The sequence below is a fragment of the Sinohyriopsis cumingii genome, unplaced genomic scaffold (genome assembly GCF_028554795.1).
Source record: "Sinohyriopsis cumingii isolate HCF-2022 unplaced genomic scaffold, ASM2855479v2 utg002530l, whole genome shotgun sequence".
NCBI lineage: Eukaryota > Metazoa > Mollusca > Bivalvia > Unionida > Unionidae > Sinohyriopsis > Sinohyriopsis cumingii.
This window is the reverse complement of record NW_028316239.1, coordinates 784,003-1,068,115: the sequence shown is the minus strand read 5'-3', so window position 1 is coordinate 1,068,115 and position 284,113 is coordinate 784,003. Positions and strand designations below refer to the sequence as shown.

Below are 284,113 nucleotides of genomic sequence, written 5' to 3'. Positions count from 1 at the left end.
TTCGAATTTTCTTACTGTATTTGACATAGTCCAGGTTCTGGTTTTTAATAATAACTAATATTTTCATTTTGTAAACAAAAGGGTCATTCTAGAAGGTTATATTTTAGTTAGGTAACAGTTGCTTTATTATTTAGAAAATGCTAATTGTGACCTGAAGTCAGGTAGAGAACTATATAATATTGTAATTGAGAGGATTTTTCATTCGTGCTTTAAAACATCTAGCACAATCAAGTTGTAATATATGTTGTGACCATTAGTTTTGGTCTAGAATTAGGTTCGTAAAATTATTGAATTCAAGTGATTATTTTCTCTGGAAATACAAAGTGCTCTGATAAAAAGCATGGACAGAGACATTCACTGAAACTTATAGTGAATTAAAAACTGTAATTATATTACTGTTATTCAAAAAAGGCTGTTGGCCTCTTCAACCCTCTACGAGCCACCACATACACATCATCACCTTCAGTTTTGGGTTTAAATTTGGACTTCTACTGGATTTATTCAGGACTTTAAATTAGCTGGACTTGAGTCTGTATTTCCAGGATTATTTGGGTTTCAGTTCGCAAAACCGTCATATCTTTTTCATCAACTTTGACTTTGCATTATGGGGAAGTAAATTATTTGTTGAATTTTACAAAGCTTCTTGCTTTTCACTCTTTTCTGTTATTTATTTTAACAGCATAGACCTGTGACATCGGATTGAGAAGAACACTTGATCCATTACAGTCTTTAAATTCACATGTGCACCGATTGTTTTAGAATTGTATGAGGTGAAAACAACATATTTTATCCACTCGGTATTGACTTTTTATTTGAAAAAAAGAAATTAAGGGATCTTACAAGTATTAAACACTTTTTTCCGTTGAAAGAGTCTACATGTTTTAATTCTTAATATATATTTAAAAACTAAATGGACGTGACGAGCACTAGTGTGCTCATTCGAAAGAAAGACTGATACCGTATTAAAGGTATTAAGCAAGTAGTTTTCTCGCTTGGGTTAAGTAGCAAATATTAACTACAATAATAATTTAAGTCAGCCTTCAACAAAATTCCTTTCAGTTAGGCTATTAAGATTGTGAATAAAACATTTTGTGCACATTGTTCTAAATAAAGAAAATTCCGCATTAATGCAATGCTCGTTGTTTCCCATTTTATTCCGGCTGCAAGAAACGATTAATTTTAAAGTTGTAAGACATCAGCACCGAATTCATTACGTATAGCTAATATATTGATCACAATTTTCTGGTACAATTATTTTAATTATTTCTTTTGAGACTACAGCAAGCATAGTAAAATTTCTCTTGATCGCATGAAATATTGGTTGCATCGCATTTGCTGATCTTTACCGATGCTCTACTTCAAAAGAAACGCGATGAATCCCTTGTATCGTCTTCGTAACTGGTACACAATAAAAGATGTCTATATGATTCGCGTTACTAACAGTGCAAAAATAATTACGATCAGTCGAAATGCGTGAATATTACAAAGGGGATTTGCTGGGTTGAACGTCCATGAACAGTAAATAACAAGGAGTAGAAACTTATAAATTGTCTACTGATTTATTTTACTAACTTTGTTTATGAATTTCAGTATCGAAAATAGCGGGTTGTTGTAAAAATTTGAAATGGTTGACATATGTTCAAGAGAATGTTTTTAAAAAATGCCGCTTCTGAAACGATTTTATGAACGGACAATCATAGTTAAGTCCCATGCCGTGAGATATAAATTTCGTCAATAGTTGGTAGCATTTAAAAGTGACTTGTTTCTTAATATTTTCGTACGTTAAATCCTTCTGCTCCATGACATTGTCCTCACATGACACGCACACGCATGCGAGATCGCGTGGTATTTCATTTTCGCCCAAAAGTGCCAAACCATGTTAATCGTCTTATCCCCAACAGCAGTGGAGTAAAGCTTGGTAATGATATTGAAACCGCTTTGTACCGCCACGAGCAGTCCTAAATGGACACGTATGCAACCGTAACGAAAATATGTTATCGGCATCCTCTGCAACCTCCTTACGCTGCAAAAATCCACTTTGTATAAGATCGGATGATCTATTCTAAAACTCAAACTCAAAAGAGGGTTAAGTAGCCCTCCGAAAGGTATTTCATCTCCAGCGACTACTTTTACTGCTATTAAATAATGCTCTAACATTATCGCCTCTGGCACTTATTATATATGGTCTATCAATCCGGACAACATGTATCAATACTTTTCTTACAGCATGTTTAAGACGAATAAATACGATTAAGACTTCAGATCCATTAAAATGTAATGATTATGTCTATAAACAACAGTTAAACTATCCAAATGATACAGATGTCAATGGAGTATAAATCAACCATTTGTTGTTTTCGGGCTAGATATAATCTCCTCAGTAGCTAGTTCTTAGTTGATGGGTCCCATGCTGTTCCTCGTGGTGGTCGGGTCAACTTTGCATCTTTGCCTCCATTTTGTCGATTTCGGCCTGGTGTTTGGTACTTGCAAATTCGTATCTTGAAAATAAATGTCGTGAATATCCACGTTAGATGACTTAATTTTTATCAGTTTGATCTTCAAAATTCATAACCTCACAGTATACAACAAACCGACTATAAAATCGGTCAAATCAACTTTGGTAGCAGCCCGGTGTTATGTATACCTATAAATCTCTCTCTCTCTCTCTCTCTCTCTCTCTCTCTCTCTCTCTCTCTCTCTCTATATATATATATATATATATATATATATATATATATATATATATATATATATATATATATATATATATATATATATATATCCTTTTTCGTGTACGTGCATGGGTTCTATTTTAAGGTATCAAAATGATGGTGCCTTTGATGCCATTTCCACTCTTGCAGATGAGGTGACCATCATAGCCATGCAGATTATAAAGCACCACATGAAATTTTGTTTAACTTTTATAAATTGCAACTGTAAATTGTATGTTCTGTTTGCAGCTCCTCTGTACGCACCACAGATGTGACAGTATTCACGTAATTTGTCAGCTCCTGACACACAATCACAGATTCAGCAATGAGTGGACGCTGAAGACTCGCTAATTGGTCATGATCATATCCGCGAGCAAGAAAAGCCCTTCGGGCGATTTAAGAAACACATTAATCGAGTCCCGGACACAGTATAACATTGGTAACTCAGTCATTCCATCACATTTGATTGCTCTAACAGTTCGCTGCAGTTTCTCGTTGATTCGATTGCAGTAAGAGTCTTCGTTGGGTGCTAAATACATATATGAAACGTCTGTATGGAAATTTTTTAACCTTGTACTTAACTGTGTCGGTATACCATTCATGCAAAATCTTTCAAACACGCCTAATGATACCACGACTATCGAACGTCCTACAATAATAAATCAATATTATACTTCTCACGTCTCGCAGTGATGGTTAAATCGGCTTCAGGCCTTTAATTCCAAACAAATACATTGATGTGCGACCTCAGGATTAAACTTTTCAAACATATGGATGTCGTTAACTTGTACAGGAGGTTTTATTTAGCAAACTCAAATTCGCACAGATATTGTTTATATAAAGTCTATACTATCGTTCGCGAGAACAAGAACACGCATTCAAAACATCAATTGGCATCATGTTTTTTTTCTTCTACATCGACTACTGCTCAGCACAAAATACAAGCTGGTGTTTTAATACAATTTGCCTCAAGAATCGTTGCACAAGCTTTGTCGATTTCCTCATTTAAGATTACACTAGCACAACTATGAAGCATCGGGCTTGTAATTCTAAACGCATAATCATTCGCACGGTTATACGACATAATGAAATCAACATACAAAGCAATATTCTTGTTAACAGCGTAGGCGTTCTAACGCTTTAACATTAATATAATACCTGGACATATCTTTGAAAGAAGTTTCAAGGTGTGTTTATCTGCCTCATACTCAATCACGATATTTGCTAGATAATTTTGTAAATCAATTTTATATGACTCGTGAACTTGCAATAGTCATGGACATAACAGTTGTGATACCTAGGTGACGTTCTTGTTCATCGCTAACCACCTGAGCCATTTCGTCCCTAATACTGGACTGCTATTACTTGAACTGTGGCGTCTCTGGAGAAACACCTAACTTTTAAAGTATATAAGTTTTTCTCTGGATTTGGAAAGGGTTTCATGGAATCTCCAGCATCAGTGAGCATGGTTACAATTGCCATATTAATACTTTGCTTTCTTTAATTGTAATTAGTCTTCATTTCTTCATGCAATTGCTGTCATCCTCGATTGGGCTTGAGCGACATGGAAGTTATCAAACAATGACTTTTTGGGGCTGGGGGGTGGGTATGCGCTTGCTCCTACTTCGTTTTGCTTCTAATAGAAACCAACTAATTTATCAAGATGCTCTGGAACATCTTGTTAATATATTCCGTTTCCCAGTTTATCACATTTGGCAACATGTTAGCTGAATTCATGGCCAGCACCTTGTATCTCGCTAGGCACTCAGCATTATGATGTTACTGTTAGGACTGGTCGGCCTGGTGTCAGGATATTATGAATGGGTGGGACATGAAACTATGAATCTGCAGAATGATGCCCCAGAGCTAGACATCAATACAAACTGCCACACTGCAGACATGGTAGCGATATGACTGAAAAATTATGAGCTACGTTAAAAATCCAAAAACCAACATCACACGCAAATTGTATCAAAATGTGTATTGCCCAATGCATTGTTTTCGCAATGTATCAAGTCATTCAAGAAAGAATTAGGATAATGAGTAACGCGATGTTAAATTTCTTAGGTCTGTATAGCATTTGGAGCAAAAGAAGTGTTTCAGATTAAAGCCAAGTAGACTTAGATGAATTAGAAGGCCTCCATCAGTCAGTCTGAGCCCCATCGGGAATAATTAATGTGTTTACTTCGGAAATATCGATTTATATCCACGGTAGATTTATTTGAATTTTGCTTTTTTTAAGGATCTAATCCTCTAACTTATATGGGCAATCCTGCCTGGATTTCATCAATACCGTTGGCTGTAGTTTCTTTATGTCTTTACGAAGCAACAATTTGAATTGACAAACAACGATTTTCACTCCAATGTGATTATAGATTGGCAAATTCAAGTTTCATTGATTCATTTATATTTACACTTATGTCTCACCCATCATATGGTCTCTTATACTTTGCATTCACTTACATTTTAAATTGAGCTCTTTCAAAATTATTCTTCGATTGGGTGGGCAGGTAATATGCATATATTTTTTCAATTGAAAAGAAAGGAAGAGCTGGTGAAAGTGTCATAGAAATGACGCTCACCTAACTCTTTAACTATGAAGACAAGTAACACATTCCAAGCTGCACAATTGTCACATTCGCCTACCAATTATATACATTGTATAGAAACAAAAATAAATTATACTAATAATTACTAAATCGTGCAAGATTTAATAAACTATATTTGGGAGATTTGGATGTGTTTCGATACTTTGTTATTTGCCTTAAAACAATACTTTCTTAGAAAGATTCAGAAATTACTACCTTCACAAAACATAAATGATGCAATGATACTTTTAGAAATTATGTTATTCGTAACAGTGCTTTACATGAACAGGATCTGAAATAATATCTCCTTGTGATGTAACACTGATGAGGTAAAGGGTATGGCGAATTATCAAGGTATGTAAGGGTATTACAGCTGCGTGACTTCCAAATATAATTTCTTTTCAAAAGCATGTTTATATGATCCAAATTTATAACAACGCATACATATATCTCTACCTACCTACCTACCTGCCTACCTACCTACACACACACACACACACACACGCACGCACGCACGCACACACACACACACATCCATCCATCCATCCATCCATCCATCCATCCATACATACATACATACATACATTGATGCATTAAATATATTATGATATCAACTTAAATCAAGATAAAAAATAATAGACTTCAACAGTAAGATTCGCAACTCATGTCAAGTTGAAATGGATGCCACTACTGATTTATCACTTCATAAGTTATGAAAGAAGAGCTTGTTCCAGGTAACATGTATGATGTATTTGTACTTAAAAGTAAAGTTCAAAGTTGTAAATTTGAGGCATTTGCACTCAAAACCTAAGGTATCTCAGGGTGAATGTTGATAATATAGCCAAAAATGTTTTCTATTGGCATTGGACACTGGTAGAGGATGCATTCTATCGAGGTTCGCACTTCAGGTTATTATGCTTGATTCAGATGAGTGTGTCCGATACGACATGCTATCAGCATCATCACTGCCATTTATTTTATACGAGGAAAGCTACTCTCTGTTTGTGGGTATACTGTTCTGAACTTTCTAAAGCTTGTGTAGTATCATTTGCCAATTTCGCCAATTATGAATAACGTGTTGATTTTTTTATATTGGAAGTCAGTATATGGAATTTTCCATTCGGATTGTGTGGTAATTTTTCCTGCTATATAAACCCTTTCTTTACCCCGTTTACCAATATGAATAGGCAGCCAACAATACAAAATAAGTCATTCACGTTGTATAAGCCAATCATGTATATATACAATACGGAATATTAAGGTTTTGTAAGTGTAGAAAGGAAATCAGAAAAAGATGATGAAATTTGTTGTTTTTTTTGAGCGATTTCAATGTAGTTAAGATATACAAGTTTAGCTGTAAATTCTGCTGTCAAAATGGAGGCGCTATATGGTGTTACTAGATGTTCTAACTGCAGCTCTAACCTTGTTTGAATTTTAGCTATTTACAGGAACGTATGATAAAAGGCTCCAGTTTCATTGGCCTTTCTATGAAAAGGCAAAATATTTGTTGAAGACGTCTTTAATTAACAAAGATCAAATATAAATTCGGGGTTAAGGTTGCTAACCAAGGAGGTGACTTTAGAAGGTGATAATAATGCAGTATTTTGTACATTTATTTTCCTATTTCAAAGTCTGAACAAATTCGTATCAGAAAGATTTTACTTTCTGAGCTCTCAGGGTTTTGTAATTAGGCCCAAAGACTGCCTATATGCCCGATAAAAGTGATTGGAAGATAGTTTGGCATTATTATTCATGAGCCAATTTCGTTCGTCTGGGGTAACGTGATGGATCGATTGAATGTTTGTGAAGGCAATTTTCTAAATGCATACAAGCTGCCACGCACGCGTTTGTCAAGTCGCACATAAGACCGGCATAACTGGAACAAGAAATTTCGATCTGTTCCCCCATCTGTGTATGCTTTGACTGGTATTTAGCTTTTTGACACCTGTCCTTGATATATATACTATATGACGGAAAGTTATTTTATGGTCAAAATGAAGCCCCAAACAATGTACAACAAGAATACGATAAGAAGAAAGATACAGTTTCAGGTATTCTTTAAGTCGGTGTAATCGACAGAGGTTCGTTCCAAAAGTATCAGATTTCATGTGACTGTCATTTATGGTGCGGGAATTCTTGATATTTTCCTTATTGATATATCAGGGACTTTCCAGTGTCATACTATTTGTACTTCCAAGTGTATTAAAGAGCTTACAACTGGAGGGTTCGCTGGGCACATTTTACATCCCTGGGGCTTGTTCCTAATAAGATATCAGTCCATCATTAGGAATTTATGTACATTTTTTTTTAAAGTCAGAAGGAGGGCAACATATTTTATCCACATTCATATCGCACAGGGAATCAAAAGACGTAATATTTTATCTACGATAGATATTTGAAACGTTCTGAATATTTAGCTTTAGTTTTCATTTCTTTCAACCTGTTTAATTCCGATCGATAGACAAAAGGATATTATATAACATGAATTGCTCGTAGCAAAATAAAAAAAAATACTTAAAATCCGAGCGCTATGCGGGTACTCTATGGCGACTTAGAGAACGTTTACGGGTGTAATTCCGTTACATCCCAGACTTTCGGGTTGTTTTGGTCGTTTTAAAGATTGTCTGGAATCTATGAATGACAACCCACGTTCTGGAAGAGTTTTGTCTGCAATTAGTTAGAGCAAAGTGACTGATGTGAAATGTCAGATACTCAAATGCACAGTAATGGATATTGCTGTTATCACAGACAATAATTTGCTGTTTCTAATACCTAGAAGAATTATCTGAAACTCAGAAAGGTTTGTTCATGCTCAGTTCCCGCATATATGGACTGCTGATCAAAAACAGACTTGGGTTTAAATCGCTAGATATAAAAAGTCACCAGAGATGTTTGAATGAATGAACCTTATTCAAGAAAAATAAATGAAGTTTGATTGGAGAAAACGAGCACAGACCACAAATCTAGTGCCCGTTGCACTAGATATTGTGTATGTCCCCAGAGTATTTCCAGCTTCCAAACCTTCGCCCAACAGTACCGTTATTATGACTAAACTTCTGAAGGAGTCAATATTCAAACTTTGATATTTCTAGGTACAACCCGGATTTAGCTCCAAGGTAAGTTTGGAAGCATCTTGTTATCAAAGATTTGCTGAGACGCAGACTATTGATTGGAAGTGCAGTTTTCCAGTATGTGAACAACGTGCCAAAAGCAATGAATGCAAAACAGCATTTAATAATTGGATAATCAGACTTGTAAAGTTTGTACGGTGCATGGGGAGTGCTTTGGTGGTATTAGCTGTTCACTAATAGAAAATTTTGTTGCGCAGCGCAATATTATTCATAACTTTTTTAAATACCTACCGTATTATCAAAAACGTTGTTAGAATCGTTTCATTATTGGCAATATTATTATTATTATTAGTATTTGTATTAGATTTAGTGTTATGTACATTAATGTCTATAATTTTATTTTCCAAGAATAAGTCTCCAAGCATACACCGTCGAACCATTTGTGAGTTATCGGTATCTCATCCAGAACGTCTAAACTGATTGGTAGGAAACTGCTTTTGCGAATATTGTTAGTTTCCAGCAAAACTATGTTCCTTAGCGTTTCCCCCCCCCCCCCATGCATTTTGGGTTTAGCATTTTACCCGCAGTGTTTATGGTGTTTAGGTTTCTTTTTATAGTTAACAGTACTGTCTTGCCCTTCGTTGCTCTTCTGTCCTACGACGTATCTAAATATTTAAGTCTGTGGGAAAGTTCAAGATCTAGCTCATAAAACCTTCGCTTTTTTGCGTTTTATTTTACTGAGCATTTGCTTCCATATTAATGAGACAGGTAGTGTCCTAAATGTTGTTGGTGCAATACATACAGATTGTTTCACAGCATTTCAAATGCAACCGTTTGGTCAAGCGTAGATTCCTCCTTGTTGAAGAAAGGAGTCGGCAAAGAAAAAGTTCCACTTGATAATTGAATTTTTAGTATTCATGGTGTTACTAAGTTCTAAATTAGATGATAAATGAATGATTCGTCTGTCAAATAACTTTGGCAAACAATCATTTTACAAGAGTTCTCATCATGTTGATTAGTTGTTTCAAGCAAAATATCTTCATACGGGTTACATTCACAAAATCTAAAAGCGTACATATATTACACTAACTCTAATGAGCCCTTTATGAAAAGTTCCTATGAACAATTTAAAACAAAATACAATTTCCATCCCACATATGAAATATTTGGTGCTAAGGTATGTATTGCACTGACTGGTAAAAAAGGCTGCTTTATTCAGTAATTTAGGACACCTGCCCACATTACATAACACAGAACAAGTCAATAGTGTGGTCATTAATTACAGGGATTAAATGTGGTGTTCAACATGCGTATACATACTCAACTTCCTGTAAAGAGTCCTGTATTATAAAGGTGTTACTACCAATAATTCTATCACTCGCCATTCGTACGAGTTATCAAAAATCGATTCAGACGGAGAGCTGAATTGATATAGTACGGGTTTTTTTTATAACTAATTAATACGTATGGAACAAACACACTTTTCCCAATAATCACCACAAGTGGATTTCCGAGTGTGCAAATATCTGCCAGCAACTGTTAATGTAAATCAATGGAGGCGTGGTTATATCCAAACCCATGGTTTTCTTGCTGGCACAATATCACGACTTACCATATTCTCATTTCCATCTACTTCCAGCTAACACCCAGATAGTTTTCCTCGATATAAGACATTCGTTACAATTCCATATTTTTCTTTCTTCAATCAGTACATTTTTTACAATATAAGGAAATATACTTTTTCATAAACACTATACGAAATACAAATAAAAATGTATGAATCATTTAAATAAAGACAAATTGTCCCATTCTACATGAAATTTAGCATGATTCTATTTCATTTCTTGATATCTTTGTAGGTAGTCCCACGTGATTGATGATCATACACATAACTAGGTTTTGCGACATTAGATTCATGCATAGATAGAAAGAGTATAGAGTTTCATACCACTGTGCATGACCATTTGCCATATGTGAAGCTTTTTTTCTCTAATTAAGGACTTGCAGTTTGTTGTGCTTAAATAAAGACATTTCATTATATTGACAAAATATCAAATGGCACCATTGTCCATAATTTGTTCTATAATCTCTCTGAAAGGCCATCAACTTTTGGGTGCCTGAAAAAAATCTTTTGTAAATAAACGGTGGAAAAGAACCATGACTATGCATTATAAATAAGTAAGAGAGATGATCAAAACGCTTATATGACGTCACAGTCTTTTCCAAAATACCGGATACAGTACAAGCTCCGCCTTAATAATTTCCGGTTCAAAAATATAATTGTAAAGGAGAACTCATTGGGAAGACCGCTACTAACAAAAGTGACATTCTGCTGTCAAACGATCTGTCCGCATTATTAGGAACAAAGAAAATTAGTTATTTGTATCTAATAAATAACGGATACATAATTAATGAGTATACTGGTCACCAAGGGATTGATGAGGTATACCCACCTTTTGAAATTCTTAGTAGGCCTTGGATATTTAAATTGGTTAGTGGGTTTTAATAAGAACACTTATTTATTTTTACATGCTGATACACTTACACTAAGACGAGAAAAATCATATTGACTTACCAGACTTGATACATTAATTAAAATCTTGCAATACTATTCAGAATAATGACAAATATATTTTCCTTATGCAATATAATCTGTTTAAAACCAACGAGGTATTACCCATATAGGTCACATAAATGTAGGTTTTGATTAGTACAGCTACTGCTTTAATAAATGTACCATAATTATGCAAAATGTGAAAACATTTGGAAGTGAATTTAATATTGCTGTTAATTTGTATCAGTCACTTTAAAGATTTATGAGATCACTTAGAATAAGAGAAAGAAAACGAACACTCATACATATGATAATAATAATTGCCGAAAACAATTGACGAATAACGATTATTGTGGAAAAATGATTTCTCAAAATTAGTGGGATCTAAAGTTAACAAAGACACAAAAAATTATACTTTTGTAGAAAGTACTTACTTTTTTCTTCCTTAGAATTACAAATTTGGAGATATCATATCTCGTCTGACATTCTGAAGATTACCTCAGAGACTCAGACCACTTTAACCAGTGCTGCCATCAGTGGCAGATCAAAGACAACAGGCGTAGCTCTTCAGGGCTATACACTGTTTGGGCTTTCACCAACTGTGGGACGGTGATTTGCTATCAATTACTCCTGCGTCACGCGTCGTTTATGTCATTATAAACAGTTGACACGCATTGGTTTTTACCCTTATGGATCATAACGACACATCGTGAAACAGCGATATAACGAGATGATATTCTTACGACTCTATCGTCTTAAAAAGAGTAACAGAACCAAAAAAAATTGTAGCATTCCACAAATAACTTGTTGTCATAGAATACAAAGTTAAAATTTAAAAAGAACTTACAGTAATTGTGAATTAAATCCAGCATAGTCATAAATGTTATTTCGCACTTTCTACTGTATAAAGTTCCAATTGAACTCCAGTGGTATTCGAAATAAGTTCCATTAATTGGATGTGTTGATATGCCTGTAGTCTCGAACATGATAATGTGCCAGTGTGTATCACTAAAATATAATCCTTAAATGTTCTTGTCTGAATTCCCTATAATTCCAAAATCAATGTTTCTGTACAAGTGTAGTATTGATGAGTTTGTTGTATTTCTAATGAGTAATAATTTGAATAAATACATCTAACCAAAGAAAATCAAAACATAAAAAGGCTGTTTCTGCTTCAAAATGCTAAAGCAAGAATAAATACGTTTTTAGATAAGCAAACTTATAAACGTATCTTTTTTGACCTAGGTCACAAATACCATTTGTGAAAATATTCTGCCACTTAATGGAACATACAGTTTAGAAGTTTCTAGGATCAGAAGAAAAACTACAAACCTGTTTACATTAATGATGATCTAAATATTTAATCCACAATCATGGAGAAATATCTAGCTATGCATTCTTTTATTTACAAAATAAATGTCCCTGGTCTGGTACATAGTGACTTTGATTTTGGACAGGGTCAAGTACAAAACAGAGCTGGCAATAGAGATATTGTTCTTGGATTGTTTGCAATGGCACCAAAGGTGCTAGCGGGATTGTCTTCACGCGCTCCAACAATCGCTTAACAAGCTGCAATGCACGTTGTTGATAACATCAAAAATGTTGCTGCTGGGATTGAATGATTAAGGCTGGAGTACCATCTTTCTTTTATTTGTTTTTAGGCGCATTCTTTGTAGAGCATATGCCAAATTATACCCTCTTCCACGCTCATGTGTATTTCTTACGTACAACCATAAACAAAATGGTAAGTATAAACATTGTTTATATCATTAATATAACAACATTGTACTTAGCTGATTCTGTAAGTTGCTGATATACTTTACCCTCTGCGAATAATTAATTTTAGGTAATCTTTCCTCGGTTATTGATTGATTGCAATACTTCTCAGGATCAATTTCTGTTATTCGACATTAGTTCCCATTCGCCTTCAAGCATCATACAATTATTTTAATTATTCAGCTTGAAAATATCATCATTATCATACAAAATGCTAATGTTCATAATTAGCCTCTTTCAACATTTGTTATAAAGAAATTGTTTGCATCTCTTTTGAACTTTTACATTGAACAATGCAAATATTACCAGGTAAGATCATCGGAAATGAATCTAGGTATTTCAGCTTTTAAGCGTTTTGTGCTACTTGATATGTGTAATACAGTGATGTGTTAGACAAATATACTGAATATTTTAATAGCCGTAATAACTTTCTAGCTTCTGTCGCAAGCTTTGCTTACTCTACAAGATAGGTATACCCAACTCATACTCATAAATTATATGGGTATCAGACAAGTGGTAAAAAGTCAATAAGGTAGGTTGCCAGAGTGTTTACTAAAGTATTGCTATACTCCGAATTGAAAAGGAGAAAAAAGAGAACATTAACTTAATCAAATCGATTTAAAAATGAGTAATCAATCCTTGCTTAATCTATCATCAATGAAATAGAGTAGTTTTGCTTGGTGATATTAAAATAATAGCTCCTCTACACATATCTCCAAGTCTTTTATCGTGTCATATTTGTCTTTTTTTTTTTTCATCCGATCCATCAGAATTACATTGAAGAGATAACGGCTTTACTGTCAATGCTATATCATTAGCAATTGCTTATCCAAATTTACTGCTAATGCTGCTTTTAATCATACCAATCTTTTATGCTGTCTTCGTTTTCTAAATCTGAATATTAGGATATTAATATCAACTAAAAGGGAAAAAGAATACTTATAGATAAAGGTCTTCTAAATAATGTTTATGACTATTATTACCATAAAAATCCATATATATATATATATATATATATATATATATATATATATATATATATATATATATATATATATATATATATATAATGAAAGCAAATTTAAATTGTAATTGCCAGGAATCTAACATAATTCAAAGTGATGTCAGCTTTTATAGGTTAATTAAGGGAAAATGTATATAAATCGGTTATATATACTTTAAGAACATAAAAATCCATATGTTTTATGTAATTTAATATGCTCTAAAATCCATATGCTTTTAATAATTTAAAATCATTATACTCCAAAAGCCTTACTTATTTTTCCTTGAACAAGTCTTTACACAAACTAGCAATAACTGCATCAGTAAATTGGTGTGGTTTTTCTAAATTTATAATACGTCTGTTTAGTGCACTAGTTCTTGAAGTATCAAAGTTCCTTTATCTTTTCTTATGAGTGTTTAATGCTTTGTCCTTTATTTAACATGAAAGAGGCAAATTAATTAAAATTTGCAAGTCTAAGCATAACTCTCTATCCTCATCTTTATTGTTGATATCTAATGATATAGTTCATTTTCGGTCAGCAGTTATTAACGTCTAAGTTTAAAGAGCCTAATAGTCATGAAAAACTTCTTCAACGTGTTTTTGATTATTTATTCTTTGCTATTTTATTCGTTGATGCCTTCCTTGTAAAATGCCATTATTTATTTACCACTGATATAATATAATGTTCTGAATCAACTGTAGGTTGGAGGTATATATTTATCAAAATTTGATTTCAAAAGAAACATAATAGTGTTCGGCAACATATAAGAGATATTTTGTATTTTCCAAAACTGGATGGGCATAGTGAAATATATGAGTAGGGCTTAAAGGATAAAACTCAAATATCAGTCATAGGTAGCGACGTGGAGGTCAGAAGACGTCTGTAGAAAATTGCAATAGTTTATGATCACAAATGTTCGTTAAAAGAGACCAGAAATCAAACTTTTCCTTTTATGCACGTAATTCTCTACAGATTTTAATTCGACTATAATGTTTATAAATTAAATATCGTAAGCAGGTAGTGATTATATTCCGTGGAAGATACCACGATTCCGTAAATTGATGAGTTTTTCCGAGTTTAGATGAGACGACAGATCACGTGGTCCCGTGACGCACTACTAGCCAGTCCTCGAATACAAACAAACATGGCGAGCTAGACGGGACAGGAACAGACCAGATTTTGGTTGCACATTCAAAAGTTGACCTGCTGTCTGGTATAACAGTTTATGTACTGTACTGATCAATGCTTAAATATTTTTCTTTGCGCACAGGCCCCTGGCTGGTGACTTAAATAAACTCAAGCCCCGACTGAAATTCCACTAGCCCGGACAGTTATTACCTGTCAACTCTCAGGCCTCCCGATTTTGGGGGTATTTCCTCATCTACCTCCTGATCTCGTAATATCTCCCAATTGTTCACAGAGAAGTCCCAATTATTACATTACGTCTGTCAATTTTCATTTCTCAGAAGAAAACAAAAACCAAACCATACATAAATAAATAGATATAACTTATGCAATCCACAGATGCTATATTCTATCACTTGTGAATATTGTAGTGATGAAATCAGTGCTGGATTTAGGCATAAGCCAAACAAGCTACAGCTTAGGGCCTCACAATTTTCTCAATTTTATTTTATACCAAATATGGCCTTTACAGTTTCCCATAGCTTAGGGTCTCGCTTTGTCTAAACTGCCACACTGCGGACATCGTAGCGATATGAATGAAAAATTGTTAAAGCTACGTTAAAAATGCAAATCACACACACACACACACACACACACACATCCACACACGCGCGCGCGCGCGCGTCTAAATCCGGCACCGGACGAAATAATTAATATTACACGACAATTTTTTTTCTTCAGTAAATAGAACGTTAAGATTAAACATTATTCACGAAAATTTCAGATGTTTTTAAACAACTACAACAGTACTATAGCACAAAAAAATATAATAAAATTGTCACCAATTAGCTTAAATGAATGTTTACTGTGGATGCTGTGAAATTTTCTCTACAAACAAAATAGCATCTCCATTTCCGCAAATAAACTCTGCCAGATAACACCTGACATTCCTCTACCTTATATGTAAAGTTTAATTACCATTATGAGATTAAAAGAAGGAAGAAAACAAAATATACCATGCTGTATATGTGCCCCATGAGAATTAATTCAGAATAAATATTTTATTCAGTAAAGAGTGCTACCTGCATTAAGACTTAAACCTAAGGAATAAGCTGGGGCATAAAACGGGGGAAAACAGTTGCCACATGTACGGTAACTTGTGGCTGCAGATTTGAACTGTTAACATGAAGTCCTTGACATCGTAAATTACAACAATATAGGCATCGTTTATTTGGCAGTCAATTGCTGGTGCTTACATGCACACACACTGTCTAACATGGTTTCTTTAAAGTATGTTCGAAGGGCAGTCCTTTTCACAAAATAAATGCAAGGATAAGGATTAACTGTTAATTAGTCACACTAGCTTTGTTGTTTGTGTACTTAAATCAAAACTTTAGCTATTGTGCAGTTTAGCCAGAGCTGACCACAATATGAAAAAGGGGCTTGTCCTGAGGGAATAATCAGGCGTATCACAGGGAGAAATGGCACGTCCCATGGGCGCTCGCACATTGGGGCAAGGGGGTGGGGTCAATAATCTCCTCCCCCCAATTTATATTGTCAGCTAGTTAATATAAAATTTTGACCTCTTTCCATTGTAACCGCTGCTATTTAAACTACCCATGGGATGGTTGCAGCAGTTCCAATCATTACAGATTACCGTTTATACAAACTACATGTAACAGGTATAAACTGAAAGTTTTTTTTAAAAAATTTGTAATTCTTTTTTAAGATTACTGAAAATTGTATTTTCTCTAAACACGACAGGTTTAGAGTCTTATTTTAGCAAAGCTTTCATTTGATTAAAATCAGATCTCAATTTCACCTAGGACAGTGGTGATTTGATTTAGATTGTGCCATTTTAAGGTATGTATGTCAACATCATGAAAATACATTTACTCATTTCACCAGCGCGATCAAAGTTTCCTTAGGCTAACAATTTTTGTTTCGACATTCCCGACGGGAACCTTACTTTGAATACAGGATGGGCCCGAACTAAAATCAGAGGTGCCCTGGGTTTCGGAGTATCAGATTTTTTTTAGCACTACTGGTGTAGATAAAAGATCTGTGAATTGATTGTTGCATTTTGTGGTCACTTAGTCGGCCTTCTGCATATTTTCGTAACTCACACTTGTAACACCTTTCCCAGGATTTAAAATCTCCAACTGTATGTCTGGAACAACGCCAACTTTTAGTCTATTCCTAGCATCTGCGTATCCTAGAGCTGCCATTTTTCAGGATCCCTTTCGTAACATTCCTTTGAGAAATGTAATGAGCACAAAGTGCTGTGTGGTGTTGTTTTGAAATCGACTCCCTCGTAGTAATGTATTCATACTTTCATTATGCCTTTATCGTTCGGAAAGGGAAAAAAAAAATAGTCCACAGGCTTTTCGTAATATGCTATTACACCCGTAAGCAACCCAAAACGGCATTGTCTTTCACTCTGGCAACTCCCACTTGGGATGCTGGAGTCGCTACTATGCCAATATTTAAATTTTGGCATTACGGTCGCAGATAATACTTCAGTAAAAGGTTTTCTTCTATAGTGCTTTTATAATTATTCTATATTTCCATCGGTTTCTCGTCTCCTTTAAGTCATTTATTTTGCGTTTGACTTCTTGAGTCATTGGCGTTGTAAAACCAGAAAATATATAAAAAATGGACACTTTCTGTTTCATATTGTACCCTTCTCATAAGCAGATTATGCATATAGTTCTTTTCTTGTATTAACTATAATATTACCTTTTGGTGCATACCGAAATTCAAAAAGCAATATACTACCAGTCATCATATTTATCTAACCTTTTATTAAAACCACGTATTTCTCACGATTCTTTTACCTTTTCCTAATATTTTCAATTGAAATGGTCTTAATTTCCATTTTGATGTCGAATATTTTAATAAACCCTTATAAATTTGTTTTATTTGCATTGATTCATTTACTTAATGTGAAAATATTTTTAATCTACATCATTATAAATAATTTTTTTAAAAATGCATCTCTTTTTGATGTTCTCGTGTATTCTCTATAATTACAAATCTTTTCTTAATCACATTTTGACCTAAATGGTGAAAACGTCTTCGCACCACATCAATATTATTAAAAGGTCCTTTATCTGTATATACTTTACTATCTGTTATTCACCTATTATTTGTATTCCGCAGAGTCCATTTTCATCGGTCCTGTTGTTGCATTAAAGCTTTTATTATATTGCTTAAATCTCAAATATATCAATCATAAGCGGTGTTTGTTTATACAATCGTACTTTTACTTGCATTGTCCTTGTTCTTTAAGGCATTTATACAGAGTGGATGTTTGTGGTTCATTTAAAATATTGCGGTAACCAAATTTAAAATATATTATATATATTGGAATCTATAATCTAAGATCTCTATTCTCAACTAGAGTTTTTTAAAAAAAACTTCGTTCCGAGATTGTCTTTCCACACTAATATAGCAAACATTGGTGTTGCATAACTTGGCATCGCTGTTTACGTAAACTGGAAACGTACCCAAGCTGGGCTTCTTTACCTCCACGTGCATGCAACCATCTATTATATTTATTATCTTATTAATTTCATCTTAAACGATTTCATCATTACTTACTGCCTTACTCGACGTTTTAATAGTATTCACCGTAAGTATAGTAAAGAGTAAATTAATAATATATATCTTAAATGATAAACTGAACAAACAAGATAATTATCAGTACTTACCGTGCATTGTGTGTGTTTTTTGTGTTTGTGTGTGTGACTTGGATTTTTCACGTAGCTAAAACAATTTTTCAGTCATATCGCTACGATGTTCCCAGTGTGGCAGCTTGCAGTTATGACTAGCACTGGGACATCATCGCGCAGACATGTAGCATTATGTCCCACCCAGTCACGTTATCCTGACACCAGGCCGACTAGTCATAACACTAACCTCTTAATGCTGAGTGCCAAGCGAGGCAGCTGTTAGTTCCATTTTTTATAAGTCTCTGCCTGGGATCGACCCCACGACCACCTGCATAACAAGCCAGACACTCTAACCACTAAGCCACCGGAGCGGTCTTAACGTGCAGTATTAACTCTTCTAGCAATATGCAGAAGACGGTGGAAGATGATTTTTGATAGAGTTTGATATTGCATACAAAGAGAATGTCCTTGGTGTCCATTAACACATATTATACAAAATTTTAAGTTCTGCGAGTTATAATCTGAAAACCAATAACGATTATTGAAGAAATAAATTTGCAGGAAACAAATATAAATGAATCATGTAACGAGTACGTTAAAGAAGCTGGAGACTTTAGTAGACGAATGCTTCCAAAATATTAATATTCAGTAGTCACCTTTTAAATAACTGTCGAAGCCTAGAAGGAAGACAAATGCTAAGTAATGCAGCTGCATTGTACGTACTTATTTTCAGAACAAATAAAGCCATGAAAATATACATTGACTGTCTCGGAATATATATATATATATATATATATATATATATATATATATATATATATATATATATATATATATATATATATATATATATATATATATATATATATATATATTAAAAATCACATGGCTTTTAAAGTGTTGGTATAAAGCCATTTGATACCTATACTATTTGTATATCAAATTGCGATCCGCCCATGACTCAATAATACGCATATATAAACATAATTTATAATGATAAAAAGCATCAATCATCCCTGTTTTCTAAATGAATTTAATTGGGTACACAATTTCATCGCGGTCCTTTTTGTTTTCCGTTCCCCCTCTCCTCTCACGCATAACGGACAAAACACGCAGAAATCCGGAATGAGAGAAAAAGAATTTGGGCTGGATGTAAACTTTGAGATTGAACTTGCACCAAGTAACCTGCAATAATACGGTTTGTTGTAAAGTTAGGCAGGTACTTTGCTTGGGATATATCTACAGTGTCTATATAATCAATGATACAATGTTACAAAGCCTGTCGACATTATACGGTAAATTTCTCAGTTACGAGGTAGAATAATTGTTTCTTAAACTTATTGTAATGTTCGAAAAATCTAAAAATCAATTATTATTAATTAAATAAGAACGGGTCTCTCTCTCTCTCTCTCTCTCTCTCTCTCGACCTTCGTTGCAAACATCTATGAAAAAGTGAGCATAGAGAATTTTCGCTTGTGTCATCCCACGATGTCTCTGGACTTACGAATAATGGTAAAAGTTAAGTCAAATCATCCAAAGAGAGAGATACAGAGACAGAGAGATAAAGAGAGAGACACGGAGACAGAAAGAGACAGAGACAGAGAAACAAAGAGAGAGTTTTATGGTCGATAGTTCTGTTATTAAAGCAGAATAGTGACTTAGATCAACTGTAAATATATGAAAATATTGTATTTACCTCTTATTGGTTCGTCAGTTTGCTTAATCTATATTCCACTCTATTTTCCATTCGCCGGTGCGTGAATGGCTTAGCGTTCACGTGAATGGCGTAGCTAACCATGTGTTTGTAGTGAAATACTTTCTACATTTAAACCACTTTTATAATTAAATCATACGTTGTCTTGTATGGATTTAATCAATCTGAATAAAAAGAGATACTCAAAAAAGAAAACAATCAACTTATCAATATGCAAAGTTGATTGTAGCTAGCAACAAAAGGTATATACTACATTTTAAACTCCATTCAGCGGGCAAGTATATGTATGTGTGATGTAAATAAAACATATGCATAGTATGTACGAAAACCTCGTTTACTTTTAATAAAAAATGGATACATCTCGTGGTAGATCATTGATACAGCGTACATATTATACATATATAGTATGTAGTGGCAGATTTGATCATGGATAAATTCAAAGAAAGGTATGAAGGATATGTTCTAAACAAATATTTAAATTTATTTAGCTTAGTTATAAAAAGCAGCAGCGTTCTCTTGTATAGTTGACATTGCAATACGCTGGTTTGTAGCATCGATCTGTAAAATATTCATTTAATAGTGATACTGCCATTTGTTTCATTGTTGCATTAATTAGCTTGTTCTCTGCAACTGTCCAAATGTTTGTTGTAACAAAATGAGTAAAGTTATATAATAATATATTAAACAAATAGTCAATCATTTAGTCTGTCAAAAAGTATATTGCCAAAGCTCCAGTAAACATAATACATAGTAAGACATACATGCCTATTGTCGTTTATACTATCGGATGTTCTAGTTGCTTGTATTGCAGGTTGGTCTACGTAATTGTTTCTTACCCTGACTCTCTTCGTTGTCTGCCTTTTGTCGAAATGTAAAAGAATGCTATTTAGCTATATTTTTATTACAATTTACTATGCTACTCATTTTCAACACTGGAAAATGGAATTACATGCCATACCTCAAACTGGAAGGTTTAGTCAAACTTCTAAACGTGCACAATAACCATTTAATTTTTAGGCTGTTTTTGTCTGAGTCAATCCTGCTGCTAATAAAATATTTTTTTGTAGCGTCTTGAACAGTAAAAAAGACACTTAATACCTGTTGCATATATTTCATATACTTATTTCATCCTCTGGTATATCACTCTGTGTTGTATATTCAAGGTATTACAAAGTCTTTAAACCTTTCCAGATCTATATTGGTGTTCGTTGGATTACGTGATAATGCTATCATCCAATCAGTTACAAGTTTTCTTTTATTTGAAAGTTTATAAGAAGCAGATATAATAGTCCGACTAGCCAGCCATTTGAAATATATCAAATAAGATTGACCACATTATATTGCCCATTTTCTTTCATTTTGCCGAAATTTCAAAATTGTACAGTGTGCACTATAACACTTGACTGAATCATCACTATCAAATTATAAAGTGTAATTAACAAACTTGTTTATAGGTTTTTATATAAAATAGTGATTTTTTTGTGTGTAAAACAACTGCATATAATATTATATATTTGCAGTTCTCTGACCTATATTTCTGCTTGTAAGTAGTGTTGGAGGTAAAATGTAAGGTTTACTACTGGTTTCGTTTTTTGTTAAATATGAATATCGTGACTTATTTAAATAACATTTCTTATAGTTTATTACTGTTCATATTGCATTTGGATTCAAAGTTAAAATACATAATGTTATTAAATATATGTATACATTTCTTCCAAGTGTGTACTGTAGTGCAGTGGTAAAAGGAATCCTCTCCGAAGGAAAGGCTAACACCCTGGTTTCTTTTTTATTTTAAACAATCCTTGGAAGTTGTTAGTGCATTGGTACGTGCTAGTCTTTAGACATCTTGCTGATATACAAAGGGGTCGGAAGAATTATTTCTCCTTTCAGAATTTCATCATCACGTTGGGCTACAATAGACAAATTTAATGTAGTTGAATAAGTCGTCGTGCACTGCATAATTTTCTGCCCCGGTCTTAGTAGGAGATACTACAGATTTTGGAGGAATTTCTAAAATTTCATGATGTATTTCTGTACTATTTTTGACGTTCCATTTATTGAAATTCATGACCTGCTGGTTTAATGAACATTCTAAAATAGGCTTACAGTCATTGTGTACTGAGGTTTAACAAAAAATATGGTCGTAAAGTGATGGAAACATTAAACGTATATATTGGCAAATGTCGCAAATATCAACATACATATTTCATCACGTGCGAGACAGAAATACAAGCAACATATACCATAAATGGCGAAGATTTGGAATTACTTGCAATACCAAGCATACACTTCTAAGTACAAAACTGTTTCTGAGTACGCATACAGGTTGTCAGTCAAGTAACTTGATTGTATTGCCAATATTGAGTTCGGTAGCGAAAGTTCTTGGATCTCGCGGGTGCTGAAGAATCCACCACTATCGCTTTCAAACGAGATACAATACAAGTTCCCAGATTAACTTAATATACTGATAATATATTTAAAATATACCATAAACTATTATTTCATAAAAATATGACAAGTTTTAAGTTGTTGTTGTTCTTTTAATTTGATGGCGTCAACTCTGGTAGCATCTAGTCTTTTTATGCAACCTCGTTAGGTGACATCATCCTTGATAACGAGGAATCTAAATCTGTATCACATACGAATCTGATAACAGGTTTCAAACCAGTCTCAGAACAATAATGAAAAATCTAGAAAACAAATTGGACAAATTCAAATATATCAGTTTCTAAATTTGTTATGACTTTTGTTATGCCCTCTTGTTATATATTCTTGTTATAATAAAACATATATAGTTGCATAGCATTAGTGACACAGATCAGTGTTTGGTGTCATGTATCATCAAGTAGTATTGCAACAGTTAGTAAAAAAAACAATTATTAAAATAGTTGCTTTTGTACAATTCTTTTATAGCGTGCATAATGCATTATACATTTATACTCGTTGTCTTCAACCCACTAATAAAAGGCAGTTTATTCCAATGAAACTGGTCGATTTAAAATATATGATGTTTTGCAATTTTGTTTAGTTCTGTTTCCCTCGAGAAGAAAACTAACTTTTATATATTTTTTCAATGTTGTTGTCAGGAAGCTTTCGTTGATTATTTTAGCCAACAGTTAACAATTTGAATTATTACTTTTCCTTCATCTATATCAAACTTCTAAACTGATAAACAATGTCGAGCAAAACATATCTTGTAAATGACTTTATCGAATTATGCCAGCATAAAATATGGAATCTTGATCGATAAAATAAGAAGATTCATGTATTGTTATCTGTACGGAACTTAATCTATAAGATACCAGCTACAGCTTCCAAAAATGGCCTCAGATTAATGTATTGGCAGGTCAAACTTGCTCCAAATCAGTCAAAAATACAATTTATCAACATAATACGATCAAACAGTCTTTGCCAGTTTCCTAATTTACCATGAAGCTCTGAAAATTATATTCAAATGCAATCTGTTCCTAAATAAGATTAAAGTATTAGGATTTTAAAGACCTTTTGCCTGAACGAAATGCATCATGAATTCGTCTTATTAGCAGCAAAGCATCTCTACATGGCTGGCTTGATCATAAATCAGTCTAGAATCATTCATTTGGAATGAAATTACGTTAATGCTGTTATTTTTCCAAGAGATGTTTCTCTTTTTGCAGACTCTACATTGACTTTAGATAATAATTATATTTCTTATGCTGTGGCATTGATATATGTATATTTATTACCATCATGCTGTTACAAATGAAAAAGTGTCTTATAATCTTCTTAAAGTCGCATTAAGTGCTTTAAATGTTGATGAGAACATGAAGGTGCCAAATTTGCAGAAAACTTAACTGTGTAGTGTTATTCATATTTGATAATTTTTTTATAACTTGTACACAATAAATCTAGAAAGCTAACCTGAATCTGTTCTCCTCGTACTAAGGACTTCATTCGCAGACTATCTATTCTCTACTAAATGTTAACATCATCCGAGGGAATAATGAGACATGTTAAGACATTGTCCAAGACATGCGGCAGGTTGAAATGGCACCCGTCATTTTTGGCTTGATTTCGGATTTCATGAACGAAGTTTTCATGAGGAGGAATTATTCTCTCTCTCTCTCATTCTCTCTCTCCATATATACATATGAAAATGCAGACATCAGGCGAGGGATTCGTGTCTTGATTGAATTGCAAATCTACGACATTGATATATCAGCATACAAGCCAAAAGGCGAGATGAAACGGTTGATGTAAAAGATTACATTTGTTTTTGTACGTGTAGATAACGTATTCAAATATACCATTTGATTGTAGTAACTATTGACCGAAATATTGACATTGTCGCATTTGCTTTTTTTAGACAAAAATCTTAGCATTCGTTGAATATTTTCTTAGAATAGTCGCATATCAATAATACAAGAGGTTTCTTCAAATAACTCACTATATATATATATATATATATATATATATATATATATATATATATATATATATATATATATATATATATATATATATATATATATATATATATATATATATATAAACGACAACAAAATTGATTGGTTCCAGTCTTAGGCCATTATCATTCATTTTGGAAAGGTAAGCTATGGTTCCACATATAAAATATATTAAGTTCTCATTAAATGTTTACTGGTTAAAAATACAACACGAAACGGTAAAGTTTAAAATGAACAACCCACCCATCTAAATGAGGCCCAATATATGTACTTTGAAATTAACTGTTCAACGTCTACCTTGACTGTTGCAGAATATTGAGAAATTTAAAACCTATTGTGTACTCGATTTCTTTGCAAACTAACACAGTAATCGCCCAATGTTACACATGCGTGGCTAGCTGAGGGTTTCGTATATAACTGTATGTATGTATCTGCCCGTACGTTTGAGTGTGTGTTAGTTTCTGCGTATGTGTGCGCGAGTACGTTTGTTTGTGTATGTATTGGTCTTTGTTTATCCCTAGAAAACTGTCTTTATCCCTATCAAAGTCATACCACCGACCTACCTACCTACAGTAGCGCGTTTCAGGTCAGCCACTTGCAACATTGTTGCCATTATTCCCCTAGCATCTAGTACAGTGACGTCATTGGAGCTTGAAATTTGAGACTATAGATATAGACTTTGGCTTTTCAACCCGTTGTAGCTATAATTAGATACTAGGTTAGTTCATAGGACTTTCCTGCAAGATGAGATTATAGATATATAGTGGGGTTTTCCATAGGAAGTTCCCACAAGTTGAAGTTAAATATAAATACTCGGTTTTTCCAAAGGAATTTCCTACCAGTGGTGACAATAAATAGATACTAGCATTTTTCCCTATCACTCCTTTGTCCCTACAAACACATTTCGCCCTATAAATGGTTTTGACCCTATAAATTCCATGACACCACTAAATGTTCAATTCCCACTAACCTCCGGATGACATTCCCATGTTAAATTCCCACTGTCGCCAAAGTAAAAAACCCTTATTTTAACAATAAAGTCCCATTGTCGCTAAAGTGACCCCCTTAACTATTTAGGATTTTCGAAAAAAATATTACCTGATGGAAAATAAACTTTTACAAAGATCTAATGAACCTTGTTTATTTGCAACGCAAAAACCTGTATGTAGGCTATGTATGAAAACAACATTTCCACTTAGAATTCTCACAGATTACACAAATCCTCCAAACATTCTGTTAGAGGATGAAGTATTTGTAACATTTCAATTGAGACCCCAAACCATCCTTTATGTCACCGATTTACTGTTTCGCAAACCATAAAAGCCCTGAAAAAGAAGCGATGTATTTTACAAGCTGGTTGGTGACAGCCTGTGTATATCTAAAGACTGTCCGGCGCAGCATTCTAGTAGACGCCATTGTCAAAATATGGGATCGATGGATTCGTGGTTTTACCACAAAGACAGAAGGCAGTAGAAACAAAGCAGGACTCCCCAAGGTATGTATCCTTTTTCTTTAACTTAAAAACTGAAAAAATTAATACACGCTCCTCTTACAATATAACTTACACATTAAAGGTGTTGTCAGCAACGGGTTCTGCCATTTCTATTTAAGTCACTGTCCATAATTGTCTTCATTGAGCAATGATGTAATGAAATTCAGGAGTAATCTAATAGTAATTGGTTATTGTTAACAAATAGAAGAAAACTAGTTTAAAGAAAGTAATTTTGTATAGTTTCAAAATATATTAAAAATGGCCGTAAGTAGCTTTCATTTGTTTTAGAATTAATAACTGTATTTCCAAATATTTACCTAGTTACTTTCAAATAATATTTTAACTTCATAGCCTGATATGTACCAATTAATAAAAAAACTGTACATTTACACACACACACACACACACACACACACACACACACATACACAAACACACACACACACACGTAACAGAAAAATGTTATCTGTGTATGTAATTATGTTAATTTTCTTAACCTGATTCTCATTTGTAATTGGGTGTACCGTTTTCATCATGATCCAATCACTAAAAGGAAAATGAATCGGATTATTTGAACAGAACTGTTTTCTATTCGTTGAATTTCAGGTATGAAATGCTTCTATTTGTGATATTGTATTTAAGCAATTGTCATATTTATATGCGTGAAAAGTCAATGTAATAACATCTTAGATTGCGTGGGAATATTACCACTTAAGTAACTTTCAAAGACATGAGTAAATATTACAAATTATACAAATACATATCAATATTTTTGTAATGATGGGCAGATCAACAGATCACACTAAGTGTTGTCAAAAGGCTGGTACTTTTTCTTGATTAGTTTTTGGGTTTTCCTACGTAACGTTTCTCACTTACGTGCACTTCAGTATCAGCTCAATTAAAAAATCAAATATTTAATGGGGTTTAACTTTTATAAACTAATGACAAGACTTATTTTTTAAAAAAACAGCACACTTCATAAGCTAATAAGTGAAAAAATTGTTTTCCATATGACATGTGATGCCCAGTTAAGCATCATAGGTTGTGCGTAGCCAGATGATGACACACACACATACACACACACACATAGTTACACAAAACCTTATGTGCATTACACTGTAATTGTTGAACAATGAATTCATAGGTACGACTTTATTTTATACAAACCTTTTACATATCGTTATATCCTTAAATAACGACAATAATTGTATTAAATGAAATTCAAAAAATGAGCACCAAATTATTGATAAATCTTGGGAATTAAATCAACTTTGTACCTATGAAATTTCAGGACTGCACCATGCTATACTATTTGGCGACTCAAGGTACCCTTACTGAAGTTTCCTTATAAAGCCATTCCTCATCAAACACGAATGATGTATGGGTCATTACAATTATATATATATATATATATATATATATATATATATATATATATATATATATATATATATATATATATATATATATATATATATATATATATATATATATATATATATTTATATGTATATAATCTCCAGCTCTATTTGAAACTGATACCGATACAGTGATATATCTTATATTTCTTAAAATTTGTAATTAATTAATTATATTATAATTAACATGACGTATTTCACAATATTGATTTGCTCAATCTATTTTCCTCTCTCACAGAAGTCAGCTTGAGGTGAGCAATGAAGAAAGAATTGCATGTTATAATTCAATTGGTGATACAAGTATTATTCTTGTTTATAAGTCTTGACTGAAGTTGAATAGAAAGTGAAAAGTGTGAGAGAAAAAAATGTTGGTCAAAATATTCAGTATTAAACTGCCAAGAATTTTAATGAACACAGAAATATTAAATCTGCTTACCGTACTTTGAATGATATTTAAATCTAGATGGTAGTTTGTTGATGAAGATATATTTATATGCCATATTTAGAGTATACTCAGCTATTAATAATGGATATTAGGTGTGGGTAGGAGTTAGAAATTCAGTACACTTATATAGCTTCGTAAATGCACAATTACCTGTCAAAATAAACCACATAGCAGTGATTCATTAAGGAACAACACAAAAACAATATTACCACAAGTATCATTCCCTCAATCCAAATAATTAGGTATAGCTACTAGAATAGGGGAGATGCATATTTCACTACAATTTCTTTATTTTCAGTTCATGGTGCTTGGTCCTGTTTCTATTTAATTCCATTGTGAAGTTTAGAACAGTCATTGCTTTTTCTAATTTTGTGATTTCTAGTTTTATATATTACAGCCTCAAGTCCATAATTTTCATTTCATTGGCTTTCATTTTATTTCTAGCTCTCATGCTTGTTGATTTAACGTATTTGCTGTGTTTTTGACAAGGCTGGTTGACTCAGCAGATCAGTTTGATGTTGTCATTAGGTCGGATTTGGTTTTCTTTGAGTGTTGTATGGGTGTATTTGAATGTATAATGCATGGACTATTAATTTCCTCAGCACGTTCTGCGATTTCCTTTGTTGGTTTAATCAGCGGTGCAAACGTTTGTTTAAAGTCCGTCGTGAGGTCTTCTTGTTCAGTTTGTCGCGACTTCTATAACATTACGAATCAGTTCTTGGTGAACCCGAGCGGCACAAAACCTCTGATTAAAAATAACATTTTTATTAATATTAAAGTATTATTATTATTATTATTATTATTATTATTGCAAACACATGTGGAAACAAATAGCCGATATTATCAAAAATATACTTCAGGCCAAAAAGGTATTAGAGATCTGAAGGTGCCCTGGAAACGTTTAACAAGTGCTGGCAAAGGTAACTCATGGGGTTCCTCGAACATGGCTGGCCAAACAAGCGCCGTGGCAAATTTACTTACCAGTACTAAGAAAAATTTCACGCGGTTGGATTGATGTCCAAATATCTAATGAGTTCCTCCAGACTGATCTCATATTTCTTCCACATGATCGTGTAAGTGATCGATAGGTTTGATTCAGCACATAAAAATACGCGTTAACCGTTGCCGATGTTGCAAGCAGATAAAAAGAAGTCGACCTTTTGACGTCAACAGATTCTGCAAATATCGCATATGCACTCAAACGCATTATGCGCGCGGACCACTAGCATGGCCACGATTGTTACAAGTGGATAATGGTAAAGAATTTCTAGGCTTTGTTGCTACATTATTGACAAAATATCGAGTACGGGGTTCGTGATGGATATATTAATATACATTGTGATAAAGTTATTCTGGAACGATTTAATCGCACTCGCGGAATGATTTTTTTTTTGCAGTACGGGCAGGAATGCAGAGGAATCTCGGACTGCAGAGCGATCACACGACTTCCGTTAGTCAAAGCAGCATTGAATAACAAAATTACACGCACGATTAAATTAAAGCAGCTAATACGACCCGTCAATGTATTTACGGTATCAGAACGGATTGATACTCTACGAACCAACTAGTTATGTTTGCGGCCTGGAGACCTCTCAGAAGTTCAACCATGAGAGGCAAAGCCATCAAGCCGAGCATTTATGAGAGAGGAATTGCAAGTGTTTCCAGCAGATAAGGAACTACCACCAAAACCTGTTTTAATGTACATGTGCACGTCTTTGGACATCAAACAGTATCATGGTGGCCAAATGCGCAAGGGGTCCTACCATCGGGGAATGTCCATCTCTTATTATCAAGGGGTGACAAACGTACCTCGGTACATAGGTAAACACACTTACGATGCTTCTGACAGCGTATCACGTCGGTATCGAAGACATTCCACGTATGTATCTTGTTTGAGACCTTTCTGCACAATAACTCGTGGAAAACCTTTGACTGGCTGATGTTCATGCTGGTTCCACCGATGGAACTGTAAGTTCCAACCACAATCGAGTAAATATTAGGTCTCAGTCCCACATACTCCTCGACTGGTTAAAGCGAGCATTCGTCTTTGAACATACCACTAACCTTTATATTTATGTACTAAACAAAGAAGAAGCTTCTGAATAATCGCTGGTATGCTTAATTTATATATTCTTGGATATCTTCATCATTACAGCTGGAAAATGATAAAAAATATTATTGATGAAACTCTTCCCACTAAACTTTGTGGACTCTATTTTAACTTGTACTATATTCTATAAATCCTTTATCTTTTTTATTCATAAGCTTGGCCTAGTTCATTCTGTTCCAGTTCGAAGATCATCATCATCATCATCATCATCATCATCATCATCATCAGTCTCATGACCTAGTGTGGTCGTTGAGGCACTGTGCTGCTGAACATCTGACCAGTTCCCTCCACTTGTCTCAGTTCTAAGATCATTCTAAGTTAATTAATTTATCATTGTGTTTCGCAATGTGTCTGAAAACACATATACCATATTTTGAGCCCAAATTGTGTCCGCTACAAAATGTAGTTCGATGCCTTTTCTTGTTGTTCACAATCACACATACAGATTGATAAATTAATTGTTTCCTTTCTGAGTTTCTATTTTTATTCACATGTATTAACTCAATATAAGACACATTCATGATTTAAACATGAAATACGGTTGTTATGAAGAACGTAGTGCACTACAGACATGGTTAGCTTTTTGTAGGCTACTTTGAACCCGAACTGTCAGACATTCACGTACTGGCGTATGGAAGTTAGCGTGGAATAGTAGCTAAACAAAATGATGAACAAACAAGAGGCAAATAAAATATTGTAAAATATTTACAGTTCATCTAAGTCATTATTCTGCTTGAATTTACATTTGTAAAATTCTCTCTCCCTTTCTTTGTCTCTCTCTGTTTCCTCCTTGGACGGTTTGACTAAACTTTGCCATCATTCATAGGTCCAGAGACATCTTCGCATCACACAAACTCCATATATATCACTTCTAATTATCAGAATTAATTTGTTATTATCGTGCATAATATATTTGATCTTCAGTTATAACACATAACACACATTTGATATGGTTAAACTCGAAAGGAAAAACCCCAGATGAGACTGAAGAACAAGGAAAACAATGTTTAAACTTAATGTTTCGCTCCTGACGAGAAATAAGAGAACAAAATACTGATTATTAGATATCTCTGTTATTATCGCACATAATATATTTGATCTTCAGTTTTAACGCACAACACGCATTTGATATTCTGATATTCGCATGCAGTTGCTATTACGATGTCCACGTGCATTTGATATTCTGATATTTACACGCAGTTGCTATTACGATGTCCACGTGCATTTGATGTTCTGATATTTACATGCAGTTGCTATTACGACGTCCACGTGCATTTGATATTCTGATATTTACATGCACGTGATATTCTGAAGTTTAAGAATCGTTCACTATTCTCGTTTGATATTACGAAGTTCAGGTGTCGCACATAAAACGCATTTAATAGTCTGATATTTAAGTCATATAAGCATGAAAAAATGTTCCTTCCTTATAATATTTTTCTACTAAATAAATGACTTAATAACCCATTCATTCATATGTTTTGTATTTGCACCTAGGCTGCTTCTTGATAGGTCGTAAATAGTAATAATAATAATAATGAGGACTTTGTATAGCGCCTAATATTTAGAAGCTCTAAGCGCTTTACAACATTAGACAACACCAATAAGATAAAAACATATATAATGATATGATTACAAAAACAAACACCATGACATAAGAAAACATAAAAAATGCTGAGAATATTTAAGATATGAATCATTATTAGGTCTTTAAGTTTGTTCTTGCAGTCAAAATAAGTGAGTTTTGAGGGCACTCTTGAATGTGATCATTGTGTCTTTGTGTCTAAGTTCAGTGGGCAATTCATTCCACGTTGCTGGGCCCTGGTATGCAAAAGAACGCTGTCCATATGACTTTGTTTTCATAGTGGGAATAATGAGTATACGATTGTCAGAAGAAGAGCGTAAGTATATTTCTGGTGTGTACACATGGGTGAGTTCGGATAGGTATGTTGGACTAGAGTCCGTCAGTGAAACGTAACACAGAGAACAAATTTTGTGTTCGATTCTGGATCGAATGCATAGCCAGTGTAGGGTACAGAGCAGCTGGGAGATGTTGTATGATCGTGGTACTCTACGTATGATCCGAACAGCTGTGTTTTGAACATTTTGAAGTTTCTGGAGTAGATACTGAGATGCACCAGGCATAATTGAGTTACAATAGTCCAGTCTTGAAAGTACTAATGAACACACAAGTGTTTTAATGGCATCAACTGAAAGATATTTGCGAATGGAGCTGATGCGTCTCAGCTCAAGATATGCAGCCTTGCATAGGTTCATGACATATTGGTGCAATGTGAGAGAAACTGGGTGGTAGTTCTTTAAATCGTTATGGTCTAGTGTTGGTTTCTTCAGCAGCGGCTTTACAATGGCAGTTTGGAAAAATGATGAGAATTCTCTTGATGAGAGAGAGGTATTAATAACATCAGTTAGTGAAGGCAATACTGGATCTAAGCACTCAAGCAGCAGTGATGTTGGAATTGGATCAAGTTCACATGACTTTGGTGCACTCTTCATCAGGATTGTACGTACGAAATCCATAGAGACAGGTTCAAATGCTGCTAATGGTTGCCGCTCAAATTCTGTATCCCAACTGTATGGTGACGACGAGTCAAATGCAATTGTGGTGTCAAGCTTATCTATAATGGTTTGTATTTTGTGACGGAAGAAATTTGCAAACATATCCGGAAGGTCAGCTGGAGAGAAAGTATTTGGAAGTGGTATAGATTTGTTCCTTGACATTAACTTGTTAGTAATCTCGAAGAGCTCTTTGCAGCTGGAACTTTCCATGATCTTAGTAGTGTAGTGGGCTGATTTCGCTGCATGGACTATATTTGTGACATTCTTCTTAGCGGCTTCATATATTTGCTTATGAATAGTGAGTCTGGTGGAAAGCCAAAGCCTCTCAGCTTTACGGCGGTCTCTTTTAGCAGTGCGAAGCTGGTCCCTAACACTGCTATACCATGGAGAACACTTTTGAATTGATACTCTGCACTTGGTAGCTGGGGCATGTTTGTCGAGCAATGAACGCAGGTAGTTATCGAGTTGTTCTGCTGTAGATGGTAAGCAAGTTGTTAGGTTTGCTTGGATGTCATGCATTAGTTTGGCTCTATTTATCATAGGGAGGTTTCTCTTAGTAGCAGATAAAGGTGGAGGGTTAGGGACTGATACGTCAAGATGGCATATAATGCAGAGGTGACCTGATGCAAGTTCATGGGATACCAGGGAGGATCATAGAATGGTACCATCAGGTCTATGAAGAATCCAGTCTAAAATGTGACCATGTTTATGGGTGGGTTCGTTAACTGACTGTTTGAGGTTGAAAACATTGATGGAATCATGAAGTTTTGATGTGTTTGGGTTTCCGGGACAGTCAAAGTGAAAGTTGAAATCTCCAAGAATAATCAGGTTGCCACCTATCGAATTTCCATACTCCAGGAGATTCGGAAACTGATCCAAAAAGAGAGATTCAGTCAGCTTGTTTTTCTACTAGGAGGAGGGCAATATGAAGAAAAAATGGACTGACCTTTGCTCCATTGTGGGTTTGGTTTGGACTAGGTTCAAACGATGTGTGGTCGAAAATGAATGTTGTGGTGTGGTTAAGACGTTTGATCATGGAGTTCTTTGTGATGAAAGCAATTCCACCTCCGCGAGAGTTACGGAGGAACGACTTGATGGAGTAACCAGTGGGTGTTAAATCCGCACACTTGGGTTCATCGCCTGATGTTTTTAGTCATGTTTCTGTCAGGAAATAGACGTCAATATTCTGGTCGTTTAGGTCATTATGAAAAAATTAACTATTTCTGTGCGCTTTTCCGATGGTCCTTCTGATTGGGCCTTGAATAATGCAATACGCAGAGGTATCTCATGGATAGTTGACACAAAGGTTGATGAAATACACACATTTACCAACATGGAGCCTAAATTTGAATACACACACTCTTTCCATCATGACATAATTGATTCAAATTGAGACGTATGCAGGAACTGCGGTACTGTACTATATTCATGACATTTAGTCTCAGAATAAGTTATTGTTTTATAACACATGATTAGATAAGTGTTTGTCATCATTTTCCGTTAAATATCTGAGCCTTACAATCAAAACGGTAAATATAAAATGTGTTTGAGGCTTTTGAAAATCCAACAGAATAAAAAAATTTCTATCGAAATATTTAGACGAGACAGTAATCAGTTAAATCGATAATTTGTTACGAACTTGCAGGGTAAAATGAGTACAAACATTTATGCTAAATTTTGCGTGTTATTTAAATAAGCCTCTGCGCCCTTGTGGGTGAGAAGGAATGTGTGGATGTACGAGCTGGTTATAAGAACAAAGGTTCTCCACGTATACTGTGTCCGAGCACTTTTGAACTTTTTCATTATTTTAAGCAGGAAATATCATTATATAATGCGGTTAAAAATCAGTTTTATATCCTCTTTAACTGACCAAATATGATGATAGAATAATCTTCAATGAATATTTCAATAACTATATTTTACTTTATTTTCAGTCTATATCACGAAATTTCTAGCATATGCTGAATTTTAACCATGAAGGATGACGGTTTTATTTTATCTGTCCATGAGTTATTTAATTCTTGTCATTCATGATAAAAAGATTGTCGAAGTGTCAAAATTATCATTCTCGTTAATAACTGAAGTCTGAAATATTAAAAAAAGCTCGCCTAGCTTCAATCCAAAGCGATGCTAGGGATCATATATGACGCAAAAGCTTAAAACATGACACTTGGCAAGATTCCAGCTTCAAAAGAATATCATCTTTTGTCAAATAGAGGATCGTCCCGTAATGAGAAAATGAACCTTCATTAACCACTGATGAAACTAAAATTATATTTTGTACTATATCCTGTTAAATTTATCGCTTTTGCTGTCAGATAATTAAGCCTTATTTCGAAGGAAATAGAAGAACTGTCAAAACATCATCAACATTTCGTAAGTTTAGAAGCTTCAATGAAGTGGAATTATGCCAAAATCATTTTCTTTAGAAAAAAAAAAAGAACTAAAGAACGTGATGTGGACAAATATTTTAAATAGCCACGGAATTCTCTGAACTAATATAGTATGTTGTATCTGATAATAACCAAATGGGGTTATTCAGTGTTCTTAAAAGCTGATATAACATACCAATTTTTGCAGTTGATTTTACTTGAATCGTTATTGCAAATTGTACCTAAACTAAAAAACGGCAATACTTAATTCACTTTCTTGCTGTTATACATATTTCTGGGTTTGTACCTTTCATCTTATTTATTAGTCCATATTAACAAAATTTTCTACCGAATTCGCAAACCATCCAATATGAAAATATCTTTTAAAGCAAGGACCTTAGAAAGTTCATCTTTATGCATTTAAAGCATGTTTCGGAAAATGCCGATAATGCGAAGGGTGCTTCATGTTAATCAGCAGAAAAGAAATAAAATATACTGGAATACCTTCAACTTGAAACAGCGCATCGTTCCAGGACTGCCAATTCATTTTTTTGGCTAATCATTATTTGTTTGAACTGGACTGAAATAACATAATGCTACAAAAAACAACATAATAAACACATACGTATCTATATTAAAAACAAACACATAAAACATGTATGTAAATGCTATTCTTATAACTTTCAATTTCCATTTCTTTCTGTCTGTGTTCTCACAGCTAAATGTATTTATTTCTATTGAATACCATTTGGCAAGAAAATAAGACTCAACTAAGAGTCTGAAAATTGTATGCATTCACAGCGAATGTATTTAACACTGGGATTTACTAATCCGAGAAAAAAGCGGCTATCAACGGTTTTATGTTTTGGAATGTTATTGTCAAAATACAGAGCTATTTCACCAGTAAAATGGAAACATGTTGTTATCACGAGTGACGATACAAAATGTTTCCACATCACGAGTGAAAACTTTACTTATATCGACCTAAAACAAACGTAGATTTTCGTTTCATTATATTTTTTGAATCAAAACATCAAATTTGCATGTGCTTTTTTATAATATAGCGATAAACAGCTGCATTCCTACAGCAATCAAAGGCTGTTCCAAAATTTATCATTAATTCTATGACAACTACGTTGTACAAATTTAGCTTGTAAAAAATGAGTATTTTGTTTCAGCACTAGATTACACGGTGAACTCCAGTTACTTCTACTTCATTCTCTGAAATCATTCTCCAGCATATGCTGCATTACCTTTTTTAAACATTCATGTTTGAGATGTTTTATCCTGTAAGGATGTAATTTCACATGCGTAGAAGCTGATATTTGATCATAATGGTAGATTTTCTTATTTTTGTTGAAAATAAGTCAACATATTATCTTTAATAACTGTTTTATATAACTCTTTTCTTGTGCATGCAGATGTCAAAGTTTCCGATTATGCAGTATTACTAAATTCGGAAGACTGGTTGCACCAAAGCCATAAAAGTCGTATTGTCTGGGACGGTAAAACAAAACTGATTGAATGATTAACAGGACGATCACTGTCAGCATACTCCTTGAATATATTTATATGGCATAGTTCTATCTGATTTCGCCTTGCAGGAATGTTAATGATATAATTTAAGTCTCTTACTTTCGCTTAAACTGTATGAGGACCACACTACTTACTACGAAGATGATTTTAAGGTATGGGCAAGAGAGTCTACTCCCTTAATAAGAACACTTTCACGAGAAGTTCTCGAAACATTGTTACTCAGCAGCAGCTCCTTTATGGCTGAGTTATGCGAGTGGGTACTCTGACACTCCATAAAGACAATGAGAGCTTTTGCCGGACTGAGTGAATTCGACCATGTACCAGATGCCCCAGATGATGAGCAAATATATCTTGATCTACTTGATAGGGTCATCGATCCTTCCGATATGCTGGGACAGGTAAACACATAACGCTAGGGGGGAGACTTGCCTGATATCCTGAGTCAAGTTCCGCTTGTTTGGCTAGGGTCAAGGCAGTTTCCCCCTTACATCAAGCTGGGACAAAGTACACAACCTTTTATTGGCCACGACTATGGCCTTGGCTCGAGAACAGTAATGAACTCGCCAAGGGTCATACCCAAAGAATGATGACATCGTCAAGACTCGTAGAATTGTCTGGCCCCTGATAATAAGCCCTGTTGTTGTCGGGGGGCCGGATAGTTCTACAACAACCCGTGCCATCGCCGGGAGGGCTTCTAACATCTTTGCCGAAACCGCCTTTGGCCTATTGCCAGTTATATGGATAAAGTAGATGAATACGGACAGGAAATATAACGATACCGGACGTAAAACAGGAAAAGAAAGTGAAAGACTTTCCAATGCAATAGCCAAATGCCTCGTCATCTAATTAGTGACGCGCATGAATGCAGTATTACTAAATTCGGAAGACTGGTTGCACCAAAGCCATAAAAGTCGTATTGTCTGGGACAGGTAAAACAAAACTGATTGCATGATTAACAGGACGATCACTGTCAGCATACTCCTTGAATATATTTATATGGCATAGTTCTATCTGATTTCGCCTTGCAGGAGTGTTAATGGTATAATTTAAGTCTCTTACTTTCCATTAAACTGTATGAGGACCACACTACCTACTACGAAGATGTTTTTAAGGTATGGGCAAGAGAGCTAGATATGTATCGAAAGGATGAAAACTTACTTTATATATCTGTCACAAGCCTTTGATAATATATATTTTAAGTTAGAAACGTATTCAAGAACATTAATTTCTGAATCTTCGGTTCTCTTAAAAGCTTCAATGATCCAAGGACAGTATGTCGAAAACCTAATTCTAAGGGACTAAAATCTACCGATTCCTGAACAGAATCATAACAGTAAACAAGATCACTGACCATTCGTCAATAGAGAATACTTCGGGTGGTCTCTATTTTTTCACAATGACCCCAATTTTCACATGATAACAAACAGGCACTGCTATGGATTGTGTTTTGCCAAAGCCCTCTGAAATAATCAGATCTCATGATCTTGATACTGTTTGACACGATTGATTTTCTTTGGTCAAACTAAATATGATCGAGAGAATGAGTAGTAAGACGTGGATTGCTGTAATCATACCTATTGACTGATGAATGACAGGAGCAAAAGTGGTCTCATCAAAAGACGGAGCAATATACGTATCAGCGAAAGGGATACTTTCCTGATCAACATCATTCTCAAAACCTCTTTTGGCTCAGCTCTAACAACTGCATAAACAGAATTGAAATCAGGTACTTCATTTTCAATAGGATCGACCTTCTGGTTCAGAAAATGTTTGCCAGTTAAAATTGGATTAACAACAAGCTTACTTCCAGCTAAGTCATTGCCTGGTAATAAATGAATACCATCGATGGTTAAAGAAGTCTGTATTCCAACTGTCACGGGTCCAGAGAATAGATTTTTTGACAAATTTATATAATGGAGAGGAACAGTAACAAAATCGCAGTCTACTCCCTTAATAAGAATACTTTAACTAGAAGATGACATCACAGATAAAGGAAAAACACCTGATAATTAAAGACTCAGAGAGGCTCCTGTATCACTTAATAGATTAATCGGGATAGGCTAAGCAGAGTCACCAATAGGTGTTATATAAATTTTCCACGTAAATACCTTTATTAATATTCCATAATAAAATCAGACTGGGTTAGTTTATTTCTCTCAATAAATGATCGTAACATTGATCTCATAGAAATAAGAGCATCTGGAAAAACTCTGTCTTTATTTTGTTACTCTTTTTCAACCTGTAACAATCAGACGAAAAAAAAAAAAACGTGCCGGATATTTCTATCAATCGACATATGAAGAAATGAGGATCAGTCTTATCAGATTCCTAAAGGTTGTGCCAGATTGAGATTTAGAAGCACCGAGATAGTTATTTGCTAAACGGCTGCTGAGAAAAAGACTATGACAAAGGAAACGGTGTGAGTCAAGGAATATCCATCAGCTGGGCTAGCAACATTCTCTGAAGTTTCGACCTTTTCCTCATCAAGTTCTTAACGTCACTACGGACGCAATTCTTGAACTCTTCAACCAATATGAGCTGTCTGCGATTATCGTCATCTTCATGCAACCTTTTTGGCTGAGTAAAATCCTATCAAATAAGCGATCTTTACACTGAAAATTCTACATAGTTTGTCCGGTTTCTTTTTCAAAGTCCTAAAACTTTGTTGTTTTTGTTGTTGGGTTAAACGCAATTTTTCAGCACAAGATATGCTATACATGGCATCAGTATAAGTGATGGAGGAAGAACCATGGAAAACCCCGGAAAGAACCACTGACTCACGAGAAGCTACTGGCAAGCTTTTTTCATATACCCACATTGGCCGAACCCGAGAATCGAACCCACGCATACAGAGGTGAGATGACAATGATCTGTAACGGTCAGCCTTTATACCACTCGGCCACTCGGAGCCCTAAACCTTAGTCGATATGCCTCAGATACCAAGTCATAACCCTTCAAGCTAGAGTCCTTTACCACATTGATGTGCCAAAAATGAAGTGTAGATTATGATTTCTTAAGGAGTCTAACACTTTCTGGGTAGGATTTGAAATAATTTTCTCCACTTTGGATGATATTATGAAATCTTGTATATATGTAGATAGAAATTAACGTACCTGGGATTAAACAAATTCCAAAACAAAGTGAATTTAAATATAAAATCAAGTTTTTTAAAAGAAATATTTAAATGAATTCCTATTCGGACGAGAGCCCCCAGTTTTCTGTACGACTCTATGGTCTTAAACTAAGTAAAAGAAACAGCGAAAATCAATAAATGTTATAAAGTCAACAAATGATTTCATCCAGGAATGCAAAATGAAAAGTCAAAAAGGACTTACGGTATTGTGAATTATCCAAGAACGTCATAAATGTTCTATCATAAGTCCAAAAGCGTTAAGCATTCTGGACAATTTCCAATGGCATTCTGAATGAATTCCAATCTGGAATGTGCTGATGCGCTAAAAGCTTCGAATTAGCTAATGTGCCAACAGTTTTGATAAAACTACAATGATATAATACAAAATGTCTTGAAATGTATCCACAATAATCCAAAAAAGTGATTTAGTCAGAAAATATTCAGAACTTTGTAATTCCAGTGAATAATTTAAATAAATAAATCCTCTTGAATTAAAACTGAAAACAACAAAAATTGATTCGATTTTGGATTTTAAGATATGAATGAGCAATTATGAAGTAAACATTTATATAAAATGCTATGAAACAAAAATAGCCAGAATAAAGGTAAATTTTACAATAAATTTCGTAACCAATGTGCTTCTAGAACATTTGTAATTTTTAAAAAACAATATATATTGAACTCAGTATATGTAAACCTGTTTATCTCCACTTATTACTGATATATAATTTAAATTCAAAGAGAAATATAAGCTATGTAATATGCTGCTAACAAAAACAGATTTTAGTCAGGTAGGCCTCAAACTCTATTAGTGACCAATGTCAATCATGCTATATAGGCATAAATAACTTTTATAAATAATGGAGAAAAGGCAATAATACAAATCAGATTAAATATCCATAACAAAGTGATAATGATAAATGAAAGTTTTTGAAAGAAGGAATAGAACATACTGAGTATTATGAGTGTCCAGTTACTGAACACTTTTTGAAATTACTTGTGGAATAATCAGTTTTAGAATTACAATGAATGGTTTCACATTAAATACAGATTTTGATAAGCCGATGAACTTAAAAAATTTCTTTTCAAATTGTGTTATATTCAGATCTTGTTTTGCGTAAAAGTCCAAAATCTGACATATTATAAACCTTTTGTGTTATGATAATAAAAGCACTGAAATTATATAGCCAAAGTGAATAACACAGTTGAGGGCTTGAGAAAATTTGGACAGCCTTGTCAACTGTTGGCCTGTAATTTATTTATTTATTTATTTATTTATTTATTTATTAAGTTTTTGCACAGAAAAAAATGTTACATTACAAAAAAGAAACAACAGCAGGCAATTCAGTAACGCATTAGGGCTTGAGAGCGGGTGTTTCTATGTGTACAATATTTGTGAATGTGTCTCTGTGTATGTGTATGCGTGTGTTGGAAGTGTTTAAGGAAAAAGATATATGTAACTCAGGATACAAAGTATTTATAGTAATCACCGTACACCAGGCCAGGGGAACATACAAAATCCCGACAGAGTATTTTCAATATTTTGTTTTCAAATGTTACACCATGGTAAAATCAAAAGCTGTAGAACATGCTGAGAGCAGATGCAGAGCTACATAAAAATACCTTTTGGATATGGTCATATCCCTTCCATATCCCGGTATATAGTTCGTATTAGGTTTCACAAAAGAATTACTCGCCTTTTTAAGGGAGAACAATTATTATCTAATAAAAAATAATGAAGAAAAATGTAATTGAAAAAATCTCGCTCACGAGACTAATTTTCTCTACATTAATATCTGTTCAAACAGTTATAAAAGAAGTCTTTTAATTATTTTACTATGATCTAAGGTCCCGGATGGCCAAATGGTCTAAGGCCCCAGATGGCCAAATGGTCTAAGGCGCTTTAAAGGTCACTCACACCTCATTTCCGAACCTGAGTATATCAGAAAGCTTGTCTGTAGTCCGACTGTCACGTTTTCGAAGCCTCATCTATTTATTCTTATATAAGCTATAATCTACCTGTCTTGAGAATATTACTGCGGCGTTCTGTTTGATCTCTAAACATTGCCGTGGGGTTAGTGTTGAACCCGTACGCAAGGTTACCATGACCAGCCAGAGATCGGAAACTTGAGTTGGAAAGGCGACCAGTCGCATCACTTAACAATGGCTTGCCATTATCATACCTATATGTTTAAAGGTTGTTCAAGGATCAAAAAAAGTTCGCGGGGTGAACGAAGCGTGTTCTTATCCGTCCCCACGTCGACCGACAGCGAGAGGGACATTGTCCGCTTTGTTTGATTGGATCGGTCCGCGGCGATATCCAATAAAAAATTGAGATAGAGGGTGTGATTACAATTCAGACCCGAATGATACCTTCCGAATCGTAAAGAGTAATTTAGTATTCGCCTATAAGGATTGCAGATCAATAGGGTTTACTCCGTGGAAGAAGCCACTCGTAATTTGGCACAGAATGCAGAGGTAAATTCTAAGGAAAGACATAGCTTCGAAAAGGTCAGTAAGTTATTTGCTCGATTTTTGCAGAATATTACGGCATCATAACTTTAATTATTTGTAGTATGTACACTTAATTACTAGGATCGGTTAGTGTGTAGCATTACCCTTGTAGTGTTTCATTCACACGCGTATTTGAGAAATGGGCTTTAGCCTTACGTAGAGAATTATTAGATGCTAGGTGGAATTATGTAGATTGTTAGCTTGTGGTCAGAATTAATTTTGTAATTTCGTAGCAAACCAGTGCATTTATTAATGCGTTATACTAGAATTTACAGATGCTTCAATTGTGAATTAACAAAATGGTTGAAGTATGTAATATTAGTTACTATGGACGTATGCGTATATCAGAGCATGGATATTTGAATATTTGTGTACTTTGTATGAGTTGTAGGGTAAATAAACGGGTCTGATTATAGAGATATTTTTTAGTATAACGGGATTAGGAATATGTACTGATGTGACGGAATGTATTGACGTATGTATACGAAATAATTGATACCGTGCTGTATTATGACGTTTGTTTTACAATACAAGAACTTATGGGTATCTAGATGTAAATGAATGCGTGACTGAAGAAATGTAATAGCCGTTATAGGCTGTGTGTAATGTGCGATGAGAGGGCTAAGGAAAAAGAATGTACCGTCCATGTGTTTTCACAGGAAACGTTTCAGGGGACAGAGAACTTCCGGTTCAACTGAGTTCCCAAGTCTTCAAGAGTTGCTACGGATTTGAGACTAGTCGACTCAGTCAAAGTTAACAGAAGTGCAATCGTGGAGGAGAAAGTGGAGGAGGAGGAGAAGGAGTCTAGAGAGAGTCAAGAAGGAGGAAGAAGGATATAGAATAGCCAGAAATACGATATAGAAACGATACAACAGACAAGTAGAAATACAAGGACAGGTGGAAATAAATCTCACACTGCTAATCAAGTGATGTAATAGGCTTATCAAAGGACCGAACGGAAGGAAGTATTTGGAAATGTGAGCCATCTGATTATTGAATTGTTATTAAAACGTTAATCATTGAACTTCAACCTTTTTTGTATATTTAACCATCTAACCGTCGACATAGCTGACTGGGGGCTCCGAGCTTTAGATATGTCTTTCACTAAATTTAACTTCCACCAAGATAGAGCCCAGGTGGGTCTTTTTTAATAGCTTAAAAAATATGGGAAGCACCCCACCCCAAACCATATACATCGCCTCACAGACAGTGGTTCTTCCCGGCGTCTACCTTCACCAGATATATGTATAGCTTATAATGTGCTGAAAATAGTGTTAATCCCTACGATACCAGATCAAATCATATTTTACTAATCGATACCAAATTGCCATACATCATTACACCTATACGTTTAGCTGTAGTTTGGTAGATCTAATAAACGATCATTTCTGTGAATCATCCTAGTACCATTCAAAACATGAAGATCGTGCTACATCTATATTGCAGAAAATATCCCATGCAGTGAAGTTTGAGTAAGTGTCGATTAAAATAGTGGAGGGTTTTATTTAGTCTTACAATTTCATGAGAGTATTGCTGAAAATAGCTGAGGGGCATATTTATAGTCCTCTAACCAGGTTTAAACACCGCTAGAAATAGTTAAGGGGCACATTAACATTTTTCTAACCTTGTTTAAACACCGCTGTAGACAAATGAGGGGCATATTTACAGTACACTAACTTTAAAACCTCTGGAAATAGCTAAGGGACATATTTACAGTCCTCTAAACTTGTTTACACACCGCGGGAAATAAATGAAGAGCATGTATACAGGCCGCTAACTTCTTGTAAATTTTGCCGGAAATTGTTAACGGTCATATTTACAGTCCTTGATTTTGTAGAAGTATACATGTATATTGCTAGGTGTCACAACTGTCATATTCGTATTTCTTAAAAATAATATTTGTCATAATGTGGCATTCAAAATTTAACTCCCGTTCAAACACTATTTTAACACTAAAGCCTGGGCATAGTTCATAGAATAATCGATAAATAGTGTAGTTTTTCACCTCGCTTTCTTAGTTTATAAGCTGAACAGTTTGCTATTGTTGCATTCTTTGTAAATATTTTAAACAAATATCAGTTCGGAAAATTCTGTAATTTGCCCCAGAACATTTTCCTTTTAATACAAACTAAGAGCACAATCATATAAATCAAACATATTACATCATCTACTATCTTTTATTGCTATAAATAGTCAGGAAATACGCTTCCATGCTAAATATGTACATACATTATTGTTATAAGTCTCCTGACACATTCCTGCATCAATACGGATTACTTCATTTTATAAAAATGTCAGGCATATATAGTTCCCTAAATAGTTATCGTAAATCAGGAAAAGTTTATTGCAAAACTGCTAAAAGAAATTGTCTAAGAAACGAAAAAATTAAGAACCTCGCAAATACGACCTCTTACAATATTCATCTTTTTAGAAGCAAACTGAATCAAAGATTGTCTACATTTTTATTTCGTGTTCGAAATAATTAGCATGAAATATACAGGTTAGTTTCTGGAAACTCAAGTTCTAACCTACACAACATAAATGTTTCATTTTGTTTTTACAAATGTCGAATAAGTTACAAAAATGTTTCATACTGGCCACATGTACTGCAGTGTTTGTTGCGACTTTTTGTAAATGTTAAGAAGAACACAATAACATGTAGATAACATGTTCTCTTGAGTATGCATTGTGACGGTGACCCAACTGTGTGAATGACAGTTAATAATGACGCAGTGATAATAAAGAATCCAAGCTTATTATTCAATATTTAGTCATACAAGACATTATATGGTATCTTTATGTCAAGTTCTCTGTATTCAATGTACTTCCAAATGAACAATTTAGCTTTCAATTTCACGGATTATGAGTTCACAGATCTTGAACTACACTCAACATTGTATCTCAAATATTTATACTAATATCAGATTCAGTTTCGAGAGTAACGAGGGCTTTCCTCTTGGAGACCTCAGTTGTTTTGTTTTTTCTTCATTTCTCTTGCGAGATGTTTTATCCATGATGTAATTGATTTACGTTGAAGCACTCTCATAATTATATTTAAATATTTGGACTATATAACTATACTGTACGCACATACTGAATGCAAACATATGTCCATATGTCAATGTCATGGTAGAAATATCTATACACACTATATCCCTCCGATTTGGAGAAGTGCAAATCAGTGCAAATATGCATCTAGGTGATACAATGAATATAGAACGAATCTGAAGGATTGTTCTGAAAAAGTATAATAGTAGCCAAGGAATTACATTCAGTCCAAATGGTAATTGATGGCATAGACATAACAAGTGGGTAATTTGCCAAAATAGATATGTTTTTACAAAACTATTGGCGACTTCTGAAATCGTTAAGGGAAGGGTGTCCCCTGTAAATCTTCTCATTCGCATGGCGATCTGAGAAAATATTTACGCTGGATATAATTGACAACAGTGTGAATATGACATCAATTCAAAAGGACAGAATAACTGGCTCCTATATGTCTTCATACTTAGCAAATATGCCGTCTCTATCCCTGGAATATAACATATCGGGCTTTTAGTTTGTAATACATTTCATGCGGCAGATTGTTAAAGAAATATTACATGAATTTAAATATCGTTGGATGTTTAGTCACTATGTCTGCACGCACTCGCTTGTTTTGACGTAATTAAAATCTCTGGTTCAGTTGAACACATGCAGTCATAGAGAAACACCTGATGTTATTAAATTTAGCTTCGTTAGAAATAAAAGTAGTAGGAATTGAAGCAAGCAAGTGTAATAACTGCTAATAAATTCTTGCTCTGAAGGTTTGCAAACTTTTGAAAAAATGAAAAAGAGGAAACAGGAATTATTTGCCAGGTACTTTTCTTTTTGCAATTTGAAAAACCCTTATCATGAGAAATAACTATTTGGAAATAAAGTTTCCTCTTCATTGCTTTTTGAAAATATGTACAATTTAGTAATGAAAAAAGAATAAAGATGGGGACAATGCATTGTACTAAAAAAAAATTAACGTTAAATATTAATATCTTGTTGCAAATCATACACATATAATTGATCCAGTAATAATTAATGCAGATGGAATATATCATCAAAAGGAAATATTCAGTTTAAGTGAACTAAAACAACATTTTACAAAACCGTAGAAGAGTGGAGAGAAATAAGCCGGAATCGTCTGTTATTTCGCTTTTACCTAACAAGAAGTCATCATCTTACTTCTGACAACAAGAGATGTTATTATGCATGTTACACGAAGAAAGATTGTTAATTGACCACATGCACCTAAATAACACAATAGTCATGCGTAGAAATAAATTTTTCGCGTCTGCGGTTGATGATTACAGCATGAAAATACTGTCTATAGTTCGTTCCGCACAACATCGAGAATGAAATCATTGTGTCTTTCTGAATTTGCAGATCAGCGTCCTTAATATTTGCAAAAAGTAATTAATTCTTTCCGCGCACGAAATATTTCAACATCATTCGAATCGACATAGAGCGTAACATATCCAATTTTTACATGCCACCATAACCTGTGGAAGAGTTGATCAATAAGTGATCATCTTCCCTATTCGGATAAATTGAACCATGATATAGTTTTGCCTAACTCTGGACGATTTTGGCGGTCGTTGTAAGTTTGTATCGAATGAATGGTGTTGCACTGTATGCCAATATGAATAATATTTAAATCATTCGTGCTCCCAACGAATTGGGTTATTTTAGTTGAATATCAATAGGGTGACTTGAAACTTCTGTGAGAAACAGACGCGAATATCATTCGCGATGCTGTGCTGAACGAACTATGATAGTTTCAAACACCACGACTGCATGCAAACCTAAGATCTCTAAAACTTGAAATTTAGGCACATTTTTTATATATAATGTCTTCACGCTATTAATGCTAAAAACATTCCATCGGTACCACAGGTCATTTGATGTAAAATAAATATGGTAAACATCAATGACTTTTTTAAAAACTGATAATGCTGGCAAATAACGACTTTCTCTATATGCGCAAAAGTAAAATAACAGAAATAAAGAACACAGTTTTCCAATGCACATAAATCGGTGCACATAAATGGCTTTTGGTTGACTGTTTTGTTCTTCTTAGCAGATGGAAACTTTTGACAGATAGCACAAAGACATAAACACCCGTAATGATGATGTGATTATCTTTGTACTTGTTGTGTTACAAGTAATAAATCCACACGTTCGTGTATTGCTAATCAGGGACTGCAATTTAAGAGGGCAATAGTATGCCATATTCAGTACACCTACTTACGCAATATTGACAAAATGCACATCTTTTGTTTAACTTGATTCACTACATATCGAAGAAACCCTGAATCTTGTACACTGACCCTACATCAGTTAGCTATATTTTCGTACGTGGTCAGGCACTACACGTCTTTTACCGCATTCTGTAATGTCTGCACATAACCCATTGCAGTTCAAACATACAATTTCGTATATGTTTCAAACATAATTTCAGGCTCGCCGCTTTTTTCTTGTGTGAATTGAATTTGATCACCATTCATATCATTGCCAGCATTACTCATATTACCCATGATTTCATCATGTACGACTATCAAGGTCGACATAGCGTCAAGTAAAGCTAGCAAACACATCAGAAGAACAAGCAATATAATATAGAGGTCTTTATGGAAAACATCATTATTCCCGCTGAATGTGTATTGATATATTTCTTTTTTGCCAAGAGGTAGAAACTTGTCTTTGCGCCATGTTGTAGCAGTGGATGCAGAAACAGCAAGGATGACCTAGAGAAAGAATATTTTTCTGTACTGCATGTGTACGGAAGATGACAAATCACTAAGTACACCGTCTTTGTTTTGGGTCTTTTTCTGGGCATGTTTCTATCAGTACCAACTGTCACGTGAAAGCAATCTCCAAGGGGTACAACTGTACATGTGCCGTCAAATCTAGCTCACTCATGATTTATGGATAGCTGCTTACGAACTACAGTCAGGAATCTTAAGAAAACTCTCACTATTAGTGAATGGGGTTGGAAATGACACAAACTACAATAAACGTCAACAGCAAGTTGCAATAATAAGCGTCAACACTGGTTTGTAGCTGTGGTACTGCAGTGCTAGAGGCCTTAGTTTGTGAGGAGCTATCTGCCGATGAACCTGTACCTGCAAATGAAACAAAAAGTCCCGAAGCACTTTCAATATAGTTGTTAAAAAAGCACAACTGTTTACATGTTCTTGTGTACATTATCAAACTTTTCTCTCTAACCAAATTTTAGAAACTGTCTTACATTGGTGTAAGACCTTGATATAATTCAACGATATCCTTAGAATAATATTTACGATTTATCAAAACGATACACTTGTTTTATCTGACGTTTTCGCAAGGAACCCCTCTAAAAGCCAAACCATTATTTTCCTTGTAGCAGTATAAATGACTGCGATATATTATAATAGCTATACACATGTAGCAGGAAGAATCTAACTAATTATAGTATCAAAGCGAACTTAATTTCAATTCCAATAACATGCATACACATTAGCGACGCAAATGGAAAGCGTAAACAAAAAAAAAATCAGGATTTTTACTCCAAATTTCTGGATGAGAATGAGTCATGCCGAAATGTTTTTATATACAGACGTGAAGCCTGTTATGGAATGTAAACACCGCCGAATTTGTTTTTAAAATTAGCGGTAGTAAATAGTAATAAGTATTCTTGTACATGCTGCATTATCAGTGTTGTAAATAAGAAAAACAGAATATTGTTCATTTCTAAAAGAGAGAGAGATATAGAAGTAATATTCTGTCTCCAACATTCCTAAATATGAAGAAAAATAAAAACATATATGATACACTTTTGACAAAATATACAAAGGAATTTGTCATTTGAGATGGCAATAGTTTGTTCCCATTACCGTTCGTACAAACAAAAATATAATAACGAATAATTGGGACTGGTTTTAGCCTTGAGATCACCCAAGAAGTGAACCATAGAGAAGAATAGTCTCATTTGAATAAAACGTCCAAGTAGGTAGAGTTTGACTTGACGTTAAAGAGTGTTACAGAGTATAATAGTAGTCAAGATCTTAATGTACAATGTACGTTTCAATGCTTGCTTCGTATTATTTATGAAATTGAATAAAGTCGTAAGCGTTTAAAAAATATTTTTCTAAATTTTGGTGAAATCAAACAGGAAGTAGCATTGTTCATGGCAGGCTGCGCACAAACTTACTGCAGTATTTTCTTTAATTATTTTCAAGCCATTTATTGAATTCTCATAACACACAGAAAACAATTTCTTACAAGGAATATTATTACAAAAAGCGGCCGCATTTAATAAAAAAATCATTTCATTACAAATTAAAAATACTACAAATTCATAGAATCTCAAAACCATACAAAGCTTTCAGTTTATACCCGAACAAAAAATTTAATATGAGCACTTCCTTACCGCTCTGTAATTCCCCTCATGAAAGCAAAAAGTGAATTTCTCAAAATTAAAAAAGCAGCGAACGTCTTGAAAGCCGCAATCATATACATTTCATTAAAAGGGAACGAATGTCCATGATAATTGCATACGAAATATATAGAAACGATAATAATAAGAAATGAATTAATTCTTATAACAAAAGCGTGACAAATAACGTATTATTGATCCAAATTTTCGCACAGGAAAGAATCTTAAAATAATAACTGAAATACGGAAAATTACATTTAAATATATTTTTATATTCACTGATTTTATTTACCATTGGTTCAAACCTTAGAGCACGTTCGTTTCGTTATATATATATATATATATATATATATATATATATATATATATATATATATATATATATATATATATATATATATATATATATATATATATATAATGGTTGAAAGAATGGTTTCTAAATATAACGGATCAAAAAGAGACGACCTTGGGCTTGAGGCATTATAGCAGTTGTCCATGTACAAAAAAACCCAAATGCATAAATGTGCCGTAAAATACCAAACCAAATGAATGTATAGGTGGTCTTATGGGTCGTTTTAGATAATATTTTTGGTACATTTAACATTGTGATTGTGAATTGCTTGAATAAACCTGAATAAGTAAAGTCAACTATCTCCACGTTAAGATGAAACATCAGTGCGAGAATGTTATTTTTATATATTAATTCGTATAGACTTACCACGTTTCCCAGGTTTTGTTTCGGCTGCAACGATATAAATAAAATTATTTTTTACATGGAAAAAAGGATGAAAACCTCCCATCTTCACCTCCACTCACGTTGAAAACAGGGAAACGTAATAAACAAGGAAGTGCATTATCGCAGATACAAATCGAAAAGGCTATTATAATTAATGAATTTACAGAAAAAGCTTGCAAACATTTGCAAGGAACACACATTGTCAAAACAAAGACAGTGAAATAAGCATTTTTGACAAACTGTATTTGCTACAGTCACAAAACAAACACGAAAACAACTATTCGTGACTGTCACCTTAAAGCAACATGACAACATTAAAAATATATAACCTATATATGTATGTGTTAAAGTGTAATTGATAATATTAGCAAATTAGTCTGTACAAGAACCCAGAGACAAAAATAGATGCTTGTCAAATTTCCTAAATCGATAAATAATTAAACATTTTTTAAAAAATATAATAAAATACTAAAACAATTCAATTTTAGTCAAATCATAAAATAAAATAAGACGTTATGAATACAAAGGATTTGAAGTTAAAAACTTGGCATGGTTGAATATTCAGCGAGAATATATATCTTCGCACTTTCTTGGTATTATATCTCATTCATACAAACATTCTTCTACCTCTCATCCTATTCCAAATGGCATATTGGTATAATCGTCGAAGTCTTCCGTATAACTTGTTACATAAGCTCAATTTGCATTTTCGTTGTAAGTCGTGAGGAACACAATGATTTATATTTAATAATTTAGGCAAGCAAAGACTGACCGATAGTGTTATGACCTACTAAACTGCTTCAACAATGGCGTCTAGGTACAAGAGTGCCTAGAATGGATGCCGTTCTACTTACCAAAAGGAATTTGCCGGAATTCAAGATATAACCATAAATTCCTTTTAATTGCTGAGAGCTGAAACTATCCGTGGTTCCTCTAGCAATAACAAGATTGTCAGATCAGCTGATTTGGTGAATATTATGGATATAATATTAGCATCATATTCATTTAGGACATTCATAAGAAATATTTCGGTATAAACATCATGATAATATGACTTACCGTTTTGCAGGAGTGACGATAACATAACTTGTAAGATGTAAAATTTCTGGACATACCTGCTTATCTGAGTGGCACAATTTACATTTAGGATCAACTAGATATCATAAAGAAGACTGTTAGTGAAAACACAATATCGAAACGACCAGCCATGGAGAAGAGTGGTAGTAAAAATATTTTCAAGATGGTCATTGTACTGGCCACATTAAAAGTTAGAAGGCACCATTTTCATTGCTGACCAACTAAAAAATCATATTAAGCCTTTCAGCTAAAACCGAATGCTGATATGACCATTCATAAAAGAGCAGAGATGAAAAAAAGCGTGTGTGATTAGGATTTTTAACGTACCTTTAAAAAATAATTCAGCCATATCGCTACAATGTATGCAGTGTTTCAGTTTATAGTGATGTCTAGCACTGGGGCATCATGCCGCAGACACGTATCATGATGTCCCACCCAGTCACATTATTCTGACGCCAGGCCAACTAGTCCTAACAATAACCTCTTAATGCTGAACGCCAAGCGAGGCAGCTGTTAGTACCAGGTTTGTAAGTCTTTGGTATGACTCGGCCGGGGTTCGAACCCACAAACTCCCGCTTCCGAGGCGGACACTCTAACCACTGGGCGGTTAAAAAGATATTGATAAAGGCCGCTGTGGCGCCCATATTGGATATCTGAGCAACACCTTTTTATGTAGGACCACAATACATCATAAGAAGCTTTGAAGAAAAATAAAACACGTTGTTGATACGATCATACAATCAGGTAAGATAATGATAACATTATTTTCAAGCAGGTCAAATTTAGCTTGGAAGCAACATCATTCTGAAACGTCATAATAAGTCCTCCTGAGATAACGTCATTTCAAAATGACGTTCCTTTCAGAAAAGAAGCGATGACAAGATTTTCAAGATGACTACTAAGGACACCAGATCTGCACATTTTGTTTTAAGATCACCCAGATATCATAAGAGGTCTTGTAGGAAAAATCCCATACTGAATATGACCATCCATTCAGGAGAAGTAGAGTTAACAAGAGTTTCAAGATGGTTGCTGTGGCAGCCATATTGAACACCAGCTATTTACCATTTTCTTTTGTGATCAGCTAGGTGTCAGGAAAGTCTTCTGGTGAAAATCCCATTTCAAGATGAATTTCCATTCAGGAGGAGTAACGATAATAATAGTTTTTACGTAACTGCGCTGGAAGCCATAATCGATAAGAGGTCGATTCCATTTGCACTTATGATCAACCATGCATCATAAAAGTCTCTTAGTGAAAATCCCATGTTGCCATAATCAACCATTCTGCAGGAGCAGAGGTAGTAAGATTTTCAAGATTGCCACCTTGGCAGCCATAATGTACATCTGAATGGAACAATTTTCATTAAAGAACAACTAGGCCATGTGATGAATGTGTGACGGAAAATCCTTATAGTTTAAGAGGAGTAGCAATAATAATATTATGCTAACGGAAGGACAGACGGACCATCCCATAAGCACTTATGGTCTATGATCAGTACAGCAACCTCAGCCCCTAAACAACTGACATAACTCAAAACAAAGCTTAACAAAGACGCCAAATATAAAATAGATTTTAAAACATAAAGAAAATTAAAAACTGCTCATTTGGGTAAGTAGTGTTATCACAAAGACATGGTGTTACATCTCAGCATATTGCCACTTTCGTTAGTAATATTATTTTGTCTCCATTATTTCCTACCACCTATAGAACATTTCACTCCCAAAATGTCTTCAAAATTATTAACAATTCAAACTTGTTAACATCAGGCTAGTGTAAACAATTACAAAAGTCAAAACGTGTGAGGATATGTTGATAAGGTGAAATATGATTAATTATCTTTAATATCAGTATGTTTATATATAAAATATATCGAGACGATAACATAGATGAAGATCTTTAAAAGCCAAATCTTTGAACATTAATGTAATTTCCAGTGCGGTGTGCTTAAAGGCCTATCAATACTTACATGCATATTTAATATTAATTACACATCTCTCTATTATCATCCAATATAGCGAGATTGACTCGTGTATAAAGCATGTATTCAATTCAATTTTATTATTTATTTATTTATTTATTTTCTTGTTTGGGGTGGGGATTTTGCATGTCATTTAATTCTCATAGCTAAAATATACTTAAACAAGGAATGAACAATTTTGGCGTGCAAACTGCCAAAATTAATACTCGTCAACATAGAGAATACCCAAATTATTGTCTGGTAGAAGTACTATCAATATTTGAAAGAGCAAAATTATTATTTGAAGGTTGTGATTACCTTTGTACGGATTCTTGTATGGATATGTATATAATAAGTAATGTAATAATAATTCTAAATGGCATAGTTTGCTGAGAGATATAAGCAATCCAAATGTTTAGAATTATTGGATTTAGCGCTGCTAACGGCAGTATGATGGTTGGTGGAGTATATTGAGGTGGACTATTTTGAGCTCATATGGGACATCATCGACTTAGGGCACATTTTACATATTTTATTATATCAAGATTCATACATGATCCAAGCAGATGTAAACAGCACTAGTAATTACTGTTGAACAAGAGTGTCGTTTCCGTATGGCACATACCATTGATATTGAGGCTGCCGCAAAGCACCCCTTTCTTGACTTGCATAAACGTCGTGATGATTTACAAATTATGACATAGTTGGTATAGTTTTCCTGCAGTATGTGCACTTTCATAGTTTTGATAACGTGTTACATATCGCTTTATATGATTCTGATTGGTCCAAATAAGCCAAGACATTATTGTGCATTATTCTCTTTACAGATTGGCTTGTGATCATGGGAACAATTTTAAAACCCCTTCTGGAACTTTTGGGTTTCACTGAAAATTTTGGCGGCCATGTTTTAAATCATTTTATGAAAGGTAATTGGGGAAAAACGGTCGTATCTGTCTGAATATGGCTTATATACCCAACAGGGGTTTGTTATGTCATGAATAACAATATCATTATATAAAACATGGCGTAACACCCAATAACAAGAACAACAACAAGAAGTAAAACAAAGGGTGTTGCGGGTTGTTTGGGTGGAAATGGAGGGGCAGTATATATGTAACATAGAATCCGTCCTATGCACAAGCGTCGTTTAAACGTTAACTTACAGAAGTAAATACACTCACAGATGAATGTGAACATAAACTGGTCTCCCAACTGAAAGAAGTTTATCCAACCACAGCATATATACAAGGTAAATATGTAATGCAAATCCGACTCAAAAAGATATTTGTTTACATCTTCTGTACAGTCTACTGTTCCAAATCAAATACCTCAAATATCCGGTCACACATACATTACAGTAAATATAGGAATTTCTGTATCCAGTAAACCTTCTTTAAATTGAATATTGCAACAGCGTAATGAAAGTGACATGTTAGGTTACGTAAACATAGTTCACCTGCTACACTATTGCGGCTACTGCATCAAATAATGCGACATCGCGCTCATTGGACATTCTGTGTTGAAATTTATTTTTTTTCTGCGTAAAATGTCATGTTGTAAAGAAATTTGTAAGAAAAATATAATATACTTTAAAACGTTAATACTAGTTTAAACTTTGTTTGGGATTATATTTTACGTACAACAAATGAAAGGTACAACGTCTATCATAGTGAACGAAAATATTCGTTCACCTTTCTATCTAAATAATGTCTACTAAAATCAAAACTATAAGACAGAAACAATCTCAAATGGGTAATGATTTAATATTAAATTTATGAAACTCATTGAGCCTTAGCTCGCAAAAGCTGGACATTATTCAATGAGTTTCATAACTCCACTGTTAAAGCATTCCCACCTTGAGATCTTCTGTTCGTTAAGCAATAATATCGATAGAATGATAGCCATTTGAAAATGTAAAATTTCCTTCAAAATGCGTCCAGGACTCTTATCGATGTTCTGGCAGTTAATATGGAAATGAGAAAAGTTCATGCTAAAACCGGCCTTATGCTGTTGAGCGAGAAAAGCTTGAAAACCACACCAAAAGTATGACGTCAAATTTTCGTACGTCATGGTTAGGCGAAATAAATTTTACCAATTTCAAGAGTGACTGATACTGGACTAAAGAAAAAATGTTTGCAAACTTTTTCATAGATTCTGGAGAAACTAATGTGTTTTGGGTATGTTAATCCCCAATAGTAAATTAAATTTGAAAACATGGACAAAATGAAGAAATGAATATAATTTTTCATGTATTTATCGTAATTGGTCAATATAATTATTCTTTGTTGATTAACAAATGAGCCTAAACATTTTAAAATATTTGAATATATATATGAGATTATATTCTCTGTGTCATATATATATATATATATATATATATATATATATATATATATATATATATATATATATATATATATATATATATATATATATATATATATATATATATATATATATATATATATATATGTTATACATTATTTCAAATATTTGTTATCACTTATAATTTCTATGACCATAGGAAGAATGAAAAGCCAAAGTCAACCACACACAAATTTAGTTTTGTGAACTACTGCAATGTGTGGAAAATTTATGTAGTACAACAAAATATTCAGTAGCAACAATGTAGGTTCGGTAGCACATACGGTTGTCCATTGTTAACAATATTAAATAGCTATCTGAGCGCACAAGGTTCAAATCCCTTTGTCTCTTTATACACCCACAATATTTTTTTCTTCCTTAAACTAAATTTTATTTTAAATAAAATTGAAATTTTCAAAAAATAAGATGATAAAATTAATAATTGGTTATCTTTCATGTTATAATCAAGGCTTTTAGTCCGCTGAATCCTACAGATAATACGAATGGTTTAATTGGGAAAATAAGAAGAGAAAGAACGATGTCGTTTCATAGTATATTGTACCTAGGAAACTGACGTAACGTGATAATGTAGTGCAAAATATTCAAGACCCTTGATTCAATACTTTCTTGCGAGTTTGTCTTCAAGGGTATTTTTATCGGGTACATTCAGGCGAATTAAAGAATGTCAATTGGTGTCAACTTTTATATGTAGGAAGTAGTCAACAATATTGTCTGGTTATTTACATTTACAATTTTTGCCCAGAAATTTCGGAAAACATGTACACCACCTCATATTCAAAAACAAAAAAATAATATAAGAATCATTAACTGCACGGTAATTTTACTTTAGGTTTTGAAAGAAAATTAATTATTTATTGACACGTTTTGCGTATTAAGTGTAAATTGTGGTTAGCCTTTGTTTCTTATGTAATTGACGATATTTGCGAAACACTTTGGTCGGGTTCTTGCATCCACACCTCATTTTCCCTCGTTAGTATCAGACGATGTGGATGGCTCATACATAAGAAAGACCTAGAAGAACGTGCAAAGCGATTTGCTCATAATGTAGAAGATACCGGTCGAGGACGAAGAATCGAAGAGTGAGGAGAAAGTCATTGATTACGAAATCTGATGACGAATTCAATAATAAAAATCCGAGATAAGTAAAAAATGGGAAATTTTATCAAAAAGGGCTGCTTTTGTTAAGGAAAAAATAGCATTGCCAGACAAAATCAGTATGCCACTGATGTCCAGGAGTGGAATTACAAAGAAGAGAGATAAGCATTTCTCTATCGCCAGGCTGACGGAAATAATATTTAACAGTAGAGAGTTTGAAAGGGATATTTTGCCCCGTACATGATGTCCATTTGAGGCATAAGGTACTCTGTTTATAAAATTTTATGTCGGTTTTGTACATAACACAATGTATCAAAATGTTTTAAATCCAAAATACCGAACCTGATATTATTCACAATGAAGGATAGTAAAACCTTTTTATTTATTCCGACGCGAATGTTTTTGGATATTAGTCTCCTACGAATTTATGCAAACGTTTGTTAATTTTATGGTTTTCATTTTTCATTTTCTCTACGATGGAAGAAAATAAATGTATATGAAATGTGACATTACTAGGTAGTCATGCGCTCTTTCCGTGTGTGTGTGTGTGCGTGTGTGTGTGTGTGTGTGTGTGTGTGTGTGTGTGTGCATGTGTGTGTGTATGTGTGTGTGTGTGTGCAGAGATTTGTGAGATTGACAAGCGTCAGACATAATGCAGAGTGCAGGGCTGAGTAGACATGGTCAAGAGTATATGTGTGTGTGTGTGTGTGTGTGTGATAGAGGAGGGAGAAGCTCGTGCTATTCTGTATCATTGTTTTAGTGAGACTATGTTATAATAATGAAATACAATTTTGGCAACATCATGTATTTATTGCTATTGTTTGATTATTTCATGCTGAGAACAAAATCCGTTTCACGGAAAAATGGACTAAGTTATTCTATCCACAACACAGTTAAAAGATATGTGTCTATAACAAAAGCTGCATCATAAATATTGAACAATGTCAACTAATTTTTTAGTATTTAATAACTAAATATCATTTCACGCTATGCAATAAGTTTTAATTAGAAATTTTTGTAACTAGTTCAACTATTACGCTACAGTTTGTTCAATTGTTCCTTAACGCCATGACGTTGACACTGAGAAAGGTATGCACCCCTACTCAGGCCATTGGATTAAGAATTCGACACACTATGGTGATAAAATTTATATTACTAAGGTTTAAAAGCAATACTCCTTCAGAAAGTGCAAACAAGTAAATATTAAATGTTTCTGTCATAAGGCCGGATTTCCCGTGAACCCACTCAAAATATTCTCTATGTGTATTTGATTAAGCCACTAAACAATTAGTCTGAAAAAACAGCGGTGTTCGTGTGGCCCTAAAACATCTAAACAAACTGAGATCCTCGATGATCAATTGGGCAAAACTTTTGTACAAGGAGTTTTTGAAGTACTGGAAATATTCACCAATACAGGACCAGGACAGACTTTAGTTCATCGGCATACTTCCCCGTTAAATCATATTTGCCGGACGACTTACATTCCATCACCAGTATGTATTGCGGTACTATCAAAGTGTTGATATAATCCATGTTTTGAATGCGCGTTATTTCCTGCGATCGATAACCAGCAACAAACCAGGAAATACCGTTAACACCTGGGTAAACGTAAGTTTGGCAACCTCTAATTTCCCCATAAATTTAGCCACTTAATCCTGGCATCGTTGTTAATATATATATATATATATATATATATATATATATATATATATATATATATATATATATATATATATATATATATATATATATATATATATATATATATATATATATATATATATATATATATATATATATATAAGAATGTCTTTACCTGGACTGATATGTACAAACCGCGGGCATGTTAGCAGTGAATATGCATAGATACGTTAAAACACGTCTGCACTACTTGCTCCATCTTTAGGCGTCAACGGCCTTTAATCTACTGGCATCATCTAGAACAGTTAACGCGAACTGTATGTTCTTCCGGATGCACATCGTGTTAAAGAAACAAAAGATCAACCTATTGAACTTCCTTGGGAGTCCTCACATCAAATCAAACACCGGAGATCTTTCTTGGTGTAGACAGGTAAATTGCAACAGTACTTGTTTATATGTCCATAGAAGAGCAACTCCGTGAGTGACCTTTGGAGACTTTTTGTAAGATCTAATCTATGTTTATTTTATAAATGTACTTTACCTCCGGTACGTTAACTTTGTCTAACGAGTAGAATCTTAGCCCTCAAACCGCCTTTGATGATACATTTAGAAATTCATTCTCAGAGTGTAGGGTTGATAGAGCTCAATACATGGATGAGATATATATCGGCACGCTGACGCTCACGGATATCACTTGATGCTTTGATCACAAGATCATGTCGGTAACAGGCAGCATCATACAATTTATAGGTGCTTCCCAAGGCTATGATTGGTTAGTAGAATGAATTCGTATATCGAGCCATGTTCAAAGACCGCTATAATTGCATCAAGGAATGCGTATTTCACCAGTGTATTCAGAGAGTTTGCAGTAGCGCTTCATTCGCCACAAACAAGCAATTCTTCCACCGTTGATTTCTTTTCTACAGTCAATTTATCTCCTTTCACCGACGACCTTGATTAAGAATAATCTTATCGTGTGATGGCTGGACACAAAAATACCACAGCGAAAATAGTTTCCTGTGGCCGACACAAAAACATAGCCGTCATCTAAGTAACATCGCTAGGCACACCCACCTAATGATACAAATATTTCAAGATAAAGACCTTACCGGCGTTCATTGGACTTGGTGAGGTGTCGACCATTAGCGGGATGAACTTCTGAACATATTTGCAGTGGCCACCCAGCAGAAGTCACGTTTCCTCACTATTGACTTGACTGCTGGACCACGCAAGTAGTTTTGGAGGTGATAATTTAAACGAGTATGATATAAATAATGTCTAAACCTGCCAGTTAATCATAACAGGGTACGAGGAGCGACACCGTAAAGCTGCATGCGAACACCGGGAAATGATCCGCAATGTTATGGCTTCATGCTATCTCGGAATAATGCAAGATCTCACAGAGGGCATACACATAATGATACGCCGTTCTAAACATACACTCCAAATAGTAACCATACATGTTCACAAAAGACATCGGGATCATTGGGCAACAAATGGCCTGGGTGGGAATTTAGAGAAGTTACTGAGTGCAAACAAACCTCTCGAATATTGTAATAAAGTGTTTGTTATAGATCAATCTGGAGACTTCAAGAAAGGCGAGAAAGAAAATGTTTGCAGAAGTTAAGAAAAATAGAGGGAAAACCCATGCAGCAATCACGTCTACGCGAACCCGAATCCGAATCCAAATTCGTAGACGCAACTGAACCCTCCTACAATCCACATATGCGCCCCACACGAATCTGAATCTGAAATAGCAAACTGTCTACAGACATAGAACAAAGAACAAAAATAGGAGACAGATTTGGTTGGAGATTATGACCCTCAATACCTTGTCAATTGGCTGACAACACTCTTGGGGTTGGTCCGCGAGGGCAACAATGCACCAGAAGTCATTAATGAGGCTTCGTCGATTTGTCAATGCTTAGTCACCAATGACCTATTGGACCCGCTGACGTTGCGCACTTTAATGCGTAAACTTGATGTATACATCGATAATGAATGTAACGAACAAAGATCGTTAACGTATGATAGGAACGAGTGAAATAAAACCTTCAGATCTTCAGAAGACAGAATTGCAAAGTTGAGGCTCATCAAATAAATGCCATATTATGAAGGAATATAAGATACAATGCCATAGGATGAGAGATTGAGGATGAGTGAAATGAAATCTTCAGATTCTGAGAAGACAAAATTGCGGAGTTTAGGCTCATCACATAAATGATATATTATGAAGGAAGTCATCAAAATTTCATTATGGTAGAGAATTGCAAGTTAGAAGATCATGATGCCCGAATTCAACAAAACTCAGTAAATGAATAGAATGGAAGGGTTTTAGGCAGAAAATACAGCAGAAAAGGATGAAATATTCTATGATGCATTTCCCCGGCTCCAACGCAAGACAGCCACAACGATTGCTTGTGGTCTGTGACAATGAACTTCAATAATTTCATGACAACTGTTTTCTTTCTTGAAGTTCCTTTGATCTTGACCTTTTACCTTTCAACCCTAAAATTAATGGGTCGATTGCATTCCATTAACAAAATTCAGTTAATAAAATTATTAAAGTATGTAAAAAAATATACTGACAAGATTATACGGAAACCATTATTTCTCCTTAAAAGTACCGTGAACCTGACCTTGAACCATCCACCTCCCAAACAAAACAAATAAATCACTAGTGCCTTTCTATCATAAATGCAAGCACTTTAAAAGTATTGGTCAATGTATATGATACATAAGCCAAGTTTGTGTGAGGAAGTTGTTTTCTTTCTTGTCTCAAATGCATGCCAATTACAACGTTTGTCAAATGTTAGGTTGTGGATAGTTCGAGTTATTCTGCAAAAACGACACAGAAAACATATGGATGGAAGTACGGAAGACGAATATCATCATATGATACGTTCTGCGTTATATCGGGCATATGGGCACGCTAGGGAAACAGTTCGAATAGACTTGTACGGAGTAAGACATAATAAGTCTCTAATCTATATTGCACTTGATAAAGAGCGTCTTCTTGTGGAGAAACAAGCAATTAAATGGAGAATAGCAAGCTAATAACATGCACTTCTGACACTGAAATATACGCAAGAAGCATTAACATTGCAAGTAGGACATGCATTCAAAATAAGCGATGGATGTTACAAAGTAATTACATTATGAAAACGGGAACAAGTAAGAGAAAGTCTGAACGTATATATGAAAGAGAACATATCTATTATGATGTACAAAATGCTAATCCTCATGCATTGCACCAAAAAAGAGGTTTCAGTTCGGTAGAGATTGATTTCGTATAACGATGAAATAGATGACCACGGCATAAACTGAATAATACATTTTATTTTGATAAGTGTTTAAAATCATTAGTTCTGATCTCAAAAAAAGAGTTTGAATGTTCTTTTATTTAATTTAATTGCTTGTTTGTTAGTTTTAAAAATGTTTATTTCGTTCTTGGGAGGTAAATTACTTTTGTTAAATTTTACAAAGCGTGTTGTCTCTCATTCTTTCCTGTTACTTATTTTAAGAGCATAAGATCATAACAGAAAATTGGAGACTCGTCATGGATATGAATTTCGCTAAAATAGTTCAGAAAAGTTTGTTTTTGAAATTTTGATTCACTTTGTTTTGGAACGTTCTAAATCTCAGATATTATTTACATTTTTGAAATCTTTAGTGAAACCAACAAGCTTTTTACAATGTCTTCTGAACTTGAGATCTTTATTTCAAATCCAATCTAGGAACAAATTAGACTTCTTGAAAAAAGATTCAGTTTGCTAGAAAACACGATCTTTCTGAGGCAAACGCTTCTTTCACGAAGCAAGAAATAAAAAATATTTTTTACCAATATTTGGTGGAAAAGAACGCTTTGGATAAAAGTGCTTTGGATTTGATTAGTAAGACTGTATAAAACTCTAACAGAAAAGTAAAGAAATTAAAATTAAAATATAAGATGGAATTAGAGTTAAGATAGCTTGAGCTACAAAAACAGAAAAGGTAGAAGTGAAGGCAATTAGATAAAGAAAAAGGAAAAGGCAATCGGACAAAGAGAATAGAGAAAAAATGCAGTTACAGAAAGGAGAAAAACAAATGCAATTGGAGAAAGAGGACAAGTAAAAGCAAAAATATAAAGAGGAAAGAGAAAGGAAAATGCATTTGGAGAAAGAGGAGAAAGAGAGAGACAAATGCAGTTACAGAAAGAAGAAAAACAAATGCAATTGGAGAAAAAGGAGTGAGAGAAACAAATGCAAATGCAATTGGTGCGAGGGAGACGAAAGTAGATGCAAAGAGAAAAGGAAGAGAGGGAATATCAATTTAGATTTAGCGAATTAGAGCTGGAAAGTGAAAAGCACATTCCTCTTTACATACAAATTCAAGTTTTGATGTTACTAAGAATATTAGGTAGTGCCCACTTTTAGAGAAAAAGAAGTAGATAAATATTTTCCTCATTGTGAAAAGAAATGACTAAAAATTCGAAATGGCCAAGAGAGCACTGAGTTCCATTATTACAAAGTGTACTTTTTTGGCAAAACCGGATACATATATGCTTCCCTGCCAGTACAGCAGAGTACTAATATGATCTGGTTAAGGAATGCGTCTTCAGGGGTTGTGGGTTAGTCTTTGAGGCTTATCGACAAAAATTCAGGAACTATAAAAAAGGAGCTGGACAAACTCATGTCGAGTTTACAAAAGAAAAAGAGCAGTTATTTGATAGGTGGTGCTTAGTCGAGAAAGGTGACCAAGACTATGAAAATCTAAGGTAACTAGTATTACTTGAAGAATTCAAGAATTGCATCCATAGTGACGTTCAGACTTATTTTGATGAATATAAAGTAGAAACCATAAAAAATGTTTCTTGTACTGCTGACGTGCATTTCTTAGCTCATAAAGTTTCTTTTATCAGAAAGTATTCCAATCAGCAGTCAGTACATCCATACAGAATGAACCCTATCAAACAGGAATGTTTGAAGAAAGAAATTCATTATTTGATGGAAAATGATTTTATAGAACCGAGTAAAAGTGATTTGAATTCACCATGTATACTTGTTCTGAATCACGCTAATACGTTCCGCATGTGCACAGATATAAGTATAGAAAGGTGAACTGTGTGACTTACACGGATTCATTTCCATTGCCAAGAATCGATGACTGCATTGATAAAATTGAAAATGCAAAGTACGTCACCAAATTTGACCTATTGAAAGGATTTTGGCAAATTCAACCGACGGAAAGGGCAACGGAAAATTTGGCATTCGGTACTGCAGCTGGACTTTATGAATATAAAGTGATGCCGTTTGGGATTTTAGGTTCGCCTAGCACTATGCAACGTTTATTGAACATGATTACATCTGGTCCAGATAAGTGTGATGCTTACATCGATGATGTCAGCATCTAAAATGACACCTGGAAAGATTATTTAGCGACGAGTTGTGCCTTGCTTGTATAACATTTCTAGGACATATTGTGGGATATGCACAAATTAAACCTATGGAAGGTAAGATCAAAGATATCTTTGAATTCCCTGTGCATATCAGTAAAAACCAACTGATGCAATTTTTGGGTATGATTGGATACCATCGGAACTTTGGTTCCAATTTTTCCATAATTGCTGAACCCCTGACAAATTTATTGATCAAGAAAACTAAATTTCATTGGTCTTAAACGTGTCAAGAGGCTTTTGATCAGGTAGTGGACTTAAGAGTGCATCAATTATTTCAGCTCCAAATTTCAGTTAGTCATTTAAACTGTATGTTGATGCAAGTGATGTGAGGATTGGCTCGGTATTGATTCAAGAAGACAAAAATGGTGCTGATCGTCTAGTGTGCTATTTTGTTTACTAAATTAAATAGGCACCACAGAAATTATTCCACAATTGAGAAGGAATGTTTGGTTTTCATATCGGCATTACAACGTTTTAGGTCTACATTAGTTAAGCTCCTACTCCAATTATTGTGTCTAGTGATCATATCCCCTTACTTTCATCGGCAAGACAAGAAGCAGAATTTGAGATTATTAAAGTGGAGTTTGATGTTGCAGAAATAAAATATTGACATCAGGCACGTTCAGGGAAAAGACAGTGTAATAGCAGATGCTCTTTCACGTGAATATAAATATATTATTTCATGCATACTTTGTGCCATTCATGAGATTTCATCATATGTCATATTTTACCAGAGGTATATTTGGCTTATAGTAAAAGGAGAGCTATATTGCGTATATATTTCCTTTTCTTTATGAAGGAAAGTGTTATATATATATATATATATATATATATATATATATATATATATATATATATATATATATATATATATATATATATATATATATATATATATATATATATATATATATATATATATATATACAAATAACCATAGCTGCTGCATAATTCTCTCTGTGTATGGGCTTAATATCAGGATCTTTTTTAATAGAAGAAGTAAATATGATTATTTTTTGGTCTAATGTTTGGAATTTCCTGTGTAATCCAGGGTATGGTTTTGATTTTGTAAACATCAGGATCATTCTTGAAGGTTATTTTCCATTATGTAATCGTTGTTTAGACAATGTTAATTGTGACGTGAGGTCAAGTAGAGAACCATATAATCTTATAACTGAGTATTTTGAAGTTGTAATTATGTTGTGACCAAATGTAATTTATCATTTTGGTTCAAATAATTAAATTCAAGTGATTATTTCCTCTGGAAATACAAAAGTGATCTCATAAACTTCTTGGATAAAGACATTCACTGGAATTGATAGGGAATTCAAACCTGGAATTATATTGCTGTGATTAAAAGAAAAGATTGTTGACACATCAACACTCTATAACCAATAACAGATACGTGATGCCTTCGGTTGTCGGATTTCTTCGTAACTTTTACTAAATTTTTTCAGGACTTTAAATTACTAGAAATTGTGTCGGATCTAATTCTTGGATTATTTCGGGATTTAATTCGCTATACCGTAATTTCGTTTTTCTCATTTTCACTTTGAATACGATGGAAAAATATTACATTGGTTAAATTTTACAAAGTTTATTGTCATTCACTCTTTTCGATTACTTATTTTAATAAGATAGACTATTTAACATGTTCAGATATACATATATCTCTCAATATTTAATTATTAGGTTTAGAGAGATTTTATGAAATTGCTTCAGTGGAAAGCACTGATAGGTGACAATGGATGCCGGTAGTTACACGAAAAGGAAGAATACAATATCCAGTAACGCAATACAAGGTATTTTCAAAAACGCGCTTTGACTTGACCCGTTTCTTTTTTATCGTTTGCTCTGAATTGTTGTGCACAACTGGGAGAAACTATGAAGGAGAACCAATCGTTAAACTACCGACTCTATTACCACATTTAGTTTACGTGAAACAACAATAATAACGTGTTCATCTTACTTTAACTTTTGCTCTAGTTCAATTTAAATAAAATCTCAAACATTCGAAGAAACTAGAAAACGAAAACAAGAAAAACGTTTATAGAAAAATGATCAACTTGATCACGTTCTGTGTATACTGTTTTCTCCGCCCTTGCAAGAATGAACAAAGAATATAAACAATCATTTGTTCGCATTGTGGATGCAAAAATGTTGAAAACTTGGTTTTAAACACTTTATGTGCGCAATAATAAAATAACTTTGTTTGTGAAGTTCGGTCATCAAGCAGACGGAGCAGGAATGTTATTTTTCATCAAATCCTGAAGCATGTACAATGCATGCACTTGGTACTCATAAACCTTTTTAAAGCACAATATACTTAATATTTAAATGATTTGGAATGAAGATTCAAAATTACTCTTAGATTAAAAAACGTTTGAAAACTCGAAGAGCAATGCAAGAACAACAACAAAGAAGTGGCAAAATAAATTATTCACTTCCATTTCTCATACATTCACACATCTAAGCTTTAAACAGGTTACAAATAGCAATACCCTTTACAATTTTAATTACCTTGACGAGGCCTAAAATGTTGCAGGTAACAATGACTGACAAGAGATACAGATGTGGGACCTGGTAAAATGTGCTAATGGTTCTGATTCATTCATAAGTAAATATTGTATCGATATTATTTTACTTTTATGGGTCAAATATGGTAGTAAGTATATAATATACACATAACTGTCAAATGAAATTTGAGGGGACGTAAGGAGAACCTGCCAAAAGAGTCGGATAGTTTGTAAACAGTAAGTAACTTCAGTTTGTCCTTGGAAGAAGTACTTAAGAATATAATTTTAACTTACCATTTAAAACCATAACATTCTTGCTTGTGATCAGTAAATCCGAACTCCGGCAGACGTAGTTTCCAGAGTCCGACATGTCACTGTTTTCTATTTCTAATGTGCTATGTAGTGTTTTTGTGTGAACTAAACTGTATTTTTCGATATAAATATTTCTAACCGCATCCGGTTTAAGTTTTGTTCCATCTTTGAACCAGTCAATATCGTCGGGAGGACGGCTTTCTCCTGTTGCGTTACAAGTTATAATAATAGAGTCACCTTTATCCACGAATTCTTTCCCTGAAATTGCAATTCCTGAAAAGCAAAAGAAGTGACGTGAATACTCTAGTACATGCATCTGATTGCATGTATATGCTAAATTCAATGCAGAAGACATGTGGGAAAAAAAACAATGTGTATACCGCATAAAACGCACAACATATGCTATCTTAGCGAGGTATACACATGTATCGAATAATTAATTGTCATGAAAAACACATCAAACTAAGATGGTAAGAAATAGATTGATAGCGGGAGTGACGATGAGGACAAGAATTTTAATAAACAAGTACAAATGTGCGTTTATCAACAGCGTACCTCTTTTGTCTCTCTGTTATTTCTAATCTTGTATTTAATATCAAAGTTCAAACTTAAGCATATTTTACTAAAACATAAATTTTCACTCAGATTCAAATAATCTAAATAGAGGATCTTCGATAGTGTTAAACATCAAAAAAAGTATAAGATAAGGTTAGGACGTGATTTTATGTATCACATACAAATTATGGTGATTTGATTCAAGCAAGCGGAGAAAACAATAAAGTGAACTGGGTTTTAATTACATTTGGATGTCTCCACGATTATGCGTTTGAATTATATAAAGTTATTTGGGACGACATGATGTAAATTCAGCAGATAATGAAATAGTTTTATGAAATCAAGTAGGCTTATAAGAAATGGAATTTCCAATAGCTTACCATCTTTCTTTGGTGCTGGCTTATCTGAAACGCAAACAAAATATAAACAAATACTCTATACTTGATAGCAGCATAAACAATCAGGTGCAGCATTTTATAAACAAATGTGAACGATTAGTTTTGGTTCTTTACGTCACTCATATGATGAAGGACATACTAATCAAGGGCTACTCATTTACAAAGTACTCACTTGATATGCACCTGCGACTATTCTGAAGAGAGAGTGAGAGAGAGAGAGAGAGAGAGAGGCAGGCACCGGTGTCTTATTTTCTAGCTCTTTGCAGGAGGAAATGTGTATCATGATTATTCAATTAATATCAGGCAGCGCGCAAGGCTGAATAATACACCTAACAAGAGTGCTGTAAAGGCTTATTATAAGCAGTCCCATGTTTCATAGTCCTTTATGTAGGCACTAGTATGGCATCTCGAATACTTAACAATGAGTTTCTATGACCTAGGCCTTTGGTCATGGATGCGGTCTAGATCTAAATGTTACTATGCAAAACCTTTCTTTTGTATCAGACTTGTCATTACCACCGTGACCTGTGACCTCCAGACACCCAAATATATAGGTGTGTCTATTACTATAATTGCCAACCATGCGCAAAGTTTGATGAAAAAACGTACCCAACAACAAAAGTCATTCTGCCAAACCATTTTTGCATCGAGTTACAATAAACATGACCTTTCATATTTTGACCTAAAAATCAGCAAGTCTCTTCCACACTTACGTTTAAACTAGCCACATACATTTGCTATGAAACATTGTCTAGAACTAAGTAATTATGCAAGAAAAATATGACCCTGACTTCTTTCTTAAGCAATATATAAACTTATCAATTTATGGGTCGAGAACTTAATGTTTGCGAAGGAACTATTTGTTTCAGTCCCAATTAACTTTAGTCTCGCCATCGAGATGTCAAAATCAACACGATTATTGCTTACTTAGTTATCTACTATCTAGAACGAATGGTGCCGGTAGGTGACGATGAGTTATAATGTTATTTGTGTGAAAACCACTTTTTGATTTTTTTCATAACCATGGCCATTGACATTTTGAAAACCAATTCATCAGACCTCTTTCTTTAGGCTTTTTCTGGCCCCAAGTGCAAACAGTGCACAAAATAGGATCCAACTGCGTCATGTGAAGATGCTGTCATTGTGCGGAATTTTGTTTTACATTGATCTATGCCCTCTCAATCATCAGAATTTCTTCATTACTCCAAAGGACAACTAGTCTTAAGGACTAGTAAATATGGATGATGCTTAATTTATCGTGCGGAAAAGAGGAACGTTAGCGGACAGATGGACAGAGGGTTATTGAATAATACGATCCGCCAAATGGGAGTAGCTTAAAACAAGAAGTCACAACACAAGTCTAATTCTACCTTTCCAGGAATACACTAGTCATGCGCAGACCAAGTATGAAGAAAGAGACCGGAAGTGTTGGATATTCTTGTTTTGAACTCGAAAGAAATCATTTCACTGACATAACGTATATTATATTTGTTTTTAATTTTAATTTTTGATATTCTTTTTTCAATACAATAAAACAGATTTACCATCAAATAAGACCACATTTTAAATTTAAAGATGCTGAGAAAGATCAATGACTACTGGATGAATTTAATCATCATCGATTGAAAAGGCTATAAACGAAGTATTTGTCCCTGGAATGACTTGCCTATTACATTGAGCTGTATTAACCTCCTGAGATCTTCCTTCGTACTGACTTGACACTCGTATACTCCTGCGTGTCTTGGCTGGACTTTCACAATGATAAGGTTCCACTCCTGGCGATGAGATATGTGGTCAATTGCATAACTTGGATCGTCCACGAAGACAAACTTACCAACGGTGAGAACATGAGGTTCGTTTTGCTTTTTCCATATAACCTGTTTAACATCAATAATAAGATATGACAAATGATATACGGTTTTGAAATTTCTGTTAAAACGTGTTTTAAACAATAAGAGATAATACAAAACCAAATGTCAATTGTATTGTAAAATGGGAGTTCTAGACTAAAATTATGTTGGTGATCAGATCAATGTTGTTCTTTACCTTTGTGGTGTTAGTGAATAAACATAAACGACGAGGTGATGTGTGTTTTATATCACAGGAATTGACCGCGGCTTGATTTTGTTTTATTCCTAATGCCTACATTGAAACGCAGTCGGATCAGTATCGTTTATCGTCGAAGGGGCATACACACGTTTATTGACCAGCAACATGGAAATCCAGTGTTGTTCTGATTTGAAAGTTCTCATCGTGTTCACCACCAGTCAGCGCCTCCCTGTAATGATCGACCGTGGAAATTTTACTGACGACGGTCTTTTAACTGCCTTTTGCCTTTTTCTCCACCGTGGCCGTGTCCATCTTGATACAGTACATTTTGGAGCGCAGACCAATAAAAGCCCAGGACATTTTTTTTTCTGCGCAGTAAAATGCGCTATGTCACAGGTAGTCGCAGAGATCGAATAGTCATTTATAGTCAAATATATTCTGATAAAGGTCCTCCGTTTGAATCTCGTAGACGAGAGAATCGGTGTAGGTCACGAGTAGATGTGCGCCATCACCATACCATGACTTGATCAAGTTATAATGGAAATCCAACATGCACATTTTGGAAAGATAGAGTATAGCTGCTCCAATGTACACAGGTTTGTCGAGTTTCAGATGTGTTTTTCTCAATTCGATGGCTACCAGGTGGTCGTCAAAGATTTTATTTGGACGAAAGCATCTGACGAGACAAGGTTATTAGGGTGGTTCACATCGTTGACGATTTCTACTTTTCCTTTTTGGATATTTTCCATGGTCATGCTAACTACGCTGTTGTTTATGAGCTTAAAGAAATCCTTTTCGAGCTGCAAGGTGATGAATATTAAAGTCAATGTCACGTTTCTTCCATGATGACTGATTATACTTTAAAGCGCGACGAACTCTGCCCAGCAAAAGTCAGTGTTTTTGAGCTTGTTAGAGCAGTCGATTATGTAAGGTGTTTTTGGTCTTGTTCATCAGACCGAACTCATCCTTCTGCGCTATTTGCTCCGAAGACAGTATCTCACTGTCGACCAGACGTTATTAAGAGGAGAATGAATAATTGTTGTGGAGCTCATCAAGTTGTTCAGGATAGATCAGGTAGACTTTGTCGAAATAATGTGTCGTCGACGTAACCGCCCGTGCGTTCCTGTGGTCATTAATATGTGGTGCTCCAGTTTAAAACGTCCACAGGAAGAATCTTCGATATAGCCCAGTCGTACATATTGTTTTTTCTGGATAAACGATGTACACGGTTTGCTTAGATCGTAGTTTGACAGGTACTTGATGGCCACGGCGTGTTTTTTATATATACTAACGACGGAATCTCTTCATCGTACCATCTGTTAGGTAAACAGAATCATATTTTGGTCTGTAAAAAGTTTGAGTTGTACTCTACTCTGCTTCAGCAGTGCATTCCATACCAAACAGGGGGAGGAGAAGTACCAGAGCGTGTCTAGCCGTTAATGTTTCAGGCAGGTGTCCACACGTCTGAGAGTAAATGCACATCCGTTTTCAGATACACATCGTAGTAATCACCGAGTCTGGCAACCAAATCTTTGCCACACCAACGGTGCTCTATTGTATTCGTCGCCGGTGATATTGAACAGATTTAAGTGGGACAGGAAGAAGTGTTGCATCAAACGCGACTAGACATCGAGTCATTCATAAGGATTCATCCTTTCTTGAATAAAATTATTTTTGCGGATCGGCCTCGTCGAAGTGAACAAAGGCAGGACAATTTTCGGCTATTTCTTCCTAAGGCGCTGACATAAACTCGAAGTTGTCTATGAATGTGAAGGTCCAACCGAGAACGACATGTACCTTGCGAACTTATTAGGAATGCATATGATTTTGGTTCGGACGGATATTAAGATTTGTCTGACTCGTGGATGATTCAGCACCTCCACGATAAAGTCCCCACATTGATTATGACTGATCACCGGAACGAACACTGGAACCTTGAAGTGGAAGTTACGATGGTCACGAACAGAAACGCGATAACGTCCGGTGATGTGACAATGGTATTTGACTTTCTTATCGTGCGGTTTGAAATAATTTTCTCAGATGTGACAACAAACCGCTTACATATACTGTTTTTGCGTGAGCGGAATCAGCGGTCCTGGATTTTCGTCTGATACTGGGGACAAGAGGAGTTCAAAGAACCAAACGACGCAAGCAGAACCACAAGGCTGTCGATACGGCGATGACAATTTTTATCGATATCATCGCTGCTGATCTACCTTTTGAACAATCAATCAAGATCAGGATGAGGCCGCTCCACTTTTTCCAGTATCGCTTCCGAATCAAACATGATATCAAAACTTTGAACAATTTTATGTTTTCAAAACGTAAACTATTTCCCCACCTCCTGGGCATCTGAACAGCCTGTGTTTCCTTAAAATAATCCCATCACATATGCTCGTTCAACTTTTCCTGCAATGACCAGCACTGCAAAGTTTTGTAGCCGAAATGAGCCTTGTTAATGTTTTTGGTTTACTGCGAGGGCACAGGCGACGAAAATCCTTGATCCACATCAAACGCCAATGATAAAGTAAATTGATGCTGGTCGATTTTGATATCAGCATAGGATAGACCGTGCAATCTTTTTCCCGAGTCTTGTTTCCTCCTGACCAAAGACGTTGATCGAAGGATAATTGTGTGCTTAAAATTTTGGAACATCTCTGACTTCCTCAGGAAACTGTATCTGGGTTGCTTGAATGCTATCGAAATGCTCATTTTAGTTGGAAACGCGATCCATAGGATCCTCAGCAGGATACAACATAAAGAGCACTGCCCAGACCAAATAGTGAACATCATTGTTTTTAACGCGTATGTACGCTTTAGTCGCATAATCGTTTTGGGGATTTGGACAAATTTATCTCCACGCATGGCTGTTATTTCTACTTTCGAAATTCATAGATCTACGTTGATCCTCTCTCCTAGTTATTCTCTATGCGATGTTGGATAAACGACCAGTCGATATCGACAATTGTGCTGAAATGTCACCACGAGAAACGATGACCGACCTTGATCCCAGCCAGACGTCGCCGTTTGTTTCTGTATCTGTGTGTATGTGTATCTTTAGAGTTTTTAAACTAGGTTTAACAGTTTTTTAGTCATATTGCTACGATGTCTGTTGTGTGCTAGTTTATAGCGATGTTTAGCACCGGGTCATCATGTCACAGACATGTAGCATGTTTTCCCACCCATTCAAATTATCCTAACACAAGGTCGACCAGTCCTAACACTAACCTCCTAATGATGAGTACCAAACGAGGCAGCGGTTAGTAGCAGTTTTATAAGTCTTTGGTATGACTCGTCGTGGTTCAAACCCATGACCTTCCTCATCAAAGGTGGGCGCTGTAACTACTAGGCCATGGAGCTGTCAGGTTTAACTTGTTCTGTCCGTGTGAAATGAGCTTTAAAAGATACACTAAGTTTGATAGCCTTATGTGTTTGAAGTTGTCGATCGACGGATGGTTTCAGCAGTCGATGTAGCAGTTGGTTTTGGACACCTCGCGCGAGCACGTGTGGATTGTGGTAAACAAATGCTTTCTCTGTACCTCCGTACGCTTTTGCGTTTTGTCGTGGTGTTAGTGCTCGGGTATGTGGAAGGTCGATCTTTCGAAGGTTTTTAATTATGGATCGTCTTCGCCGAGTCAAGATCTCGTTTTTAAGTTCGAGCCTTGTGCTCGTTGTGTATTTGTTTCGCATACCTCTATGGGGTGATAATCTCTCGGGCGATGTGATGGTTAAAATCTGTCACTAGTCGTGAACGACTCTGGTCTCCAGCAAATCCAGGGAACTTCCCCAGCAGGTCATATATATGCGCGATGAGTTCTTCCAACACATCGATCGACTTTGGGTAACGTGCTTGTCGCGGGGAGTAAAACCCTCTGAGATTTTGTGTGGGGTTGAGAATAAAATTCACTCTGCGTTTCCTTCTCTATATTATTGTGGCAATGGTTCAGATACGTATATTTATCTTATTTTATATAGTGTTAAAGTAGATCTCTAATTGCTTGTCATTTTTCCATTTCTTAAATTGTTCATATTTTCGAATTGGAGATACAATATTTAACTTAACATTAATATAGTACGAGGAAAATAAATAACCAATGCCAGTAGTTTTTTCAGAGCAAGACAGAGAGATTCAATAGAACATATAGAGGCAAATACTGTGCACAGCATAACGCGATCATTGAAAACAGAAGCTCAGGACCTCAGCCATTGTTAGGACCTGGAGTTGCAGAAAATGAAGAAGAAACGAGCCGGCGATTGAAGGATCAGGATGTGTGATTCATTGCAGAGATTCATTATTTGCCCCATCATTCATATTTTCAGTGGTTAGAAGACATAGCTGATCCATAAAATTGCTGTCATTTGAAATCATTTCAGCGCGTCCAATGAATACTCAAGATGATTACTTTAGCACTTCGGCAGTGAGAGCAATGTTAACTTGAGTAAACAACAGATACGGCAAAACAATTGCAAACGTGACAGATGACGGGAAAAAAGAGCAAAAACGACAGGTTGAGCAACTTAAACAAATTAGAACGCTGTTCCATGTCCAGCAGTCCCTCGAACAATGTAGTAGGTGGGTAGACTCAGTAGATTAATATCGTGGTTTATTACAAAAGGACGAGGAAAAAGATAACTGGTAGGTGCGCTTCGATGCGTTACTGCAAAAAATCAATCCGAGATCGTTGAGCGATTACAATTACTGTTAGGTTCTAATAGGCAGTTATTATTTGTACAGAAATGAATAACGATATTTCAATTTCTGGACACTGCTCAGATCACGCGAGACCCGTACCAATATTTGTTTACGATGACCTGATTGTGTAACGGTGTAAATGCTTGTCATTTCTAAACCAATTTATTGACACTGACAAATGGTGGTGAGGTTTTAGAGTGAACACACATATAATATGTCTATTGATGATACCACGCTAATATCTGAGTTATCCTCGGTAAGTTAGACCGTGAGATACATTCCCCCGCCCCCGGAATTAAACCAGAATGAGTCGTGCAAAATTGCGTTCATTTCCGCTGAGAACAGCTATCTTAATATCACTGCAAACAATAATCAGTTCTTGTACTGGAAAGTGCACAACGTCAACAACAGTTACGATCTGTCCAGGCGGTTAAAATATTACCGACATCACCACAGACATTTACAGGCTGATCATGGCCACCGGACACGTCGCCACGAACATCTAAATCGAAACCCAATTATTCCACGCTGTGCACCAGAATCACGTTATTGGTGGTTTTGGTGTAGGATTTGACATCTTCCACTCGATGGGAGCCAACCTGAAATTCAACACTGGAACTAAATTATCAGGTAATGGTGCGTATGAGGGAGCATTATCAGTGAACTTCACCGAAACTAACGGTTTACTCGTCAACTGCTCGATCGCGAATGGGTCACTCTCGTCCAACGTCATTTACTCCACGGCTGTTAACGGGCATCTGAGATCGTTGATGCAGATACGGCCTAATCAAATCATTCATTGTCCCGTCGTGAACACATAGGCAATCTAGGAAATTAGCATATGGCAGTCGGACCAGTCGGGAAGTGCCATGAATAACAACAACGAAAGAATCACGTATTAACTCCACTTGGGACGCAAGGCGTTTTCAACGGTGTAAGACGCGTTCGGGCAATGGGTTTGCCAAAACAGTGACGGATTAAAATATCAAACATGACACAATCATAAACTGCACGACGTAAAATCATGGGTGTATATTTACGTACGTTGTTTTCTACGATTCGATCGGCCTTACCTGGAATCGCTGAGAATGCCGCTACTATTGCCCTCAAAGCTGCAGAAGCTGAAGCTATGAGCCGTCTCTGAGGATTTAAGGGCCGTATTATAGAAATCTATCAGCAGGATCACTTCCAGGTATCAACGGCCTGCTACACAATCGTCGACTCATGGCGGGATGTCTCCTGCAAAGACTGTATTGACCACATGATTCTAATTCCACTGAAATAGTAGTCAAGACCATGTACTCGACATTTACACCCGATTACCTGAGGATGAATGATGATACGCCCATTGACGATTGGCAATCGAGTACGATTACTTGAAGTACTAAGACACGAACATCACCAATCCTTCAGAAAATGGAGATGTGGTACGAGGATTTGTACATCCCTCACCGCAAAACTTTCCTTGAGGTCCGTGGGAAAATCTAGCCTGTCCTCGGAGGATTTCAGATCACGTATCAGAACAACGGGTAGTCGCTGTTCAAGTAACACAATATCAGCAGAAGATTCAGACCGTGGAAGAGATCAATGGCTACTTACCACTGGTCAGCACGATCAAGAATTTGATCATGTTTAGCGACAACTACAGAGATACCAGCACAGTTCTCGCAATTAGTAATAAGGATCTGTCAATGTGAGGAATGCCATCCCCTCCGCGTTAGCATAAGCATGCACTACAAATTTCAATCTGGGATGTTCCACACGGCGAAATCTCATCGATTCAGGCAGGACTATTTGCATAATGCTCCCTCTGAGCAGCATTTTTAGAGTATGCCGCAATATCCGCACAGTATTGAGAGTTGTCAAGCAAACTCTGATTGTGGAAGAGATTCTACCACACAGTACATACACAAAACGGCTCGAACGGCCGCTGATCTGTTTATTCTGACGTGGCTTGCTATGTGGAAGATTAAAATCACACCAACGACAAACCATAGACTCTAGTTAGAAACCACGTTGGCTCGATTCACCAAAAATCATTACTTCCAGTAACCCTGGATTAACATGTAGCAGTTTGCATGGACGCAGGCGACCACATCGTGGATAGTACCCACCAATCTAGGAAGCGAACAACTCAGGCATGTGTCCCTGGCATTTCAGTTAGTGGCATGACGGATCGACCAACTTTTGTATATGGCATTCACGTCCGCATCAATACCAGGCAGTATCAAGAACGTGATCTCGAGTGTATTATTCTCATAGCTACAAGAAAGTAAACTCACGTGTACACTATGCTCATGGACGCCATGCAGAAATATCATTACGTGGGTACGGGCACACATGTATCGCATGATGATTTCGCGGCTTTGTATCTCATTTTCCACTTCGATGTGTCTAAGCACTCCAAACGCCTCAAAGATTACCCAGCTGATATCAGAATTCGGTGGGCCTTTGGCGATCCTGGTGGTGAATAAGTGTGTTACACTCTGGTGACGTCATATCAATTAATAACGTTCGACATCTAAACTATTTTTATACAGCATGCACCAATCACAGCGTGGTCTGCCACAATGTCGCCAGAGCTTCAAACGACATAATATAGTTAAAACTACGCGCAGCAACTATGTTGATCAGGGTGGTTCTAGAACCACACAGGAAGGAACTATTGTCCACGCGATAGTTTGATTCGTCAAAACGTTTGCTCCAAAATTGTTGAGCAGAGAGTTACTTCCCTCTACAGTGTTAGAAGCAGTTACTGAACAACAATCACACGAGGAACAGAAGTATCAAAATGATGCCTATAGCAGCGTATGAGGGAGACCGAAAGTAGGATGTGTCTGAAGCCTGTTTGTTAGCCATAAATTTAATATGGGTGATCACGTGTGAATCAGCAGATAACAAAGCACATTCGAGAAAGGATACACCTCCAACTGGACCGATGAAGTGCTTTTAGTGGATACAGTAAAGAAAACGACAGCAGTCACGTAACACTTAAAGATGTATACGGGGAATCCATCCATTGTTCTTTTTACGAGCAGGAAAATTGAATGTCCTTTCAACGAAACTAAAAATTCTCTCGTCAAATGTTTAGTTATCCGGACAAATTTAACTCTTTGGATCACGACCATGGCGTTGACAACCTTCTCTTCAGTGCCAAATACACACTGAGCGCATCAGAAATAACCTTATCGTACGCTGATGGCACATTTGTTCCAGAAACTGGTTAGCTCTGGTAATCTCATCGACTCAAAAATAAACCTGAACACGTATTCAAACTTGATGAATTACATGCGACATGGAAGTGGAGCGCGCGAGGCCAGGTTAATCCTATGGCAAACTGATCTCGTTGCGATTCAGATTAAAATGCTTGAGCTTATTCATGATATGATATTGCTGATTGTATTTCTGTGTGGGTATCTGATTTATATAACATCTTCTCCTCCACGGGCTATCTTCATACACATCCTAATTCTCCGCTTCCTCCAAAACACAGATCCTTATTAGCTATCGATACAAACTCATCGAACGTCTCAAAATATCATCAAGAATCTTTTCACACTCGCATCAACTCGAGTAATTCTGATGTCCAAAGCCGTGGCCATGGCTGTAGTTCTGATTCCTCTGAAACCATGTTGTCTGAAACTAAAATGCTGGATACTTTGCTTATGCTGATAATAAACATCTCATATGCAAGCAGTGGTACAGAAGATAACATCGATCTGATCATCACCCATTGGTACAGAGCAAACATGGTTTTCTCATTATATTGCATTAGGTACAGAACACACATTTGTTTTACATTTAAAAAATACAATGTATTTTCATACAATACTACAATTGTTATTTATCAGGAGTATAATAAACCCTTTGTTCAAATATATCAAATATCATAAAAAACAACACCGGTATCAGTGTCTTAATATTTCTATTAAAATGCAATAATATATTTCATCATCATATTTTTAAAAATATTATTGTATATGTAATACTTACTTGATAACAGTAATTGATACACATGAAGACTTTGAGAAAACAATCCATAAAAAAATTAATTCTTAAGGAGGAAAATATGCTTCTAGGGTGTTAAGAACATTTTATGGGGTTGGAATAGTTGTATGCCACGACTGGGCGTCATACTGGAACTGTATAGGCAGCCTCTATGGGGTAAAGGAAAATCTTATGTTAAAATAGTCCAAAGACTTACATGCAGTCAATGATTGTGGGTCAAAAGAAAATCCTATGTTAAAATGGTCCATAAACTTGTAAGCAGCAGCCGTTTGCGGGTGAAAAGTGCTTTTAAAAAGTGCTTATGGGGTTAACAGTGTGTATAGGATAAAAGGTGTTTTCAAAAAGTGCTTATGGGGTTAACAGTGTGTATGGGATAAAAAGTGTGTTTTAAAAGTGCTTATGGGGTTAACAGTGTGTATGGGATTAAAAAGTGTTTAAAGGGTCAACATAATAGTAATAATACATTTTTTAATGTGATAAAATAGACACCACACTTTCACAAAACATAATATGACACACAAAGAAATGTTTATAAGACACACTACTATGCTCATATATGCATACACAGACTATGACTCAAAAGAAGGGGCAAAAGGGGTTTTAAATTTTAGTTTGTCAACAAAATGCACAAACACAAAAATGCATCACAAAACATAAAACAATTTTTAAGGGCCAATTTAGATTAGTATCCCTCTATAGATCTGTATGACCCTGAAAAAGATTTTGTCACCAGACATAGTGATCAATACACTTCCAAAATTGGGCACCACACACAACAGACATATATTCTTCCATAACGTTTTGGTGAAAATCAAATGCCTAAACCTGGGTCGGCTGGTCTCGCTGGCTTCCTTCACCCAGTCTTCCTTCTTCTCCTTTTCTGGCATCTAGACAGAATGACTCAATCGTCATAATTTGACCTGGTTTTCATTCAAGGGGAACTGAATCTGTCCAACCCCCTCTCTATATCGGCCTAAGTCTCTCTCTGTCTCTATATCTGTCTCTGTCTCTCTCTAGTGTCAGGATAATGTGACTGGATGGGACATCATGCTACATGTCTGCGGCTTGATGCCCGAGTGCTAGATATCACTGTAAATTGCCACACTGCAGAAATCGTAGCGATATGACTGAAAAATTGTTAAAGCTATGTTAAAATTCCATATAACACTCTCTCTCTCGTTTGTTCTCTCCTCTTCTTCTCCTTCTTCCACCTCTCTTTTTCCCACACTCGTTTGTCTACGCTGGTTTAATCTTCAAAACGTCCTCGGCTATCATATCTTTCATCATATCTTTGGCGATTCTAAGAGAAATCGTCTTCCTTTCTAGATCACGGTTCTAGGAAAACCAGTGTCTCTCCTCCCGCATATACATGAGGTGCTCCACGCTGTCAAAGAGATACGTGGCTTCTCGTAAAACTTGTCCACCTTGTAATGCTCTGTTATTCATCATGTACACACAATGATGAATAGTAGGAATGACTGACCGACTGATCATTCGTCAAAGTCGTGCATGGTCTTTATGCAAAGTAGTGATGATTAATGCAAGCAACATTGGTTTCGCAATTAATCTGGAGTGGATATGAGAGCCACCACAAGTCCGCTTTAATGTGTGCTCAGCACACTTTTCAATCACTGTGTCTGGATGTTGGAACAGGGTAGTGGACAAGAAACACGACAAAGTCAGCTGAAGGCTAGTCTTGTTGCTGGGCTTTTGGATCCTATGGCCGAAAGTTTAATGGTGTCGTCTTGACGGAATTTGGAATGGAGGATATCGCTACCAGTAACTTGAATGGTGCAGTTAATTCTTGGGTTGTCCTGTTCTTAATATTTTTCCTATTGTAGCCACCATTTTGTGACAGGGCCTGATGGTGTACGGAGTTAGGAAAACCTTAAAGTTACTAACATTAAATTATATTGTGAGCCAGTTGTTTCTTTGGCTTATACCATGGTGAATATGGTTATCTTTATTAACGATACCACTTCAGCTAGTCGGTAATAGCTGTTTAATTTTCATTGATTAACGCGTTCAGGAGTTACTATTTCTCAATGATATAAACGGTGCTGCAAACTGAGGTAATCTTTATGAAATGGTACACATGTTCTATTGAGTACGGCACATAAACAGCATACATTTTAAATGTTCATGAAAGAAAGGTAATAATAAAGGCTAAAACTCTAAATATATCAACAAAGATGATTAGGAATATATTTTACTTTTGTGTTTGGTTGAACAAGATCATACTTTTTCACACAATGGAAATATGAATGTTTCGTCGTCTCCCATGTTTATAATTTGCTGGTTTCTATTTTGTTTTCCGACAGCAATACACGCCAGTAAATCATTAAATCCCTGAAATTGGCTTGTGTTAGGAGAAAATATTGTCCGGGAAATATACCAGTACTTTGAATTGTAAATGCCTTTCACTCCATAACATTAACGATTACCGTAGGTTTGTAAAACGGAACGTAAGGTCGTAAAAAACAAGGTGGTAATGTGATCGCTGAATCGCCGATGATTCAAGATAAACTTTGTCCCAATAATGTCGTCGCTGATGTTGATCGACTAGAAAGTTTAATTGGCGGAAGCCGAGGCGGCAGCAATTCCCACGAAATCATCAATGAAGCAGTTGCTATTTGTCAGCTTTTTTATACCGGTGGCGTGATGGACAGTAACGTCTATAAGGCATTGATCGATGAAATTACCGACGATTACTACACTGATTGATCAGTTTGATCGGTGATAACAAAACTCACATGATTATCCACAATTAGTACGACGAAAACCACAGCAGAATGCAAGCATTCCAATGAAAATGACCAGCACCGAAATGATGCAAGCAAGTGTAAGTAAAATAGTAAATCAAGAAGCAAATGAGCGGTAAAAAATATTAGCTTGCTGGCCAGCTATGACAAATCAAGCCGCAAATGAGCGGTAAAAAATATTAGCTTGCTGGCCATCTATGACAAATCAAGCCGCAGCCGATAAATAAAAAATATAACCGCAACCCTAATAGCGGGTAGTAGTGTGGAACATTGTCGTCGGCGATGTATCGCTGGCGTCAAGCTGATTCACCAGCTTAAGTCAATAACAAATAAAAATATACTCGTTCAATGTTCAAGCGTCTATCTGATCATGCATTTGACCTGAATGCACCAGTACTCAAGGATGAGTTTGTACGTGATTATCACTATTATTATTATGAAGCACGATAACCAGACCAACGTGGACAAATCGAACTACAAGTCCTAGAAATATCGAGCTATTTTCTACGCGCCGAGGCATTCATTAGAGTTCAGGGTAGACGTCTGAGAGATAACAATAACCCATACGCTGCAGATGACAAATGTGGATTAGTTAATAATTGTATTATGGTGTTATTTAAAAGTGCCTGTATATGATCGATAGTATATATATTTGAAGTATGTCACAACTATGTCACTGTTGCTACAATAATGCTCTGTCTTGCAAGATATTCCGTTTATTATTCAAGGTCTACCGGTCCATCAGTGATGTTCTCAGAGGATGTTACTGACCATCCCAGCCATATGGAGTATGGCATGATACGACCAAGAAACTTCTCCGTTGCCCCGGTAGTTCATGCGATAATCCAGAATTTAATCTTGAATTTGCAACACGACGATCTCAATTTGATGTTTAAGGTATATTCAATTGTGTGATACCGCTGTCACATAGCGTCGGATTCTTCAGACATGTTAGAAAGGTTATCTTTGTGGCCAGACATACGGTTGAGTTCGAAAGTACACTGACAACGATGCTGGTAAAGTAATACCAACAAAACTTGCGTTGTCGATGCCAACATTAACTCCATCCGTAATATAAGAAGCCCGATTGTTATCGATTATGGATAGTGGTGGTAAGTTAACGTTGTCGAGGCTGAAAACGACCACATACTCACTTACAAGTACAGCAAATTCATTTGCATGGCAGATAGCATCTCTACAGGGAATTTCAGCACCACGACATACATTTGTTGCGTTTCAAGGGAACACAAGATTAGAAAATAAAGAATTAAACCAGTGGTGTTTGACAGATTAGCAGTGTTCTCACATAAAACCAGCGCTTTTGGAACGGGTCCCGGCTGTGAAGTCGTCAGCGTACCAACATGATCATATCAAATGTAACAAATCAAGGATGAACCTCAGCGTATAATCAAATCTGTAACTGGAAAATAATCAAATATCGCTATCAAAGTACACGAACAAACCCTAGATTACGCCATTGACAGAACAATGTTGAGGTGGCCACTGGCAGCACCGATTTAGACCACCACAACCAATCGAATATGATTATTCACCGAAAGCAATTTTTTATGTGAGAGGACCAGAGTAAGAGACACTCTACCTATGATGGTCACGTCTGGATGGTAGTATATCTATTCCTGAAGTAGAAAAATTTGAGAGCGATTGCGAAAGAACGTGAAAATACACAGCGTAATCTACGAGCGATATTTGAGCAGCGTGTGATTGAATACCGGAATGATGGTCTTAACCCAAATATTATTAGCACAATTAAAAGACCTGAACCATGTGGATACAGATGCATCACGTTTAACGGGAACAATTACCGGAAGAACCCGTTGTCAATAATATGTATTAAAAAGTATTTGTTGATTATTTTAAGATCACCGAAGACGAACTGAATATCCAGGTTGCACTTTGATCAAATTCAGCGAGATCTCATGACAAAATTAACGAATATTTTCCAAAGATTTATGTTGCAGGGGAAAAGATACAAGGCCCTCCAGATATTCTGTGACATAACAACGATCCAACAGGTGGCGGTCGCCATGTATCGCCTAGCACTGTCACTATCACGTCGACGATTTCTCTAAATCTAGTCTGTGACGCCGTCGGAGGGTAGCTATGTCGCGTCTGGGCAAGCATCCCACGGGCAGGAATAGCAGGGATTTGTTCATGACAGCTTATATCCAGTTATCCCGACAGGTAATTTGTGTGTGTCAGTGCCTGTTAAAACTGTTTATTTACGATGTAACAATCCGCCGTTGTCACGTATACTTTTTTGTCTAACCGACCAATGTGGTAATTCATTGGATACGCGAGAAGAAGAATTAACTGTTAGTTTCTATGTGCTTGACAGGCCCTGAACGCACCCACTATGACAAATAAGCACGTTCCAAATAACATATTTTTGTCCTTATTTTGTGGGTACTGGTGACGTTGCTATTCCACCTTGGCCTAATCGTGAATCCTAACGGATTCCAACACAAGTTTCTTTATCTGTCTCGCACGCTCACTTACAGATGCTCGAGTTTCATATTGTAGAGACAACTCTGATTGTAATTTCTCAATGCTGCCTGCCAGTGCAACAAATTTCGCTATCTCATGTTGATCGTGTAAATCCGCCAATGGCAATTCCATTTCGTGTTGGAGCAATTTGATAAATCTATAATCTGCCGCTAGTGTATATCTACCCTCTTCCCGTCTTTCCTGAATCATCTCAAAATCATCGTTGATTTTTTCAACCTCAAGTTGAACCATGAGACTATCTTGCTGTAACTGTTCAATCTCAGAGATAATCTCATTAATAATCAGAGATTAAATAAGTTAATTAGTTAATCAGAGAAAATCTCGTTGGTTCACTCAAAACGAGAAATGCAATTCTTTAGTAAAAGATTTTATCGAGGCAAATTTAATAACGTGTTGCTGGCTCGTATAAACTTACTGTGAATCTATGCGGGATTTTCTGAGCATGTGCAAAGAAGTTTTAAATTTTTTTATGTATTTGTCGCCGGGACACCAAGTCTGATGAATATTTCGCAGCGTATGTGCACCAACACCGTTAAAAATAACCAAAAAAAATACAGTTATCTCTGATAACTTTGTGAATGGAGTGTACCTCTGTGTAACTTTGATGGCATTTGTGCTTTTATTCCTGCCTCGTAAAAATATTCTGGCTAGATTTGTTTGTTGTCAAACATGACATCATCATAAACCACAATAACATGGATATCCCAGTTAAGATCCTCGACGCATCATCATTGTCACTGATAAGTTCAGTAACGTCATCTTCAACCTCTGCGTTTTCATTGAATTGCTTAAGAACATTATTGCATCGTTGGTTATCCACGGATGGTGCCACTGAATAAACTTTGTCACATTTGAGCCACCTCATTATCAGGTTGAGCAACAACTGAGTTGAATCAGACCCAGATGGATAAATTATAATAGCTCAAATGGAATTTGCAGACCCTGGATGATGCTTGACCGGTGCTTGCTCGCGTGTCGCTGAACAGTAAATCACATTCACATTGTACACATTTGTATAGTCATGAGTTTATATTATTTTCAATGTAAGATGCAAGAGGTAGCTGATACAACCGGGTTAAACACATTAACGTTGACAAATAACGCAAGGACGCTCACGGGTAAGTGTGTGAGATGCGGCATAGAAAAAAGTAAGTTTCTGAAAGACGACACATTCGCTGCATGGGACAATTGTGCTACACTCGAAAATTAGCAGGAACACCATGGGCGCAGTATCCAGGTGAACAACATCTTCCCGGATATAAATAGTGTGGTCCTGGAACCCAACTTGATATTATACTTGACAAAAAAATCAACCAAAACCTGGTGAATTTGCGGTAAATGCAATTGATCAAGCGTGCAATACTCATTTTGTCACGTATAAAACAAAGATCTGCAACAGCGATGTATCGCTGGTGTCAAGTTGATTCATTAGCTTAAGTCAATAACAAATAAAAATATACTCGCGAACTGGTTGATAAGACCAGCGATGAGTGGTAAACTATCCGTGGTTTGATTTCAGCACGACCAATGCAGCTCATCAGGCAGATATCTTGTTTAACCACGTGACGCCATTGGCACATCACGTAAACGGCGCACATACGAATACGCGTTGACCGTCGTTGATGTTGCAAGTAGATACAAGGAAACGTCGTCGCAGCAACGTTTGAACGGATATATTCGCTTGGACCTTTACACTGGCCCCAATTGCTACAGGTTGATCCCGGCAAATAATTTAATCAGTCGACCCCCTTAGTTGAGGTCAGAATGGAAGGTAACCGGTGTTCCAACTCGGATTACATACAAGGCTCGGACTTGCTTTCGGTAACTAGTAGGCTCGGATTTGCTTTCGGTAACTAGTACAACTGGGGCCTTCATGGGAGTGCCCCTCAAAGTCGATGCCACTGTTTTGGGTCGTGCCCCTATTCTGCTTCTCTTTGAAAAAGATTGCTTTCGATCTTGGATCGAAGTCACGAAACAATGGTAAAGGTTTTCACTTCATTTCGTCAATCACATACATGGATATGGTTCTGCTCAACGTTTGAATGATGACGTTTTCCACTTTAGATAAACCATCCACACGACTCGCGTAAAATCGGACTTCTTCGATGATAATTGTATACTCGTATGCATTGTCCATCAAATGAAATACGGTACTAAAATTCAATTTCAGGCGTACATCAACTCCGTTCTTGCAACAACTTGAGCAAATACAAACAATCCATCAGGTCAAAACTGCACACGTTTTATTTTCTTTTCTCCTTTGTTATATCCAACATTATGAGCATCATCTTCTCTCAAACTGTGTGTCGTGGAAGAAATCCAAGGTATCTTGTTTCCATTCCAGTTAAACATCTAGATGTATGTTCTTTGCTTCTTTTTTGTTCTTCAAGAGATATTCCAGGTTCACTTGGTACGGGCAAATATACCCGATGTTGCTGAACAGTTTGTTATTCAAGCACAATTCTACTTCGCTAAAATAATGAATGCATGTAATTGTTGACATGAGCATATCTGGCATCTTTCACCTAAATGGGTATTGTCCACTTTGAAAACATTAACTTTAAGGTGCAGGTGAGTGTTACCCACATCGATGATTCTTCTGTATATCCTTTTATATCAAAATCGATAGGGATTAAGGTAGTCATAGACGGCACAGGATGAAATTCTATCGACTGACAATCTTGTTTCCTCATCATCGTTAATTGCATGGCAAACTGAGTTCTGAGAATCCTTGTGCATAATTGTGTTTACTTCAATTTGTAATCAGACACGTCCGATTCTCTGACCTACTCTGTCCTTTCCTTACAACTTTAGCTAAAAGCGTTTTTGAGATTTCATAGGGTTGTTTCGACCTTTCTTTCTGCCTCATACTTGTGGTGTAGACGATGAAGCAATGGTTTGTTTGAAATGACTTTATATGGTATTTCGGAGACCCGACAAATATTTTAAAGTTTGAAGCATCACATTTTTGCATCTTCTCCTGATGGCTTTTTATATATATATATTACAATTCACTGAATAATCTTTTCAGAAAGGTAGTTTCTCTGTGACTTTTTCTATCGAGAATATAACATTTTGTCCGCGATTTCTTTTACATTAATGTTTATACTGTCAGGATACAATTACATAGAGGAAGGTAATGCGGATGTACAAATTATCAATCTTCCTCGTATGCAGTATCGTAGACTCCATTTGGAAAGGAAAGAATATATGTAGTCAGCTGAGGATTCTCTGGTGATGCTCGTTTGGATTCGTAAATGAGACAATCATTTTTTCCAACTGTTCTTGAAGTTGTTCGTTCATGATATCGCCGATGAAATCATTTCCATCTTTGTTGATATTCAGGGTTTGCGTAAGATGAATGATGTCTACCAAAGTCACTACCTAATGAGCTTCGTGATCTATATTATTGGCTTGGGATACTTTGGTTGTAATTCAACATACGGCATTTTGGGCGAAAACATCTATAAAACTGTTACTCGGGAAAGTGGAAAAAAATTGGTTATTTGTAGCTTGATGGTTCTGGTTTCTGATATGTCACTCAATGTTCCAAATGAGGGTTGCTGCTGTTTTGACTGGACACATGGTGAATGGCATTGGCGGCAAGGCTACGGTTGATGTTATTGCCCGTAGTATATATCAAGGAAGGACTGGAAAGAATATAACCAATACATCAGCTCATAAACATTGTCCACAATTGTTTGTTTCCTTGATGGAGACTCGAATTTACTATGGCTGTTCCAATGACGTATATACAACAAAGATTTTGCCGAAAAGACGCATTGAGTATTAGATACAAGTTCCTCATATCGCACACATAAAAGTTCTTTTTCGTAGTGTTTTAAGAGATGATCAGTTTTGTTTAAAGGTACGATAAATACATTTTATAGTGGATAACTTGTGAAGCGGCAATTCAAGAATCAAAACTAGGTGGATATCCTCTACAACGCACTTTCACTTCTTCGAGTCGGTGTTTGCAAACTTTACGCGTTCTTCGATATCGTACACGTAGTGTTTTAGTCACTCGTTGTCAGGTAAAGTGTTCCTTTTAGCATTACACTGTTCATGTCATCAGACGTATCGAGGGACACGAAACATTTGGTAACTTAAATAACCTTTTTCAAATGTGCGTATGTCTTTAGGTTTTCTTTTTTCCGTTCTTTTTAAATGGGAACTTAATCCCCCTCTTTTAGGGATCGCGGGTGATGCTTGAAACAATTGCTGAAACACCATCACTTTGGGGTAATTTATATCTATCTATCTATATCTATCTATCTATCTATCTATCTATCTATCTATCTATCTATCTATCTGTCTGTCTGTCTATCTATCTATCCATCTATCTATCTATCTATCTATCTATCTATCTATCTATCTGTCTGTCTATCTATCTATCTATCTATCTATCTATCTATCTATCTGTCTGTCTGTCTGTCTGTCTGTTTGTCTATCTATCTCTCTATTTATCTGTCTGTCTGTCTGTCTAACTCTCTATCTATCTATCTATCTACGCACCAGGGGACCAGGCGGAAGGGACCCGGCGGAAGGGCAGCGTTTTTCTACTGACTCGGTAAGGTGAGTTGATCTATTTGATGTATTTACAATTTCGGATCGGATTGATTTCCCAGGACAATTTACATGTTATTATTTCGCCCCTACAAATCTTTATGCAGTTGTGTTTCAATGAGCTTCTGGACATCCTTGTATGTCAGTCGTAAGTCGATTTGCAATCGCACTGTGTCCATATCAGTAACTATCTGATTTGCTTTGTGTGCGAATTCGCGTCGTTCACACAAACATTTTACACACCTCACGTTTAAAATCTTTTGCAACAATAACACGGGGAGCAGCTTTTGTATTTTTAATATCCTTGGGGCTTGTGGCCCAACTACAATCGAGCACGTTCTACGACCCTGTCTCGTGTATTATTCCATTGACGTGCCAGCAAATTCGTCTTTGAGCTTGCCAACATAATTTTTTTGTGTGTGACTAGACGGAGATTAATCTTTTGGATAGCAACTTGTGCCATAATCGTTTGCAAGTATGTTCTACATAACCGTCGTCAGTGGTGATATGCATAAGAAGTGAACTGATGTCTGTGTAGAGCTATGGGGCACGATCCTATTAAAACGGGTTTGATCTTGTCATAATAAATGAGCAGCTTTGACAAATCAAGCATGAACGCGAAATCAGACTAGATTTATTTTTAACTTCAGCTTCGCTTTCGTACTGTGAGCAGCTAATAGTCTGCCGTCCAAAATGTTGCGTGACTGAAATGCCGCGTCATCCATAAGTCTGCATTGTTTGTCTTGTACACTATCACAGACAAGGTAGACTCGAATTCGCTTTTGCAAATTGTCTATCGTCTCACCAAACACAGCATTGTTCTTGAGCTTTAAGAAATCTTTATCAAACCGATTTATGACTATTGTGCGCAGATCTTTATCCTTCTGTATGTATGGAGCCACCCACGCACGTTGGCGAAACCTGAGCACCCGTTGGACTCACACACACATACTTGATCGAATATAATACTGGAAGTTTCTTACATTTACTACATAGTTGCTCTTAGATCTCAGGTTCATAACAGCAATGGTGCATTCTATATAAAGACAAACCCAATCCTCAATGAGTTGGCATTGATACGGAGACATCATATTTCTTGTACATTCATTGCTTCTGGTGCTAGTGGATGGTGATTTGTGAGGGTGGTAGATAACTTTCATAAGGTACCCGATGTCACTCTTTTGATCATATATTGCATATTTTCATTTGTGGGAGGAATCTATTTAAATCCACCAGCTAAACTACGGTATCAGTGGAACTGAAAGCGTTATTGCAGATCCAGCAATGAGTGGCATCAGAAAACTCAAGAACATAACCAATAGTCATAATCATGTATGCATCGGAAAAGATCGGTTGTAACCCCAAGCGATTTAAGAAACATCAACCGAGTCCTGACCAAGATACAACATTGGTGGCTCAGTTACTCCATCAACCGAGTCCAGGCCAAGATACAACATTGGTGGCTCAGTTATTCCATCAACCGAGTCCTGGCCAAGATACAACATTGATGGCTCAGTTACTCCATCGGATCTGACTATAAAGTTCGGCAACCGAAGCTGACTTTGACTCAACGTCGTCGGAACTGTCATTTAAGGAATCTGAACTGAATGCGAAGGGGTGTCCCCCACGGAAACATTTAAACATTCCATGTCCGCGTAAACATCCTACATAACAGTCATAGTACATTGCAGTGAAGTGAATTTAAAAATATTCTTAGCAGGGTTTGTCAGGATTGTTCGCTGCGATTATTCATTTATTCTATTGCAGTAAAGGTCAAGGCCGTCAAGAAGCTGTTAGGTGCTAAATAAATGCAGGCAACGTCTGTATGGAAACAGTTTACCATAGTACCTACTATGCTGGTTAAGCAGACGAGAAAAATTCTGTTTTCACACAAAATGACACCAACACTCTGAACCATGTTCGAGCACTAGTACCAACACGCATTGCAAGCAATAGTTAAATACAGTATTTGTAATGGCTAATTCAGACGCAGAGTTTTACAAACCGTTATCTAATTGTTTTGATTTTCTAGTCAGGTGGTACATAAATAATGAGGTTATATTCCAATAGATAGATTACAATTTTACTGAGTCTATCAAGCAATTCAGAATATATATGTGACATGGTAATCAGAAATTTTAAATCATGCTTTTGCAAAGAAACAGGCTGGTTCTTGTTACAATCGTGCTAAAATTCTTTTAGAACCTTAATAGACCCTTCCAATCTAATGTCAGCTCAGATGACCCATGGGTTTACTCCGTAAAATAGGCTTTCCCTAATTTTTTAATATGTTTTCGGGACAGTCTCATGTACACGTGTTTGGTCAATCGTGAACATGAAAATGGTCATTTACTACCCTTTACGTGGCCCGGAGTTCTTTAGATAGATTAGCGTATTCTCCGAGTTATCATTTGTTCTTTTGAATCCCTATATATTCTTTTGATAAAACCCAGAATAAACTGTAATACTTTCAGAAATTAATGAGAAAGGCAGCAATAAAAGTACTGTATCATCATACACATCAAGATTTTGAAAGAGACTGAGAAAATAGCATGTGCAATGTACGTTTGAGTCGAGAGTTGACTATGTTATGGTCCTTGCTGTTCAGCAATGATCAAATTAAAATATATAGGAAAGATACAGAATAAATTATATTCATTGTAACGATCAAAACAATAACCATATAAACAAAGAACACACAAACTATTTTCCTACTCTATTCAGATATTTAGAACCAAATCGATATATATATATATATATATATATATATATATATATATATATATATATATATATATATATATATATATATATATATATATATATATATATATATATATATATATGTAGTATTATTGAAAAGGATATATTAAGAATATCATCATTTGTTCTTATTTTACAACGTAGAGTGAAGCTAAACATGACACATTTCTCAACAATATGCACCTTTAATTGTAATCATCATGGTAATTATTTCTTTAACCAAAAAAAAAAAAAAAAAAACCCACACAAAAAAGCAAACAAAGATCAAACCTCTTTTGTTCCAAGGTAACGAATCGAACATTGTAGTGTAGCCCTTTCGCCCTTGTAGTGTGTTATATTATCGGGGGTATCAGTGCTGAACTCGGGGTGTCTGTATTCCATATCACCGCTGATAACTGCAACAAAAATGGTTATGTAAAGTAAATTCTGGGCAAAAAGCTGTTTTAAATGAACCACGATCGCATTATTGTTACGGGCGGGGTGGGGTGGGGTGGGGTGGGTAAGCCCACAAACATCCTCCGCTAAAGCTACACCTACAATGCGGTCCTTAGAAAATGTTGATTTCCTAATTGCCAAAAGCCAATCCGATCCTTGTATGGTAACCAGACCTCACCAGGTCCCCAGGGTCAACAACAACCTATCACTTTGAGACCTCCAGTTTCATGAGCCAGGCCTTGGAAAACTATTGACTTCTTTGTTGCCAATAGATAATTCGAACCTTGCATGTAAGCCTAGTTGGCGAGACGAAATTCACACGTGCCAACCATTTCACTGAAGCACGACAACGACAACAATGACGCCAATCTACGGTCTCGGGGTGCAAAAGAAAATTATATCTGCGTTTTCTGAGTTTGATGTGCATTTTAGAATGCAGGCCGCTCAGCCAAAGATTCTGTCGAGACTAATATGATAGCGTGTTTTTGGATCGTGTACACTGATTCTGTGTGTTTGTGTATGTGTGTGTGTGTAATCTGGATTGTTAACGTAACTTTAACATGTCTGCAGTGTGGCAGCTTATAGTGATGTCTACCACTGGGTCATCATGTACCAGATGTGTAGCATCATGTCCCACCCAGTCACATTATCATGACACCTGGCTGACGAGTCCTAACACTAATCTCTTAATGCAGAGCGGCTAGCGAGGCAGCTATTTATATCATTTTTCTAAGTCTGGTGAAAGACGCAGCTGCTATTGGTACAGCATGTAAATGACAGGGTCACTTGCACACATTTAAATACGCGTTGATGGCCGTCGAAGTTCCAATCAGATACAAGAAAGCAGAACCGCTCTCGACGAAAACATCAGCTGAAGTCGCAGTCGTTTTTAAACAAATTTATTCGCGTGGACCTTTAGGATGGCCACGATTGCCACATGTTGATCCTGGAAAAAGAATTTATTGTGGGGTGGGTAACATCGCTGATGCAACAACATAACGTTGAAATCAGACGAGGAGACGTCGCCATACATAGTGATCAGGAAATGTTTGAACGATTCAATCGAACGGTTGCTGAGCAATTATTTGGACATCGGTACAACCAAGAATCAATGAGCAAGGATATATCTCATACATGGGTTGCAATAATGCTGCAGCACATGTTAGCCGTACTAAACAACAAAGTCAAGCGTGTAATCGGTATGAAACCGGTCGACGCAGTCGCGAAGAAACACTTACCGGCTTATCGGCGCGACTCGCTGGTGATACTGTTGCTAGGCAGCAACGTGACAGTCAGAGGTATTTATATAAACCTAGTGAACTTGAAGGTTGTAAAAAAAGAGGAACGAATCCTATCCTGAGCGTAACCACACATACAATTTCCAGCGTGTAAGATATATGGATAGGCCTGAAACCTGCAGACCAGATTTGGCAGATACTCAACGTGAATTTGTTCGTGAACAATTACAATTCTTGAAAATACCGAATTACCATCAGCACGGATTCGCTAGTAGCCCCCATTTAGCGGCCTTAGGACACTAGCTCCCAAACGTCGTTTTCACTCAAGACATGTCAGCGTGATATTATTTTGTGACATCAGGCTTCAATGATTATTTTGTCGTAGCTTTATCGTCATTTATTAATTTTTGTCATCTCGCTGATCGCTGAGAGATGGTAACAGATTGTCCCAAAATTGCGGCAGGTTGTAACGGCCCCGTCCCTTTTAGGCGTTTTGTGCCCATGGATGTAGATCGATTCCTTAATCATCTCGCTCAACTAACGTTTGTTTCCGACCTTCAATTTACTGAGTTGGTTTGCCAGTAACGGAATTCTAGCGAACTGTATTAGTCATTCATGTGCGGCTTGATTTGTTATTTTACTGACATTTGATGGCATCACTTTGGTGCTGGTCAGTTTTAAAAGCTGCGACTGCGGTTTTCATAATATTAATCTCGCGATTCTGTCTCAGATTGATGTGAATACTTTACCAAGGTCATCACCAAAAGTGCCGTATATAACTTTTTGTACTGGTAATCGTGAATTTATCTCCCTGCTCATCACAGGTCCACGTTGAGTGTTAAGTATTACCATATTATTGTTTTAGCCGATCAAATTGATCGATTGCTACAGTAATCTTCAGCAATTGTATCGATTAGTGACCGATAAACGGTGCTGTCCATTATGCCACCTGTGAATAATCGCTGGCAGCTGTGTCTTTCACCAATCAGGATTTCTAGTCGATCGACATCAGCAAGGACGTTATTGTGACAAAGGTTATTATAAATTGCCTGCGGGGTTTGTTTTTTACGACCCCGATCGCGAATGACAAGGCCAATATGGTTCCCCCTTCAGGTGATTATTCATCATGTGGTTAAAGAGTAATGGGCTGTTCCTCTAACTCAGTTTCTGTATTTTTTCGTGTTTCAGATATAGTTTGTACGCCCTATTTTCTCCTTTCCTCTACTTCTTCAATTTTACGCATAATTTCTTTGTTTTTACTTCGTTGTTTGTTCCTTTACCGCCATTTGATACGGTCAAGATTATTAACATTGTTCTCAGATTTGACTTGCTGAGCATTAGTAGCAACGCAATGTAGATCCTTAACCCAATCGCCTGCATACTTAACATATTCGGTTTTTACATATTAATCACTATGATTGTATCCAAACACATTAATAGCGTGTGTCTTGTCTTTATCCCTGATAGCGGCAATACCTTCCTAAAGTTATGCATTATGTCAGTTCTACATTTTGGTGGTGTTTAAAGATGTGGATGATCTTAGGGTTGTGGTTGATTAGTAGGTGGAGAGGTTTAAAGACGACCAGCAATATCCGCCGTTAATGTCACGAGCGTTTCTCGTGTTGCCTCAGTTTGGTTGGTTTGAAAATTGGTTTAAATTATTGTTCCGTATCTTCTATACATTCCACTTGAGCTTCCTGCCGTTGTTATTGCTGCTGTTTGACAGAATCACGGACGGGAAGATAATTCTTAATTGTCATTATCGGTCTAGTTTAGCTGTGTGAGATTCCATAGTTAGCGCAGAATCAATTATTTTTATAATAATTACAACAACCATTTAATTGCACATCACTGGTCAGCGGATACGCTAAAATACACATCAAAATTCAGTAAACTCAGCGCGCGCGCGCGCGCGCGCGCGCGCGCGCGAGAGAGAGAGAGAGAGAGAGAGAGATGGAGGGAGAGAGGAAATGAATTTAAAGGTTAGTGAAATCCCTGTTTTCATTTCTCGCTCTGCTAAAATATAACCTAATCTACAATATTGTTTAATTACATCAGTCGTTTCGGCATTAATTATAAGGTCTGTAGTATATTAACTTTAATTTATTTGTCAACTGTAATATAAAAGTAAAATCAACGGCAACTAATATGAATAGTTTCTCATCGCAGCTTGCATTACTTAAGTCATCCATAAAAATAATCTTGACCTATAACTACGGGTTTTGGGATATTTGATCTTTCTAACTGTATTTCAAACTGAACTTATATATATATATATATATATATATATATATATATATATATATATATATATATATATATATATATATATATATATATATATATATATATATATATATATATATATACAGAAAAGAACACCTGCATGAAAAGGGGCGAAAATTCTCTTTTCGTATAAAAGGAAAAATTAGCTTATATTATGGTGAACGATAAATGTCACGGACATTCAAAAATTGCCTGTTTAAACAATGGACAACGTCATTTTCGTTTAGATCATTTTGTACGTAAATTATATCATAATGCAGTCGTGAGTTAGATAGTATCTCCAAAGTTTGATATTCATTGTTGCAATACAGTACTTACAATGGAAAACGAAGTAACTTCATTTGTGAGCAAGTAGAGTGACCTTTGAGAGATGATTACTGCACCATAACTGTGTGAATCTTGTCACAGTCAGCGTGACATGCACCGGTAAACAATGACATTAGACTATGCCCACAATAAATCGCTACCTTTCGCTCTGTGTGTATGTGCGTGTGTGTGGGTGTGATGTATTTGCTGGACCATGATTGATTTTTAATTGAAATAACGATTACAGGCACATGCAGGCGAGGTCAATTCAAGGTTGTTGTTGTAGTTGTTGTAGGGTTTAACGCCATTTTTCAGCACACGATAGGCTATGCATGGCGGCCAGTATTAATGGTGGAGGAAGAACCCGGGAAAACCCCGGAAAGAACCACCGACCCACGAGAAGCTACTGGCAAGCTTTCTCACATACCCAAATTAGCCGAATCCGAGACTCGAACCCACGCAGACAGAGGTGAGATGGCAGTGATCCGTGACGGAGAACGCTTTAGACCACTCGGCCACTCGGGGCCCCTCAATTCAAGGTAAAGTAGCGGAAGATTGGGAAAGTGAAATAATTCTGAAACAAATTTGTGCAGTTGGAAATGGGTGACATAAAATGAGTTTTTCCAAAAGCAATTAATAAAGACGGAATATAAAAATTTGTTCTAACTTCGATGGACATGTACAATTTTGGTGGTTAGATAAAGTCTGTCATGAAAAGCTAAAAAAAACGTGGTGTGTTTCCCAGATTACATTCTATGTTGCAAATAGTTTTCCTCGCGAAATTAGTCAAAGTTTCTGCGGAAAAGCAAGACGCGACTCGGAGAATGTAGCAAATATCATTTAAAATTGTCGACGGGACGGGCTTCTTGAAGCTGAAGGACACGGAACTTAAACAAAACCCAGTGAGATTCGGCTACACTAGGTACAAAACGAGTATAGGAAAGTACATGTTTTCTCTTAATCGTGTATATAAGTTTACAAATATTTGTTGAATCTATTTGTGTTAAATTCATAATTAAATTTTCCTTGAGTTTGGAAGTTAATTGTTTCCATTTATTTGACTTGAATGTTACATGATTCTTGTATTCTAAGAATGTCATACAATATTTGCTTGATATAAATTTGTTCGAGTTTGGTAGTTTATATGTAATATGTATCATGTTTTGCAGGAATTTCATGCATAACGTCTCATACGACTTTTGAGAATGTGTGCATTTATCTTCTTAAATGATATTACTCATGTAGGATAGGAATTGCTTTTCCTATGTCTGGAAGTGTTATGCCAATGCTAATTAGCAAGTAATGTAATTAAAACATGACGAGAAATCAACTGAATCATTTGTGTAAATGAGTTGAGAATTCTTTTCAACCGTGAATCGTATGCCTGCCCATCGACGTACCAGTTATGAGTTATAACCTACAGAAGTGGCGAACGAGATCTCTAGTTATATTATGGTTCCGTTTAGGAATGCCAAATATGCTTTAGCATATCACATGCAAGCCTTAGTTTATATTTATATAAGACGATATCTGATGCAACAAGAGTGAGGATATTGTTCGAGCCAAAGAGGAAAAACAATGACAGACATTTAGGCTGCATTTTAACCTATTTAAAGGGGAAAAATAGCACCATATATGCATCACAGACTACAAAAAGAGAACAGATCATCAAGTTACATAGAATGACCCTAATAAGGCTGAAGATAGGGAGAAAAAAGGGAAAGAAATACGGTAATGCGTACCTGTCATCAACATTTGTTTTAAAAGGGCCGGAAGCAACCAAGTTATGCAGACATGCTGGGTACTTTTAATTCAATCATTCACTCCATTAGGTGATGAAATTTGTCTTATAGTTATAAAAGGAGCGACTAATTGTATTTAATAGAGCTTGATAATGTCAATTCTAACAGACAGTGTATCATTCAAATTTCAAGTCCAAGTTTATTTTGTTTATTGAATTGATTAAAATTGTTACAGTATATATACGTGGGCTACTTTTGTTCTATTCTATATCTCTGCTCAGATCTCTGTTATTCAATCCATTAATTTGCATATTTTATTGTATTATTTATTCCATCCGGGCAAAACGCCGTGACCACTCATCTCCTAGACATCGAAAACCAAACAAAACAAAAGCGCCATAACATGTGGCACCATAACAATACTGCTTGTTTCTAAACATATATATGAATGTCAGATCTTGTATCTTGTCTCGCTTTTCAAATCTAAATAATCTGTTTGAATGCCAGGCTGATTTGTCTCTATTGTAGTTGTAGGAATACGATATACGTAAATCCTATTTGACACGTTTAAAATTCAATAAAATTTTTTATATCGATAGCCATTTTCTGAATGATTTTATTCCTTAATTTTTCAGTATTTTTAAATAATTTTCTTTCCAAATTTAGTGATTTCCTTTCACATAGCTACTATAAATAATAATTTATACGCGCAAGCTGAAATGTTATTAGCCATTTTACTCTATACATGAGCACGAAAGAGTGTTTATATCCTGCCCGGGCAATAAACTGCACAAGAAGTATCTTTGGGATACTACTCAATTTCTGAAGTTGCAAAAATGCTTTTAGCGTAAAATATCTTAATTGCCACTCTAGGAAATAAAGCATGTCCTCCTATCTGATGTTTCAGGAATAATTGCCAGCTTTTCACACCAAGGAAGGTTGCTTGTTTGCGCTTTTTATAAATAAATACGGCGTACAAGCACCATTTGTAGGAACAGATGTAGATCATATCCTTGAAGACCTTTTCACTTCCTTTGTTTTTAAAAATTGCAAAAGTCAAAGACTCAAAGGTCTAACTGATTTATTTTAACGGTACATGTCAATTATATAAATGAAGTAACCTGACCACACAATACAAAAGTAAAAAGAAACGGAGCCTTATGTTAAGTAGGTTTTCTAAACTAACATAAATATATGACGGGTATCTTCTTGAATGGGATACTTTTTGAATTTCCTAAAATCGGTTGGGATTATTAATTTTTGTGCAACTGATACTGCTATGTTAATTTATTTACACGCAATCTGTCTATGGGAACCTTCTTCTCAGATGAAGTTCTTCGATTTTATTTCACCGAATCTCTCTCTCTCTCTTTCAGATACTTAGTCTTTTTTATGGAAAATCTCCCAAACAATATATAAGTTATTGAACAGTTACTTGATTCTTGGTTGTAACGACTTCCTTGGCAGCCTTAAACTTGGTTTTAAATCAATAGTTATCGTGCTGGAACAATGCCATTTAGTTATTGGAGAGAAATAAAACCAAACATTGGAAACTGGATCTGATTTCCCGTGATAGGTCTTCCTTGCATTGAGATAATTTCTGTAGAATATTGTTTTGACCCAATTTTCCTCCAAAATCTTAAATTGTTTGACATTCCCGTGGGAAATCTTCAATAAAAAATGGAAGTCATACATTGTTTGTGGAGTGGTTGAATAATTGTCCTGAGAACAATTATTACCCTGGTTAAATTGAATCAGTCTCAATGAAAATCACAAGCTACAGATCACACATGATTGTAGATGCAAATCTATCTTTCAGTGCAAGTGGTCAGTTTTATAACAGAACATATACTCCTCTCATTTTCTGCAGATACCATAGACCATGTTAATTACGTTTAAAAGTATGCCGAAAATAAAAGTTGATTATGTACCCTGGGATGAGGCCTGGATGTAAGGAAAATTAAGCTGTACACAGGCGAATTTATAAGTGCATTTATCTGATACGATCAATCATAAAATGATTACAATATTGCAGATTATGAAGTGGAAAATGGATTTCTTTAAACTATGCTCAGTCGGCATGTGTGTTATAGCTATGTGCCTCTGCAATATTTTAAATCATCTGGCGGCACTACCTTTCACGCGTCAAACAACCTAACGTTTACCGTATATTACAAACATAATAGAAAAAGATGCATATGCCTCTTAAGAAGAAATACACTATACATGGTTAAAATATATTTTAAAGGCTGAATGGCTTCAGGTCGAAGTAGCAATTTTGTGGGTGTTTTTAGAAAATAACGTTTTGGACAGAGTAACCAAGACTGTCCTTTTGTATTTGAAAATGCCTCTCTGTCAATAAACGAAAATGTATATTTACCAAAGATCATTCAGTTTCGGTTTTTCATATGAAAAAAACATTATTTAACAACCAAATAAAAAAAATACATTAACATAACTTTTTACACAAAACACTGCAATTAACTTATTGGACCTTTCTCCAAAACCTGTAAATTATAATATTTAAAAGTGACTCGATAGACACGATCAAGTTCAACCCGTTTAAATCACGGTATATTGTTTAGAAATATACATAGATATTCAGCAACATAGGTCTCTAAATGGGACGGACGAAATGAATTTTCCAGGAATTATAGATAAAACCATTTCTGCGTGTTAACTGTCAACTGTTGAAACAATCAGCGATAAAGATAATTATCAAATTAGTTGCTGTGACGACACATATTGGCTGTCAGCTTGGCAGCGTTTTCAATTTTCATAAACTAGACAACATTATAATTCCTTTGTTGTAAATTCAATGTCATAATGATCATCTGCATAAGGTGAGTAGTGAAAGAATTTCTTGTTTCAGCCATAATGGATGTAATTTTTTGAATCAGGTAGACATCATGCGAAGTGTTTTAGTAAAACCCAAGTTGATACGACGATCCATTCAAGAGGAATAAATGTGATTTTAAGAATTAATGCCGAACGGTTTTAATGATATTCCAGCATCACCATTTTCATTTAGGACAAACTTGATCAAAGAATAAAAGTATTTGTAAAGCTTAAATGCAATCGTCTAGGTAGATTAAAAAAGAGAACAGTGAAGTAAAAGTGAGTCTGATGTTGATTGCGAGTAAACGACTTTGTTTAATCCCAGCTTGAAAGATCGTGTTTATAACTGCATAAAAACACGAGTGTATTTCCATTAGGCTACCGGGCCGCCTAGCATAGAATGGGGAACTTTGTTATTTTGAAACTTGCACAACTAGAAAGGTGTGTCCATCTATCTGGTATATCATGATTTTCCTTTTTTATTTGGTGTCTACATAAAATATGCAAAACAAACAAAAAAAATAAACAAACAAAACACAATAATCCCTTCGCTCTATTGAGCAATTTTTTTTCTTCTAGAAATTCAAGATATGACAATTTATTCATTTTGACAGTCGACTGTTCAAACAATCTCTGATATCCTTCAACGATAACAACATTTTCAAATTAGCTGTTGTGGTAAACATGTTGGATGCCAGGTTGGCACCATCTATATTAAGGACAAAATAAACATCATTAGAAGATTTTGGTGGAAATCCAATGTCATAATGATCATTCATTCAGGGAGAGTAGTGTCATCAAGATTCGTGGTGGCCGCCATGATAGATGTGCGGCTGGCACCATATTCATTTAGGACCAACTAGGTATCATAAAAAGTCTAATGATCAAAACCCCATACTGGTTTAGGCTTACATTTGGAGTTAAATAGAGATAATAATTTTTTCAAGATATGGTTTTACATAGGTGCTCGTGTGTGTGTGTGTGTGTGTGTGTGTGTGTGTGACTTGGAATTTTTAATGTAGCTTTTAACAATGATATATATATATATATATATATATATATATATATATATATATATATATATATATATATATATATATATATATATATATATATATATATGGGTGGGGGCTTAGTTGTGGTGTTTGAGACAAGTTGCATAAGCAGCTTTGCCGGTCATGTGGATATATGTTGCCGAGTATCGTCATTACATCCGTTTTTTTATCTTATAGGTGTTGTCTAATGTTGTAAAGCGCTTACAGCTTCTAAAGATCAAGCGCTATTCAAAGTCCTCATTATTATTATTAAAAAGATGTCGTCAGAGAAGAAGCCGGTGATGTTATTAAGGATCAAAACAGGTGTTCATAAAAAAAGAATTATTGTTAAATAAGCAGTTAGATAATGTTTAACCGTTATGATAAAGTATGCCGACTGTGTATCAACTTCAAAATGAATAAATTCCAGGTAAAGACAATGTGGAACTTCTCTCGAGCATGGATCTGGGATCAACATTACAACACGAAGAAACCAGTGTTTAAGCTCAAGCTCTCTCTCTCTCTCTCTGCACATGCTTATGAAACTGAATCCCACAAAAGCACGATTCACAAAAGAGTGGTGTTTTAAAAATTTCAATCCAGTGGTTGCACAGTAGCGTTCGTGCAATCATTCATTGTGAAGACACTGAGGCCATTAAGCATAAAAACTTTAACAAAACATTTTAAAAGGTTGGAAAAATACACCAACAAAGATTCTGGATGGACTCTTGCTGAATGCTCGAGAAAGCTGAAGTTCATATTTAACAACAAGCATATGTTCCACCGCGGGCAGTGATAAACGTGAATGTGCTATGCCGCATTCGATCGAAAAGACCAGCCTCTAAAATATAAAGAACACCTGAGCGAACTCAAGTTTGGTAACATTGAATACTTTATGCAGGCTACTAACATTATTAACTTTGAACCCCTCAACTCCAATATCGTTCGTATTGCTTATGTTTGGAACAGAGGCCTTCAGCCGATTCGACTATTCAAAGCTTTCACGCCTGTATGCTTCAGAACTGATTTATTATTGTTGAGCAATATAGACAACCTTGTGGTGCAATACCATTGCTTGTAGATAATAGACCTTTCTCCAAAGGTTTCTGGCACAGCAAGCACAATAGGGAAAAGTTGGTATACATGTATTTAGCACCCAACAGCTGCTTGATGGTCACGAACTTTACTGTTGGTAAATCAGTGTGAAGACGTACCGTACGATCATGTCGGAACCTGACACTAATATTTTGAAATCCACCGCAGTGCAACGGAAGGCGAAAATACTGTATATCATCTACTAGGACTTTGAAAGACTGAACGTTGTAGTGAACAACCGGAGGTCGTCGTCGGAAGCCTCGCTTCCCAATGCCGCCCGCCATTAAATCAAACACATTGCAAATTACCCAACACATTGCATGCGGGTTTTGCAATTCTCTTGTAATTGAGACTGAATCACCAATTTTGCATTATGGCAAGGACTAAGTTGATGTGTTTATTAAATACTGGAAGTTACAGCAAAATGGATTCGACAGAGCTCTCTTTGCCGCAGACATGATTATTATCCTTGATAACATTTCATTTATGAGTTTTCTACAGCCACCCAACGTTGGATCTGTTCACATGTACAAGCTTCATCCCGCACAATAAAAAAAAAATCAAGATCGAGATGGGACTTTGCACAGACAAAAATCAACATTTGATTTTGGAACACAGTTTTCGCGGAGGAAATTCTATGGCGAGTCAATGTTACGTTCACGCGAACAACCGGCTTGAGGACAGATAAAACCCGGCTCCACCAACCAGTTACATTGTGTATCTCGAATATACCAGCCAGTGTTTACAGAGATCGATTCCGCAAAAGTAGACATACATACGACAGAAGCAGTGACCATGAATACGTCTTTGAAGCTGACAAGGAGTATCCAGACGAGGTGCAAGGCACCCTTAAGAATTGAAACGTTCTCATTGTCCCCCTAGTGTCTGACACCATATCAGTGTGGAATCGTGGACAATTAACACAATGCGTCAAGCTTGTGCCGAACATAGACAAGAAACTTATTTAAGCGGTTCACGGACGCAATTCAAAGTTATATTTGCGGTTTAGGATGCGTGTGCTGAGAGTCCACTGGATGCTCGCATTTCTCCAGCTTCCCTGAATGGTGCCATATTCGCAAACGAATACGGATCTGCGCACAATGCAAACAACGAGTTTGAGAAAGACTTATTCAATCTCATAAATTGCGCCGTGCTGGGGCAAATTATGGAGAACCTGCGCAAGAGAATCAGCGTGGACGTTGTGAGTGACAGCGAGCTAACAAATGGAACAGGCTAATTGCGAAACCGTCACTTTAGTGATGCAAAATGTTCAATGACGGAGTCATTACCGTACACAGATTACATTCAAAACTGAAGCTAACAACGGTAATCAATGTTGGCGCCTCCGTGTGAAACTTATAAAACTTAATAATCTGAGACCTTTTCTATGACAGAAACAAGCAGCAGTATGGTGACAACATTAAAATGCTTATCCATACCACAACTGAAGACTTCTACGCGGACATAGGTGAGACGTCGAATGTAAACGAAAAGGAGTCCAGCACGTACGTGAAAACTCATCCACTGTACAGTAACACTAGTAAAAACGTCGTGGGAAAATTCAAGGACGAATACGCCCGCAAACCTATTGAGGAATAAGTGGGTCTGTACCCCAAAATGTACTCGGGTGTTCTTTGCTCTGATCTCACCGGTGACCCTGACAAAATCATAACGAAATCAAAATTATTCCCATGCCTTGTTGTGTAAGAGGATCTTCAGCACACTATTTATATGTATGTCTTAATCAGGCGGCTCGAATTCGCACACACAGAAAATTTTATTTGGTCAAACAAACATCCAGAATGCGCATACCGTTGCACCAAGGTATGAAGCGATGGATTTTCCCCATCCATCGCTTGATACTTTGGTGCAACGGTATACGCCTTAGCGATGTTTGTTTGTTTATCACGGGCACACACGAACCCCAAAATAAATATTGATGGTAATTGTGTTTTCGCGGAAACGACTTGTAACTGCTCTCGTATAAATACCGAAAGCCGGTTGCCTGGGAATATCAGTTCGGTCTGAGTAGCCCCGCAATGTCTGCCTTACACCTCCTTCGATGCATACAGATGTATAATTAATTTTTATCTGAGTGAATCTAACGCGGGTGGCGATAAAACTATTTTCTGGGTCGAGACAGTCTTCCACTTAATGACTTTAAATGTCTCAGTCCTATTAACGTGTGGCTTCATTATTTAACGCGGCTATTGACGACTGAAGCATCGTCATTCATTCGCGAGACAGCTATAGATTGTTGCCATTCAGGATATGATGCCCGACTAATCATTCGGCATGTATGTGGTTGATTTGTGCCAAGCTAGTCCTACTGCAATGTCTTCACATTTACAACACTAACCGGCACATGATGTTGCACCAGAAAGGTGGCAACGGCTCCGATAAATTCTTTGCCTGCATCCAGCTGTAAAATCCCGATCATGGTAGCGCCGAACGTACACAAATACGTTTCAACTCTTCTGCGTAACTTGCCGAATAGTTGGACGGAAGCCTCTGCTAGCTTGTATCTGCTGCCTGCTGGCACTATCTACGACTAAAAAGACACACACACACACACACACACACACATCCACACACACAAGCATATATATGTATATATGCTACTCAGACCAAATTGATATTCCGCGACAATCTATCTATATATATTTGACTTGGCGCCGGTAGATAAATGTGCCACAACGCAAGTATCCCTTTGGGTAATATTTGCAGCTAGCTTTTCAACGGCTGCTTAACCCTGCCGACACCCGCGCGGACTGTAGTATAGTGGGGAAATGTCAGAGGGCATATTGCAGCGTTTGTGGGCCTGTGAACCTAAAACTTGTCAGAGGGGATCAAACTTACATTATCATACTACTATTGTACCTTGTTACAGTTCTATGACTGTTCATATATTCGACCTTCTTTGACATGCTAAGAATTATTTAATAACAAATGTTTGCAATATTTCTTCATTAACATTTGATAGGAAAACTTGTTTGTGTCTTTCTAAAACAAACTACATCCAATTTATTTTTGTTTATCGAAATACATTCATCGATTGCAAACAAATATGCTCCGAAGCGCCAATACGCTGAATAAATAAATATTAAGACATGTCATTGTGTTATTCCAAATGAGATATCCAAGTTTTGTTTGATCAAAATTGACATGGCTTTATTACGTTACCAAGAGCTTCTTGAGATTCTTGATGACAAGATATCTTAATCATATTTCCAAGTTAAACCAATTACTGTAAGCATTTCGTTCAGATTATCGGCAAAGATCGCTTTGCAGAGAGTGGACGTTTCAGCATGCGCGACTCCTTTCCTATTATTATGATGTTTTTAGCTATTAAGTTTAACGGATGTAGGCTTAAATATCTTTATAGCTGAAATCGAGGGGGGTGGGTGAGCAATGCCCCTATGTGCGGGCGCTATGAGCCAACGAATCGACAACATGATTACTACGAATCCGATTCAATACATGATTTGACCATCGTTATTAATAAACATCAATATTTGTCGTCAATATTTGGCACTTCTAAAACGTTTGTCTTTGACTATAATATAATTAAGGCAAAAATAATTTTGAAAACGTATTTTTATAGTGACAGCGAAAACAAATTAGCATAAAAATATTAGTCGATTGCCAAGAGGACGTACACGATACAGGGTACAGAACAAAGGTACCAAATACAGAAATATTAGTCGATTGCCAAGAGGATGTACACGATACAGGATACAGAACAAAGGTACCAAATACAGAAATATTAGTCGATTGCCAAGAAGATGTACACGATACAGGGCACAGAACAAAGGTACTAAATACATAAATATTGATCGATTATTAACTAGGTTAAGTTAATGCATATCGCTAAATATATTAGGTTGTTCTAAAAGAATTTCAATTTGATCAAATAAAGTTTGGAATGGAAAGTTTCTTCAACTTAAAGATTTCTTTTATCTCTGTTAGATATATGCTCACATTTTATGATGCGACGATATAAATGGAATAGTATGCAAAGTGAAAATATCAGTCATCTTCAACATTCTTACACTCTTTTTGGGGTTTAGGTTGGGATTGAAGAATGTCCCCTTGAAAACGGCACAAAATGTTTAAAAATATGTACCTTTCTTTTTCTATTTTGAAAAGTATAACTGCACAGATAACAATGAATATAATATAATTCTGTTCAGCATGACAATCAACTTTTCTTACGCAAATGCTTATCTTTTTCTTACCAAAATTACAGCTGTTGCTGCTATTTTAACCGTAAAACATTGTACATTAATTAAAGATAAAATAACTATGGTTTGGTTTGATATATTTAGAAGCAATCATTTACAAAAATGTCTCCTTGCTCCGTCAGCCTGTCAAGCGGATAAACGAATGATTAAATCTATTCTTCTAATCTTCCTAGTCGAGTCCAGATAATGCAATTTACTAAACTGCATTCACTTAGTAGGGCATTTAATGTAGTGCTGAGTGTGTCATTGGAGATATCATTCAAGTGTACGGTTTCTTGAAATGTGCTGCACGACAGGCATTGATTGATTCAACTCGAAAAACAAGATAATTATTGGTTTTGTCAGTTAGTGTGACATCCGCATACCAGAACTTACGTATTTAGGATAGAGTCAAATATCTATCTTTTTTTCAGATTATAGCTGCTTTCTGAGATGAAATATCATAAAATTGTCAATTCTCTGGTAGGACTCATAAACAAATAATTAAACAGCAACACGATATTATGCGCCGTAATCAATATCTTTCCATTATTTGCTCAACTGAAGATATATTGCTATTTCAATATTTAGTTATCCTAAGTTCACCATCCACAGACACAAACAGGCGGGAGTTAATGTTGAAAAGAATCAATAATAATAGGAATGCACGGCTGTTGATCAGTATATATTCGTCTTCTCATAGCTAGTAAATCAAATAATATGCAAGTTGTTGTTCTGTTGGAAATTTGAAATGTTTGGTATCTTTTACTGACGTGTTAATTCAAAATGAATTATCAAAGTGTGTAGATTCTTGTGAAGCGTTGACAAAACTAGTATCTAACTAGCATGAGCACTTTCGACTTTTAATGAGTCTTTTCCAAAGGCAAATACAAAACATAGACCAGACAAACAAATAAAACACAAAAACAGTTGTTTGCAAAACTGTAGAAAAAGCCATGCAGTTTATTATTTATCTTAATCAATCATATATATATATATATATATATATATATATATATATATATATATATATATATATATATATATATATATATATATCACATAATCTTGATTGCTAGATCAAATTGTCGGTAGCAGAAATTCCGGATCATTAAAAAATGCGATGGGTCGAGTCGATTAGGTATCTGTATACCTATCTATCTATCTATCTGCATGCACGTATGTATGTATGTATGTATGTATGTATGTATGTATGTATTTGATGCCAGCTTCTTCCACTACCAATGAATGATAGATCTAATGTTAATGGCGTACGTCAAACCTTCTCTTTGAAATAAAGGTTTTCATAAATGTAACACAACTTATGTTAACGAGAAAATATTCATTCATCTAATAATTCAGAATAAATTATCATGTAGAGAGGGAAATAACCAATCAAGTGTGCACAGATTGAGATATGTGATACTTGTACCCTTGATATGATTTTAAAGGACCTGGGTGACATCATTTTGCACTGTAGGCTTTGATTGTACATTTATAGCAGAAATCAAATAACAGTTAACTAAATTGTACGAAGCTTAAATTGTGTATTTATTAGTCTTCATACTGGTATAATGTATTGAAAACTCTATCATATTTTCTTTTGGGATATTAAAATATATCAGAAGTTTGTATCAAAATTCATACTTATTGTATGTCTGTTAAGCGGTATAACAGTTTGAGACCTATATAATTTATTATATTGTTGCCATTTGCCTTTATGAAAATAACAAGTTTAAAACAATCGTGTCCTTCGCTCAACACTTTTCTGTAAGTTTCTTTTGAACCAAATTTATGACGTCATTACATATTGAAATACTATGGTGACATAGTTTAAAGGGCTGTTCAGCTTAAATCACAAGAAAATGAATCAAAAATAAGAAAAACGTAAAAAGATGCCTTAACTACAAGTCTCGCAGAACTCCTTCATACTTTAGAAACATTATTTCTATGCTAGTAAGCAAAAAGGGTACGTTGTGTAATGCAATTCGATGAAAGCAAGTTTAATTTAGATGTGTCCTAAGTAATTTCGTCTAACTATTTCCAGTCTAACGTCAGCAATATTATTTCAAGTCTAGCATCACATTTAAAGCATCTTCATTAAATTTACGACTGTTGAGCAATAATATAGGCATTCATGTCGATACTTAATCGGGCTTCTAATGATGGTGAAATCTACAAAAGAGTGGGTTTATTTTTTCTTTTTAGAAGTTAGTCTAATGTCTGCATAGCGTGCCCATTCTTAAGACCCTTGCCTAATAAGTATAATAAGTAGGTTGCTATGTACCCCTCATTTTCGAGGGTAATAAAGCTTTAAATGCATAGTAGTATTAAAGTACGGTCCTATTTGCTGCCCTTTTACCTGTCCTCGAATCAACTCCCATGACAATTTAGCCCACACGCGAGCGATGCCTTTACATCACTTTCATTTTTTGCCGCGTGTGGGTGTAAGCACACAGATGACGCCACATGATCCAGTCAATGGATAGGTAGAATCTCGTCCGGATAGAAATGCCGCAACAGCTCCAGTGGGGGCAAAATACCAGCCCTTGAAACGCCATTGTGATTGTCAAAATTAATATCGCGCAGATTGTACTTATTAAGGTAGCAATTAGTATACACAATGAATAAATGTACCACATAAACGCAGGCTCTTGTTACTAAATCAATAGAAGCGCTGGATTGACTTTTCTTCACTGTAATACTACACAGTGCGGTGTAGTTTCGTATATAACGTGTCGTGATTGTTCACTGATAAAAGAGGAAAATAAAGTCGAGTTGTCTGTGTTAAAGAAATGCCTGTCGTGGTTTATATACAAGTGTTAGTCTGTATCCCGGTCATTAATTTACAAAGAAAACTGCGTTTGAATCGAGTGATATGTTTGTGAGGCCAGTGACGAGGATGTTCAAGAGCAGGTTAATTAGACAAATGTTTTTGGGCCATAAGTATAAGAATGGCGTCCGAACTTATTTTTTTTTCAGTGGATATACGAAAGGTATTACAAGACGCTGTAGAGTAGAGTGGAAAGCATCTGAAACAATTTTGTGAAGCTATTGCCAATAGCAACAAAACAAAAAACGATCGAAGTTATTTACTAGCGTTATCAGAAAATTGATCTCATAAGAATCCAATGCACAAAGTCTGGTCGTATTCGAATTGGTGCAGTACTCACTGACGGGTACATTGAGCTCTGTGATGGGTCGATCAAACCCATTGGGGCCGATTTAACTTATTTGAGCATCCAAAAGAGTTTGGTGAAGTCCGTTATGGCATTAGCGAGCTATTTTATCTCAGAAAGCCTGATCTGAAATTTCAAGTTACTATTAAGTCGCGCAGTGGACTCTGTGAGGCTCGCTATAAGCCATGTGCCACATGATGCGGAGGACGCAATACAAGAAAGGTGACGGATCAGCTGAAACAGAGCGTTGTTTTTTGCCAATTAGATAAAACACTCGTGCATATATATGGAAAGTTATATGGAATTGGGAGGCATCAGCTGCAATGCTGCTTGTCTTGGAAATTACGAACATGCCATTATGAGGACTGTAAAACACACACGTCAATATTGCGTGATGATCTAAAATACCAGTTCGCATCTTTTGAAGAACATAATAACCAAGCGCAGAGACAATCAAATTTTGCACGACAAATCATCCCCAGTAGTCTGCAGCAAAGGTAAATCTGATGAGCAACGTCGATTTTGATATTCGTGGAAACGTCTCCGTTAGCCGTCTTCAGCCTGGACATTTCTATAGCTATGTTGGTGATAATGCAAACGCCGGGAGAAATCATGAGGATCGTTTACGTAACATGGTCGGCGAGAACGTACACAAAAATGTTATTGCTCGCATTGATGTCAAAGAAACTGTTCAGATTTCGGTAGAAATCAACGCGATCTTGTTCGACGATTTCTAATCTAATTTTAACGTCGGAAATAAAAAACAACGTGGTGTCGTCGAGATACATTTTATTTTATTGGTGTCCACAAAATATTGGTGTCAGCGTTACTAGAATGATTTGTGTCTGGCAGCCGATTAGCCGGTTAAATCCTTTTACAAGACCTTGTACTTGTCAAGCGTGATCAAAGTTTGACCTAGCAGGTTTTAAAAAAGTTCCACCGACTCGATATCGATATAGATTTCCACGGAAAATTCCCGATTCGGTTTTTCAAGTGTCTGGTGTGCCTCCGTTGGCGCTGTTGCCAGGTAGCGTTGGCAAAGCTGTTTTTGGAGACTTCGTTGCCTTTGGTCTAGTGGAAGAAAACAACCAACTGACTCAATGGTGAAACCAGTGTCGGCATGAGGTGTCTATACATGAATGGTGCACAGTCCTGTTACGCTTGCTCTCTATCGTTCCGGATATCTTGCAGATAGTTGCTTAATTTCTTTAACTTGTCGAGCATGCCACGCATTTGCTCTTTCCTCGAACCATCTGGCAGATTAGTAATCACTTTGCCGTAACTCTTGTTCACTTCACCTAAAATCTCACGCGCAGTCAGCACTTTGTATTAGTTATCCTGGCGTGTTTCGCTGGGACACTTGATAAATTCTCATGCGGCCACTTTCGTGTATTCACAGAGTCTCCTATATATAGTTCGGTTGAATTAGGTGGTGTAAACCTTATCTCGACAATCGACTATTATTGTTCTTTTGCTGATTTCATCCGAGCCTCGGCACATGCGTTTTAAGCCGGGCTCACCACCTGAACAAAATGCTCCTTCGTGCGCTTTTCCGATATTTCTTTCTGCCGTTGAATTAATTGGAAATTTCTCTTCCTTTTCTTTCTTGGATTTTGCTAATTCAAGACCCTGTCATTGGAATTAGTTCATGATTTAAGCCTTTGCGAACAACTCAGCCGCATCTTTTTTTACATCTGTCAGCCTGTTATAATAATTGATTCAGCCCCTCTTGCAGCAGTTTGTCCTGTTTTACATCGTGAGCCGTCCACTATTCATTGAACACGGCTAACACGGGCTTAGATAATTCCTGAGCGACATCACGCTAAAAAAGCCAGTTTGCTCACTTTGTCATCGATGAATTGCTGTGTAAAATCGCACGTTGCTTGGTAAAATGTTCAGAACCTCCTCGCGCTGACGTTCACATATGATTTTCTCAAACGACAAGTTGCTGTACCGACAGAGGCAGATAAAACTGCTTGGGTCAACAGCACGTTAAATATATTTTACCGCGCGTAAACATTTTGATTTTTTGTCACGTAAAATTGATTTTATTAAACGTAAAGTTAGTAAAAACCTTCCGGTATCGTTCCGGAACCGTTGGCTTTAACGCCCTTTAAATCTTTTGCGGTAATATCGCTGCAGTGATCTCGCCCTATGGAATCAATGCCCCGGTTGTCCATCCCAGAAAACAGGCCAGGACATCCCGGATGAATATTGGAACGTCAAAATACGATTGCGACATGTAAATGCTACAGTGTTTGCTACATGACAGCGAAAAATACTCGCAAATTTTAGTCATGTTATCGTGGTCGATTTTAATGTCGTCAGGCATAATAATTTTATTGCCGTACGTCTCCAAATGCTCCATTAGCTAGATCTCGTCCGGCTCGGTAATGGTAAAAATGAAGCTGTCTGCAGCAACAACGTTGTTACCGCTGTTACTAGCAATATCACACAATGAGTCGTTAAACTCAGACAACGTTTTGTATTTATACTGGTATAGATTCAGCGTGTAAATCACATAGGTCATCATTTAACATGCTTTTCAATAGTAAATTTACCAGCCAATTCCTTTTGCCACGGCGTGTAGGGCCCACGATCATGTAATGACAATCAGGCAACAAAAAAGTATGACTATGGTTTTCCGTCTTCGTCTTGGTATGACCATTAATGGTGTTAATTTTTATATTAATCATATCCTAACTTTCATTCAGCATGTTAATAGGAGATGGCGCATCCACAGGTCTCCCAGAACGACATCGACAAAAAAGTCAACAGCACCGATATACCATGTAGACAAGTACGGACACAGCATTAGTAATCAATACACCAGACACTAATGCCACGTGATGGTCGCACGTGTTTCGATTATCCCAAAATAAACTGTCGCAGCATGAGCTCCAGGATCTTATACGGACTTCCAGTGCTACTGGACAGGCTGTCGTGTCCTCTGTGTGGCAGATCTCGATGTGGCTTTCACCAGTAAATACGATAAAACAAGCGGAACAGTTTCAGAAGATACATCCGTGGCCTGATTTTTTTATACTGACTGGTCAAGTGTTCAGCAAACTCATCACGTTCTCACCGTTCTCTACCACAATCTCGCAAATTCCAAGGAGTGTATACCGGGCTTAATCTCAAAGCGTCGATGGTCTATAATCTTGGGATAAACGACCTCCAATTTTTGGTTGCAAGTGCAAACCCTAGTAGCGCTTTCCATCTGGAAATTTCAGGTGCGCGAGTGCAGCATTGGTACACAACACCTTCTTCTTGGCGACTAGACGGTATCAAACTAGATAGTGTGACCAACATGCTATATAACGGGACTGCACCAATGGGATCAACTCTGCTTTAATTTTACGCAACCTGTTCGTACACCAAATACTCAACGTTCAAATTTAATGTACTCACGGCCGAAACTTATAATCCAGAGCTGAGTTACTTCCAGAAATTTACCGTAGACGAACTAATATAATATGGCAGTAGTCATTAGGATTGTTACAGAGCTTTACTAGCTGTTGTTCTACGACACCTAATGGCAGGACGCCCAGAACGCTAAAGACGACACGTACGTGCTAAAACAAACAACTGGAAATTACGCATATGTCGGTCACGTACGGAATTAGAGTAAATGCTCGCTCCAAGAGCTCTCTGAAAAATTAAGTACCAAGATCCAAAACTCTCATATTTCTGTGGGGCACATTTGACAACATCAGCTGGGAGACGCCATCGAGAAACACTATGCTGTGCTTAAATTCTGCAACAAAAGTAATAGGCACGGTTATCCAAACTATCAAGGGGCTGGTTGATACCAACATCCAGGGGCTGTACCCGGAGGTGATGGACGCCAAGTACATCAAAATGGGCAGATTAATTAAAACCGACGATGACTAAGATAAAAGATTTCAATTGCATAGATAGAGTCGTGGCGATAAAATATTTTCGCAAAAAGCAAAAGATTCCGTGATAGCATAAACAAAACAGAAATTTTCTACACGACGGGTTATAATACGAGAGATGTGGATGCAAACCTGGAAATGATGACGCTAGAGGACAACACTAATGGTAATCCAAACATGCCAGAGACAACAGTGGCGAATTTGGATTCTGAATTCAACAAAATCGTGGAAGCGCTATACTAAATGGTCTTGTATGACGATTATGTAAATTCGATTCTAACCTGGTCGCGGTAGCGTATCGTTACCTGGAAAGTAGTAACATAAGCCATCCGGAGCTTGGTTTTGAAATATGTCGCAGAGCCATACTTGCGGACATGAACAGCGTTCCTAAAGGAAATTTTGTGGATCAACCACCATCAGAGTCAGAGATGCGAGAAAGTTTAACCAGAAAACTCGACGTTTCTAAATACGAAAAGATAGCTTGTTCTAGTGGGCATATTGCTGACCTCATCAGTTGTGAGTTAACAGGTTATGAAGGGTAAACCTCAAAGGGGAAAGAATAGCATTGGCATTTTATTATTTTCATCGGTACCGCCATGCCACTGGTGCTATTTAATACTCAATCAGTTAATCATAATATTCACAGCATTCGATGTTTCCCTCGGGTGATATAACAGGCGTTAGCTCAGAGCCCAATGAGATCTACCGTCGAAATTTTAATGTGGAATACGAGCTTGAATCGTATTACTGCTATTACCACCGGGTACAAGTACGCGTGTAGGTTTTATAAACGTGTTTCGACGATCATAACAGTGGCGCCCATCGCGTTGACCACGTCCGGCATCGTGACCACGGGCGCTACGGCCTATCCGTTTATGATCATTGTATCCGAATGCAGATTAGCTTTACAAACATTGCTAAAGAGGTGTTATGTATATTTGATTTAATTTATATTTGATTTAATTTAATTGTTTGTTTGTTAGTTTTTAAAAAAATTATTCTAGTACATGCTATTGTAATATAACATTATTTACTAGATTCGACATTTTCCAGAAATTCATTTCAGTTCTATTTGACCTGACTGTTTTTCGTAAACAACTGATAATAAAAACTTTGTATCTAATGCTGACCTAGCTCCTGACCTTGATTCAGAATCAGTAAGAGTTGAAGCTAACAATTTTTGGGGTGTTTTTAATCATTCTCAGAGTACGATTCATAAAGTGAAATCGAGACAATACCGCGACAACTATCATGTATCAATTAGGTTCTCCCGGTGCTGGTGATCCCCAACACTAATAATTTTTTCTGCACATGATGGATGCTTTCTTGTTCATTAACCTCGTAGCTGCTAAACTCGGCATGTACTCGCACGTTGTCCATTCTCATTTTCTTTCGTCTTGTTTAATTGAACGAATTTTGTCTTTAACACGTGACACGTCAGTAATTCTCTTGATGGTCCACGTCATGTCACTGCAACACCACGAGTTTAAAAGGAATGTAAGTCACAATGTTTTTGTCCGGATAAATCAAATCGATCTGATATCAGCTTAGAATTTGGTAACTTTCATTGTACATAATCACTTCCATGTCCAGGCCTTTGCAGAGTAAATTCAACAACAATGGCTCATCAACGCAATCTTAATCTAACCGGTTGTCGTAATCCCGAATAATAAAATTAGACCGACCACCATGAGGGTACCTTTGTACCAGCAAAAAACTCGGTAATGGATTTTTTTATCGTAACAAGGCGTAAAATCAATGTGGCGGAATGAGCACTTGCGGGAAAAGCGCATCCAGCAGTAAGCCTTGATAAGCAACCGGTGAAACAGTTAAACCCGATAACACCTTCGTGTAATAATAATCAGGATGGGTCCCTACGTACCTCACAAACGGGCAGTTGAATTTCAGCAATAACATTTTATGGTCCGTCACAATGTATTCGTCAGGGGAATATCGGAAACCCGGGATAACGTTGTCGATGCAAATATCAATTCTTACTATTTTACCGTCTAATAATTATTCCGTATAGCGTTGTAATGCAGGCTCAAATAAAGGTCCCCAACAGGCACGGCAGTGTCATCCAGACAATTTTATCACCCAGTCTTCCCAAATATTAACGACAGATATCATGTGATAGTTTGATGAGACATAGGTCAAACCCGTGTTGCTGAATTTGCTTCATTCATCATATTCTTATAATATGTCCACAAGCAGGTTTTGATCAAATTAATTCATACTTGTTTGCGTTATCATGCTCACACACCACTAACGATAAAAAAAATCTCCGAGCCAAGACCTTTTGACGTTGAGATCAATGTCAGTGATAACAATTAATTTGTTTCTTCATAAAAAAAAATGAATGCAAAGTCTGGTCAAAATCAATTTATATATGTACCAGTCATAGGGTTCATAAGCGTAGCCAAGTACAAAACTCGAAACCGTGACCATTTACATGATATCAATGTCAATTTCATCTGGTTTTTAAATTCGTTCACAATAACGCTGGCATGCTGTTGATTAGATCTGCACCCTCTCCACACAGAACCAACTACATATTACCAGTTGTGTTTGCATATAAGTAAAGCCCAATGTTAGTGACAATTCATTCATGAGGACTAGCTATAACACGAATCATTAGAAGGCCATAAGCGCAAGGCAATCAACGCATATTTTCATGTAAGATCCACTATATATCATAAGAATTATTTTAGAAAGAGTGGAGATAAAAATAGTTTTAGATAGAGATTAGTCCATAAAGGATGAGTTAGCCATATTTACGAATCTTATGCAAACCAAATATCAGTACAATCAAACGATCCTTTCACATGTACAAGAGATAACAAACACTTCAAGATAGTTTTCTTGTCATCCATTTTGGATGTCGGACTAACAGTATTTTAATTTAGGACCAATATAATAACAACGTAAGCATTCGTTTATCTAAAACAGCTTTTCCGAATGATGATCAGTGTAGTAACGATAATGACATTTTCAAGATGGCCGTCATGGTGACTATATTGGATGTATGCGCGTCATAGTTTTCATTTACCACCAGGGTTATCGCATAGAAATCGTCTGCGCCCTGTTATCATAATATAGGGAAAACAATAGGATTTCCCTGTTAAATTGAAAGTCTCTAAAACGTTCCTACATAACTATCACTGATCCACATGATGCAAAGGTAACGCCAACTATGCTAATAATGCAGATGCACAAGTTGTAACTGTAGGCCCATTGAAAAGGGGATTTGCTCAGCGCAAAGGACAACTAATGGAGCCTCATTATGATTTTCGTACTCAATTTCTTCCAGTCTCATGTTTGGGTTTTCTAGAGATGTTCGCAATGTTATTTTTTGAGACAAACATACAGTCGCTTTAACCCGCAAAAATAATTCAAATGCTGCAGTTTTGGCGTGGTGCAGCTGCTGGTCATGCTAGATTTGTATTAGAAATATTAACATTGTGGATGCCTATGCTACCCCCATCACCTTCTACAGAAATATGTGTGTTATTGTTCATGCTTGCATGGTGTGATAAGGCATACTTATCTCGCTCTTATAAACCATGCATAGTCCAAGCACATAAAGAATATAATGTTGGTATCTAGTCAAAGAAATCTAACAAGAGCTAAATATTTCGCAACTCTGATTTAGCTGTATTCCAATCTTCGTTTGTCTGCATCACCACGGAAGAGGTTGAATATTAAAAAAATGGTTGTTACCTCATCAAAATGTCGTATATTTCAATGCTCAGCATAATATAATTCGCAACAATGTATCTTAAATATGTCAAAAGTCAATGTAAAAACGAAGAGTAATTTTTCCATTATAAAATTACTGTTTCTAAAATGTTAGACTCTCAAAGTCTTTTGTATCAATAAAAACTTTCCATTTGTTTTAAAGAAGTGTACAATTATTTTAAAAGATACATACTTGTTATTTTATTTAAAGCTTCGCTCCTGTCAACACTGTGCTCAATTCTAAATTCAAATTATGCATACCATTTGTTATGCCGACGACATGCAATCTTTATTAAATTGAATTTTCACATATTTTGGTGCTATATTTATTGTTTGAAGTAAAAGATTACGTCCTGACAGGTTTGCCTTTCTCTTGACATAATAAAATGCTTACCACAACAGCAAAATATAGAATGCAAATAGACAAATGCGCCCGATAATACTGGACCATTTCCCCTCATGATGCGAGAAAAATCATGTTGTAAAATGAGAACGGTGTACAGGTATAAAGATACAGAAGCATTACTTGTTAGATGATATATGCCCTTTCCACATCCTGTGAATGCATTGAGCGCAGGGCGGGAGGATAGTCGGAAACGCAGAAAGTGGCAGTTTTAAACCCAAATGCATGACCAAAAAAGGAAACTTACAACAATTTGCTTCAAATAAAATGATCTGTTTTGGACATGAATTTAATAGTGTCTGCATAAATACATCGTAGACCTTATATAGGGTCATCTTAAAACATATTTTGTAGAAATTCTGTATTTTAGAAGTGGAAATTATGAAAAGCACTGCAAGGAAGACTGTTCTGTTTATTATTATTATTATTATTATTATTATTATTTAATGTATGCAAAATGCATCTCAGCCGAATATGGGGTGAAAGTTTTTCATTCTGCTGGAGAATTCCCTAACTCTTTGATATCACCTAGAAATATTTTGGTTTATATCTTGAGCAGATAAAATATTATTTTGACTCAATCTTGTGTTTATGTCCTGGAATGAATTCCTGGGCACGCAACCAGTCTCTGTGATGACTTCCAAATAATCATCAGTCAGTTTTGCAGCTTTCGTTGAATTGCTGGAGAGCTCTCATTATCAATGCAAAGGACGATAAAATCAGAGATTTCCTGTCGAGCAATCGATCGAATATGGGATATCGCCATTGGATATGTGTGATATGGATCGTCAATGGGTTAGTTAAAATTAAGCGTCTGTCGAAAATCTCCACGACATTTTTTATCAAGTGTCACATTTTGCTTTTGTTCGTAAAATAAATATCAACTAAATATATCAATTTCTAATAAAATATGAATGGAAAATCAATGTACGTGGATTTTCATGAGAAAAACAAAAGGATGCGGGCACCAACGTGTGAACAACTACTGCAATATACAGGCTTACTGTGTTCAAAATGGCGGCGGACCCATTCAATGACAAGAAAATGCAATTTTTCACTCGGGTTCTGTTTTCTAAAGTATCATTTTTATTCTTATATTTTATCACATCTACAATTCTAACGATGTAACGCGTTCTGTGGTTGTCGCGGAATTCTGCTACGTGCCAATGTCACGCTTTGAATTTGCTAAGGTGTGCGTATATCTCGCGTTATGAACAAATCTTTAAATAAGTCACGTCAGTGTGATCTTACCAGGGATGCAATTCAGAAATGTGTTATCTACTTTGAATGTTGTTAATACTGAGGAATAACTAATAACAGTAAAAGTATATTTATCGTCTTTGTTAGGTAGCTCTGATACGTTCCTTTCATTTGATGATAATAATTCTGAAGAAAACATAATTTGCGACTTTGATGATCTGACTGCGAGTCATTTTGATGGCTGTATAAGCAGTTCATCGATATAAAGAGTTTTTGTCATTATTCATGTTTCCATTACCGTATATAACACTAGGTAAAAAAAGATGATAAATCATTTGTCTGTGTACTGATTTATTCTCCAAAAACAGCCCGATTTCTAAGCTTTGGCGCTATGGTTCACAACAGTATAACTTCACTGGTTCTACAACAAACAGTCTGTTTGGCACAGTATCAATGAGACCAAATGCAATCTTGGCTAACTTCTGTCAGCTAAAAAGCCTGAAGTTATTATATGATTGACAGCGCTTGTTTTGTATCTGAAACTTGGCTAATACTGGACCATGCTTTCTACTTTAGACAAATAATCTCGAAGACCTGTTCCTTGATTTGGCGCCTCGGTCTCCGTTATTAATCTCAAGTCTCTATTACTTCTCGACCATAAACACACTCATCTTCCAACAGCTCCTTGTAAAAAATACATTCTTTCCGAATGAAACCACTGTTTCTATCTCCTCAAAGACAGTTATTTCATTCTGGTCATTAAAATATTAAGCATGCGAATAAAATTTCCACAATTTCTTTACACTACCGAGGCTCATCTATCTTGTACTCCTTCTCTTCCACATTATCTGCATGATGTATAACTAAATTGTGAATGTAAGAAAGGTACACGTATGTACTTGCATAGCCTCGTGTGGAATTTAAGAAGGGTATGTAAATTAAGAATTTTAAATGTTCAAAGTGGGAGTATCTTTCAGATTTTTAACGTAGATTTAACTATTTAGTATATGACTACGGTGTCAGAAGTGTGGCAGTTTATAGAGATGTATTGCAATTGGGCATCATGCATGTCTCTCCCTCTATATATATATATAATGTACGCTGTATCCACGTGATGTTTACATTCTTAATAAAGTGGAAACGAGGCTTGCCGAGTTCCTTTTAATGAATTTCTTTTTTACAACGAGTGGTATATCATTAATACAGCGTATATACTCTACATATATGTATATCACATACAAATAAACATTACTGCCCTTTGAATGGGGTTATATTATGCTCTTGACAACTGTATATTGACCGATTGAACGAACTCCTCACCTCACTGCGTGTCCTCAACAGCATGTAGTTATCGACCTATTCCTTTTCTTGTTGTTCACAATGACATTTGCAAATTGATAAGTTGATTGTTTTCTTTGTATGTTTCTATTTTTATTCACATTGATTAAATGAATATGAAACACCTTTATGATTTAAACATAAAAGATGGCTTTTATAAACACGGTTAGCTTCGTGCATGCTGAACACTCAGGCACTCACGTACGGACGTAAAATAGTGTAGAATAAAAACTAAGCGAAATGACGAAAACCAAGAAGAGGTAATTAAAATATTTTAATATATTTACTGTTGGTCTAAGTCATTATTCTGCTTTAATTAACATTACTACCGACCATAACATTCTCTCTCTCTCTCACTCACTCTCTTTTCCTTTGGGCGGTTTCACTTAGCTTTATCGTCAAGCGCACTGGCGTATGACACAAACGAAAATTCCCAGTGATCGTAATTTCATGGATTTTCGCCCGTATCTTGCTACAATGGTCCAGAGAGAGCGGGGAGGGGGAGGGCAGAGGGGAAAGTTTGGACATTTTCATATCTAATGTTTAATGACCGATTGTTAAAACATTATAATATGTTTCAGAAACAACAACAACAAAATAAAAAAACGTTACTGTATGTGTGCGTCGCAACCAGGACCGGCGTTTGGGGGTAGCAAGTGGGGCGACCGTCCCAGGCCCCTCTCTTGAGGGGACCCGCGCTTCAGGCCTAAGGTCGACCTTATGAGTTTATCAAGCTATATTCTCCGGTAAATTGGAAACGCTGATACAGGCCGCGCGTAATGCACGCAATTCGCGAAAGTTGATCCAGTCTAAACATAATCAGTGTTTGCAGTAGCATACCAATCGAGATACCGATACTCAGGCCCCGCGCGGTCATGGTTGGCCCTAGGCCTCGCGTACTCCTAACGCCGCCTCTGCTCGCAACCGACGCATTTAGTGTCGATTCCTATTGCAACAATGTATCATTGATATTATGAAAACAGTAGATTGATCCCAAGGAAAGTGTAAACATACCCTTACGAAGAACTATATTTTTGTAGGATACATGATTTAAGTTCAGATTTTAGCTTTTCATCTAACTGAAATTGTTTTTCTCCCTCACACCAGATTTATGCTTATTTTGTCCTTATGCACGGGGGGGGGGGGGGGGAGGGGGGCGGGGGGGGGGGGGGAAGAAAAACAGAGAGGATTACGAAGCAATTGTGTACCATTTTAGTTTCATTTAGAACATTTGGACTATTAATAAATTCTATCGTTATTTTCATATGTCATTTATGATTAACGAGTGGAAATTCGTCGTTGATCTATAGGCCTGCAATTGAAAGAATGTTTAGATATTTGTATTATTGCGCCATGGGCGGATCCCGATTTGATATACCAATAGTTTTGATATATTAAATTGCTTTATATCAACACTTTAAAAGCCATTATTTAACGAGCTGAATAAATTTAATGTGAAATCATTACCCATTTGAGATTCTTTTTATCACATACTTTTATTTCAGTAAAATATATTTAGACGGAAAGAAGAACGAATACTTTCATTATTCTGACCTTTCATTTGCTGTACGTATAAAATAGTCCCAAAAAACATTGAAATAGTAAAAGTATATTATACATTTTTTTTTTATAACTATAAATCAAATAGTATTCATCCATCAACATAAACAAACCATTTTAGAAAAGACAAAACGTTTGTCAACACAAAATATCCGATGCTTGTGAGATCACATTGTTTGATACAGTGCACAGTACCGGTTTGGGTAGGCCTACATCACCTCACAACTAAACATTACAGTGTTGCAATATTTTTGTGAAAAGAAGATTACTGGATGCAGAAATACACACATTTACTGTAACGTACTTGTGACCAAATGTTTGCAGTTTTTGATTTGGAACATTAGATTGCACAGAAGACGTAAACAAATCTTTTTTTTGAGTCGGACTTGCATTACACATTTACCTCGTAAATATGCTGTGCTTGGATAAAGTTCTGTCAGTTCGGGAGACCGGATTGTCTACATTCTTCTGAGAACAAAGGTGGGTTTATTTACTTCAGTAAGTTCACATTGTAAACCAAGCTTGTATATAGGGTCAATTCCATGCTACAGATATACCACCCATCCATCCCAAAACCACCCTCGTTATCACATAAGTAATACCGGTAGTTTTGCTCGTTGTTATTGTTTCTGTGTTGGCGATTTTGCCATTTTCATGTTATGAAATGTTATACATGACATAACAAACCACTGTGGGGTGGGGTGGGGGTGGGGGGTAAATTGGCATATCGAAACAGACGAGACCATTTTTCACAAATTCTCTTTTCGAAGTCGATACATACATACATGCATACATACATACATACATAATACATACATACATACATACATACATACATACTATGACTGATTTTTTTTAAAAAGTTACCTTAAAATATCTAAACCACACAGACAGACAGACAAACATACATACATACTTTTTGTATCGCATCTGGATGGACTCTTTCATGCCATATTAAAAAAGCATGCTTTATCACATGAGTTATTACTATGTGCCAGCTAAACGAAAAATTTTGTATAAAAGAAAATAATTGACTTTAACATGTTCCCACTGCACAAATGTATGTTACTGGTCACAATATACCCAGTCTGAACAATTGCAGGATCTCGGCGACAAGCAGAAATACGAAATTACCTCCAGTCCTTCCAATGTACCCAACAAGTAGAGTCAGAAATATCAAGTGTATCCCATAGCCCAGCAATCAGATAATTTATTGACAGCCTTTACAGCCGTATCTGCATAATCTGCCTCCTATAATGTCATGCCAGGACACAAAAAGCATTAAACATCCTATTAATTGCATTATAAACTAGGTAAACATTCAAGCTGGACATCAACTATAACACAGTGCATTTTGACAAACGTGGACGGGTGATTAATTCCAACTCAGAGTGATGGGCTGAGAGAATTAAACAAACAACATGCTCAAATACTACTGATAGATTTAAGTGATGTTTAAGGGTGACATTTAACGGTCACTGTTATTTGTTTGAAATCCATCTCATGCACTGTATATTCATGTGGGTAGTTATAAAATGAACTCCAGGTTATAACTGAAACGAGAAGTATCTCATCAATTTGCTGTCAGTTTCGTTTTATCATTATTAAAAATGGACGTTATTTTTTTACATTGCCCAACGCAGTCTCAAAAACAAGTCCAACGCTGTGAACTGTGGATAAAGTCGAGACTGCTTTTGGGTCTTTGAGAAGTAATACATCCGTTTAAACGTCATTTTTAATTTACCTTAAACCTAATATGTATGCAAGACATTTTTACGAATCATTTACTGTCAGAAGGATTTATTTGTACTGACTTTGACTCGCAGTTTCGGCTAAGGAATTTAAGCAAAATGATCCTTCCCTGGTGTAACGTAGTAAAATTTCAACTTCCGGATCACGGCTACGCACTCCATACTGGGTAAGTTCCGTGTCTCACGTCAAAATTCTGATCCTCTTCTGGAATTTTTCCATTGTACTCCGATGTATATAGAGGGTTCTATAAATCCCACCATTATTTAGCTCTCTGTCCCTATTTCTTTAATTTATCTTTTGGCATATGCATGTGTGCCTGCCTGTGCTTGTCTGTCTTCACCTTCAATACAAAAATTCCAGGGGCCCCGAATGGCCGAGTGGTTTAAAGCGCTTACCGTTACGGATCACTGCCATCTCACCTCTGCCTTCGTTTGTTTCGAGTCTCGGGTTCGGCCGATGTGGGTATGTGAAAAAGTTTGCCAGTAGCTTCTCGAGGGTCGGTTGTACTTTCCAGAGTTTACCCGGGTTCTTCCAACACCATTTATACTGTCCGCCTTATATAGCCTATCATGTGCTGGAAAAAATGGTGTTAAATCCATAAACGAAAATTTCTAGAATTATGCGTTAAGCACCACTAGTCTGCGCCCTCCCCCTCCTTATAATCTATATTTAAAGCTTGCTCTGTTTGAATTTGACACTGTTCTGCTCACTGTTCTCCAATCACCTAATGGCTACACATCATGAAACTCAAATTTCACACTTGAATGTTTCTTTCGTTGTTTTACATTTGTATATTCATCACTGCGCCTTTCCAAGCCGAATATTAGTACATCATACCATGCGATACAAAGCACTAACCAAACACCCAATACAAATAATTATTCCTGTCTCAAATTCCCAAACACGTACACCTGAAAAGAATAAGAGAATCTCCGAAATTATGGAGGGTCCATTTTGGGAAAGACATTTTTACTGTCACACAGTCTCGCCAATGCTGTAATTTATGACGTCTGCTCCTAGAAACAGGCTAATTACCCGGGTTGAGAAATATGTTTCCAACCACGATTCAACCTAGATGCAACAAATACTTACTAACATTGAAACAAACTTTAAACGCAGACGTAAATACAAATAGCACATACCCCATGTGTTTTTTTTTTTTTTATAGAACATGTTAATGTAATGAATGCATATATTTTCAATGGATATAAAGTACATTTTAATACCCTTTATGACTTGTTTAGATTAAAGCAAACCAGGAAGAGTTTGAATTTTTTTAAAGCTGTCAAAACCTATTTTAACTTCAAAGCAAAACAACTTAATATGGACAATAAAACAATCTCCTCTGTGAGGAAATCTGTATTATGATTTCTTGCAATGGTACTATTTACAATCCGGTTTAATCCGCAATATATATGTGGCTTCTTGTCTCACCTAATTACATTGTCCGACACCAGGCCGACCAGTCCTAACACTAGCCTCTTAAAGCTGATCGCCGAGTGTGTGTGTGTGTGTGTGTGTGTGCACATAGAGCAAATGTTGTGGGAATCTTATTATATCTTTCAATGGTTCACGCATGGACATATTAAGTATTATTCAGGATATCGCATTACATTAGAAGTTTACAAATCAGCTGGCGGATGAAACCATGAAATAAAGTGCATAAAGTCTGTGTGATTCAATGACAGTAACAAATAAATCATATCTTACAAACTCAGTTCTATGCATGGAGTAGTGATATTTAAGTCCACTGTCTGTCTGTAGCACTTTTTCTTAACGGCAAATGGTCAAATTAAAAAGCTGTCGTAATGATAATGTTGTGAACCACAGCCACAATTAGCTTAAATAAAGTGAAAGAGGCCGTGAATAAACAACTATGACTGTGTTATTTAAAAAAAAATCTGTATCAACAGAAAAGGATTCATTTTAGGTGTACCGTACTTACCTAGTGCACATTATATAAGACATGCAGAGGATGTTTTGTTATTACGCACTGGCGTAAATAGAGGGAAAATAAATGGATAGTGACAACAGACACAGAAATATAAATGCAGGTGCACATAAATCAGTAATTAGCTTTTTCAATTTTATTAGCTGAGATAGGTCAGCTCCTTCTATACCCGATGATTGTACGATCGAATCTCTTGCTAGTGTACGATTTAAGCTTATATATACAAACCCGTCTCGAGGCTTTTACCCGGTAGGCATGCGCAAGTGAAGTTACTAATACTAGGTGCCGCAGTCATGTCATTGCAATGGGAAACTCATCAATATACACGGGAATAGAGTTATTTGTTTTTTACTTTTTGCAAATCCTTCAGCTTCTTTTGGTTGATAATGCCTCGCTTTCCTATCTGTGCTTGAAGTCACAGGTGGTTTACAGGTATACACAGTCTCGATCTCGGTCTTGCTAATTATTTATCCTCGATAGTCATCGAGCAGACCATTATTAATCGTACTGAGACAGCTTGGTGCTGCCAGGAAAAGTTCCAAATACACCCGTATTGTTAAATGTAATCGTGTACAAATTATTTTACCAGCACCGCCAACAAAACCAGGTTACAACAGATAAAACCCCAACAAGAATTTCAATTGGCGTTGCTATGATAGTTGTTGTTGTAATTCCGTCTACATCCAGACCAACGGTTGTTGCTACGGCGATTCCACAAATTGTATAGGCGGCAAGACATGCACGTTTATATTTTACGAATAAACGCTGTTCTCTTGGTGATTTCATCTCACAGTTGTTGCTCCGTTCCGATTTTTTCTCACTGAGGGTCCATTTTAATTCTTCGTTTAAAAGTATGGTCGTATAGTATAATTGCTATACAGACAGACCATGTCCTGACTCATCACGTTCAGGTGCAACACGCAGACGCACGTCGAACGAATTACTCTTTATTACTCGAACAGCTGTTATACGATTATGGGAAATACCCGCCTGATTGTTCTCATCTTTATCCAAACACTGATAGAGGAACAAGTATGTCATGAGTAAATACCAGTAGAGATTGTTATCTTATGTTTTGAGTCAATGTTGGTGATATATAATAACGAGGGTGAATTTGTCAGCTAAATCCACCTTTTGTTTGTTGAAATAGACTTGATGTGCTTTCATGCCTGGTGGCGCATTCAACGATTGGACGTTTTCAAATGCTACTGCTTTCACTCAAGCTCGCCTCGAGTTCTTAGTGACTCATCAGCGTTGCCCCAACTGTCGATTTCTATCTTACCTTCTCTTATATTAATTTTGCGTGTAAACGATAGGTAGGAGGTACTATTCAGAAGTAGATATTCATTGACAAGCGGAATAAATTTACTGTCGATGTTAGCATTGTATATTACGCTATGAATCCTCTGCTGCAAATTCCGAAAATCATCATCGCGGTCAAAATTCATTACTTACATCTAAAGATAAATGTAATATTAAACATAAGCGCAAAATGAAAGTTTAATGCTTCAAATTTAATTTCATTGGCAATAGCAAGATTATTTTAAAAGAAATCGACGTACCAGAGTCACTAATTGGGCTAATTTATAAGTTCAGTCAGCTTTTTCGCGACGGAGCCTCACAGCCTCATAAAAAATCTCCAGGTTAAACGTTCTAAGTTTTCCAGTTTGATCTTCAAAATCACAAACTCGCCCTGGTGAACATCAGCAATAAATTCAGTTTAGTGGCAAATCTGGTCGGATCCACATCAACTTGCATCATCTCACGGTTGAGTGTTCATAAATGTGAATAGTCATTTTGAATGCTGTTATTTGTACTTTAATGTATAATCAATAACCATTTGTGCGGATGGTGAACGCTAAGGTACACGCAACCCGTCAACAACAAGATATCCGCATATGGGGCGGTCTAGCCTAGCTTGTAACGGCAGCACTGAATAAAACAGCGTTTGCCGTCCAGCGCAACGGCCTCGTGTTAAACAATCAACAACTTCAAGTGACGGTGCAAAACATAACTGTTTGGGTGTCATCACAAAAGCATCCCTTTGAGTCCCATGTCCTGCTGATTACCCCGCTTTAACGACTCCAGTTTCCCATGTACGGGGAATCGTCGATGCAAGTTCATCCCGCTTAAATACATCTCTGAAATGTTTGACTCATTTAGTCATCATTAGTAAATTAAAATTGGCCAATGAACGAATCAACGTCGATGCCAAAACCGAAGTACCGCTTGGAACCTTTTGTTGCCACGACTGGACATCGAAGACCATTTACTTTTTGCTACGGTGTCTCACCGCGAACAACAATATCATGTGCACTAGAAATAAAAATATTCCACCCGTTTTATTTTTTTAGGTGGGGTGTTTTCTTTTTGCATTATTGCCACCTCTGACTAGGAAAGCTTTGAAGTCACCGTTATGTTCTTTTGTTAAACTATATCAAACTGATTAAGTTGCGTTTAAGTCAACTACACTGAGATAGTTCCAGTTAACTTGATTGGAGAAGGCCTCATCGTAACCCAGCAATCTTTCGCATCCCGCTTTATCGTCGGGATGATCTCTGTAACAGGTATCGTGATGCCTGGAGATGGCATCAACGCCGTTATAGGGTTCTTGACCAGGAAGGGGCTGACCGTCTTCATCCAGTTGCTGCTCTAAGGGATTATATGCTCCTGTATATTTATGTCCTGGCAACGTCCATCGACTTCGAGGTCTTGGAATGTTACCTATGAGGCGTGAATGTCCATGTCTCCTCCGAGAATATGTCTATGTCCGCATCCCGTACAATCTCCGACACACATATTTGTTTCTACGCAAAGTTTCTCACAGCTCGAATCGAGCTCATAGTGCCTGCAATGATGCATGTTTTATACGGATTTCCTCTACATTTTGGTGGTCTTGATAAACACTTAAGACACCACAAATCCATTTACATTACGGTATACATTATACTGTCTATTTTTTTCAGTAGTGTTTCGATGAGGGATTTTCCTCGACGTTTGCCCTGTATGTTGTCAACGCTGTACTATCCACGACGACATCTTGACGTTGTAAGGACATATAGACCGCTCCTTTATGTGCTGAGCTGAGAAAGCGCACGACATATTCGGGAGGAGATAAGCCAAAGGATTCGCAATAGATGACATCGTGGGAATATGGATCGTTGACGATAGCTACCGTGTGTATACCCTGACCATCCTAATACTTTTGGAGGTTAATGACACAGTTCTCTTGGGTCTGATCTTTTCTGAGAGTTGATCTTTGGTGAAGATTCCTCTGAAAGTGGAAGACGCAAAGAGATGCTCGAGACCAAATTTGATTAAGACCAGTTTTACTTTGGGGGGAGATAAGCCAAACGAATCTAAATACTTGACATTGTATGAATATGGATCGTTGACGATAACGACACAGTGTGTACCGTTACCATCGTAATAATTTTGGAGGTTCACGACACAGCTCTAGTGGGTCTGATATGTTCTGGAGTTGATCTTTGGAGAAGACTCCTCGGAAAGGGGAAGACGCAAAGAGATGCTCGAGATAGAAATTAATTTAGACCATTTTTTCTCATGCCATTGCTGGCATGTCCCTTGCCCCTCATGGTTCATGCCAGTTTACAGATGCCAAGCAATCCTAGCAGTAAGGTTTGAGCGATACTTGCAAGAAGAGGAGCCATGAATCCTCCTTGTTTGGACAGCTGTGACGCGAGTAAGATAAATACAATGCCTTTCGGAGAAGCCTTATGTTTTTGGCAACATCAGTGTTTTGGCGATGAGTCAGTCCGATGAGGGTTGAAGCTTTCAAACGAATGTAGATGGGCCTTTTATGAGTTACGGCCACATAAATGCATTTTATCTGCTGTGGGGACAACTTGACGTCTATTAGAATGTACGACATCATGATGTTATATGAAATGCTATTTTTGTTTTTGTTTTTTTGTAACCAGGAGATCGTCTTCTTCAACGCGTGCTGATACCCATGACTACCTTTTGAGTAGCTTCGTTGATGGATCTAGTGGCTGCAGCGAGTCCTAAGGGGGCTAGTATGTTAGCGAATAACTTGGGAGCCATGGTTGTTTTGGTGTTTATGAAGCGAACGATGGAGGTATCGATGGAGCCTCCGTCGTCGTCGCTGAGATTCTTTTTCCAAGGCATGGTTCGGAATACGGAGTTTTCTATACAAGGATATTTATTTTTCCATTGAAGACATCCAGCGTTGTGAATCGGTCTGAGGTCACCAGCGCGTAGCACATTTAATCCGCTCAAGGATGTCAGCGGGATGGTCTTTTAGCTTTGGAGTGTTTGGAGACATCGAAGTGGAAGATGGAATACAAGTTAGCGAAATCATTCAGCAAGACTTACTTTGCCTGTATCGACATGTTGATACTTTTGCATGGCCTCCATCAGCATCATGTAGGCTAGAGAATAATTTCCTGTGCCCACAGCGAGGTTGCATTCGAGTTCTCGCTCTGGATATTGTCTACAGTTAATGCGAGAGAGATTGACGTTGTTAAAGATTGGTTCTTCTTTGATCCGTACCCGGCGGGACCAGCTGAAAGGCAGCGATGACATGTCTGGGAAGTTTGCTACCTAGATTAGTGGCGACTCTCCACAAGGTAGTAACCTGAACTGGCGTGAAATGTTCCGTTTAGATGCAGTTTTGTTCGAAGTACTGTTTCTTAGGGAATTGGGGTAACGTCGCTTCCATCGCAAGCATGCGTGTGGTGGAAGTAGTGATTTTAGTTATCCACAGAGACTCCATGTTATGGTAAACTGCCTATCGACAGGAGCTTCTGCTTTCATCTTCCCTGTGCATGTATTGTGGGGGTGAGTCTCTTTCCAACGTCAGCATGTGTTTGACGCCTCTAAAGCTGGTACGAATATTTCGGCATACGCCAAAGATGCTGCTGAGAGAAAGAAACAAGCACATCTCGTGACTAGTAACGCTGAGAACGAGTCGAGCTGAGAATGCCACTGTGTAGTCTGCAGTGCGTGCGAACTAGCAATCTGCTTTGAAAATATCTCCAGTTTCATTAACTACCTTCGCCACAGTCTCGGCAGATATCAGCTTCGCATAGGTAGGATATTCTGTGGCGTCCGCCGCTCCTGCATTGATATCTCTGAACCAACACATGTTGCTGACTTACGACCACATGTAGTCATCGCTGTACATTATCAGGTTCATTATGGTGCTGGCTGGAGGTAAGTAGCCGTTGATTTCTTTGATGATCTGGTTGCTCAGTTGATATTACGCAGACTTGAATAACGAGCGCTCTTTGGCCGCTTAGTCCTCAGGTAGGTTGGCATTAGTTTGTATTTTCCCATTGACTTCCAGAAAGGCCTTCTGAGAAATCAGATACACTTCTTTATTTTTCAATGCGTACTCGCGTTGAGGTTGATAATGTTGGTGTCCTGATACTCCACGTACTCGTACTCATTGGTGGAATCACCCACGGGAGGATCTTCATTGATACGCATATAATGGTGAGTGAATCCTGAATGCATCCTTTTAAGGCTTTATCACGTCCGAATTTTTAAGATGACCCTATTCCGCTAGCCCTTCCGTTTTGTTCACGATGGCGATATTTTCACGAGTCGGAATTTTTGGTATCGTGATAATTTTCTGCAGGTCTGAATCGAGTTCTTCTACAGGCTGAATCTCGTCTGGAGCTGCTATCGTGAACACCTCTCACATAATTGTCTGCCACTGCGCTTGCAAACTAGTGCAGAGTATTGTACTTGTCCTGGTGATGAGTAATCGTGTAAATGATCACCCAATCGTACTTAAGCATGTGACTGAGGAGCATGATCATGAGGAGATTGGTTTTTACGGCAGGTAGGACCTACGATTATGTAAAGACAATCCGGCATCACAAAATGATGTGGATACGTTAAGGCGTTTTCCTTCGTGTCGAAGTTTATTAATTGTACGGTTTGTCTAATTATGTTAATTGTCGTAGTCCTCCTTTGGAACGTTGATAGGCTCTCCGAATGTGGACTAAGTCTGTCTTTCCGGAGATACCATGGCAGGTCATTTCAACATCAGTGGTCACTGTCTGACCAATCTAGAGGACGTGAGTTATCCTCTTCCAGGTGGCAACGCTGCACGATAAGAGCATATGAACAGACTCGAAGAGACAAAATTATCGTTGCCGGGTGGAACGATGACGGGAAATCGCTGCATGGGTAGTATGAGCTTGTATGGTCCTCCTGCGGAGGTTGCTTCGTTTGTGAGAGCTTCCAATCTGGATGTGGTACTGGTGGGTAAGGATCAGCAGTGATGTGGTAACGGTTAAGCTATCCGTCGCCGGTCAGGCTATCGGCGATCTGCCGTTATCCTCATTAACGTATGGCACCACGTCTAAGAATTCACTATGTGTGCGTGTGTACAACGGACTCAATACCAATGTGACCATGGCCTATCATTTTGAAACGTCTGGTCTTTCCATTTGGGTCAATAGAGATGCGAGCGGCAATTATACCTTCAATACCAATACAACCGTGGTACGATTTCGCATCAACAACTCTAGTTACTACTTGCTGATGGATATCAATTATGCTCAATTTAATCTGTAGATGGCTATGTATGGACTGCCTACCACGTGGCATATCACGGATAACAGCGTGCTAATTTCGTATGGCAAGCTCAACTAGTTCGTACATACGGAATTATTGACGACGGGTGGCACCATAACTGGGGCAATCATCATGTCAGGAAATGTCATCGAAGGTCTTCCCACGACGACGCCATCGAGCGATGATACTGCGACGAATTATGTGACAAGTTATGCAGTCAACAAATTAGGAGATCGCATTACGGGTAACGTGTTTTTGGCGAAGGAAGCACGATTGATGATCACGAACCGTTCTCCGTTATTGACACCAAAGCCACCCCAAAGCAGTACGTGGACAAGCAACGCGTAAATGCAACAATGGTCACATTCCCGTGTTATCCTCAGCGACGGGAAATCGGTTTGGATTTTCGATCTTAGCATCCTCGGAATTCGATGCCTCTCACATGGTTTATGTCTTGTTTTATCAGCACTTAGCCTTGAGTAATGCCGAAAACGAGTAGTTGAAAGCTGGAGTGACCTTTAATTTTTGGACGCAAGACCAGGTGCCAGTGCCCGTCTGATCTGTGAATTTAAGTTGCGTAGGTATGTAACAGGAACACAGCGTGTGCTCACCTGGAGAATCGATGGCAGCAAAGACGATGCTACATCCGATGTGCACTATAACGGAATCACCATTTTTGAGGCAGTCTGTTGCAGGTCATAACGACGATTACCAATACCATGTACGTGGCTTTTAAATTTGTGTGGCTGACGACAAAACCTACTAATCCTGGCTTGAGTTATTTTCATATCTTTACTCCGACGATATCAAATAGATCGTTGTGATCTTGTATAGGGAGCATGGCGTAAATCGTGCGCATGGCCAAGGAATTGTATTAGTTGCTATTCGACGATGAGTACATACAGGAGGCGTCATACGCGCTGATGCAGATGATGGGAACACACTTAGCGTTAACCGATGCTAGAAATGGCACATGTGGAAAGAGCAGCATCGAAAAGCCATCAATCGATACTGGACGGTTTTCAAATATTTTAACGATCGGGAGGCAAAACCATGGAGGGTCTCGTCCAGAATATCATTCAGGAAGCATTTTAGATGTCATCGTGAACTCATTCTACACCAAGCGATGACGATTTGATCGAAAAGAAGACAACTAGGCCCACAGAAAAATCATGAGTGTATAGACAAAATGGTCTCCCGAAAGATGTTTTCTAGGGACCGAAAACTCTGCTGGTCGGACTGGAGTAAGAGAAAGTGGCGATGATAGCACTCGATTACCGCTCTTGCAGCGGTGACGAAGTCATTAGCGATGAGGCACCCTTGTTCATGATCATGTTTAGAGTGTATGCAAAGGTCAAATCCGGTGTTGCTGCAGCCTACGAGTATTTACAACCGTTTCAGTCAGAGGAAAAAAACTAAAGCTAAGTGCTTTATTTAAGAAAGGAAGTGCTTTGCCGCGAGAAGACTTTGTCCCTGTTTTAGAGGCCTCTCAAGAACAGTTGGATAAGATGAACGATCGAGAAAAATACCGAAGCAAATACAGGACTCCATATGGTTTACAGAGACAGAGATTTTATATTTCAGCAATCAAAGACTTTTAAAAAGACCGTCTCAACTTGGAAAAATCGCTCTGGTGTACTATGTTTTCTATCTGTATCACCAAAATAAAAGCGGATGAGGTGTTACACGTTATATAATTACATGTGGAATTAATAGCAACTCCGGGTGCGTAGTCGGATCTCATGGAATTAAATCAACTGACCAAAATTATTCAGGGTTTGGACATATATCCTCTGTGGCTAGTGGGAGAAAAATTATCTGAGATCGACGATGATAAGTCAAACATGCACATCCAATCCTTAAAGGATCACTTGCCACAGCTGAAACTGCTGCTGTAGAGTTTAGCCGACACAGAATGATCCTGGACTTTAACCATACCGACGAAATCTTACCTGTATATCAACAACACGTAGTAGAATCGTATTACCGCTATTACCATACCTGCTTCTATAAACACGCGAAAGTGTATCAAGTGAGTAATTTCGATGATTCCGTTGACTGTGAAATCTATGGGGGTGATTTCTGCAGGGGTATTAGCTAATCCGATGATGTTGATTTTATCCGGAGCTAGTTGCCATTTAGACGATGACGAAACGTCTCGACCCGCGCTTGGAAGCCAAAAGAATAGCAATAAATAAGCTATGTTGACTTATCACCAAATACTTAACAAAATCCGATCCGATCTGCGTGGAGCACCCTTTGATATTGCTTTACTGATCAGCGAAATGAGAACCATGGACGACCTCATCGTAGACATGGTAGCCAATCAGTGCATGACTCGCAGCCGATTCGAAAAAATCTACGATAAAAAAATATAGAGAGGAATATCTGGCGACAAATTCTTTTTGAAGGACGTGATCTCACTCTACGAGGCCATTGCCACATTCTTACGGAATCACGTAAGTGAGCATGGAACTGACGCTACCCAAAGTAAAAGAAGAATCACGTGGACAGGGTTTAATGACGCGGGAGCAGAGGGCAGACTTGGCTCATAATAGCCTTGTAAAGATCTAAGCTGAAAATTTGTACTGTTAAATTAGTTAAATTAGTATATAATAGCATAGAGGACGTAGAGATGACTATTCCAGTCAACAGCGTTGCTGATCATACACGATATGACTGTCGAAACTCAGAAAGATCTCGAGGATGCCATCATCAACGCGTTCCTTTTCTACCGAGGCCTAATAAAAAGGATTGGAAACGTAGTTTTGACATTTTTTGTTATCTGTCAAATCTTATGTCCAAATTAATCTGATGTGTCTCCATTGAGACAAAAAACAGAGAACCACTCCTCGATGAGCTTCAAACACAAAACGATGATGGTATATACATCGTTGTCCTCACTCCATGAACAAAGAAGCTCACGATGGAATAAATAGTCTTGATGAATCTTACTGCATGCCTGATTTTCGTGTGCTCTCTACGTACGTTTCCTTCCTCTTTAGCCTCGTAACGACTTATCACAGGATGTACTCTCCACAGGGTCAGCACAGCTGGTTGCGTCGTGCTTAATCTTAGCCAGAAACTCGTTGAACAGTTCTGAATGTTATTTTTTTTTTGTATTTCTGAGTCGTTCTGGCTTTTCGTAGTAATATTTAGTCGATAGGATGATCACGCGTCTTTCATCCATGAGTCAAGGCACTTCACGTCGAAGTAGGCACAAAGATCAAATGCATCCCCAATAATTTAGAAGAATACATGCAGTTTACGATTGGTCCTTTTCGATTCATTGATTCATTCCAGTTTATGGAGTCGTCTCTAGAATAACTCGTTCACTCATGTCCTAAGTTCATAACCTAGAAATATAATTTGGAGATCGTGCTCCTGTCCTGCAACGAAAGGGAATTGATTTCTACGAATACATCGATGCATGGTCTCATGCTTTGGAGACCTTCTGTGCTCACTTTCATCTTTCCCATATCATGGAGGAAGAGTATCAGTACGAGAAGATATAGAACGAGGTCGGGTGTCACACTCTCGGGGATTATCGTGACCTGTACTTGAAGACAGATGTGCATTTCTAATCATGGATGCCTTTCCAAATTTTAGACGCATATGTCTAGATCGTTATCAGCTCGATCTTCTCTGGTATTTCACCTCACCAGGTCTGTAATTACGACTTCTTCCAAAGACACTACGGATATAACGCCAGAATATTCATGACCGATACCGACTTGATCGTCTATGAAATTCACAGAGATGATTTCTACGCAGATCTCTATCAACATCGAGATCTCTTCGACCATACCGATTATCCAGGAACTAGTCCATTTCACTGCAAAGACAATAAAAGAAATTTGGAAAGTTTAAAGATAAAACTTGTATCGTACCCATCACAGAATTCATAGGACTTCGATCCAGAATGTATTGCATCACGTTTGATGACGTTACTATCAAGAAACAAGCCAAAGCAGTGCAAATAACAGTCACATTGCCACTATCGGTCATTGTAGACAGTCATTACAGGGACATCTACAATATTACTGCATGAGAATTCTCCGATCACAACATCAACTCTCTAACCCACTCATTAACAAAAAAGGACAAGGTTCCTTTGATGATAAACGATACTCCACAGATGGTATTCATACACTCTCCCACGGATTCTTTAGATGGATCATCAAAGGAGGCATGAAGGCCAGGATTTTGAATGCAAAAGAGTTTTGTTTCTGAGCGGAATTGATCCAAAATGTACTGTAGACTCATTGGTTATTGGAAAGGTGAAGCTGCTATTGAAACGTTAGTTTACCTACCCGTGTCAAGAAATATGTTCCGTTGATGTTTTGATGTCAAAACACCTAAAGAAGTTCATCTAGCTGATCTGTTGCTTCTTCCATATGAACTCGTACCTAGAAGTACATATAAGTTCACATTTACCATTGCAGATGTTGCCAGAGGATATAAAGTAGTGTCGCAGATTTACACGCGGATCGCTAGCATGGTCTCGGTTGTTGCAAGTCGACCTAGATAAAGAATTTCTCAGATCCTTTACCGCGTTGTTAACAGAACAACAGTTACGAGTTTGTGATGGACATGTTAACATACATCGTGATCTAGCTATTGTGTAACAAATTAACGGTACGCTTGCTAAAAGGTTATTTGGACATCAGTACGCGCAAGAATTACTTAATAATGACTCGGATTCAGGTTGCTAGTACTCTGAGGCGATCTCGAATTGAAGAGCGAACTCAACAGTGGGTAACACGAGTTCAATCAGTCATACAAATACTAAATAATGAAATCAGCGGCATTTGGGTTATCACCTGCAAAGATGATTCGGCAGAAGAATATAGCCGTTACTTACACAATCACCAGCTCTAGACCCACTCGGAAACAGTTTTGATTGGTGTCTGCATGCACTGGGAGAGTTCGAAGGCGTGTTATGTCGTGCATCTGAAACGGTATGGTAAATTGATTTTTGTATATTATGTGGTCGGATTGATTTTCCAAAACAATCAACACGTTACAATTTAACAATGTTGCCAAATGGACTTGTCCACGCGAGTCAAAGCCTCCAAGCAGAGCAATTGCCACGTATACAGAAAGAGAACCAAAGCCTATTTTAATACTCCAGCTTATTAATCGTAAGCTGATCGATAATCACGTTATGCCCGTAATCGTAAATGGTGATTCCGTACGGGAATATATGTTGCTTAGTGTCAGGCGGAGACAAACTGACCTTGGTGGATCAACACTCCCTTGCGATGTTTCCGTCACACAATTAGATTGGCTGTTGGATAGAATACATATCGCTGCTGCAAACATTCCACATATATGTAGTGTTTGAAATCTTTTGCAACACTGGTATCGTGGGGCAGTTTACCTGGCATTTCAACTTTCGGCGCATGATTATGACCAGGAATAAGATCAAGTTCCGTAACAGGTCACGTACACATTAACTACGCAAATGGGTTGCATACGTCCACGCACGTATATCATTGTTGTTATTATATGCCAGGCCAATTGCAGATCTATAGTTGCATTGCCAAATATTTCATTCCGCAGATCCATCAATTGCTCTTCTTTATCAACCAGGGAAAAACGAATGTGGGACAGTTGATTATTATGGCATAGAAGATACACGGGCGTAAGTCACGTGGTTCCACGGTGGGTGAAAACCCAAACAAAATGTACCCCTGTACAGCTATGCATATTGTATCAGACCTGCTTTGATAACTGCCACTGGTTAAGTAAACTTACGTTGTTGAGGTAAGTCTCACAATATCAGGCGCTATATGATATTCCACACGCAAGAATCGTTCATCCTCTAGAATGTGTCTCGGCCAACCTAACACTGACCTTATGAAGGGCCGTGCAATATCTGCCGCATACGATTGAGATTGTATGAAAAAGACAGAACAGAGTGTGGACTTATGGGCACGTATAGAAATTTAGTGGACTGATATAGAGTCTTTGCCAATGACCACCGATATTCTTCGTTGAATTTATTCATTGATCATTGATCGATTCTATGTCGTAGGCGCCCAAGAAATGGTTGATCGTATGCCAGTTCGAGCCACCATCTTCTGAAACACCAATGAGTTATACGCTGGCAGACCACCAAATGGTTGAATGGGATATTGGTCCAACTGTAGCACACTCACAAAGAGGCCAGGGTGATCTCATGTCACCAGCCGTCAAAGGTGCAGACATAATAATATTCTGGATTGGTGGATGAGACGGTGATCATCCAGGTCACGCTCTTTGCTGTATGTACAACCACCAATTACTTGGACGCATATATTTCGCGTAGTACATGCAATCTCATTCTTTTCAGAACTCGTCATCGGTGTTGCATATTTGGTGAAAATCATCGCACGGTACTTGTATCCGTCCATGAGATGATTGGTGAGACATCGCTGACAAATCGCTGACAAAACGATGTGGCTTCGTTAATAATGTAAGTGGCATTGCTGCCCGCACGAACGGATGCCGTAAGTATTTCCAATCGATATGCAAGGGCGTTAGGGCACACAGTCTACAGGATGAAAACACATCAATGACACTCCTTTCTGTGGGTGAGGTCCTTGATCATTTGTGGGTCTACGTCTTGAAAACGGTTGCTGTGCCAAACTTTGTTCCAAGCTGTTCTGATTGTTCTTCCAATGTGGGAGATGTACGAGTTGGTTCAGGTTCTTTTTTTTTCGGGTGTTGTTGCAAGTTTTTCCGGTTCATTTTTATTTGTAAAGCACATGTTTTGATTGAGACGTGCCTGCTTATCCGATTGGTCCTCTGTCTCAGTTACAGTTGTGGAAATACCACAGGTTGATTCTTCTGCGTGAAGTTTTATCACAAAGTCACCAATTAGATACTTTGCTAGATCAGTGTTTTTGCAAATTACGCCACATCAAGTAAGTCATTTATAGTCTTCAAACAGCTCGCCAGAGGCTATTTTTGACCCAGTAATTTATCGCATACCCACTTGGTCTATACTTTCTAATGTTATGTGATGGTACTTTATTCACTAAATCTTTCCATTTGGTGGTCATATTAAAACTTGCACGAATAGCGTAATCAAATATCCACTGGCGACCTTTTTCACTAAAAGTTTGTTTCAGTGTTTTAATCAGTGACAGGTATGCAGTTGGTGGAGGAAGTAATTATTTGACTTCAGCTGACGTTTCTAGCAAACGCGTAATCGTCTCTGCAGTTGCTAGTGTCGCTTTTTGATAACTTGGGTGCGCTTAGCTATCTTATCAACGGGACCCAGTGCTTCCGCTGTTCCTATAAGCGCTGTTTCACTGTGGGCGTTGTAGCCATTTTAATATCCTCAGCAGGTTCAGCAATTTCTTTGACAGACTTAACCTGTGGCGCAAATGTTTGTTCAAACCGTTCCACATGGCCCACCATTAATCAAATCAATAGTGAGAAAACTAAACTGAATTGAAGTAGTATGCGCACACAGATCATGAAATTCATATCACGTGTGGGCGGAAGAATACTTAGTCTAATGGATATTTCCAAGACCATGCGCGTCAATGCCACGAATTATTATCAGCATCTTACAGTTGTCACAGATCACTTTGGGCACATGTAAGCGTATACATCGTTGGTGGTTCGGTGTCGATGTACAGCATCTTTACCCAGTCCTGATTCTCTTAGTAAAACTCGTACGTGAGCAGATTCGACAGGCGTAGCACGGACGACCCCGCAAGGCCTCCATTAAAGATTTGTCTGGACTTGAAAGCCGTGTCTGCAATGAGATTTCGGAGTCTGTCCTGCTCATTTTTTTCACAGAAAAGATCGCCGATGATTCTTTTTTTACAGATTCCCCATTGTCTTCCCAGACACGGCATTGTTCATGAGCTTAAAAAAGTCCTACTGCGAGTTGTTGGTGGCCTTCTTGCGCAAGTCTGTGTTCATCTGAATGTAGGGGACCATCAAGTCCTGCTGGCTAAATTTGAGCACTCGATGGAGCTTAGATGGTGCATTTGGTGTATTTGTAGCACTAATATGGTGACAGCCATGCACTGGTCAGCGACAGCATTTCTTGGGCCAGCGGGTAATCGTTGTGCGTCTCCTACAAAGACTGGATATTCCAAGTCATCTTCAAAGAAGTAACCGTGGTCCACATGGGGGTTGTAGCCGTGCACGTTCTTGCGGACATCAATGTACGCAGGATGGAGCCACTAAAATCCACCCACTGACAACGGCTGCAACATCGTTCTGCCATACAAATTATTGGGATGGAGATACATGACATAACTATTTCCGTCATCGTGGTTATACCCAAACACGCTTAGATTGTTGCCACAAGCCTATCTGTGACTTTACATGGATATCGGCCACGAATCGATCGCTCGATAAGCAAATGCTGGTATTTGTAAGTGAACAATTCCAACTTGGTTTTGGTCTTAGACAGCTATGCGTCCCACCCTAAACGTGCAGCAGAAATGTAGTCGGCAATCAATAACAGAGGGTCTTGCACTCGAACTCAGGCGTAACTTTCTTGGCAAGTTTATTAACATAGATACATGAGTTTAGTGTTCAAATTTCTTCAGTGTGAAGTTGGTAACTTGCACGGTAAATTCGATATCACCAAAGTTGAGTTTACCCAGGTGATATCGGTATCTTTGAGGCCTGTCTTGAAAGTTTCTCGCCGCGTGATACGAAGAGAGATTAACCTCGACCTGACCGCATCTTTCTAGTGTCCATTAGTGTAGTTTTAAGCGTTTGAGAACCTTTTCGATGCCTCTGCCAATTTCATCATTGATGATGCTGCTGTCTTTGTGATTCATAATCAGGTGAGCACTACTTTAAGTCCACGATGTAGCAGTTTAAATACATCCTTGTCGCGAGCTAGCTGCATAACCAGATGGGCTCCAAGAACAATGTCTGCTTTGATCGCAGCATGACAAAACTTTTGTAACACCGCTACGATTCAAGGAATCGGATTGGTCAGCAATTGTCGAACGTCCTTACCTGGAGTATTAGAGGGCGGGATAATGGCCAAGTGATTTTTCGACGCGATCTACGTTTCTGATATTTGAATTCTGGCACTTGTAGTTGAGTTTTTGCACAAACGAACTTGGCAGCATCAATAGCGATAGCAGAGGCGAGACGAAGTTTTCTTAATTCTCTTCAGCTGCGATTGCTTCAATCCTTGTAATTATTTCATCTATTTATTTTGTTGTTGTGGTGGTGGTGGTATCTGTTCGTGTTTGGGCTTAGACAGCCACTGACGTTTTTGTTTTGATTTCTGTCTGCACAATCTATAGTACTCCCTAACAGATCCACAAGGCTGGCAAAGTTGATTTCATGATTTGACTCCGATGCCACACTTCAGGCGAGATCATGCCCCATAACCCGTCGTATAGTATTTGAGTAGGTGTTCTGCAGAACTCATAATGGCTTGGTCAGCCAGAGGGTTCGTATTGTACAAGACAGGCTGCTTTGCATTTGTTGCGTTCAATAAAACGGGGCCTTATGCGTTCCAATGCCATGGAGATTCCTATTTTTATACGTGCGAACGTTTATCTTATTGACATAAACATGGACATGATTTTCTGTTAGAAGCATTCCCATTCGTACTTTCCATGGCAAACACGAAGCTGTAAATGAATCCTTGCCAAAAAAAAATTACTACTGGCAGAACAACCACAACAACATCCTTCTGCGGTGTTAAGTAAAACTTTTCAGAAACGGGTCCGCCTCAGCAAGTGCATATGAGTCATCGTCAAGTACAGTAGCAGCATAGACTGTATGGGGCGATCGTAATCAATAATGCGGAACCTTGCATCAGGAATTTCACTCACTTTGTCCAAAAAGAGAACGTCTTAAAATTTCATTACATACATGTGCGACCTTTTTTTGCGAACTGGGGTGCCATTCTTGTACGTATGGTCCCAGTTAGCCTGTTCTGAAACATCATCATAAACGTCACTCACAGTAAGCGAGCAGACGAGTTATCCTGTTTGTTTTGAGGATATACTATTTCATGCTCGAGATTCATCAGTTTCTTTTTTGTTTTATTTTCTAAATAAATCTGCCCGTGTTTTTTTCCTTCCATTTCTAAGGTTATTGCCAAATTTATCCGCTTTTCAGTGCACTCCTGCTTTGTTTCGGATAATTTGTACAACTTTGGTTGGGCCTCTTTTAAGAATATTCATGACGCATTCGAGCGATACAGCGATCTAACATTTCTGCTCTATCTCTGATCTTCCAATCTTTTGGCAGGATTACGTCATTGCTAGCGAATCAGTAAACTCATTCATAATGTTTCGCAACCAATTGCCTGTCTGTGTCTCAAACTTTTGTATATTAAGCCACTCCTGGCATTTAATACAAACTATATTCACAACTGGGCTATATTGTTTTCCTTTTTTCACCAGCAGAAAATGAACAAAATACATGCAACTCACTGTGGAAAAAAATCAATACTCTGCAAGCTAATATAGTAGGATTAGCAGTGTCTCTATATCGATCGCTACAATGGATCATCACTCATTTTCTTTGCAGATATTTTCTTTTCTTTCCACAATTACTGCAGAGTAGCAAAGGTTAGTAAGAAAACAGAGCTGTTTGACATTACACATGGGGACACGGACAGCAGTACAAGGCTCTAACCCTTATGACTGACAAACTCGCGTCACGCGGGTTTTACACCTCTATCAACCCCTCGACAAAAAAGTAACGAAACATCTACGGATCGCGTGGGGGGATCGGTTGTCATGGGGGATTGGATCTAGAACGGGTGTCCGGGGACCTAAAGGATATTGGATGAGGCAAAAGTCCCATTCCGTATTACTATATTCCATTGGAAGTTTAGTAATAATATAAATCTGACTGAAGCACGTAGTATAGGAACTTCATTTGAGGTCGCCCACGGTTTAAAATTTACCATGCAGTATGATTCGATGGTACAATAATGGGATATTGAAGCTACCAAAAACCTAAAACGTCCATTGCAACACTACTTTACTTCTTCCGTAACAATATGCGGGCGCTTTCGAAACGGGACAATTAGATATTTGCTTGGGATACTGATTCCCCGGTAATTCTCAGTAGACTTGGTAAGTATAAAATCACAAACAGGATTTCAAGTGTATGTTACATATATAATACAAAGAGTAAGATTAAAATACTCTTTTAAACTATGAAATCAGACAGTGTTCGTTTATTTTTTTAGATTTAGGGTTAGTTAACTTTTTGGCATGAAAAATAACAAGTGAGTAAAATTGAAGATTCCTGATGTATTTTTTTTTAATTTGCAAATTGTTACAAACTAAATTCTTAAACTAAACACTCTTTTGAGACACTTTATTTTTCAACGTCTGTGAGTGTGCCATAAAGGATATATATATATATATATATATATATATATATATATATATATATATATATATATATATATATATATATATATACACGGCCGTTACACTTTACATATAGTGTTTGAAGTTTAATGTTTTTGTTTTGGTATTGCAATATGCTAACATATCACTTTAAGTGATACTGATCGGTCGAAGACCATGAAATTCCTACGCAGTATTTTCTACAATGCATTTCTACGATGGTGGGAATATTTCCTTACCCCACCTTCTGGAACATTTTGTTTTAACTATTACTATTAACATTTTGGCGGCTGTTTTCGACTAGATTGCCCAAAGGGAACTGAGCAAAAAATGTTCCAATCTGTCTGAATATGGCCAATGTACCGCACATGGACTCGCTAGGCCATGTATACCAAATCGTGAAAAATAATCTAAAACTCCAAAACAGAAACAGACAGGAGCAAATAAACTCACCTCCGCTCAGAGAAAAATGTCGACATAAGCCGGTCCCCCATCTGACTGACATTTTACCGACCACAGCATTTTATGAGGAAAATAGCTCAAGCGAGCTGTTTCTTATTATGTGATGCATTTCCGAGTCTCTATACAAATTTATCATATCTGTACTGTTCCATATAATAAATAATGCAAATATCCAGTCACAAATGCACTACAGTCAGTCTGGAATTAATGCATCCGGTAATCATTCTTAACATTAATATCTGAACAATTGGAATGTTTAGTAGTGACATTCACACGCGTCCGTCAAACTACATGACATCACATGGAATTGCTACTGGATATTCTGTGTTGAAAAATGATTTTGCCTGTGTAAAGTGTTCCATATATTCTGAAGGACATTGCTCTTTGATTTACAATTTGTTTAAAAAAAACCCTGTTAAATGTTAATGGTTTTAGAACTGCATTTGGTACTGTTATTTTCCGCGTAAGAGCTAAAAGGTGCATCGCTTGCGTCAGAATGAACGTAACGATCCATTCTTCCTTCTTTCTAAACTATTTATATTAAGGTTTTAACAAAAAATAACAACTATGTGATAAAGAGAAGCTCAAAAGCCTAGAAAAACCGGATGTTGTGCAACTTAATCATTACCCATTATTTATATATATATATATATATATATATATATATATATATATATATATATATATATATATATATATATATATATATATATATATATATGGGGTCTGTGTCATATAATTGAGATCATACATATGAAAACAATTTGGCAATACGTTGTCTTTCATTCTAGTATGGCTAATGATTTACTTGGTTTCCGAAAATTAAACTTTTACATTGAATTTTAAACGATATTAACAGGTCCATAAGAATTATGCACATTTTTTCAGAGCCAAAAACTCTTATGCCTAACAAATTAAATTAAATAGACCTATATCAGAACATACAAACATTCGTACCAACCAATTTACCTACGTAAGTGCTTACCTACCGATATCCATACATGCATGCAAATTTACAGACAGACAGACAAAATAAAACAGATATTAAAGAAATATGCATACATGAGCTGGGTTGAAAACAATAACGACTACGTTATTCCTGTTGCAAACTTTAGTAAGTCTATAACACCAATGGCAATGTCACTATTTCCGAACCCAGTACGTAAATCCAAATTATCACATTAAATGTTATGAACGATTTTTAATTTGGATAAGGTATACATTTGTACAATCGCCCAGTAGAAAGAAGAGATGTCCATCTGGATATCATGTAAACACACTAGTTAGAATGATAACATGTCAAATATAATAAAAAAAATATTTACATCAATGTGACTAAAACTAAATGAAATGTAAAGCAACGAAAGAAATACATTACTCATCTTTTATTTCAAGTAAGATAGATGATTCCTAAATTTAATCTAGTAATCTAACTTGCATGCTGGGCATCCAGCGGAAAAACTTAAGTTTTAAAATTGTTTTCATTAGTTACAATGCATTTATAAATACATCCTACTAGGATTCAATTTATGTTCTAGTGGTGTAATGATCACATATTTTCTTCTCGTGGAACTGTTCATCTAAATTGACAATATGCTTCAGAGCATTTTGCAGCATTTTTCAGGATATTTTACCGAAATAAATATATTCCGGCCAAAGAAAACAACACATATTCCACATATTAAACAAAATTTCCATATAATATACATATTTAGTCATATGGTTTTCTACAAAGATACTACTGTCAAGAATACAGACATATGTTTATGCTGATTTGTATAGTGATTATATATTGGATCCATATATTTATGCTGATTTGTATAGTGATTATATATTGGATTCATACATTCGCGCATGGAAAGCACGTTTACACAATTTAGACGCACCTATGAGAGGACGATATCTTTGGAACGCATTTCCTTTTGTTTCGCTCGCTTTGGTATGTGAAACTCTGTTTTCAAAGATAAAGACATACGAATAATATTTGTCATTAATAGTGTCAGGATATTCGTGAGTCGCTGTGAGAAAAGAACGCTACAAATTGACACACACACACACACACACACGTGTATGTTGTTTACGCGAAGAGTATACGTTGTGATCTCATAACTTGATTAAGTATTGATATCATATATATTAAGACGGCATAAATAACACAAGGCATATACATAAATAAATTATGTTTGGAGGAGGGATTGGGTGTTTATTTTAAATTGCTTCCTAGTGGCGTTGAAAACAACGTCGGCGAACAACGCCACCTACTGAAAAGACCATTTGAGCCTTGAGTCAGATTCAGTTCGAGTTGTAATTTCAGTCATTTTTACCATCAATTTAGTTGACAGAAGATGAAAATTTAACAACAGCAGTGCTATATTTGCTGGTTAATTTAGCATGTCTATAGTTTCCGTTACATTTTGCAAATCTATTCAAAAACATGGTAAAAGCATAGATATGTGTTTCTGCAAGAGAAAGAGGTGGCTGATTGCGAAAGAAGCAAGAGAGCCACTTCAGGAGAAGTTTAACAACATTCTTGCTGAATGACATACATATTCGTATTTTTTTTTACTTTGAGCAGTTCTGAATTGACACTTTGTTTTGTTAAGTATATTTAATGTTATTGTTTCTTAGTTCTTTTCTTTAAAAAAACAATATGTCATTACATGCTATTGTAACGTAACATTGTATGCTGGACTTGAAAGTGTCCAAAACTGAGTTCATTTCTGCTTGACCTGATTGACTCTTTTTTAATTCTATTTTGTGTAAACAACTAATAGAAAGCTAAATTATTCTCTCTGTGTATGAGGATCATTATTAAAAAAAGAAGTAAATATGTTTTGGGGGGTCTACGTTTTTGGAATTTCCTGAATGTAATTGAGATTATGGTTTTGATTTTGTAAACATCAAGATCGTTCAGGAAGGTGTTTTGCCATTAGGTATTTTTTTTAGGAACTGCTAATTGTGACCTGAGGTCAAGCAGAGAATTTTATAATCTTGTAATAGTGAGTATTTGGTCATTCGTGCTTTAAGACGTAGCACAATCAAGTTGTATTCTATGTTATGACCAATATTTAATTTTTTACTTCAGCCTGGAAATATTTTCTTCAAATTCTTGAACTCAAGTAATTATTTTCTCCAGGAATACAAAAGTGCTCTGAGAAAATTCTCGGATAGAGACAGCCACTATAATTTATAATGAAATCAAACCTGGAATTATATTACTGTGACTCAACAAAAGACTGTTTACACATCAACACTCTATAAGCTATAACAGACACGTCATTGCCTTCAGTTTTGGATTTCTTCGGGACTTGTACTGAGTTGTATTCATGATTTTGAATTAATATGACTTCTGTCTGTTATTCTTCGATAATTTTTGGATTTAATTCGCAATACCATCAGTTATTTTTTCTCATTTTCACTTTGTATTAAAGGGAAATAAAATATTTGTTATATTATGCAAAGCTTGTTAACTTATTTATGTTACTTATTTTAAGAGCAGAGACTCGTAACAGCTTTTATTATTAAATTTAACTTTGAACTGGTAACACAGATCTATCTAGCTCCCCATAATTTGTGGCGTCTCGTGTTTGATACACTTCGTTTGATCATCAGCCCAGGGTTTGTCTTTCCACTGCATAGCGACGAATGGCGAAGCCGACCGGAAATGGGGGGAGGGACGGACTATCCAGAACTCACAGGAATTGCTAGTTGTAGAAATACAAAAGATGAATATCTGGACTTCATTATCTACATTTTGTTGCCATACGTGCCCACGATCTTTTTGACTGGGATTTCCATTGTCGCTATACATTCCCCTATTACTACTGAAATCATACATACATTGACGATATAGATGTTGAATCAGCAATCATAATAGCGGTCATTTCGTATAGTTTTAATGTATGTAAAGTTGCCAATTTTCAGAACATTTTCTTTGGCGGAAGACTCAACAATTTATATGTCTAACAGAACTGAGTTATATTGAGAAAATACAACAAGCACTGTTACTATCAAGTCTGATTAATGATAATATTAAAATACATTGGTTATATACAAATATACTGGGTGAAAAAACACACCCAATGCACACACAAGTAGTTTTCGTGTATGTTGAATTGGGACTCTCTCTCTGTCTCTCTCTGTGTGTCTCTCTCTCTCTCTCTCTCTCTCTGTCTCTCTCTGTGTCTCTCTCTCTCTCTCTCTCTCTCTCTGTCTCTCTGTCTCTCTCTCCCTCTCTCTCATCTGTTAAACAATGATTTTTGGCAATATAGAATCCTTTACAAATCCATAAATGAGTTACGCGGTTAAGATACAGAAACAGCAGAGCACTTTAAAAAAAACGATCAGTACTGAACATTGTTGCCAACTCGGGTCTAACAATAGACATAACAATTAAAGCAAAAATGCAAAGTATTAATAGTGTTGGTATAGCGGATAGATCTGGGAAAGACAGATATTCTGATTAATAGCTTGGCTATGCAATGACAAGATGAGATGAAACGGCAGTCGACACAACTATCAAGAGTTTACATATATATATATATATATATATATATATATATATATATATATATATATATATATATATATAAAATCCATTTTGTATTTTGTACGCTAGAATGTGTTATTTAAGTCAGATGTTTCTCGAAAATTTTAATAAATAAAAAGTAGGCGATAAAAAGCTGTGGGAACTGTTGCACATACAAAATTGAACATTTAACACTACAAGGTGATAAAAAGTTGTGGGACTAGCTACACATACAAATATTAACAAACCCCAAATGGGTGATAACATGGTGTGGGATTAGTTTGCACATACAAGAATAAACATTTGACACTAAATGGATGAAAAAAACTGTGGGACTAGTGGCACATATACGAATTAACATTTAACACCAAACGGGTGATACAAGAGCTAAACATAAACCGAAATTAAACAGCGAATGAATGATATGAATTCAATGTAACTGTTATGTTGATTACATAGATTTAATTTTGCCCATACATCGATGAACATGAGTTATTGTAATTAGCAATGTCTGTAAGCTCCCTCTGCACTTTCAATTTGAAAATAATTAATAAACACAGACATTTTATCTTCCCGTGGGGAGCATGCCCCCCCCCCCCCCCCGCTTATACCTCTAAGTATATTTTGGCCTACATCCGTAAAACATAATGGCTGACAACTACATGTTGCCATCACCCATTCCAAAAATAGTTATTGTGGGGAGGAATCTGGTCACACTACCAATGAAGAAAAATGTTAAGATTCGCAGAACCGTGTAGCTTTTTTGACAAGGGGATGATCGGTATGGGAGTTTTTGGTGCCACAGAAAACAAAGTATATTCAAGCGAAAGAAAATATATACGGATGGTAGACTTGATATAAAATCATTACTTACTCAGAGTGTTATATGTTCACCAATAGTATGGGCAACAGTACGTGGGACATTGAATGAAATATGTTAGTCATATGTAAAGGGTAATCAAATAAAATCATGTCTGCCCCAAATTAAATAAATAAGAATGTCGATCAGGTTCTCTCTTAACCAAAGATTGTTATGCAATGAAATTGTATTCATTGAGAACATTTTTTGCGATGATTATTATCAGTACCAAGATAACCTTCGACATTATAAACACTCTCTCCCTCTCTCTCTCCCTCCCTCTCTCTCTCTCTCGTACTAGAATGATTGCACATAGGCTTTCTTTCTTCATAAGTATAGATATCTTGATACAGAAACTGGTGGTGATCACTGTTTAGATTATTAAGTAGTGTGTAATCTATTTGACAAGATGATGATAACAGGGCTTAAATTTAATTACTCAGTTTAAGTCGACCAAATTACTTTTGTCAAAGGACTGCGCTCTGACGTTCCTTAGCTTGGCAACTTCACGCGCCTGGGCAAGTTCCGTTTTTGATTCTCATAAAGAAGTTTCATATAAAGACGAAAGCACAGCATATAAAGAAGTTTGCACATCATATAAGGACGAAAGCACCACATATAAAGAAGTTTGCACATCGTATAAGGACAAAAGCACAGCATATAAAGAAGTTTGTACATCATATAAGGACGAAGGCACAACATATAAAGAAGTTTGTACATCATATAAGTACGAAAGCACAACATGTAAAGAAGTTTGTACATTAGATAAGTACAAACGCACATCGTATAAAGAGGTTTGTACATCATATAGGTACAAATGCACCGCATATAAAGAAATTTGCACATCATATCAGGACAAAAGCACGTCATGTAAAGAAGTTTGCACATCATATAAGGACGAAAGCACCGCATATAAACAAGTTCACACATCATGTAAGTACAAAAGCACAGCATATGAAGAGGTTTCCGCATACTATAATAACAACTGTCATCTTAAGACAGCTCTGGCGTTCCATACAGGATAACAATATACCAACATGCATTATTATCTACAAGCAACACACAACAACAATAGACCAACATGCATTATTATGTACAAGCAGTACACGAGGATAATAGATCAACATGCATTATATATTATCTATAAAAAGTACACGGGAACAATATACCAACATGCGTTATTATCTACAAGCAACACACAACAACAAAAGGCCAAAATGCATTATTATCTAGAAGCAGTACACGAGAACAATAGACCAACATGCATTTGTATCTGCAAGTAGTATACGAGAACAATAGACCAACATGCATTATTATCTACAAGCACGACACGAGAAAAATAGACCAGCATGCATTATTATCTAAAAGCAGTACACGAGAACAATAAACAAGCAATGCATGTCTTCAGATGTCAGGTCCAACAAGCACGAGGTAGGGTGTTGAATAACTTAATATAAAAGCATTGTAGAAATGATTGAAAGTGACAAAAAATATGCTGCTGAAATGGGGGAGGTGGTATGAATATTCACATACAAATGAAAAGGTATATGATAGGTTCTGCACTAGATTTCTGAACCTTCTGAGACATATATACACCCTTCTACCATGAGGGGAATGTGGAAGACTACCTCTGTGTTTTAATTATTATTGTAAACGTATTAAGTATTGGATTGAGGTGATTAGAATGGTTGATATCCGACATCCAAGACAATGTTATATTACGCCTAAAAAACTGGACGAGTCGGGTTAAGTTACATCAGTTTCGGAAGTTTTAAGTCATACTATTCAGATATGGATTTGACTATAGTTGTCTCGCGCATGATTTAGGAGACAAAAACGTATTTTTATTGAATTTCACAAAAATTTAAAGACAATTTAATTCAAGATTAGAATTCAGTCGTAAATAAATAACAAAAATCATATCACTATAGTCAATTTTAAAATACTTTTTTCCGTTCAGATATACCGCCATTAATTCACCTACCCATCTACAAAATGCGTTAAGCAGACTCCGTTGTTCCGCTCATAACTTGGAGGAAGGATAGCATAATGGAATCTCCATAAATGAACGTACGTGTAATTTATGTGATAAAAGAAAATGCCCTTTCTATACAGATCTTAGAAAAAGATTCATACCAGAATTTGTTTTTAGCAAAAACACCCATGTGAAGAAATCTATTCTCTGATGAAGTCAAAGAATCATGGTATAATATCACAATTTGCACAATACTTCTTTTCAGCATTCCACAAAAGAGATCAAATATGCACGTAATTATATTATTATTTGATTTTATTTTTCTCTACCTATATGAAAGATCACATTCATGTAGTTATATAATTCTAGTTTGTTTCATCTTCCACATATTTCTTTTATTTCCTTCATTTTTCACCTCACTGTGTTAAATCTATTTGTAATTTGGCACTCTACTTCGTTGCAATATTGTTGTGTACTGTATTATTATGGGCCCATGGCTACATTACCAATAAACTGTTATCAAAAAACAAGTAAGGAAAAAAAAAATGACAGGTCGTCTCTAAAACCCTGTCACCATCCCATTAGTTAAACATAAGACAAGCTTTGAAAACTGTTTTTACTTGATTTTAATTCTCACCGACAACCAGTCGTAACCTCAGAAATTCTTTAATCCCCTATTTTATGTTCACTCATTTCTAGATTACTTCTATTAATTTTTTACATAATTTGTATCATGAACCGCCTAGCGCTCGGTGCTATGTGAACATTATTCGTACACATTTATTGTAATTATTATTTATATGCACAATTATTTGAAGTTAATAGCGTTCACTGTGACCCAGTATTGTGTGACTTGGGTACCCTACTGTTTCAGTATTGTTATAATACTGGAACAGTATTTTTGACGCTATTTCATGGTTAATTTGTAAAATTGATAATTCCACTGTTCCAGTTTTAAAATTCTTTGACGTAAATTTGCGGTTTTCCAAAATTCGGACAAAGAAATTTAAAGAAAATAAGAATCATGTCCAGTGTCCTGGTTTCGTTTTCCTATATCCTATTGCGACTATTTAAATTAGTAAATTCAAAGTACAAATTTATAGATTTTTCTGGCAATTTAACTTGCAGAATAATAGTAACAAAGTAATTCGGAAGTATTTGAAGTATCGACTTTTTATTTAGTCATTTTAAATCAAGCACTTATTGACACTTATTGGCCCAAGTAACTTAAACATGGAATAACTGAAAAGATCTATACATAAGAGGTGCTGTGGCGTTGTGTTTAGAAACGCATTTCCGTTTACAATATTGTTAAGTAGTGAATACTGTTTGTTCAGGCTATTTTTCTGAGGAGAATGTGAATAAACATATATTACAATGACGAACAGCCGTGTAAGTGTTTATTCTCATCCTGAAATTTACTCAGCACATCGTACCCACCAACTACTAACAAGTTACCATGTGTCATCTATGCATTTAACAAACTGGTTTTCACGCCTGACCCACTAGGTAGAGTTTCATAATGTAATTTATTATGTACATACAAGCATTGTGCGACGAAAAAACATGTTTTGATAGATTAACTTATCGATTAACCAGACACTGGACGACAACAATCATCAAGAAGAAATTGTAAATGATAAAACGAGAAAAAAGTGGTTCAAGTGGTCATAAAGTGTAATAAACCACTTCGTAACTTTTATTTAACAACACTGGCTGTGTGTTTTGAAATAGCTGAAAATGGATACCTGAATGAAACTTTCTACGAAAATGTTACATTTAATTTTTTTTTTCAATTTCATTTTGTGAAAATAGCATGTTTCATAGACAGGAAAATCTGGTACTTGTATATTTGTTTAGGATTTTGAAAAAACGTGCCACCGACGTATGAAATAATTTTCAAGCAAGAAAATACTAATGACAAATGTCTATTACAATATGTACTATGTCTGGAAGAGAGAGAGAGAGAGAGAGAGAGAGAGACAGAGAGAGACAGAGAGAGAGAGAGACAGACAGACAGACAGACAGACAGACAGAGGAGGGAAAGAGGAGGGAAAGAGGGAGAAATATTCGGAGTAAATAAATTACCGTATTTTATTTCAATTTACCCTAATGCAGTAGACCTGTATTGCTTTCTACTCACATGCGGATTCATTTTTAATTCGTACAAACTTAATCAAAAAATTGTCAAGAATGAAATTGCTGACGATATTGAGTTTAAAAGATCAAGTTATAGAATTACACCCATAACTGTTCTAGATATTGATTGCAATACAACAAAAACAATTTCAGTGTGTGTAAGGTTTGTACATTTAATTAGGCTTTCAAGAAATCACGGGAAACATGTGACTGGTCAGTTCATAGATGTGGAAGACAAATTATTGGAGTGGCGGAAGCTCAGTTCGGATTACATTGACGAACAGATTTGCCCAAATTTAACCAGAACTTAAAGTAGCAAGAGTTTGGATACACAATTTGTACCATGTACGTTGAAAGTTTGGACTTACCTCTAAATGAATACAGCAACATTATCTCGAAAAGTAGCAACAGTCGATAACCTTTGTCATTAATTCCGAAGTTTGGGATCCACATATTGCATGGTCACATGATCTGGTCTTCAAGCAGGATCACTTTGCAAAACAGCATTAAACCTCTGGTTGAAAATATTTCATATACACGTGGAATTTACATTGACATAAAACACATTGATAAACGATTAGTTCCAGAAATATTTCATTTTAAAAGACGCGTTTCGAATTGTTGTCTCCAATAGAAGCTTGCAGCTTTTTACTTTTGGCTGAGGAATGCCACATTGGTTCAATAGAATCTCAAGTTCAAGTCACATTTCATAAAATAATCTGCTCTATATTATTTGTTATTCTGTCCATTCTGCTACACAACATCAGGCGATGAACCGAATATCCAAAACTGACTATATCAATTGGAATTCCTGCCACACTTCCATGCATCTCCTTGTTTTGACTGTTCAAAGAGTCGTCATCTGAAAAAAAAAACGATCATGAATTTCAAGGAGACTATGTCTAGATATTTAACAACGCACGCAATGTATGCATTTAAAATGGGCAATGTTTTAATCTAATGAATATGGCAATAACCTGGACAAAGTTAACGACTTCTTTGAAAATTGAATAATAAGATTTTTTAAAAACACATTTCCGGCAATAACTCTTTGCATTCTATTATAGCAATTGACTTTATGAATACTTTAAGAAAAAAAAGAAATCAAACAGTATAGCCTACTTCTTAAAATGTCTGATGGGTTTGAATACGTCTCCATTAGTAACAATAATAATGAGAAAACCATGCTAACTCGTGGCGTGCAAATTAAACCAATTTAGTTTTTTGCTTATAAAACAATCCACATATTGACATATCAGTGACAGAAGCAAATTTATTTTAATTCCCTTGGCATTAAATAATTATTTAGGAGTAGTAAATAATTTGAAATCCTTATATTTGTGTGTTTCGGTGTATAAGAATTGTGTACTACAGTAGCAAAAGCACTGCAGGGTTACACTAACATTGGTTGTTTTCTACATACTAAAATATTTCTAAATACTCTTTTCCGCTATAAACCTTAGAATAGATGTTGTGATATTATTTATGCAAAATACCAGCAATGACAGTATACTAGATCCGAAAATGAGAGTGTAGTTGTTCTACAGTAGTCTTTGAAACCTGAAATGCTTCTTAGTCAGAATTAATACCATGAAGAGAGTCAAATAACAACGAATATATAGAATTTCTTGTGATTATGGCTTTAGTGTCACCATTTGTCTTTTGCAATCAGCAAAGAAAACAAATTAATCAGTATTACTGTGTATGGTTTCATAGTAAGATTTTATGGACTTAAGCTTACGTGTTAAGCTAATACCATTTTGTAAACAAAGATGGAATAATATGTGTAATGTTTGCCTATACATTTCTGGTAATGTTCAGACAATTTCGAACAGTTTTCCTAGACGTAATTGAATTTATGAATTCACTTCATTGGATAGCAGTGATTGCCAAATTTCAGCTCCCTAGGATACTAGTATTGTATTATTGTCTTGTGCATTGACATGATTGGTTGGTAAATCTATTAAGATATGAATGACAATAAAATTTGTACAAAACCCTTAAACAATCAAGTACCTCATTTTTATTGCAAATAGAATAAAGTAAAATCGTTCATAACGAAAAATAAACGCAGAACGAACGCTGAACGAATGTATAAGGAGCAAAAAATGATTGTGGAACGTTGCATTTATCGTTATAAATGCAATACCTAATTTTGCATGCCGCATGAAACAAACATGAAACAAAGATAAATGAAAAAATAAACGATTTATTATAATTCAGTTGGAGTGAATTCCTTTGTATAGTCTCTTAGAACCGTTTGGAAATGCGTGTTCGAATTGATTGTTTTAACACGGTAAAATATGGGATAATGAATAACAAAGGATGGGATAGTTGATTGAAACGTGAATGCAAAATAAATGCATTTTTGGTGTACTTGAATGCTTCAGGATATCTAGAACTGAAACAACTAATATACGTCTGTAATCTAATATATGCTTGAAACAGTAGAATTAATTAGGTGATTAAGGGACTTGTTTAATTTCACCTAATAAGGAGGTTAGTTTTCCTAAGTCATAAACCGCTTCATCATCCATTGCAAATATCTAGAAAAATATCCTTCTTGATTGGACCCGAAGGACTCTATTCTGAAAACACTTCATGCTCCTAATCCGATTCATTATAGACCAGTAATATTTCATTATCGGCTTTACTTAAACTTGTATCACACCATTACGTTAGTATTGTTACACGCAAGTGGGTCTCTAGACGAGCGAAATAATGATCTGCGTCAGCGCGGCTTGATTTTCCCCTATTTCAATGTCCTTAAAGCAACAGTCACTATCAGCTGCAAACTTCTTCAACGAACAAATACTACAGTTATTTTCTCTAATCACCTAATGACCACACACCACGAAAATCTAATTTCACACTTGTCTTAATTCACATGTGTATCACTTATTATTAAGCCTCTTCGATCTAATTATTAGTATTTTATGTCAGGCAATACAAAACACGACACAGACCCCTAATATAAAGAATTATTCCTATTGAACAATTAGTAAACAGGTTAAGGAATTAGGGAGACCCAATTTTACGAAACTAATCCAAGCTCTCATAAAGCCCCGTGAATGATGTACGTGATGATGTCTGCTTCTAGAAACTGGCTAATTACTCCGGTTAAGAAACGACAGCTCCTGATCATCAATAATCACTACATAGCTCATAATCATCAAATAATCACTTTATTCAAATAATTCTGATAAGAAACATAAATTTCTTTACGTAGAAATTATATTCACCATTATCTAAGGAACAGCAATTGAACAACAAAATCAGTCTCCAAGCTATAGTTTCTGCTGAAAGTGTTTACCTTTGAGATTATTTCAAAAAAAGGCGGCTGTAACAAAGTTCTTGCATAATGCAGACATTTACATAAATAAATAAAAAAAAAAATAACAACATTTTATATTCTATATAATTTTTTCCCTAGATATCATCATAGTTTCCTTTCCAAGTTAACAAAGTTTATCTTATTTGCGGCAGCTCGAATTCCGATTGCTCCCTGTTCTTAAAGTCTCCAGCAGCCAATATCAGATGCAAACTATTTTCTATGACAGTTGTTTACCGATTCAGACTATAATATATGATTCGTTCGATCATGTGGACAACTGATCAGAAATGGCATGTCGCATCTCGAAATCCCACCAACTTTTAAGACATTTAATTGGATAAAAGGAAGTGATTGCTGAAAGAGGGAAACATCTTCTGCTGCTTGTATGTATTTATAGGCAGGTGGTCATATGCAAGTATCAAGAAACTAACAATCTGAGACCAGAAATAGAAATCTTTTTTTTTCTTCAAATGTGAAGTTAATTTAAATAAACTAACATGTGCAATTGTTCCAGTCGCTCGTTAATAATTTAATTATCTTCGGCAAGAGGCACGCGGTCATAACGTCTGCACCTACAATAAATTTTATAGTGCATGTAGCTGTTTTCTTAATTGGTGGTAGAGTCGAGGCTAAATTTTTGTAAAAGTAATCATAAATAAAACACCAATAGATATTTTAGTCAGACTTTGTTTTGTCTTTCCAGGTTAGCGTAATGTTGTTAATGTTTGCAAGCCCATATCTTATTTGAAGTTTTTAGTGATATTAACTTTATTTGCTAGTATATGGAAGCATTAGAATCATCGTGAATCTCAGCAGAGATAAACTGCGAGCGCACTAGATTCGCGAAGTAATTAAAATTGTAAGTTCTATTGTATTGTACCTAATCTAATTTGATGCATACTTTAATTTATATAAATATTTTAAAATAATTATACATATAAAAGGGACTACTTAGTGCAGTTTTTTTTTTAAAATAAGGTTTTGACGCTGAACAATTTTTTTTCCTCCAAAAAGTCAGAAGATGCAAATCTGAAAGTTAATGGAGTTACTGTTCATTTCGGTTTAATGTTACAATAATCATTGCATTTTATGCAAAGGTAAAAATCACAAAATATTAGTTTATGTTTAATTGGTTTAAACGTTTATTAGCATGCTAAATTAAAACACATGGTTCTAAAACAAAATGCCTGTACCACGTTTACATTATATTTGTACAAACAGAAGTATTGATTAAACCGAAAATGCCGTGCAATAAATCAGTCAGAAAGGGCTGTGCAATAATTTAAACACGCAGGGCCTTGCAATCATTTTCGGTGTGATTAATTTTCATAGTTTAGGTTACAATCGTCGAAAATGTATATCTACATTGCAGTGATGAGTAGAGTTAGAAGACAAACGCGATGAAAGCTTTCTAGATGAAATACTTCAAACGGTAAAACACAGGAATATTAGTGACGATTTAGCTTGGCATTGTTATATTGCATTTTACGATTTATAAACCGCTTTGCACGAAACAAGGAAAATGTGTACAACTCAGAAATAATGAACTTTTCATGTTTCAGTTGTTCAAATCGATGGTACGTCTTCAAGTCAGATACCTCTCTGTTAAGATAATTTGTGTACCATGTTTTTTCACATGCAGATAGTCTTTATGTAGCAATTCATCTTTCAAAGAGGCCCACATGCAACTCACACTCAAATCAATTATCACTAGCACATATATGTTGCCGAGATTTTGAGCCAAATAGAAAAACGTACTAAAACATTATGTTGGAAGAAAGTTGTACTAATCCTTTGTCAATAACCTTGCAACTTGTTGCCGCTCGCCAATTGTTTCCTCCAGTAATGTGTGTGTGAAAAACATTAATGTACACAACAAAACTACCTAGATCATATAAACAGCGAGAAAATATGCACTGGCTCTTTTCTGAAGGTGACTTTCGGTACTTGAGGGTATAGTTGCAGACATATAGCTCCCTTTACATATCTTGCATGTATAAGCAAAAGAAGGTAAAACAAATAAAGACCACAAAGTGAACATGAATGATACCCAATGTTATGGCAGGTGCCCTTTTAGATTTTACTTGCTGTGGTTCTATACACGATATGCCTAACGTAACGAAATTCGTACAAAGGGTTGGGGAAACAAACCATTCGCGTACAACATGTTTTTCGGTAATGTAGATGCCAAAATACAATTTTCAAACTAAAAGTATTTTCTGGAAGCACGTCTTTCATCCCATATTTAAAAGTGAAATATTTGCGTCGTGTAGATTTAATACACATGGAAATTCAAACCATATAAATTTGCGATAAATATATTTCATTTAGATTCATCGATATGAAGTAAAGACTTTCGGAAGTTAATTTAACCTGGTTTCTTTCATTTGGAAAATTCCACGTCAATGGTAATATGCCTGTTGTTTATGTATGTGGGTATGTGTGCCTGCACACGAACGTTCGGACATCTTGAAAGTCATGAATCGTCCGAAACACTTCAACTGAGAGGATACAAAAGTGTCAGTAAGAATACTGGCGGTATTAAAGCCTACCGAATTGTAATGCAACACAAGAAATGTGGAACGCCCGATTCGGATTTAGGCACTTTTAAAACGTCTTTCAACAAGGATTATGCACCATACCGACATATGAAACTACTGTCAACGAAACGTTGATTAACAATACATAGACTGAAATAAGAGTTGTCTATAACAATACATAGACTTAAAGAAGACTTGTCATTTGACCGATCAATAATGTGTACATACGAACATACTTGTTACATGCGTTTACCTACCTACCAACCTACCTGCCTGCCTACATATTAACCTAATTACCTCCATCCATCCATCCATCCGTCATCCATCCATCCATCCACCCACCCACCCATCCATCCATCCATCCATCCATCTGTCTGCCTTCATGCACAAAGCTGCCACTCTGCAAAATATAATGTCTTCTTTTCTGATTATCTGTTTCTGGGTAGAAAATCATTAATTGCGAATATTTGCCGGTGCCGCTGGGAGGAAGATAGAACCAGGGTTCGTGTCTCCCAAAACTAATGTGTTGATCTGATCTATGAAAATTTGCAGTTAAACTAGAACTTCAGATCGGTTGGTTGCAATAAGATCGGAGAGATGCCCAGAAACAGGACCAAGACCAATTCGGACCGACTATACCATTTTCACTTTTTAACCAAGTACAACATATAAATGTGCAATAAAAGAGTCTTTTTTCTATACTGTATCACTTCAAATGCACAAAACGTTATGTTAGTAACCTATATTAAAACGCAGGTCATGCAAAGTCAGCTACGGTTGTCCAATTTAAATAAAGTATTCCATCTTTCACAAAATAAATAAATGTACGGTGGAGGGTGTTGCGTTGAGGTTTAAATTACATGGTTTTAGTTAAAACTGTTGAAATTTTTGAGGAACAGAAATAATGAAAAGGATCACTCACATAATTTGTCAATGATTGTATCACGATGTGATATTGGTGAAATTAGTTACCAAAGCACGTCAAGATTTTCCCAATATTTGAGAGGTTTTATTTTATTTTAATTTTTAAAATCATTTCAGTACATTTTGTATATTATTAAAAGGATGAAATTTCCAACTTTTTTCCATGGTACATTTAATCGAACATTAGAAACATAATGAACTCTCGGCTTTGATATACTGGTGTTGAATGACTAATATGTAGTTTTAAGTGACCGAGGTGACGTGAATTTAGCAAAAATGAATCTTCTGTGTGGAAAACATTAATAGAAGATGAGTCAATCTGACTGGGTCTCGGTTGATCCCATGTCGTATTTTAAATTTTAAGTTAAGTTGAAAATCTAATAAAGCACAATTATTTCTGAGCTGAAGAATGACCTTTTCATCCTGAAAACCATTGCCATTCGTCACATACGTGGAATAAAATATGGAAATCCTTAGTTATGTTTCCGGTTTCTTGTTCACAGGCACAGCAAATACTACCGTTTACATTATATTATAGAAAGACTACTTATTAAGACTTCATGTTTGAAAGCACTTTTGACGATGTGAAAGTCGTTGGTTTATAGCACAGTAATAAAAGCCAAGTGAACCCAAAGTGAATGTACTTCAAGGTGACGACACTCTATTGGGTGAAAAGAATTTTCAGGAATCCATGATAAAGGCATTTATTATTTTTCACTGCAGTGTGTTAAAACCATTTCTGATATTCTTGAACGATAAAAAATTGGCCTCTGAGTTGGTCATGCTCGACGTGAAGTTGTCACCACTTTCATACAGGACCAAGAGCATCCATCATTAGAAGTCTTTTGGCGAAAACTCAATACAATAATGACCATTCGTTCAGGTGGCGTAGCGATAAAGAGACTCCATGAAGGCTGCAATGGCAGGCTTATTGGAAGTCCGATTGCCATCATTTTTACTCATTACCAACTCTACATTTTAGTCAGTTTTCTGCGGAAATTTAATGTCGACATGACTTACACCATCAATCTTAGTGAAGTAGCGATTTTTTAAAACAAAAATGGCCATCATGGGTACTATATAGGTCATATCGGTACCATTATAATTCTCGCACCAACTACACATGATAGTATGTTTTGTGCTGAAACCTAATGTTGAAATGACTATCCATTCAGGAGAAGTTTGGAAAATAAGAGTGTAAAGTTGGTTTTCGTGGTGACTGTATTGAATGTCACATTGGCACCATTTTTATTTAGATGCAAGTACGTATCATAAAACGTTTTCTGAAGGAAACAACATGCTGATATGGCTGTCTGTTCAGAAAAGGCAGTGGTATGTTTTTCAATATTGTTGCTGTGGCAGCCATATTGTATATTAGATTGGTACCATTTTCATGTAGGACCAACAATACCATCGGCTCAATGAGCATGCATAAAGCTGAATGACAATATTCCAATATTATTAGAACGAGGAGTAACGGTACAAGCTTGTGAGAACCGTTGGCCAGAGGAGGATGGACTACGGACGGTCAACGAGCAACAGCACATACCATTATAACCAATAAAAGCAGTCAAATAAATAGTAATCTCACTTAGTAATTCTAATGAATAATTCAAGTAAATAATTCCTCCCGAATGCTCGCATTATATCCGAATACATCTGTAACTTCTGATAACAAATGGATTCTACAGACTTAAAAGCAGGAATAAATCTTATCTAGAGCAAGTCTGTATGCAAAACAGGCACCATTATTTTAGTGATAAAAGAAAACTATTGCCAACAACCACTCTCCTACTAAATAAAATTACCAAATTTATAGGAGCCAAACTCGTGAGGTTTGAAATGTATCCTGTCAGCATGTCCAGTCACTTAGTACATATATCAAAATAAAAAGAGCTATCCTAAACTTGTTTCCCATGTATGGTTTACGTATCATTTAATTAATTTTGCGCTAGTTTATCTGTTGGGGTGTACCTGCCTGGATTTGTATCTAACTAGATGAGTTTGGAGACTGGGTGTTACATCGCCAAAGTTGCTATTTAGGGCCATTTGTTCATCATAAGAAGTCTTAAAATGTGACCACTTGTTTATATGACCATTATTGCATGACTAGTAGCGATTATAACATATTCAATATGGCCGCTGTGGGAACGATATTGGATGTCACGGCAGCAGAATTGTTATTTACGACCAACTAGAATACGGGATAAATATGAATAAAGTTTCAAGTATTTTAGGAGGAAAAGCGATAATAATCTTGTTCTAATAGACGGACAGGCGACGAATAACTGCTCATCCTGCAAGCTCTTTTGGTCTATGAGCAACAGTTCTTCTCGCTTTTTTCTCCAGATTTTGTACAAATCGTTTTCTAAAGACGAACCAGTACACATATTTCCGCTTTGTGCGAGTGATGTCCCTTTATGTAAGGTCAAGGGTTATTCGAGGTCGAATTACATTATGCTTAATGGGATGTCGATTCATATTTTTCACAAAAAATATTTAAGAAAAAATAAGATAATATATTCGTCTCAATTTACAGGAAACAAACTTTTATATGACATAATTGTCAAATTCATTGTATATGAACTGTTTTACTTCGAATGACCTCTGACCTTTGGAGCTCACCGGTGCGTATAAGTGATATGAGAAATGTGTAAATACATCTGTTTGCTACTTCTGCACACATACAAAATTTAGACAAAAAAATGAAGGAGCATAGGGGACAAGAATATTTGTCTGAAAAAAGGTGTGCGTTCTAACCACAATCACCAGTGAAATATGCCAGTGTCATGACAGTGAAAGAACAAGGGAGTTAATTCGGTAATCCGAATAGGTGCAATTTATTATTATTAAAATATGGATTACAGAGCGATAATACAAATGATAGCCTGATTTTCCAATTATTGTAATCTACTTTTTGCACACAGTAAACAAAGTCTGACAATGCTTATATGGTGTGTACAACGCTATTACTCGGTAACAAAAATATACTGGTGGATGATTTATTTCATGTTTCGAAACATAAACATTTCGCTTTTGATAATAAGCTTACAGTTCAGCAACTGTTTGTTTGCTTTCCAAAGCTTTCGTGCCTGAAAATATGCAACAAAGGTTTACACAGCAATCAGGTGGTGAATAATTGGTGGAGAATATTTGACCTTGATAAAAAAAAAATTAAAATTTCTCTTTACTTAGACATTTACATGCATTAAAACACAACAGTCCTGAGAAAGTATAAAAACGGTTACAAAGAGGCTGGTAAATAGGTCTAAATAATATTTTTCTTTTCGGTGATAGCATGGCGACAGAATATCGTAGAAATGTATAAAAATAACGAATTTACCTTCTCAATTTAAGAAAAAAAGAAAGCTTTCGATTTATAATTTGAACTAGGAGAAATTCTTGTGATATGCAGCACTCTCCGTTCTTCAACTGCTGCTAAAACAACAATGTGTTAAAGAGAAAAATGTTTTAGTAGAGAAATTTTCAAGCGAACTAATTTGTACTAACATGTTATTCACGTTCAAATTTTTGATACAATGAACACGATGCGGTTGCAGTAAACGAATATAGGGTGGATTAATAAATAATTAGCCATTGTTTCTATAGGTGTCTTGTTATACTACAGCAAAGGAATTGTGGACATTATTTTCCAAAGCACCCCCCCCCACCCCAACCTACGATTGATGTTTTCTCAGTAACTTTGTATTAAACCTAGTAATGTACTATTTGCATTTAAGTATCTGTTTATAGCTTTGCTAGATTTTAGTGATATATTATTCATTTAAGTATCTGTTTATAGCTTTGCTAGATTTTAGTGATATATTATTCATTGTGGCTAGTCGGTATTGGTTAGTTGTTTTAATGGCTCGTTAAAGAGACTTCATTTAAACGTCCATTTCTGTCAGCAACCTCAACCCGAGTGATTAGTCAGTTTGTTGGAGCAGACGTCATAATGTACAGCATCCACGAGATGTTCTGACAATTTGGATCAGTTTCGTAAAATAGACCCTCCCTGTATAGAGGAATCTGAGTAAATGAGTAAGCTGAGTATTTGAAATTGCAAATGTTATGCTACTTGTTTCTTTCTATTGCTATTTCAGGGGATATATATATGTATAAATAAATGTATATATGTTTATATGTATATATGTGTATATATCTATATATATATATAGTGTATTAGACATGTATTTTTTATACGGATAGAGGAATCTGAGAGAGTAAGCTGAGTATTTGAAATTGCGAATATTATGCTATTTGTATCTTTCTATTGCTATTTTAGGGGGTATTCCTTTTCTTTTATGGAGTTTCTTTTTTTTTATTTACTTCACCCTAATTTTTATTATTCCCATGATTTATTGTATCTCCAATTGTTCGCCAGTCTTTAACTATATCTTTTCCGAATCCGCAAAAGGGATATAAACCAATTTATCAATTATTAATTTTTTTATGTTATTGCCATGGACATTATGAGTATATTTTTCTTTCAGCTTCGTTTTAATAATTTACTGATCAACCAGTCTTTACAATAAATAAATAAAATAACATAAAGGTCAGTACGAGAGGGGTTATGCTTTAGTACAACGTCGTGTGCGACCTTTTGTTGTTTTAATCCAAAATACACTTGATATTATGTTATTGTGTGATTGAAGAATAATAGTTTTATTATTTCTGCCCAGCCAACTTTGCAAGAATTTGAAGACAGAAACTACTGTTTACCAGCAATCGGCATATGAACTGAATGGAGTCGGCATACAATTGATTGTAAATTGACCTCATAATAATGCCTTTCAAAATAGTGCATGGAAATACATGCCAAGGCACACATCTGGCAAGATAACATCGGCAATTTTCAGTTTCAAGATTACGTACATGTTTTTATTATATTACAAGCTATACCATTATACTGCACTAACGGAAACAGGCATAACCTTTTCAGCATAAGAATTCAAGAAGATGCCTCTTATTATGCAATTATACCTCTCTGTCTGTCTCTGTCTCTGTATTTGTCTCTCTGTCTCTCTCTGTCTCTGTCTCTCTGTCTGTCTCTATCTCTGTCTCTCTGTCTCTTTCTGTCTCTGTCTCTGTCTCTCTCTCTCTCTCTCTCTCTCTGTCTCTCTCTCTCTGTCTCTCTATGTGTGTCTCTCTCTGTCTGTCTCTGTCTCTGTCTCACTCTCTGTCTCTCTTTGTCTCTGTCTGTCTGTCTGTCTGTCTGTCTCTCTCTCTCTCTCTTTTATACCGTTACCAGGTGCTTTGTTTTCTATTGGTACGTATCATGGTATTTTTGCATTGTATTTTTGTGGTTCCCGTCAATGTGTTTAAGGGGTTTAACTAAAGTGCAAGCTTAATCATCCCACTTAGGGTAAAGTTTTTAGATTAAAACATACATACAGCAAATTTTCCTGTATTACAAGGTACGGTCCATTTAATTTTTAGACACGGGGTTGCGGTTGTCTTTTGAGCTGGCATATTTTATCTTCTATGTCAAGATTATTAGGTTGCTGTTATTTTTTTCCCTCATTGTTCCAGTAACATATAATATGGTGTTACTTTGCTGTAAATCAGACGAAGATCTTTATCCAGCTATTAAAACAGACGGAAATGTTAAAAAAGAGTGCCATATTCTTGCCCCAAAACATAATATGGTTTGGTTCTAATATAATTGCGGTATACCATCGTACGTACCACTGTATGTCAGAAATACCGAGGTGTATCGGGGTACAAAGTTTTTGTTGTACCCAACGTTTTAATCTATGTACATGTTTGGTACACTTGTTCATAGTTTCAAGTGTGTTACGACCTATGGTCCTAAATTAAGTAATATTAACAGCGAAAACCAAGTTTTGTCATATTTAACACATAATTAAATTTCCCTAGGACCAAAATGAAAACTTAAAAAGAATTTACAGGTTTGTGAACTAAATCTCAAATTGTCCTAAAGATACGATCATAAGTCCAAAATTATAGTGATCCGAATGAATTCCACTAGTGTTCCGAATGAATTTTAATTTTGAATGTGATTACGTGCCAACAGTCTTGATGTACCACAATATAATCAAAAATGAATTCACATAATTCCAGAATAGTGATTTAGTCCTAATTCAATGAGCATTTTGTGATTCCAATGAATGAATTGAAATAAATAAACACAATCTTATCAACGAACAGAACAAAACATTGTGTTTATCAAGAATGATGGTACAATATGAAATCAATAATTCCATAAAAAAGTCAAGGTTAATATAAAAACCACGGACACTATTTGATGATCAGGATGGGGGTGATCGTAAATTAAATTTCCATCAACTGTAAATGAAATTTGTTACTAGAAAATTCTAAGGTCAGAATGAAGTCTATAACTAGAAATCAAAACTAGTAAACGTGTTTGCCCTACATGACATTAAGTATGCAGGCCAATCTCCTACCCTCAATCACACAATATAAATTAAATGCACATAACATATAATCATGGACAAAAGCCAACACACAATACAAATTAAATATAAATAACACTTCCTCTCGTAAAGAAAGGTTTATGTAATAAAGCTTTCTTAACATATTAATCAAATATACATAAACAAGATGGTACTTTTATATAAGTGGAATTGAATCTGTAATTAGATCAACATTTCCTATGATGTGCATAATTTCAACATTGCATTCCTGCAACATCACAGTATAACTTAATAATCTCTGATTTTTTTCCTATTCATTTTGTAAATGAAAGTAAGGTGATGTGATCACTGAATACAATAATCTGAGAAAGGGCTGAACTAATAAACTTCAAAGTGTTGCAAACACAATATCAAACCTAATTACACCTTCTCAGTTGAGGAATAATTTCTCTGATGCTTGTTTACTTTTTTTAACAAACGCAAACTGCATGATCTACAGCATTTTTGTCTTTTTGACTCACTATTTTACTAACCCTAACATCGCTTACATCAACATAAATTTTAAGTGATTTACTGAAATCTGGAGCTGAAAGAACTGGTGGACTCTTAAATATGGCCATCAAGTTACCAAAAACCTCCTAACATTTTTCAGATTAATGAAACCTGGTTTTGTTATTCAATAAATTGGTCAGAGGTTCAGAAATTATGGAGAGTCTGGAGTACAACTTCCGTTACCCAAATATCGCATCAGTTACTTATTACTGACAGGAACAGAGAATTAGGAGACATTATCTTATATTGTTTTAACTTGACTATGCCCCACAATATCTTCTAAAATATAGAAGATGCACGGCAAGCTCACTTTAACAAAAGTAATTGTCAAATTTTCATGACTGAGTCCATCGGAGAATTTCTGAATGGTTTCCAAGTCATCATTCTAGGTGTCCTTGTAGATGATATAAGGCTTACAATTATCTAGATCGGACGTAATAACGTTCATTAAACGTTGAAAAGTACAAGGCGAACCGTTCATCCAAAAAAACATCACTTTATATCGATAAAGTTTATCTGGAGTTACGAATGCCACAATTTACTTTCCCTTTCTGTCAGTGGAATTTTCGAGAATCCTTTCAAATGTTCGAATTTGGTGACATATTTTTCATTTCCAATTTCTCAATGCAGTCATCGATTCTTGGCAATGTAAACGAATCTGTTTTTGTGATTATTTTCATTTTGACATAATCATTACAATATTATCTAGTTTCGGCACAAGAATACATCGCGAACTCCAGTTACTGTTACGTGGATTTATGAAATACTTCTCTAGCAAATACTGAATTTCCTTATTCAAACACTCCTGATTGAGGGAACTCATCGTGTAAGGATGTTGTTTCACAGGTGTATACCCTATAATTTCAACGTCATGTTAGACTTTATTTGCCGTGTTGAAACATCTGTAAACAAGTGCTCATTTTCACATAATAGCTGTTTTAGTTCACTCTTTCTTGTGGCTTCAGATGTGAAAGTTTCTGGTTAATATTATTCAGTATTTCTTATTTCCGAAGACTGGTTGCACCAAAGTCACCACAGTTCGTTTCCATGTCATCGTTTACATCCTAACTGTGTTGGACAGGTATAAATAAATTGATTGAATTATTAGCAGGGCTATCTCTCTCAACATAGTCTTTAACATATTTATATGGCAGAGTTGATTCTGTTTTCGCATTCCAGGAGTGTTAATTATATAATTTATTTAACTTACTTTCTTTTCAACTGCATACGGACTATCATTCTTAGCCTGAAGAGGATTTTGAAGTTTGGGCAACAGAAACAGAACTCTATCACCAGGCATTTTTGTCAAGCCTAAATTTCATGTCTGACCGAGTAGAGTAAAGACTAGTTCTTGATACTTTACAATCCTTTCACAATTTATATTGAAATCAGAGATATAGTCAAAATAATTCATGTATGAATCTTCGGTTGAACGAAGCGTCTATTTTAATAACTGCAGTGATCCACGAACATTATGTCCAAAAACTGGTTCAAAAGGAAAAACAGACTGAAGATTCTTGAACCTGGTTCCCTAAACGTAAACAACAGTAAATGAACACATGCGTCCCAGTCTTTTCTGGTGTCAAAACAATATGACCGAATCATACTTTTCAAAATTTGATCAAATCTTTCTAAAGTGCCTTGGATTTCAAATGATAGGTAGTAGACTTGACTTTCTGATTTCCTAATTCATAATTTGTTCGAAAATTTCCGACATACAATTTTACCGTTGAACTGATGTAATATATCTAGCAAGGCAAAATATAAAACCTTGAAAAAAAACTTTATCAAAGCTTTTACTGTGGTTTTAGGTTTAATTTTCCTCTTGTCTCTGGAAATCATGCTGACACTATGGTCAAAAGTATTGGTTGCCTGACTTGTCATGTTAAATGATTCATCAAACGGAGGAATAGTTGCAGATGAGTATGAGGTATCCTTTTGTGGTTTTCCTACCGTGGGACAAGATCTACATTATTTAGAAACATCACTTTAATATTCGGTCTATAAAAATTACTCAAGATCTTGTGCTAAATCTGTTTGCATCCTTAATGACCATCCAAGAGAGTTTCATGAACTAGGCTAAGAATGTCCTGTCCATAAGACTTAGGAACGAAATTGGACAGCTCATTCATCATTTGTCACTAGAGGGTATCTCACGTGGTCCCCATTTTCTCATAAGGGCCCGATCTGTCACAAAACAAACTATACATATGTAGCTTCAGTTTCGATAATAACACTCTAAAACAAACAGGTCTCCGAATCTTAATTATGCTCGACAACAAGTGAATGTCATTTTTCACCATGATTATAATTGAGAGAATTGGACAGTTAAAAAAATAGGAGCACTGTGATCGATACTTATTGATCAATACAGGGAGCAAAGGTGACCTCATTGAAAGACTGTCCAATACATAAATACTTTCAACATCATTCTCAAGAGCTCTCTTTTCAAGGGCTCTATTAACTGCAAAAGCTGGGAATAAATCACGAATTTCATTTTCAATTGTTTTTTTTTTTATCTAAACAAGGCTTGTCAGTTAAAAGTGGATTAACCACAACCTTATGTCAAGCTAGGCCATTGACTAATAATAACTGGGTAAAAATAAGTCACTATTCCGAAAGTAACGTGTACTGAGACTAAGTCTTATGACAAATTTACAATGGAAGGGAACATTAACAAAGCAACACTCTACTTTCTGAATGAGAACAATCTCACTAGCATTAGACTTCGCAGACGAAGGCAATGTACCTGATAATAAAAGACTCTGATAAGCTCCTATGTCCCTTAATATTTAAATAGGGATAAGATCACCAGCAAGCGGTACAGAATATTTCGACATGAAAGGTTCATACTGCGCCATGGTACAATCAGGCTGGGATGTCTTTGACCCAACAAACGTATTGCTTTCAACACATGGTCATGAACGTGACGTCATAAAAATAAGAGCATTTGTAATAGCTCTGTCTTTGTTCTGTTGCTTACGTTGCCATTTGAAGCAATCAAAGGTTACGTGGCCTATCTTTTTAAAATAACTGCACAAAGGACGAGATAAGGATGTCTGATCAGTCGTATCCAAATGATGTGCTTGCATGAGACAGTTGGTTGTTTTTACCAAATACTGTTGAGAGATAGACTTAGTAATAAATAAAATAGTCTTTGTAAAGGAATAATTGTCAACTGTACGAGCAGCATTTTCTGAAGTTTTGACCTATTGCTCATTATGGTAGATCGTAACATCATTGTGGAAATAATTTGTGCATTCTCCAACTAATATGAGTTGTAGAGCTTATCCTAATCCTGATCATCATTGTGGAAATAATTCGTGCATTCTCCAGCTAATATGAGTTGTACGAGGTTATCGTAATCCTGATCATCATTGTGGAAATAATTCGTGCATCCTCCAGCTATGAGTTGTACGAAGTTATCGTAATCCTGATCATCATTGTGGAAATAATTATTTCATTCTCCAACTACTGCGAGTTTTATGAGGTTATCATAATCCCGATCAATCTTCTTGGCTGAGCACCACCTATTAAATAATTGTATTTTTCCCTTGCAAATTCGGTCAGTCCAGGTTCATTTTTTAAAGTACGTAATCCGTTGTCCACATGCCTCAGCTACCAACCCAAAACCTTCAAGATATATTCCTTAACCACATCGTAAATAGCACTTCGTTGTATCGACAGTGACGTCTAGACTTCACGAACTTTCCCAATATATACACTTCGTAATAATAAAATGCTCACTTAGCCTTTTCAAATTTTAAGCAAAATTCTTAAAATGTCTGCAGATGTGTTTCCCTCTCATCGTTATCTCTTTGATTTACATTTGCGTTTTTATCTGTTTTCTACCTATCGCGTTATTTCCTTTTTCTGCATTTTTATTTCCCTTTTTCGTTCTGTTTTCCTCTACCATTATTTTTGAAGCCCAAGCTTCTTTGCCCTATTTCCATCTGATTTTTTAATTTAAATTGTTTTGCTTTTTCGTGACAAATTTACAACAGATAAAGACCTAATAATCAAATGTAAAGCACTTTTATAAAAAATATGTTTTATCATATATTGGACCATAACATTATTTATTTCTCGCTTCTTAACAGAAGCCCTCGCTTCCGAATGACCATATTTGCTGGAAAACTGGAGCAATTCGTTTTTGCAGTGTGTGTCAATTCAGAAAGTGTCATTCTTTTGCAGATAATAAAAGTTATAGTTTACTCTCGAGGTTTCCAGGAACTCATAATTTTTGTGTTATATATGATTCTAGTCCCCCTTGAAGAATAAAAGTACGAACTCATACACATTGAAAATATATTACGCCATAAAATCTACGTCCCAAGATCAGAATAAGATTTCCAGACCGTAGATGACAGTAATAGTTTAAGTATTTTTCATTCATTATTTAGTTCAAGCCCAAGAAGCATGAAGGGATATTTTTCACTAACATTTAACAAAATTAAATAATCAGCAACAGCATTTATTTAAAAAATAACCACGATCGCTTTAATGCCGTTATTTATTGATCCTGAGCTACTTACACCAAAATTTACTGAGAGGCCGATATTTTATCTCAGAGGTAACATCTATTTACCTTTAACTGGTGTCTTTCATGTTTGGGATGATATCAGTCTTTGATCAATGAAAACTGTTTATAGGAATATTATCTTACAGTCAACAAACTTGCCGTAACATATTAAATATTTACCTAGCTCTCAAAAGGAATTTTGTGCATATCCATCGGTACACTAACACCGGTAAGAAGTTCTGTTCTGACCTTCTGCTCATGAAAATCTCCTAATATTTGATAGTTAAAGAACGTATGTGTTTTCTCTGAAAATATATATTCAGGCTAACTATATATTCATACAAACATGCTAAATTGAATTTGCGTGATTTGAGGAACTGTGCTAACAAAACTTTCGTCACAAAACATTTAATAGTTTGAAAAACTTAATCTAAACAAAAAAAAAATCTTACGTTTATGTGCTGAAAATATAAGAAGGTCATCTATATTTGACTACAAAGAAGCCATTAAATACATTTTTGTTTAGATCAATTGTTTGCTTAATTGTACTAACAATGTTTATTTCATCAAGTCTAGCTTCAAATAGTTCAAGAAAGTGTAAACAAAATAGTGCAAAATGTTATAATGTCCTGAATATCTAACTCTGTCCCTAAGTATGATACAAATATGTTAGTGAAATTAATTTGTCAATATTGACGGACAGACTTGTCCAAAGCGGACTCCTTAATAAGCAGCGGGAGGGTTTAAAAAGGATTTTTACCTTTAAATGTTTTAGGTGCATGAACTGGGCCCCTGGTTGCAAATCAGGAAGTTACAATAGCAGAATATAAATTAATCATTGCATTTTGAAAATAGTAAAATAGATGCGTGAAAATATGGTACCCGGGTAGTCACAGATAAAGATGCCACAAATAAATGTATTGTCTTAATTGATTTTAACAAAGCAATTCAACTTGGAAATAACTAATAGTTTATATTCCCAAACCAGTGAGTGTTAATGTTTATTATGTAGACAACACAAATGAGGTTCAATCAGCCATCCTAAGAAAAGGCAGCTGTTTTCAATCATGAGTGTAATAGCTTGACAAAGTTACCTATTCATTATATACCGCTCCATTTAGTGCAATAACTAGTTATTTAAGGTAGCGGAATAACTGATTATGTATCCGTAACATATTATTTTCCTTAATGAAGTAATTGATTATTTATCAACAATATGTTAGTCTGCTTTGTGGAGGGTAAAAGAGTGAATTTTGTGGATATCATTGTAACATATAGCAAGTTTAAATTGATGCATGCGAATATGCACTGGGGTAAATCCGTGACACGTTTCATGACGTTAATACTTGAATGCATCTAGTAGGGACTTGATTGATTATTAATGGCGTTCCGTTTGATAACTATGTCAGGCGAAACTAGACAAGGGGTGAAGAATAGGTTTTGTTTATCGAATTGCCAAGAGTTGAAATGTGGCAGAAATATCGTTTGTACTTGCTAAAATATTTATCATAAGTTGAAACGTTGCAGAAATTAGTATTTTAAGGAAAGCGGGAATGTAAATTTTTCCAAACCTTGAGGAAAATGTATATATAATGGCGCTTAGATAAACATGAGTTCTGGTTGGGAATGTTAACAATTTGTGATGAATTTCCTGATAAAGTCTCGGCGTTTATAAATGAATTTCACCGCAAACCAGACAGTCCAGTCTTAAGCGAAGAGAAAGCTCCTGACTCCGAGTTGAAGGCGAAATTCTCGTAAAGTCTGTCCAACGTACATGTAGTTCAGAGTCGACGAGAAACACGTGACCATGGGTGTCAGGAGACGTTTTTATGCTGAAAGGGCACTGTATCTTAATTTCATAATTATTTCTAATATGAGTCTTAATAGAAGTATTGATTATCTTAAATGATATATGAATCATGTATGCTAGGAATTGACCATTTTTTAGGATTGTAGGATGTTTCCTGCCGATGAATATTTAATTAGCAATAGTGTATTTAAGCTAAAAAGTGAATTTTGTTTGCTCTATTTGTTTATCAAATATGTAAATTCTTTTAACCTATGAATCGGTTGCATCACAATTTGAGCAGCATGGCCGAATATACTGACCCGCCGTATGTATGGATGTATCGGAAATTTAGTTTATGATAATGATCGATAGTTCTCACTGGAGGGACGTAATTGCTTCTAAGTGAGAGCAGACAATGCTATCGATCAATATGTATTGGAAACTAGTTATGTTGGAGAAATACATTACTCTCCCTATACTATGTTAATTGTCTATGGAGAGAGAGAGAGAGAGAGGGAGAGAGAGAGAGAGTAAGTCGAGTGTATATATACAAATACAGCACTGTTGTGTTGAATGCAAGATTGCGACTTGAAACCATTTAGTATTACCGATCTGTTGTGAAATATAATACTTGTTGTTCTGCGTAACGGAATGTATTTATTGTTCAGGCTGTAATAAACTAGGTTATATCGCATTTATTTTGTTTTATCAGGAAATTAAACGACGGAACATAAGAGCGGGTGATCAGGAGAGGCCACTAAAGGCGGTGACACAAGAGCATACCAGAGAGAACAAGTGTTGTTATATGTTCATTGTTTTCTCCGTTAACGTTATATTGTCAAAATCGTTCAGTATTTTAAGATATTGTACTCGCGCGCAACTTATTGAACTCACATGTTCCCAAGAGTGTATTAGGAACTACTTTGTAAACAAATCATGTACACTCTCGTAGTAGACGCTTTACGTTTTGGTTGATCAAATTTGTTTCTAAATGAAATAAACGAGATGTTTAGTGGACTGCCACATGCCAGCTACTTTGGCACATTGCGCGCTAACTTTTTTGATACAGTGTTTCGGATTTAGGCTAGCTATACACACCCGACAGGCTCTTGACATATAACATGCATGTGACAAGTCATAAACTGTCTTTTTTAGCCTGTAATAAGAATGGCAAAAATATACTTAAGTTTTATATCCTGAATTGCCTAAAAATGTACTTTCTTAGTTCTGCAAATCCGAATTACATGAGCCATGTCATGGGTTCTCAAGCTTGATTACACATTTCGAAATTGTACTGTAATTTTGACTATATTCCATGTGCAATTACATCCTCCTTACTGGACTTAAAATGAAATAAACATTAAATTCCACAGGGGCTTTTTGATAACTGGAATTGAAAGACTTCATATTGTTCCCACATTATTTCAAACATTTAATGACAGACCAGAAGCACACTTGCAAATGTCAACATGCTTCTCCCTGGCTGCTTCAATCCGATGTGTTTTATGTAGAATTGGCACAGATACATTCAGCCCATAATCACGAAATTTAGCAGAATCGACACAATTACAAAATTCTATTCATTCCAGATCAAATGTAAAAGTTGTTGCAATGCGCATTCATTCAAAATATGACTTCAAATTTCATTTTTAAGTAGACCAAGACGCCATTTTCTTTCAAAAGTTACGTCTAGCGCGCAACTAAGTTCAAATTTATATGGACGGAGTAATGTGCGCGGTAATAATGTTGTCGTACAATGCTGAATCTGCGGTTGTTTATTAGTTTAGAATACGGTATACATTCAGTTACTTTGTTTCTTATAGTATATTTCTGTTCATATAATTAAGCCTTAGGTAGAATAATAAACTGAGCATATAATTAAAAAGTTACTGCATTTGTTTGGGAAAATGTGAACTCGTTCATGTTTTCCCATACAAATGCAGTAACCTATAATTCTTGTTCAAGTCGTCCCCAACCGACAAGCTATGTTTATTCTGGAGTGTGACCTGCAGCCACTTATCACGTTTTGAAGACTTGATTCTGTGATGAAATGTATTATATATATATATATATACAAAACCAAACTGCTAATTGCATTTTAGAAATTTGAGGGTTTTTTTTCTGAAGAGTTGCATCTTAAAACTGGTGTTCTACAATTTTAATAAGTTATTTAATTAGTTATTTTGTTATATTCTGTATGAAGGGGACTCGTCTTGTTCTATTCTAAATCTCTGCTCAGATCTCCACTTAATCCGACCATTAATTTCATATTTTAATAATAGCTCGATCAGGGATATAACGGGCTATAGATCGATAATTTCCTAGACAGCGATAACCACCATCAAAAAGAAAAAAAACCCACCACATTCAGTAACAGTTTAATAACGCATCGTAAATATCGTAATATATAAATGGAGTAGCCGAGCATTTGAAGTTCCAGCTTTTTGTATAGGCTCATAACATTGTGTACATGCATACAATTCTGTTTAACTTAAATACACAATCTTCTGAGTTTTTTTCTTCCTCTAATAAGTGACAGATGTGAAAGAGCCGGTGAAAATTTGGTCTGAATATTTTTTTAAACATACCTACTATAGCTGAAATTATGACCAACATATCCTATCGGAATATTCTTGGAATGTATTTTAATATTCTCCGATGGTAATAAGCTATCAAACCTATATATATTTTCGTCTTTTAGTGTGTTTCGTTGGGGTCTACCTTATTGACACTGTCCCCTATCGCCATCACATGACCAAGCTGCATTGAAAACAATGTGGACTTCAGTCGTCTTGTGTACATTTTCTTTTTTGAAATTAGACTAATAATCAAGTGATTGTTGGCACGATCTTCCCTGGTTATCTTCAATCTCAATATAGTTACAAATAAAAATAAAATAATTAAAAAAACATTTAGCTTCAGATGGAGTAAGGCAAAAAGCGTCAGTCTCTATTGCTTCTTTAATTAGATACGTGGCCACCACAAATAAATTACCTAAGTAGTTATTTGTTCATAATGACTATAGCATAATTCGACTTCAGATGCAGAAAAAAAGGAGTGCTCAGAATTTCTGACAATTCATTGACAATTATTTTGTGATTTTAACATGCAAAAACTCAAATAAACACTGAATTAAATGATTTCAAGTATTAAATACTTTAAGTACTTCTACTTTGTTGAAAGGGTTGATGTTATGTCCGCTATTCCATGCCATTTTCTTGACCAGCTTGTCTTATTAACTTTTTAATAGCGCCTGAATGACAATGAATAGAAATGGCGAATTAAGTTAACAATGTGACCATTCAGGTTTTTGACGTTATTGTTACATTGTGAGTGACATACGAGATAGCTACCTCTCGAGTCAATTCATGCGGTCTCTTTGTAGTCCGTAGCTAATACATACTGTTATATCAGCTGCAACTATACCCGATTCGAAATAGAGTAAATCATGGCTAAATTTACCATTTCAATTTGAACACCTTTATAACACACATTCAAACTGAAAGCACTTAACTACAAGAATTCTAATTTAATGAACGTCCTGGAGCGATCAAATGAAAGGTAATTTAACGCATAAGACTTGATGTTAATTTGTAACATACAATGCCTCTTATATAAGAAGACAGAGTGAATTCGCAAGGTGCCACCATTCTCTAATTATTATGACAGTAATTATTTCACACGTCTGTCCTTAATCTTGCAGTTTTGAACGCCTATGCGACCTTCAATCGATCATAACAATTTAGATGTTGTTACTCGTAGAAAAACTGCTGTATAACTAATAAGCTATATGCTTTTGACAAGGACCCGGCCATACATAAAATAACTACTGGTTGAGGAGAGAGTTATTTGAGCGATGCGATCAATACCACACAACCAAGCGAGCCAACCTCACCCCACCCACTCTCCAATCCATGCAGTATATGCATATTCATTAAGATTCTGTTTTATATAACAAAGGGTAGCGGGTTCTATTCCAGCCCAGGCAAGTAATAATAATAATAATAATAATAATAATAATATTATTATTATTATTATTATTATTATTATTATTATTATTATTATCGTTATTGTTGTTGTTGTTGTTGTTATTATTATTATTATTATTATTATTATTATTATTATTATTATTATTTGTATCACGGCAAATTTCAATACATATTATTTAAAAACATTTTGGACGTAACATAAAAAAACGATCCTACTTTCCGAGGAGTATCACGACTCGATTTTTTAAAATCATGGTTTATTTATTATTTTTTTTAGGAAGTATGCGAGTGTTGTGTCTGTAGAGACATTGTTGTAAATACATTATTAAAAACAAAAGAAATACGCCTTGATTGCTACTGAAATACCTTTTCTACATCTTATTTTTAATACTTAAATTTACACCTGGATATTAATTATAGGGGTTGTTTCAAAATAACTTTTGAATATTTTGGACTTTTGTCATTATTGTTCCAGTTTTGAGACTAAAATATAGTTTGTTCTTATGGCCGTTTAAAACATATTTGTTCCCATTACCATAGTGTAAAATAGTTACTACATTCCACTGGAATTAATTACAATATATATTTTTTTGTCATTTCAAATCATATGGCCTAAATACACGGTGTAAGGACCAAATTGAGAATGCGTTTATGTAACACAACATGGTATGATCCCAGCTTATGGACTGCTGGTTGTATTACTTAATTTTGTGTGACCGGAATTGATAATTACTGTGGATGTAAGACTTTAAACACCACAGCAAGGATACATTTAACATTAATCTTCGAACAATCTTTATTTTGTTTTATTCCCCGTTTACACACAAGATGGACTCCATAAATTGGGTTCTTTTATTTCAGATACGTCCGCTGTAAGTAACAACAGCAACAACAGCAACAACAGCAAATGATACCGCATAAGAGTATATAGTGTAATACATATTTAGTAAAAGTTAATTTCAAAACTCTAGATATGAAGCCCGTAAACGATGCAAAGAACACCTCTCGGAAATGTTGCTTAAATGGGAGATTAGCAAATTTGCAGAAACTAAAATATCCATTCTACTATAATCAGGATTTTGTCGTAGAAAAAAGAAAGGATAGACACAACTATATCGACTGCATTCATGTTTAGGCAGCCCGCAAAGTGGCCTGAAAATATTTTACTCGTTCAGTGCACAGTGTATGTGACACGATGTTTTTATTCGTCAGGATCCAAGAACTATGGTGAACTCAGAGCAAATACTGAACCCTAAATTTTGTCTAGTTATTTATTTGTTATTTTTCAGCTTGCAGACATCCAATATTCATCAAAAAGTCTGTATCAGCAGCGATTATTTCTTCATTGTTATTTCCTTACCATCAAGGGATTGATTTGCTGATATCGATCCAGTTCTTGAGTTTTATTTGTTCTTTGTCCATCGATATTTTGGGATTCAAACTCGTTAAATTACACCCTGCAACCAGTATGAAATGATCTGTTCCGAGAAAAGTTCCCCATTTTTTAATTTCCGAGTGATTTTATCCCCTCACCCTCACTTTGTTCAACTAATTTTGAATTGTTGCTGCTGTTACCTACATTCCCGAAATACTGGAGAAGACCTCGTTGTTTGAATGAGTGCAAGAATGGTCAGATTCGGTATTGTATTAACTGTGATTACTCCTCAGAGTGCTGTTCTATACCAGATTAGAACAAGGAAACCTCATTTCGGATTCCTCTTATGTATGTTCACTGACATTCTACAAGGCTAACACTGGTAATTCATTTTGCTAAACTCTTACTTTGTTAGTTTCTTTGGCGAGTGTTATAAAAGAAGCAAAGCACTGAATCAAGTAAAATGTTAGTTAATTTAATCTTGACTGTGGAAAAAACAAACACTTCTCCGACTGTGGAGTGAGCTGAAAATTGTACTAGTCATATTTGAAAATCATTCGTCTTATAGTCTCAGATTTGTTTTATGGGCTATGCGACATGGATGGAGACTTTTAAGAAGCGTATATATTTCAACATGCATTCCTCCTTTTCTCTTTGGGATTCAAGATTACTCTGATTTTGCTGGATTATGTTAGCACGCAATGAAGAAAAACATTTGACTTAATTTGAACGAAAGCTGGTGAAAGAAACGCAAACTGTAAACTGAAGATCATAGAAGAGGCAGCTAAAGCACTTGATTAATATTTCAAATATTGCCAATTTAAGTAAGTTATATCTATCATGGCTTTGATAGAAACCACTGACTCTTATAACTGGCAAATATCATCCGCTGTGTACACTGCGAGTAAAAGTTTTCCAGAACTAGCATGTTTCGTTATTTTTTCTCCTTTGTGTTCCTGTGCTGTTGAACACATCAATTAATCAGTCCCTTCTATACATGGAACTACATTTTAACGGTTCACTTTCACTGGACTAGGACAAATTACACTATTTAATTAGAATAACGCTGAGACAGTTTAGAATGCAAATGACATATTGCTTTCTTAAAATCGGTGCACAAATTTGCTTAATCGGTAAAAGGAGTTTCTTTTAGCTGTTCTATTATCATTCACAACAGAAAATTATTTCTACCATCTGTTGGGGGTGGTTGGGGTGTGTGTGTCTGTTTGGTTTTTATTTTGTTTTATTCCAAACTACCCTAATGGTACCTCAGTCAGTCGTACTGATTACACATAAATGTCTGGTTGGTACCTCGTTCAATGTAAATTCCCCCGTTTAGGATTAGCTGTCACATACATGTCTTGCTGTGCGCACGCGCGTGTGGATGCATGCGTGCGTGTGTGTGTTAGTGTTCGTGCGTGTTTGCGTGTCTGTTTGTTTATGATATAATTATTTAAACTTGATCCTAAAATAGTATCTGAAGTAATTTTCGATTATTTTCATTTATTTCAATTCCAGAAAGTTACAAATGGAACTATGTATTTTAATGGTTGACCAGCGTACTCCGAAAGTTTCTGCTGAATCTCCCGGTGAAAAGCGTTTGATATATGGATTCTGGCTGCTGCTTTCCTTGTTTATCACATTGATTAATCCTCATAAAGACATCAATATATCCTCCTACAGGGAGTTTAAATTGATACAATCTGGCAGCAGGAACGCCGAATCAGTAAACATGACAAGTGTTTTCAAATGCATAACTTTTTGTATCACTAGTGACAGTTACATTATCATGATTAATCTTCTTATCTTAAGGGCTCGTTCAGCAAGTATTAAAGACACGTCTTACAATTCACTGAATCAGTTCATAACATTGTCAAAAGTCTCTCGATCAAATACATTAGTATCTGTTTTATGAGTCAGAAATCAATAATTGCTTCCTTTAATTTTACCAGATAAGCTCAATTCTTTTCATATCTTTATTTAAATGTTAATCAAATGGTCTTTGATTATTTTTTCATAATACAAAGTAAACCACTGAAGTATGTATGTATGTATGTATGTATGTATGTATGTATGTATGTATGTATGTATGAATGTATGTATGTTTGTATGTATGTATGTATGTATGTATGTATGTATGTATGTATGTATGTATGTATGTGTGTGTGTGTATGTATGTATGTGCATGCATGTATGTATGTATGTATGTATGTATGTGTGTGTGTATGTATGTATGTATGTATGTATGTATGTATGTATGTGTGTGTGTGTGTATGTATGCATTTGCATGCATGCATGTATGTATGTATGTATGTATGTATGTATGTATGTATGTATGTGTGTGTGTGTATGTATGTGCATGCATGTATGTATGTATGTATGTATGTATGCATGCATGCATGTATGTATGTATGTGTGTATGTATGTATGTATGTATGTATGTATGTATGTATGTATGTATGTATGTATGTATGTGTGTGTGTATGCATGTGCATGCATGCATGTATGTATGTATGTATGTATGTATATATGCCAACACTCAGCAGATACGCACACACTTTAGCAAATATTGTGACACATGTACCTTTAAAGCATTTGCAAGTCTTTTTCTTACTGGGGGTAAAAAGGGTTAAAGGTTACGATGAAGCATTTCTAGACCAATTATTGTGTGTTCTCATCCTGTATAAATGCATATGACGCACACGTTTCAATATAAAATTATTTCCAATAACCATCGTATCAGTACATTTTGGCTAATGAGATGCCTTGAACCGTTTTAGGGTTAACATTTTTGTCTACCAAGTTCTGTTGATTTCATGGACAATATACTTAACTGTTCGCTTTGCCTGATGCCCCTCTACGATTTCCCTTTCAACCCGCCCTCGTACTTTTATTCCATTTATAAGTGAGCTGCATGTAATGTAAGTAAACAATTTTGGTCTAAACATTCGTTTTGTCGTATAACTATTCATGCTCAAACGATAAGAATATCCATCCACTAATATTCAATTTTTATTCAAAAGGTTTTTATTAAAGGCGAAGGAAAAGGAACACTTTGATGGAAAAGAAAATATGTGCAAGAATGAGAAACGTAGGCAGGCGATGCAATTCCTTCTCAGGGTAATTTTATAAATAAGCTAGTACCTAGTACATTAGGAAGATTATCACATCTCGATAGTAGATTCCAAAGAGAGAGAGAGAGAGAGAGAGAGAGAGAGAGAGAGAGAGAGAGATAATATGATAAGAATAACTATGAGTGTATTAAATATATAGAGCTATATTCTTTGCATCAAGTCCATAAAGTTATACGTTTTTCTTTTAGTATTCAGCCCATATTATGAAGCACACATAATTATGCATGCTGGTGTGTATTAGGATTATCGGGACGTTAGCATAACACTTGCTATATGGTGTGTGTGTGTGTGTGTGTGATTAGGTTTGGATTTTTAACGTAGCTTTAACAATGTTTCAGTCATATCGCTACGATGTCTGCAGTGTGACAGTTTCCAGTGATGTCTAGCACTGGGGCATCATGCCGCAGATATGTAGCATATGTCCCACCCAGTCACATTATGCTGACACCAGACCGAACAGTTCTAACACTAACACTGCGAAGAAGCACTTAGTATAATTTGTGTAAGTCTTTGGTATGACTCGGCCGGGGATCGAACCCACGACCTCATGCATCCCAGGTGGACGCTCTAACCACTAGGCCACCGGAGCGGTCGCTACATGGTGTTGTTCTAAAGTATAGCACTAGAAATGTCAATATACAGAATTGCGCGCAGTGTAGGAAAGCACGTGGTGAGACGTTTATTTATATAAATATTTATTATCTATAAGTAACTTTTATTAACTATCAGTATCATTGTAATATATATTAGGCTTTATTTAAACATACTCAAAAGCAAAACAAAGAACGGATAAAGATGTAATTTAACAAATTCAGAAATTTCGTCTTTTTTATTTGCTTCTGTAAAATTATTTTATTTATCCATTATAATTTGTGTCAACTTGGTAATTATTCAATGTGGTCTTGTAAATAACCCCAAATATGGAGTATGATCAATTTGGCATGCATACCAAAAAGATAATCAAAAATGATTTGTGACAATGCAATATACAAAATTTTCATTTGATCTTCGTGACACTTTTTATTGCTGAGTATGTTATTATTGTTATGCCATAATATCTTGCACTAACGTTGAATTCTTCAATAAGATTTGACAAAAATCATGGATGTATCCTATGATTTCTGGTGACCCTGAATTCAGGTTGTAGTGGCGATAACTGGAATTTTTTAATAGTATTCAGTCATTACTGGAATAAGTTTGGAAAATATATGTTAAATTACACATAATAGCAAAATTATATAATTTCCTGTAAACGATCTGGCATTTGTACCTTAGTCATCCACTTATGGCGAAAATAGATGGAACGTTTAAATAATAATTACAAATGCAACATCTGAGAAGTAGGATTAAGAAAATATGAAAGATTTGGAACCATAAAATATGATGCGAAATTCTTTGATTTTACTTTTTTTTTAAATATTATTTATTTCCCTAAATACTTGAGCATCACAAGCCTTAAGTGTGCTCAACAATATAATACACGTTTACTGGAATAAGCTCAGAAGACATCATTTTCTCTCTCATATCAATCAAAATCCCCTCTCGAATATAATTATCATCGCTTTCCGCTAGGGGTGTTTCAATTTAGTATGTACAATAATAAACTACTTACAGATTTTTGTATGGTTGCGTCTCTCATTCAAGCTAAACTAAGTTTCGATACGTTTCTGCATAACGAACAAACCAACGTCCGCATGCACATACCTGTTATCCTTCTCGGCCCGATCGTTTAATTTAAATGCAAAAGACAATTAAGGTAGCAGAGAAAGATGAAAAAATGTTTTGTGTATATATGTGCTATAAAGTAGTCACTCCGATTAGGTTTAAATGAATCGTAAAGATAAATCCGTTTAGCAAGCATGCTATACAAATTAGAACTACAGAAATTGAATATACAGAGCTGATATTTAATAATTTCAACATGAATATGCATCGGTAACATAATTTATAACTCGCATGGAAATGCTTGTTTACATTTTAACAATTTACAGTAATCTTTACAAATGCAACTTTCAACCTAGAAATTACTTCTACAGGTGAAAAAATAAACGTATTTACTAACCTGTTCGGCATCTGTAATAATCCCGCAAAGAATCGAAAATGAATGAACCCCAAGGAAGATAATTCTGTGATAGAATCTAAATTAAATAATCACAAAATAGCAAACCTTCCTGAAAAGTGTAAATCTGCTATTGCTTTGCCACTTTTGTGAATAATTCCCAGAGCATTGCTGATCGCGCACTATTTAAATATCTCTCTTGCGTTGCAACTGCTCCCTCTCTGATAGCTGTCAATGTTACATGTGCTTTTACAACCTCGGATTTAGATAATCAATTTAGGCTACGGACTAACCATGTATGAAGTATGAAGTTTTATACTAGTACAACAGACGGCCGCGTGCTTCTAAACAGCTATGCCATGACTGGATGAAACTCGAGTACTTAACAGTCAATTATAGTACAAGGTAACGCAATGATGATATGACACGGGGAGGAACGAACGTGGAGAGATGTGCTGCTTTTAGCGGCAGATGTGGGGCAAATAGTTGGAACGGTGTTAGATATGTTTCTTCGATCATTAGGGGTAAAAGTCAGATGACTTGGGAATTAAAAGTAGCAGAGATGGTTGATTTGCTGGAATTGTGTCAGACGTGGTTCAACAAACGACGTAGGTTCGGATTCCAACTCTTCTCCCTGGCAAAACTATTTGAGCTTCACAAACTTCTGATTTACGTTACTTCTCACTGCATGGATTCTAAATGTACTATGAAACTGTTTTCTGTTGTAACGCAAATGCAAAGATGCAAGAAGAAAAACTAAATGCATGAATTTTATTTGTACGAGATGGGACCAGAATCATACGATTTTAAACATAGCATATTTTCATTTTCGTGGGTAGGGTGAGGTGAATTAGAAGCTTTCGTGCAAGTTACCATTAAGCAATGAAAGGGAAATAATGAATAAAAATGGGATCAAAATTCCTGACAGAAATACTGTAGGTAATATTTACTGCATTACTGCAAAACTCACAGCTTAAGAAACTTGCAATAAAATACACTGTTATTTTCATTGTTAAACATTTATCTTGCCTCCACGAGTAACTAAGTACAATGTTCTATGCTGTCGGGGGGTGGGGGTGTCAGATACCATTGTTATTGTTGTAATGCCACCACTTCCCGACGCATGACCATGTTTGCCATCAAGGTAACTAATAGACTACTTCTCGTGACCTGCATGGAGTGTGGTATATTGTATTATTCAACGAATTTTATGCATTGTCAGGAGTTGGTGGTAATGTGTGATCCCCCCTCGAGTTATGATGTTTACTTAACGTTATATAGTAGATGATCGACCACGGTGTTATTGCGTTGATCGAGTTATTAATAACATCAAATAAGAAACTGAGGATGCAATAACAAAGATCTGAGTAGCGATATAGAATAGAATAACACTAGCCCTCGTATGTAAGATATAACAAGTTAATCATAACATAACATAACATGACATAAACATAATGAAATCGTACATGACATTTCTTCTGCGAAATTAAATTAGCTTTTCCGTTATACTGATATCACAAATTTCATCATATGATCAAGTGACTGATCGAACTCAATTTGCCGGCCTGACAGTATCGCCTGGTGTTTCCTGTCTTTTCCAAATCACTGATGATGATCGGTCAGTGTTTCCGTCTGTTTCCTTTTCTCCCACTCTCTTTAGCCTCTTAGGTCATCAACCTCTTCCTTGCAGACTGTGTTCTTTTCCCAATGAGCAGCCGTATGGACCTATTTTCTTTCCTTTAAAATAAAATATAGTACCTAACCTAAATACATGTCAGATTTCTTTGCCCTAAGATAAAAAACTATTCCCACTCTTTTACGTCAGATATCATCTATTGAAATCCAACAGAACCAGCTATGGTCATTCAGCAGTCAATACACACTCTATATCGTATTACCATAAGTCGATGTCTTGGTAGCGGCTACCGCATTCCATCTGACCATGACATAAGTAGACCTGATCGACAACGGTGCTATTACCCGGATCGAGTGATCAGTACAAGAAAATTAGAAAATAAGGATGTTAATAGAGTTTTAAGAAGAGATACAGAATAGTATAACACGATGCCCCGTATGTCACACACCGTTCTGGCTATATATATATATTTACCAGCTGAACTATGCCAGTCGGCACATACTGCTAAATTCCCAGTCGAAGAGAATTCACATCTCAATTACACACGAATCAATGGACTTCACTCCTTCTCCTTACTACGTTATTTTGCTAATTAGCGAGTCATTGACATACAATTTCAGAAATGGGACAAATCAGTCCTCAGAATAAATGATAAAATCATTTACGAACGATAACTTATATATTCACACAATCTTACACTGAATGATTTATATTACATGCCAAACAAATAAATCCGAACTCATTCATATAACGAAATATTGTATGACATCCTTACTATATGTTTATCATATAACATGAATGATTATTTCTGAATTCAGAGAAAAATTGAAATATTAATTTAAACTGAATAAATTCAACAAGAATTCCTTTTGTTCTTCTCAGGATACGGGTCTCTAAAAGTTCCAGATCCCCTTGTCCTAAGAGCACTTTGCTTAACGAGATATATTACTTATCAGTTTTTTCTGAGTCCTTCAGACTTTTCCACTTGGCAGAAAAAAACGTGGACTGCCACATATCGCGATTAAAATTATTTAAAACCCCTGAATTCCATCTGGGAACAATGCGGGCCTACGTTTAGTTTAGCCAATCAGCATTACTCATTCACCCGCCAAAATTCTGTATCGCACCCATTGAAGTTAGAATAATCCTCTCTAGTATGCCTTTATCAGTAACCATTTCTGGAAATTATTAGTTTATAACAACTTTTTCACATGGACTCAGACTTCTCTGGTTCGTCTCAACCCCCGTCTTTTACAGCTACATAACCTTATAATGACAATCGGTAGGACCGCTATCAAATTGACTCTAATTAAAATTCAATCCATGTATCCAAGCGCGAGAGGATAGTTTTTATAAGCTGCTAAGTTATAACGGACTCAGCCAATACATCAACGTTTAGGTTTACGCATCACGCATTACTCCATTAAATTAATATTTGATGGTGCTAGACTTCATTTACCTATTTTTATCAGTAAGCTCTCTAATGCCATCACAATTTCTCCCACGTGGTGTCAGCTATGGTGTGAGCTAACTCATCCCACTTTAGTTACAGCTTTAGGCTCCAACTTATTAAACAATTAATATACATAAGAGAAACTCATATGGAGGCCCCTAGTGGCAGAGTGGTCTGTCTGTGTGGGTCCGAGTCTCGGACTCGGCCAATGTGGGTGTGTGAGAAAGTTTGCCAGTAGCTTCTCGTGGGTCGGTGATTCTTTCTGGGGTTTCCCGGGTTCTTCCTCTAACATTTATGCTAGCCGCCATGTATAGCCTATTTTGTGCTGAAAAATGGCGTTAAACAATACATCAACAACAACAAATTCATATACTATAAGGCAGTACTGTCCAACTCGCGGCCCGCTGATTTTAAATGGCCCGCCAGAGGTCGAGCAGCTATATAGTCGTTGCTTTACAGCTTTCTGCTGCGGCCCTCGGCTTCAAGAAAAACATTTTTCAGTGGCTCATGAGGTTGAAAAGGTTAGACAGCACTGCTATAAGGTAATGACCATTTAATTTTCTGGGCGGGTGCTGCATTGTTTTTAAATGTGCTTTTTATTTTCTTCAATTATCATATTTTTTCAAATAATATAAAGGATATCATATGGTGTTATTTTGTTATTCTGTTTCAGGGCAAGATATTTTTCCAGCTATTGACAGACGGACATTGCAAAAGAAGATTGTCTGGTCCCTGTCCCATAACATTAAATTCTTGGTCCTTAATATAACAATAGTATACCGTAGTAAGCATCGCGGTAAGTTCAGAATACCGCGGTATACCGAGGTACACATTTAATTGTGGTAGCCAGCTCTGATATAAACGCATGTAAAGAAACTATTACCTCATACTGAGCAAACGTTGAGAAACAAGGAATCTGAAAACCGTTGTGTAAATCTATACCTTCATCACGCAATATAATGTTGAAATGATGTAGATATTCATCTCGCCACTTACATCTGAGTATAAAAATTCTTCTGCCACATGGTAGGAATTAACATTGTATGATTGACTGATGAGGTATGCATTTTGCGCTAAGCTAAGGTAGCTTTTGTTTACCACAATACATATAAATTGAAAATATATCGTTTTCTGAGTAGATTGTTTCAAGTCGTCTACTATATATGAAAATTATAAGCTAAATAATTTTGGATACTTTTAAAATAATGAATAATTATCCAAGTAACTTCTATCTGCATATGACGCTAATAGAAAAACAACAAGATATAAATCGTTACGTGTTGGCAGTATTGCACCAGGAGCGTCTGGAGCAACGTTCCTAAATACAAGCTCATTAATACGAATATGATAATGAGGGCCGTTTGTCGACGCTAAGTACAAATGTGCTACGAGTGTGAAAATAGAAACATAAAATAGTTTGATATGGAAATTTCACTGTAGCATGGGTGAGAATATATTGGTCAGTTCTTAAATAAAAGTTGCTTTAATGAACGGTCATCGTGATGTTCCTGTGGATGAGAGTTATTATTAAAATTTAAATAAATATCTAGAACTCTGTGTCCCTTCCTCATCAGCATACATTTCCTATTTCACAACAGTGACTTTGTTTGCTAGAATTCAATGCCCCAGTACTATTGCATGTAGTTTGATCTCTATATTCGGAGAATAGCATTATTCAATGAAAAAACGTGTCTTTGATTGCACTGATCTTTTGACTTCACAAATTAATAACACATTTACGATGTAAGAGAACGATCACGGCAAAATCAATCCATACATTTTCCGCTACAGTGCGCTTCTATGAGACAACTACTGATACAGACCACTGTGAGTTTCGCATTAGGATCGGTACTTAGATTAGCATTGACATAACGGTTTGAGCCTCAGAGTAAATAACCAAACTGCCGGTATTCTCTCTTTTGGCAGAAAATAGTTCGCGTTGTTAAACATTTGCAATATTGGCAATTGGATGTATCTTAAAGAAAAGAAATATGATTATTTTGAAATTTATTCTTATAGCCCATAAGGACTGAAGGCAAAGATATTTCTACTGAAAAGATGTTATAAATGGAACATAATAGAAAATGGACATACAGTAGACTTTATCAGAGGGTTTTGTCTTATGGGGGTGGGTTGAATTAGTTTTTTTTTATACTGTAATAACTAATTATCTTTTTAATATTTATTCAATAAGAAAAGAGCATACTAGAAATCAATGTTTTAAAACTTTATATTTTGTCATTTTAATTTGCTGCTGGTATTTCTTTCACGCTTCATGATCTCCAAAATTACCAACGTAGCACTGCTATTATTTTTGAGGAAGACCTGTCTCTAAAACAAATCATGCCTATGCTTGATGGCATCATTTTACCTTCATATCAATCGGGTTCTCTATATACCTTGAAGCATTACATGTTGAATTGCTGTAAACTTTTGTAAATATTTTTCTTAGTACATTATGTCGTGGTTAGCGTGACAGGTATGGACTAGGCTCGAAATAACTTGGCATCGGGGGCATAATTGAATTTAAATTAGAGTCCGCTCGATAATGGTGAAACATATATTAAAGTAAAGTCAGGGAACGGAAACTGACAAAGATAAGGCAAGCCCAGGCCAAAATGTTTTGGAAACGTTTGTGATAAAATGATATTTTCCAGATCGGTTATTAATCAAGGAGGTCTAGAGAGAGTTATTCTGATTTCAGTAGGAGTGTTACCAAAATTGTATTGGTTAGAGAAAGTAATCCTGATTGTCTACGCTAAAAGTGTGTGTGTGTGTGTGTGTGTGTGTGTGTGTTCCCAGACAAAATTCAAGTGTTCAGTAAGCTCCCTCAGTCTAAATTTCTGAGGGGGTCTGGCGTAATTTAGCTCCGGGGAATAACAAATATTTTCGCTAGATTGTCAAAGGGAGGTTTATCGGAAAGCCGAGGACACGAAAAGAGAGATTCAACTGCATGGTAAGAGTGAGTCTCAATAAAGCACAAGGTTGGTCTCAATTCTAATCAGTATGTTCGTTGATGTATGTTCGTAAAATTATTCGTTTCAAATTCATACTTCTATTTGCCTTGAATTCAGAACATAATCGTACATTCATCTGTCTTGAGTGTAATAAAAAATCATGTAATGTATGAATGTAATGCATTACTCTGCTACGCATTGTGAGAATAATTAATTAATTGAATGTTCTAAGAATCATGTATTCTAAACATTTCAAGCATTTCTTCTTATACGAATTGTGAGTTGTACATTATCTGTCTTAAAATATTTGTAACATGTATGCTGAGAATTAATCTTTTTCCATGTCTGGAAATGTGTGTCAATTAATCGCTGATTAGCAAGGAACGTAGTTAGGACAAGGAGTGAAGTCCATTAATTCGTTTGTGCAAGTGAGTTGTGAACTATTTTTAACCCAGAATTGAATACAACATAAAACATGTCGGCAGACTTACATCAGGAACACAAAAAGTGTGAATTACTCCAGAAGTCGGAATGAAGCTAAATGCTTAATACATGCACCGTATATTGCGACTGTACTTTGCAATAGATTTCATTTGACAGCATACACTATTGATTTTGATACACTAAGTGATTGCAACCAATAGGAAACGATATAATTATACTTGAAACTTCCATATTCCATCAGTCACCGAGAAATTGAGCCATATGCTCCATTTTAAGTCATATTGTTACGATTATTATTCCTAATTGTCAAAATATATGTAAATTATATATCTTACGAAATCTGCATTTTTTACATAGTCAAGTCACGTACAATATATAACAAAATATATTATATACAGTTTACAACCATGAATAAAAATGACGAAAATGAAATAAAAATCACGTTATTGAAAATATAGATATACATAACAATCACATTTTATTTGAAGGTAAACAATCCATAACTGTACTGCACAGTTGAACAGAGCGCAGTCTACATCCAAGATGGTTGATGACCCGACTAGGCTAGAGGATGAGAGAGATAGAGAAGACAAAACGTACCGCGACGCCAACCTATCAGCAACAGTGATTTGGAAAAGACCGGTGATGCTGACACGCCAGCGATGCGAATTCGATTAATCACTCGACCATACGATGAAATTTGTTTTATCAGTGTAACAGAACGGCTACTCGAATTTAGCATATATTTTATAACTCAGTTTCTAAGAGAAAGTGTATCAACAAATGTCATGTTTGCTTATGTAATTGATTAAATTGTTATATTTTACATATGGTGGCTCTTGTTTTGCTCAGATCTTTGATATTCCATCGCGATCGATAATTTCCTAATTGATGAAACTATGAAAACCATATAGAGCTGGGATCTCACACTATTCCAAATTTGACACATAGTTGTCACAGTCCCCGCCAGTATTCAGCCAAAACTCTGCTCAACGCTTGGTTAACAAAGGATCCAACTTTCAAACCGAATTCATCATTGAAGCTTGGTTGCGTGCCACCTCCAAGAGCAGCGCTTGAAAAGCCAATATCCTCTGACTGTCAAACCATTAGACCGGCCCTACGAGTTTACAATTCGACTTCGAGGGTCTCTCTGCAGCCAAACGAATCATCATCAGCACTATAGCCCATCGTCATAATGCTGATATATTGTGTCTGCAGGAGACTCACGTTGCAGACTAGGTAGCAGGACGATGCACCAGTGGGCTCTTTGACCTCATCTCGTCAACGTCTGACACCAAATTCGGAACGTATGCACGCTGTGACTTTGATGATGCCTCTCCAGTTTCCTTCACCAGATTATGTGATGTAGTCCAGGTTGGAAGGTACAAGATCGCTAATGTCTACAACATCACGGTTCCAACTCTCGAAAACTCAGCCATCTATAATGGCGTCTTCAACAGTCATCACAACAACTGGCGCTACTCTCCCGCTGATGAAGACGGGGAAGACTTGTTAGAGTGGGCAACTAATAATGATCTCCTTCTGACTCACGACTCCAAGCAACGTGGGACCTTTCATTCTGCAAGATGGCAAAAGGACTAATCAACGGACCTTTGTTGGGTCAGCTCCGTTGGTGACCATCCTGACCCAGGAAGCCACACAGTTCTAGACGACTTGCCACAGTTATCACAGACCAATAGTTATCCATATTGGACTTCAAATGCCGAGTATACACAGCTCTCCACAGCGGCGTTCGAACTTCCGCAAAACAGATTAGACGAAATACAGTGACATATTGGAGCATAGCATAGTCACTATACTATATCGCTGCATCACAATCAAAGAACTTACCACCGCTTCCAAAGAGCCATATTCAAAGCAACAGCTCAGTCTGTCCAAAGAGCCATATTCAAAGCAGCAACTGTCTGTCCCTCGCGACCGTCGCCCAGTCTATACACCCTGTTTGGATGAAGAGTGTAAGCTCTTGTCAAGGAGTATGAACCATCTGGAGACCTAGTCATAGCAGATCATGCTGAGAGGAAATTATACTGTCACTCATCTTCATGCTTAAACGCATCGCTCAGCAAACACCAGTTCAAATCCACCCTGTTGTCAAACAAAATGATGTTGCTAGCCATGTACTGCAAGTAGCAAAAGCACCACTGAAGAAACAGCACCGACGTAAAGTAAGAGATGAGTGGCGACATTACTGCCGTCGGAAATGATATGAACAAGATCAAAATACTACAGTAGCATTCACAACAACAGAGCTTGAAAAGGTGCTACGCAACATCAAATCAGGCAAAGTAGCAGGATATGACAGTATCCCGCCTGAGTTCCTGAAGCATCTTGACCCGAAGGCAAATGTAGTGGTCGCCGCTTTATAAACCCGGGATGTTAGGGAAATGTTCATGCCGACTTTGTGGCGCCAGGCATAGATTATTGCGATCCCAAAGCCTTGCAAAGACCCCCATAAAGCGGCAATCTATTGACATATCTCCTTACCTTCAGTATGTGTCAATGTAGTGAAGAGCGTGATCCTCCAAAGAAGCGGTCCCGTCTTGAAGAACATCATTGCTATTGAACAGGCATGGTCGCAGCAATTGCGATCAAATCCTTGTTCTGACTTCGTTTGCTGAAAAGGGTTTTCAGAGGAGCCATAAAACTTACGTTGCTTTTCTTGATCTAGTAGCGGCATATGACACTTTCTGGCATACAGGGCTGTTGTTGACATTTCGAGAATATTACTGCGCTTGATAGTTGAGACTATTTAACTGTTCCTCGCTTCAGAGTGCACATTCGTGTGAGTTGCACCTCGTTGAGACGTCAGACTAATGGACTCCTACAGGGGCCTGTGCTTTTGCCAGGTCTGGTGAATGTTTATATCAACGGTTTGCCTGAAACACAGATGGCATTACTCTCGAGACCCAAAGTCGCCTGTTTCCTGAGCTTAAGAAGGTATTGAACAAGGACTTGGAGGAAGAGACGGATTTCTTCAAGAAATGGCAGCTACATCCAGGCACAACAAAGACAGCTTGCAGCGTCTTCCACCTTAACAATGCACATGAAATGCGAACCGTGACAATTGCATCCTGCTGAAGGGGCAGCACATAAAACTCTACCCGACACCAAGATACCTTGGTGTGATTTCTAAACAGATCACTAACAATCAACAACCACTTGGGAAAAAAACTGCAACAAAACTGTGCACTCATAACAACCTACTCTGCAAACTGGCTGGCTCAACATGGGACACTAGTGCTCGGACACCCAAGACATCTGCACTGACCCTCTGTTTCTCGACAGCCGAGTAATGCGCTCCTGTCTGGTCTCGATCGTCCCAAACCAACATAATCGACGGTTCTCAGCAACATTCCTCTTCAACATCTCCGTCGCCTAGAAACAATCACAAAACTGTTGGCTAAGGTTTATACCAGTGAGAAAATTCCACTGTATAGGGAAATCACGTCACATGCAGCAGTCCGCTTGGCTTCTAGACATCCAATCTGGTCAGGTCCGTTACCGGATGATATGACATCTATTTCGGCATGGAATGATGAGTGGTCTACGATAGATCTTGTACACCATATCCTCGTACATGAGTAATCGGTCTTCCCTAGTGGTGTAAACCTTCCACGATATATGTGGACCTTTGCTGAACAGTTTCCGGAAAAAAACAGGGTCGCTGTGCAGTTAATCTTGTACGATAGTCCAGGAAATGCAGTCCTTATTATCTAGCCAACAAGTTTGCAAAAGATGAATGCACAATGGCAGGGTCCCTATCGTGTGGTTGGAACTGTAAACGATGATAACTACCAGGTATATGTGCTCGGTAGGCGCATTTAAGTAACATATAATTTAAATAGACTGTGTATACATACGTACTCGGTAGTTTGCAACGCTGGTAGACGAGGAAGATGGTGTGGAGATTGACGAAGAGCAGGTGAAAATGATGACTGTGTTAAGCTGGGAGCGATGAGAGGATATCGTAAAACGACGCAACGAATTTCAGGATGTTCTAACAAGACCAGGTCGAACAGAGATCTTCGCTTACAGAATCAATACAATTTCTTGGACACCAATGATGTCACGGCTATATAGAATAGCATAAAGACTGGACATAATATTGGTACCATCCTGGAGCAAGGCCTCGTTCGACCCTCAAACAGTCAATGAAGTCTCATTGTGTATTAGCTGATAAGAAGCATGAACTCTTTGGCTAAGTGTAGAATACCACTAGCTTAAAATATCATTTTGTTCGACGCGTATCCAGTCCCACAAATTGATGATTTATTTAAGAAAGTTGGTTACGGACGGTTAATGAGTCAGTTAGATCTAAGGGCTACTGGCATGTTCCTCCAGCTGAAGCATAAATCTAAACTTGCGCCTCTTTCGAACTGAGCAGCATGACCTTCGGTATAAGAACACCACCTGTCAAATCGACTAAACGACTCAACGACTAAACGTTGTCGTAAATATATAATGACGCTTATTTTCTTGGTTTTCTTCTTTTTGTCAAGCGAAACAAGGGCGTTCTAAATTTGGCTCCTAGCTCATCTTCGCAAGGGTATCTACACCTTCGCGCGTCGATGAGATATTTCAGTAATTGACTCTAGCGACATCTATTATCCATTATTTGTCTCCCCACGATGCATGGAATTTCCTAGTCTCGGTCCAAACCACAACATACATTCCATTAATCTCAATCTCTTTGTAAACGTGGATGAAACTTTTCATAATGACTGAATCGGGGTATTTCTCTGTATCTGAGAAAGTAAAGCAAATCAAAACAGTGTTCCGACAATTAAAGCCAGCAACGTATATTGTATTTTTGTTCTTTAACTGTTTATACAATATTTTATGAAGTGTAGTTTATATTGTAAACATTTAGATCTGCGTCGGGGGACTAATGTATTTAATCACGAAAGGCATGCATTATTCCCAATGTATTAAGGGTCTTAATATACAGAATAAATAGGAATACCAAAAAAAACGGACTTTTTCTTATCTGCAATAAACAACAAACGTGTGATATAACAGATGATAACGATAGCTATTTCACTACATATCTTTTTACCGATATTTACAGTTTTTATGAGTTTGTTAAGTTCTGGATCAAGAAATAATAGAGCTATTGGAACAGAGACGCTAAACTACACAAAGTCATGAAATTATTTTGAAAAGACAGTCTATTTACAATGGAATTCGTAAGTTGCTTATGGATATGCAAAAATAAGACTCTTTAATTGACAGGTTATTGTTGCATCTTTCGACTCAATGAAAGAAGGGTAGCAAGTATCATAAAAATATTGCACTACTAATACAAGTATCGAATTTCTGAATCAATTTCCTTTTAATGAAGGTAATATCGGATACATTAACAGAGTTATTAAATAGAGCGTAGAGAAATATTCAATTCCTCTTTTAGCAGTAAATCAATAGTGGAAATCAAGATTTTGATTGAAGCTCGGAACCAAAGAAGGGTAACAGATTTATCTACTGTGTACAGCCATACAGTTCGGCAACAATCGTTGAATTAAATCTTGCGCATATATTGTCTGTATACATATACAATCATGAATGTTGTAACAGCCTATTGTACCTAACAGCTGACCCATATAAATACATATAAATACATACCTATTTTGAACCATATTGGACTGGTGCTTTTACATGTATTGTCGGAATATTCACGCATTACTCTGATACAAATTTTGTAGCATGTATGATAACATTGATTTTACTATGTCTATGTCAATGAATAGAAAGTAATACAGTTACAATATGACATGAATTCTATATAATTAAGTTGTGGACAGATTTATTCGAAAACAATTGGCATGTATGGACCGACATCGTTCAGCTAGTAATTTACAGACCACAGTGGGATGTCATAGTATATCCAAGAGGTCTAGTTATGTCAAAGTTCCTGTTCGGAATAATAATAGAGAATGTTTGACCACATTAGTTTTTTTATAATTACAATTCAACGATAAGTGACATAAAAAGAATGGGAGAATCATTCGATTCGAGTAGAAAAACAACCTGACATATATTTAGGTTGCGTAATGTATTTATCTGAAGAGGAAACATACTTGTGCTGCTCTGGGGGAAGGAATGCAGGCTAGAACCAAAGTGGTTGATGACCCCAAGAGTTGAGAGAGAGAGAGAGAGAGAGAGAGAGAGAGAGAGAGAGAGAGAGAGTTGAGAGAGAGAGAGAGAGAGAGAGAGAGAGAGAGGCAGAAAGAAGTAATACGGCAACGCTTACCTATCACCAACAGTGATGTGGAAAGGACCGAAAGCAAACAGGTTTTGCTGACATGCCGGCAATTTGAGTTCGATTATTTACTCGATTCTGTGATAAAATTTATTTTATCGTTATAAAAAAACGGCTAATAGCAGTTCGCATACATTATATAATAATATTTCTAAGAGAAAGCATATCAATCAAGTGTCATGTTCAAGAACATTTTGTTAATGTAATTTACTAAATTCTTATATTTTACATACGGGGTTAGTTTTGTTTTATTGTGTATCTTTCCTCAGATCTGTTATTCCATCTATTAATTTTATATCTTATTTTATTGTCTGCTCGGTCCGAGCAATAACACCGTGGTCCATTATCTCCTTGATAACGATAACTAAACAAACGTAACAGGCAGGTGATCATCTCAACCGCTCACATAGTGAAGAAGAATATTTTTGATACTTTGGGTTAGATTATTAAGTCTGTATCGGGCTCAGAAATGAAAGTAATAGTAATAGAATTGAGATAAAACGCATGATGGAAATAGAGTTAAGAAAGCTTCAGCTTCAGAAAGAGAAAGAAGGGAGACAAATGTATTTGGAGAAAGAGAACTGCAGTTGCAGAGAGAGAGAGAGAGAACGAGAGAGAGAGGGACTGATTCAAATGCAATGAGAAAGGGAACAGAAGGAAAACAGATGCTGTGAGAAAGAGAAAAAGAACTCTGGGAAATAGGGATGCCGAGAGAAGGTGAAAAGGATGAAAGGGAATTTCAATTTAGATTGAAAGACTAAAAGCTGTCTGGTGGTAAACATACCCCCTTTATGTACAAGTTCGGTTTTTGTATTAGGTTGGCACCCTTTTGAAAAAAAGTAGTCCACATTTTGAAAAACTAATGATGAAAATATGAAATTGCCAAAAGAACATTGGACTCTATTATTACAAAGTGTGGAAAAGCTCGTAAAGTTTAACCTTCAGTGTCAATGCAACTAAGTGCTGACAATGATTTGTTAAGGACAATTTTTCGAAGGATTATGAATTGGTATATGAGGCATATCGACAAATTTAGAATCTATAAGAAAGAAATTGGACAGACCCATGTCGAATTCGCAAGACTAAAATAATAACTATTTGACAGGTTGTGCTCAGTGAAGAAAGTTGATCGTGATAACGATTAGCTCTGAAAAACCTTATTAGTTAAAGAGTTAAAAAAATTGCTTCCATGATGACATTAAGACCTATTTTACACCTTAGATAATGCTGCTCGTACATGTGACCATTATTTCTTAATTCACTAAGTTTCTTTCGTCAGTAAGTCTTCCAACTCAGCCGTTAATTGATAAAAATTCATTCCAGTCTCATACCAGCAAGTCCATATCTCAAAATGGCATAACTTTTAGGAACCCGTTTTCTGGCAAGACTCTCCAAAAATCATTATCTCTACCTACGTGCACCTGTTACAACTATTGTAAGAAGAAGCCTTGTTTGGATAAGAAAGTCGATCCTTTTGCAAAATAAATCACTGATTAATATCCAGTTTGTACATTTACTAGAAATATAACTAATAAATCTATTGAGAATAAATTTGAAATTACTCTCATAGCTGAGACATTTATTGGTCAGGCTTTTGATGAGGTCGCATTTGCATCAATATGGATCAATCAAAAGCTGATCCTCGTTTAGCTTCTCATTCTCTTCATTTTAATCAGAGTGATAAACGATACTCCTTTTTTCTCGTACAAGAAAAAGATCCTGAGATCTCATGTTTGTTTCATAGAGCTATTAGCGAAACTGAAGCCACAGAAGCGCCTGTTTGTTATTTTGTTATAATGGGATCATTATGAGGATCACCTGAGGTACTCGCTATAGACGAGCGATCATTGACTTATCAGTTCGTTGTTCCTACGTTGTATAAACAGGAAATTATTAATTTTGTCCATTGAACACCTTTGTCTGGTCATATTGGGGTCAATTAGACTTATCACGAGATCTTGAATCATTTTATTTACCGGAAATTAAGTATAATGTTTGTAGAAACTGTAGATCTTGTAACACTTGTTAATTGGTAGAAAACCCAATTAGAAGATTCCTAAGACTCATCTGTAACCTATTCCCTAGGATAAACGAAGAATATTTAAAAGACACTTGCACTATAGTGAATTAAATCCCACATAATCCTAAATTTCAGGAGTCCAAATATATATAATGTTCCCAATGAATTACAATAGCCTTGAATGTATCAAAATGATATAATGAATAAAGTCTTTGAAAGTCTTTGAAAGCGTACTTAATAATCCCAAAGTAGTGATTTAGTCCAAAAATGTCAATGTGCACTTTGTAATTTAAATTACTGATATAAATAAATCATTCTTGTATAATAAATCTGACTAAAAGTATAAACGTTTCTCAAAGACTGACATTAAAACAAGAATGAACAAATGTTTACCAAACCATTTATTTACATATTTCACTTGACTATGTTGCAATAACATTTGTTTTTTTTTTGGGAGAAACCCAAGTCTTTGAACTCAAATCCAAGTAAACATCCTTAAAAAATACAAGGTTAGGTTGTCGAAAAACCTACCCTCAATCACGTACAAAGGTCAAGAACAATATGTAAGTTAAATATATTTAATATTATACTGTGGAAATATCAATAATTTAAAAAATCGAGAAATGCTTTTGAGGTTTCGTTTTAATTGAATCATGTCAAATTCATTGCATTCCTTCAGGTCTAAAGACATATTCTGAAAATGCTATTCCAAACAAGTAATTCACGGTAATGTATGTCTTTCTATTTGAGGAAACAGTCATACTTTCTACACAGGACGTCTTCTGTTATAGTGTAGAAGAAAAATTGTTTAGTCATTAACACACACACGCTACACATCTTGAAGAAGTCTTCTCTTGAGGTAAAACTTTCCTGTAAATAGATTACTGCAATCATCAAAGTCTTCATTCTCAGAAGTAATGTAGTACTGCAACCTTGTAGATATTGGTAGTGGCATCAAAACTGTTAGTCGTGGGTTGTTGATCAATATCTGAACGTATGAAAACTTTCAAAAGAAATTAACTCTTTGATAGCATTCAAGTACCAGTGCTTAAAACATCTTTCGATGCAATTGTTCTTTGCGTATTACTTGCAACTGTTGGAGCTCTTTATAAATGCGTTCTCTTAGCAAACTAAGAAAGCAAACTATACATGCTCTCTTCTACAGTCTCCAACAAGATAATAATCATGTCCCAGTAAAGAAAAGTAGTAACAGCACGGACACACTCTGGCGTGTTCTGTGATGACTGACTCTTAGTACTCTCATTCGGGTATCTTCATACCATAGCTAAAACACTATACTTGGTCTCCTCTTGTTAATGTTTCCTTACTTGGCATTACATCCAATTTGTCTTGTAAAATTGTTTGAACCACTCGCATCTTGTTTTAAAGTGACAATAACCAGGGAAAGCCACATGAAACGTGAATTCTTCTTTGATTATCTAGATCTCGATCAGCTACTGGAATCCAGAGTGGTTTGCGAGTGCATTGATGAGATCTACAGTTAGGCACACGCTCGGAATCACTTTTACCAGTAAAGCAGAAATATCTTGCTGCATCGTTTTCGCAAGTAGAGTGGTTAGGCTTTCAGTGCTAGTGCACGTTCAGCCAGGTACAGCATCGCACGCGAGATAATTATCGAACCTTATATCTGTAGTGAGCCCTTACTGGACTGATGTGTCGAATTAGGAGTTCATAATAGAGCCCTCATTTAAGTTGCGCTTCTAGATCGGCCGTATCAGAGAAAATGTACTGGCCTCAAAATTGAACTGAATGTTTTCCATGACTCTATCACTCGATTTCTGTGTTATATTATGCATCATATCTTTCTTGGTAGACGTTTGTATTCACAATGAAGTGTTGGTCTTGGAAATTTCTCCATTTTTTAACTGGAACTCGGCGTGCTTGTTTATGCAGGATGTCGGCGTGTTTTCTGGGTGCTCAGCCATCCGTGCATCTAAACGGTCGCCTTCGATGTTGATGTTTGGTTGATGGCTATGCCAGAGATGGCTGAACATACAACTGTTGGTGTCAAATTGAAAAACTTGATCTCCTAACTTCTGAGGCATCATCTAAATTTAAATGAACAGCTGTAACGTATGCTTGGGGTGGGGGGTGGGTGTGTGTGAAAACGTTTCTTCGTAATTCACCAAGATCAAATCTTCACGGACGAGATCTTCGTGATTCATGTGTATTTCTTTGTGGTCCACAAGTTTAATTAAGCGACTTGAGTCTGCCAAAGAGTCCACCTTGGGTGTCAATGGACGTTACGCCATTCCCCCCACCCCCCGCATCAGTTTAACGCAACTTTAGCAAATGGTCATCTTTCTTCGTTCTTTTCCACTTGTTCAAAAATAAAACTTTCTAAGGATCTGTACATTTTTTAATTTTTCTGTTCTCTAGAGTCTAACACGAAAATGGATAGCCACTAGCTTCTTGTTTCAGTCTGAGAAATTCGCTGACGTAGCATGTGAAAATTTCTTTTATTAGAGATGCTATTTTAGGTATTTTTGTGTGGATAGAACGTGATAAATGTCGTAGACTTTTAAGTACATGAGCCATAACCAGAAAACAACACCTTTTCTTGGCAATGATGTAGTTAGATAGGATGGCTAAATTCAGTAGGAGGTAAGACTTTCACTTCATCAATCCTTCGTACTAACGAGTGTATTCCACATCAATGATTTATGTAAATGGTGCCCTATGGGCAATATAACATATTTGCACATCATAGGATACAAAAAAACACACATCAATATATTTTATTTCTTCTCCTTGAGATTCGTCTTGCATTGGTTCATCCTCCAAACAAACTATCGCGTGGATTCAAAGGTTAGGTGCATTCTCTCTACCACGTCGTAACTTTCGGAATGCGTCTAAATTCTGAATAGGTTTTTAAGCGTCAATCGTATTCATGCTCCACATTTCTAATACTTTGTGTCCTTTTCTTTCTATTATCAAGTGTCGTTGATATTTGCTCCATGGAATTTGTAAACGATATAGGGGTTTCAAAATCCCAGCCATTCACAGAAAGAATTCTAATTATCTTTTCTCCAGCGTTACTAGCATTTTGTATCCATTTGTCTTTACTTTCACATACGTAATGAAGCCTATCATGAGAGGTATGTCTGGGGGGCTATGATAGGTGGTTTGTTCTCAGGCATAAGCTTCATTCGGTACACTAATCCACACGCTTTAGCGATAGTAGAAACGTCCTTCAAATAAATCGATACCATCCATGATCCAGCACTAACTCAATTTTTCAACAACAACATTGTAAAACGGCCACAACATATCGGCTATACTGCAGCATTTCTTCTTGAAAAATCAACTCAGTTCTTAACTTTTTTAATGCGTCTTGAAGATAGACAACTTATTTCATAAGTGAAAGGCTTATTTCATCACTGGCTGTATTATCGTTTCAGATGGACTTAGGAAATAGTAGCTTCTCTCGGTCACTTCTTACCGCATGCATGAAAATGGACCAGGCCTATTCTACATCCCAGAGCCCCTAGGGGGCACATAAGGAGATGATGTATCAGACAGTTAAAATGTAGCACAATAATTCCAGGCTTGACTCAAAAGCATAATATGATAACACCATTGCATAAACATCTATCACGTATTTAGTCCCCGTTTAATATTCTTCAGTATTGGACAAAAAGACAAATCTCATGTACATTGTAAGTTACACCGCACGGTAATGCTATGTTAATTTCCAACGTATTTAGACCCACTGGTGAAGCTTATTGCCAGCATGAAGTGGTTTTCTTTTCTCTGCCTTTTAAATGTGACAATTTGCTCATATCTAAAAATCCCCCAAAATTGTGGTCTAACAAAATACATATTTACTTAGGTCTCAAAACAGACTTTTACGATAGTTATCTATGCATTAAAGCATAATTGTCGTTAGTCAATTGGCATTGGCGTTTTCAGGGCCTTTGCATTTAAAGTATAATGTCCTTTACACATTTGAAAGACAAATTCATGTGCTTATCGATTTTTAACATGAATTCGTTTTTACAAAATCTCTGAAGCTTAATAAATTAAATAGCACACATGCTATTGTCTTCCGTCGGACAATGCCATTTTGTGACCTGCCAATCAATGCGTGTTTGTATTGAGAGTAAGTACGTGGATGAATGCTTAATTTCGTTCAACCCTTCTCATGACACAAGGAAAGTGCGAGATTGCTGTACATCATCGAATTCGCTAATAATAAGAGAAGAGTGCAAGACACGTTGCATATCGTTTTATCACTATTTGATGACAGATTCAAAATGGAAGAATACGAGGACAGGTTTGATTTAGTGTATAACGTTAGTGTGACATATAAGTAAGTAAACATATCGGAATCTATGTCTGCAATAATTAATCTCTTATTTTAAACAACAACACAACAACAAGAGCAATCTGTTGCACAAAAGTGTGAATTTGTTCCGGTTAATCAGTGTATATTCCTTGAAATATTTGACACGTTTTGACTCTTTCCGGTCATCCGAAACATACCACCAAGTTTTTATAAATATCTTTTATACCTGCGAAAGTGGAATTGAAAAGTGCACATTTCAAAAAGAGGTTGCTGCTATTGCTTGGATCTGTCATATGATTATTATGTCCTATTGTTATAGTTTCAAAATATGGTTGATATCCATTATTTAAATATATAACTCTACCACTTTTAGTATAATATTTACAAACGTCTTTCATGACAATATAAAATCATATGTTAAAATAGTCGTGCAAAAAGGAAACAAAAGAACTGTCACTAGCTTATGCAAATATGACGTTTTTCTATAAAAGGTGTGAGTAATGGTGAAAGATGCTGTAGAGATAATTTCGCAGTACATTCTGTCGTGGTCAGCGTGACGCGTAAGCATTAAGAATGACGTATATGCTAGGCTCGCATTAAATTGCTGACAGCAAGAAATTTGATCTGCTCTGCTTGGAGCATGAGTTCAATTTTAATTAGAGTTCATTCGATAACGGTCCGACAGATATGTCAGTTTTAGGTCCTATGGCGGAAAATGGCAGAATTGAGACAAAATAGAACAAACATTTGGGGAGATCTTGGGAAAATCTGAAACAGGTGTCATAGAATATTCTCCAAAATAATTATTAATGAAGGCGACCTAGAGGATTAGTCTAATAGGAGTATTAATTTTTTGGGCGGTTTGAGATAGTAATCCTGATTTGCTCAGCTAAATAAAGGAGTTTGTCTTCCCAGACGGAATTCACGGTTTTAAGTTAATCTCCTTTGCAAAATTAGACATTCTAAGTTTTTAAGGCAAGCCATAATTTCCCCTTAGATTGTCCAAGGGACGTGTATCATAAAGTATAGGACACGGAAAGAGATAGGTTCAGCTGCTTAGTAAGGGGAATCTCCATAGAGCACAAGGTTGGTCTAAATCACATACAATTCGCATTGATGTAAATTTGTAATTATTTGTTGAATTTATTTCGTTTAAACTTCATACAACAATTTTGTCTTGAGACTGGAAGTTAAGGATAGCGTGCGTTTGTCTCAGATGTTACATAACTAAAGTATAATATGGATGCTTCGGATTTAGATCGTATGTAATCATGTCGTGAAACGATTTCACGCATTAGTATGATACGAATTGTGAGAGTTAAATTATCTGTATTATATGATTGGTATTATTTATGCCCAGAATAGATTTTTCAATGTCTGGAAACAGATGTCAATGAATCGCTAAAAATAAATAACATCGTTGGGACAAGGAGTGAAGTTCATGAATTTATTAGTACGATGAAATTTTGAATTTTTTTCAAACCGAGAACCGATGGTGTTAGAATTAGAAACGTGTGTCAACCGATAGGTCAGCTAGTAATTTATAGCCATAGGAAGTCATAATGGTAATATAGGAGATCTATTTATAACATATCCCGGTAGGAAGCGAGTGGCCGCTAACAAAACATTAATTTATGATGGGTGTGTGTATCTATTAGTATCTGTAAATAAACATAGCTTTGTTCTGTTGAATTACAATAGATGATATACGACGCCAAGAGCGAGAATATTGTTGATCCCAGGAGAGGAAGAAAACTGATACGTATTTAGCTTCAATATAATACTTTTTATAAAGAAAAAAAGCACCATGCATGTGGTGCACAGTAGAAAAGAAGCACACTTTGCAACCAGGATGACCCAAAGAGGTTAGAGGATGAGAAAGCAGATCGATCTTAATATACTCATAAGTTCATTCTATATAATGAAATCTTTTCCAGGGTACACTCCTTCCATGATTATAGCAATGGTTAAGATAGAAAGAAAGTTTTATCCTATATTAAATACCATTTACAGCATACCCTGTCACTTTCTTTTTTTTTCGAATTAGAGATTCATTTTTTTATATTAATAATATTTAGCATAATGGAAATATCACCGTGAGGAAATAACCGATGTCAATGGTTATTTCATATCAAGACGGAGAGATGCAACATCACGTGTAGAGGCGAGTATTGTGCCCCAAACAACGCGATGATCAAAAGAAAAAACAACTCAGGACCTAAACCTTGTCTAGGCTGTGGAATTGGAGTCCGTGGAACGTTTTAGGCACGTCAGAACTGCGGTAGTAAAAACATCTGGGGGACCAAATAATTTTACTAGAAAGTTGAAAAATCAACAAGATCAAGAAATCCACATCGATCATCGACGACTTCATTGTTCAGATTAAAGATTCCGCGACTAGTAAACAGCAGAAAGGAGTATGACATGTCATCAAGACGTAAAATATAAATTCGTGTTTCTGCACAGACTGTGGTCATGTGTATTTTCCAATACCTACCTTAAGTAGGTGGCATACTCAAGATCCTTGGTGACGTAGGTGTTATACTCATGACTGTGATACTTTTAAGAGTTTATTAACGTAGTATGTTCCCATACAAATCACATTGTTTTCTGGTCAGGTCTGCATCCTAGGTAATCCTGATGATGCCATGATCCGACAGATCTTTTCCCTACTTCCTTGTAAGCAAATCTGTATACCACACCTATAGATCTTGTTGCATTATGTTTTGTTATGACTGGCACGTTATTTATGAGCACAGTAGCTGAAGCTTAGTCAAGCGATCCTGGATTTCGCAAGATGACGTCAGTGATGAAAACATCCTCGTCAGATATTTTTATATTAGAGAAAATGTATTAAAATAAAGCATAATTGATATGCATCAGCAGCTCGATGATGTTATTATACGGTACAGAGTTAAACAAAAGTCTTTGGAGTGTTGTAATTAAGTAGAGTCAACCATCGGTAAATCTAAAATAGCTGCAGTCATGGGTTACTGTCCATTTGGCAGATCGACTCGATCTTCGCTGAAAAGTATCCCCTCCTGGTGGTTAGACGTTACCGTGTCTGTTGAGATACCTTGTTTGAGCCTGCATCACGCTTCATGGAGGTAATATTGTGGGCAGTGATATCTGCATCGATCATGTAATTCCTGGATTTCGTTACTCTCTTGATGGTTACATTGTGATGGACAATCAAATTTTATTTCTCGAGTTTGTGTGTCCGTTTGTGAGACACGTGGGAGCGATGCCCGTGTATTATTATTGTTCAGAGGTGTTATCGAGTTTAACAGTATCTACTCTATCTTCTCAAGGGTTGACTGATGCGGTATTTCGAAAGTGTTAAGTAACAGTTTTAGATTTTTCACCAGGTTATGATTCTAAAAAAATCACTTTCGCGATTTCGGTAGATACAAAGATCCTCTGACTATTGGCTTGATACTGTTATTTGCTGACGTCGCAGACGACTATAACGACGACCGAGTCCATTACGGCAATGCTGACAAAAAGTCAATATTAGATTTTTTTTCAGCAGGGACTGGAAACGGAAATGGTTTTAAACACCGATAGCATTGATTAGATTGGATTAAAACAAAAACAGTCTTGGCAAATATACCGTTTAACCTGATGGCTCTGTAAAAATTTACATAAAACTCCGCGAAAGCTATCATGACATGATTGGCAACGCTGTGCTGCATGTTAACGAAAAAAATACGCTTAATTAAACAAACTACATTAGTAGTATAATCATGGCGGGAAACAGTTTCGAGCAGCTTCGTTGCCAGCATCAACAGTAGAGCTCACCCAGTGTTTGATCGATAGGAGGCTAACGAGCATGGTGATGTACGTCAGGTGCAGACGAGAACATTTTTGCACAAGGAGATAGCAACACGGGCTACTCCATTATTAGTGTGTGGAAATTGCATTAGAGCTACGGTGTGCCTTCATCGTTTTGTATTTGAAGCTCAGTGGCTTCATTCCCATCGGACATGTTTTCTATCATCTCAGTGGTAATAAACTCGAGAATCGATTAGAAAGTTTAGATATCGGGACGCAGTGTAAACATGTTTGGCATGGTGGTGCTTTTAATTTGGTCCAGCACGCACCATGATCGCCGTAAATCTCTGCACGTGAGATCAAACAGAATACATCAGGTTTCTGTATTTTTAGGAATAGATCCAAGAGCGATAAGTTTTGTTGCTGATAGCGTCGTATTCCTTTTCAAGTATGTTCAGGGACATCGATGTCATATCGATTATTAGGTCGTCCTGCGCTCTCACCACGCGAATGAAACAGACAAGTCGAATTTAGAACATCAGGTATGATCTGCTTTGCTAAGAACTGTTCGATATGGTAAAACCATCTGCATGGAATTATTATTTGTTTGGCCTCCAGTGTGGGCTAGACACTTGTTTGTAAAGCTAACCCGGCTCCGGATACAACGAGCATGGACACGGTGGACACAATCCCAGCTGCTGTCACAGCTAGAGGTACCACTAATGTAATTCTTAAAATACATCGAAAATGCCGATACGCATTTCTGTACACAGAGACTTTTCTGTGGTAATAGCACTAATATGATTCTAATTATTTTCTGTCTTCTTCTGGTAAACCTTTGTCGATGTGATCTAAACCGATGATTGATTTTATCTTATGCTCCTGAGTCAACTAAAATTCCTTAACATCACCTCAAGATCTTACAAATTCATTTGCTTCTCGACGCTAAACGTTAGATTTTCGATGTCTCCCATTTTTTCTGGATGAATGATCACTTGAGGAGACGTGATACAACTTATTATTTATATTTTTGCGAGCTGATTGAATTAAACAATGATACTCGAAAATCCTGGGAGTGGCCTAAAGATCAATGTCCTACGTGTAGAGGATCGCTGCAAAAAATCTCTAGAATCACCATTGAGCTTATGGTAATATCTCTAAAGATCAGAAAACATAGTTATTCTATCTACGTTGAGATATACCTTTTCGTACTTGAACATTTCTCCATAAATTTCGTATTGGACCACACACCCTGTACATCTAAATATCTACTTTTCAGTCCTCGATTTGTTTTCTTCATTTCCAGTTCTACCGCTAGAGGATCTATGAAATTTCCTTTAGTAAATTTACTCACATCCATCAATGTGGATTCGAAAACACGACCCGGTATTTCGAGACTTCCCAAATAGCATTATGCTGCCACGAGCAGGTTTGTCAAACGTTTCATACTCATAAAAAAGTGCCTCTAAATTTTTATTTAGGTCAAAAACCACTGCTGTTGATACCTGTGAAATCGGTTTTTTTCTGGAACAACTGCGTGTTCTCATCTGGAGAGTTACCAACTTTGTCTTCGAGCGCATTACTTCAATGATTTTATCATCGTCTTCGTATTCCAACCCAACACGCTGAAACCTTTTCTTTATCTATGGCATCACACAGTTATCGTTTCTGCAAAATCGCTTTCGTGCTACGGTTGTATCGATACATGCAATTACGACGTTTGACGGACCCATTTTCACAAGAGCATCGACAATACCCGGATGTTGGATAATATAATTATCATTCCCTTGATAGTTTTAGCCAGCCACGCTGATTCTTTGTCGTTACAAAATGTTGTCACAATGACGAAAAACATTATTTTACTTCCTGATTGTCATTATATGATCGCAAGTCCAAGAGGTTGGGGTAAAACAAACTTACTGATGAACACGTTATTAAGCAACATGCTTAATTACGACCGATACATGATTTGCACACTAAATCCTCACCAGGACAAATACAGAACACTGTCCGAATTTAACATGTCTCTGGGAAAACAAATTGTTCCGAGTGTTATAAGGAACACCAACTACAGCTTAATTATCGGGAAGCCAGATGAGATACCACCTGTGCAGGAGCTGGATTCAGATGATCATAACATTATCATCTTTGATGACATTAAAATCGACCTTATTGATATGACTAAGTGTGGGTATTTCTCGTTATCGCAATAGGTTGCAACGCATGTTGAAAAAGCTTGAAAAAGTAAAAAGTCAGGAGGACAAAAAAATTTAGGGAAGAGATTCACAATCGGCGTCGTTTCCATAATCTAATTAAATGAAATTCTGATCTTAAGTCGTACAGCAGCACTATACTCAAACTTCGCGATGGTGTCAATCGCACTCTCAGCATCATTACCACAGGAAGAGTTGCCATATACAGATTCGCCACTGCCAAAAGCAATTCATCTGGAGCCATGCTAACTCCATCTTCACAGAGTACACTAACTACACCGAGCTGAGTAACTGTACTGACTACAGTAACTGCACAGAGTACAGTAACCGTGGAAATGCTTTGCATTTTTATTGTTGTCCAAAGCTGGTTCCAGATGATTTCAGTGAGCAGCTTCGTTGCCACTCTAAATTAAGAAGATGCCTCACGACGTTCTTATTTGACTCGTGCTAGATAAGCTCTACTGTGAGGTACCGTCCGCCACTGGAATGAGACCAAAATGCATCATACGAGATCGCATTAATTCCTGCTAAAATATGGAACAGCTTTTTTAATGTAACCGCCACCAACAATCAACACACCTCTGAAAATATCAAAACTGAACCTAATTATTCCACTCTGTGGCCCACAATCCCATCATCTGACGTGTATCATGTTGCATTTGACATTCCCAATTATATCGGTTATATCCTAAGAAATTGCGCAAGCAATGTTAAGCTATAAATGGAGTATACCAAGGATGTACCTGTGAATATCACCAATGTCAACAGCTTACTCATCAACTGTTCAATAACCCAGGAGTCTCTCTTTTCACTAAGTTCAGGCTCTAGTTTGATTTATTCCACTCAGATTAATGTGCCTACGGGATCTTTAATGCAAATCAAACATAATCCTTTAATTTATTATACAATCGTGAACAAGTACGCGATTTCGGAAATTACCGTTTGGCTCACGTATCAGTCAGCAAGTTCAATAGATAACAACAATTAAATTATCTGCGTGTGCGCCGAAAGGTGTTTTCAGCAACGTAACGACGTACAGAGACGCAAGACGTAAACGTCTCTAAGACTAATAACGGCAACAGACGCAAAGCGTTTTCAGAGCCTTGGTAAAAGAAATGCCGTAAAATCATGGCGCCCTTTACCAAGCCGTCGTTGCCCACCACGCAGGAAACGACAAGGTAGGATCTGACAAAAGTATGCTAAGAGATTTTAATGTAATTAAAACCAAAACATCTCATGGAGCGAGTTGACCTCGCTCTGGTGCCTGCATAGACACATAAGTCTGGCGTTAAAAGAGCTTCACAAACCTGCTTGTTAGCCTTTTCCACGTCACAGATTCGTTGCTGTTACTGTAGAGGATAATTGGTATGATGTTCTCGTCGATATGAGAGATTACAGCACTCTTCTGACGATCATCGTTGTGCTTAGCAAGTACGCCTTGATGGTTGCACTGAACAACAGGAAAGGAAACTCTATCGTTTAGGCGTTGTATGAAGACGTAGACACACGCAAGCTAAAACGTTATGGGTGGCTCGTGGTAGTGCATTTTACAATAAGAAAACCTCACAATGGCTTCAAACAATATTGACCTGTCAAGCAGGCAGAATCGGATCAAAGCTGTTGTCGTTGACCACTTAAACAGGACGCTAATCGCATGCCTAAGAGATTCACAAATAATAATACCGACCGATACTTAGATTTTCTTACCAGAGATCGCATACTAGTATAATCATGAGTGGCATCGCAGCTTTAAAGTGACTCTAGCCGACGTCACTGCAGTGAACCGAAAACAGGACGTAACAGAGCATTAATTCTTTGGATCTAAATTTAAATTAGGTGAATTAGAAAAGGCAGGCAGAAAGGCACGTTTCAAAAAGAATGTACACCTAACTGGATAGAAGAGGTGTTTGTGGTGCATCAAATAAAGAAAACGTTACCTGTCACGTACAAGCTTAAGGATGCCTCAATCGAATGTTCTTTCTACGAGCATGACTTACAGACAAACAGCAAATGTTCAGGATTGAAAAAGTCACCTAGACTAAAGGCGAAATTCTCTTGTCAAATGGTTTCGTTATCCTCATAAATTTAACTCGTGGATTCTGACGGCGGCGTTGTCATCAATGGCGTCAGTGCCTGAGAAATAATTTTATCGTACGCTGCTGATACGCTTTTACCCAAAAATTAGTTTACACTTCGCTGAAATCTCTGGAAGTCGCATGACCACAAACATACGCTTAAACATATGATCAGACTTAATAAATATCACGACTCCAGGAAGCGGAGATCGCGTAACCAAGTAAAGTAACTAACAAAACTAAACTAATCTCGCTGTGCTGCTGACATATTAAAACTATTTAGCGTGTTTTTAATGTGGTACTGCTGCTTATATCTTTGCGCTGGTCTTTGATAGCTACGACATCGCTTCCTCCACTGCTCATCCTGATATTTACGTCTGCGAAAAATCATCTCTGCAAAGTAACTCAAATCGCTATTAGCACATGACACCAACACGTATCAAAATATCAGTATTGTCATCCAACACATCAGGCTGCTATGACAATGATTCTGGCCATGGTGGAAGAGCTGGCGTCTCTTTTGAAACGCCATTATTTATGCTAATAAGCGTATGATACGTTTTGTCCAGAAAACAGCGTGATTGGTTTTCAAAAAATAAAGTCTTTTCTTTCATGCACAAGACCAGCTTCGTATGCATAAAGAAAAAGTGGCCAGGAACCATTATTTTCCTGTTTTTAGAACAAACACCTTAAAGAAAAAGTGGTCTATACCTATCATTTCACATACTACTTACGGAATCGATCTTTATCCGAGATGCATCTCTATGTTCTGTATCTAGCTATCAGGTCAGACTTTTTATGGACTTACAGTATCCATTATATGTTGACATTAATAGACAACGGTAACATTATTAATTTCATCTGCAAAAGCTAACAAAGGAAAATGAATTAACTTAGTTTCAATGTTCAGCACAGAAAATTATGTTGACAGAAAATACTCGCGTGCGTTATTAAAGGTTGTAACGAAAAGTAAAGTCCTAAAAATACAATTGTGAAAAATCTCAAGGGACATTAAAGTCTTTCAAAATATATAAGCATGAAGTATAACAATAAAAAAGATACATAGTAAAGGTGTAAGCATTCTGTAAAATTCATCGAAGCAAAATGAAAACGCACAAAATATAACATCTTTAAAGCATATGGTCAATATATATTACATATAAATTACAGGACTAAACATTGTTGCAACCGGAATGAGAAATCTTTAGCAGGAGCATTCCAAGTTTTGTCCTAAAACAAAAAATAATTAAAACTTTACAAAAAACGACACCAAAAGTTATTGTTGCTATGGTCGAAAATGATGGTTTTGGTGCTTTGTTGTACATGTAATTTTTATTTGCTTATTTTTCTTCGTGATTTTTAAAAAAGATCATAATTGTATTTTGTAATTGACCATGTCCAAAGTCAGGCTCATGTTGTACCTGACCAATATGTTTTACTTTAATGAACAAATAATATATAATATTTGCTCTATGGGCATGGGTTATCAACAGAAGTAAACATATTTATTAGGGTTTGAGTAATGTTTATTGCAATTATACCATAAAAATACCTAGTCTTCTTGATGTTTACCGTATTCTATACTATAATTTTAGTAAATGAATCTTCCAGAATGGAAATTTCCTTTAACTAACGTTTTTAAAATATAAACCAAATTGAAAGGCTAATTGTGAAGTAGGTCAATTAGAGGGTTTTATAATCTTGTTTACACGGGGAAGAAGTGATTTATTTTTGCAATGACAACTGAAGTAGATATCAGTCTTATTTGTGTGTTCAGTATCTCATCTGGGCTGGAATTTATTTATTCAACGTATGTATTCACTGGAAATACAGTAATCATCAATAATATTGTTGTACAGAGACATTAACTGGGAATTATAGTAAATTCAGTAAAGTAAACCTGGATTATAGTGTTCTGATCCATCAAAAGACTGGTGTCACATCACCAAAACACAGGCCACTACACCCACTTCAACACCTTTAGCGTGGATATTAATTCCAACACCACCTGGATTTAATTAGAACTTTTTTCATTAGGACTGGTGATAAGCCTTTTGGACTATATGGGATTTAATTCTTAATACTGTTAAGTTCTTTTAAATTTTCACTTTGTATTCTAGGGGAAAAATTATTTGTTAAATTTTACAAAACTGTTGGTTTTCGCTCTGTTCTATTTCTTAGTGTAAAACCATAAGGTCGTAATAGTGCATTCTAATACAGCTGCAAATTACAACATTCAAAATCAATGTGACTCAACTCATGCTTTTACCAAGTATTATGCTTTGCAGGACTTATTTATAGAAGTAGCTTATTAAGACACCAGTAATATTAATAATGGAATATTCAGAGGGGAGAACAACTGGGATTTATCTCAGTATTATCAACCTAATTTCATCTACAGAGGCTGACAAAATGTAAAACGACTGAATACATTAACATTCAGGAGAAAGAAAAATAAAACAATTTTTAAATTTATCTCCTAATGTTCGAATTTGTAACTACTGAAATGAAATTATGATAGCTCAGAACATGATTTATGCTAGTAAGAATTTTTGTTCAACAACTAAAAGATAAATTCGTCATTTTTATCTGTGTGGATAACGATTGCTAAAGATACATATGCACCGTTAATTTAAGCAGGTATAATTTCTAATGCATTTCTATGTAATGCAGATATTAATTCACATTGATACAAAACAATTAGTAAAGGAATAACAAATGCGCTTATAATTTTTAATACAATTCATATTCCTTGTTTTGTTCAATATGTACGTTTACGGTATGTGGAGATAGCATCTCTACAAATCTAAATTAGCCCGGTCCGTATGGAAATTCGGTTGACCTCTTGAATGGCGGTGGGATAGTGACATCAGTTTAGGATGAGGCGACTGTAAATCTAATTTTAATTTCCTATCTTTCAATATTCCCTGTTTGATTCGATATATTTTGTTACAATGAATATGATTGCAATATATCAACTATTTTTTCTTGCGTTTCTAAAAATTATTTTAATTTCAAGTTGACGATGATGGAAGATGGTGGAAGATGATCGAAGAAGCAGACACATATAATGCACATTAGAAATCCATGTGATCGCCAATTGTTTTTAGTTTAATTTGTTTCTAATTGATTGTATTTTGGGTAAATACTTATGGTGAACAATTTATAAGAATGAGAAGAAAAAAAGATTTTGTTGCTTCCTTGATTTTTACTTTCCGTTTTCTAACAGGAAGTACATCCTTTCTTGAGCAACCTGCAACAAGGGCAAATTTAATGTCATTAGTTCAAGACTAAATTTCATTTCTTGTTAATGATGGAAAAATCTTGATTGAATCAATGCTTTGGTCGGCAAAATAACATTCTTAAAATTAATGTCATGAACTACTAGTGCCACATTTACAGCTCATCTGGATAAATTTAGCAATTTCACTCGTGGTTTTGTTGCGTTCACGTTTATTAAGATATTTAAAATTAATCTCCCGTCTGGAAGGAACTGCATTGTCCTGACTCCTCCAAGGCAAGACAAGAGCAATAATTATGAAAGTAGTACATCTATCTATATATTCCGCTCTCAAAAGAAGTTTTAAAAAATTAGAATAAAATTACAATTGTTACAAGTTGGAAGTACTTCACAATGAGTGCCTGAAGCAACGCGCTGTTGTTTGTAAATACCACGCATTAATATGACTATGTTAATGAGGGCAATCGTGTGACCTTGGTGACCGTAAGTGCACAAAAGAGAAAGTAGACACATAAAAACACTTGATATTAATATTGCAAAATCACATTTATCGATGGATGTCATAGGAAACAAACAATACTTAATTAATATCTTTTATACAGTTAACCTTTGGCTTCCACCAGTTCTAACTTAAAAAACGTTATATGTTATATGCTAGGCAACTGTACGATACAGTGCAATACACTACCGGGTACACAGTTCTAGTGACTGTGAGGAGATTTATAATTCATACCTTTCTTGGAAAGTTATATTTTCTGTACTGGAAATATGGCAAGTACTGCTATTACTAGAACAATGATAAGCTACATGGAAATCTTCTTGTGGAATAGCGTTTGGCTGATGAATGCGCCACTCTGGTAAGTGCATGAGTTTTTATTTGCAGTCGCGTTATTATGTTTGATTCAATTAGAGCTGATTGGGAGTATTTGAAGAAACCGTTTTGACATAGCATATTTCTGTTTGTTGCCGTCTTTACGGTGGCTCTCGAGAGAGTCTGGATATGTGTAGCCAGTGTTGTTTATTGCCTGTGTATTTGGAGTTCGACTTTCTAGCTCTCTCTCTCACAATAAAAATGGTTTGGTTGTAGAGCGTATTATCAAGGTTGGATGGAGAAACCATAACTTGCCTTATGAGTAAAATTCTTGCATATATATTATTGTTTTATTTTCTAACTGCTCCATCAGAAGCATCAGAAGACAACAAGGGTTTCTAGCGCGTGGACACCATGGCTTAGACAACCAGACCGAGATAACATAAATAATTTTAGCAAATAATGTAGATCACTCTGACGCATGTGTGGAAATAATATATCACACTCTAAAAAGGAAGATCTATCGTTAATTACGGTTTTTGAGATTCAAGACTAAGTACCGAAGACAAAACCAACGACATATGTATCCAATTTCTTTAATAAGTAATACAATATGTAAGCATGTGTGCGGATCGGACATCAAAATCCATGTTATAGCCAGGCAAAGAATCATGTTGCTTAGTTCAACAACGTTTTAAGTGAGGCTTAAAATAAGATTAGCGATTTTGACACTTGCTTCCTTCAAGCGTTCAAAATTTATTGTCCAGCTTCCATGGTTGGGTAGGAGAAAATAATTCATCAGATTTGTATGAGTTTTACCCTACTACCTCGACTGAAACAAGGATACGCCCACTACACTACACCCGATAAAGCTTTGAACTATATAAAAAGAGAGCAGTTAAAACTGATACAACATAATGTGAGAGAAGCTTTACTGCTACGAACAAAAGCGTTAAAATTTCTTATAATTCTGCGGTATAAACTAATATTTTTATACGTTTCCTTACGTATCTGTCTTTCGCTGAATAATCCCCCAAAAAGAATCAAGATATATGGATTCCAAGCAAAGTATAAACTAATTTATTTCTTTCGCCCGAGGAAAGGGTAAACATGAAAAAAGGAAATTATTTTCAAATCCATAATATCTTATATTGTTAGTGAATGTCAAATCTTCCTAATTGAAATTTATTTGCGAACGTATTTTCTTCTCAAAATGTATTATAAATCTAAACGAGATTTACAAGATATCCTTTAATTAGTTTACAGTGTTATCGAAAATCATATTAAACTTGGATATCTTTTCAGAAACACAGCCTCTGAATAAGATTTGCGATGAACATTATCTCTGTTTGAAATATCATTAAAATTAAAATCATCTAAACCCATTCAAGATATTTACCCATTCACTAACCATTCACTAACTCGTGCTACATAAGCAACCCGAAGCAAAAGTGACAGATTTATATTATATTGAAGTAACAGAACGCCTAAAGACGGGGAAAAAATATTTAAATTATTTCATGATAGATCCAATTCGTTTAAATAGGTATGTCTTTATACGCCCTCCTTTTTCTATCCATGATGTTTCGAATAATACTAATTATTCACATTTAAACCTGAACATTCATAAGCAAAAACAAGGAAGCATAACCCAGTCATAATGACCCAGATTTTTAAAGTGTTAACCTTCCAAAGATTTCATAGCAGTTTATATTTTATTTAAAGTCTTGGCTTGTAATAGATCTTCCTTCCAGATCGTGTCATTGTTCATACTCAGGCGTGCTTCACGAATAACAACTATCGAAAATACATTTTTGTAGCAAAGAAGTAATTTTCTTCCATCTTGTGTAGAATTACGATCGTCCAAAGTAACTTTGGTACAATACAATTTAATTTATAGGGTTGTTTCGTATTACGCATTATGCGCATACAAATGTTCACAATAATACCGAATTCTTCGTTGCCTTTTAATCAATTCATTTATCCCACGAGCATTTTTGTAATGGGCGATTGATATAACTCCTGTTACCTGAATCTACGTATAAGTTATTTTAACTATGAACTAGATGTCCAGCGGTAACGTTAGTTTGCATTGCAAGTTAGGAACTCTCTATTTTAGACCAGTTCTTCTACGTTGGCCATTTTAGCCTATATTTTATCTAGTTGTATGATCACAATGCTTGCTTTAGTTGTTTTTAATTCTTCATATTTTGTGAATCTTCTAATCGAAGAAATCAAGGGAAAAAATCACATCATCGCCTTCTCGGCTCATGCCACGACTGCCAGATTCTAGACCACCGACTTAACCTACCCGGCTATTTATTTTCACAAATTCACATTGCGAATATTATTTGCTGTTTATGTTGCTTATTATGGTGATGAAGGCCTATGACCTTTTATTTGTTTTTATTAACTGATTTTGTTTTCATTCACTTCAAGCATCTGTAAATCTGGCCGTGTTTAGTTAGATTATGTTAAGATTCATGATGTATGTACCAAAGTTGGTAATTACACCCTGTATTTCAGTCATATGAAATTAAATGAGAACAGCAGAAACAAAACGTCGGCAAGGATTGGAATGAGAGTAGTACCCAGATTACATTATATTAAATAGATAAAAGAAAATTATTTAATGACCCGAAACTTCAAAAAAAAAAATATTGGTTTCCAAAATTTCATACCAATAGATCTAGTCCAAATTATCCACATTAATGTTTTTTAATGACCTCTTAAACATGTAGTTTTTTTTGCTGAGGTCACTCTTCCGTAACATAAGTGACCAACTTGGTTTAAATTTATTACCAACATGACATGGATGCACAAGTGCACGTGCTTTCAGTAGATTTATTGGTCTTTAAAAGTAGTTTCGAAATGTTTTAAGTTCATCATGTTTAGTGAGCTTTTAAAAACTAAAATAAAAATGAGTTGTTTTTAAGCAGTTTATTAAATCAATTTATCGATTAGCAATTAGAATAATACAATATCGGTAATAAGGTATGATTGATTACATTTTAAAGTCTATGCTGTGCTCATTTGATGGCATGCATAATTACATTGTGCATTGAGCAAAATTGTCATACAGACGTTAATGATCTAAATGAAGCAACGTATATTAACTTATGATCATTCTGAATAACAGTTTTGAATATTTGATAATAATTATTATAATTTATCAGTCAGCACTCAAAATATTATTTTGCAAGCTACACCTAAAACTACTTCCACCAGTAACAGCCATACTTTAACGTAAATGTTATAACATCTGCATTCATATTATCCAGTCACGCTAAAACGTAGATAACACGTTATAACGGATATAATGACGGCTGTGCTGCGGATACTGAACGTACATTTGAAATATCACGAAAAAATATATCACAAACCAAAAAACACTATAAGATCATGATCTCATACAACACAAAGACGTAATCCACAAGGTATCCGAAGGTTTTGAAAGCCATTTCGCTCCATGATAATGCAATATTTTCAAATTAAATATATTTTTCGTCATGTGATAATATATTCTGAAATTTGTCCTCTGTCAAAGTTAGACGAAACTCGTCGAATTATTTCAATCGTTTGGTCGCCACGGATCATATAAGCGGAAATTATGTATATCGTGCATTTTATTTGCAATGAGCAATCAGTTAAGCTGCATAAGGTACATTCTCGAAAGTAACAGAGAAAGTGTTAATCGAAAGTCTGCCTCTCTCTCTCTCTCTCTCTCTCTCACTGACAGTCATGATCAATGACAAGAACGAACACACTTTAAAGACGTTTGTATACATAGGAGCACTTAATTGCATTCTCATTGATGAGGTGGGGAGATGCAACTTACATAATGTACAAGCTAAACTGATTTTGAATCACCCAGTTGAACGTTATCAGTTTTCTGTACTTTCTTCTCTGTCAGAAAGCAGTGACAGTTGGAAGATAGCTCGCAGCGTGTAAACAAACTCTCTGGAGCACCGAGAGTCAATTCATCAAAGTGGATATGTTTCTTAAGATATGACATTACCTATTAGTTACAAGTAAATAATAAATGTTGAATAGCTATTTTTATTGCACTTCATCATTTATCAATGCGATCATTCAACCACTCATTGGTTTACATTATATCTAACAAGAAGAAAACAAAATGTAAATAAATTGCAGTTTTTCTAATGAAAAACCAATTTAAAGTGGAGTACTTTAAAATCCTGGTTTCACCCCTTTCCCAATTCCATAAATGATCTGCCAATGAAAATAAACAACTGTATTTCATCTACCGATTGAAAAATTTTTACCTAGAGATCTCCATTCAAACAGCCGTACTTAGAGCAGAATCCTGGTCAGTAGTATGATAATAGACATTTTGAAGTTTTATTACTTTATTTAGGTCATATCATTCTACCACTTACCCCCATGCGATTATCCTCATTTTAATCTCACATTCCTATTAACGATTTGTTACCCACACGCGTCCCTGTAAGAAGAAAGTCACGTAGGGCAGACCTAGATCAGTTATCAACAAAAGCGCTATTATCATGCTACTATTTAAACGGTCTACATGGACCACAAGTTTCACCACCACGACAAGTACATTTATGATTCGCATCAATGCACGCCTAGGCACCATCTTTGGAAATTAGTGTGGAAATATATCGTTGAGCATGAATGTTACTTTTTTGTGCACAGGCGATCAATAATTCCAGTGCTGGCGGACCGATCAATATTTTATATACAGACTGTATTTCTTAGTACAGCGGAAACTCGCTTTTGTATGACCAAGTATTAAATTCTGTTTTCATCGTGTCATTTGACTGAATATCAATAGTTCAGTAAGATGATAAGATAAGTCGATAACAAAAACAAAGATCTTCTGAGCTCACATCGAAATAATAACTCGCGCCCCAACTCCGAGTTCGCACACCGAAGGAAGAAGTTGAGAAAGAAGAACTAAATAGATGGATCGAGCAACAATATGGCCTTGCACATCGGTTGGGATCACTCGTGGTTTCAGTTGGCGCGGGAAACACTGCGCCAAAAGTAGTTAATGAGGCCGCATCGATATCTCACAGACAGACAACTTATTCAAAACAGCATAAGTGCCAAGGATAAAGTCGGAGTTGTCAACAACGACATCATGACGCTCTTCAACAGCACGCGTTAACTCACTGAATGAAAGGAAATCGAAGCAATTCTGGACATTGTCGAGTTCTTGCAAAAATATGTGAACCCGACTTTTACAGTAGCGGTTATGCAAGATCTGCTGGCCCGTATCTGGTATTGAAAGACACAACCAAACATTATTGATCATATCAAATACACTACTGAAGACGCCAACGCTAATGCGGTCACTATATACACTGTTAATTTTAACAGCGGATTAGTGAAGCGTCAACCCATCATAACGTGTGCGGAGAAGTATCTGCTTTCGCACATATTAGGTTTCAGGACTAAAGACAAGGTCAAATTAAACAGAAAAGACAACGACAAAGATACTATTTGGCGTGACGGTGTCGTCTCTTCCCAATCAGGGTAAAGTTGAATTATCCAAGCATACGCTTCGAAAGCCACCAATGTGCGCTGCAGTAGACACAAACGCATTTATGGAACTTCAATCATCTACTGACGATAACAGATACTCAACAAAGCAAGACTCGACGATTTTTATCATAGCAATTAAGTAATCTTCAAGGTATTATAGCACCTGTCACGTGTTTATAGCATTTTAAATGGCAGGAAATATGAACGCCCAACTGGAAAGGTCAATGTTATTTTCCACTGGGAGTATCCGAGGTGTATCATAAATGAAATACCTGGACATGGACGAAATATGCTGACAACGGCTTACTGATTTCTCAGCATGTCTTTCGTACGTTGTACCCGATTTATTACTTCATCCTCGAGCATTTCCTCCTGCTCCTCATCATCATCTACATCATCATCATCAATCCCTTAACCCAAGAGGTCGTTGGGGCACCATAGTTGACTTTACAACCCGTGTGGTTGACCCCAAAATAGCTTGATCAGCTTCATACGGCCAGATCAGTGACGTTTAAATTATCTATGTCAGACGTCACACAAATGCAAAATACCGGTGAGATATTTCCATTCCTAGCGGCCATTCCAGCTCTGTTGGCAGCTGCGTTAGGGGCCGTCAGAACTGCATCCTGGATATCTCTGAAAATGGTGATTCAAGGATGCATAAAAGGCAAAATTATCCAGGCGTGGAGTCAAAGGCTCCAGATAGGAAGTGGTCTTCGGTTGTGGCCTCGCCATTGACACGTCCAGAGGCTAATTTTGATTTACTAGCTAGGACAAAATCAGTTTAGGTGTTTTTATACGGTATGAACTTACATCATTTGTTCCACACACGCAGGAAACTTTCATCTTCAACTTGGATTTAAGAGCTGGACCTGGAACGCATTCGGTAGAATATGTGGTAACGACTCCACATCTTTTCTATTTATTTTCTATGGAGATGCACCGCCACGTGAAATTATTCTTTAATTCGGGCGGCTGTTGTGTTTATCAAGAATTACATTCATGTAGCCCAGGCTGCGGTGAATCAATACATGGATGCATGGATCCAAACATCACCCCCAACACACACACAGACACAAGTGCACAGACAACATTAGTAGTAACTTCATATGGACACAGGAGTATTGACTAGTGACGGAGACAAAAATGATAATGTTAAAACAAGTGATCGATTTACTTTCGATGTTGTGGAGGGGAATTATTTTAGAGACATTAATCTTAACAACGCGAAAGTCTGAGTTGTATTTATTCATCTGATACTGATATACGGGTGAGTTGTGTGTGATAGGAATATTGATAAATGACCAGCCGTGTTACGTTTCATCATTAAAACAATCTAGGATAAACGCCCTTTGTTAAGAAATGTCCATTTATACCTTGCTAAAGTCATTAGTTGTCATCGATGAAATTCAGTTCGACGCTGTCAACATATACAGGGTACTTGAGAAGTCTTTTGCAGTTGTGTTTGACATTTGTTATTGCGTATAATGACGGATTTTGACCGGAGAATCAAAGTTGAGGATTGTGGCGACAGAGTGTTGGACAAGCTTGATAGCAATCACGTTCCACTTGTCAATGAATATCTGCGTCAAAATGGTGTTACCAAATGGTTTCATACGCTCAAATATAATTTAAGTGAAAGTAATGTAGAACTATACCGTTGAGACATATGCCAAATCGAGGCGAGCATGGAATCATAGCATTAGCACGTAAAAATACCCGGACGCGGGATACACAGCCAGTTGAGAAAACGGATTGTTTCGACAACGATGACGTGGAATTCACTGACAAATACACTCTGGTTGCATACTCCGATGATCATGTTAAACTAAAACTGACCCAGCCAAGAAGAGAAATATGTGACTGTTATTAAACAAAGATGCACTTATCATTGAAACAGGGCCTGGACGAAGACGATAACAAACATTTCAGACACGATTTAATGTCGTAATAGGTGTTTGTTGCTATATTAATGTGATGTTAGGCCCCACGAATGTGCAACTGCCGGAGACGTAAATATTCCTCAGGCTCAGATTTTCTATAATTGTATGGCAGTTGTGCTAGTAAAGAAGATTAATTTGATATTAGTACGTGTGCGTTTTCCGCCTTGATGTAATGAATCTGGAAGGGTCTGTGAAGCAGTAACTGTGATTACGCGCTTACTTTATTAATAGAAAAACTATGATAAACCCTCAATGTTACTAACGAGAGAAAATCATTGAACAACAGCTACAAGATGAATTCAAGCGCACTCTTAAAAAATATTTTGCATGTTTTTAGAATGCATTTTCAGACTTTTGTAATCCCTCTTAAGCATCATGTAAAACATCACATGCTATATTCATGTTATTTTCCTTATAGACCTCATATGCTGTAAACTTTATTATCTGAGTGTAATAAAGTCTTGCGCAATCGCCGCGGAAACCATCTTTGTCTTTTTTCTGGCGAGAATCACGACTATATTATAGGTACATCAATCAGAAATGTCGCTGGGGCCATATCAATTGTAATGAGTGTGGCTGGCAGCGAATACGCATCTCAGTGCAATTGACAAAGTCTACTCGATGGCTACTGATGTTAACATTATCAGTATGACTTAATTTGACACCAAGTTGCCGGAAATGGAAAATCACCAAAACCCCTGAGTACAAATACGGAACCGCGGGATAGTGGATTTGCAAGAAAAAGCTTAAAGTGTAGAATTTTGCACTTATGGTAGGTTCTGTAATCACCACTTGTATGATTTCGCAGTCAAGTTATGGAATGGTATGATACTAGTGACTTTATTGTTGACTGATCTAGACTGAAGTCTTCTAACCTACATAACATTGCTCTTCCAGGGGCGCCTGTGAGTTACGATCACCCCGGAGCCTTAGCACGTAAGATGAGGATACAAATAATAAGGGTAAATGGCTGTGACCTAGATCAGTACTGAAAATCCAAAATTGCTATTATCATTCTACGTGGTGTAAAATGAAAAGAAACACAAAAAGACTAAAGTAGTAATGATTACTATCCAACAAAAGAGCGCAAAAATACCAAGTTCAACCTGAAGCTGACTGAAATCAGCTAATCCATATAACTAAATTCCTTGGGTGATAGTTGCAAAACTTAGAGATGGAATGAACACTTGAAGTCGTACGTTATTTTGTCAATTCATACTCTGGTTATTTAGTAAGATACTAAAAACTAAAAACATAAATTAATATATTTCAAATGTTATATATAGCCATACCTAGACTACTGTAATGTCATCTGACCAGAATATTCGCATATTATTCCTCTTGCAAAAAGGAGTTTGCAGACTCATTCTAGATACCGCTGTAAACATCCCAAATGAAAAGAATGATATTAAAATGTTAACAGTAAGAAAACGAATACTTTTGTATTTTAAGGCTAAACGTATGCACACAATTTCAAACAAGATAGTCCCATTATATCTCAGCAACTATTGCATTCTAGAAAACAAGGCAACACTCCCAGTTTAAGTTTAATTTCAACTAACCACCTTACTATTCCAAACCAAATAAAGAACTCCTTAAGCAAAGTTTTCAATATTCGGGGTAAATAATTTGAAATAGAGTCCCAAAGGAAATTAGAGAAGGTACAAATATAAATGCGTTTAATTTAATCTCATTCGATTATTTCATGTTCGTTTTTAAAAATATATCACGAATTAAAGTTTAAATTCTCAAATCTTCGACCTTGCTGTCTCACTATTTTACAAAATGTACATAGTTGGAGCATGTTTTTACAAACGTTTCTGTTTATTATATCCATAAATACATGTAGCTTCTTATCAGGGTTCATATTGTTATTTTTATTATTATTATTATTATTAGTAGTAGTAGTAGTAGTAGTAGCATTCTTCTTCTTCTTCTTCTTCTCCTTCTTCTTCTTCTTCTTCTTCTTATTATTATTATTATTATATGACATCCGAATTTTAAAGTGTTGCTATTATTTCGTTTGTACTGATAAGAATCCGATAATGATGCGACTTACCTTAATCGAAATATGCTAATCCCCAACGATTCGATAAGTACTGGCTGTAAGATGAATAATCCAATGACTGAATGTATGCAGAGAAAGACACACAACAACTTCAACAAAATGAGCAATATACAATCACTTGCCACTCTTGGAAACGATCCCCAGAGGTATAAATGATTACCCGCTATTTCAATTAAATATATCTATTACATTGCAACTGCTCCCTAGCTGAGGGCTCTTAGAGTTGCGCGTTTACAGCCAGCGATTTAGATTCAGTTTGTTATGCATGGACTCCGATGAAGGGGAAAAAGGGTCGCTTGCGTCTAAAGATCTCCGCAATGATTGGACAGTAGTGGAGAGTCAGTCAATTACATTTGGTAGAATCATAATGGTGGGATGATAAGAGGGGAAGAAAAACGTGGGATACATATTTTAATCTCAAAGCTAAATGTTGGCAAATAGCCTGGAACTATCTTACTACTTACATACTGTCAGTGGGGTAAAATGTAGAACTAGCTTGCATCTGGCGAGATGAATAATCGAGTGAGGAGGAAGATGGCTAGGATTCCGGGAGCCTCTCTTATACATTCTACCACAGCATTTATAATGCTATCACTCATCACCTTGGAGCCATTTTCATATGTAAGATTCCTCATTTTTGAACATATATATGCACACCTCCATTATCAGAGTAAAAATTACAAAAACAATAAGATGCATTCTTTCTAGAATACATTAGTTCTAAACATGATTCTGCAACTGAAATATTCCTTCTTGTGTTTTCATGGCCTCACTGACATGAAAAGTAAATAGGCCCTACTTTTAACACAAAATGCATGCATATATACCGAGCCAGAGTTTGCGGACAGTTTCCAAGAATTCCTTGAATTTCAAGGGAATTAAATTCAACTAAGATCACGATTAATGTCGGGCAGAGTGATGTGTGTGTGTGTGTGTGTGTGTGTGTGTGTGTGTGTGTGTGTGTGTCAACATTCCCTCTAAGCTGCGCGTGCGTGCAGCCGCGTAGCTCCTTAGGCATCCCGGAGCAGCTGAATTTTTCTCCGCGCAGCAGATCAAAATTACCAAATTTTAAATCCAACAATAAGGCTCAAGTCACGCTAATCCTTGCTCAATGCAGCGCGTATAGAGCGCGCACATCTTCCATTCGCTTAGAGGGAACGCGCGCTATCACGCGTGTGTGTGTGTGTGTGTAATTCGGATGACGCTGTTTTTAAATCATCTTTGACAGAGTTAGGTCAGCATTTTGTAAATAGAAATTACCCTATTTACATCATTAATACTGGTCTTCAAAAAGTATCTTCTCTTACACAACTTGAATCTTTACAACGTAAAATCAAAATAGAAATGAATATATAATTCTTTTTGTTATTGAATATAACCCAAGTTTGCTTAATATAGGTAAGATTATCAACAAATATTGGGATTTATTAAAATTGTCATGTAAAGAAAGTGTTAAATCGCTACACGAAGGCAAACCCACAATTGCTTATAAAAGGACTAAAATATTAAAGATTTCCTAATTAATTCTTAACTAGAAAAACATCATATAAAAAGGATCATCGACTACATGTAGTAGATCTAGATGTTCTCACTGTTCTTTTATCAATGAAAATACTTCTTTCAGTAGTAATAATACGAAATAAATTTTTAATATGCGTTGTGATACTAATTGTGCAACATCAAATGTTATTTATTTGATCACATGCAAAAAATGTGGCATCCAATGTATTGGACAAACCAGTCAACAACTATCTAAACGTATTAACCAACATAGATCAGACATAAAAAAAAAAATATATCATTCAATCATTCTCATCTTATGTTGCCGCACATTTTAACAAGAGTTCCCATACTTTGCAAGATTTCTCCTTTCAACCTATTGTTATAGCTGTTTCTGAGATTGAACGTCTGCTAAATGAAACCTTTTGGATTCACCGTCTTAATATGGTATATCCAAAAGGTCTAAATTCCAAAATACTATACGACATTAATTAATCATTTTCTTTAAATGATGTCCCCTTTTTACAATTAGTGAAGAATATTTTTATATTATTCTAATTTACAGAATAACTTAGATAGTGGAAATATAAACTAATATTATAAAGATAAGTTAACTAATTCTTTAAAAATGAAAGTGTATTTCTAACTTAATTCTCAATAAATTATGCTTAATTATTTATAAAATGCTTGATTATAAGTATTATGTACACTATAATTTTTTACTACATAAGTTGAGTTCTAATCAACTATTGAACATTTGTCAATAATATATCAAGATATAATATATTATTTTTTATGTTGATTTTTCGTCATATTTATTTATTTATTTTATTTGATTTATTTTTAATATATTTTTAAGTTGCATTATACATAATAAAAATAAAATATTAATACAACTGTTTATCTCGATTTATTCTTAATTTTTTGTGTCAATCGGAGAGAGAGAGAGTTTGAGAGAGAGAGACAGAGAGAGAGTTTCTATGCAGTATAATCAGTAGTATGCAAAGTGTTGTGAAGACAATGTGAAATAATACTATATTATCCTTTCTTTTTTATATCGTTTTCCTTTTTATGCAAGCAATACATCATTAAGAAAATTCACATCTATCTTAAATCCGGATACCGTGACTCTATATGCAACATAAAACATAATTATATTTGCTTCTTTAAATACGACAAAAATGTAAATGACTGCAAAAGACTCGTAAATTGCTGCAAATAACATAAAAATAATGGTACATTTAATAGGAATAAATAAATGCTGACATGTCCGCTGGTTAAGTTCCTAAAAGTATATAAAGCAGTATATAATAGCAACATATGCTCAAAGAACTATTCATCACCTGCTGGGGGCCACTTGTGGCCCAATGGTGCGCTCGCCTTGACAGATCACACCTTTTACTTTTGACCACGTAAGTTCAAATTATGGGCTCTACCATAGTGGTCATGAGAGAAAGCTTGTAGATAGCTTTCCGTGGGTCGGTAGTTCTTCTAAGGGTCTTTTCGGTTTCTTCCTCCACTAAAGTATACTAGAAGCCACGTGTAGCCTAAAATGTGTTAAGCAAATGGTGTTTACCTCACCAGGCCAACACAAAATCCCCATCTGCTGAGAACAGTAGTCAATAAATAATGAGCTTTGATAAAGAGATTACATTGTTAACCAATCGATAATAATTCGAATACATTGCTTCTTTATTGATTGACAATTTCATTTAAAGGGAGCGGATAAAATGGTTGCACGGTTGGCTGGTTAAGCAGAGAAGTAAACGCATGACATGACAATTTGTGTCCACGTCAATGCCTTTTTCACTGGAATTTTAATTCATTGATTGCTTTATATATGACACGACAAGTGAATTCAATCTGTTCACAAAAGTGTATGCCAAAAAGATAAATTTCTATCTGATCAGAGTCAACATATTTGACTTCTCAAATAATTACTAAGTAAACAATTTTATCACAGCAAACTAAATAATTGTATTTTCCGCTACATTCTTCTTTTATTTGCAAACTACTTACAATAGCCTATTAAGAGTCTACGGTACATAGCAATCGTTAATTTATCGCAAAAAAAAATGCAGGTTTTGCCTTAAAATTACACGTTAACTTCATTACTCTGAGTGTTTACTTACATATATAATGGGTCGTCGATAAACTGCAATCATTCAATTAGCCGAATCTAGTTGAAATAATACGTTCTATAACAACAAATGTAAGTACAACTGATTGGGAGAAAGTTTGGCCAACTTTCCGGATAGATGATGACGGTATTTTCATTGATGCTGCAGTGAATCAGCAGCGCAGGGGGTAGGAGGAAGATAACTATTGATGGCTTGAGCTTTTAATTTTCATAGAAGGTATTTATTTAGAATTAAATTTATTGTCGAACACGATGGCGGGGATGGCCCAAAATGGATTATCCGGGATAAACTCGACCATATTAAGCAAGCACAAGCACATGGCCTTCATATCGCCGTTGCAAATAAATGGAATCAGTTCACAATTAATACTTCCAGTTCAGTACCCACGAATGTAGTTCTAGTCTATTTTTAGAACATTTTTTCCTCTCTCATTTTGGTGGTGATAGAAGAGTTTTATTTATGCATTTTTGGTAGGGATTTAAAGGTAACTGTTTAGTCTTGATAATATGAGCTCAGGGTGTTGTTATATGTGTTTATTTCGGCGACAGTGCACAGTGAGTAATAAGGCCTTGGTGATGATCCGGAAGTGAAATCTGTGTTCTGTTTACATGGTGATGTGTTGACAGTTCAGCATCTGAAAAAAGAGCAGGTCAACCTTTGACGAGAACTTCACCGTGAAGTCATCTTTGAAGGTATTTTAGATTAGCATATGATTTGTATTGATTATCACACAGTGGAAAGGTCAGTACTGAGAAACCAATGTAGATTACATATAGTAAAATTAATTGTGTCCTAATTCCAAATATGAGGATGGGCATTGATAGGCCATATCATGAAAAATCATATCCTGTCACTGCTGTTGTTTACGCACTTTGTCCTTTGAACGAGCCTGATAGTAATGCTCTTCAACCGATGCGAACGGGTATCTTAAATTGTGTGGCTCAGCGGCTCACATAACATTTGATGAACGCCCCACAAGGAAATGGACTGACAATTTCATGAATCAAACAAATGAATAGGCAAAGTTTGTTAACGACAATGGAGCTCGTAATGAAGACATCGTAGGTTTGTAAAAGCGATTAAAGTTTCCGATAGTAGTACAAACAATAACCGAGGAGGTTTTGTACGATTCCGGCAAATGTTGTAGTAAAGGCTCCCCGATAGTGATAGCCGACAACAACTCTCCTGCGTGAACGGCAAACGAAACGGAATTTCCGCCGAGAAAATCTACTAGATTTTACCACGGTAATGTTTTTGAGGAAATGTATCATGTTAGCATAAACGATCCTGCATCAGTCTGGTTGCTTCAGAGTGATCTAGAATCGGAATCAGGATCCACTGCATCCCTTTTGGATCAATTTTTGCTACCGTTGGGTAAATTTTATCGCAAAGAATCATCTCATGATCAGGTAAAACATGTAGCGATAACAAAATGTACCCTTTTTTCAATGATATATCGCGTTCATGTATCAGGATACAAAACATAATCCCGTTGATGTAATTTCAGATGAGATGGCGGCTTACTACCCCGCTAGTGGGGCAGGTGAATGTGAACCGTTTTTCGCAGGATTGGGTCATCCAACACATGAAATGACTAGAGTTTCAATGAACAGTCCGATGCAGTGGATATAAATGAATTTGCCTAGATTGAATCATTTGAGGTTGCAGCAAACATTCATCCAGTTATTGCTGCTTGGCTTGGTCGTCATTTAAATACACCAGACACGGAGATAAATCTATGCTGTGCCAAAAATAAACCTGGCTGAGCTCCAATGGTGCTATTGAGATTTATACTCATTAAGAGCATATTGACGTCGCTGACAGTGAACACAGCGATAATTTCATATAGGCCATAATACAAGTCTGGCTGCGAGAGGATGACGATGTAATGTTTGCAAAAGATAAGAACCGAAAAACTGCTGACAAAATTAACCAGGTAGCCTCATTTGACAACAAACACTACTGTACAAGATTAATTATGGACCAAACAGAACTTAATTTTGTAATCGCAGATACGGCAGCAAAATGTGTATTAGTGTCCAGGGAGTGTGCAAACTGATCAAATTTCAGCTACTACGACGGCGCACCAATTTACTCATCTCAGATCCTACTTGCTTGCATATGCATCATTAAAACTATTACCGATGATAAACCAAATGAGTCGACACTAGCTCAGTTTATACTAATAAATAAAAAATAGATCTTTTTAAAAAATCTTCCAATAATGCGTATTGACTGCAATGCTCCATGGGGTCATTGGGGGACTAAAAAATGAACGAATACGTAATTACTCTAAATTTGCAGATTATAAACCTCATCGTGTATATTACTGCAACGGTTAACTATCATAACTATCATCGGCACCATCAGTGTATGATCCCATTTCACGACATAAAATTGTTTTCATAATGGTCCTGGTGGTTCTGGTTAAAGAACGCGCGTGTTAGAATTAATTAGATACTCTGATATGATAGTGCTAACCAAAACACCGACTTGACAGGGAGATAAGACAGAGGGATGTTAGCGTTATTACTTATCACAGCTTATTCAGCTGGAAGGGAGGTGCGTGGACAGCAACTCGAATGTGTAAGAAATATATTGTTAAAATTCTCATTTGGGACGAAATATATACCGCGTGCAAGTAAACGTTAATAACGTTTCTGGATAGGCTGTTGACAAAATAAACAATGTGTATAATGTGCGGCGATAAACGATTATAATGAGTAAATGTCGATAGATCATCGGGCCGGCGAAGAATCATTCGAAAGCAAATAGCGTTAATTAAACTTCAGCCTTACAAGATTCAGTGTGAGATAATGCGTTGTGTAATTGCAGAAACGGCTATCAATGACTTCTGGGACCTAGAGAGCCCTAATAATCTGATAGTTTCATCCACAAAAAATAGTTCGCGATTCACTTCAACGTATAATATTTGACAGTTTGAGGATAAATGTCACACGTTAAAAGTTCCACTATGTTATCGTCCAGCGGATACACGTCACCAGACTATTATCGTTGGTATTCCAGAAACAGGGACCCAGAGGACCCACGTTCTTAATGATATAATTGATGTTCCCGTGGAGGCTGTAGAGCCGACTCTGGCTAAACAAACACGATGCTGGACTCTACGTATATGCAAGAACAATTCACTCATCGCAGGAAATACCAATCTCAGATACTAATGTTTGGATTGTCGACGATCATGTCGAATGATCAAACCGAGTGTATCTGGCAGCTTTGAGAGTTACATAGCTGTCTCAGCCGCGGAGACTTGTCCACGACATTTCCAAGATGGTTTATAACAACCTCAAGTTGGAACCACCACTAAAATTTCGGCACTGTAATGAAAACGTTAGCTGCTTATCAGAGAGATGACAAAAACAATAAACGCTTGTTTGTTCTTGATGTTGAAATTATCATTACGCTGAAACATTAACAGTTAGTCAGTGTGCTTGCTGTAACACAATGATGTTGTGGGGATACTTTCCTAACGACGTAAGACAATTCACCTTGGGCATAATCAATTGTAGTCTCGGCCTCACTCGATAAATTGTCACACTGTGATGTCTTGAATGTAAACAACGTCGAGTAGATTGTATTCTTTGCAGATCCAACCTGTTGGCAAGTGTGTATTTGCAGGAATTACCTGTAATTGTTCATGGACGAAATTACGTTAAAGAGCTGCCGAATCTACTCTGTAGATTGCATACCTACCCATATATCTTATCTTGCTGAAAATTTTATGTGTGGTTACATTCCAGATAGCATCGGTTGCTTTTTCCATACCACCGTCACTTTCACCATATTCATAAAAATACCTGACTGTAACGTTGCTCTCCAGTACTTGTCACACCACCGAGTCGCGCAGCTTAGCTGGATGTGTTTCTTCGCAATTGAATCGACGGGTTTCATAGCAATTTCACAGGTGACTTATCTGTTTAATGCGGCTATTACACTTGGTAGTCTTGCAACCCATTTACGAGATCTGTTCTTGCTCGGTAATTCCTGGGATAACTGATGTCCAAACAATTGCTCGGCAAGTGTTCGATTAAATCGTTCAACAATTTCTTGATCACGATGTATCGAGGCTTGTCCTAGTCTGATTTCAACGTTATTCTATTGCATCAGCGATGTTACCCACCCACCCCCATACATTATTTTCCAGGATCAACCTGTAGTAATCGTCGAGATCGCAAAGGTCCACCGGTATAAATTTGTTCAAACGGCGGATCCGATTCCTTGCATCTGCTTCCAACGTCGACGACCGTTAACAGCAATTTATATGGACAAATCTGTCGTCTGCGAGATGTGCCAGTGATAGTCATTTATTAAAAACAAGATATCTGCCTGATAATCTTCGTTGGGATTGCTGACATCAAACCATCCATGTTGAATCGTTTTAAGGAGTGGCAGGTACATTTGCCATATTACCTATCAGGACAACCAATTTGCGCCAACATCACGCGAGACGACTGCGGTATCAGCGAATTTGCTAATCGCTGTTGTATCTTACAACATCCGCTTGGACTATAATAAATCGACTCCAATATTATAATTATGGGACAGTAAATTGCCTCCCCCAAGGCTAACTTACCATTCATGGCCGATCTTATCAACAAGTTGGCGAGCGACTCTCTCATGTTTTTTCTTTGTTGCTTTTTTTTGTATCGACTTCATCGTGTAAATCAACTTGACATCAGCGATATGTCTCGTTGCAGATCTTTATATTTATACGTGACTTCCTGAGCGTGGCCCGCTTAAATTCGCTAGCTTTTGGTTGATTCCTTTCGTCAAGTCCTGATATATAGTCGTGTTCCAGGACCACAGTAATTATGTCCCGAAAGATGTTTATCCTCCCGGTACTTAGCCGAAGGAGTTCTTGGTAATCTCCCGATCGCCGCAGCAATATTACCACCCTGAGGCATACTCGTAAGCTTATATATTTTGTGCTGCATTATACACACTTGCCTCTAAGTGCTCGCCTGTTATTCCTTGTCGTTGTTGATCTAATCCAGCATTACCCAATTCGATTCGATCCATTATCGTTGGTCTGTCCGGCTCTGGTAAAACTCAATTGCTTCCCAGCCTAATAATACGATGTATCAAATGGGACAAGCTTTATTTAGTAGCACCATCCACAGACGACCAGCGATGTTTTGATGTACTCAAGGAATTCAATAAAGCTGCAACACACAAAAAAAATGTTATATTTTTATTGCGGCAGAATGCGCTATGTTTTTTTATTTTTTTATCGGACCATTGATCACGACCCATCATGCAGATGGAAACTAACACGTTAATTCATCCACGTGGATATCAAGAAGATGTCGATTTGGGTCGGTCAGACGAAAACGTATTCGTGACAAAAATGGATTATGACATCGTACATAAACAGGATAAGTGGGCGCCTATACAATCAAATGATCTGCGGGAACCTCTGGAGAAAAGATATAAAAACACAAGCATATCATGTTTGCATCTCGCTCCCTATCCCCCGCCCCCAAACCACCCGCGGTACTGAGGCCATCCACAACATCACAGACAAGATTTACAGAAATCTTTCACCTGATATTGACCATGCCGACAAGACTACCACCCCCACCGGTTCGTTGTTATGTCGGAGAATATTTGGAGGGCCTCCTATTTTGCGCCATACCGCAGAGATTTTTGAAGTATATTCGTCAACTATATCACTGAGGTACTGCTGAATTTTATCGATGTTCAAATCGGGTAGTTTGAATGTTGGCTGTTGGTCTTCGGTGATCGAAAAAAATCAAGAAATTGTTTTGTATGATGCGTCTACTAATTGCACACAGATTGTATCACAGTTTTATTTGACAGAAATCAACATCGGACCTAGGGTGAAACGATTCATCAGTATATGGATGTATCGATACTTTTGCTTAAACGATACACATATCGATACAAGAGATGGACAATAATAGTGAATGGGGTCACCCTAGGGACAATGGGAATTACCATTAAAAACACCCTTGGGTCACTCTGGGGACTATGTAAATTTAACATTAACCACCCTGGGTCACTCTAGGGACAATGGAAATTTAACATGGGCAAAAAACCCTGGGTCACTCTGGGGACAAGGGAATTTAACATTGGAGAAAGGAAAAAAAATGTCTAGGGACATTCTAGGGACAAAGGCATTCTAACAATGGAAATTTTGCATGGGAGATATTGCTGGGTCACTCTAGGGACAATGGGAATTGAACATGGGGAATAGAGTTTGGGCCTGTCTAGGGACAAGTGGAATTGAACATGGGATTTTTTTTTTAAAAAAAAAAAAATTTAAAAAGGGGTAGGCAATGGAAAGTCAATCTCTTTTCGAGAAATGTGGGTGGCCCTGAAAAGGGCCTTTGGTTTCATCATCATCTTCTTCTTTTATTTCCTCCACTTCTGTAGCCATCTTCTAACTTTTGCCATCATTCCTTTCTTCTTCTTTTCTGTTTCCGGTATCCAGTCCGGGTGACCCATGGCTCGGAACTTGGCCTGTATCTTCATCCAGTTGTTATTCAATCTTTGAAACTCTAATTTCTTCTTCTTATTCTCTTCTTCCTTTCTCTCTTTGCTCCATTTTTCTTTTATCTTCATCACTTCTACTTTCATTACCTCTCTAATTAGTTCTTCTGCTTTTATCAACTGGTTACAACCCCACTTTACGTACCACCAGTCAGTCCAATGAAAGCTATTTTCTAGGAAGCTCCTGACTTCTGTGATATGATCCAAGGCTTCCTTTAAAGTACCTACTCTCACGTAAGGTGGGTCAATGAATCCTCTGATTCTTTCTACTTCTTCCTCAATCATTCCCCCTATTTGATCTTTTGCTACTCCAAGATTCTTCACATTGTTCAGGATACCTTCAAATCTTCCTTCCTTATTCAATCTTTCTACTACATAAGTTCCATCCATGATCCAAAAATAGCTATGTCTCAAATCGTTAAATAATTTTGTCACCTCCATCTTCTTTGTTTATTCCTTAGAATGGTTTGAACGACGAATACTGTGGGTTCTTATAGTGAAAGCGCGGACGTGAAGGAAAACATCCCCTACTTTCTCATTTCATATAATATACTATCCACATAAGTGAAGCAACATTTAACAAACCCCAAATCTACTATTTACACACGCAAATCATTAAAACAAAATCCATAATCTACTATCCACACAATCGTACTTGAGCGGTTACAAAACCCAAACTATACTCTCCACATACGCTAAGAAACAATAAACAAACCCATAATCTACTATTCACACAAACTTACGTGAGCGCTTACAAACACAAACACACAAACACATACACTAATAAATAAATAAAGAGTCAGTGTTTATATTCACACTACTCTACCTACACACATTGGCAAATCGATTGTTATTTCTTTTCTAGAGTATTGGGTAGCCCTGAAAAGGGCTGTTTGTTTTTAACTCCAGATGCACCTATCTAATGCTGGCACCTTCCTGGCCTGGCGCCACACACACATCTTCTTCCCCAGTCTCTTTTCACTCTTTTTTGGGGGAGAGCAGAGGCGGGATAAGTGGCTTCAGAATCCCAATTTTCTCTCTCTGGGATTCTGAAATTTCTTCTCTCCTTTTCATCCTCTTCTTTTTTTCTTCTTTCGTCCTCCTCCCTCATCCTTCCCTCTTTGACAATGGCCTCCGCGGCCAGTTCATTCAACAGGCGCCTGGCATATTCCAGGTGCATCTGGAGTTCTAGAAGCTTTACAATTCTGGTATTCATTCTCTTCATCAATCAACAAGGGTAGCTAGACTGCCCAGCGAGTTTCAATTTATAGTAAAAGCGCGGACGTGATGGAAAACATCCCCCTAAAACGAAATTGATCTTACCTAGATCATAACCAAAACAACGCGCGGACCTAAAAGAAACACTCACTTTTTTATACTACCCATCACTATTCTAAAACAAATTTCATTAACCACTTCAATATACTATTCACATACGCAAAGCAATCCAATCCATCCCCAAATCTACTCTCCCCACACCTCAAACAGCAAAAAAACATGATCTTAATCTATTATCCACACCAACGTACGTGAGCACTTACAAACACACAATCCTATACACAAACACATACCTTCACACTATAAAAAAGAGTCAGTGTTTATATTCACACTACTCTACCTACACACATTGGCAAATCGATTGTTATTTCTTTTCTAGAGTATTGGGTAGCCCTGAAAAGGGCTGTTTTTTTGTTTGCTATGGCAATCTTTTAGTTTCTAAGAATGCGACGTCCTCTGAGGATAGACTTTCTGACGATAGGTCTGCTTCTTCGGAAAGAGAAGAAGAACTCTTTGGTGTCGATACGACAATCGACAAAGCCTCTGTCAGGTTAAGGTTCCTGCTGCTGCTGCTGCTGCTGCTGTTGTTGCTGTTGCTGCTGTCTCTGAAGTCTGTACTTCTCTGTCCATTCTTCTTTCTCCCCGTTCACTTCTTCTCTGAAGAGCTCTTCTATCAGGTCTTCAGTGACTTTTAACATTCTCACATTCTCTATCTCTTCTGGCTTCGGTATCAGACTGTGTCTGACCCTATGCAAATTCACGTAGGCTTCGTTTAGCTTAGCTAGTTTGGAGCACATCTTCGTAGAAGGATGAGTCGACAATGGATAGTTAGACTGGAAACTACCCCGGTTCTTAAAGTCAAAGCGCGGACGTGAATGAAAACATCCCTCTACGGTTTTCGAGCCGCAACGTTCAATGAGTGTCATGAGAGGGATAGTAAGAAGTCAAAGAGCATGAATCAACATTCTTATAGCCGAACAAAAGACAAAGGCATTTTTTTTTCAAAACACAACATTTGTTATTCAAAATCACTTAACACTAACCAACAACTCTAACATTTTTAACAATAATCCAACAATATAACATCGAACATTTTTTTCAAAATCACAAACATTTTTTTCAATTCACACTCTACTTTAAACAGGGTTGACAACGTTATGAATGAAATTGTGATTTCCACTGTTGGAAGTCATTAGGCCATTGATGGACACTACGTTTCCTAGCTTGAGACAAAAGATAAGCATAATGGTCACAAAACCATCGATCTACTTTCACATCGTTTCTTGAACAAGAACGAGGATCAAAATGAGTCACTAAATGTTCTAAGGAATAGCCCAGGCTGCGATGATGCAGAAAATACACACAGTACTGTCCACACACCAAGGAATCTGTGCCTTGTGATTTCACATTATTGAATCGGGTGGTCTGAGCATTTCTTCTCATAAAGTCAATGATATCGTCTTCCAAAGGGGGCAATCCATACGAATCGAAATATTCCACACATCCTTCTTGAGGAAAGTAAACGGCTACCCAGTGGGTTCCTGGGAGATGACTGTCGTCCGTGTTGATCACGTAAGCTTGATGGTCTTGAGGTTTGCGATGAGGGAGTTCATCTTTAGCACAGACGACAGGATTCCAAGAAGACGTATACGAACTTGGTTCAAAAGGTAATAAAGTTCCCAGGTATCCATTGATTTGTGTGGGTTTTTTTCTTCTTCTTCACAGGTAATAATACGTTGTCAATTCGATCCTGACTTTTTGCTTGAAAATGTCTGACAAATAACCGTTTCTTCGTTTCGGCTCCCCACTCTGATTCAGGACAGCTTCGATACGATGAATCTCTTGAGTGGTTAATGGTGGACAAGAATGTTCACGCAAGTCTTTATACCACTGATGCAACACGACTTCGTCCGAGATGAGACTCCAAGCTTCGTCCAGATACTCATCCAATTTTTCTTCTTGACTCAGCATCAGGCATTTATCGTGTTGAATTTGACTGGGATGATCGTTTTGACATCCATAGCACTCTTTCTTGATCAATTCCGTCATTCTTTCGACCAAGTGTTTGGCAAAACAGGAGACTAAATGGGCTTCTTGTTCTGGCCATCTTGACTTCATCAAAACTTCATCGTCTTTGTCTTGGGATTCTCCTTCCACGGTCTCCTCACATTCCATCTCCAAAGTTTCTCCACTAGGTAAAGAGGGATAACAGTCTTCCATGGCTTCTAATAGTCTAGAATGACTTCTCTCAAACTGTTGATTTCTATGGTATTGTCGAATTCGGCATACAGGAGGACGTTCATCTCTGTTAGATTTGTAGTAAACTGAATTTCCACACGAATCTGGCCAGATTTTATAGGGTGGAAATGTCCCTCGTCGCTGCCTTGGTCTGGAGTGAAATCGAAAGCCCACAAAGCGTAGCCTCCTGCGTAATCCTCGTACGTAATGCCGTGACTGGTGTTGGTTCCTAACTGACCAGTGGCTTCGTACAGGGACAAGTACGACCTCAAGTAATTCTTCTTGTCAAAGTTAGGTTCGAAAGGTCGGGTACACAAGGTCTTGCCATCGCGACTGACTTCGATCTTGGACACGTCAAAGTGTTTAAAGTGGAAAGGATTTTTAGCCAAAGCTCCGTTGAAGGCTGCATTCTCGACGATACCAAGGATCAAACGTTTGGGTAACTGTCCTTGGAACAGATGATCTTCGATCATGGATCGCAGCCCCGTAGGAATGGTGAAGGTTTTCACTTCCACGCGTCGTATGGGATACTTGGCGGTCGTTCTGCTCAACGTCTGACTGATGTCGTTACCCACTTTAGGTAACACTTCCACGCGTCGTACGTAGAGCCTGGCTTCCTCGATGACAGTTTTGCAAGCACTAGTACCTATCAAATGGAAAGCGGCACTACTACGATTCAGTCTCAGGCGGAGATTTACTCCGTTCAGCAAATACTTTTCTTGTAACCACATGTCCAAATGCAAACGATCCATCAGTTCTAAACTATCTCCACTTTTGATTCTGTCTCTTCGTTCTACAAATCCCGCATTGTGTTCTTTGGTTGTATTAATTTCGAATTCTTCAAACTGACCTGCATCGTCAGCTTCCCATACCACACAGGCATTGAGATGAGTGTTCATGGCGTCTATTCCGTACGTCAAGAGATTTTCCAGGTACGCTCGATAAGGGTAAGTATCCATGCTGCTACTGACTAGTTTGTTATTCAAGTACAAGTCCACTCCACTGAACAAGGAATGCATGAAATTGTTGACGGGAGCTATTACCTCATCACCATCTAGGGGCGTATTATCCTCATCGACAACTTTGACTTTCAGGTACAAGTAACTGCTATTCAGATCGATGTAATCTTCGGGCTGTCCTTTGATTTCAAACTCGATGGGAGCTGAGGCTGTCAAAGAGGAGACGGGGTGAAATTCCACCCACTGGGATTCTTGCATGGTCATCATGCTGGGGGGCATGGCAAACAGATCCAGTTCCGACTTGGAACAAGCGCAAGATTCTCGGTGCATCATTTTGTTCTTTCTCAATAATCGAAAACGTCTAAGTCTCGAACGGTTCTTCTTTTCTTTGTCTTTCTAGCTTTAGACGTGTGAAGTCTGGTGAAAGGGTGTTTTCTTCGTCGTCTCTTTCTGCCTTGTCCTTGCTGAATGCCTGACTCGGTAGCGTGCAGGGCATTTATAGGTGTTTCTCGTCGGCCCAAAAGGTCTTTGCCCGTTTGCAGCAAGACATTTATGCCTGCCCTCATGAAGGCTTCTTTAGGGTTTTGTTTGTCGATGATGACATTTTGGAGAAATTCTTTGCCTTGTGTCAGTGCCGCATCTTTCCAGGCGTGCAATCCGCGTGTCACCATCGGTTTCAAGACTGGGGCCACCGAACGAAAGGCCGATTTCAGCATATCTCCTAAACCGTGTCCTCGCTGTCGAGCAACCCCTCGGTACACTGGATACATGACTTACGAGTCGTGAGAGAACCGTTTTCGAAAATGGAGTTTCACCGTGATTTTTCCTTTGGTGAATGGAATATTTTGTCTCAGATCTCCTTTTATGGCAATGTTGACCGTGTCCAAATAAGACTAACTGACAGGCAAATAGTGAGGATGGACAAATTCGCGGTGAACGTGGTAAGTATTTCCACCTTCCTCGTCAGCGTTCGTGGCAGAATCCACTTTGAAAGGAATGACACGCAGTAACGGTACGGAGGTGTGTCCCACCACGTTGTACTCCACCACATCGGAGTACACAAACATCAAATTCAGTCCTTGGTTCAGTTCTACAGGGGCACGAAATAACTTGCTAAAACGATTGGTAATTCGTTTTTCTTGATCATGGCCATTCTCATGTCCATGTCTCCGCCCAACATGTCAAACAATTCAGGACAAAATAAAATGGACAGGATTTTACTCCCGTCAAATTTCATCAAGAAGCGACGAGCTGCTTTGTGGTATTCGATGGTGACACTTTTTTTGACACTTTCCAAAGCTTTCAGAAACACGACATTAAACCTGGAGGCTATGGTGCTGACCAAATGTTGACCACTAAAATAATAGCCTGGGGGAATGAACAAGAGATAGGTGGTGTACTTTTGATTTCTTGTGCCAGGGGTTTTCTTGTCATATTTGCCATGGGTATCCAAGTACTGTTGCATTTGCTTGTCATAAACTTCCACATCAAAAAAGTTTTGATTGGGAAGGACATTGAGGACTTGGGTCGGGTGAATGATTTCCACTAAAGCCACTTCCCAATGGGCTTCGTGATCTAATGGGATGGCCTGAGGTAATTTGGCCGTGTAACAGCACAACGTGTTCTTGGGAAACATCTCCATGGAACTGTCACTGGGTAAGGTTAAGTAAAATTGGTTTTGGTGACTCATAATTCCAGAGTTCTGTGGCTGTCCGAGGGGTTACTGGACGTCAGAGGCGTGTCTCCGCCTAAAATGGGGTTCTGGTTCTGGTTGTTGTTGGAGTGGTGACTGGCACTGGCACTGGACACAAGGTTCCCGTTCGAGGAGAATTTCAGGGAGGGATTGGGAAGCAGGTAACCGATGCAACTGCTCAATAAAATGGTCCACAATTGTTTGTCTCCTTGTTGCAAACTCAAATTGGCAATGGCTGCCCCGATGACACAATACACCACGAAGATTTGGCAGAAAAAGACGATTTGCGTTTTAGGCACACGTTCTCCGCACCACACCTATAAAGGTTGTTTTTGTAAATCTTGCACAGAAGAACTAGGTGAAGGAGTGGTCGACGTAGCTGCGTCTGTGTGAAAGGGCATGATGGTCACTTCTTTATATAGTCGATGACTTGCGAAGCGTCGATCCAAGAATCAAAACTGGGTGAATATCCTTTCCAACGTACTTTGACTTCTTTGACACGTCGTTTGCCTACTTTACGGGTTCTGCGTTCGAGAATGCTTTCGATGTCGTACACGTCGTCTTCTTTTTTGGTGACACGTTGTAACTCGGGTAAGTAAAACGTTCCTTTGAGCACTTCTCCGTTCATGTCTTCCAATTTATAGACGGCAGGATGACGGCCATGCACTCGTCCAGTGACACGAAACAATTCGGTGGTCCAGTTAGGTAAGTAACTTTTGTCGAAAGTGCGTTTGGTTTTGCCAATGCGCACCCAATCTCCTACGGCCAACACTCCGCTTTTCTTGGGGACAGCCCTAGTCGGGAACGTACCAAACAGGCGCTCAAACACCAACACTTCGTTGTCGGGAGTCACTTCTTGCGGGGCACGTCCGATGCTTCAATGGTAAGATTGGTTGTACGCTTGCACCAGGTGCGGTAAGATGTCGATGTACTTCAGAGTGTGGTGATGCGTAAAATATTTCCACATGCGTTCTTTCAAAGTGCGTTGAAAACGTTCCACGATGCTGGATTTGGTTTCAGGATTCTCGGTGGTAAAAAAATGAATGTCACGTTTCTTTAATTCTTTTTGGAAAGCTTGGTTCAGAAATTCGGTACCTTTGTCCGTTTGCCATCGAAGAGGGTGACGACTGCTTTGTTTCAACACTCGTTGCAGGGCTCGCACTAACTCGCTGCTCGATTTGGAAGTCAAGGGCACGACCCAGGCAAATTTGGAGAAGACGTCGATGACACAAAACAAATATTTGTAGCCACGATTGTAGCTGGCCAAATGAGAGACATCGGCTAAATCGGCTTGCCATTGATGATCGATGCCTTCCACTCGGGTGCGACTTCTGGAAAACTTGCGTCGAATGGGTTTGTGTAAAGTGTAGGTAGCTTGTTCTTGTAACCATCGTTGCACTTGAGGTAAACGGAGACTTTTCAGTCGCATTTTGCCAGCACGATACAATTTTCGAACTCCTGCGTAACCTGCAGGATGGGAGGGATCGTAGTAAATGCTGGCTAAGACTTTATCCATTTTTTTGTGTTTGTGTGTTAATAAGACACGCACTCTTGGAGGATGCTACTCTTTTTCTCTTGGGGTACTTTCTTGGATTGCAATGCTTTGCGTGTGCGACCGGCAATAGGTGTTGAAGAGGAGGATGTCTGAGCGGGGGATATCAGTTCTTGTTTCACTTCTGTCTTCACTTTCTTTTTCTCTTGTGATGAAGAAGGGGTGGCCATCATCTTTTTAATACATCCAATTCTGGAGGTAGGTGGTGTTGTTAACTTGCGTACTTTTTCTGGTGGAGTTTGAAACCCTTCCTCTTCTTCTCCTTTTTCTGTCTTGGTCACTGGTATTGGTCGTACTGGTACTGGTGATGGTGCTGGACTTTTCATCAAGGTCTTAAAATCTTTCAGAGTGGGAAGAGCTGTCTCGTCTAAAGCTTTTTGGTGAAAGAGTTGCAGTCGTTGCAAGAGTTGACCGTACTTTTGCGATTTTTCTGTTTCGGACAAATCTTGACGATCCATCAAGGTTTGCAATTCGTGTTGTAACTGGGACATTTCGCTCAGATGGGGATTGGGAGGTAAATGCGGGGTGCGTTGTTCTTGCCAACGATGGTATTCCATCCATCGTTTGTAAGGCACTAAAGCTAGTTTTCGTCCTTCCATGGGATGTCAAGGGTCGATTCTGAGATCTTGGGACTCCAGAGGACCTTTTTATCTTGATCCCATCAGTCCTCCCAACATGGTTCCCAAGACTCCTTTCAGTAAGGGTCCTAGCAAGAGGGGTAAAATGCCTCCACGTTGGACCAACATCTTCTTCTTTTGTCGGAGGGGGATTTTCTTTTGAACCATTTGACGCAGAACGTGACGATGTTTGCCTAAGCATTGTTTCTGGTGTTTGGACAAAGGGATCGTGCCTTTCAAGACGTTCAAACAACATTCACACACGGTATCGATGACTTCTTTGGAGGCTGATTGAATGAGTTTTTTTCGTACGGGTGGAGAAGCTTTGGACAGGACAGATAACATGTCCCCATGTTTGACTAAACGAGGAGGCAGTCCTTTCCTTTTCTTTCCTTGGGGTTGTTTAGAAGAGGGATGTTTTCTGGAGGGTGACATCTTTGAGTCTTCAACACCAAAAACACTGATACCCGACTTGGTCACACACCTTTTTTATACTGGAACGCGTCGCCACTGATTGTCTTTACGTCGTATCAACTTCAGGACAGGCATGACACGTCGTGAAGGGGTACGTAACGGACTAAATCGAGTCAGTTCTTGCTTGGACAAATCCAGTAAACTTTGTAACATGCCCGATCTTTCTTGAACTTTGATTTTGGGAGAAGGTACTTTGTGAGCAGCAGCCACTGCCACTAAATTGGAGGGTCCTGCCACTGGGGAAGTTCTTCTTGGGGTCATCAACGGAGAAGTTCTTGGTGTGATCAACGTCTCCAAGTACTCTTCAGTTCTTGGTGACATCAACGGAGAAGTGAATGAACCTGAGGCTGCCGGAGACGCGGTCACCGCCTTTGCCGGTCGTGGTTTGCGAGTGTAAGGTTGCGTCCGGGCCGAAGTGCCTCTCTTGCGACTAGTTTTCTTCTGTGGACTTTTCTTTTTCTGGGGACTTTTTCTCTGTTTCTTTTTCTGGGGCTTCTTTTCTTTTTCCGGGGTGGTGTCTGGTAAGAGGAGGGTCCCGCCACTGGAGAAGTTCTCCTTGGGGACCTGGTCTTTTTCTTCTTCTTTTGGCTTCGTTTGACTTTTTTCTTGGGGAGAAGTTTGGGGGCATTAGGATTCCATCTTAAGAGAGAGCGATTGATGACCCCTCCTAGAGTACCGCTCACTCCAGGTTTCAAAATGATTTGTTTTTTGGTTTGAGTGTCGATGCGGGGATCAGCCAGTTGGGTCAAAGCGACTTTGTTTCGATCAAAAAAGCGTTTGGTTTGATGAGGAATCTGAATGATCCCTTGTAGTAATTGACGTGCCGTCACCGTGAACCATCGTAAGACTTCTTTGAGACTAGCTTCTAAGACACGAGCTCGTGTTTGTGGATTTTTTTCTCGAATGATGCCATACAAGGCACGAATCAATTTAACGGGAAGATGCGACTGAAGGGACGTCATGTTGAAGTTGTGTGAGACAGACGAAAAGGGTCTGAGGTTTTTATAGATTTTTTATGTGGAGTGAAATTAAGTCGAGGGCGGAGACGTATACAGGACAGGTCCTCCGTCTTGGCACCAGTGGTGAAACAAGTGGGTACGAAATCGCAAATCCTCGGGGGTCGTAGGTTTCAAATCGACGAGTAAATAGGCGTGTGGAGTTTGAGTGGCATCGTGGTATGCCTGAGTCAGCCAAGGCGTTCCTAACTGTTTGGCTAAGACTTGCACTTGCGATTTATCTCGAGGGCTTTTAAACAAGACCACGTAATGCGCATTGAGACTAATGGTGCGATGGGCTTTACTTTGTTGAAACAAATTTTGGGTGATGTAAACGACACTGGCATTACGGTGATGCCCTTTGCGCGTGAACCACAGTTTAATTTCTTCTTCGTCTTCTCCTAACATGTCGTCGAAAATGACCAAATGGGTTTGACGGGAGTCAGAGACGATGCCGTCGTCTTCTTTAGGAATGCCTTCCACAAACACGATGGAATCGCCTTGACTTTCTCGCAAGAGGCTGTACGCCGATTGCTACTCTTTGTAACACCACACGATCCGCTGAGGTGGTCGATCGATCAAATGATGTTTATGTTCGATCAAACGTTTGACAAATTCGGTTTTGCCTGAACCGCTAGGTCCAGCAATGAGCATGTTAAAGGGATGGCGAAGATACAAAGCCTCCCAACTGGTACGATCTAAGTGTTCGTCGATGACTTTGACAGTGGAGGAAGAGGGAGCAGAGACAGCAGAGGTAGCCATAGTGTCAGAAATGTCACTTGTGACACGAAAACAAACAAGACAAGAGTTTATATACTTTCTTCAGAACACGTTTATTGAATGTTTTAAACATGAATACGAAAGACAAAAATACATAAAAGCCAAAGGCTTAAGTATAAGGATAAAAGGCACATGATAACCATTAACGTGGAATAAACACAAGTGTCTGTACAACATGTTTTGGGTAATGTTCTGACCAGTTCTGTAGGGGGTAAGGTCACACAAGTGTCCTCCCGAAAGGGTCTTTCAGGGATGTCCACGACAGTCCTGTCGTGGGTGACGGGTTCTTCTGGTACTGTCACTAACACAGGTTGAAAAGTCGCAAGGCTCACAATCGCATTCCACTTCAGAAGCCCCACACTTGAATTGTGCCTTTCTAAACTTGTTTTGTGTTTCTCTGAAAGTATTCATCTTGTTCACTTGGTCTTGGTAGTCACAATGAACTATCGATCTTGCCTAGGGTTCCTTTTTATATACAGACCAATACCGATGTGTCCATACGGTAAGGTGAAATGATTGGGAAGTCGCACTCGCTTCTGGTACACGATTTGATAGACTTTTTCCAAGCGTCGACTGACGATGTGGTGAGTGGGTAAACGTACAATCTTGTTCGGTTGATAGGTGGTCACTTTAAAGTGTTCATCCTCTCCGGATTGCAAGGCTTCTTTCAATACCCCAAAGTTGACCACACGACTGGTACGATAATTCAGAGTCAATCCTTTCACTTTGCACGTCGTGTGCACTTCTCCTTGTGGGTCCCGGTATTCGTAGCCGTAATTTTTTGGACCGCCACTGACGAAACTTAGAATCTTGTCGTCGGGATGCTTGTCTGTCCAGGCTCCTAAACGGTCTCCTTCGATGTCAGGGTGCTGTTGACTCGGGTGATGGATGTAAATGCAACTGTCCGTGTCAAAGTACAGGACACGTTCCTCTAACAGTTCTAAAGCTTCGTCCAATTTTAAGCGAGCATGAGCTGTCACGTAAGCCGCAATGATGACATTTCCAAAGGGGTCGTCTTGTACAAAGTCCAGATCTTCTTCGTAATTGACCAAGATCAAATCCTCACGAACGACGTCCACGTGTTTCATATATTTGGCTTTGTCGTGAATCATCTGAAAGTAGCGGGAAGGTTCTGTCAAATATTTCGTCTTGGGTAAACACGGTCGTTGTGCCATTTTACCCCACAAGCAATTTAACATCACTTTGGCAAACGATCGCCTGCCTTCGTTTTTCTTGATATGGTCTAAAGAGATGCCTTCTTGTTCATAGTATTTCTCTTTGAATGTCTTTTCGTCTTCGAAAGTGTGACACCAGGACGGATAGACGCTGGCTTCTTGTTTCAGTTTCAAAAAGGCATCCACGTAGTCTGCGAAAATGCCTTTCTGACTGGGGTCACCCTTGTGGTATTGTTGTGTCTTGCGAAAGTGACAAATTTCGTACACTTCTAACAGTTGGTATCCAATGTCCAGAGCTTTGAACAATTCTACGCTGACCCACGTCCCCGTCAATCCCCGTTCTTCCTGGGTGTGCTGACAAGGTTGGTCTTGGTTGCACGTTTCGGCACAAGTACGGCAGAAAGGAAACATCAGTTTACCTTGGCAATGGTGAGGTAGCACGGGATGGTATAGGTTCGTGGGAGGCAAAACTTTACACTTGATCAAGCCTTCGTATTGTCGAATGTTTTTCAGGTCGATGTGTTCCGTCAGCAATTGCGGGTGCCCTGCAGGAAAGTGACAAGATTTGCACACGTAGGGATACAGCGAACACACGTCCAAGTATTTGATTTCTTCTCCTTTCTCTTCGTCGGCTTGGTACAGCAAACAGGTGGCATTGGTCCTTCCTCCGTACGAAATATCCCTCGGGTTCAGCGGGTCCATGAACTGGTAACTTTCCACGAGGCGTTTAAATTCGGGATCGGTTTTCATACGGTGATCGTACTCGTGTTCCCACATTTCCACCACTTGGTATCCTTCCTGTTCCAACTTTAGGCGTCGCTGACAAGTTTCCTGGTACAGGTCTTCCATGGTTCGTTGTAAAAACTGAATTTTAGTGCCACGGTCAGGATAACAGACGGGACATCCGTGAAATAAGCAACCGTTAAACTCGTACACGATCTTGGGGTTTTCTAAGTCCCAACCATCGACCGAATACGTTCCGATGGTCTTTTCACCCCCTCCGATGCGGGCATGCTGAATCCACTTGTCTTCCTTGTCGCACAAGTAATGTAACCAACGTAGGGCTTTGACCGAGTATTGACGTTTGACAAAGTTGGTCGTTTCAGGACTGATGACAGCTACGGTGTTTTCAGGCATGAATCGTTGGCGGTACACTAAGGAACACGCTTTGGCAATGGTGCAGGCTTCTTTCAAAGGATCGACCCCTCCGTGTTCCATGAACAGTTCTCGAAATTTTCCACAGCAACGTCGTAAAATGTCCACGTCGGAACGACAATACTTTAACATTTCTTCCTGAAAGTCGAAAGGGTCGGAGGCGTGAGCCTGGCACCAAGCGTAGAAAGCTTCTCGTTGTTCGGTATGCATGTTGTCAGGGTCGTAATAGTGAACCTCAGGTAAATTGGGTAGAACGGCTTGTTGATTGGCTTCCGTATTGAAAAGTGTGGAAAGTACCCTTTAGCCATTTCTGTCATTCCAAACGTTTTAGGCATTCGACTCAAAGGCATGGCCAAATAGCTCATCGAATCTTTAAACTGTACTTGTCCCACTTGCATGAAAATGATTTTGGCTCCGTTCAAAGTGACTTTAGGACGCTCGGTGCCTTGCTCCGTATAATACCTCAAAAGAAACTGTCCATCGTATCCGGAGAAATTGTGAGCCATCACTGTGGCATGACGATGACAATCTCCGTAACGTTCGATGTCCTCTGGCTCCACGTCTTGTCGATGGGGTCTAAGACCCATTGGGCAAAATCGGCTAACGTGTTCGGTCCTCGAAAGATTTTTTCACGCCCTTCGGGAATCTTACTGCAGTGAGGGCAATGACTGAAGATAGGTTCTTGAATGCACTTCTCGCACGCTCGATGAGCCACGCAGAAATTAGAAACGTGAATGCCGGTCTCTTGCATGCATTCGAAATCGAAAAAGATGAAATTGCCTTTCTTCTTTCTCTGGTGGGGGTTGGTATTTTTGCACGTAGCATTCGTGTTCCAAGTCCACGATGTGATGACAAATGTGACATTTTTTTTTTCCTGAACATACGTGTGTCTTGGTACTGCTGGTAGGTAGGCCTTGTCCACACGTAGGGCACAATCTCAGCAGTTGACAAGCACATTTCTGCTGTGAACCTTGCGTCTTCAGATGTTGTTGGTAACAGGCAGGGCTGACAAACGTGCGCAGACAAGCAGGACAATGTACTCTTTCTTGTCCTTCGCTCAGACAGGGTGGAGAGACCAAACATCCTGAGCATTTCCATCCACAATGTTTGTGTTGTTCTCGATTTTTAAACATATCCCAGGAATCCGGTGATACTGGTAATGGTATCGAAATGGTCATCGTGATAATAGACATGAATGTATTTTCCGTCCTTAAAGTCTTTCCCTCGAAACAACAGAGGTCCGCGCATTTCTTGAGGGTGCACTTTCAAGGTGTAGAATGGAGCTAGGAGATCTTGCAATTTTTTGCATCTCAGGAATGCCACAGGGTGTGTCTTTGGACAGTCCGGCTTGTTGTAACAGGAGTTCTGCTTCATTTCGTTGTTTGGCTCGGTCCGATTTTCGAATATTCTCCAAGGCTCTTTTCCATTCTACCGTGTCGTTCTTGTTCGCATAGGTTCGTCCCACCACGATGGCTCGGGCTAAACACATCTGGTCTTGAGAATTGTGAATTCGGACGAGACTTGTTTTGGTGTTGCGAAGGTCGTCCACCAATAAGACCTTTTTGCGTCCAGTCCCTTGAGGAGGAGAGACGTGGGCCATTTTCAGTGTGGCTTTACCATCGGTGATGTCAAACTGGTCATTAGATTGTTGTACGTCTTGAATCTTGTCCATGACTTTGGAAGGGGTTAGTTCTGCGGGTCTGCTAAACTCGATCCAAACAGGGGATTTCAAGCTGTCGTGATCTATGGATAGTGTCAAGCGATCGTCTTCTTTGGGTTGACATTGTCGCTTGAGTGCGGTGAGCAAAGAATCCCACATCTCGGTGATAAACCCTTCTGCTTTCTCCAATGGTACGTCGGACTTGAAATCTTTAAACTTCACTGTGTAGGTGTAAGCCGTGGTTCTAAATTTTCTAGAGGAGCGCTTTTCCGTCTCTCGAATGGAATAGTACTTTTCAGGGTTGACTAAGAGTGGTGAACTTTGTTTAGAGGGTTCAGATTCTGGTTCACTCATGTCCTCTTCAAAATCACTGGCATGAATTTGTGCCAAGACTTCAGCTCTGGTACGAGGCGATAGATCACGTTTCTGCCTCTTACTTTCTTCTTCTTTCTTCTCGAATGAATAGGATCGTTTCATCCTGAGTGCAATACGTCAAATGACTCAAGTTTAAACACCATAGACTAATTTATAGTCATGGCAAACCAGCGTATATAAAAGGGTGTGTGTCTTGTCCTTTCACTATACATTTCACTCTCATACCGAGCACAACGATGGAAGAGACTAGCCAAATCGAACGTTTCATCAGAGCTTTGCAAGGGGTCATTAGAAAATTCTCTTCAGACCAGCCGACGGACTACTCTCCTTCCTTTCGAGATAAAAGTCAAGATACTTGCTATATCTGTCAGAAGAAAGGGCATTGGTCTTCAGAGTGTCCAGACCGTTAAAAAATAAAAGAAAACAGAGGCTAGAAAAGACAAAAGTCAAGATACCTGTTATTATTGTCAAGAAAAAGGACATTGGTCTCCAGATTGCCCAAAAAAGAAACAAGAGGATTCAGAAGGAAAGAGGGATTCTTCAGAAGAAGAGAGAGATTCTTCAGAGGAAGAAAGCAGCCAGGTGAAGAAAAAGAAACAGGAGAAGAAAAGAAGAAGGGAAGAAAGTGAGGAGGAAGAGGAGGAAAAGACTGTGACGGTGAAGAAATTGAAAAAAAAAGAGAGAGTAAAAAAAAGAAACAAAAGAAGTGAATGTAATTTCTAAAGTGTTCTGTTGTGAATTGTGAATTGGATTGTAACTATGGAGAAAAGAATACATTAATTATATAAGGTAAGTGTCTTTGAGTTTTGATTTTAAATAAGAAGCTACACTCACGCACTCATACACAGACACGTACTATAAGGGTAAAATGTTTTTTTTTTGTTGATTTTTGAGTTATTGGCAAATTGAAAGGCTATCTCTTTTCGAGAGAAGTGGGTGGCCCTGAAAAGGGCCTTTTTTTGGTGTAGGGGTGAGTTTAAGCAATCAACTTTAACTGCCTTAAGCCTTTGCCACGGCCGAGGCCTACTTCTGATGATAATGATTGGGTTGAAATCACTAAGGGTGGTACGGTAGGCTTAGTCACAGGGTTGGCGTGTTTAGCTCGGGAAGGTCGTATTCTCTTCGGTCGTGATAAAGAAGTCTGATACATTTGTTTCAGACTTCTTAACTCCGCTAAAATGTCCAACGGTACCGTGGCCGTTTGATTTTCACCCTCTTGTTTCTTTGCTGCTACTTCTTCTTGTTGTTGTTTCTTTCTTACCTCTTCTTGTTGCTGTTGCTGTTGCTGTAGGAGAAAAGCTTGTTCCACTTCCTTTTGTCGTTGCATAAATTTCTCCAATTCTTCTTTCTGTCTCTGTCTAAAATTCTCCACTTGCGGTAATGAAGAATGAGACGAAGGTTCCGGAACAAATTCTTGCGAGGTAAGAAAATCCACAAAATCCCAATGTACCTCTTCTGAAAGTAAGTCCGGGTTCCCTTGGGTGGTCTCCACTGCTGGTGCACCCCGTGAATCGTTTTCTGAGTTTCCGTGATGTTGAATCACTGTCGCATAGATTGACTGCACACAGGCGCTAGCTAATCTATATAGACCACGTGACGTCACAGACTGCTCTCTTCGGATTGGACGCGGGCTGACTGAATTTTGTCACCCGTGTTTGGATTGGTCAATGAACTCAATCCGTTTCAATCCTTCCTCTCCCTATAAATAAGCGCAGTTCAGCGCAATCACTCACCTGTTCTCGGAGCCTCAAGATGTGGACCGACGTTCAATCTTCCACCCTTGTGTCAACAATGATGTTCAGGACGGACATACCCATGTATGTCCGGTCCAAGTGGACTGTTGTCAATAGGACAGATACTAGTCTATGGATGAGAAGAGTTTACATAGAAAGACAAGGATGCCTCAAGAGGGTACTTGTGTATGGACCTGCAGTTAGAAGGAGTTTAAGAAGAAGAAGATGTGACAGATGCCGTCTATGTTAATATTAACATAAAACCAAAGGCCCTTTTCAGGGCCACCCACATTTCTCGAAAAGAGATTGACTTTCCATTGCCTACCCCTTTTTAATTTTTTTTTTTTTAAAAAAATCCCATGTTCAATTCCCCTTGTCCCTAGACAGGCCCAAACTCTATTCCCCATGTTCAATTCCCATTGTCCCTAGAGTGACCCAGCAATATCTCCCATGTAAAATTTCCATTGTTCGAATGCCTTTGTCCCTAGAATGTCCCTAGACATTTTTTTTCCTTTCTCCAATGTTAAATTCCCTTGTCCCCAGAGTGACCCAGGGTTTTTTGCCCATGTTAAATTTCCATTGTCCCTAGAGTGACCCAGGGTGGTTAATGTTAAATTTACATAGTCCCCAGAGTGACCCAAGGGTGTTTTTAATGGTAATTCCCATGTCCCTAGGGTGACCCCATTCACTACTGACAATCGATACAAAACAATACATACCACATGCATGTTATTTTAGTCAGCATCAGTCACAAGTAATTAATATTAGTCGCCCTGTTATTCTGTAATTTATATTTCATCTGAAACAGCATTTACTGTCACATACACTCATGTTTACTAGTAAAAGCGAAACATATATTTTGAAAATACCACTCGTCGTCTATAAGTTAACAAAAAGTGACGTGGTTCGTAATCTGCTCCTACTCCCATTTCATGCTAATTATCTTAACCCAAATGTATGTTCAGGATATACTATACATTCCAAACGTTTTCCACGTGTTTAATGAAGTACTTTACTCGTCATTTAATTACGACCTTTACGCGAAGTTTCCACTTTGAATTTTATCTAGACTCTCCTTTGTTCGATTTGAGACTTGCACGTTGAAGTATGTTACACCGAATTCTCATTTGTGGCTGTTGCTTGTTCCGCTCCATAGTAAACAATAACCACCAATCAGAAATCAATGTAGCTTATTATCTGCGTGACAAACATGAAGTATTTGGCAAAGCAACAGAGAGATTTCTCTGTAAATTCGGCAGGTGGTTTTAAATAGTTTTTGGTTCTGTTTCTGGCGCAACAAGATCCCTTATATCATCGCTCGGTCGATACCTTCAGTTACATCTTACTTTTCTTGTTGTAACTGTTTTTGAGTAGCAACTGTTTCAGCTACATTCTTTTTCAAAAACAAATTCTTTCTGCTATTTGCCTAGTTGTTTTAGAGGTCTATTCCAGCGATGAAAGAACTCCTTTAGTAGACTAAGTAACCCGTTTAAACAATTCTGTCGCATCTTCTGTATTTTCCACTTGACCTTCATGACGTTTTTATAGCTACGGTTTGATAGACTCACGGATGGGGAGATATTTCGTAATTGCCTCTGGTCGTTGTCGGGCCAGTTTAGCTGTACGATATTTTATAGTTAGTACATTATCACTCATTAATTTTTTACAACTCATTTAATTACATATCACAGTTCAGAGGGTAGATAAGATGTCAGAATATATAGTAAAGTACTGTATCATTTACATCCTAAACGAACCACAGCAACCCCTTGCGAGGAAATGCTTTGCATTCCGGAAAGAGAAGAGCGTAACATTCCCCGTTGCCGCATATCCGGTTCAATGACCTCTTGCGGATAAAAATAAAGTTTTATTAGCAGTGTAGTGGTATAGTCTGACACAAACAGATGCACCGATAAAAGCCAAACTGTATTTGAAAAACACCAATAAATCACAGTGGTACACGCAGATGTATTTGAATAACAATGATATCATGATTAAGTCAATTACGTTCAACACACACCTGTTGTGGTATTGACACCATGGGTATCCTTATAGCTGCACAGATAAAAGCCAAGCTGTATTTGAAAAAACACTCATAAATCACAGTGGTACACCCAGATGTATTTGAATAACAGTGACATCTTAATTAAGTCAAGTACATTCAACACACACCTGTTGTGGTAAAGACACCATGGGTATCTTTATATATCAGTTCCAAAATATTTTATTACAACTGTCTAGGTAGTGTAGAGGTTGACGCGGTTGGAACTTTGTTCAGCGACCAGTTGGTTGCCAGGAGGAAAATCGTTCGGGTTCGAATCAAGCGCGGACATTTTTTCGACCTTTGTAAAAAGTTCTTATAATTAACAGCTGCGATCGGATGAGAAGATGGTGAAATAGCAATGAACGGGAAATCGTATAGAACATGTTCAACCCTGACTAAACATTCCTGGTTCCCCCCCCCCCCAACACACTAGTGTGTTCGTTTTGCACCTATGAGTTCACTACGGGTGTGTGACTGATTACAAATTAATAATTACATTTGGCCTGGACAGACCTCTCAACCTCTAGGATTTCGTTTCGCACCTAAGGGTTCTCTGCGGTTTGTGTTTACACAAAGGGGAAATTACCTGGAAAATAGTATATGAAATATTTTCCAGCTGGGCTTGGTCATCTCCTTTGTTAATAAATTATATTATTTTTCTTCGCGCCAACCAGGCTTACGAAAAAGGCTCAAATTAGTTTTTGGCAATTAAACAATCAAATGTTTCCAAAGCCTGGATTGTAGGGACGGCTTTGGCCGGGTAGTTCCACTAAAAGGACGGCTGATCCCCTCCCCGCTGCTGATGGTAGCCTCAGCTTCAGTTGGGCAGCTAGATTTATATATTTTTGTGTCGTCTGCGTACAGTTGGCGAGACACAATCTGTCGGTCGTTAATATTTGAGATCGTCTGAATGTATGTAATGAAGGGAAAGGACCGAGAACAGCATTATGGAACACCCAACAAATAGATCAACTGGGCTGAATTGTTTTGCATTTATGTAAATAATTTGTGTCCCGTTCACTAAGTAGGAAACTTTTCTGTATCGTGAATACCAATTTCATGCTGGAGACGGTGGAGTATCACGGTCTATTGTGCCATATGCCGCAGAAAGTCAAGGAGGGTGAAGACTATGATCTTTACACTATCCAAAGCTGTGAGAAGTTCGTTAACTACTCTCAGACGGACAGTTTTAGTACTATGTCGAGAGCTAATATCCGGACTGTACATTACTAAAAGGAATATTTGAATTCAGATTGGATACAAGTTGGTATAGAACAACTTTTCCTAAGATTTTTGACACGAATGGAACGTTAGAAATATTGCGTTAGTCTTTTACATCATTTTGGTCAACAAATAACAAAGTTGTTTGGTTTGCTTGGATGTTAGGCATTAGTTGAGGTATACTTATGATTCGGTGGTTTCTCTTAGTAGCTAGTAGCAAACATAGATTAACGGTTAGTGACTGATATGATGAGATGGCATTTGATGCAGATGTGATCTGATTCAACTTAGTGGGACACCAGTGAACTCTGTAGAGTATTATGATCAGGTCTCTGCGTCAGTATGTGGAAGTTTCTATTGAAAATGTGGCGACTGCAATGCAACTTTGTTTGCTTTTTTCTCCCCTTTCTTTGCCTTTAGTACCAATGTGACTCGGTAGCAAACAAGACATAATAATCATTCCAGAATGCATACAAAAAGATATTGGATGTTAAAAGGCCGCCAGCTTTAATGTTTTTTTCAAGACATTCAGTGAGGAAATGGAATACCAAAAGATCATGTAATGTGTTTTTTATAGACAAATTTCTGGCTTCGGCTGTAACTTCTGTGTTAAAAATGGAGGCTTTACCCTATAGCCGACTTGATATTGTGCCATATGCTGTTGCAAAATTGCTGCTCTACGGTTGTCTGCATCTATCGAGCCGTCTGAATACAGTGAGATGTGAGTACAGTAGGAAGCTCAAGAAATCTGCTACTTTTTCAGAGTAAATTCAATGACAACTGAATTTACTCTGAAAAAGTAGCAGATTTCTTGAAGATTTTTTCCAATTGGCAAAGATCAAATATACTTGGATAGGGGTGGGTGATAAAGTGGTGGGTGTAGAACAATAAATTGTACAGTACTTCCAATACTGATTTTCGCTGCTTGTAAGAAATAATAAATTCATATACTCTTGGGTCGAATTAAATTTGGTTTCGGTAGGTAGGATCATAGGCATTAATGATGGTCAGATGACTTGTCCATAGGGGTGATGTTCTTCATCAACACTGTAGTTCGGCAAGCCGACAAGTACAAAACAGTGTGGAGGCATTCAAGGTCCAAATAGTGGCATCTGATAGATTACATCATTGTCAGAGAGAGGGACCTAGAATCCTGTACGTGCGTTATGTAAGGTGCTGGATGTTTGACCGCCCACAGCTGGTCAGATCAAATTTCAATGTAATTGTCGTTCCCATTCAGTGCAAGCATCCGAAGACTTTCATATCACCAATTAGCACTGCGATACCGATACACAAATACTATCGAAACCGACTAAAATCATATTTGTCGAGAATCGCATGGCCAAAGCGCCACTGGCTTATGTCAGCTCGGAGAAGTGGTGCCAATTTAAGAACGTCGTCACAACAACAGAGAAGGCCATTCTGGTACCAAAGATACGCGTGTATCAGAACTGGTTTGATGAAAATAACGTGCATATTTCTCAGTGCATTAGTTCAGGATAAGAATAGGGCATAAGTGGAATGGCAAACGATCCGGATTCCAGACAATTTCAAACACGTCAATGAATAGACCAGCAAGAACTGCTTGAGATGAAAGAAAAATGGTCGGTGAAGAATATAATGAATAAGTACAGCACTACGTCGATACTCATAACAGTGAAGAGTACTTCTGTTCAAACTGTCTATAGTCCTTCAAGAACAGGATCAACCCCTTTTCTTTCAACAGATGGATGTCCAAGAAGGAGTGTATATCAGATACTGGCTCGACGAGTCACTGCAGAAAAAAAGACGCTGGAAGTTTTCATCCGTTGGATGATGGCTGTGTCCTTGTGGCACGCAAGACAAGTAACCTACAGACAATGCTTAATAACGTTTCCCGAAGCCTCCAATTATTAGACCTCAGAATTGGATTTGGCAAGACAGAAGTTCGTTTCCAGACAGACAGAAGCAACAGTGAACCACATCCAATCACAACCTTATATGTCAATCAACTGAAAATTGAGAATATCTAGGCTGTGTCATCTGCAACGATGGTTCACCTGATAAGGAGATCTCCGCAAGAGTCATTAAAGCAAATCAGTCAATCTGAAGAATTTGCAACAGTGTGCGCAACTATCACAATGTTACCCTATCTACAAAGTTTAAGGTATATCAAGCTGTGGTCCTCACCCCATGCTCTACTGCTGCAAAAATGTGGCTGTTTACCGCAAACAAATCAAGCAACTGGAGAAATTCCATATCTGGGTTCCTCCTTGGGATCCGATGGAATGATAAGGTTACCAACCTTGAAATCATGAATAAAACTATGACAGCAACCACTGATACAATGCTGATCAAGGCCCAACTTCATAGTCAGGTCATGTCATCATAATGGATGGCACCCGATTGCCGAAACAGATTTTCTTTGGGGAACTGGCACGTGGCCAAAATTACCAAGACCGACCACGTAAGTGCATCAAAGACACCCGGATAAACAGTCTACACTAGTGCGGTTTTCAAACCATCGGTGCGGTGTGGAACATTCGGAGCTGATAGAACAGCACATGACTGAACCCGCAGGCGCTCCCTCACCAGCTAGCTCTTTTGGTCTTCAAAGTGAACGTGGGAACCAAATGAAGGCAGCTCGAGGCCGTTGCCACAGGTCCACGTCCGCCCCTGTAACTACAACGGATTTCCAATGTCACATCTGTCAAGATTTGGACTGCAGAACCATCTACGAGCCCACAGATGATTGCACTGAACCAGTCCTCTTCGGATTCGAAGGACTATCATTATTATTTTTTCGACTTTATTTGTTATTTTATTGCCTTGTTTATACTTTGGTAGTGCAACCTGTCCACTTTAGCCCTTGTACCCAGCATACATTTTATTTTCACTCTTTTTACTAATAAAATTGTTGTATTACAGTACAAAAATTTAAATGTTTTTCAAAACTGAATTCACACTTCAACAAAGTTATGTACCAACCAAATTGTGCATCGAATCTTCGTTAAAGGCTATCCCTTATTTCCATTTGGTAATACTATATTGTTCTTTCCACAAAGACCTTTGCGTGTATGTTTGCATACAGTTTAGGAGACCCCTTTGCAACTCAAATATGGCGCCAATGATATAAGTTTTATATGTGTTTAAGGTGCATATTGCTGTGCGAAATGAACCATAATGATATTTGAATTTAATACTGCGAATTATCGAAATACAATTACTATTTACACAGTAACCATAAAACCTCATCCATAATGGCCTCTAACCATTAAATCAGTTTTGATTTTGGATAAATACAATTAATTACAGGTTTGGTTGATTCAGGCTATGATTGAATATTTAAATCAATAATATAGTGTTTTCAACGTTACATTTACGTGAAATATGTAGACGGTTGTATCCGTTTTAAGCAGTTAAGTAACAGGAGTACAACTCAGCTAGCTTTAAAAATGCATGCCTTTCGTTGCTTCATAGAATACATGATGATTATCCAGGCTTTATTAGTTGTGATTGTGTACTATCATTATGAAAGATGCAATGTCTGGTGGAACCGCAATAGTTTCATATAATGGAGATAAATTATATGTTACGTTGAAGAGTGCGGGTCCTCCGTAATTATTAAGTCTCAAATTTATTCATGTGATAGGTCACAACCGATATATTTTCTTTCTGCATTATATTGTGCATCAGTCATAGCACACATAACGAAAAAAATGATCCTACTTATAAAATGATCTTACTGCTTCGAATCTCCACAGAGTACGAATTAAAACTTATATCCTGTATGATACTATTATTTGTATTAAATATTAAATCTGTCTAATATTATTAAGCATTCTCCTATAAAATCCAGGGATAGCACTTTCCGTTCTGTCTGGTGTATAATTATAATTTTCTATAATTAATCATATATATCTTGATTTCTTTCATTGAAATCCGGAATGACTGTATCGATAGAGTACGAATAAAAAGTTCTCGAACCTGTAAGAGAGTATTCTTTGTAATAAATATTAATTTTCCCTAATATTATTAAGCATTCTCCTGTTGAATCCAGGGATAGCACTTTCCGTTCTTTCTGGTGTATATTTACAATTCTCTCTCTATCCCTCTCTGTATTTGTATATAACACAGTGCACAAAGATCGAAAAGTGGAAATCAAGTTAGACAACAGCAACCAAAAGGACTTTCGTATATCCAGAAATGATAGCATGTAAAAATGTTGAATAAGCTTAATTTAACTGAATTCTGTTACATTTAGCAGGAACTTTATGTTGCAGATGGTCTTTCTTTTACAAGGCATTCTTTAATGTATTAAATAGCTATGATGTAATTTCCATTCCATATTTGACACTCTTATGTTTCAAACCTTTGAGGTTTCAAGCCACCCATCTTCTCTAAGGTTATTTTTGCTGTTAAATCACTCTCTCTTGGCTGGTAAATCTTGAAAGCCGACTTGTATTTTTCGCCTTGTGACTCAGTTCCGTCACAGCTTGTAATAGAATTTAGTTCCTATTTATCAAGACAAAATTATCTTTCACACATTTGTCACTTTTCAAAGGTGTACTCGGTCTACATCGATCTCTAATCATCACGTCGAACTAGTATTCAATGAAATATTAAATTTTGCTTTTGTGTTCCGGTAAACTGTATACTCTTTACCGCAACTCTGATTCGTTAAATATTATTTTTCTAACGTAACCGATTTTTGTTTCAAAAAATGAATATTGCTTCTTGCTAAGGGTATGGGAATAAATCATTTAGAGACCTTTCTCAATCAATCTTCGGTTTCAACATATAACTAATATGCACTAATCACAAAAGAAAGATGAATAAATGAAGAAGAAATCTAGTGGATGCTTGTGCCCTAACGAATGACCATTGCGAAGAATTCCAAACAAAAAGATGTTTCAAAGCACTAGCACGGAACCATGACAACACAAACATTGATATTAAAATATCAAGTAAATGTCATGTAATAAAGGTATTCTTTGAGCAAGTACAGAAGCTGAAATCTTAGAGTGGATGATTCACTATGAAATTGAGTAGAAGGGTTATGAGTGAGATTTATGCTAGCCACTAGAGATAACTCCTTCTATACACCACTCACCGACTACACTCATCCCCACCCACAATTTTATCACGCAGTAAACGCATATGTACCGCGATAAATACCTGTGCGCGATAAATCAAGAGGTCCAAAGTGGTTTGCGTTAAGCCCTAGTAGTAGTATTTCGGTCCCCTATCCATTAACCCCTCCCCCACCCACTACGGTTTCTTTTAAACACAAGTACATTCGTGATTTAACCAGCATGGGCCCCATGTTCACACGATATGCCCCAGTGATATCAATACAACGTATGTGAGCAGATCGATATACTCAGAAAAACATGTACTAGATTCGTCCCACGTGTCAATCAGTTTTAATCAGTTGCCTGGTTTGGGTCGCTAGTGTCAAGGTTTCGTATCTGTGAACGAAGTCGTCGTGTTCCATCTTAGCCAACAAAATCTCAGACTCCACCATGCTGAATATTTTATCTTCTTTAGAAACCGAGTTCATATTGGCAATTTCACTTCGACTACTTTATGCCGCCGAAGTTCTGAATAAACATGTCTTGGGCTATGTTGAAGTAGCACAGTGGTTTAGCCACCAATTGATGTCGATATACCCAACACAGCTAATCCGACTGGTGTACCGATGATGGTTGCTGTAGGCACAATTCCAGGAACACCAAGGCCCAACACTATTAGCGACAGTGATTTCCCTGTAATTCTGCTTCGACCATTGCTTCGCTATGTAGCTCTTTGAGTCCTCCACAGTTCTTCTATTGACAATGTCATATTCTAGAGGTGCATTACTATCGCTCGACAGATAGACCTTGTCCAGACTCATCGCGGCTCGGTGCAACATGCATATACACTTCGAACTAATTTTCTTTCATTGGAAGAAATACATTTAATCACATAAAATGTGTTCTCGAGTATTATTTATATATCAGGTGACTGAACATTTGCAGGTTTACCCAGAACTACACTGATTGCGCCATTGTTTCATGGAGCCAATTGCTCTGGTTGGGTTTTGTTTGGGGGTTGGTGGTTCTGAGACCTGCTATGGAGACAAGCGCGTTTTTGGTTGAATACCAGTCTGTGTCTTTATTTCGCTAGTCCCGTTAATATTGGCATGAGGTATTTGCGGTAGGGGACCCGCGTGGCCTTGTGGTTTAAAGCGCAGCGCTCGCCATTATCATTCACTCCCATCTCCTGCATAGTTCTCGATCAGCCAGTGTGGGTATGTAAGAGAGTTTTCCAGGAGCTTCCCTTGGGTAGGAGCTCCTTACCGGAGTTTTCCTTAATTTTCATCCAATAGATATACTGGCCGACATAGTGTGCTGAAAACTGGCGTTAAACCCTCAACATCAACAATATATTACCCCAAGCTGGCCTTGAGTTAACATTATCACATCAAGGTGATCCAAATTGTCTGTTTCTATTTGACCCATCACAAAATTATGTTTCAGTGTATACTACACGACTCTAACTCAGCTATTGATCGACGAGTTGAATAAAACCACATCGATGATGGATGGCATTCGCTCCTAACTTATCCAATACCTTAACAGTAAATTCCACAAGATCATCATCGCACGGTTGTTTAGAATCCGTTACAAATATGTAATGATACTATTTAGAAACAAAGAAAAAGACTGTTATGTGCTCGTCCGGATAGATAATCAGCCTTTCTAACCGAATTTATTTTCCGCACACTAGTGATAACAATCCTGTTTGCATGTGTGACAGGTACTGGAATATAAGTGATGCACCAGCACGCTTTCATCATTAACCAATATTCCCATTATAGATCGCCACCCTCTAAATCCGGTTAAGAAGAATAAATGCTATCCGAACTCGCGCACATATAAGAAATAAAGTTTAGGTTTATCACAACCATCCCTTACAAATATTGAGAACAAGTCGGCCATCAACAGTGGGTTTTCTATGTTTTAGATTAAAACCCTTTTATTTATGTTCCACGAAGTTACTACGGGTTGTGCCTGAGAGCACCTCGGCGATCTTTCCATCCACGTTTTGTTTTTGTTGCAGTCTAGAAAATATGTATAGGAAAGTCAGTTGACACGGGTTCCTTCGTTCTAAGTGATTTCGGTCAGGTTTCTCTCGAGGTTTCGAAACAATGTCGTTGATGTCCACGTATACGCTTTTTGTTCTCTTATTTGGTCTTTACAAACCAAAGGTTAGGCCGAGTTGACACCAGCAACAACCGGGTGAACTAAATTATTCACATCAGCTTTGTTTGCCCACCATATAAAAACCTCAATGCCACCTAGGGTCATAGCGCGTCCGTAAATGTCAATAGGTATTGTGCATATTTTTTTTAATAAAGCTGGTAAGTGATAATGAAAACTCAATAAGTGCTAGCAGGGTTGAGCTTATAGTTAGTGCATGCAGTGTTTCAACAACTAGAAGTCCACATAATATGTCATCATTCCGGTTTGCAACCGTAGCATTGAAGACAACAACACCTCACTGGACAACAAATTTTTACAAAAGTCATGTTACTGAAATAAAATTAGTCAATTCTTATCAATTTTTATGTGCTGAACACGAATATGACAGTCAAATTGCAAAATTGGCTCTAGTTTTTTTGTAATCTGCAAGAAATTAATGTTTACATAACGAAATGCATTCCAATAGTAAAAGGTCAACTGTAATAGCCTACCTATAAAAAATCAAGTCATTGACTACATCTTAGATTTCTTCGCCTGTCTCTTGTACAGCTGTTCGGGAGCATCTCTGAGGAGTGTCCAGCAGTAGTCAGCCAGCATTGTAGTGGACCATTTTCCCTGGTATCTTTGTTCCATTGTTGCGATATCTTGATGAAAACGTTCGCCGTGTTCATCACTAACAATACCACAGTTGCTAGGAAAGAAATCCAAATGGGAATGAAGGAAGTGAATCTTTAGAGACATATTGCAGCCAAGTTTCTTATACTTCATCAACATGTCTTCTACTAGTTCCTTATAGTTTTCTGCCCTAACATTTCCGAGGAAGTTTGTAGAAACTAGGCGAAAAGCATTCCATGCTTGTTTCGCGTCACCTTCCAGCAAGTTGTTGAACCGGTCATCTTTGAAAAGCTCTCGAATCTGAGGACCCACAAAAACTCCCTCTTTAATCTTTGCTTCGCTGAGTCGAGGGAATTTTTCATGCAGGTATCGGAATGCTGGCAAAGTCCGGTCAATGGCTTTCACGAAGTTCTTCATCAAACCTAGTTTGATGTGAAGGGGTGGTAGCAAGATTTTCTGAGCCTCAACCAGAGCTGGGTGTTGGATATTCTTCTCTCCAATGGCTACATTCTGCCTGTGAGTCCATTCCTTCCTCATGTAGTGTATTTCCCTTGCTCGGCTATCCCACTCGCATAAGAAACACATGTATTTTGTATATCCTTGCTGCAGTCCCATTAAAAGGGCAACTACCTTCAAATCACCACAGAGGTGCCAGCTGTACTTGTTATACTCAATGGAATTCAGTAGCTGCCTTAAGTTATCGTATGTCTCTTTCATGTGGACAGCATACGCTACTGGAATAGATGGAAGAATGTTTCCATTGTGCAAAAGCACAGCCTTGAGACTCAGTTTCGAAGAGTCCACAAATAGTCTCCATTCTTGTGGGTCATGAGTGATTTTTAAAGCATTCATGAGGCCCTCAATATCGGAACAGAATATCAGATTACTTTCCTTTCTGAAGAAAGGCTCCAATTGCTGGTGGCGCTTTCGATATGCAGTAATTGTGACATCTTCTTCTAGAAGATTCCATTGTTGGAGTCTTGATCCTAGCAATTCTGCCTTGTTCTTTGATAAGTCCAAATCACGAATCAGGTCATTTAGTTCTTCCTGTGTTATTCTGTGTGGGGTTGATGATGCACCACAGTGAAAATCTGGATCACTGCATGCTGATGGACCAGGAGAAGAACAGGTCGACTCACCTTTGTCTTCGTCAGATGAATCAAGAGAATATTCTGCTGGAGGTTCTGGAATAGGAAGTCCCTCACCATGTGGAACTGGTCTCAATGCAGACGGAATGTTTGGGTAGACTATTCTCGACTTCTTTCGCTTCGTTATTCCGCCGGAAAGAGGAGGAACCAAGCAGAAGTAACAGTCATTTAGGTGGTTGCTTGGCTCTCTCCACACCATTGGGACTGCAAACGGCATTGATGACCTTTTGCAATTCAACCACTGTGAAAGCTGTGTTGTACATGTAGCACAGCATATATGCGGAGCCCAAGGCTTGTCTTGGTCACCAACCTTGCATCCGAAGTAAAGATGATATGCCTTCTTCACTTGAGAATTGATACTTTTCTTCTGGTTGGCAAATGTCACTTCCCCACAAATATAGCAAAAATTGTCCGCGGTATTAACACACTTTCGAGGCATTACTGTTCTTTATTGTACGTAAATGGATAAAATAATAAGTTTTATGTAACAGTAGCTTGAACTGTCTCGCACAACGTCTAAAATATTTTAAATGCTGAACCTATCTGATTGGGCTTTATATAGTACACTGCTTACGTCAGCTTCAGCAGCCGCCTGGCATTAGTATAATAGGCCTACACATGTATAGTACACTGCTGACGTCAACTTACTTCAGCAGCCGCATGGCATTAGTATTGCATTGCATCAGAAAATGATGCAATCAACTGTGGATGATGTGAGCATGATGGCATTATGCAATGTTACATCATTATTCCGGATGTTGCTGCAGTCCTACTGGAGAAATTTACACAGTGAAACATAGAAAATGAGGTATATGAATATCTTCAAAACGAGAGCCAATACAAATTTTTCACGGTTATATTCGTGTTCGGCACACCAAAATACTACAGATTAGGGCCTTTTCAAGTCAGTAATGATTTCACTGTTGACCAGTGACCTGTTGTCTTCGCCGGATGCTGGCGCCTCAAGTTAATAAGTAACTTCAAGTGGCGGTGCAAGTTCAAGTGAATCAACCCAATGCGTTCCAGGTCCTATTGAGGGACCCCGAGTGGCCGAGTGGTCTAAAGCGCTCACCGTTCCGGATCACTGCCGTCTCACCTCTGTCTGCGTGTGTTCGAGTCCAAGGCTCGGCTAGCGTGGGTACGTGGGAAAGCCTGCCAGTAGCTTGAAGTGGTTCTGCCCTGGGTTTTCCAGGGTTCTTCCTCCACCAGTTATACTGGCCGCCATGTACAGCCTATCTTGTGCTGAAAAATGGCGTTAAACCCTAGAACAACAACAACAACAAGGTCCTATTGTTGAATTCTGGTCAACACTGTCGGTTTTCCACATACGGGGTGGGAATCATTGATACAAGTACATCCCGCATATAGACTCCACGGAAATGTGTGATTTACTGTCATCGCGAGTAAATCAAAACTGGTTAATGGTTGTGCTTTCCTTGCGGGTCTTAATTGAGAAATATTAATGTTTCCGACCACTGAATATGCTAATACCATTCATTTTCTTTTACGGAATTAAACCGCATTTTTCAGAGTCATCTCAGATGCAATTCCGACGGCCGCTAACGTAGCTGCTTGTGTAAATGCGTGAGCCGTAACCGCAAACAATGCTGGAATGGTCGCGAGGAATGGTAAAATTTACTCCCAGTTCTGCAGATATAATAGAACTTTCCGGTTGTTTGTTTGGATTGTCAACGATTTGAAATGCTACATACATGTGCCGTGGTGTGCTGTCACCTTGTTGGATACTCCCTGTAAAGAACAAAATCATAGATGTTCAGGCCACACCCCATAATTGATGACAGATTTTCTTCTTTGCCATTGGCGTAGGCATTATCACGCCATTATGCACTTTCAGCATAACTTAACGTAGATTTTAGCCCCAACAATAGTATTACGAGAACTTTCAGCAAAATCCGAATATACGTCAGTAGAATCTTACAGGAAAACTCCATGGGTACTTTAATCTGCTTCTTATTACCATCAAATCGATCAGATTAGCGGCTTTATTAATGATTTTACTGAATTGTGGGTACTATTGTTGCTGTCAATGGAAGTTTATCCGCTTTAGGTTGTCGAGTCACTAATCGTCGTAAACGATCTTCAGCAGCATATTTAATGCTATCAAAATTTTGTATTGCAAGTTGTTTAGCAATCGATGCAGTCTGTAGGGCCAGGCCGTTGAAAAAACTTTGGGTCTCATGTCAAACTGTCCGGTAATATATAGCGTAAACGGGTTTTCTTGAGTTGGCATAACGCACGGGTGTGACACGTGCATGTGCGACTGACATGAATGTCAGGTTGATCTCAAATGTAAATTTATGTCGTCAGTATCTTCCCGCGGAGGTCTAACTCTTGCATGTCCTGGTCCACAAGGATGAAAAAAGGTTGCTTCAACCGGAGATGGAAGAAAACCACAGCTCTGAGGCGTCGGCCAGCATTGTCGCAAGCGGTTTTGTTTGCTCTTGACATTGCGTACATTTATCGTGGTGGTTAAATTGGTTTGTTCAAACACAAAGAGGTGCTTTTTACCTCCGATGGAACAGTACGTTCCGGTCAGAGCGATTATAAGGAAACCATATGGATCTCGGGTAATCTTTGCTGACATATTCCGACTCTTTCAACGAAACGACGGCGGTACACCAAATTCAGTGAATGTTTGAAAGGCTATGCGCGTCAACAAGTTTAGTGCGATCCACAGTAAAATATTCTCGTGGGCTTGTCTTTCAGTATGCTGTTGATCGCCATCGGATTGAGCTATAGCATACAGGCAATCCCAAGTTAACCATCTCACGATTAGATCTGGTTTTCGCAGATCTGGTAGGGCCAAAGATCAGCGGGCAAACAAAGTTTGGAAGCAGTCTGTGTTGGGAATCATGATTAAGAAGCTGGGGTTTCTCGCGCGAAACTCATCGAGCGACTCTGCTTTGGACCTTTTTGTCGCCCTTATGTATATATCGCGGTACGTATGCGTCTGCCTTGGGGTACAGTCGGGAGTATTGGAGGAGTTAACCCTGATCGGTAACAGACATCTCATAAACAAAAGGGTCCACCGAAAGGTAATGTTGAAAATTATTAGCAAATCAACGAATAGAGATAATAATCGTATTAATAGTCTGTCTTTCTTATATATCTGACATATAAAAGCCGGTGATTGATTGGATAGACACACGTGAGAATAACTGACTATGGAGTGGGTAAAAGGCACAAATACTACAAGTGAGCCACTTATATTCTTACGTTATATTCATCCTTTCCATCCATCCATCCATCCATCATCCCTCCATCCATCCGTCCGTCGATCCATCCATCCATCCATCCGTCGATCCATCCATCCATCCATCCATTTATCCATCCATCCATCCATCTATCCATCCATCCATACATCTATCCATCCATCCATCCATCCATTCATCTATCGATCCATCCGTGCGCAAGTGTGTGCGTCCTTACATCCATCCATCCATCCATCCATCCATACATACATACATCCATCATCCATCCATCCATCCGTCCGTCCGTCGATCCATCCATCCATCTGTCGATCGATCGATCCATCCGTCCATCCATTTATCCATCCATCCATCCATCCATCTATCCATCCATCCATCCATTCATCCATTCATCCATCCATTCATCTATCCATCCATCCGTGCGCGAGTGCGTGCGTCCTTACATCCATCCATCCATCCATCCATCCATACATACATACATACATCCATGCATGCATGCATGCTTTCATACATACATACATACATACATACATACATACATACATACATACATGCATACATACATACATACATACATTCATACATACATACAAAACTACATACATACAAAAATACATACATACATGCATACATACATACATACATATATGCATGCGTGCGTACGTACGTGTATATACATACATACATACATACTACATGCATACGTACATGCGTACATACATATATACGTACATATGTACGTACGTACATACATACATACATGCATGCATACATACATACATACAAACGAACATACATACATACATACATACATACATACATACATGCATACAAACGAACATACATACATACATACATACACGTCTGCTTGCATAATTTTAGATTACGCTAAATTATTATAATTTAATAATTTCTTATTAAGTTGTTTCAAAAAGCATTACAACAAAAGAAAAACAGATTACCAAGTGATATGAATCTGAATACGAGTTCAAAGTTATAGTTATGGTCCCGCATATTCGTGTGCAGGATGCATACGATGATTCTGAATCGGATGAAATGCAAAAGACCTCTCATAAACATTTTCCGAGTCCCTTCTACATTTGCTGTTTTTATCCTCAGTACAACACCATAACCAGCCTGGATTATACGGACATTAGCTCTTAGGCTTTTTGATCTTTGAATTAAACTATGAAGCAAGACAGCTTAAAATCACAATGTTTGTATGCATATTTACGTATGTTTGTGTTTCTAGGATTACATAATATACGTTTTCATCTGACATGCGAACAGTATTTATAAACATCAATATATAGTGATTCGCAATTTTGTACTGAAGGAGCTTTCACTTCGTGTGGCTGGCGGTGCGATAGGCATGTAAGTAAACACCTGTTATATATATATGACAATGATGGCTGATACATTTTTTTCTTTCCTTTTATAAGTTCATACCATGTTTATAATGGCCTCATTGATAAAACATACTCTGCTTAAAGCATGGTTCTTCACTGCAAGTTTCACTAAAAAAATTAAAGATATCTGCAATTAATTTCGCAGAAAGACCCTGTACTAAAATGAGGTAAAAATTTCTCATACTTTCAAAAGATCGCATTAATGTGTATCCATCGCGATTGAATCCAAGAAAAAAATGGGCATTTAGTTTTGAAGATAATTTTTAGTTACTTAACAAAAATCATAAATATGTATCGACGAATGCCTTCCTAAAAGTAGTTTTCCACAAGGAACAAGTAAAAACTGAGTAATATTTAAACAAAGGACTCCTGATACAAAAGCTATCTTGTAATATGTATAAAATGTATCCATTTATGTGCATACCCACAGTTTGCCAATTTAACACCTCAAATTGGAGAGACCCATTGTAATGGTGCAAACGTTTGTAGAGATAATTTCACACTATATTCTTTATTAGCCAGCGTTGAGACGACGTATTGGGCAGGCTCGCAGTATTTTTTTATTATAGCTAACCTATCTTATTTGCATACATACAGTGAATTTTAGATAGAATACATTCGATAACAGTCAGGCGGATATGTTAACGTAAGGTCATATAGCGGGAAATGACAATACGAAGACAAAACAGAGCCACACCTTTTGGAAATCTTGGGCTATTTGAAACAGGCGTCATAAAAATGATTTTACAGAATGGTTATCAATAATGGCGGTGTAGAGAGAGGTATTCTGACTTCGATGGGAATGTCAAATATTTTTGGTAGTTAGAGAAAGTAATCATGATTGGCTAAGCTAAACGAGGGTGTGTGTTTTCCCAGATGAAATTCAAGGTTTTCAGTAATCTCTCGTGAAATAAGTCAGTCAATATTTCCGAGAGGAGTCAGAATTTAGGTCTGGGAAATAACAAGCATTTGCATTTAGATTTTCCAAGGGGCGTGAGTCGGATAGTTGACACAAAATGAGAGATCCAGCAACATAATAAAAACGAGTCTCAATATGGGACAAGATTAGTATGAATTGCATACAATATGTTCATTGACGTAAGTTTGTACTTATTTGCTGCATCCATTCATTTTAAATTCATACTTTACTTTTCCTTGTGTTCAGAAAAAATCTGATTTGAATGCAATAGAAATCACGTATTGTAGGAATAGAATGCAATACAAATCGTGTAATTATAAGAAGACAATGTAAATGACATAAATGAGTGGGAATATTGTTCGATCCCAGAAGAAAAAATTCTGATACATATTTCGGTTGTGTAATATATTTTATTTGAAGGGAAAAAAGCTCCATACCTGTACTGCACAGTAGAAATGAGCTCAGTCTACAACCAAGACGGTTTATGACTCGAAGAAGCCAGAGGAAGAAAGAGATAGAAGGGAAAGAAATACAGCAATGATGACCTATCATAAGCAGAGATTTGGAAAACATCGGTAGCAATCAGGTTCCGGCAACTTGAATTTGATCAATCACTGGATTATGTGATATTATTTGTTTTGTCGGTGTAACCAAACGGCTTATTGAATTTCGCATAAATTTTGTAACAACATTTATAGAAGAATGTGCATTATTCTAATTTTATGTAAGTGATTAAATTGTGATATTTTATATACGGTAGATCATTTTATTTGATATCTTTACTCAGAATTTTGTATTCCATCCATTAATATCACATTTTATTGTATTGTTTACTCGATCCTGGCAATAACACTGTGGCCGATTATCTTCTAGATAACGATAACCAAATCATGAGTGGAAATCTCACATTATCCTGCATCTGACAACCTACAAAATGAGCTGCAAGTGACTGAAACGATCTCGCTTAGCTGGTATGCTAAGGATATTGACAATAAATAAAATGAAACTGTGATAAATGATACAATCCCCTTCTGGAGTGCAAATGAGCGTGGTCTACGCTTGTACTTATTGTAATTATATACATTTTTACAGTGGGGAAAAAGGGAGATGTTGAACACACCTAATCTTATGTATTGGTCCACATCTTTCGACGTTCAATTTTTTGTACACTTGCAGTAAATTAACCTGAATATGCATGGATCCGAACATCTGATGAATGATAGAAGTTTGAATCATAAATCAACGAACGGCACACATACCACACACATACCACACACATACTACGTTTAATACATTCATAAAACACGAGCAAAATCACAAAATGAGACATAATATGTAATCTGTTTTGAAGTATCTGCAAATTATGCAGAAAGTAATCATGATTGGCTGAGCATGCTGAAATAATTCGAGCAGCATAGATAATCTTTTGGGAGAACGAAAGTTCGAACCTTTGGTGCTCCATCACGCTGTTGTCACACTACTTCGAATCATTTAAGTGAGCTAGAGCAACGACGACTATTCCATGTTCACCGACAAGGAGTTACTTTAGATTACGTTCCGACACTCATAAAGAGGGATGCCCATTTCACCAGCACCCCCACCCCCCAAATTCAAACCAACAACACTAATAAATCGTTTACTTCTGAACAGGAAGGAATTTACTTTGTTGCATATAATATTTTTGCTGCAAATGGTTTGTTTTAAACGGTTATTTTAAACATTATTTTATATGAAGTATTGGCGCTGTTGGGTGTATGACAGAAATGTCTTATACTTGGTAGCACATACGAGAAAAGTTTATAATCGCAAAACGAATAGTATGATAGAGGCAGGGTTTAAAGGAAAACTGAAGTGTCACTATTACCTGCTCTACCTTGTAAGTCTATACATATTCCATGAGGAACACGACGATGAAATAAAGCTGAATGGAAGAACTTGCAAACAATAGATGATAATACGAGGCGAAAATGAAATATAAGTAGGTCTGTTCAATATGAAAAATATTACTGGAGAGTATGATATGCTGGTTTTGACATCATATTTCACCATTGCTATATATTTCAATTCTAAAATGAGTATGGTTGCCAAGTGTTTCAACGTCATGGTTCATCAACTAAATATATCAGATCCAGATGTTCGCACTGTTCTTTCATTATTGAAAATACTCTTTCAACAGCAGTAACACCAAAGAAACATTTAAAATGCGTTATATTACTGTGATACGAAAAAGCGATTATGTCCCCCAACACACACACACACACACACACACACACATTCCCACAGAAACATACACACACACACGCACGCACGCACACGCGTGCGCACGCGCGCACTCAGTAAGGTTCCAGCTTTGGAGGCATTGTTGTCCGCGGTTAAAACTGAGATAAATTCTCATGAACAGAGGCATATCAAAATTGACAATTTAGCCCCGAAAGTCCAGGGGTCTGATGGTATTGTCATAAATTTGTCTGACTACAGCTTTGAGTTATACAGGCAACTTTAGGACGAAAGATTTGGCAAATAATTTCGTAATGATCCAACAGCTGAAGACTCTGAAACTTGTCAGACATTAAAAGACATGCATGAATCAGGACACATTGATGACAGAATACTTACTTACCTACTTCCAGTGGACTCCAAACCAGGGAGGTTTTTGTTTCTCCTTAAAATACATCCGTGGAGGAAAATAATCTCCGGAAACAGCTATCCCACTGAAAAAAAATCTGAGTTCGTTTATTTTCACCTTTGGCTGTTCGTGGAAAAGCTTTCTTCATATATTCAAGATACCACAGACTATCTCAACAAAAGAGAATAAAAATATGACCTTCCAAATAACACTCTCCTCGTCGCGATGGATGTATGTTCCTTATACACCATCATCCCCCATGAAGAAGGTATCACAGCCTGCAAGGAAGTATGGAATTGTCGATCAGATCCATCTCTTCCAACGTCCTACTTGGTCAAGCATTTAACGCAGGTTCTCAAGTTTAATGATTTTGTATTCAACAATAAACAATTCTTACAAATTTATGGGACTTCAATGGTCACTAAAATGGAACCTTCGTATGCCAACATTTTCACGGAACGATTAGAGTAAAAGCTTTTCAACGAAGAACCATATAGACCGCTAAGCTGGTGTACATTTATTGACGATATATAATCAAAATGGATCGAAACAGGCGACAATTTCAAAATATTTACTTTCACCGTACGATTAAATTTACGTCGAAGTCATCGAATAGGTCCAGTATCTTTTTGGATCCTCAATCTACACTTGTGGAGGGGAACATCGAGACTGACCAATGCTATAAACCTATTGACTCTCACCAGTATCTATCAGCTACCAACCCCCAGAATGTAATAAAAAAAATCTCCTTTGTGGTATGTGCGTTCGAACCAAACGCATGTTCTAACCCAGCCACCATTGAAAACACGGACAGCTCAAACGGGACCATAGAAGTAGGACACAAAATGAACTATTAAATAAAAGTAGCATCCTAAACAATACAAATAAGAAAACCATCAAGATTATCCCCTTCATACTAAATTTTCACCCCGATTCCCTAATCCTACAACATACGCATGTATTGGGACCATATTGAATCGTCTGAGCATCTATTTTTTAAGAAGTTCCTATCGATGAGTACCATAGACCTAAAAATCTCAGGGATCATCTGGTACGTGCCAGAGTAACTTTAAAGAAGACAACAAATTCAGACACATACCGTTGCAAATAATAATAATAATAATAATAATAATAATAATAATAAATAATAATAATAATAATAATAATAATAATAATAATAATAATAATAATAATGTTTAGCTGCATTACATGCCACTGGCTCATGATACATCATTCGGTACAAAAGATGTTATAGTGCGTAAAAAAAGAAAATCGTATCTAATGGAAGTAATATGCATGAAAGTAATCCTTATTGCATTTTTCAACCTGAGTGAGATACAATTATATACTGCACAGTAATCAGACAAACAATTTTAATGGTAACACTAAAACTTGTTGGGAGCAAGTTTTGTGATATTGATCTTAAGTTTATCTAGCAGGATTCGTTGGTAAAACGGTAAATAGATTCTTTAATCTTTAAGGCTTTTATAGTAAACACTTAAATTAGTCATCAGAACTTTAGTAGTACCATTCTGTATAAAGAACTATAATTTTTCAAAAGTTGGACTTTCATATTCAAAGGTGGGTAAATGTTTTCGTCGTATTTTTCCATGTAGCGGACAAGCCGTAATAAAATTAATTTTCAATGTTAACATAGACATAATAATGATAATAATAATAATAATAATAATAATAATAATAATAATATAAATCAATATCTACCAAAGAAATTACCTTTTTACGAGTCAATTATTATTATTATTATTATTATTATTATTTCTTTAGTTCTTATAAATTATTACAATAATTATTTTAACATCTTTCCTTGAAAACCTCTTTGCATAACTCTACCGTTCTTAACTTAGAATTAGGTAAAAACATACTGCCTGGTTCGTTATGTGATAGACACAAGAAGCCGATCATCTATTATTTTCCATAACTGTGTATTGTTATATCTCTTGTTGAAAATTGCCCCTAGTGATTCTAACATGTAGGAGTTTATAACTTTTCTTTGAATTTGTGTAAAGTGAATGTTTTAACTCTTTTGTATATCTGTCTTTCTCCTCTGACAAACAACTTTCTTAGCCGGAAAAAATGGGAAACCGTTTTGAATTGTATGTATGTATGTATGTATGTATGCATGTGTGTGTGTGTGTGTGTGTGTGTGTGTGTGTGTATGTATGTATGCTATAGCGGACCGGTAGGATGGCCTAATTGGTTACAGCGTCATCGGATGCCAGAGGCAGCAGGTTCAATCCCCGGCATTATATTTTTATGTAGGTATGAAAAAGACACCACATCAATAGAAATTCTCTTCTACATCGCAGCCTCAAACCACCTGGAGGCCAAACACCAAAATCTAATAAAGATTTGATTGGGAACTGTGCAGACACAACATCAACATTACATTTATTTTCATTATTACAGAGTTGTAAATTCATTATTCAACCCGGCAAATGAAACAGAAAGATATCTTTATCAGTTTTACTAGATAAATGTAAACATTACTGAGGTAAATTCCAATTAATACACAATCAATGTATATATTAAATTGCCACAGAGCTGATTAATGTCAGCTTATCTCAATAGCAACGTGTATCGAACTGAAACCTGTGTTCTTTTAATGTCATAGGTTATATTATTTTTTGATCAAACAAACCTTTCAAAGTTGAAAGTATCATAAAGTCATCAAGAGTTACCGCTGATATGAGAAATATTTGCTTTAGAACCGCACTGAATGTTTCACTTGAGCTTATGTCACACTATCCATCATTGTGTGGAAACATACAGCAGATGTTTGACTTCCCAAAACAACCAATAGTATCTTGAAGGAACATGGATACCTCAAAATGAGATAAATGACACGAGCGCAAGTACTGTTTCGACCACATGGCAATGAAAACGTCACTGAACTCAATTAACTGTCCATCTGCTGTTCACTAAATCTGACGGTGACTCATAAATTAAAAGTGAAATCTTGATTATATCACCATGTTGTGAACTATTTAATTTTTTAAGTAAATGCGTAAAGACGTTTTTGGTAAACATTTCGCAAAATACCAGCTTACTATATCAGCTTAAAGATCTAGCATTCTGTTGGCAGATGCATCGACGTAACTTGCATATACTTATAGAATTTACACATTAACTTTAAATGCTCATCATGCATTTAATGTACAGTTTCTGGCCCGTTTTTAACTATTTTATGCGCATGAGTTTACCTTTGAATGTGACAAATAGATGGGAAACCATACCTTAACGTGTCATTGATTTATACATTTTAATGTGCAAACATTTTCGGCAAGATAAATTCTTCTTGTCAGTAGACGGTTTACATGTCATGGCAAAAGTATATGCTGCTTATAAGAAAGCTTCTTTCTTTGTAACGCAAAACAGGTATTTTAATCGTCATGGTTTTGCTTGATAGATTCAGTCAAAAGATAACAGCAATATAAAAATTTACTACCATGCATGTTGGAGTACACATTTCTTAGCCCCTAACCCGTGATGATGTTGATTTTCTGGTTAGGGGCTGATATCACCTGCATCGGCATATCGAGTCCATATGGTTAGAACTATCAGTAAAGCAAAACAACATAGACTTTTGTTTGCTATTACATTATGAGACTCATAAGCGACTACACACCGTAAATCTGACTATGTTTTTAAAGGTGTGTGATTTGTGTTTTTAAGATATTTACTTTTAGTTTTTAAAGACACAGGGAAGAGATGACAGTTGTTGCTGATACTACCTTGAATATCAAAATGAACTTTGCAACCAATCATGACCCGAGCACGTACAAATATTAGTCGATGCATCCGCATTGGTTGTGTCTTGTTATTATGATACATATGGTTGGGGTAGGGTGCTCCCGATATTTTATTTAAGCTATTATAGAAATCCCACCCAAGATCTATTTTGTTGGAAGGTAAATTTTGTGAAAGACAGATGTAAAGCTCCGAGCCCCCAGTCATCAATGACGACGGTTAAATGGTTAAATATACAAAAAGGTTGAAATTCATACACTCCTTCCGCTCGACCCTTTAATAAGGATATTGCATCACTTGATTAGCAGCGTAAGAAATGATTTCCACCAGTCCTTGTATTTCTACTCATCTATTGTATCCTTTCTCTCTCCTATTTCTCCCAATTCCTTCTCCTCATCAATGACTTTTTCTAGAATCCTTCTCCTCTTCCTCCACTTTCTCCCACACGGCTACCCTTCTGTCGACTTTGACTGTCTCGGCCACAGTCTCAAACCTGTCTCCAACTCTCGAGGACATGGGATCCAATGGAACCGGAAGTTATCTGTCCCCTAAAAGGCTTCTTGTGAAAACGCAATGACGGTTCAATCGTTTTCCTTAGCCATCATATCTCACACTAAACACAGCCTATCATCCGATAACGGTTATTAAATATCTTCGGTCACGGATTCGCTGGCATGGAGATACACATATGTTCTTGTATTGTAAAACAAACGTATTAATACAGCAGGGTATAAATTACTTCTTGTACATACATCCGTACATATTCCTCATCCTGTTATACAAAACAATATCACAATAATCAGACGCATTTCTTTACCTTACAACGCATACAAAGTATGCAAATATTCGAATATCCATGCTTTTATATATGAATACATCCATAGTAAATAATCTTACACACTTCAACCATGTTTCCAAATTCACAATTCAAGCATGTGTAAATTCTAACATAACGCATGCACTGGTTTATTACGAAGTAACCTAATAGCGAATGACAAAATTAAATCTGACCACAAGCTAACAATTTACATAATTCCGCCTCATATCTAATAATTTTTTACATGAGGCTCAAGCCCATTTCTAAAATACACATGCAAATGAAACATAATAAAGTTCATTCTAATACTTAACGATCCTAGTAATTAAGTATACATACTTCCAATAATTACAGTTACAATAGGTTACAGACCTTTTCGAGCTTTGTCTTTCCTTAGAATCTACCTCTAAGCTCTGCCGCCAAATTATGAGTGGCTTCTTCCACGGAGTAAACCCTATTGATCTGCAATCCTTTCAGACGAAAACTGAATTAATCTTACGTGTTGGGAAGGAATCATTCGGGTCTGAATTGTAATCACACCCTCTATCTCAATTTTGATTGGATATCGCTGTGGACCGATCTAATTAAACTTAGCGGGCAATGTCCCTCTCGCTACCTGTCAACGTGGGGACCTTTCACATATAGGTGACGGGACCGGTCGCCTTTCCGACTCAAGTTTTCGGTCTCTGGCTGGTAATGGTAACATTGCGTAAGAGTACAACACTAACCCCGCTGCAATGTTTAGAGATCAAACACAAGGCTGCGGTAATATTCCCAGGACAGGTAGATTATAGCGTATATATGACTTTAGCTGTGTCTTAGCAAACGTGACATATATAACACAGTTTACCAGACAAAACGAAATGTACCACGGGAAAAATCCACCAAGACATCGCAGACATAGCCTCGTAACATGTAAGTTATGAGCACGCATAATCCTTTTTTCATGAAAAAGACTACATGTATGAATTATTTCTATGTATTATGAAAGTATGTTTTCTAAATTTCTACATATTATATTTGTTGCTTAAATTTTTTCTTCCCTTTGGTTTTAACTCTCATGTGTATAATGTCCATCTTAGTGAATGTAACCCAGTAGCAACTGTTTTCGACTTCAAAATTCTGTTTCATATTTTGTCAGTTAAGTGATATACAGTTTTTAAGATAAAACATTAATAACGAAAACATTCTTATGTGAGCCCCTCATGGCTTGAAAATTACATCGTTTAAATATCAGAAGCCAAGACAAAAGGTATTGTGACTATATATAAATAATGTAAAACCGCAAATTGTACAAGATTACGTCTGGCATAAATCATTTATATTCAAGATAAAACAATCTTGACCCATGACACTTTAAAGGAAAAAAAGATGGAACGTATAATTCTGATGATGACAAGAAAAATAAAAATGCATATTTACCTTTCTCGCTTAATATAGCAATGTCTTTCTAACGGACAGATTACGTGTATCATCTGCGAATAACATTTTGGATGTATTCACTTTCGATGTTGGTGACCATTTAGACTCAGTGATCATGCAATTCCTATAATTCTTTAACACCTCTTTAAAATTTAAATAAAATTCACTTTCTTTTACTTTTAAAGTCAACTAATATTTTATTCCTTAACCCAACTAATAATTGTTTTGAGAATTTTGCTTGAAGGAGCGACGTATGAGATTTTAAAGTATCATATCCCATTCATCCTCGAGTCTAGCAGTTTTCAACTGTTTTGTTTTGACTAACAAACAGCATGCACAACACTTAATGCAGTGCTTTCCAACCTTTTTGACACCTTGGGCCACTGAAAAATGTTTTTTTTGAAGCCGAGGGCAGCAACAAAAAAAACTGAAAAGCAACGACTATATAGCTGCTCGAGATCTGGGGGGCCATTTAAAATCAGCCCGCGGCCGCGGGTTGGACAGCGCTGACTTAATGTAAAAAAAAAAGTATCTTCCAGACGATTCACAGTAAATTCTGATACTATTTTTTCTTATTAAGAATTCATTTGTTTGATAAAAGGTTAAAACAGAAACACTATTTTTTTAAAAAAATTATAATTATAATTAGCAATAGTGATATTATTATTATTATTATTATTGTTGTTGTTGTTGTTGTTGTTTTTGTTGTTGTTGTTGTTGATGATGATGATGATATTCTTTTTCTTTTTCTTCTTTTTCTTCTTCTTCTTTTTATTATTATTATTATTAATTTTTATTATTATTACTACTACTACTACTGCTGCTGCTATTACTGACCTTCAGAAATGTAATTTATAAACGTTCGCGTATTTACACATGATTTTAGTAACGTGTATACGTAAAACATAGTTAATAACATCCAAGCGTCATTTCAATGAGGAACATACCTATTACACAATTGCCACAATAGGTGTTAAATTTACTACTTTAAACGACAGTAAAACTAACTTATACATGACCTGAGATAATGTCACAATCTGTTCCTTGCTGGTAAGATTAGGATATGCTGATGTGCAGCAACTGGCATCAATTATAAAGAAATAAAGCCAATCAAAATTGGAACCCAAACTGCACAGCTCTTGATCTTTCAAATTGTCTTAATGGCAATAGGTGAAGTTGGTTGAACATGGTGCATTAATTGAAATAACGAACCGTGTCAATAAATAATTTTGCAGCGTTTGGTAAAAATAGTGATTTTGATTGTGAAGATGTCTATTAAAATTATAAATGTTACACATCAAAGTGTTTGTTAGGAAGCAAGACGACAGAGGATAAATAACTAGTATGCATTTCTTGAGTAAATAGCGGCCTTAAAATAATTAACACTTCAGGGGAGATGTAGCAATGTGCAATGATATATTTGTGTAATAGAAATTGGTTGTCCAATGACCCGTATTATCGATCAGTGACATGGTTTCCAGAGAAACAAAGCGAATTAGATTACGTTAATAGCTCGATTACGACTCCACTTATGCAAATATAATAGAAATGATTTGACAACCACATAACGTGTAGATTATATTGTAACCCTAAACGTAAGACGGGATTTCATGCCAGTAGCAGGATCAATGATTGCCGTTTAATATATATCCAAACTGGAACATGTTTAAGAATTGGATCACAGTGGAATCACACTAATAATTAATTCAAGTTTACATGTAATGCATGGTAAAAAGCATATTTTCACACGGCAAGAATCTCACTGTCTTGCTGAAGAAAATGATTCCCGTCCGAAGATACTAGTTTTGTTTTTCCATCACTGGCAATGAATACGCTTTTGATGTAACAAGACTTTCTTGCTTGAAAGTTTGTTATTGTACCTCATCGTTGGTCAAATGATTTAGGTCTATGCACAACATCCAGTAATCAAGATTACATAAAACCTTTGCATTTAAACAAATGTGTAGGACGAATACTCTAAACGACCACTTCCAAGAACAATACGGTCTGTAAATTCAATAGAAGGATCAAGAAAGCGTTCTAAAGCATATGGTATCGTATAAAATGATGGATGAGAATAACAAGTTATACATTTAAAACAATTGAAGCATGAAGATAAGGAAGGATTAGAAACCAATTATCTGTTGCATTATTATTTTTTATTATGAGGTATATTTTATGTGATTTTGTAAGATATAAAGATATAAAAATACAGGAGGACATGGCTCACACATGACTCTCTCTCTCTCTCTCTCTCTCTCTCTCTCTCTCTCACACACACACACACACACACACACTCGACTCCATTTGCAAGAGAAAATATTATGTTGAAGCAATGCGAGATATAAACTCCATCGGTGTGATGCTTTTCCCAGAGATGTGTTTTATTTTACTTACCAGTCAGTTATTAGTTAAGTAATCAGGCGTGAGCCATTATTTAAACAAGTGTTCTGTAATGTTGCAAGCTTTGCAGAGATAATTTCACAGTACCTTCTGTTGTGATCGACATATGTGTTAGATTCGCCATGAACTGTTGACTGCGAGGGATAGAATCTGCTCTGTTTGGAGCATGAGTTGAAATTTAATTATGACTCGCTCTGTTAACGGTTATAGACAGCTAGAATGTACTGTTAATGCAGTGTGAAAACAGGTAATTGTCAAGAGTTGAGTAAAATCAGGAAAAAAGTTAGGAAGTCTTTGGACATTTGAAACAGGTGCAATAAAATGATATCTTCCAGAATAGCTATTAATAATACTTAGAGAGGATTATTCTAACGTCGATGAGAGTGATGAAATGTTTGGCATGTAAACAACGGGGTGTGGGAACTGGCGGAATTCAAGAAATTCCTCCTGTGAAATTAATCAAAGTTTCTGAGACCATATAAGATTTCTTGTAAATTGTCTAAGAAAGCGTTGTGGTAAGTGAGAATACGAAGGAAGAGAGATTGGACTTCATAGGGAAGTGCGAGCCTGAAATTAAGTAAGTCGCACATGTTGGGTGAAACGATATACCTGTGCCTCTTACCGGTATGATTCACGATACGCAGCCTGCGAAACGATACATATCAATACACATATGAACTTGATGGTCATTTAATCTTTGAAAGGTAACCGGTGCCCTTTCATGTATGTTGACATTCTTGGTTATATTTCCAGTATTCAAATTACAGATCGACATATAGTTATCATGTATTTGTATGCAATTATAACCGATGAGAAGACAACAACAATACTTTAAAACAGAATACCTATTGGTTGCAATGATTTGTATCCAACGGTTCAGGCCATTAAGGGGGCCTCCATTTAACTCCCTTTGTTTTGTACGACATGAATAATTTCAAAACATTTTATTACCAATTTCGTGTCTCAGTTACACTTGGAAGACATTGCGATGTTATCTTCAAAACAGAAGAAATAATGCAGTTTCCTCGTGCAACGAAAATCTCATCTAGAACAAATCAAGGAATGGGAATAAGTTTGAATACCTACAACATCTATTTCATTTTATTTCCTGCAGATGCAAAAGGTTTCTGCAGCCAGAGGTTCTTGTGTTTATTATTGAAGGAAAAATATTGACTACACCCAGTCCTACTCTACAATTTTCTTTTAACTTACACAAGGTGATAAACTTGAGCAGTTTGAAATCTCCCCTATCACTCATTCGATGCAAATGTTTTTTTATTCCATCAGCACCTTCATTCACTGGTTAAATATATCTACATAAAAAGAGAAATTCCAACTTTTTAACATGTATAGTTTAAGGAGAGATGATGACAGGGTTTTATCTTAAGGGAGATCTCACCCTTTATCAAAGAAACAAGGATCGGAAGGAAAAACTGGTCATAGGTCAATATTTATCTAAACTTCAATATATATCCCTTTCTTCCTACTCCACTTTTTTATAGCTCTACTGAAATCAACATTTTTGACAGTTGTCACCTCTTGTTGTATAAGCATTAATCTGTTAATTAATTCTGAGCATACTCTGCTCCGTTTTTGGTATAAATTGTGTTCTGTGCTTCTTTCTGAAGGGGCATATACATAGCTAGCCTTGTCAGAGGTACTGAGATAAATATCTCTACTTCCTTATTGCATTTTTAACCCTTATTTTATTCAATTTATCTTAACCCTATTATAGATTGTTTTGTAGCAGGGTGAATTTAAATTAATTGAAAAAAAAAAGAAAATTGCATTACACTTTTAAATTTTCTTTATTTTAATTAGGCTCATTATTCTACCCTTTTCCCTTAAATTTCGAAATACCACTGAAAGGGTCATGCCGTCTATTTTAGGTCCATCCATGACTCGTATTTAACACCATTTCGGGCCCAAAATCAATCACTGGTGTCTCCCAGATCTAATAATCTGGTATACTTCATAACGTTAAACACTACTGTCATCATCACGATGATCAACAAGTATTTGCCGAACAAAATCGTAATGAACCACGTCGGGAATCAGACATTTTTGGATTTTTTAGGTAACCGGTATTTCGAATAACTTTCTTTCTTCATCTTGGCCTTAATATTTATTCTTGGGTACTGTGTTCTAATAAAATTTAGTTTCTCAGCCGTCCATGTTGAAGAAAACTAATGTAGAACAGTTGCTATCCGAAAAAGAGATGTCTCGATAAGAACAGCTAAATAAAAGAATGTATATATCTCCGAGCACATTTTCATACGTGGGACTTTCAAAGCATTAACGGGAGTTCGCGCTTTTCACTGTTCTCCAAGCGTGCGAATTCGTACAAATTTTGCATCTCCACTTAAATACTTGACATAACAAAAGACATTCCCGCAAAGTCTCTTTGTTGCTCTGCCAATACTTCCTGTTTGTCACGCAGAGAATAAGCTACATTGATTTCTGATTGGTGGTTATTGTTTACCCTGGGGCGGAACAAGCAACAGACACAAATGAGAACTGAATGTAACTTATTTCAACGCGCAACACACAGGTAGCGTAACTTTTTAATCGAACAAAAGAGTCAAGATATAATCCAAAGTATAAACTTCACGTGAAAGTGTTTGTTAAATGATGAGCAAAGTACTTTATTAAACATGTGGAACATGTTTGGAATGTGTAGTATATGCTGAACATATTTCTGGGTTAAGATAATTAGCATGAAATGGAGGGGAGGCACATTACGAACCATGTCATTTTTTGTAAACTTATAGACGACGAGTCGGTATTCTCAAATAATGTTGTTTTTACTAATAAACATGAGTGCCTGCGACTGCAAATACTGTTTCAGATGGATTATAATTTTACAGAATAACAAGGCAACTAATAATATTTTTTCATGACTGCTGAAGACTAAAATAACATGCATGCGCTAAGTATCGTTTTTGCATCGATTATCCATCTCTTGAACGATACGTGTATCGTTTTAGCTAAAGTATCAATGCATTTATCAATGCATGATATATCGATGAATCGTTTCACCCCTAATGTTTTGTGTTCTATCTATCTAGGCATGGATTGCTATATGTTCTTGAGATTCAAAGCATTTACTTAACTTCCAAACACCCTGTCAAATCAATAGTAGTAATAACTTCAGCATTATATGAATGTTGCTGCCGGTGACATTATGTGGTAACGGTCTATGTTAGATGAAAATTTATGATAAGTATATCTGACATTATTATTTGATTAATAACTAACACTTGTTAGGTAAAATCAATATCCATCAAGAAGTGTCATCGAATTTCGAGTCTGAATTGTGATATAGTAAAATTATTATTAAATATGTCACTTGTACGAATAACAGTCAAGGATACATATCAGTCAACTGACAACTGTATTTACTTTAATCTCAGACGGCTGATTTAATGTACGATAGGGTTATTCAATCGGTATTCCCGTATTGCACAAGCAAATTGGAACTACTTAGATGTTTTCACTGAAGTCCGCGAGTCAAATTTAACCATTACAAATCCAACATTGCTTTGAATTCGGACCAGAATAGGGATGTATTTTGTGCATAAATTAGTGTTTGTATCATGCACTTGTCACCGAACCTGATATTAACTCAGCGAAAACATTCCCTAAGTATCAATTCACTAAGAACTAAACTATGCATCGGGATAGCGTATTCAAAGAGTACTCCTTCCTTTATATCACCTTTTTCTATATAACATTATTTACTTAATCGTG

At 36.8% G+C, this 284,113-nt stretch overlaps 1 protein-coding gene across 3 annotated transcripts; it reads right to left on the bottom strand.

The window, feature by feature from the left end:
- Window positions 1–44,334: 44,334 nt before the first annotated feature.
- Window positions 44,335–224,914, bottom strand: LOC149770182 (neurotrimin-like). Of its 3 annotated transcripts, XM_089949281.1 has the most exons (9): window positions 224,648–224,914; window positions 183,910–185,643; window positions 153,659–154,152; window positions 91,457–91,581; window positions 69,486–69,696; window positions 67,802–67,825; window positions 66,849–67,139; window positions 50,428–50,451; window positions 44,335–48,414 (listed from the first exon to the last, which is right to left on the bottom strand). In XM_089949281.1, the coding sequence occupies exons 3-9, from the start codon at window positions 153,741–153,743 to the stop codon at window positions 48,269–48,271; spliced, it is 906 nt and encodes a 301-aa protein (XP_089805407.1). In that variant the 5' UTR covers window positions 153,744–154,152; window positions 183,910–185,643; window positions 224,648–224,914; the 3' UTR covers window positions 44,335–48,268. The 3 variants fall into 3 exon arrangements, with proteins under 3 accessions (XP_089805407.1, XP_089805408.1, XP_089805409.1); XM_089949282.1 differs by lacking the exon at window positions 183,910–185,643; XM_089949283.1 differs by lacking the exons at window positions 183,910–185,643; window positions 224,648–224,914 and adding an exon at window positions 223,881–223,901.
- Window positions 224,915–284,113: the final 59,199 nt, after the last annotated feature.

Excerpts from the sequence above, each read along its gene's own strand:
- LOC149770182 (XM_089949281.1), bottom strand. The coding sequence starts at position 153,743 with ATGTGGATCCCAAACTTCGGAATTAATGACAAAGGTTATCGACTGTTG. Across the intron at positions 67,826-69,485 it reads AATACAGCTCAATGTAATAG|ATAAGCCAGCACCAAAGAAA; the intron begins GCAAGTCATTCC and ends TTTGCGTTTCAG. Across the intron at positions 48,415-50,427 it reads AACAAAACCTGGGAAACGTG|GTACAGGTTCATCGGCAGAT; the intron begins GTAAGTCTATAC and ends TTTCATTTGCAG.